Source organism: Hemitrygon akajei, chromosome 6 (genome assembly GCF_048418815.1).
Source record: "Hemitrygon akajei chromosome 6, sHemAka1.3, whole genome shotgun sequence".
Classification (NCBI taxonomy): domain Eukaryota; kingdom Metazoa; phylum Chordata; class Chondrichthyes; order Myliobatiformes; family Dasyatidae; genus Hemitrygon; species Hemitrygon akajei.
The window spans coordinates 180501008-180789365 of record NC_133129.1 but is presented as its reverse complement, the minus strand read 5'-3'; the positions used below and the strand labels follow the sequence as shown (position 1 = coordinate 180789365).

General features: G+C 44.4%; 1 protein-coding gene across 3 annotated transcripts; it reads right to left on the bottom strand.

Moving 5' to 3' along the window:
* Positions 1-74047: 74047 nt before the first annotated feature.
* mpped2a (metallophosphoesterase domain containing 2a) lies at positions 74048-275317 on the bottom strand. 3 transcript variants are annotated; one of them, XM_073049866.1, is made up of 7 exons: positions 274387-275317; positions 272361-272656; positions 210239-210420; positions 168725-168950; positions 90888-91003; positions 87064-87177; positions 74048-79479 (listed from the first exon to the last, which is right to left on the bottom strand). In XM_073049866.1, the coding sequence occupies exons 2-7, from the start codon at positions 272510-272512 to the stop codon at positions 79361-79363; spliced, it is 909 nt and encodes a 302-aa protein (XP_072905967.1). In that variant the 5' UTR covers positions 272513-272656; positions 274387-275317; the 3' UTR covers positions 74048-79360. The 3 variants fall into 3 exon arrangements, with proteins under 3 accessions (XP_072905967.1, XP_072905970.1, XP_072905969.1); XM_073049869.1 differs by lacking the exon at positions 274387-275317 and adding an exon at positions 273729-273746; XM_073049868.1 differs by lacking the exon at positions 274387-275317 and adding an exon at positions 273160-273259.
* Positions 275318-288358: the final 13041 nt, after the last annotated feature.

The window sequence follows — 288358 nt, the reverse complement described above, 5'->3', positions numbered from 1 at the left end:
CCCACAATAGGACTTTGGTATGGAGTCATAAAGTAAGCAACAGATAAACGGGCCATTCAGTCCCTCCTGACCACAGCATCTTCCCTGCTAGTCGCAGTTGCCCATGTTCAGTCCATTACTCTCCAAGCCTTTCCCCTCCATTTACCTATCCAACTGCCTCTTAAATGTTGCAATGTTGCAGTTCAGGAACAGTTATTACCCCTCAATGATCAGACTCCTGAAATGGAGTGGATAACTTCACTCACCTCAGCACTGAACTGATTCCACAGCCTATGTTCTCACATTCAAGGACTTGTGTTCTCAATATTATTTATTTATTTATTTATTATTTTGTTTTTTTCTTTTTTGTGTTTCCACAACTTATTATCTTTTGGACATTGGTTGTATGCCTGTCTTTGTTTATCTGCATTTTTTCATTGATACGATTGTGTTTCTTTGTATTTACTGTGAATGCCTGCAAGAAAATGTATCTTGGGGTCATATTGTGTTGCTTTGTGTTGGCCGTCTGTGGTTCATAGTATAATCAGATGTATTGTTGATCTGACAATGTTGCACTTTGGACATCACTAGTGTAGTTGCTAGCTCTATTACAGTGGAGGACGTCAGCGTTCACAGTTCAATTCCAATGTCCTCTATAAGAAATTTGTATGTCCTTCCCATGAGTGTGTGGGTTTCCTCTGGGTGCTCTGGTTTCCTCAAACATTCTTAAGATATACCGAGTAGTAGGATAATTGGACATGGTAAGTTGTCCTGTGATTAGACCAGTGTTAAAAAAAAATTCTGGGTAGCGTAGGTCTGTTCCGCCTTGTATCTCTAAATAAATACTGTAAATTATTGCCTTCCTGCTCTGCACTTTCTCTGTAGCTTTTGCATTTTATTTTGTATTCTTTTATTGTTCTACTTCAATGCACTGTGTAATGATTTGATCTGCATGAACAGTATACAAGACAAACCTTTCACTGTATCTCAGTACATGTGACAATAATAAACCAATTCCAATCTCACTCATTTTAAAATTATACTCTTTTGTTTTTGATACCCTTACCATGGGAAAAAGATTTTGACTGCCTACCCTACCAATGTCTCTCGTAATCTTTATACCCTACCAATGCCTCTCGTAATCAAATCTTAGCCTCTTCACTCCAAACAATCCCACCCTCTCCTGTCTCTCCTTTTCAGTCACTTTAGTAATTTGCTTCACCTAAATCTCAATGGTTCCTCACAGTTCCTCAGTCACTCGCTACTGAAAAGAAATTCCAGATTGTGTTCCTTCTTAACACAGAAAAACATCTGGAGGAACTCAGAACGTCAGGCAGCCTCTATAGAAAAGTATTAAGAGTTGTTTCAGGCTGAGAAACTTAATCAGGGCATGTCTCGGTCCGAAACGTCAGGATCTTTATTCCTCTCTATAGATGCTGCCTGAGCTGCTGAGTTCCTCCAGCATTTTGTCTGCATTATTCTGGATTTCCAGCATCTGCAGAACCTTTTGTGCTTGTGATTGTTCGATTATGTCTCTGCACTTTGACCTCACCTACAGTTTTCCCCAACTTTTTTAGTCCATAAGACTCTATGAGATAGGAGCAGAGCTAGTCCATTTGGCCCATCAAGTCTGCTTCGCCATTTCATCATGGCTGATCCATTTTTCCTCTCAGCCCAAAGCTCCTGCCTTCTCCCTGTATCTCTTCATGCCCTGACTAATCAAGAGCCTATCAATCTCTGCCTTAAATATACCCAATGACTTGGCCTCCACAGCCACCAGTGGTAACGAATTCCACAGATTCACCACTCTCTGGCTAAAGAAATTCCTCCTCATCACTGTTCTAAATGGACACTCCCTTTATTCTGAGGCCACGTCTTCTGGTCTTAGACTCTCCCATGATAGGAAACATTCTCTCCACATCCACTCAATTGAGGCCTTTGAACGTTTGATAGGTTTCAATGAGATCTCCACTCATTATTCTGAATTCCAGTAAGTACAGGCCCAGAGTTATCAAATGCTTCTGATATGATAAGCCATTCAGTCCTGGAATCATTTCTGTGAACGTCCTTTGAACTCTCTCCAATGTCAGCACACACTTTCTTAGATAAGGGGCCCAAAACTGCTCACAATACTTAAGTGAGACACAACTTCCACTGACACTCCTTTGTTTATCCTGCTTGTTATTTCCCAAAGAATTCCAATTCATCCATCTGAAATAACTTTTGGTATCCTCTTTAATATTATTGACTAGCTTACCCTCGTATTCAGTCTTTTTCTTCTTTATGAGCTTTTCCGTTGCCTTCTGTTCATTTTCAAAAGCTTCACAATCCTCTAACTTCCTACTAATTTTTTTTCTATTATATGCCCTCTCTTTGACGTTTATGTTGGCTTTGATTTTCCTTGTCAGCCACGGTTGCTTCATCCTGCCTTTAGAATACCTGTTCTTCTTTGGGATGTATTTACCCTGTGTCTTCCTAATTGCTTTCAGAAACTCCAGCCATTGCGGCTCTGCTGTCATCCCCGTTAGTGTCCCCTTCCAATCAACTTTGATCAGCTCCTCTCTTGTGGCGCTGTACTCCCCTGTAAATCTGATACGTCTCACTTTAGTTTTTCCCTCCACATAGCCATCCATTTTTCTTTCACTCATGTGCCTAGGAGTCTCTTAAATTTCCCTACTGTATCTGACTCTACCCTCAGGCAGATGGGACTTGTCAGCTGCAGTTGGCAGCTCATCTAGGAGAAGAAAAACTCTGATCTCAAACCTCCGCTGCCTTACGGCTACCCCGTTCATGGGGAAGACTTCAGGATTATACCCCAGGGAAAAATTTGGAGCTGAAGTCCCTAAGACAGTCCTACATTGACTTCAATACTGACTGGCAACTCCGGAGATGTGGCTGGTGTCTAACTCTATTAGTCTCTGCTATTCCTATGGATTCATCAGCTGCGTGGAGAGGGGAAGCCTGCTACATGGGCAACAGCTTGCTCTCATGTCCTGACCTGCATATTAACTTTGATGCAAACAGCTGGGATGGAATATCTGTGGCTGATACCGACCAATGGAAGGACTTTTCTGCCTCTATCCACTACTCTGTGTGTATAAATCCTACCTTTGACATCCTCCTCTCCTGTGCTTTCCTCCAATCACCTAAAATTATGCCCTCATGTATTAGCCTTTTCTGCCTGGGAGAAAGGCACTGTCCATCCACTGTATCAATGTCTCGGGCACGTTTCCAGAGGACTGGAAGGTCGTAAATGTAGTTCTGTTGTTTAAGAAAGGGGGGAGGCAGCAAAAAGAAAATTACAGACCTATTAGTCTGACATCGGTAGATGGAAAGTTATTGGAGTCGATCCTCAGGGATGAGATTATGAATTACCTTGAGGTGCATGACAAAATAGGCCCAAGCCAGCATGGTTTCATGAAGGGAAGATCCTGCCTCACCAACCTATTGGAATTTTTTGAGGTTATCTCAAAGAAGATTGACAAGGGAGAGGCTGTGGATGTTGTGTATTTGGATTTTCAAAAGGCCTTCGATAAGGTGCCACATAAGAGGCTGCTTAATAAGATGAGGGCCCATGGAATTACAGGAAGGATATTGGAATGGGTGGAGCCGTGGCTGATAGGCAGAAAGCAAAGAGTGGGAATACAGGGATCCTATTCTGGTTGGTTGCCAGTCACTAGTGGTGTTCCGCAGGGGTCGGTGTTGGGGCCGCTTCTTTTTACACTGTACATCGATGATTTAGATCATGGATTAAATGGTTTTGTGGCTAAGTTTGCGGATGACACCAAGATAGGTGGAGGAGCAGGAAGTGTTGAGGAAACAGAAAGATTGCAGAGAGACTTGGTCAGTATAGGAGAGTGGGCAAAGAAATGGCAGATGAGATACAATGTTGAAAAATGTACAGTTGTACATTTTGGAAGAAGAAACAATTGGGCAGATTATTATTTAGATGGGGAGAAAATTCAAAAATCGGAAGTGCAAAGGGACTTGGGGGTCCTAGTGCAGGATACCCTAAAGGTTAACCACCAGGTTGGATTGGCAGTAAGGATGCTATGTTGGCATTCTTTTCAAGAGGAATAGTATATAAGAGTAAGGAGGTGTTGATGAAACTCTATGGGGCACTGGTGAGACCTCATTTGGAATACTATGTGCAGTTTTGGGCCCCCTATCTTAGAAAGGATGTGCTGATGTTGGAGAGAGTTCAGAGAAGATTCACAAGGATGATTCTTGGAATGCAGGGACTAACATATGAGGAGCGTTTGTCGGCTCTTGGATTGTATTCATTAGAGTATAGAAGAATGAGAGGGGATCTCATAGAAACATTTCGAATGTTGAAAGGGTTGGACAGAGTAGATGTGGAAAGGCTGTTTCCCTTGGTGGGTGAGTCCAGGACAAAAGGTCACAGTCTTAGAATTAGAGGGTACCCATTTAAAACAGAGATGAGGAGAAATTATTTTAACCAGAGGGTTGTGGATTTATGGAATTCGTTGCCACTTACAGCTGTGGAGGCCTAATCATTGAAGGTTTTTAAGGAGGTGATTGACAGGTATCTGATTAGTCAGGGTATCAAGGGATATGGGAAAAAAGCTGGAAATTGGAGCTAGACGGGAGAAAAGTTTAGCTCATGGTGGAGTGGCGGAGCAGACTCGATGGGCCGAATGGCCTACTTCTGCTCCTTTGTCTTGTGATCTTGTGACTCTTATTACCCTATACACCTCTATCTTCCTCCTTTGTTTCAAAGAGAAAATCCCTAGCTCATTCAACCTTTCCTCATAAGATACACCTTCGAGTCAAAGTTCAAAAGTTCAAAGTAAAGTTTATTATCAGAGTACATATACGTCACCACATACCACCCTGAGATTCATTTTCCTGCAGGCATACTCAGCAAATGTATAGAATAGTAACTATAACAATATCAATGAAAGATCAAGTAGACAACAAACTGTGCAAATACAAATATAAATAATAATATAATGAGAACACGAAGTAACAAGATAAGAGTCCTTAAAGTGAGATCATTAGTTGTGGGAACATCTCAATGTGAGCGTAGTTCAATAGTTCCACTTAATATCAGAGGATGTAGACAAAATATAACCTGAAATTCTTGGTCTTCGCATGAAAACGCAAGGTATCCCAAAGGACGAGTGTCAGTAAAAACATGAGAACTCCAACCCCCCACCCCCCCACTCCAGCCGAGTTGTCAAGAGCCTGATAGTTGAGGAGTAGTAGCTGTTCTTGAATCTGGTGGTACGAATCCAAGTAGCATTCTGATAAGTTTCCTCTGCACTTTCTCTAAAGCTTCCACATTTTCCTGTAATGAGACAGGCTGAACTGAGCACAATATTCCGAGTGAGATCAAAGAGTCTTTTAATTCCAATGATCAGTTTTTGACCAATCATCCCAGCTTAGCATCAACACGGTTGAGTATCTGCTCAGTGTCTTACCTGTAGCACAGATAGTTAGAATTTACACTTGGAGCATTGATAAATATGGATCACTTTGTCACCACAGCCTGGTATAGAGGCTCCAGTGAACACGATCACAAGAGGCTGCAGAAGGGTGTAGACTCAGCCTGCTCCAATTCGGGCACTGCCTCAAGGATGTCTGCAAGAGGTGATGCCTCAAGAAGGGGAATCCATCATTAAAGGCCTTCAGCACCCAGGAAATGCCTTCTTGTTACTACCTTTAGAATATAGAACATAGAAATCTACAGCACATTATAAGCCCTTCAGCCCACAATGTTGTGCCGACCACGTAACCTGCTCTAGAAACTGCCTAGAATTTCCCTACTGCATAACCTTCTGCTTTTCTAAGCTTAGGGAGGAGATACAGGAGCCCTGAAGACACACACCTAATGTTTTAGGAACAGCGTTTTCCTCTCTGCCATTGGGTTTCTGAATGGTCCATGAACCCATGAACAACATCTCATCATTCCTCACTTTCACCATTTGTAACCTATAGTATTCTTTTTCTCCTGTACTGCACTGCAGTCACAAAACAACTATCTTCTTGACATACAGTTTGTCAGTGATAATAAATCTGATTCTGATTCTGAGTTTTGCCATAGTGAACCTGTCAGTACCTCCAGTTGAACTTTGTCTTTTTGTATGTTTTTCCCTGAGCCGTCAGTCTGTGGTTTTGTATTGCCATGTGCTCCTGTCACTGCTCCTGCTCTATTTCAACCCCTGTATCACTGAGTCCTCCGCCTCTCACTTGTTTCTCATTATTACCTGTTTTGCTGCCACTTCTGTCTCATTGTGCTCCACCTATCATCTGCCTCTCTGTTTATTGCTTTGTATATTTCAGTCCTGTGTTTTCACCTGCTTGTTGCCAGATTGTGCCAGTGAATTTCCCTGAGCCTTTCAAGCATTCGTATCTGTACTCTGTCCGTATGAATATCGACTCTGCCTGCTTCCCGATCTGGTTTTTGGATTTCTCTGGATATTTTGATCTCTGCTTGAACTTTGATGCCGACTTTGTTTGCACCTCTGGATTCGTTACTCAATTAATATCACTGTGTGCACAGTACTGGGTCTGCAATTGGATCCCTGCTCACACAGATGCTTCCAGTATTTGACAACTAGAAGACAGGTGTGCAAAGAAATCCATACCTGAAGAGACAGGCATGCATGGAGCTTTGCAACTGGATTGGCCTTCTGAATGGAGTTGTGCCTTTGGACTGTCTTAGCTGCCTTACCAGCCCATCAATCAAACCAGCTAGATATGGTTTGGACAGTTCTTTTACGTGTATCTTTCGTGGTACCTTCTTGATGGATACCACAATTAATTGAATCTAAATTTACTCCCTGAGTAACTGGACATTTACAGAACTTGAAAAGCAGGCGCAGTGGGATGTGAACTGGTAGGGAATGGGAAGACGGTGATTGTGGAACCTTGTGAGATATTCATATTCACTTAATTATCACATAAGACCATAAAACATAGAAGCAAAATTGGGCCATTCGGCTCATCGAGTCTGCTCTACCATTCCATCATGCCTGAGTTATCCCTCTCAATCCCATTCGCCTGCCTTTCCCCCACAATCTTTGACACCCTGACTAACCAAGAAACTATCAACCACTGCTTTAAATATACCTGATGATTTGGCCTCCACAGCCATTTGTGGCAATGAATTTGACAGAGTCATCATCCTCTAGATCATAGGTGTCAAACTCAAGGCCCGCGGGCCATATCCGGCCCGGCGTACAATTATATCCGGCCCGCGAGATCATTTTAGATAGATCTATTATTTTAATTATTAATGGCCCGGCGATATGAAGCCTATGATTGTAAGTTAATACCAATCATAAAAATAATGCTTGCTCAGCAGTCTTCTTCATAAGAAACGGAATTTGTGAAGTGAAACACTTTGTAGTTATAGCAGAGACTGAGACACATGAGAGCAGGCTGAAAAAACGGAGGCAACGAAAGCTGCGTTCGCACGCGCCCGACTGATCCGGCCCGCATGAAGCTGCATTTTGCCCAATTCGGCCCGTGACCTAAAATGAGTTTGACACCCCTGCTCTAGATAAAGAAATTCTTTCTCATAACTGTTGTCGATGGACGTCCCTCTATTCTGATCTTGTGCTCTCTGGTCCTAGACTCTCCAACTATTGGAAGCATCCTCCCCACATCCACTCTATCTAGTCCTTTTGATATTTAGTAGGCTTCAATGAGACCCTGCTCTTTCTTCTAAACTCCAGTGGGTACAGGTTTAGAGCCATCAAATGTTCCTCATATGTTAACCCTTTCATTCCTGTAATCATTCTCGTGAACTTTTTCCAGGCCCTCTCCAATGCCAGCATTTCTTTTCTTAGATGCAGGGCCCAAAACTGCTCAAAGTACTCCAAGAGTGGTCTGACCAATGGCTTATAGGGCCTTAGTATTATCTTCTACTCCACTCAACTGAATGCTAAAATTGCATTGGCATTCATTACCACAGATTCAACCTGCAGGTTAACTTTTAGGGAATTCTGCACAAGGACTCCCAAGTCCATTTGCACCTCTGATTTTTGAATTTTCTCCCCATTTGAAAATAGTCTATGCCTTTATTCCTTCTACCAAAGTGCATCCCCCACTTTCTGACACCATATTCCATCTGCTACTTCTTTGCCCATTCTCCCAATCTGACTAAGTTCTTCTACAAATTCCCTGCTTCCTCAACACTACTTTCTCCTCCCCCTATCATTGTATCATCTGGAAACTTGGTCACAAAGCCATTAATTCTGTCATCTAAATGTAAAAAGAATTGGTCCCAATACTGACCCCTGTGGAACACCACTAATCACCACCAGCCAACCAGAAAAGGCTCCCTTTATTCCCACTCTTTGCCTTCTGCCAATCAGCCAATGCTCTATCCATGTTAGTATCATTCCTGTAATACCAAGGACTTGCTAAGCAACCTTATGTGTGACACCTTGTCAAATGCCTTTTGAAAATCCAAGTACACAACATCCAGCTTTGTCTATCCTGCTTGTTAGTTCCTCACAGAACTTTAACAGATTTGTCAGGCAAGATTTTCACTTTAGGAAGCCATGCCTATTTTATCATGTGCTTCCAAGTACTCTGAGACCTCACTCTTAGCAATCGACTCCAGCATCTTCCTAACCAGTGAGTTCAAGCTAACTGGCCTATAATTTATTTTCTTCTGCTTCCCTTCTTGAACTTTTCCAGTCCTCAAGAACCATTGCAGATTCCTTGGTTTGCAGTCTTTTCCTTGGGCTCTCTTTCCCTGCCTGTCCTTTCTTCATTCTTCCTTCTCATGCTTCTTCTCCCTTCCTCTTCTTCATTCTCATAACACTTCAAGTTCAAGTTTATGGTCTTCCGACTGTTCACATGTATACAGCTAAACAAAACAACATTCCTTTGAGATCAAGATTAAAAATGCAATACATATACCACATAAAATAATATTAACACAATAACGTTAACAGAAAAAAGGTATTCTGTAAATGTGCAAGTTGACGTAAGATGTATATATTGTATGATGTAGTTAAATATACAACAGTATAACGGTACTGGCACTCTTGTAAATTTATTTCTTTAATTAGCTATACAGCACAGAGTAGATTATTTCAGTCCCTCAAGCATCACCCAAAAAACCTGATTACCACTAACTTAATCACAAGGCAATTTCCAATGAACAATTAACCTACCTGGTACGTCTTAGGATGATGAAAGGAATCAGATTCAGAATCAGGTTTATTATCACCAGCATGCAACGTGAAATTTGTTAATTTAGCAGCAGCAGTTCAATATAGAAGAAAAAAACCAAAATAAAACAATAATAATAAATAAATAAATAACTAAATCAATTACAGTATACATATATTGAATAAGTTAAAAATTGTGCAAAAAAACCCAGAAATAATACATATTAAAAAAGTGAGGTAGTGTCCAAGGGTTCAATGTCCAATTAGGAATCGGACGGCAGAGGGGAAGGAGCTGATCCTGAATCATTGAGTGTGTGCCTTCAGGCTTCTGTACCTCCTTCCTGATGGTAACAGTGATAAAAGGGCATGCCCTGGGTGCTGGAGGTCCTTAATAATGGACACTGCCTTTCTGAGACACCGCTCCCTAAAGATGTCCTGGGAACTTTGTAGGCTAGTACCCAAGATGGAGCTGACTAGATTTACAACCCTCTGTGGCTTCTTTCAGTCCTGTGCAGTAGCCCCCCCCCCCCCCTCCCCATACCAGACAGTGATGCAGCCTGTCAGAATTCTCTCCACGGTACATCTATAGAAGTTTCTGAGTATATTTGTTGACATGCCAAATCTCTTCAGTCTCCTAATGAAGTATAGTCTCTGTCTTGACTCCTTTATAACTGCATCGGTACATTGGGACCAGGTTAGATCCTCAGAGATCTTGACACCCAGGAACTTGAAACTGCTCACTCTCTCCACTTCTGATCCCTCTCCGAGGATTGGTATGTGTTCCTTTGTTTTACCCTTCCTGAAGTTCACAATCAGCTCTTTTGTCTTACTGACGTTGAGTGCCAGGTTGCTGCTGCGGCACCACTCCACCAGCTGGCATACCTCACTCCTGTACGCCCTCTCGTCACTATCTGAGATTCTACCAACAATGGCTGTATCATTAGCAAATTTATAGATGCCAGAGCTATGCATCTGGAGATAACCCACACATTCTATGGGGAGGATGAACAGAGATTACATACAGAATGGCAGTGGAATTGAACTCCAGACTCTGGAATTCACCAAGCTGTAATAGTGTTGTGCTAACCACTATGCTAGTAGTGTGTACTGGGTGGTAGCAGGGTGTTCAGAATTCTCAGCCTGGGGGAAGAAACTGTTACTCAGCCTAACAATCCTTGTTCAAAAACAACCAGAAGAAACAGGTTTTATTCCTCATTCTTAACTTCCAACTGGCAGGTTGAGTCAGTGGTGAGGAAGGCAAATGCAATGTTAGCATTCATTTCAAGTGGACTAGAATATAAAAGCAGAGATGTAATGTTGAAGCGTTATAAGGCATCAGTGGAGCTTCACTTGGATTATTGTCAGCAATTTTGGGGACCATCAAAGGAAGGAGGGGCCACTGGACCCAGACTTCTTACTCAGAGGGGGTTCACGAGGATGATTCCAGGAATGAAAGGGTTATCATATGAGGAGCTTTTGATGGTTCTGGGCCTTTACTGGCTAGAATTTAGAAGAATGGGGGGGGGGTGTGGATCTTGATGAAACCTATCGAATGTTGAAAGGCTAAGACAGAGTGGATGTGGAGAGGAGGTTTCCTATAGTGGGGGAACCTAGATTCAGAGGGCACATCCTCAGAAGAGAAGGGTGTCCATTTAGAATGCAGATGAGGAGAAATTTCATTAGCCAGAGGGTGGTGAATCTGTGGAATTTATTGCGACAGGCGGCTGTGGAGGCCGGGTCATTGGGTGCATCTAAAGTGGAGTTTGATAAGTTCTTGATTAGTAAGGTTATAGGGAGAAAGTAGGAGAATGAATTTGAGGGGGGTAATGAATCAGCCGTGATGAAATGGCAGAGCAGTCTTGATTGGCCAGATGGCCCCTATATTTTACAGTCTTTATGCTGTATGGATTGTAAAAGCGTCAGACTATTGAGTAGTGGAACTGTAGCGAAGGGCTTGGTGACCTACTTGTGCTCATGTTCTTAACGGTGGAGAAGGTGAAATTCCTCAGGAGCAGGGAACAGCACCTTTACAGATGGTGATTTATCACACTGACATCTGTGAAGACTCACACTAAGCTCCCAGAGGAACAGAGTCACCAGTTTTTCCAGACTGTCAACTAACGATCGGGCCATTTCAGATCTGGAAATAATACAAATTACATCCATACGGGTTGTAATCTATTTAGCAGGCTCGCTGTCCACTGCTGTTACTATGCCAGCTTTACAAGAACCCTTTTTAACAAATTAATTTCTCCAACTTATGTTGACCTCAGTGGTAAATTTATATACAGCTTGAACTTGGTGCTTAGTGGGTCAACGGTTTTCATGCCTTCTCATAATTAACCCTTTATATTAAATGTTTTTCTGCTTGGATTTTAAATAATGCTAACTATGATTCAATTGATTGTTTGTCTGTTGTACCGTTGATGACAGTTGGAACCTGTGCCTGTGATTTTTCTTAAATTGGGAAAGATGTTGCACAGGGGCAGTTCCACTGTCTTGACTTTGGAAGTCCAGGTCCAGTGGTACACATAGGCCTTCCTTGGCTTCACTGGAAAGCCATAGCCTCTTCTGGGCCACATCATGCTCTTTGCTCTTCATGAAGCATTGCAGAATGACCTTCCTGGCTGCTGGATCTCACTCTTGATCTTGTGTGGTGGGTCTGCCAGAGCTGACTAGGGCAGGATTTTTAGAAAGCTAGGACAGGACAGTCCCTATTTTACTAGGGTATGGGGCCTATCAGCTACCCAAATCTGGTTTAACCCACTTGTCGAAGCAGTGTACCCTAGATTGGACAGGACAAGTCTTTTCACCAGATGGGTTTCGTCTCCCTAGAGACCCCATATACCCAAATTATAACTGAATGAGTAATTAATTCACCTAAAGTTTTTCTCTCGGTGGATGCTGTCTAATTTGGTGATAAATAGAACATAAAACAGTACAGCACAGGCCCTTCATCCCACAGTGTAATGTTGACATTTTAACCTACTTTAATATCAACCAAATCCTTCTCTCCCACATAACCCTCTATTTTTCTATGATCCATGTATTTATCTAAAAGCCTCTTAAACATCCCTAATGTATCTGCCTCTACCACCACTCCTGGCAGGACGTTCCATGCACCCTCCACTCTCTGTGTAAAAAAAACCTACCTCTGACATCCCAAGAGGAAATCTGCAGATGCTGGAAATTCAAACAACACACACAAAATGCTGGTGGAACACAGCAGGCCAGGCAGCATCTATAGGGAGAAGTACAGTCGACGTTTCGGGCCGAGACCCTTCATCAGGAGTTAGTCCTGATGAAGGGTCTTGGCCCGAAACGTCGACAGTGCTTCTCCTTATAGATGCTGCCTGGCCTGCTGTGTTCCACCAGCATTTTGTGTCTGACATCCCACCTATACTTCCCTCCAGTCACCTTTAAAAGAAATTCCAGTGTTTTCTGCTTTTAACTAACTATTGATAATTAATTGTTGGTTAACAAATTATTTGCAAGAAGGGCAGCATTTATTCACTTTGTAATTTGAATATGGTCTACTTATTAGTTGGTAATGAAAATTCAAGAGTAATTCATTTATGGGATTTTGTAAAATATTTACAAAGATTTACTGGCATATGTTGTGAAATATGTTGTTTTTCCGCAGCAGTAGACAATAGACAATAGACAGTAGGTGCAGGAGTAGGCCATTTGGCCCTTCTAGCCAGCACCGCCATTCACTGTGATCATGGCTGATTGTACACAATCAGTACCCCGTTCCTGCCCTCTCCCCATATCCCTTGACCCCGCTATCTATAAGAGCTCTATCTAACTCTCTCTTGAATGCATCCAGAGACTTGGCCTCCACTGCCTTCTGGGGCAGAGCATTCCACATATCCACCACTCTCTGGGTGAAAAAGTTTTTCCGCATCTCTGTTCTAAAGGGCCTACCCCTTATTCTTAAACTGTGGCCTCTAGTTCTGGACTCACCCATCAGCGGGAACATGCTTCCTGCCTCTAGTGTGTCCAATCCCTTAATAATCTTATATGTTTCAATCAGATCCCCTCTCATCCTTCTAAATTCCAATGCAATACATGATAAAAAACTACAAATTACAATGATATATACTATATATATATATAACTAAATTAAATAAGTTGTGCACAAAAAGAGGAAGAAAAAGAAAAAAATTAGTGAGGTAGTGTACATGGGTTCATTGTCCAATCAGAAATCTGATGGTGATGGGGAAGAAGCTGTTCTAGAATTGTTGAGTGGGTGTCTTCAGACTCCTGTACCTCCTCCTTGTCCTGGGTGATGGGGGTTCTTAATGCCTTTACGGGCATCTCACTTTGAAGGTGTCCTCGAGGATGGAAAAGCTAGTGCCCATGATGGAGCTGGCTGAGTTTGCCACTTTCTGCAGCTTTTTCTGATCCTGTGCAGTGGCCTCTCCATACCAGACGGTGCAGCCAGTTTGAATGCTCTCCACAGTACATCTGCAGAAATTTGTGGAGTCTTTTGTGACATACAATTCTCCTCAAATTCCAAGTGAAGTATAGCCACTGTTGTGCCTTCTTTGTAGTTTCATCAATATGATGTGCCCAGGATAGATTTTCAGAGACGTTTCAAGTCCAGGAACTTGACGATTTCCACTGCTGATCTCCTCGATGAGAAGTAAAAGTGCAGCAACAGAACAAATTTCACATTATACATCAGTGATAATAAATCTGATTCTGAAGACTCACACCATCTTAGCTTAGACTTAACTATAATTTGCAGGTTGAGTCAGTTGTGAGGAAGGCAAATGCAATGTTAGTATTCATTTCAAGATGACTAGAATATAAACGCAAGGATGTAATGCTGAGGCACTTTGAAGATTGTAAACAGTTTTGGGCCTGTTATTTAAGAAAAGATGTGCTGGCATTGGAGAGAGTCCAGTGGAAGTTCACGAGAATGAATCTGGAAATGAAAGTGCTAACGTATGATTGCTCTAGGCTTGTACTTGCTGGAGTTTAGAAGAATATCCTGAGATCTCAATAGACAATAGACAGTAGGTGCAGGAGTAGGCCATTTGGCCCTTCTAGCCAGCACCGCCATTCACTGTGATCATGGCTGATCATACACAATCAGTACCCAGTTCCTGCCCTCTCCCCATATCCCTTGACCCCACTATCTATAAGAGCTCTATCTAACTCTCTCTTGAATGCATCCAGAGACTCAGCCTCCACTGCCTTCTGGGGCAGAGCATTCCACATATCCACCACTCTCTGGGTGAAAAAGTTCTTCCGCATCTCTGTTCTAAATGGCCTACCCCTTATTCTTAAACTGTGGCCTCTAGTTCTGGACTCACCCATCAGCGGGAACATGCTTCCTGCCTCCAGTGTGTCCAATCCCTTAATAATCTTACATGTTTCAATCAGATCCCCTCTCATCCTTCTAAATTCCAGTGTATACAAGCCCAGTCGCTCCAATCTTTCAACATATGACAGTCCCGCCATTCCGGGAATTAACCTTGTGAACCTACGCTGCACTCCCTCAATAGCAAGAATGTCCTTCCTCAAATTTGGAGACCAATACTACACACAATACTCCAGGTGGGGTCTCACCAGGGCCCTGTACAGCCGCAGAAGGACCTCTTTACTCCTATACTCAATTCCTTTTGTTATAAAGGCCATCATGCCATTAGCTTTCTTCACTGCCTACTGTACCTGCATGCTTGCTTTCATTGACTGATGTACAAGAACACCTAGGTTTCTTTGTACTTCCCCTTTTCCTAACTTGACTCCATTTAGATAGTAATCTGCCTTCCTGTTCTTGCTACCAAAGTAAATAACCTCACATTTATTCACATTAAACTGCAACTTCCATACATTTGCCCACTCACCCAACCTGTCCAAGTCACCCTGCATTCTCATAACATCCTCCTGACATTTCACACTGCCACCCAGCTTTGTGTCATTGGCAAACTTGCTAATGTTACTTTTAATCCCTTCATCTAAATCATTAATGTATATTGTAAACAGCTGCGGTCCCAGCACCAAACCTTGCGGTACCCCACTGGTCACAGCCTGCCATTCCAAAAGGGACCCGTTAATCGCTACTCTTTGTTTCCTGTCAGCCAGCCAATTTTCAATCCATGTCAGTACCCTGCCCCCAATACCTTGTGCCCTAATTTTGCCCACTAATCTCCTATGTGGGACTTTATCAAAAGCTTTCTGGAAGTCCAGGTACACTACATCCACTGGCTCTCCCTTGTCCATTTTCATAGTTACATCCTCAAAAAACTCCAGAAGATTAGTCAAGCATGATTTTCCCTTCATAAATCCATGCTGACTCGGACAGATCCTTCCACTGCTATCCAAATGTGTCGTAATTTCCTCTTTTATAATTGACTCCAGCATCTTTCCCACCACTGACGTCAGGCTAACTGGTCTATAATTCCCTGTTTTCTCTCTCCCTCCTTTCTTGAAAAGTGGGACAACATTAGCCACCCTCCAATCAGCAGGAACTGTTCCTGAATCTATAAAACATTGGAAAATGATTACCAATGCATCCACGATTTCGAGAGCCACCTCTTTAAGTACCCTGGGATGCAGACCATCAGGTCCCAGGGACTTATCAGCCTTCAGACTCAACAGTCTATCCAACACCGTTTCTTGCCTAATATAAATTTCCTTCAGTTCATCCTTTACCCTAGTTCCTTTGGCCACTATTACATCTGGGAGATTGTTTGTGTCTTCCCTAGTGAAGACAGATCCAAAGTACCTGTTCAGCTCATCTGCCATTTCCTTGTTCCCCATAATAAATTCACCCGTTTCTGTCTTCAATGGCCCAATTTTGGTTTTAACTATTTTTTTGCTATTCACATACCTAAAGAAGCTTTTACTATCCTCCTTTATATTCTTGGCTAGTTTACCTTCGTACCTCATTTTTTCTTGGTGTATTGCCTTTTTTGTTATCTTCTGTTGCTCTTTAAAAGCTTCCCAGTCCTCCGGTTTCCCACTCGTCTTTGCTATGTTATACTTCTCTTTTATTTTTATACTGCCCTTTACTTCCCTCGTCAGCCACGGCCGCCCCTTACTCCCCTTAGGATCTTTCTTCCTCTTTGGAATGAACTGATCCTGCACCTTCTGCATTATTCCCAGAAATACCTGCCATTGTTGTTCCACTGTCTTCCCTGCTAGGGTATTGTTCCATTGAACTTTGGCCAGCTCCTCCCTCATAGCTCCATAGGTCCCTTTGTTCAACTGTAATACTGACACATCCGATTTTCCCTTCTCCTTCTCAAATTGTAGGTTAAAACATATCATATTATGGTCACTACCTCCTAATGGTTCCTTTACCTCGAGGTCCCTGATCAAATCCGGTTCATTGCACAACACTAAATCTAGAATTGCCTTCTCCCTGGTAGGCTCCAGTATAAGCTGTTCTAAGAATCCATCTCGGAGGCACTCCACAAACTCCCTTTCTTGGGGTCCAGTACCATTCTGATTCTCCCAGTCTACCTGCATGTTGAAATCTCCCATAACAACTGTATCATTACCTTTGCGACATGCCAATTTTAACTCTTCATTCAACTTACACCCTACATCCAGACTGCTGTTTGGGGGCCTGTAGATAACTCCCATTAGGGTCTTTCTACCCTTAGAATTTCTCAGTTCTATCCATACTGACTCTACATCCCCTGATTTTATGTCCCCTCTCACAAGGGACTGAATATCATTCCTCACCAACAGAGCCACCCCACCCCCTCTGCCAGTCAGTCTGTCCTTTTGATAAGATGTATATCCTTGAATATTCATTTCCCAGGCCCTGTCTGCTTGAAGCCATGTCTCTGTTATTCCCTCAACATCGTACTAGCCAATTTCCAACTGAGCCTCAAGCTCATCTACTTTATTCCTTATACTTCGTGCATTCATATATAATACTTTTAATTCGTTACTCCCCTCTCCTTTCATATCAATTCCTATTTCACTTGGCCATACTGTATGATCTCTTCTTGAGCTTTCTACTCCATTGATTCTGTTGTCCTTTTTAACTTTTCTTATTTTCACTTTCTCTTCAACTCCATCCTTATATTTCCAGTTCATCCCCTCCCCCCCACTACTTAGTTTAAACACATCCATGTTGCAGTGGCAAACCTGTCTGCCAGAATGCTGGTCCCCCGTCTATTAAGGTGCAACCCGTCCCTTTTGTACAATTCATCCCTACCCCAAAACAGATCCCAGTGGTCCAAGAATGTAAATCCTTGCTTCCTGCACCAGTTCCTCAGCCACACATTCAGATCCATTATCTCCCTGTTCCTGCCCTCTCCAGCACGAGGAACTGGAAGCAAACCAGAGTTAACTACTGTGGAAGTCCTGCTTTTCAGCCTTCTTCCGAGTTCTCTGAAGTCCCACTGCAGAATGTCCTTCCTCTTCTTCCCGATGTCATTTGTGCCGACATGCACTACCACTTCCGGCTGTTCACCTTCACCCTTGAGGATTCCCTGCAATCAGTCTGTGATGTCCTGGATCCTTGCACCAGGGAGGCAACACACCATCCTTAAATCTCGCCTGTTGCCGCAGAAACCCCTTTCCGTACCTCTTACTATGGAGTCCCCTACTACCACGGCTCTTCCTGATATCTGACTCCTCGGCTCTGCTTCTGCACCAATTTTCGGCTCGCAGACCTGTCCGCCTCTCAGACTGGCAGTATCTTCTGTCCTGACAGCTTCCAAGAGGGTGAACCTGTTTACGAGAGGTACATCCCCTGGGGTCTCCTGTACTTCAAGCATCCTTTCCTTCCTCATCGTCACCCCCTTTCTCTCTTCCGGTATCCTCGGTGTAACGACCTCACAGTAGGTCCTGTCCAGAAAACTCTCATTTTTGTGGATAAACCTGAGGTCATCCAGTTCTTTCTTCAGTGCTGCAACATGCTCCTTCAGAAGCTGAATCTGGACACACTTTCCACAGCTGTAGCAGCCGGGGGCACCATCAGTGTCCCTGACCTCCCACATCATGCACGTAGCACACTGAATCAGCTTAGCGGTCATGTCTTCACCCTCTGCAACTGTGCCTGGTATAGTCTCCTCGCCGAAGACTCTCGAGCCAAAGACTGGCACTTTTCACACCAGGCACTTCCCTCGACCAGGCTGCTTCCCAATCTCATTGAAACCTATCAAAATATTGAAAGGCCTTGACAGAGTAGACATGGAGAGAATGTTTCCTAAATGGTGGAATCTAGGACTAGAGAGCACAGCCTCAGAATAGAGGGGCATCTCTTTAGAACGGAGAGGAGGAAATTCTTTAGTTAGAAAGTAGTGAATATGTGGAATTCATTGGCACAGATGGCTGTGGAGGTCAAGTCATTGAGTATACTTAAAGCAGAGGTTGATAGGTTCTTTATTAGTAATGGCATCAACGTTACAGGGAGAAGGGAGGAGAATGGTCTTGAGAGGGAAAATAAATCAGCCATGATAAAATGGCACAACTGACTTGATGGGCCGAATAGCCTATGTCTTAAGGTTGTATAGAAAGGATCACTGGATCTCAATCTGGCTCCACTGTAATTCATGCCAAAATACTGGAATTTGTTTGGAGCTCACTGGTCTGACACAGGAAGAGCATCACACAGGAAATGTTGGAGGAACTCAACAGGATGGACAACATCTACGGAGAGAAATAAAGAGTCAACATTTTGGGTTGATACTCGTCATCAGGACTGGAAAGAAGCCAGAAGGAGAAGTGGTGGTGGGGAAGAAGTAAGATAGAAAATGATAGGTGAAGCCAGGTGAGGAGGAAGGTAGGTTCAAAATTCACTGTTCGAAGTACTAAGTTCAAAGTAAATTTTATTATCAGAGTACATAAATGTCACCACATACATTTTCATTTTCCTGTGGGCATACTCAGCAAATCTATAGAGTTGTAACTATAACTGGATCAATGAAAGATCAACCAGAGTGCAGAAGACAACAAACTGTGCAAATAAATAACAAAAAATAACGAGAGCATGAAATAACAAGACAAAGTGAGATCATTGGCTGTGGGAACATAGCGCAGTTATCCCCTTTTGTTCAAGAGCCTGATGCTTGAGGGGTAGTAACTGTTCTTTAGTTTCTCTCTGTTTCCCTCTCCTAAAGTCTACAATCAGTTCCTTGGTCTTGCTGACATCGAGGGAAAGGTTATTGTTATGACACCACTCAGTCAAGTTTTCAGTCTCCCTCCTGTATGCTGATTCATCACCACCTTTGATACAGTCCATATCAGTGGTGTTATTAGCAAACTTAAGTATGGTGTTGGAGCTGTGCTTAGCCGCACAGTCATAGGTGTAAACATAGGCAGGCGGACAGCTGAATAATGAAGTTACTAACTGGAATTGAGTAAGCCCATCCACATGCATTCCTGGAGTCAACAGTCTTGCCAGGAAAACTCAAGTATGTTTATAATGGCAAAGGTTTAATCATTATAGCTTTCCTTTAATGAGGTTAAGTACATATATAATTATTCAATGCAGGCAGGAATTGTAATAAATTTTCCATTGTTCTTGAAAATACACCCTGGTTATGTTGATCAGGTATAAGTTGCGATGTGAGCTTACAGAAAGTCAGATTATTGTTCCCTGGAATTTAAAGTTAAGGTTTCAGGATATTAAGGGGAATTGAGAGTCTATGGAGAAAAATTATTTCCGGCGGTTAAGAGTCTGGGACCAGGGGCAGAGTCTGAAAATTAGAGCCAGACTTTTAGATTAGGAAAGTCTTCTGCACGCAGAGGGCTGGAGCAGTTTGGAATGCTTCCAAAGGCTGCAGTTGATGCCAGATCAATTGTTAATATTAGATCTGATAATACTGCAGAACAGAAGGTTTACATAGAAAGGGTTGCGCAGACCCAAAGCAGACTGAAATAAGGTAACAAGTTTAATTTATCTGACAATTTTAAAAAGGCAGAGATCTCGAACTTGCTTCATGGCAACACAAGAAAATACTTTGGAAGTCAGAAAGAGGCATGAAACTTGCTGATTACAATCGCTTGGTTATTAAAAGTTACAAGAACAAAGAAAACGAACAGGAGAGAGCTAAGAGAGTAAAAGAAAGACAAGGAAAAAGTAGTTGTGGTAATTCTCATATTCAGACTAGAGATAGCAAACATTCTAGTGACAACAATTAATCTAGAAAAGAAAGTCATAGAAAAGTACAGCACAGAAACAGGCCCTTCAGCCCATCTAGTCCATGCCAAACCATTTAAACTGCCTCAAGTTTTGTGATAGCTGCTACTGAAATCTAATAGGTTTCACCGTAGCGTCGCAGTTAGTGTAATATAATTACAACAAGGACAACCCAGGTTCAGTTCTGACACTGTCCTCCCAGTGATCGCATGGGTTTCCTCTGGGTGCTCCGGTTTCCCACCACATTGTAAAGGCGTAAGAGTTGGTAGGCTAATTGGTCACATGGGTGTAATTTGGCAGCTGGGGCTCAATGGGCCTGAAGCACCTGTTTCTATGCTGTGTCTCTAAATCAGGGTTTAACAACTTGGGGTTCACGGACTCCTTTGCCGAGTGGTATTGGTCCATGGCTTAAAAAGGTTGGGAATCTCTGCTCTAAGTAAATAGCAAAAATAATCAGAAATACAGAAGCCAGTGTCCTGTAATTACTGGAAAACTCATTGAATAATTATACGTATTTAGGTGATTGTATAAAAATATAAGTAGACATAGAAAAGTTGAACTACAAGAGAGCTAACAACTCTACTTCCCAATCAAAGAATGGTGAAGAAGGCTTCTGACATTGCTGGTCTTCATCAGTCAGAGCATTGTCTAAAAGATGGGGGCAATTGTGTTGTTGTACGGGGTGCTGGTGAGACCGCACTTGGAGTGTGGGGTTTAGTTTTGGGTGCCCTACTGTAGGAAAATGAGTGGTGGTTTGTAGATACGTCTATACCAACGGAGGCACAAAGAGTTCCTTCCCTCTGCTAGCCTGCAGGTCACCTTGGGCGGGATGTAGCACCTGCTTAACCGCAATCAGGGTCATGTGAAGTCATGGGAGCAGGTGGTGGTTGGTCGTATGAGCAGCTGATGCATATCACAAGTCCTGGTTATGCGACCACTGGTGCCAGGCAGACAATCTCTGAACAGCGTTGATAATGGCTGGGGTCCACAAGACCATAAGTCTAAAAGACATAGGAGCAGATTTAGTCCATTCAGCCCATCAAGTCTGCTCTGCTATTCCATCATGGCTGATCCTGGATCCCACTCAACCCCATACACTTGTTTTCTTGTCATATCCTTTGATACCTGACTAATAAGGAAATTATTAACTTCCACCTTAAATACACCCACGGACTTGGCCTCCACTGCAGTCTGTGGTAGAGCATTTCACAGATTCACTACTCTTTGGCTAAAATAATTCCTCCTTTCCTTTGTTCTAAAGAATTGCCCCTCAATTTTGAGGCTGTGCTCTCTAGTTCTGGATACCCCCACCATAGGAAGCACCCTCTCCACATCCACCCTATCTAGTCCTTTCAACATTTGGTAGGTTTCAATGAGAAGCCCCCCGCCCCAAGTCCTGCTGCAATCGCATTGGTCCCTCAGCACTACCTACCCCTCCACCTATCTTCGTATCGTCCACAAACTTTGCCACAAAGCCATCAATTCCATTATCTAAATCATTGACACTGCCCAGAAGAATGCAATGGCAAAGCAGTTCTGTAGGAAAATTTGCCAAGAAAGACCATGATCACCCATGGCACATACTGATGATCGGAACATAGGGAAAATTCTGGAAAGGCCTCCAGGAAGTCTTTCAAGGATGTTGCCAGAACCTGAGGAACTGAGTTATAGGGAGCAGTGGGACTTTATTACTTGGACAGTATGAGACTGAGAGATGCATAGATAGTGTCAATATGTAGTTTTTCCCCACTAAACTTGGTAACTGTGATCTTGACTTCCATGACACAGCATTCCAGGGATGCATGGAGTTACACAGAGTGTTATAGGAAGACATACATTTAAAGTGATAGTGGATATGTTCAAGGAGGCAGGTCTTTTAGACCGGATGTGGTGGATACCCAAAACGTGCTGCTTTGGGTGATGGCACCTCAGCCAGTTATTCAGCTCCATAGATGCTGCCTGACCTGCTGAGTTCCTCCAGCATTGTCTGTGTGTTGCTCTGGATTTCCAGCATCTGCAGAATCACTTGCGCTTAAAATTTATAGCTCATCTTATTTGCCATTGAACCATTCAAAGAGATTGGTGTTCTTTGCACGTTCACCAGTGCAGCCATCTCCAAATGATTTTTAAAAATTGTATGATTAACCATGGTTGAAACTCGTCAGTCAAAGGTATGAAGGGGATGTGGGGGAAAGGTGTATAGATGGAGCAGGGTCACAGAGCTTTCCGTGATCTTATTGAAATCGAAACCAGCTCGAGAGTCGAGAGACTAAACGGTCTCCTGCTGTCCAAATACTTCTACTGTGTCAGTTTAATGCTGTTTCCATTTTGTGCCCCTCTCCCTGAGGAAACCACATTTCATTGTGTTGGCTTGCGAGAGTTTCAATCCTGAAGTTGTAGTCTCGTGACGCTGTCAAGCGGACGGGATATCACTTCATCAGGGGTTCTTGTTAGAATCATGACCCGGCAACGACCTTGAGTCGGCCCTTTGTCATTACTGATAGGAGATGAAGAAACAGCTGCTGTCTATGTGGTTACTGCGCCGACGTGGACGTCAACATACCGGGCAAACAGAGCTAGCAAGAGGGATAAATTTCCCTTGTTCTTTTTTATTCATGAGAGTAATTGGCTGTGAGGATCATATACTCTGCAGAATTTAATGCTTCTCAAATCATTATATAAATATAGACCCCTCGAGATCACTGGCAAAGTGAAATATTGCAGGTTGCTATTTTTAATTTTAAGAATTTTTTTCAACGCAGATTAATTCCACGTTCACTGAAATACTTGCAGAGCAGAGAATGTGCGAGGCAAAAGAAATATTGTTGCTTATTAATGGCTAGTTTAAGAAAAGGAGTTGGATTTCTAGTTGGGAGCTGTCAGCAAATAGCTCTACCTTGATTCGGGATCACATTCTACTCAAATTTATTTGTCCAATTAATTATATAAAATATTCCATGAAACAGCACAAACAGGCACTGTGGAAGGGCATAATTGCTTTATCTTTCTATTAAAAAGGAATGCGTTTAACTTGGTTTTTCTTCTTAAGCTTGTCACCCCAAATGGGGCATAGGTCACATACAGCAGCTCACCAGGGTCCTCATTCCTGGGTCAAAGGTTGATCTGCCCAGTGGCTTCCGCTTTCACCACACACACATACGTCTTCTGAGCGAAGATCCTTCCTCTCCCGGGGATGAGGTCCTTAGAGCTTCTGTTGACGTTTCTGTAGCACTGTTTCTTTTACAGGATGGGGTTGCTAGCCCCATGTTCTTTCCTTCTTTCACAGCTGGTCTTGGGACCAACAATGGTGGAGTTGTTTAACTCCTTACAGATTTATTAATAGAGCTGAAAGTAGGCTTACAGCAAAGTTTTTTTTAATCTGTGGAAAGATCTGTGTGTGAGAAAACGGGAGCAACACACAAAATGCTGGAGGAACTCAGCAGGTCAGGCAGCATCTATGGAGGGAGGGGAATAAAGTCCTGCTGAAGGATTTTAGCTCAAAATGTCAGCTGTTTATTCCACTCCATAGCTGTGCTGTTCGAGTTTACAACTTTCTGAAGCTTTTTCTGATCCTGCCATTAGCCCCACCATACCAGACAGTGATGTAACTAGTTAGAATGCTCACCACAGTACATCTGTAGAAATTTGTGAATGTCTTTGGTGAAATACTAAATATCCTCAAATTCCTAATGAGAGGAACAGTAGTGTAGTGGTTAACAAAATGCTTCAGAGTACCAGCAATCCGGGTTCAATCCCCACTGCTACCTGTAAGGAGTTTGTTCATTCTCACCGTTACCTGTTGGTAGATTAATTAGTCATTGTAAATCGTCCTGTGATTAGTCTAGGAGTAAATCAGGTGATTGCTGGGTGGTGTGGCTCAAGTGCTGGTTGGACTAATTCCACTCTGTATCTCAATAAATAAACAAACAAACAAATAAATATATCCACTATCGTGCCTTCTTTGTAATTGCATCAATATGCTGAGCCCAGGATAGACCTTCAGAGACATTGACATCCAGAAACGAGAAGCTGCTCACCCTTTCCACTGCTGACTCCTTGATGCGGACTGCTGTGTATTCCCCCAACTTTCCAGTGCTCAACAAAGTAGTCTGCAAATCTAAATCAGTAGATTTGTGGACAACTTTAATGAGCACTTTCACTCTGTCTGCAACAGGCAGGATCTCCAACCATTTGAATTCTACCACATTCCCATTCTCATTCCGACATGTTGGTCCATGGCCACCCTCAGGCTCCAGGAGCACACTCGTACTCTGTTAGGTTCCGATAATTTCTCCACCTCCTCCCTCTCTCATTTTCCATTCCCCATTCTGGCTCCCCTCTACCTCTTCTCTTCTCCTCTCCTTCCCAACAGCTTCCTCCTCCTTCCCTTTCTCACATGATCCAACCTCCTCTCCTATCAGATTCCTTCATCTTCACTCTTTTATCTTTTCCACCTATCAGCTTCTTACTGCAAACATCCTCCCCCACCCACTCACCTTCCCCATCACCCTGCTAGCTTGTACTCCTTTCCCTCAACTACCTTCTTATTCCAGTTTCTGTCTCTTCCTTTCCAGTCCTAAAGAAGGGGCTTTGCCCAAAATGTCGCCTGTTTATTCATTTCCATAGATGGTGCCTGACCTGCTGAGTTCCTCCAGCACTTTGTGTGTGTTACGTCTGTGTTGCTGGATTTAGATCAGGCAATCAGGGAGGCTCAGTTTGGCTTCTTAGCTCTTCTCTTCACCTGCCTGTCACCTCCCCCAATGGCCCTTCTCCTTCCCTTCCTCCCATTGTCCTCTCTCCTCTCCTGTCAGATTCCATCTTCACCAGCCTTTTTCCTTTACCACTTATCACCCCTCAGCTTCTCACTTCATCTCCCCTGCCCCACCCACCTGACTTCACCTGTCACCTTCTAGCTTGCCCTCCTTCCCCTTCTTCCGCCTTCTTATTCTGTCTGTCTTTGTTTCCTCTTTTTTCCAGTCCTGAAGAAGTGCTTGGCCTGAAACATTGATGGTTAGTGCTCTCCATTAATGCTGCTTGACCTGCTGAGTTGTGTCAGCAGTTTGTGTGGAATGTGAGAGATTATGATATTTCTTCTGTATTTGACTTGGAGCGAGGCCTGTAGGGGGTAGTGTTGGCATGTCTCTGATGCCCTGGATGGTGGAAGTCATATTCCGTGAGATGGTATTAGAGTAGTTTTGGCAACGTTGTGTAGGGGTGAGTTGTCCATCACACTCCAGAATTACGCCTTCTACATGGTTCAAAGACTTTGGTGTGCACTCATTGCAGGATATTCATTGAAAAGTCACTATATTTATGTGGCTGGAACTGTTGTATGTATGGTCAATGTTGACTTGCAGGGATTAAAGTTTATTATCAAAATATAGGTACTTCACAACTCTGAGATTCATTTTCTTGTGGGCTTTCACAGTAAATACAAAGAAACAAAATAATAATAATGATAAATAAGTAATAAATATCGAGAACATGAGATGAAGAATCTTTGCAAGTGAATCCATAGGTGGTGGGAACAGTTCAGTGATGGGACAAGTGAAGTTGAGTGAAGTTATCCCCTCTGGTTCAAGAGCCTGAAGGTTGAGGGATAATAACTGTTCCTGAACCTGGTGGTGTCAATCCTGGGATTCCTGTATCTTCCTCCTGATGGCAACAATGAGAAGAGAGCATGTCCTGGGTGATGGGGGTCCCTGATGATGGATATGCATTTTGCTAATAAATTTACTTTGAATTTCGAAGTACAAGGAAAGGTACTGATGTTCAATGGATCGATCAGATTTGAAGAGGCTGGTAGATCTTCCCTTCATGAGTAGAAGAGAAACATTGGCCACTAAATATGAATTTTTCAGAAAGGAAATCTAATAACTGAAAATTCAGAGCAGCTTTTATTCCCTTTTGGTTCAAGAACCTGATGGTTGAGGGGTAAAAGTTGTTCCTGATGATTCTGAAGCCTGATGACTGAGGGGTAATAACTGCTCCTGATGGTAGAAGAGCCTGATGACTGAGGGGTAATAACTGCTCCTGCTGGTACAACAGCCTGATGACTGAGGGGTAATAACTGCTCCTGATGGTACAAGAGCCTGATGACTGAGGGGTAATAACTGCTCCTGATGGTAGAAGAGCCTGATGACTGAGGGGTAATAATTGTTCCTCTTGAGTCAATGAAAAAGTTCTCCCCACTGTAACACTGTCCCACATCAACAATGGCTGCACCACTTGCCCCTGCCTTATTTTTATCTAACCTTGCTAATGGCCTGATGGTTGAGGGGTAGTAACTCTTTGTGAACGTGGTGATGCTAAAGACACTGAATATGAAATACAACTAGTTATAGATTCACTGGATTACAAAGTAATACTGCGTGGAAGGAACTCATCTCGTCCTTGTCAACTAAGGTGCTCACCCGAATGAGTACTGTTTGTCCGTATATGCCCCATAACCCTCCAAAACATTTCTATCCATGTACTTGTCTGAATGTAATTTAAATGTTAATGTACCTTCCTCAACCACTTCCTCTGGCAGCTCATTCAAAGGTCAAAGTTCAAGGTAAATTTATTATCAAAGTATGTACATATTACCATATACTACCTTGAGATTCATCTTCTTGCCGGCACTTACAGGAAAAAAATGAAATAGAGTCTATGAAAGATTCAAGATGGTTTAATGTCATTTCCAGTCCACAAGTCTAAAGAAGAACAAACTAGTTGTTACTCCTGATCTAATGCAGCACAAAAATACATAATACGATAAAGAACATAATAAAATAAACAATAAATATAAATACATAACTTGTATGTACAGATTGACTGTATGTCCATAAGGGACGCTGGGCACAGGAGTGTCTGTACATAAGATGACGGACAGGAAATGATAAAGTGTCTGTACATTTTTTTTGGTTGGGGGTGTGGTGGGGTGGATTAATGGGTGGAGGTTTTGATCAACCTTACTGTTAGGGAGTAATTATTATGTACATTATACATAAACAAAGAGTGACAAACAACCATTGTGCAAAAGAAGACAAACTGCGCAAAATAAAAAGAGATACTGAGGGCACGACATGTAAAGTCGGCCATAGTGGGGTGTGTCAGGAATGGACAGGAGGAGGAGTATAGGAAACTGATACAGGACTTTGTGATATGGTGCAACTCAAACTACCTGCGTCTCAATATCACCAAGACCAAGGAGATGGTGGTGGACTTTAGGAGATCTAGGCCTCATATGGAGCCAGTGATCATTAATGGAGAATGTGTGGAGCAGGTTAAGACCTACAAGTATCTGGGAGTACAGTTAGACGAGAAGCTAGACTGGACTGCCAACACAGATGCCTTGTGCAGGAAGGCACAGAGTCGACTGTACTTCCTAAGAAGGTTGGCGTCATTCAATGTCTGTAGTGAGATGCTGAAGATGTTCTATAGGTCAGTTGTGGAGAGCGCCCTCTTCTTTGTGGTGGCGTGTTGGGGAGGAAGCATTAAGAAGAGGGACACCTCACGTCTTAATAAGCTGGTAAGGAAGGCGGGCTCTGTCGTGGGCAAAGTACTGGAGAGTTTAACATCGGTAGCTGAGCGAAGGGCGCTGAGTAGGCTACGGTCAATTATGGATAACTCTGAACATCCTCTATATAGCACCATCCAGAGACAGAGAAGCAGTTTCAGCAACAGGTTACTATCGATGCAATGCTCCTCAGACAGGATGAAGAGGTCAATACTCCCCAATGCCATTAGGCTTTACAATTCTACCGCCAGGACTTAAGAACTTTTTAAAAGCTATTATTAATGCTTTTTGAGATAGTGATTTAGATGCATATCATATTTGTTACTGAGTTAAGTATTGTATGTAATTAGTTTTGCTACAACAAGTGTATGGGACATTGGAAAAAAAGTTGAATTTCCCCATGGGGATGAATAAAGTATCTATCTATCTATCTATCTATCTATCTAAAGAGTCCTTGAAGGTGAGTCTGTAGATTGTGGAATCAGTTCAGAGTTGAGGAGAGTGAAGTTAACCACACTGGTTCTGGAGCTGATGGCTGAGGGGTAATAACTGTTTCTGAACCTGGTGGTGCGGGGACCTAAGACTCCTGTACCTTCTTTCCGATGGCAAAAGTGAGAAGAGAGCATGGCCTGAATGGTTGGGGTCCTTAACCCCAGATACTGTTCTCTTGTGGCAGCACTCCATGTAGAGTTGATATTCAATGATGGGGAGGGTTTCACCTCTGATAAATTGGGTTGTATCCACCACTTTCTGAAATCCTCCCTGTTCCTGGGCATTGGTGTTTCCATACCAGACCGTGATGCAGGATACTCCCACTGAGCATCTATGGACATACAGTACTGCGCAAAAGTCTTAGGAACATATATATAGCTTTTGCATAGTACTGTATTTGTCAACAGGGAGTGGAGAGAGTATTTGTGAATCTGGCGGGAGCAAAGATGTTGGGAATGGCGAGGGTGGAGTGCCGTGGGAGGGGTGTGGGACAGGTGGCAGTGAGGGAGTGCCAGAGGTGAGGTGGAGGTGGTGCGAGTGCAGACACACCCATTCCTGAGACACTAGACAAGGTCATCTGATTCTAGACAATTGGTTTATTGATCATTATAGAATGTCTCTCCAGTTCTTCCTGCTCCCTTCCCCTTTTCCCAACGATGATTCCCCTCTCCCTGCCCCTTCCCACTCTCAATCCACAATAGAGACCCATAGTGGAAACAGCTTTATTATCACTCACATACGCCTGAAATTTGTTTTTTTTTGTGGCAGCAGTACAGTGTAATACATAAAATTACTACATAAAATCACAATATAAGTGCCTAAGACTTTTGCACAGTACTGTACTACCTCCATATACTTTGCATGAAGAAGTTTTCCCTCGGGTGCTTTTTAAACCTTGTAGTCTCTTCTTAACCTCTCTGGGTTTTCTTGCTGGGAAGAACACTGTAAGTTCACTGTCATGATTTTATATACCTCTATAAGCTCACCCCTCTGTCCCCTACGCTACAATAAATAAAGTCTTACGTTACCCAACCTCCCCCAATAACTTAGTCCCTCAAATTCTGGCAACATTCTTTTCTACTGTCTTTCTAACTTAATCACATCTTTCCTGTAAAAGAGTGACCAAATCTGTACACAACACTCCAAGCGTGAGCTCACCAACATTTTGTGCAAGGCAGGTGTACCAAAGCAACACATACAAAATGCTGGAGCAACTCAGCAGGTCAACATTCAATGTTTCGGGCTAAGATCTTTCTTCAGGACTGGAAAGGAAGGGGGAAGATGCCAGAATAAAAAAGTGGGGGACAGTAAGAGGGATAACTGGAAGGTGATAGGTGAAGCCAAGTGGGTGGAAAAGGTAAAAGGCTGGAGAGGAAGGAATCTGATAGGAGAGGAGACTGGACCTTAGGAGAAGGGAAAGGCGGAGGCGACCCAGGGGAAAACGATAAGCAGGGTAGAAGAGGTAGGAGGCCAGAGTGGGGAATCGAAGAAGAGGGAAGGGGGACGGGAATTTTTTTTACTGGAAGGAGATATCTATATTCATGCCATCAGGTTGGAGGCTACTGAGATAGAATATAAAGTGTTGCTCTGTCACCCCGAAGATGGCCTGCCTCATTGTGGCATTAGTGGAGGCCATGGGCCAACATATTGGAATGGGAATGGGAATCAGAATTAAATGTCTGGACAAGGAGAAGTTCTGATTTTGGTGGATGAAGTGTAGGTACTCATGGAAGTTGTCCCAAAAGCCTTCTTCACCACCCTGTCGACCCGTGGCACCACTTTCAGTAAACTCAGTATACTCTCTCAGGTCCCACTGTTCCATAACAATTCTCAGGGTTCCACTATTCACTGCATTGGTATTGGAATTGGTTTATTATTGTAATATGTAAGATGATACCATGAAAATCTTGCCTTGCAGTTCTTACGGCAACACACACAAAGTGCTGGAGGAGCTAAAATGTGCTGAAGTCCAGCATTTGTAGTATCTCTTGTGTTTAGGATACTGCAACCCAAGGACTGCAGCTCAGTATGTGATGCTTGTACGTACCACTGGACCCAGACTTCTGAGGTCAAGAGAATTGAAATGCCACAGTGCAATGGCTTTTCTGCTTTACAAACCTTCCTGCACAGGTTTCCTGCCATCATTGGATAATTGCCAAAACATCATACATCAGGCAAAATAAGTTAAAACAATAACAGTGCAAAATAAAGTGTAACGGTTACAGAGAGAGTGCAGTGAAGTTGAATGATAAAATGCAAGGTCATAATGAGGTGGATTGTGAGGACAAGAACCTATCTTACTGAACTAGGGAACTTTTCAATGGTCTTCTAATAGACTATTAGACCATAAACTATAGGAACAGAATTAGGCCATTTGGCCCATCGAGATTCCTCCATCATTTCAGCATGGCTAATCCAATATTCCTCTCAGCCCCAATCTCCTGCTTTCTCCCCATATCCCTTCATGCCCTGAGTAATAGCAGAGTAAAAGCTGTCCTTGAGCCTGGTGGTATGGTCTTTCAAGCTTTTGTATCTTCTGCTCGATGGGAGAATGAAGAAGATAGTCCTACCCTGGACTGATCTCCGATAAAGGGTCTTGACCCAAAATGTTATTTGTGCATTTTCCACTATAGATGCCACCTGACCTACTGAATACCTCCAGCATTTTATTTCTTTACCACAGGAAAGATCCCTGGGCATCTACAGACAGAAGAATGAGGGGAGATTTGATAGAGGTATATAAAATTATGATGGGTATAGATAGAGTGAATGCAAGCAGGCTTTTTTCACTAGGAGAGAAAAAAAACAGAGGACATGGGTTAAGGGTAAAGGGGGAAAGGTTTAAAGGGAACATTGGGGGGGGGGGCTTCTACACACAGAGAGTGGTGGGAGTCTGGAATGAGCTGCTAGATGAAGTGGTGGCTCACTTTTAACATTTAAGAGAAACTTGGATAGAGGGGTATGGAGGAATATGGTCCAGGAGCAGGTCATTGGGTCTAGGCAGAAAAATGGTTTGGCACAGTCAAGAAGGGCTGAAGGGCCTGTTTCTGTGCTGTAATGTTCTATGGTTCTAAATAGAATATTTTTGGGATATAAAAAATTCTGTGCATTTCCACAGGAGGAGGAAAGTCTCTTCCTGAAAGAGTTTTGTTGGCAGAATTTCATAACGTTGTTCTGTAGGCTTTGTTCCATGTCACAGACTCCAGGCACACAACTGTAAGTCTGCAGAAAAGTCAAGTTTGCTCATTCTTAGAATTCCTTCACCTTTGTTACAGTTCCACCACCTTGATCTAACCAGCAGAAGCAAGCAGGAGTTCAGCCTTGTCTGTATCCAACAAAACTCATTTGATTTCATGACATCAAGGGTGTTATGATAGCATATCGGTTAGTGCCATGCTATTACAGCTGAGGGCATTGAGGTTCAGAGTTCAATTCCAACTCATCTGTAAGGAGTCTGTATGTCCTCCCTGTGGAATGCAAGGGTTTCCGTTGGGTGCTCCGGCTTCCTCCCACAGTCCAAAGACGTAAAATTGGTTGTTTTGCAACAGGAGTACAGTGCAAGGCATTAAAATTGCTACAAACTACAATGAATAATTAAATAGTGCAAAAGATGATAATAAGTTTGTGTTCAAGTGTTCGTGGACTGTTCAGATATCCCATGTCAGAGGGGAAGAAACTGTTCCTAAAATGTTGAGTATGGGTCTTCAGACTCCTGTACCTCCTCCCTGATGGTAGTAATGAAAAGAGGGCATGTCCTAGATGGTGAGGGTTCTTAATGATGGATGCTGCATTCTTGAGGGGCCGTCTCTTGATGAAGTCATTGATGGTGGAGAGGGTTGTTACTTCGGTATAGCTAACTGAGTTTGCAATTCTCTATGGCAGTGTCTCCCAAACTTTTCTAGCCCAACATCCCCCTAAAACACTTTCATACTTGCCAATGTGCCTTCTAGGCACAATATACTTCCCGTGTTAAAAATAGTGTTAAAAATATGTCTATCATATGTTAACATGAGAAAAATGATTCTGCTTTAATTTTTTGTTTGTTTTTAAACTTAGCTTACACAGTACCTGTGTGCTCTACAGCAGCTTTAATATCAATGTGATCCTTGAGCTTGATGGTTTTCAGCAAGAGTTGAAATATCTGGTTCAATTTGTGACAACAAAAGCCTCAAGTTCCTAAGCATAACAATGTCCAAGCAATATCTGTTTATCGCGAGTACACTGCACTGAAGCCTCTTTCAACAAGGCAGGAGGATGAAAATGCAATGTAGAGCAGTTTAGCTCTTCTACAAAGACCAGCAAACTTCATATGAGAGTGTAGGCACATACCACAAAAGCTGACTATATTACACCGGTGTTTTAGATTGAGTTTTGACGATGTATATGATCTGAATGTTTTGTATTAACCATACGTTTGTGCCCCTTTTTGAATAAAACGTTTGAAAATAGTAGCATCCGACTCAGCTGATCCCGCTATCTTTGCTGGTAAGTTACCTGGTTACGAGGTTACGTAACAAGTGGGGGCTCGTCCGGGATTTGAAACCAAAGGGGAGGGTCAGTGAATCGGGCTGTAAGTCCAAACTTAAATCTGGTTACGCAGGTAGCCAGACAGGAAACCAGCAAAGATGGATGTGGATGAATTTACGAGAAACCCGACGGTAGAGGCGCTAGGGTAGGCTACAAAATCAGACTTGGTAAATTTGGCGCAGGCGTTAGACTTCACAGCGGTGAAGCCAGCAATGAAAAAGCAGGAAGTGCGAAGGGTCATACAACAGTATTACGTGGGGAAGAAGGTGTTTGCAGCTGAGGATTTGGAAAATATCCCCGAAAAGAGATTAGCGAGTGGGACAGATCAGGCAGAGTTGGAGAAAGCAAGGTTGGACCATGATCTTAAAGTAAAGCAGCTAGAAGCAGCTGAAAACGCTGAGGAAAGAGCTGCAAAGGAAAAGGCTGAGGAAAGAGCTGCAAAGGAAAAGGCTGAGGAAAGGGAGCATGTGTTCAAACTAAAGGAATTAGAGATGAAACGGGGACATGAGCTCCAGCTAAAGCAGCTAGAAGCAGAAGCAGAAGAGAAAGAGAAACAAAGGAGCCATGAATTGGAGCTGGACAGGCGAAAACAAGAGCGAAGAGCTCAAGGGCAAGAGAGAGAGGAGGGGTTTGATGTTAGTCGGGCGTTGAGGTTGGTCCCCCCATTCGAGGAGACGGATGTTGATAGTTATTTCTTGCTTTTTGAGAAGGTGGCAGTGAATCAGAAGTGGCCCAGAGAGCAGTGGGTGGCGTTGTTACAAAGTGTGTTACGGGGGAAAGCACAGCGGGCATATGCCGCGTTGCCCCCAGAAGAGGAAGGGAATTATGATCAAGTAAAGGAGGCCATTCTCCGAGGTTACGAGTTAGTACCTGAGGCGTATAGACAAAGGTTCCGAAATTTAAGGAAAGGGTGGAATCAAACGTATACCGAGCTAGCCCACGAGAAGGGTGTGCTTTTGGATCGCTGGTGCACCGCGGAAAAGGTGGCCGAGAATTATGGGCATATCAGGGAGTTATTTTTGATTGAGGAATTTAAAGGTTGTGTTCCGGAGGAGATCCAAATGTATTTAAATGAGAGGACGAATCAGTCCATCTCAGAGATGGCTAGGTTCGCAGATGAATATGCCCTAACCCACAAGACAAAGTTTTCCTCGCCAAAAAGTTACCCGAGAGACCGTCGGAATGGTAGGGAAAGTCCGCCGGCTGAGGCGGAAATCCCGCCGGGAGCTAGCAGAAAAAGTGAGGATAACAGACAGGAAACCTGGAGACCCCCTGGTCTAACCTGCTTTAATTGTGGGAAGGTGGGTCATATCGCATCAAAATGTTTTGCTCCGAGAAAGGAGCCAGAGAGGGAGAGAGCAGCGATCCCTATCGGGCATGCAGTGGTAATCAGGAAATCGACAAGAGGGCCCCAGGTAGATGGAATACAGGAGGGGCGGGAGACATTTAGTTCCGAAGGAACCGTGTCTTTGAGGGAAGGGGACCCCCCCATCCCCGTACGAATTTGGAGAGACACGGGGGCGGAGCTATCATTAATTAGCCGTAACGTATTACCCTTCGGACCTCCGACGGGCGGGGTAGCCCTGAGAGGCCTAGGGAACTGGATCGAAGTAGTGCCTTTGCATAGGGTCCTTCTCGATTGCGAGTTGGTGTCGGGACCTGTGGAACTAGGAGTCCTGCCGGAGTTGCCGGGGGAAGGTGTTGTCCTCCTTTTGGGTAATGACCTCGCGGGTGGGAAGATGGGAACCGCCCTGATAGTTGAAGCCCCGCCCATGGAGTCCCCGAGCTATCCCGCATGCGCGGACACTTGCAGCTTGTCGAGAACGGTGGCGGGGACAGCGCGCAGTTTGAAATTGGCCCAGACGTCTTTACCGACCCTGTGCCACGAGGGTTTCGGGGGGGGGGGGGGGGAAAACAGGGAATAGTAACGTACAAGGGGGTTAGGGAGAGAAGGTAGGTCTTTCCTTAACGAAGAAAAAGGTCCTAGAGGTAGGAAATAAAGATGAGAAACGGATAAAGCTGTTAAAAGGTCCAGAGTTGGACATGGTTGATCTGTCTGGTTTGGCAGAATTGTTTGGAGAAGTTGAGAGTTCTAAAGGTGTTCCCGATGGTCCCGAGAGTGAAATGAGGGCAGTCTTAGAGAGGAAGGGTATCCTTGCTGTGGAGAAGTCAGCTGAAATGGCCAAGGAGGTTGTTTCAGCTCGCAGGGTTGCGCCTTCCCCAACGGGGGGCTGCCTAGAGAGTAACTGGAAGGATCGGGGGACGTTAGAATTTGAAAAAGGTACGGGTGTTGAAAGCCTAGAAGAGGCCAATGTCCCGTTTGAGTGTGTCCAAGATGGGGATGCACGTGGTGCTGAACCTAGTCATGGAGCTCAGGAAAAAGCTGAGGTATTTGACTCAGCTGGACGAGACGGTCGTCCTTTTGGAGCAGATAGACTTGGTTCGGAAAAAAAAGGGTTAACCTTGGGGAGTGTGAGTCCCCAGAAGGTTGTGCTGAGGGGAGTGTTCAGAGTTAATGTGGAGTTTATGAATGGGGAGATAACTTTTGTTGTGGGGGAGAACGGTAAATCTGTAGTTCCCAACTCGAAGGGAAAAAGGTTAAAGTCTAAAATGATGCCTACGCACCGATTACAGGTTGATTTGGAATGTAAAGGTGCCTCACACGCTATTGTTATCCAAGAAAGCGCTGCGAGGAAGCCGAAATTTAAATGCGGCCAGGGGGAAAGGTTCGCCCTGAAACACATCAGCCTGTATGGTCTTGGCAGAAGGGCTAACTACCTGGGTGGACGCGGAGTTAAGAGAATAACCCTTGTGGGAAGGAAAGGCGGGAGAGTACCTTGCCAAATTACTCGCAGTCCCCACGGGGGGACTCACCGGGAAAAGGCGATGGGTAATAGAAATGCCCTTTGTAAACCACAACGCCGGTTGTACGGGTTTGCGCCAAAGCCTGTGAATAATAAAGACCACCCCTTGGGAGACCTGCCGGTGAAATACCACGAGCGAAACGATTAGTATTTGTATAAACTTTGGTAGATGCACCTAAGCTAAGATCACACCTCCTTAGTTATGTTATATTCATCATCCTAAATTTTGATCATATCTTTTTGCAAGCTTTCTTCCTGTTTTTCCACCTTGCAAAGAAGTGGGTTAATTACCTAGTCCGGAATTTACAGATCATTCAAATCGTTAAATCAATTCTGAAAACCCTTCTTCAGTGACTGCAGGTGTAAGCAGTACTCTTGGAGATCACTGTCTATGAAAGAGTACCATACTTTCTGTGCAGGGAAACTGTAAGAACGTTCTTCTCCCAATGTTTCCCGTGTATATTTCCAAATTTCCAATAAAAGTGGACACTACACTTTTTGTCTGGATTAAATTGAGATTCTCATCGTGCAGTTTATTTAGAATGTTCATTTTGTCATACAGATTGGCTAGGTATGCCATGTCTCTGCACCTTGTTACCCCACCTCTTGTCAACTTTGAGCAACAATTCAACTACAGTGCCAGAAAGTTCAAAGAGATGTTGTAAGCAGCAGCCTTTTGACAGCCAAAGCACTTCAAAGCACTGTGAAGAAGCAAGCATTCAAATTCTTCATTGTTACCTTGGCATAACTGACGAAATATTCTGCTATTTAATGGATGAGCTTTAATTTTGTTGATAGTGGATATTATTAATGCTTGAAAAAAGTTGCTGGCTGAGGTTTTTGGCTGTGAGACGTTGATGATGAATTACACAATGTATTGCAAACAGACTGAATTTTTTTCATAAATGCAACTAAATTAGCACGGCGACCTGTCATATACAGTGCTCCGTCTGTTACACTAGAAATCATGTTCCTAAACAGAATATTTTTATCTTCAATATACATTTTGTGTTCATTGTAGATTGATTCCCCATTAAAAGAGAATCTCTTCATGAAGTTTTCCATTTTTTATAAACTGTACATATGTCGTTAGCAATGCCTGGTTGTCCTTGCACAGTTGACTCATCCAGTTTTATCCCAAATTCTGTTTTTTGTAGCTTTGTGCATAGTTGGTACTCAATGTCTTCACTCATTTCATCAACATGATGAGCTACAAAGTTATTACTCAGAGGAATTGATTTTAAAATACTATCCTGATGAAGGGTCTTGGCCCGAAATGTCGACTATACTCTTTTCCATAGTTGCTGCCTGGCCTACTGAGTTCCTCTAGCATTTTGTGTGTTTTTCTTGGATTTCCAGCATCTACAGATTTTCTCTTGTTTGCAATTAAAATATTGCTATTCATTTTGAGAACAGTGGTGAGCACTTCTGATACAGCTGATATTATTATTCTTACATCAATTGTATGAGATTTTCCATACTTTGCTCTCATTTTGGAAATATTGTAAGAAGCAATGAGACCACTATCAAGGTCTCTTTTAGTTTTCTTGGCAAATGTCTCAAGTGTGCAATGCTTTTCAAATGCTTCATTGACCTTCTGGAACTGCGTAATACCGTAAGTAGCTTTTTCAAGGTGTCTTTTACGGAAATGTTCCTGCAACTTTGATGGTTTCATGGCTTCATTAGACAGTACAGTATTACAAATAAGACACATGAGGTGTCACTGATCTGATGGAAACAAAATAAAACTATTTTCCTGGTATGTAACATTGTATTGATGCACTTCCTGTAGTTTCTGTTTCTCAGCAGGATTAAAATTCAAGGCGTCACTGCCTTCAGACTGCTAAAAGATTACATGGTATGTGCAATCCACCATTAACGGGGCTAAATTAAAATAGAAAGTTAACACAAACTGGGATACCTATCAGATGCTGATGATGGCAGTGCATTGACGTGGATGGAACAATGGTAGCGGAACACAAAGAAATGGAGAGGCGAAAATGAAGATGATCACAACAGCAAAAATTATGCTGACAAGAATTTAGATGGGAATCTGAATGTTAGTTGGGATAGAGTTGGTGTTCGGCAAGCTGCCTTTACACTATTCCAGTTAGCACAACTGACCAATCACATAAGGTCTCATATTCCCCAAAGATGGTTCTTGACCACACATGTGAAGCTGAGGTCACTTTGAACACCTCAAGAAGAATCCTCGGTGTTGGCAGGTTCACTGACTGGCTGCAATTCACCGCTGGCAGAGCTATGATTCTTACTGTGTTTCAGTGCCTCATCCTTTTTTTTGGAAGTGTCTGCTCTCAGTCAGGTCTCATGCTTCAAGTTAGTGCACTGCATACCGCGCCCCCCCCCCCAAGAATCTTGAACGCCCCCTGCTGACTTCTGAACACAGACCTTGTGGAACACCCCTAGTCACCAGCAGTCAGTCAGGAAAGGCTCCCTTTATTCCCACTCTTTGTCTCCTGCCAATCAGCCACTGTTTTTTTCCATGCTAGAATCTTTCCTGTAATACCATGGGCTCGTAGCTTGTTAAGCAGCTTCATGTATTGCATCTTCAAGTCAAGTCAAGTCGTCACTTTTATTGTCATTTCGACCACAACTGCTGGTACAGTACGTAGTAAAAATGAGACAACGTTTTTTCAGGACCATGGTGTTACATGACACAGTACAAAAGCTAGACTGAACTATGTAAAAAACAACACAGAAAAAAACTACAGACCTACCCAGGACTGCATAAAGTGCACAAAACAGTGCAGGCATTACCATAAATAATAAACAAAACAATAGGGCAGTAAGATGTCAGTCCAAGCTCTGGGTTTTGAGGAGTCTGATAGCTTGGGGAAAGAAACTGTTGCATAGTCTGGTTGTGAGAACCCGAATGCTTTGGTGCCTTTTCCCAGACGGTAGGAGGGAGAAGAGTTTGCATGAGGAGTGCGTGGGGTCCTTCATAATGCTGTTTGCTTTGCGGATGCAGCATGTAGTGTAAATGTCTATAATGGTGGGAAGAGCCATCTTGTCAAAAGCCTTCTGAAAATGCAAATACACGACATCAAACAATTCTCCTTTGTCTATCCTTCTTGTTATTTCTTCAAAGAATTCCAACAGTTTGTCAGGCAAGATTTTCAATTGAGGAAACCATGCTGACTACAGCCTATTTTATCATGTGCTGCTCTAAAAAGCCAACACGTACAACACGCTGGAGGAACTCAGCAGGTCGGGCAGCATCCGTGGAAATGAGCAGTCAACATTTCGGACCGAGACCCTTCATCAGGACTGAAGAGGGAGGGGGCAAGGGCCCTATAAAGAAGGTGGGGGGAGGGTGGGAAGGAGAAGGCTGGTATGTGTAGTAGAAGAAGGCAGAATCATGAGAAAGGCTCTAAAAAGCCATCTCATAGGCACTCTTGAAAGTCCCCCTCCTGTAATCCAGCACCAACCTGATTTTTCTAATCTACCAGCATATTGAAGTCCCCCATGAATTCTGCAACATTGTCCTTTTGCCGTGCATTTTCTATCTCCCTTTGTAACTTGTAGACCACATCCTTACTACTGTTTGGAGGTCTGTATACAACACCCATCAGGGTCTTTTTACACTTGCAGTTCCTCAGCTCTATCCACAATGATTCAACATCTTCCGACCCTATGTCAGCTCTTTCTAATGATTTGATTTCATTTTTTACCATCTGAGCAACGCCAAACCCTCTGCCTTCTTGCCTCTCCTTTCAGTCTCGTATTCACCCTTTCTGATTTTGTCTGTCTTTTACATTGCAACTCATCCTTTTGACTGCAGTTTTGCCCTGTCAACAGCTTCTCCACTCTACACATAGCTTCTGTTTGTAAACCAGCTACCTCATCTTCAGCACTATTATCCGCCTTTCCTACAATACTTCTTGCATTGAAAGGTCAGGACACTAATCGTACCATGTTCAACCTTTTGATTCCTAACTTTGCCCGAGATCTGACCAACATCTGCTTCCACAACCAATCCGCTAACTGTCTTGGTCTCCCCCCACCCACCCACCGCAACTCTAGTCTAAATCCCTCCATGCAGCATTAACAAACCTTTCCTCTAGGATATTAGTCGCCCTCCAATTCAAGGGTTTCAAAGGTACATTTAATGTCAGAGAAATGTACACAATATACATTCTGAAATGCTTTTTCTTCGCAATCATCCATGAAAACAGAGGAGTGCCCCCAAAGAATGAATGACAGTTAAATGTTAGAACCCCAAATACCCCCCAGCTCCCCTCTCTCCCGTGTGTAAGCAGCAGCAAGCAACAGACCCCCTCCCCCCACTGGCAAAAAGAAACATCGGCACCTGCCACCGAGCACTTAAGTGTGAGCAAAGCAACAGCAAAGACACTGATTTCCAGTACCCCAATGACTACTTGTTCACCCGTTATTTGACACACCACAGTCTCTCTCTCTCTCTCTCTCTCTCTCCCTTCCTAATAAGGGAGAAAGTGGTGTTTCCTTTTCACAGCAAGCGGGGAGACATAGCAAACAACTTGCTGATTTACGATGTTAAAAGTCCGTTGTGTCACTTCTTCCAAGATCTGTGCCCAAAAATCTCGGGTCTCTGGGCACACAGCCAGAGATCTTGGGTCTCTAACAACAACACTGATCTCCTGCAGAGGCACCAACCTCCAATCCCCACGTCTCCACAGCCATGAAATCTCTGTCCTCTGAAGGCGAGCGAAGTTCTTAGGCCGAGCCCTTGGTGTGCCGAACAACAGCCAGTTGTGAAACCCCGAGAGCGGGTCCCATTCCCGCAAATAACTGAAGTCAGCGTGTAACTCCAGGTCAGGGTCTTCAAAATAACCCTGAAAGTGAAAAATAGAGATATTAAAGATGGAAATAGAGCTGTTTCCGAAGATTCTGGTGCAAACTATCCCTTCTGTACAGGTCCCACCTTTCCTGGAAGAGAGCGCAATGATCCAAAAATCTTATGCCCTCCCTCCTCCTCCAACTCCTTAGCTACATATTAAATGGTATAATCTTCCTAGTTCTAGCTTCACTTTCGTGTATTGCCACGTGGCCAAGTGGTTAAGGCGTTTATCTAGTGATCTGAAGGTCGCTAGTTCGAGCCTTGGCTGAGGCTGCGTGTGTGTCCTTGAGCAAGACACTTAACCACACATTGCTTTGCGATGACACCAGTGCCAAGCTGTATGGGTCCTAGTGCCCTTCCCTTGGACAACATCGGTGGCGTGGAGAGGGGAGACTTGCAGCTTGGGCAACTGCCGGTCTTCCATAAAAACCTTGCCCAGACTTGCGCATTGGAAACTTTCCAAGGTGCAAATACATGGTCTATTGAGACTAATGGAGGCCTACACACAGCCTCACTAGCAGTCCTGAGATCACAACCCTGGAGGTCCTGCCCTTTAACTTAGCACTTAATTCCCTGAACTCCCTATGCAGAACCTCATCACTCACCCTACCCATGCCATTGGTATCTACATGCCCATGAATTCTGTTCAATCTCCCACTTAAGAATGCCGAGGTCTTGATCCAAGATATCCTGGACCTGGCACTCGGGAGGCAACATAACATCTGAGAATCTCATTCTCAAAACCTCCTAACAAACCCCCTACCACCACAGTGTGCCTCTTCTCCCTCTTTCTCTTCTGAGTTTCAGAGGTAGACTCAGCGCCAGAGACCTGGCCTCTGTTAGGCCACCTCCCTCCGACAGTATCCAGAGTGATAAACCTGTGGTTTATGGGGATGACCACAGAGCTATTCTGCACTGCTCCTTAACCCCTTTCCCCTTCCTGACTGTCACCTAGTTTCTTGTGCCCTGCACCATGGGTGTAACTACCTCTCTATATGTCCTATCACCCCTTCAGCCTCCCGAATGATCCGGAGTTCATCCGGACCCAGCTCCAACTCCTTAACGCAGCTTGTAGAAGATGCAGCCTAATGCACTTCTTGCAGTTGTAGCGGTCATGGACACTTCCCACATCTTGCAAGAAGAGCCTTTCACTATCCTGCCTGGCATCTTTACTGTTCTAGCTGAGCAGATATAAAGAAGTGAAGGAAAAAACTTGAGCTTTTCTTTCCTTTGATTTCGCTGAGTGAAGCCTCGAAGAGCTAAAGCCTGAAGATCAGCACTCTGACTACATCTACTCTGACGACAGCCACTGTGACACTCTGAGACGTAAAGGCGAGATATCGGCTTTTATTGACTGGAAGAAGGAACAAGCAGTGGTTGACCACCATACTACATCCTGGAGACAGAGAGGCCGGGCTCAGACCTCCATCACCTTTATACAGGGGTCTGTGGGAGGAGCCACAGGAGCAGTCACCAGGGGTCTGTGGGAGGAGCCACAGGAGCAGTCAGCAGGGGGCGTGTCCAGACAGGTATATGCAGTTCACCACATTCACCCCCCCCCTTTGTTTTAAAAAGAGTCCCCATCTGGCGAAGTTTCTTACAAGTATATTTACAGGTTAAGTCTATCAGGTGGTCGAATCTGTCGCTGCGATCTACGTAGCACCGGCTGTGATTGCACAGGTGCCAGTGGTGGTGATTGCACAGATGCTGGTGGTGGTGATTGCACAGGTGCCAGTGGTGGTGATTGCACAGATGCCGGTGGTGGTGATTGCACAGGTGCCGGTGGTGGTGATTGCACAGATGCCGGTGGTGGTGATTGCACAGGTGCCGGTGGTGGTGATTGCACAGGTGCCGGTGGTGATTGCACAGGTGCCGGAGGTGGTGATTGCACAGGTGCCGGTGGTGGTGATTGCACAGATGCCGGTGGTGGTGATTGCACAGGTGCCGGTGGTGGTGATTGCACAGGTGCCGGTGGTGATTGCACAGATGCCGGTGGTGGTGATTGCACAGATGCCGGTGGTGGTGATTGCACAGGTGCCGGTGGTGGTGATTGCACAGGTGCTGGTGGTGATTGCACAGATGCCGGTGGTGGTGATTGCACAGGTGCCGGTGGTGGTGATTGCACAGGTGCTGGTGGTGATTGCACAGATGCCGGTGGTGGTGATTGCACAGGTGCCGGTGGTGGTGATTGCACAGGTGCTGGTGGTGATTGCACAGATGCCGGTGGTGGTGATTGCACAGGTGCTGGTGGTGGTGATTGCACAGGTGCCGGTGGTACTTGCACCGGAGACGGAGGTTGTGCTGGTTCCGGCCTAACTGGAGGTGTCAGCCCACTAGGCATCAGTGATCCCTCACGCGTGTGCGAGGCGCCTGGTATAGACGCGTACGAGACACCCGGTATATGAGTGTTGTGAGGAGTCTGTGTAGGGCTTGGTGTGCGCAGTGTCACCTCGGGTACAGGGTTCATAGTTACCGGGGAGTGTTCGGGGTAGTGGTCTGCTGCTCCTGCGGGCGCCAGGGAGACCGTGTCCTCCCGCCCATCAGGTAAGACCACGTAAGCATACTGGGGGTTTGCATGTAGAAGGTGAACCCTCTCGACCAGCGGGGAGTATTTATTACTCCTCACATGTTTCCGGAGCAGCACTGGCCCTGGGGACGTCAGCCAAACTGGTAGGGTGGTCCCAGTGACAGACTTCCTGGGAAAAGAGAATAGGCGCTCGTGAGGGGTGGCATTGGTGGACGTACATAACAGGGAGCTGATAGAGTGGAGTGCCTCAGGGAGGACTTCCTGCCATCGAGAGACCGGCAACCCTTTTGACTTAAGGGCTAAAAGTGTGGCCTTCCACACTGTGGCATTCTCCCTCTTCACCTGTCCATTCCCCCGGGGATTATAGCTCGTGGTCCGACTAGTAGCAATGCCCCTAGCTAGCAGGTACCGGCACAGCTCGTCACTCATAAAGGAGGACCCTCTATCACTGTGGATATAGCAGGGATATCCGAACAGAGTGAAGAGCTGGCGCAGGGCTTTTATGACGGATGGGGCAGGGGATGGCAAAGGGGAACCGCGAGTATTCGTCGATAATATTGAGAAAATAGACATTGCGGTTGGTGGAGGGAAGGGGGCCCTTAAAGTCAACACTCAGTCGCTCAAAAGGGCGGGTGGCCTTGACAAGTTGCGCCGTTTCAGGACGGTAGAAGTGCGGTTTGCACTCAGCGCAGACTTGGCATTTTCCAGCAGCCGCTGGCGCACATACACTGACCTAATTCCTGTAACAAAGGCGTCTCGTACTAGCAGCTCCGCATGCTGTTCCGCCGTGAGCGTTTTGCAGTCACAAGTTCGGACGAGTGTCTGTAGGGCTCGGAGAAATTCGGTGCCCGATCCTCCAGGCCGCTGTCGTCGGGTAGCTAAACGATGTCTTCCGTAGACGGTGTTCACCGGCCACAGGTACTGTCTTTTGAGGGCGTCCAGTGCCCCTTCATAGGTCGACAGGTCCCTGATAAATGAATAAACTTTTGGGGTGACCCTCGAGAGGAGAATTCGATGCATAACAGCGGGTTCAGTTGCACGAACCTCCTCCTAGTATGAGTGGAAGCATGCAAGCCAGAGTTCAAAGGCTGCTTCAGGGTCTTGGGGGTCCAAATCCAACCGTTCCAGACGTAAAACACTTTCCATGTTTTAAAACTTCCAGTCAATAAAATTGATGCACCATCAATAACTCTCTCTGAGACGTAAAGGTGAGATATCGGCTTTTATTGACTGGAAGAAGGAACAAGCAGTGGTTGACCACCGTACTACATCCTGGAGACAGAGAGGCCGGGCTCAGACCTCAATCGCCTTTATACAGGGTCTGTGGGAGGAGCCACAGGAGCAGTCATCAGGGGCGTGTCCAGACAGGTATATGTAGTTCACCACAACTCTGACGACAGCCACTGTGACAATGGACACTGTGCTTGCCCCTGCCTTCCTTTAATTTGGTTTTACTGGTCAATCCCAAATACTGACTGGTCACTGATCAAAACTCTACTATGCTGCATGTCTGGATTAGTTCCTGAGGATTGGAGGGTGGCTAATGTAACCCCACTTTTTAAAAAAGGAGGGAGAGAAAAACCGGGGAATTATAGTCCGGCTAGTCTGACATCGGTGGTGGGGAAAATGCTAGAGTCGGTTATCAAAGATGTGATAACAGCACATTTGGAAAGAGGTGAAATCATCGGTCAAAGTCAGCATGGATTTGTGAAAGGAAAATCATGTCTGACGAATCTTATAGAATTTTTTGAAGATGTAACTAGTAGAGTGGATGGGGGAGAGCCAGTGGATGTGGTATATTTAGATTTTCAAAAGGCTTTTGACAAGGTCCCACACAGGAGATGAGTGTGCAACCTTAAAGCACACGGTATTGGGGGTATGGTATTGATGTGGATAGAGAATTGGTTGGCAGACAGGAAGCAAAGAGTGGGAGTAAACGGGACCTTTTCAGAATGGCAGGCAGTGACTAGTGAGGTACCGCAAGGCTCAGTGCTGGGACCCCAGTTGTTTACAATATATATTAATGATTTAGACGAGGGAATTAAATGCAGCATCTCCAAGTTTGCGGATGACACGAAGCTGGGCGGCGGTGTTAGCTGTGAGGAGGATGCTAAGAGGATGCAGGGTGACTTGGATAGGTTAGGTGAGTGGGCAAATTCATGGCAGATGCAATTTAATGTGGATAAATGGGAGGTTATCCACTTTGGTTGCAAGAACAGGAAAACAGATTATTATCTGAATGGTGGCCGATCAGGAAAAGGGGAGATGCAACGAGACCTGGGTGTCATTGTACACCAGTCATTGAAGGTGGGCATGCAGGTACAGCAGGCAGTGAAAAAGGCAAATGGTATGTTGGCATTCATAGCAAAAGGATTTGAGTACAGGAGCAGGGAGATTCTACTGCAGTTGTACAAGGCCTTGGTGAGACCGCACCTAGAATATTGTGTGCAGTTTTGGTCCCCTAATCTGAGGAAAGACATTTTTGCCATAGAGGGAGTACAAAGAAGGTTCACCAGATTGATTCCTGGGATGGCAGGACTTTCATATGAAGAAAGACTGGACCAACTAGGCTTATACTCACTGGAATTTAGAAGATTGAGGGGGGATCTTATTGAAACGTATAAAATTCTAAAGGGATTGGACAGGCTAGATGCAGGAAGATTGTTTCTGATGTTGGGGAAGTCCAGAACGAGGGGTCACAGTTTAAGGATAAAGGGGAAGCCTCTTAGGACCGAGATGAGGAAAAACTTCTTCACACAGAGAGTGGTGAATCTGTGGAATTCTCTGCCCCAGGAAACAGTTGAGGCCGGTTCATTGGCTATATTTCAGAGGAAGTTAGATATGGCCCTTGTGGCTAAAGGGATCGGGGGTATGGAGAGAAAGCAGGTACAGGGCTTTGAGGTGGATGATCAGCCATGATCATACTGAATGGTGGTGCAGGCTCGAAGGGCCGAATGGCCTACTCCTGCACCTATTTTCTATGTTTCTATGTGTCCCGTTGCTGCCTTTTATCCTCGGGCCATGGACCTGATTGAAGTCCCCTCTTCTCCAATCTTCGAAAGTCTGGATTGGCTGCTGGTCAGAGCTCTATTATGCTGCCGTGCCCCCTTAGGACAAGTAACTGTTTCCATTGGGAATCACTGCTCTACAGCCTCTTTTGATCTTGTGCATTGGAGGCTACCTACCAGGCAGTGATGCAACCACACAGAATGCTTTGATGGAGAGAGCCCAGGGAAGGTTCATGAGAATGATCCTGGGAATGAAAGAGTTAATGTCTGATGGCTCTCGGTCTCTGTTCACTGAAGTTTAGAAGAATGAGGAGGGATCTATTTGAAACCTATCGAATATTGAATGGCCTGGAGTGAGGTGACCTGGAGAAGATATTTTCTATAGTGGGGGAATCTCAGACCAGAGGGCACGGCCTCAGATTAGAGAGATGCCCATTTAGAAGAGAGAAGAAGAGGAATTTCTTTAGCCAGAGGCTGGTGAATCTGTGGAATTCATTGTCACAGACGTCTGTGGAGGCCAAGTCACCGGGTATATTTAAAGTGGAGGTTGATAGTTTCTTGATTTGTAGGGGTGTCAAAGGTTATGAAGATAAGGCAGGCGAGAGGGTTTGAAAGGGATGATAAATCAGCCATGATCAAATGGCGGAGAAGACTTGATATGCCAAATGGCCTAATTGTGCTCATATGTCTTAAGTTTATATGGTTTGTACCAAAAACGCTTGCAAATTTCTACCGATGGGCCACACTTGCAGGCTATCGGGATAGTGGTCTATTGATTTATGGGATCTTGCTGCACAGCTTTTTTTTTGGTTGCAACAGTGACTAAATTTTATTTCACCTGGGAACGTGCAAGATTGCTGCACCTACCCAGGTGACTTCCTTCACCTTTAAAAGAGGAAGGTCCAACGCAAGAGAAACAAATGACCCAGGGCCAGGGGACAGAATATCCGCATCGAGCTCTGTTCTCTTGGGAGGAAAGCGGAGGAACCAATCTATCTGCAGAAATTCAGATGGAGAAGATGGCACACGTTGCGAAAATGTTTCAGATCCTGAGTGCTCAGCACTGAATCCATTAGTGGACAGGCTGTTATCCTGTCAGCGATCCCAGCCTAATCAAAAATTAATCGTACCAATTTCTATCAATGTCAGACACGGAGCTCAGATGTAAATTTATAATCAGTGAGCAGTTAACACAGAATTACTGTGGGGCCTCTGTAACCTCTATTAATCTTATCTACTAATTATCTCCACGTTGAATGCTTCAGTTTAAGTCTTGCTAACAACGGCTGGGTGAAGTGTTACTGGGCTGTTGTTTGATTAACACCAAGACTTGGCTTTTCTATTGATGCAAGTTCAAATCTACCTGCACCCTCTCTGGAACTCCTAGCCTATACCTGAGTGACAGATTTGCCACGTATACACTCAGTGGCCACTTTATTAGGTACACCTGTACACCTGTTTGTTAATGCAAATACTTAATCATCCAATCTTGTGGCATCAACTCTATGCATAAGAGCATGCAGACATGGTCAAGAGGTTCATTTGTTGTTCAGACCAAACATCAGAATGGGGAAGAGATGTCATCTAAGTGAATTTGACCGTGGAATGATTGTTGGTGCCAGACATGGTAGTTTGTGTATCTCAGAAACTGCTGGTCTCCTGGGACTTACACATACACCAGTCTCTAGACATCCAGTGACTGGCAGTTCTGTGTGTGAAAACACATTGTTAATGAGAGAGGTCAGAGGAGAATGACTCATCTCCATCTATCTACCTTTTCACCATGACCCTTAATTTCCCTATTATACAACCATCTATCCAACCTAGACTTAAATATATTTACTGAAGTAGCCTCCACTGCTTCATTGGGCAGAGACTTCCACAGATTCGCCACCCTCTGGGAAAAGCAGTTCCTCCTCATCTCTGTCCTAAATCCAGTCTTCTGAATCTTGAGGCTATGTCCCCTAGTTCTTGTCTCATCTACCAGTGGAAACACCTTTTCTGCCTCTATCTTATCTATCTCTTCCATAACTTTATATGTTTCTATAAAATCTCCTCTCATTCTTCTGAATCTCAGTGAGTAGAGTCGCAGGAGACTCAACCTCTCCTCATTGTCTACACCCCTCATCTCTGGAATCAACCTGGTGAACCTCCTCTGCACTGCCTCCAAAGCCAGTAGAACCTTCCTCAATTAAGGAGACCAGATAATCTCACATGGTGGATTGGATAGTGGACTACTTGACAGATAGACCTCAGTATGTGCGGTTGGGAGACTGTAGGTCTGACACAGTGGTCAGCAGCACAGGAGCGCCACAGGGAACCGTACTCTCTCCGGTCCTGTTCACCCTGTACACATCTGACTTCCAATATAACTCGGAGTCCTGCCATGTGCAGAAGTTCGCTGATGACACGGCCATAGTGGGGTGTGTCAGGAATGGACAGGAGGAGGAGTATAGGAAACTGATACAGGACTTTGTGATATGGTGCAACTCAAACTACCTGCGTCTCAATGTCACCAAGACCAAGGAGATGGTGGTGGACTTTAGGAGATCTAGGCCTCATATGGAGCCAGTGATCATTAATGGAGAATGTGTGGAGCAGGTTAAGACCTACAAGTATCTGGGAGTACAGTTGGACGAGAAGCTAGACTGGACTGCCAACACAGATGCCTTGTGCAGGAAGGCACAGAGTCGACTGTACTTCCTTAGAAGGTTGGCGTCATTCAATGTCTGCAGTGAGATGCTGATGATGTTCTATAGGTCAGTTGTTGAGAGCGCCCTCTTCTTTGTGGTGGCGTGTTGGGGAGGAAGCATTAAGAAGAAGGACGCCTCACGTCTTAATAAGCTGATAAGGAAGGCGGGCTCTGTCGTGGGCAAAGTACTGGAGAGTTTAACATCGGTAGCTGAGCGAAGGGCGCTGAGTAGGCTACGGTCAATTATGGAAAACCCTGAACATCCTCTACATAGCACCATCCAGAGACAGAGAAGCAGTTTCAGCGACAGGTTACTGTCGATGCAATGCTCCTCAGACAGGATGAAGAGGTCAATACTCCCCAATGCCATTAGGCTTTACAATTCAACTGCCAGGACTTAAGAACTTTTTTTTTAAAGCTATTATTAATGCTTTTTGAGTTAGTGATTTAGATGCATATCATATTATTACTGAGTTAAGTATTGTATGTAATGAGTTTTTGCTACAACAAGTGTATGGGACATTGGAAAAAATGTTGAATTTCCCCATGGGGATGAATAAAGTATCTATCTATCTATCTATCTATCAGAACAGCACGCAGTACTCCAGGTGCGGCCTCACCAGTACCCTGTACAGTTGCAGCATAACCTCCCTGCTCTTAAATTCAACCCCTCTAGCAATGAAGGCCAACATCCCATTTGCCTTCTTGATAGCCTGCTGCACCTGCAAACCAACCTTTTGTGATTCATGCACAAGCACTCCCAAGACCCTCTGCACAGCAGCATGCTGCAATTTTTTAACATTTAAATAATAATTTGCTCTTTTATATTTCTTTCCAAAGTGGCAAACCTTGCATTTACCAACATTATACACCATCTGCCAGACCCTTACCCACTCACTTAACCTATCTATATCTCCCTGCAGACTCTCCGCATCTTCTGCACAATTTGCTTTCCCACTCAATTTAGTGTCATCAGCAAACTTAGATACACTATACTTGGTTCCCTCTTCCAGATCATTAATGTATGTCGTGAACAGTTAACGCTCACCACTGATTGCCAACCAGAGTAACACCCATGTATACCAACTCTCTGCTTTCTATTAGTTAATCAATCCTTTATTCATGCTAATACATCACCCCCAACTCTATGCACTCTTATCTGATTGATAAATCTTTAATGTGGCACCTTATCGAACGCCTTCAGGATATCCAAGTAAACAACGTCCATCTGTTCCCCTCTACCCACTGTGCTTATTATATCCTCAAAGTTGAATCTTGAAGTGGATGGGTTACAGCAGCAGATCATGGACATATATATAATGAGGACTATATTAGGTACAGGAGGTACCTAATACAGTGGCCACTCAGTGTAGATTTTTGGAGAAGCGTTTGAAGATCTAAAACTAACAAGGACCAAAAACTGGGAAGTGGTATTAACCTAATTATAAACACAAGAGATTCTGCAGATGCTGGAAATCCAGAATCATCATCATTATGTGCACTGCCTTATGATGTGGGAAATCATAGTCTTCCCTCTGCCTTTAATCTAAAAAGTCCTAATAAGCTCTTCAAAACTTTTTGCCTGTCCATCCTTTGACGTAACTCATGAATGGGATACGCTGTCAACTGCAACTTTTTCTTCCATCAATTTTTCCTGTCACTGCACTGTCACTCCTGTTCGAGTAATTCTGTTACTGCAAGATGTTTGAGTAACACACACACAAAGTGCCGGAGGAACTCAACAGGTTGGGTAGCATCTAGGGGAAAGGAATTTTAAAAACCGACATTTCAGGCCGAGATCCTTCATCAGGATTGTGGGTTAACCTGATTGATCTGGTTCTATCTGGTATGGAATCTGGTATGCTGTTCACACTCCCCAACCCTTCCCTCTCTGCAACTAGGTTTTCCTTAGTTTTGGTGGTTTAACTGCCAGGTACTCTAGAACCACACTTCCAGACCCATACTATGGGGGAATGTCAGAGTGAAGTGCTCTACACAGAGAGTAGTGAGTGTGTGGAATGCCTTGCCAGGGGTGGGGATAGAGGAAGATACATTAAAGACATTTGAGAAACTTTTAGATAGGATGAAAGAAAAATGGAGGGCTTGGTGTAGGTTAAGATGGCAACACATCATTGTGGGCCGAAGGGCCTGTATTGTGCTGTAATGTTCCAATGGTCGATGTTCTATCCTTCTATTGCAACCACTTGCTTGAATTTTAGTCCCCCAGCTGCTGAGATTGATTGGTTCATTATATGATGGACAACCAGACTGACAATGACAGTCTTGAAACCTGAGTGGGACAGTTTCTAAAGTCAAAAACCCATTGCACTGTGGCAGTTCCACTCTCTTGACCTCAAAAGGCCAGGGCCAGGTCCAGAGGTACAAGTAGTTATCGCAATTGGGGGTCTTCCTTGGTTACAGTGGATAACCATGACTTCTTCTGCACCTCGTCAGGCCCTTCACTCTCCACAGGGCATTGTGGTACAGCCTTCTTGGCCATTGGATCTCACTGTAGATCTCATCCGCCCAGTCCGCATAGTCCTATCTCACCGGGGTATGAGGCCCGCTGGCTACCCTCACCTGGTTAAGCCTGCCTGTTGAAGTGCTGTACCAGGATGTAGCTGGTATTGCATGGAAACAGCTTATTGGAGTCGCAGGTGAGAGCGAAGGGTCCGGTGGGAACCAATGGTGAGTGATCTGCTCCAGAATGGACATGAAAAGCCCCATCAGCATAGGTGCTAACCCACCCTGGACACCTCATACACCCCATCCAGCTGCTGTAGTGGGATTCAACGTCCCATCACCGGAACAATAGTCCAGCCATCTAGATTACCAGCTACCCCAATGCTACTGTCTATTAACTGTTCTTCAGTGTATTAGGTTGCAAGGTAATCTAGTAGCTAGTCCTTCTCATTCTCTAAAGTAGTTTGATTGATTTTGGAGCCTTGGTAATTAATGAATAACGTCCAGTGTGGTATCCATACTCAGTGACCACTTTACAGGAGTGGAACTCGGTGTGGTCTTCTGCTGCTGTAGCCCATCCACCTCAAGGTTTGATGTGTTGTGCATTTAGAGATGCTCTCCTGGACACCACTGTGGTAGACATGGTGATTTGAGTTACTGTCACTTTCCTATCTGCTTGAAGTAGTCTGGCCATTCTCCTCTAACCTCTCTCATTATCAAGGCGTTTTCAACCACAGAAATGCCATTCATTGGATGTTTTGTTGTTTCTCACACCATTCTCTGTAAACCCTGGAGAATGCTGTGCATGAAAATCCCAGGAGATCAACAGTTTCCGAGATGGTCAATCCAACAATCATTCCACAGTCAAAGTTACTTAGATCACACTTCTTCCCTATTCTGATGCTTGTTCTGAACAACAACTGAACCTCTTGACCATGTCTGCATGCCACATGATTGGCTAATTTGATATTTGCACTAATGAGCAGGGGTACTGGTGTACCTAATAGTGGCCACTACGTGTATAAAGAGAAGCCAATGTTATTAATTTGGGGTTAACACCTGTCAGGAATTTACATTAAAAACTCTTGATTGCCCCTTCAATCTCCACTTTATTACCTCATCAATGATCTGTCTATGGCTTATTGCTCTGAGGATTAACTCTACTATTATCATTCAACCATACACGTATACAGCTAAATGAAACCGTTCCTTTGGGGCCAAGGTGTTAAACACAATCCATATATCTCAAACAGCATCTAAAATAATATTAACACAATAATATTAACAGATAATAAAAATATTCTGTAGATGTACAATTTTATATATAGTGCATATACAACATACTGCTAAATATATAAGAGTATAATGCTATTGACATTGTTATAAACAGTTACTTTCCCCAAACAGTAAGCATGTAAATACTTCCACCCACTAAGCCACCCCTCCACACCCCCAACCACCACTACTTTATCATTTCCCGTCAGAAGCTGTCTTCTATATTTATATTTATTGTACTTTTATAGTGTTCTTTATCTTCCTGTGTTTTTTGGGGGCTGCATCAGATCCGGATGTTTAAATGAATTGAATTGACTTTATTACTTACATCCTTCACATGCATGAGGAGTAAAAATCTTTATGTTACGTCTCCATCTAAATGTGCAATGTGCAATTTATTGTAATTTGTAGTAAATAGTATGTACAACAGGATGGTCAATATAGCATAGAAATACAATTGTATCAGTGCAAATTAATCAGTGTTCAGTTGTCTAACACTTATTAACCAGTTTTAGAAACATGGAAACACAGAAAACCTACAGCACAATACAGGACCTTCAGCCCACGATGCCGTGCCAAACATGTACTTATTTTAGAAATTATCTAGGCTTACCCATAACCCTCTATTTTTCTAAGCTCCACGTATCTATCTAGGAGTCTCTTAAAAGATTCTACCGTATCCGCCTCCACCACCGTCACCGGCAGCCCATCCCATGCGCTCATCACTCTCTGCGTAAAAAACTTACCCCTGACATCTCCTCTGTACCTACTTCCAAGCACCTTAAAACTGTGTCCCCTCGTGATGGCCATTTCAGCCCTGGGAAAAAGCCTCTAACTATCCACATGATCAATGCCTCTCATCATTTTATACACCTCTATCAGGTCACCTCTCATCATCTGTCGCTCCAAGGAGAAAAGGCGGAGTTCACTCAACCTGTTCTCATAAGGCATGCTCCCCAATCCAGGCAATGTCCTTGTAAATCTCCTCTGCACCCTTTCTATGGTTTCCACATCCTTCCTGTAGTGAGGTGACCAGAACTGAGCACAGTACGCCAAGTGGGGTCTGACCAGGGTCCTATATAGCTGCAACATTACCTCTTGGCTCCTAAACTCAATCCCATGGTTGATGAAGGCCAATGCACTGTATGCCTTCATAATCACAGCGTCAACCTGCGCAGCTGCTTTCAGTGTCCTATGGACTCGGACCCCAGGATCCCTCTGATCCTCCACACTTTTACCATTAATACTATATTCTGTCATCATATTTGACCTACCAATATTATCTCAACCAGGCTGCATCACAGAACAGTACATCACCCTGCAGGCCATTTGACCCACGAGGTTGTTCTGATAAGGTTGGTCTAACCCTTCCTTCCCACATAGCTTTCCAACTTTTTTCTTACATCAATATGCCTATCTAATAGTCTCTTAAATGCCCCTAAGGTATCTGCCTCTATCACCACCCTGGCAGGGCGTTCCACATAACCACTACTCTCTGTGTAAAAAAAAACTTATTCCCCCATACTTTCCTCCAGCTCCATTAAATTATGCTGCCCGACCTGCTGAGTTCCTCCAGCATTTTGTATGTAATGCTTTGGATTTCCAGCATCTGCATATTTCTTGTGTTTGCGACCTTAAAATTATGCCCTCTTGCATTAACCATTTCCACCCAGGGAAAGATTCTCTGGCTGTCCACTCGATCTACCTCTCTTATCATCTTGTACACTTTTATAAAAGTTCAAAGTTCAAAAGATCGAAGTAAATTTACTATCAAAGTACATATATGTCCTGAGATTCATATACCCTCCTGAGATTCATTTTCTTGTGGGCATTCACATTAGATCAATGAATCAATGACGAACTACACACAAAGGCTGACAAACAACCAATGTGCAAAAGAAGACAATTTGAGTAGTTCAAAAAATACATCAATAATACTGAGAACATGAGTTGTAGAGTCCTTCAAAGTGAGTCCATAGGTGGTGGAGTCAGTCCCAGGTTGAGGTGAGTGAAGTTATCCATGCTGGTCCAGGAGCCCGGTGGCTGAAGGGTAATAACTATTCCTGAACCTGATGGTGTGGGACCTAAGGTTCCTGTACCTCCTTCCTGATGGCAGCAGTGAGAAGAGAGCGTGGGCTAGATGGTGAGGTCCTCGATGATGGGTGCTGCTTTTCTTGTGGCAGCCCTCCTTTAAATATGCTCAGCAGTGGGGAGGACTTTTCCAGTGATGGACTGTGATTAAGTCACCTTTCATCCTCCTTCTCTCCAAAGAGAAAAGCCTCAAAAGAGGTTCTGCTCTCAATGTCTCTGCAGTATGGGGCTTGAAACAGAATCAGAATCAGGTTTATTATCACCGGCATGTGACATCAAAGTTGTTAACTTAGCAGCTGCAGTACGATGCAATACATAATATAGAAAAAAAACACAAAATAAAATAATAATAATAATAAATAACTAACTGAATTAATTACAGTATACATATATTGAATAGATTAAAAATTGTGCAAAAAACAGAAATACTATTTATTAAAAAAGTGAAGTAGTGCTCAAGGGTTCAATGTCCATTTAGGAATTGGACAGCAGAGAAGAAGCTGTTCCAGAATCGCTGACTGTGTGCCTTCAGGCTTCTGTACCTCCTACCTGATGGTAACAGTGAGAAAAGGGCATGTCCTGGGTGCTGGAGGTCCTTAATAATGGACGCTGCCTTTCTGAGTCTCCATTCCTTGAAGATATCCTGGGTACTTTGTAGGCTAGTACCCAAGATGGAGGCAACTAAATTTACAATCTTCTGCCGTTTCTTTCAGTCCTGTGCAGTAGTCTCCCCCACCCCCCCCCCCCCACCCCCATATCAGACAGCGATGCAGCCTGTCAGAATGCTCTCCACAGTACATCTATTTTTTGAGTGTATTTGTTGACATACCAAATCTCTTCAAACTTCTAATGAAGTATAGCTGCTGTCTTGCCTTCTTTATAACTGCATCGATGTGTTGGGACCAGGTTAGATCCTCAGAGATCCTGACACCCAGGAACTTGAAACTGCTCCCTCTCTCCACTGTGAGGAACCCATAACCTTTGAAGTGCAGAGTTAAGGGTTTCACCCATTGAGTCACAGCTGTTCCCAGTGACAGCTCTGCTCACTGAGACTACAGATGTCACACATAAGGCCTGAAACTTATCTGGAAGGAACGCAAGAAGTCCATGTGAACTCTTGGCATGTAGGGGACTCCAGAGGAGTCTCAGCAAGATTTAGTCTCAGATTTCAGGAAACGTACAATTTTAGGAACCTTCCTGTGGCTGATTTATGATGTGACCCAGACCCCTTAAATTCCCTCCCACTTTGAAACATAATTAATCAGCCGTCTTAACTGTGCTTGCAGAAGAAAGTACGTGTTTGAATGCATGTCTGACAACTACCGTTAAATCTCCAAACTGCCTCTGCATTACATATTGAGGGGCAAGTTAATATTTTATTTATTTATTTAGAGATACAGCATGGAACAGGCCCTTCCGGCCCAATGAGTCACACCACCCAGCACCCCATCTATTTAACCCTAGCCTAATCACAGGACAATTTACAGTGACCAATTACCCTACTAACCGGTACACCTTTAGACTGTGGGAGGAAACTAGAGCATCCGGAAGAAACTCACATGGTTCTCAGAGAGAACGTAAAAACTCCTTACAGATGATGCTGGAATTGAACTCCCTGAGCTGTAATAATGTTGTGCTAATGGCCATGCTATCGAAAATTGTATCAGGATACCGGCTCTTCATTAGACAGATCAAGAGAATGAGTGAAAAATGGCAGACTGAATATAGTGAAGGGAAGTGTATGGTCATGCTCTTTGGTAGAAGGAATAAAGGTGTAGATTATTTTCTAAACAGAGAGAAAATTGAGAAATCAGTGTTGCAAGGGGACTTGGGGGGCCTTCGTTAACTAACAAGCCTCCAATAAACTACGAAGCCACAGAGAGCATCCTAATAAATTGCATCAATGCAGAGTATGGAAGCTGCTTTGCAATCGGAAATCAAAACTGTCCATCGCATCCTTGCATTACTGGCACCAGCCTACCTGCCTTCATATGTACAGAAAAGTGTTGGAAAAAGGCCAATAACATCATGAAGGATCCCAGTCACCTTGCTCATGGACTGTTCGTCCTACTCCCATCTTTGAGGAGGCTAAGTGGCTTCCACATCAGGATTATCAGATCAAAAACGGTTATTTCCCCAAGCACTTCCACTCATTAACCCACCCCTCCACACCCACAACCACCACTACTTTATTATTTCCTGTCAGAGTCACCTTGCGTACAGACAACCCTGAGCCTAGCGTCACTTGAAGGACATACAATCAATCTTCGTATATATACTATCTTAAGTATTTATATTTATTACCTTTTTTATTATGGTGTTCTTTATTTGTGTTTTTTATTTGTGCTGCATCAGATCCAGAGTAACAATTATTTTGTTCTCCTTTACACTTGTGTACAGGAATTAGGCCATTTGGCCCATCGAATCTGCTTCACCATTCCATCATGGCTGATTTATGATCCCTCTCAGTCCCATTCTTCTGCCTTTCCCCTGTTACATTTGATGTCCTTACTAGTCAAGAACCGATTAACCTCTATATTTAAATATACCCAATGATTCTCATGCAGTGTGGGAATAAAAAGGGCCTTTTCTGATTGGCTGCCGGTGACTAGTGGTGTGTTGCAGAAGTCGATGTTGGGATGACTCTTTTCACATTGTATGTGAGTGATTTGGATGATGGAATGGATTGTTTTGTGATCAAGTTTGCAGATGATACGACGACAGGTGGAGGGACAGGTAGTGTTGAGGAAGCAGGGTGACTGCAGAGGGACTAAGAAAGATTGAGGGAACAGGCAAAGAAGTGGCAGATGGAATAAAATGTAGGGAAGTGCATGGTCATATACTTCAGCAGAAGGAATAAAGGCATGGACTATTTTGTTAAAGGGAAGAAAATTCAAAAATCAGAGGTGGAAAGGGACTTGGGAATGCTTGTGCAAGATTTCCTAAAGGTTAACTTGCAGGTTGAGTTGGTGCTAAGGAAAACAAGTGCAATGTTAGCATTCATTTCATGAGGTTGAGAATACAAAAGAAAGGATGTGATGCTGAGGCTTTGTAAGGCTTTGGTCAGAATGCACTTGGAGTATTGTGAACAGTTTTGGTCCTCTCATATAAGAAAAGATGTGCTGGCATTGCAGAGAGTCCAGAGGAGATTCACAAGAATGATCCTAGGAATGAAAGGGTTAACATATGAGGAGCATTTGATGGCTCTAGGCCTATACTCACTGGAGATTAGAAGAAAGGAGGGGGGATCTGATTGAAACTTAGTGAATATTAAAAGGTCTGGAAAGAGTGGAGAAGATGTTTCCTATAGTGGGGGAGTCTAGGACCAGAGGACACAGATAGAGTGGATGTGGAGAAGATGTTTCCTATAGTGGGTGAGTCTATGACCAGAGGACACAGATAGAGTGGATGTGGAGAAGATGTTTCCTATAGTGGGTGAGTCTATGACCAGAGGACACAGAGGGATGTCCATTTAGAACAGTTGATTAATCAGGATGTCAAAGGTTACAAGGAGAAGGCAGGAGAATGGGGTTGAGAGGGAAAATAAACCAGACATGCTGGAATGGTGGAGCAGACTCCATGGGGCAAATGACCTAATTCTGCTCCTAGGTCTTATGGTTCTATGGTCTTATGGCCTCCACAACCCTCTGTGTCAATGCATTTAACACCCTTTGGTTAAAAAACCCTCATTTCTGTTCTAAATGGACATCTAAAGGGTGTGGCCTGTACTCACTGGAGTTTAGAAGAATAAGGGGGACATCTCATTGCATCATATTGAATATGGAAGGGCCTTAATATAGTGGATGTGGAGAGGATATTTCCTGTAGTGGGGGAGTCCAGGACTAGAGGACATTGCCTCAAAACTGAGGGGTGACCTTTTAGAACAGAGGTGAGGAGGAGTTATGTCTAGCCAGACAGTAGTGAATCTGTGCCACAGATTGTGGTGGAGGCAGGTGTATGGTATTGAGTGGGATGTGGGATCAGCCATGATGGAGTGGGTGAATGGTGAATGGGGTTGATGGGGTGAATGGTCTAATTCTGATCCTATGTTTTATGGGCCCCAAATTGAGAATCCCTGGAATACAGGAACACCCCCTTAGAACAGAGATGAGGAGTAATTTCTTTAGTGAATCTGTGGAATTCATTGCCATGGACAGCTGTGGAGGCCAGGTTATTGGGTATGTTTAAATTGAAGGTTGATAGGTTCTTGATTAGTGAGTGTGTCAAAGGTTTCAGGGTGAAGGCAGGAGAATGGGGTTGAGAGGGAAAATGAATCAGCTTGATTGAATAGCAGGACAGATATGATGGGCTGAATGGTCTAATTCTGCTCTTATGTCTTAAACCTTAAAGCCTTTAGCATTCTATCAACCTACTGTACTTTTATATATTTTCCCTAATTTGAGAATCAGAATCAGAATCAAGATTATTATCACTGACATATATCATGAAATTTGTTGTTTTGTAGCAGCAGTACAGTGCAATACACAAAATATACCATAAATTACCTCTGTATTTCCCCTTTAAGAATACTGCGAAATTAATAAACTGCCAAGCCATAAAGAAGGAACGTGTGTTTAATCACTAATGCGAGGGCTAAACCTTCAGAGTTTACAAGTCCCAAATAAGGGATTTGAAACCATCATCTTTATGATTCACTGAGAGAAGATTGTTTCCCACTGAACCAATGTGGATGCTGGATATCATTGTTCATGGCTGATATTGCCCTGGGACCATTCTGTAAACAAAGTTTCTCTGAGAAGTTTGTAACCCAGGCCTCGAATTAGCAAAGGCTCAGGATGTCTAAATCAATCAACAGCATACACTACACAGACTCCGCGTAAGAGGAGATGCTTGCTTAGTGAACTCACTTCAGGAGAAACATATTCCACTTCACTTTACAGCCGGCAAATTCAGCAATCTCCTTTCCCTTAGTCATAAATGGAGCCACCTCCACCTGCACGGTGGCGTAGTGATAAGAACAACACCAATGTCCCTCCCCCCCCCCTTTCTGCTTCCCGCAGGGATCGCTCCCTACATGACTTCCTTGTCCATTCGTTCCCCCCCATCCCTTCCCACCAATCTCCCTCCTGGCACTTATCCTTGTAAGCGGAGCAAGTTCTCCACCTGCCCTTACACTTTCTCCCCCACCGCCATTCAGGGCCCCAGACTCTGAGGCGACAGGTGAGGCAACACTTCACCTGTGAGTTGGCTGGTGTGATATATTGCGTTCGGTGTGGCCTTCTATATATTGGTGAGACCTGACGCAGACTGGGAGACCGTTTCGCTGAACACCTATGCTCTGTCCGCCAGAGCAAGCAGGATCTCCCAGTGGCCACACGTTTTAATTCCATGTCCCATTCCCATTACGATATGTCAATCCATGGCCTCCTCTTGGAGGAACAACACCTTATATTCCCTCTGGGTAGCCTTCAACCTGATGGCATGAACATTGATTTCTCTAACTTCTGTTAATGCCCCCTCCACTTCTTACCTCATCCCCTATTTATCTATTTATTTATCTATCTATCTATCTGTCTGTCTGTCTAGCTATTTATTTATTTTCTTATTTTCTCTTTTCTCTCTTTTTTCTCTCTCTCTCTCTCCGTCCCTCTCACTATCACTCCTTGCCTGCTCTCCACCTTCCTCTGGTGCTCCCCTCCCCCTTTCAATCTCCCTAAGCCTCCCGTCCCATGATCTCTCCAGCCGTGTATCCCTTTTGCCAATCAACTTCCCAGCTCTTAGCTTCATCCCTTCCCCCCCCATCTTCTCCTATCATTTCAGATCTCCCCCTCCTCCTCCCGCTTTCAAATCTCTTACTATCTCTTCTTTCAGTTAGTCCTGATGAAGGGTCTCGACCCGAAACGTTGACTGTACTTCTCCCTATAGATGCTGCCTGGCCTGCTGTGTTCCACCAGCATTTTGTGTGTGTTGCTTGAATTTCCAGCATCTGCAGATTTCCTCGTGTTTGCTGGAAGAAGTTTGTATGTTCTCCAAATCGCATGATCACGTGGCATTTCTCCAGGTGCTCCAGTTTCCTCCCATAGATGTACTGGTTAGTAAGTTGTTGGCCTGATATTTTGGCTGCCACCAGCACATTCGCAGACTGTGTTGGTCATTGATGCAAACAATGTATTTCACTGTATGTTTTGATGTAATTATGACAATTGAAGTTAATCTTTATCCTTATCTATTTGGGAAACAGGGTTCAAAATGAACATATAATGCACATTTTTATGTTATAGTTATGTTGTATAAAGAGATGAGGATACTAAAATCTGTGGAATGCTCTGCCTCAGAAGGCAGTGGAGGCCAGTTCTCTGGATGCTTTCAAGAAAGAGTTAGATAGAGCTCTTATAGATAGCAGAGTCAAGGGATATGGGGAGAAGGCAGGAACGGAATGCTGATTGTGGATGATCAGCCATGGTCACATTGAATGGCAGTGCTGGCTCGAAGGGCCAAATGGCCTACTCCTGGACCTACTGTTTATTGTCTATTGTCTAAAATTTCTGCTTAAGTGTTCACTTTACAATATATTGAAGAGTATGTTAATGCATGTATGAATGCAATGATAAATACAGAATAAAAGACGATAGCTCAGTAGCTACATTACTGGTTAGATTATTTTAATTAGTCAACATGTACTGTACATTGAAACTGTCGTGGTGTGCAGAGGCAATGATTGATCTCAGGTGTAGAGGAATGATGGGCTCCCATGTGGAGATGGAAACAAGTTTATAAATAGGAATTACAACAGAACATCTGTGGCTGCACCGAGCGACACCGCGAGACAATCATTCTCCGAACAAGGGCCCCATGATAAGTGCTATTCAGGAGTCTACTATAAATTATCACAGGATGCTGAAAACCCGTGCCAGTCAAAGTAAACCCGCCAAAGTTAAACAGAAAGCACAAGGGCTTAGTTATGACAATAATTAACAAATACAAGTACTCCAGAAACCTCGGACCCAATACTCTATGGCTCACTGCAGACGTCTGCAGGGCTCAGGACAGAAGCATATAGCGAAATGCATCATTTTCATCAAATCAAATCAGCGAGGGCAACCTGCCAGTGTCGCCACACTTCTTCCGCCAACACAGCACGCTCTCGACTCACCAACTCTAATCAGACATCTTTGGAATGTGGGAGGAAACCAGAGCACCTGGAGGAAACCCAAGTGGTCACAGGAAGAATGTACAAACACCCTACAGGCAGCAGCAGGAATCGAACCCCAGTTCTTGATCATTGGCTGGCACTTTTAAGCGAATGTGCTAACCACTAGTTAAGCGAGGCATCAATGGGAATTGAACCCTGACTGGTGATTGCTGTAAAATGATATTACTAATCACTAACCAAAGGCAGACAAAGTTCTGGACCATTGATCTGGAGATATGAAATTCGAATCTTGCCACAGCAACTGAGAATTTAAATTCAACTAATTAAATAAATCTGGGATTATATTAAAATTGTCTGATTTGTAGTAACTATGGAAATGCCAGATTGTTGTGAATAGACTCATCGGGTTCATTGATACCCTCCAAGGCAGGGAATCATTGCCCTTTGATGGTTCCAGCCTTTATTGAGTGTAAGAGTCAGAAAGACATGTAATGGCAATAGAAAGCTCTGCTTTAGCTGCATCTGGAGTATTGCATTCATAGTTTCCCATTACAGGGTGGATGTGGAGGCTTTGGAAAGGGTGCAGAACAGGTTGTCCAGGGCATAAGCTAAAAGGAGATGTTGGATAAACGTGGGCTGTTTTCTCTCTAGGCTGATAGAAATTCATTAGTTGATGAGAGGCATAGATAGAGAGTCAGAATCTTTATCCAACAGTAGTAACGACCTGAGCTAAAAAGCAATGCATTTGAGACAAGAGCGGGGAACATTTAAAGGTGATGTACAGGGCAGGCTTTTAACACAGGAAGAGGTGGGTGCGTGGAACAGTCTGCTGGAAGCAGATGCAACAGGGAGTTTAAGCTGATAGACACGTGAATTTGTGGCATGTGGTGTGTCCAGGCAGGGGTGAAGGGGCTTGTCGTGTCCATCTCGGGGCAGCTCACTCCCCTTACCTGTGGTTCCAAGTAGCTGCTGCATGTGACAGAGCTATTGCTACATGGCTTCAACAGGCAGGCTAAACCAGATACAAGTAGCAGCACATTGGAAGGGGGTTTATTGATCATTCATGTTGATGGTGGAAGAGCATTGTGTCCTCTAGACATCTACACCCAGTGGCCACTTTAGTAGATACACCTGTACACCTGCTCGTTAATGCAAATATCTAATCAGACGATCATGTGGCAGCAACTCAATGCATAAAAGCCTGCAGACATGGTCAAGAGGTTCAGTTATTGTTTCAGAGCAAACATCAGAATGGGGAAGAAATTTTGATCTAAGTGACTTTGACTGTGGAATGACTGCTGGTGCCAGATGGGGTGGTTTGAGTATCTCAGAATCTGCTGATCTGGGATTTTCATGCACAGCAATTTCTTACAGAGGGTGATGCGAAAAACAAAAGAATATCCTATGAGCGACAGTTCAGTTGGTGAAAATGCCTTGTTAATGAGAGAGGTCAAAGGAGAATGGGCCAGACTGGTTCCAGCTGACAGGAGGGTGACAGTAACTCAAATAACCACACATTACAGCTGCGGTGTGTGGAAGAGCATCTCTGCATGCACAACACACCAAATCTTGAAGTGAATGGACTACAGCAGCAGAAGACCATGAACATACACGGTGGCCACTTTATTATGAACAGGAAGTACCTATTAAAGTGGCCGCTGAGTGTAGTCCAGCTACACACAATCTCAGTGTAATCCCTACTGGAGTTTTGGATCGGCTCCAGGCAGCCAATGATGCAGGCCGATCTTTGATCAATCAGGCGCTATGTAAGACATGCGCGGACTGGAAATTCCACCCTTTCATCTGCCCCAGGAAGAAGCCATGGAACAAAAGCGAAATGTTAAGGGATTTGGACAGCAACATGGAAATTTAGAGTCTGGGGAGGGAGACGAGAACTAGGCGGTGTGGGAAATTCAGGAGGATCACTTGCTGTCTGCGCTGCCCTCTCTCATCAAAGCCACTTCACAAGAGGCATAGCAGGGATGCCTCGGCAGCTTTGATGGTGTGTCAGCACTGCTCAATCTCTCACATGTGCAGATGAGGTAAAGTTTCCGTGAGGGCAAAGAGAAAGAGATGGGGGAGGGTGTGGTGCGGTGTGCAGGGCGCAGACTAAACAACATCCAGTCTCCAAGCAGATCTCCCAGCAACAGCTGCGGTGCTTCGGTAACCTCACCCAGACAGTCATCCGAGCCTGACTGATGAACAGGCGAAGCTCTCGAGACGTTGATCCTCTAATGAAACTGATCCTGAATCCTGACTGCACATGTCCACCTAGTCGGGGACACATTAATGCAGCACTCTCTTCTGCTTCCATGTGTTTAACGCAGATCTCTTCTCACAGGTCTCCTCCTTTCTTGTCCAAACCACAGTTTTCATTCAAAAGCTGTCATAATAGTTCGTTACTCCTTGAATGTCCACCCTGGACATTCTCTCTTCTACCTCTTCCCATTGGGCAGAAGATACAAAAACCTGAAAGTACGTACCACTAACCCTCACCTTCTCCCCCTTCCTCCTTTTCTCTTTTTTCCATTTCCCTGTTCTGGTTCCTATCTCACCCGTTCGCTTCTCCTCACCCGCCTATCACTTCCCTCTGGTGCCCCTCCTCCCACTTTCCTCTCCTATCAGATTCCTTCTTCTGCACTTTGCCTTTTCCACCCATGACCTCCCAACTTCTTATTTTGTCCCCCCTCCTTCACTTACCCACTCGGCCCCTCACCTGGTTTCACCCATCACCTGCCAGCCTGTACTCCTTCCCCTCCTGCCATCTTCTTCATCTGGATTCCTTTCCAGTCCTGATGAAGGGTCTCAGCCTGAAATGACCATTGTTTATTTTCCTCAAACAAAATGCTGGAGGAACTCAGCAGGTTGGGCAGCATCTATGTAGAGATTTTTGGGACAAGACCCTTCATTAGGACTGGCCAGAAACATGGACTGTTTATTCCTCTCCATAGATGCTGCCTGACTTGCAGGTTTCCTCTAACGTTTTGAGTGTGTTACTCTTAAATTTGCAATAATTAGTGGAGGCATAATCTAAGATCACAACCAATGCCCTTGGCTGATATTTGTGTCTCTTAAAATGAGTGATTAAAATCCCGGTGGCAGTCTTTCACCCTCCCTCAGCCTTGCATAAGACCATAAGGTGCTTTAAATATACTGAATGACTTGGCTTCCACAGCTGTCTGTGGCAATTTACCCTCTGGGTAAAGAAATTCTTCCTCATTGCTGTTCTAAATGTACGTCCTCTATTCTGAGGCTGTGCCCTCTGCTCCTAGACTTTCCCACCACAGGAAACATCCTCTGCATGTCCACTCTATCTAGGCCTTTCAATAGGCACATTTCACTGGATGGGTGTCCTGTGGCTGAAAATAAAGAGCGGGGAATGTATCAAGCAACAAGCTAATGTTTGAAGGTGATGTTCTGTCAATAGAATTGCAATCGCTGGTTAGATAATCCCAGTGTAAACATTCAAGGACACAAGCTTTAACCTGCCTGATCTGTCCTGGAATTATTATTATTATTTTTTTGTGAATGTATGTTTTATCGCTATTATAATTATATGTGCTGTATGTGCCTGTTGTTACTGCGTTTTGTACCATGGCCCCAGAGGAACACTGTTTCAATTAGCTCTAACCATGTGTATGCTTGAATGACAATTGAACTTGAACTTGAACCAAACAAGGGCATCATCAGTCTGGCCTTTACATCAGTTACAAGGTTTGAATAGTTTACAGTGCTAACCTCTTGTTTAATATACTGCTTCTATTTCACACAAGTTAAAAGGCTGAGAGATAGACAAGCACCATAATTGTTTCTCAGCGAATTTATGATCTGTTCTCTTGTGTGACCTTTCGACATTAAGAAAAAATCTGCTTCTTGTGTATAAAGACATTTTTTTTCTGTTGAAGGTTCTCCATAGATCACTGAGAGATATATAGGATAGGGGTCCATGAGAAAGGCACAGCGGGAGGTCAATACCATTTGTACCTTCACTCAAGTTTATTGTGATTCACCCATACACATGTATGATAACCCAGGCTGTGATAATGTACGATAGACTCCATGCAACCACCCTGATCTCACCACATATGAAGCACCAGTGGCATTATGAGGCCCTCCGTTGGCTGGGGTCGACCATGGATATTGCATCCTAGCTGTCTACGTGATAGGCAAGCCAAGGCAGTACGATATGGAGAGCAGGCTGTTCAAGCAGCAGGCTGCCCCTCTCCACGCAGCTGATAAATCCAAAGGAATGGCAGAGACCAATACAGTTCGGCACCGGAGGTATCGTAGGAGTTGCCAGTCAGCGTTGAACTCAACATAGGGCTGCCTTAGGGACTCCAGCTCTGGATTTTTCCTCAGGCTTTACTCCTGAACTCTTCCCCAGGGGTGGGTAGAGCTGCAAGGCAGCAGGGGTTTGAGATCAGAGATTTCTTACCTCAAGATGAGCTGCCAAGCATGGCTGACGAGCCCCATCTGCCTGAAGCGACTGGTTTTAAGGTGCCAGTGACTCACCTTTGACCCTTCTCCTGTCAGTAGAAACGGTTCTCCTGGGTTTAGCAGCTAAGCCAGACATGAAGGCCAGGAGATGATCTGCATTATCAGAGGCTGAGATGCATGCTATTGGGAGCATTTAATAGGTGATGGGAGCTTATCCCCACTACCTCCCTGGCCATGCCAACCTTAAGGAATCGGTAATGTTACACTGTTTATTTTTTAATTGTCGTATATGCACCTCATTATTATTTGCTGATGTGCCTGGTTCAATCAACCTGCACCTGGACCATATCCCTCCATACATTTCCCCTCCATGTACCTATCCAAACTTCTCTTGAATAGTGAAATTGAACCCAAATCCACCACCTGTGTTCCACACTCTCACAAGGGCTTATTTCTGTGCTGTAGTCTCCATGACTCTCTGCAGGGGTTCACGACCTGGGGTCCACAGACCCCTCGGTTAATGGTGAGGGTCCATGGCATAAAGAAACTGGGACCCCCTGCTCTAGAGGATCGTGTGCGTGGGTGGGAAGGAGGAATGCTGTTTGTTTTGCTGAGAACAACACACACAAAATGCCGGTGGAACACAACAGGTCAGGCAGCATCTATAAGGAGAAGCACTGTCGCCGTTTCGGGCCGAGACCCTTCATTAGTCCTGACGAAGGGTCTCGGCCTGAAACGTCGACAGTGCTTCTCCCTATAGATGCTGCCTGACCTGCTGTGTTCCACCAGCATTTTGTGTGTGTTGTTTGAATTTCCAGCATCTGCAGATTTCCTCGTGTTTGTTTTGCTGAGGTTGCTTTGGTATGCTCTGTGTTGGGCTGAACATGGTGGGTGTGTTATGTTGGGGCTGGAATGTGTGGCAACATTTGCAGGCTGCCCCCAGCACATCCTTAATGCAAACGACGCATTTCACTGTATGTTTCGATGTGCACGTGATAAATAAATCTGAATCTGAAACTGCCATGATGTTGTACGAAAGTAACTAAACTAGTTATCAAATGTCTAAATAACTAGTCCCTTCTGTCTGTCTGCAAAATCCAAATTCCTCCATTCCCCGCAAATTCACATGCTTAAGAAACTCTTCAATGCCTTGATTGTATCTCTTTCTACTACCATCCAGGCACCTACGCCTCTCTGTGTAAAACTCCTGCCCCACAAGTCTCGTTTGAACTTACTCCTCACTTTAAATGTGTGCCATCTAGTATTATACACTTTGACCCAGGGAAAAATGAAGATACTGGCTGCCTATTTTTTCCTCTCACAATTGTATTAATTTCTATTAGGTCTCCCCTTAGCAGAGAAAATACTTAAGTTTGTCCAACCACTCTTTATGTGCCCTCTAATCCAGGCGGCATCCTGGTAAATCTCCTCTGCACCTGCTCCAAAGCCTCCACGTCCTTCCGATAATGAGGTGACCGGAACTGAATACAATGCCCTAGATGTGACCTAACTTGAGTTTTATAATGGTGCAGCATAACTTCCTGGCTAATACAGAGAGGCATGATTTTAAGGTAATTGGAGGAAGGTACAGGGGCAGGTCAGAGGTACACAGAGTGGCGGGTTTGTGTAACACTCTGCCAGGGTTGGTGGTTGAGGCAGATACATTAAGGGCACTTAACAGACCCTCAGATAGGCACATAGATGATAGAAAAATGGAAGGCTCTGTAGGAGGGAAGGGTTAGATTGATCTTAGAGCATGTTAAAAGGACGACACAACATCGCGGGCCGAAGGGACTGTATTTTGCTGTTACATTCTATGTTCTAGATTTTGAGTCTTGAACTCAGTGCCTTAACTAATAAAAGCAAACATGCCAAATGCTTACTTTAACACCCTACTGACCTGTGCAACCATTTGCTCTCCATGGGTTTCCCAGGTTTTCTGTCACATCCCAAAAAATATGCGGATCGATCAATAAATTAGTTGCTGTCCTGTTGGCGACGAGCAGAATCCGGGCGGGTGATGATGGGAATATGTGGAGACAGGCTTAGTCTATAAATGATGGGCTGAATAGCCTGTTCCCTTGCTGTATGACTCTAGAATCCCACCCCGTGAATGGATGACAAAAACAGAAATAGAACTGTGAGCACCGGAGATTTTGCAGATGCTGGAAATCCAGAGCAATACATATAAAATGTTGGAGGAACTCAGCAGGCTGGGCAGCATCTATGGATATGAATAAACAGTTGATGTTTCAGGGCAAAACCCTTCATCAGGTCTGGAAAGGAAGCTGCTAGAATAAAAAAGGTGGGGGAGGGCAAGGAGGGTTGCTAAAAGGTGACAGGTGAAGCCTAGTGGGTGAGAAAAGTAAAGGGCTGGAGAAGAAGGAATCTGATAGGAGAGGAGAGTGGACCATGGGAAAGGGAAGAAGGAGGGGACCCAGGGGGAGGTGATAGGCTGGTGAGGAGAAGAGATATAAGGCCAGACTGGGGAATGAAAGAAGACAGAAGGGGGAGAGAAAACTTTTTTTTAACCGGAAAGAGAAATGGATGTTCATGACATCAGGCTGGAGCCTACTTAGACGGAATATGATGTGTTGCTCCTCCACCCTGAGGGTGGCCTTTTTGTGGCACAAGAGGAGGCCGTGGACTGACATGTCGGAACAGGAATGGGAATAGGAATTAAAATGGTTGACCACCAGGAAATTCTACTTTTGGCAGATGGAGCAGAGGTGCTCAACAAAACGGTCCCTCAGTTTATGATCGGGCTCACCAATGTGGAGGAGGCCACATCAGGATCACCGGATTCCAAAAGACCTGCAGGTGAAGTGTTGCTACAGCTGGAAGACTGTTTGGGACCCTGAATGGAGGGTGAGGGAGGTGCTGAATTGGCAGGTGTAGCATTTCTCTGGCTTGCAGGAATATTGCCACGAGGGAGATTAGTGAAGGGGGATGAGTAGACAAGTGAATCATGGAAGGAGTGATCCCTGTGGAGAGCAGAGAATGGGGGAGGAGGTGGACGTAATGTGTGTTTTGTGGTAGGATCCAGTTGGAGATGGCAGAAGATGTGGAGAATGATATGTTGGATGCAGAGGCTCATGGGGTGGTAGTTCAGTACAAAAAGAATTCCATCTCCGTTGGGGTGGTGGGACGATGGGGTGGATACCCACAGATGTTCAGGAAATAGAGGAGATGCGGGTGAAGGCAGCATTAACAGTGCAGGAAGGGAAACCCTTTTCTTTGAAGAAGGAGGACCCCTCTGATGCCCAGGAAAGGAAAGCCTCATCCTGGGATCAGATGCGGAGGAGATGAAGGAACTGAGAAAAGGGAATGGCAATTTTACAGGAGGCAGGGTGGGAAGTGGTATAGTCAAGATAGCCTTGGGAATTGGTAGGTTTATAAAAGATGTTTGTAGACAGCCTGTCTCTAGAGATGTTACACCTTCCAAAGTGAATAACTTCACATGTTTCTGAGTTGAACTCCATTTGCCACATGAAGGCCAACACACCTTAACTACCTTAACACCTTGCAAGGCAATATCGTCAGTTCCTCTCCTCCCTCCATAGATGCTGCTTGACTCGTGAAGTTCCTCCGGTAGATTGCCTGTTGCTCCAGATTCCAGCATCTGCAGTCTCTTGTGTCTCCCTTCAGATTGTGTGTCTACCACCCCTCCAGTGCCACACCATCATCACTCTCCAAATAAGGAACAGGTTTTCCTTGCAACCACCCTTATAACTTCTGGCTCCAGAGTTTAAGTCAAAGTCAAATTAAATTTATTATCAAAGTACATATATGTCCCTCTTCTCATTGTTACCACCAGGAAGGAGGTGCAGAAGCCTGAAAGCACACACTCAGCAATTCAGGAATATCTTCTTCCCTTCTGTCATCAGATTTCTGAATGGACATTGAACCTATGAACACTACCTCACTACTTTTTAATTCTGTTTTTGCACTACTTATTTAATTTAGCTAATTGATATACATGTAAATGATATACATATTACTTACTGTAATTCAGTTTTTATCTATATTATCATGTATTGCATGGTACTGCTGCTGTAAAGTTAACAAATTTCATGCCACATCCCGGTGATATTAAACCTGATTCCGATGCCACCATGTATTATTCATTCAGTGATACAGTGTGGAGAAGGCCCTTCTGGCTCTTTGAGCCGTGCTGCCTCAGTAATCCCACAACCCCTCCTTTATCGTAACTTAATCACGGGACAACTTACAATGAACAATTAACCTACCTGGTATGTCATTAGACTGTCCGAGGAAACTGGAACACCCGAGAAAACCCACACATTCCATGGGGAGGACGTACAAAGGCTCCTTAAAGAATGGTGCCGGAATTGGACTCCGAATTCCAGAACACCCTGAGCTGTAACAGCATCGTGCAAACTGTTATGCCACCGTGGCATCCAAATACACTACCTTGAGATTCATTTTCTTGCAGGTACTTACAGGAAAATAAAAAAAAATACAATAGAATTTATGAAAACTATTACATAAGCAACCTATGAACAAAAAAGACAAATTGTGCAAAAGTAAGTTGATAGCACAGTAGTGTAGCAGATACACCACTAGCGACCTTGGGTTTAATTCCTGCCGCTGTCTGTAAGGAGTTTGTATGTTCTCCCTGTGACCATGTGGGTTTCCTCCCATGATACAAAGAATACTGGTTATATGGTTAATTGCCATTGGTGTAATTGGGCGGCCTGGGCTCATTGGGCCTGTTACCGCGCTGTATCTCCAAATCGCGAATAAATAAATAAATAAATAAATAGATAAATGGCACCCGTGCCTCCTGGAATACACGGCTGATGAAAGATGTTGACAGCCGACATGATCCGTGTTCGGCTTTTCAGGAATCCTTTTCCGGCATTCCTGACGTGATCTCCGATCTGGAGCAAATCCCTGTGACATCTCTGTGCTTTCGCACTTCTTTCCAGTTTCAGAGAACAGCTGTTTCCTCCGCAGAGAGGCTCGGATGACGGAAGGCAGGAAGGTGGACAGCAAGTGCAGCCAATCATCTGGAACCGATCCTAAATGGCCCAGGGCTTGCTGTCCACTGCACACCCCAACATTCCTACCTTCCTGGGGCCGTGAGCAGTGGTGGGGGTGGGGGCGTGGGTTCCGCTAGCCAGTGCTCTTGAAAGCTACGCCTGCAAATATATACCCTTTTATTTGCTCCAAACTTTATTTTAACCAGATAGTTGCCCGGTCTCACTGCTGAATGATGTCACTGAGTCAAGGAGATCAAGCTGCTTCCCATAAGACACAGAAGCAGCATAGGGCCATTCATCCAGGCTGGGAGATGACAGAGGATGGTAGACGGAAAGGGGAGGTTTGGAAGGAGAGGTGGGGGGAATGAGGGAGGGAATCGGATGGGCAAATGACAGAGAATTACTTGCAGCGTTATGGGGAAGGAGCTAGAGATTGTGACTGTTGGATGTGCACTATTAGGAGCTGGCCTCAATTGGCTCCATGGTCCACCTTCCTCTCTAATCAGATTCCACCATCTGCAACCATCTCTGTCACTATTCCCACCCTCCCCCTCCTCCATCAGCCTATCACTCCCCTCACCTCCCAGTCTCTATCACCATTCACCTCTTCGCTTCTCTGTCTGCCTATTCCCCCTCCCTCTTCATCTGGATCAGCCCATCGCCCCACTCCAACCACTACTGTTTGACTCTGGTTATTTACCTTCTAACTTTTAGTCAAATGAAGGGTCTCAACCTGAAATATTGACCGGCCATTTCCCTTACAGTTGCTGCCTGATATGCTGAGTTCCACACACCTACCACTCTGTGTAAAAAAAAACCTCTGACATTCCCCTCCAAACACCCTAAATTTATACCCTCTCATATTAGTCACAGCTACACTGGAAAAAGGTTCATGCTGGCAGTTCATTCTATCAACAATCACTGCCCACTTTATTAGGTACCTCTTTTACCTAATAAAGTGGCCTCTGAGTGTATGTTTGTGGTCTTCTGCTGAAAACAGGTTCGACGTGTTGTGCATTCAGAGATGCTGTTCGGCACACCACTGTTGTAGCGTGTGGTTATTTGAGTTACTGTCGTCTTCCTGTCAGCTTGAACCAGTCTGGGCATTTCCTCTGACTTCTCTCTTTAACAAGGCATTGTTACCCACAGACCTGCTGCTCATTGGATTTTTTTTTTGTCTTTTGTACCATTGTCTGTGAACTCTAATGACTGTTGTATGTGAAAATCCAGGGAGATCAGCAGTTTCTAAGATACTCAAATCACCCCATCTGGCACCAATAATCATTCCACAAATCAAAATCACTTAGATCACATTTCTTCCCAATTCTGATGTTTGGACTGAACAACAACTGAGCCTCTTGATCATGTCTGCATGCTTTTATGCACTGAGTCGCTGCCAAGTGATTGGCTGATTATATTTGCATTAATGACATGTACAAGCATACCTAATGAAGTGGCCACTGAGTGTTTGCCTCTTATCCTCTTTCATTCCAAAGAAATATGACCTAGCTTGCTCAACCTTTCCATATAGGACATGTTTTCTACTCCAGGCGGCATTCTAGGTAAATCTTCTTGCACCCTCTCGGAAGCTTCTGCATCCATTCGAAAATGAGGCAACCGTAAATGAGCACAATACTCCAAGCGTGGTCTAACCAGAGCTTTATAGAGCTGCAACATTACCTCGTGTCTCTGGAACTCAATCCCCCCAGCTAATGAAGGTCAGCACACCATACACCACCTTATCAACTTGCATGGCAACTTTGAGGGATCTGTGGACGTGGACCCCAAGATCCCTCTGTTCCTCCACATTGCCGAGAAACCTGCCATTAATCCTAAACTCCGCCCTCACGCTCGAACTTCCAAATAGTAGGAGCCCTTTGTGGACCGGTGGGCAAAACAGGGATTGGAAAACCTAGATAAAGTGGTGGATACAGCCCAGCTCATCACAGCAAAAGCCTTCTTCATAAGACACAGAGCAGAATTAGGCCATTCAGCCTATCGAATCTGCTTCGCCATTCCATCATGGCTGATCCTGGATCCCACTCAGCCCCATACACCTGCCTTCTCGCCATTTCGTTTGTTGCCCTCACCAATCATGAAACTATCAACATCCGCTTTAAATACACTCATGGACTTGGCCTCCATCACAGTCTGTGGCAAGCATTCCACAGATTTACTACTCTCTCGCTGAAAAAAATTCCTCCTTACCTCTGTTCTAAAGGGTCACCCCTCAATTTTGAGGCTGTGCCTTCTAGTTCTGGAAACATCCTCTCCACATCCACCTTTTCAACATTTCATAGGTTTCAATAAGATCATCAAGGACTCCCACCATCCAACTCATGCTCTCTTCTCGCTGCTGCTTTCAGGAAGGAGGTACAGGAGCCTCAGGATTCACACCACCAGCTTTTGGAACAGTTATTACCCCTCAAGGCTTCTGAACCAGTGGGGATAACTTCACTCATCTCAACACTGAACTGATTCTACAACCCATGGGCTCACTTTCAAGGGCTCTTCATCTCATTTTCTTTCTTCCTTTTTCTCTCTTTCCCTTTCTTTTACTTTCTCTTTGCTTTATAGAGTCGTGGAAAAATACAGCGCAGAAACAGGCCATTCGACCCATCTAGTCCATGACAAACCACATAAACTGCCTAGTCTTTAAACTGCCTTGCTTTTTGTTTCTTTTCATATCTGCACAATTTGTCTGTCTTCGTCTGTAGTCTTCATTGATTCTATTGTACCTCTTTGTTCTACTGTGAATGCCTGCAAGACAATATATCTCAGCATAGTCTTTGGTGACATATATATACTTTGATCATAACATTTACTTTGAGCTTTGCAGACAGTTTTGAAGAGAAGATCCAAATACCACTCATAACATGAGGACCTGTGTGTGAGGAAAAGCACAGACTAAACAGAAACTGACATTGATTCATGAACTGTGTTGAGAAAGACGACCAGAGATCTCTAGGTAAAAATCTTGTAGTTTTATTTAGATATAAAGGCTGCTAAATATATAATATCACAATAATTTTATGGAAACAAAAGAATTCTATCCGCTAATTTCCGTTCAACAGAGAGAAGAAAATAGGAGAGGGAAGAAAACAAAAAAACTGCAGCATTTAGAATGCTCGACTTTAAACAACGAACGGGGCAAGTAACTTTTTTATTGTGTGTGCGCGAACGAGCTTGCCTTTATACACAGTGCAAAAAAACAACAATTAAAAAGATCACCATCACATGAATAAGTAAGCGATAATGAAAGTGAAGGTGTACCTTTATTGCAGAGTTTAGCCAAGAGCCTAAGAGTTTCAAGGTCAAGGTGTTTATAGGGCCTCTGTCAGAGCAGGAGAGGCCCAGTTTCTCGGAGCAATAGCTGGAGAGTCATGCCAACTGGTCCATAATGGCCTCAATGCCTAACTAAATAATCCCACACCTGTGTTTTGCCCACCTCCCTCTAAACTGGAAGTTCCCAACCTTTTTCATTAAGCAAATGATCCATGGACCCGAAGTTTGGATCCCCTGCTCTAAACCTTTCCAATTCATGTACCTGCCCGAGTACCTTGTAGAAGTTGGCACATTACCTACATTGGAACATTATTGTGCCGAGCTCCTTCTCCAGGTCAAAGGTCCCAACTTGGGCTCCAAAAATCCATGGAATACTCCCATTATACCACTGGTCCCCAAAGCTGAGGTTCACTTGCATGCTTTATAGGACGATAGTTCACCCCCAGAAAAGACCACGTTCTGGTGTCCAACCTTTACCTTCACCTTCACATGGCTGACTGCTTGGCAACTGGAAACTTAAGTCATCATTCTAATCAGCACTGGCTTTTGTCCCAGAGGCACAGCATAGCCCAAGAAACTGTTTGGCTACTGCAGAACTGTTTTAGCCTGATGAAGTAGCAGGGTGCCCTTATCATGACATCATCCAATCGGTGTCAGGATGATGAAATGTTTGACCAGCAGCCCCCCTCAAGGTGGAAGCATGGTGAACAATTTCACTGTAAGCCAAAAATATTGGTATATGAAGAATTCATTAACTCTCCCCACTAATGCACATTCAAGCGAAATATGACTGCCAATACTTGCAGCACTGTCTCACACATGCATCCAGTTGACGAGGCTAATTCCCGGCCAGACAATCACCCAATCACCATTCACTTCATAAAATGGAAATTCAACACATTCTCCCAAACGACTGGATTTCCAGAAACATTGAGGCGATATGGAGAGCAACACAAAATGGAAGAATCTATCCCGCCGATGGAAAAGTTCCTCATAAGTCACTCAGGCATTTGCTAGCCTTCTTGGTTCTGGATTGGAATCATTAAATTCTAACTTCTCGATGGTTGGACTGTTAATCCACAGACACAGTTCAAATCTAACTATGATAACTGCAGAATTTAGGTTCATTTTATTTAAATAAATCCGGAGTAAAAAGTTAATTTAAAACTACTGGATTGTCAAAATTACCACCTAATGCCTTTCAGTAAAGGAAATATGATGAAATCTTGCCTGCTTGTGACTTCAGTCTCATCAGTGTAATTGGCTGTGAAATAGACCATGTACGGGAGGCAACTAGTGGTGGGGAAAATGGAGCCCATGCCAGTGCTGCCCGTATCCTGTGAATGAAGAGAGTCAAACTGGAGAATGAGAAGATTCAAAGATAGGCAGTTACTCTTTGGATAATCCTTTAACTGGATCTTAATTACAAAGCTGGAAATCAAAATAGACTAGTGAGTTTAAAAAATCAATTCCCCTCAATATTCTAGACGGTGGAGAATTTTCTGTGTGTCTGAGTGGGGTGGGTAGGAGCTTGTTTTGCTGCTGTTGTTGTTTGTCTCGTTCTGCTGAGCATTGTAGGTATTGTACGCTGTTACCGTAATGTGTGGTGACACCTGTGGGCTGCCCCAGCACAATGGTGGGTTATGTTGGTTGTTAAAGCAAATGATACTTTTCACTGCATGTTATGATGTACACGAGAATCTGAATCTGAACATTCCCCAGAACGTGGGCTCTCTCCAGTAAATTCCCCTCCAACGTTTGCTTCTAATGTTAAACACAAGAGATTTTGCAGATGCCGGAAACCTTGAGCGACACTCGCAAAATGAGAGTTGAACCTCGGAGGCCAGGAAGCCTCTACGGAAATGAACAAACCAGTTAACGTTTCAGGCTGAGACGTTTCAAGACTGGAAAGGAAGGGGGTGAAGCCAGAATAAGAAGGTGGGGGGTTGGGGGGGAAGTACGAGATGGCAGATAATAAGTGAGAACGGGTGAGGGGTTCACTATCCTGCCCTCACAACTGCCCATCACCTTCCCCTGCTCCCTAATTCCTACTCTTTCTCCCATGGTTTACTGTCCTCTCGTATCAGATTCCTTCTTCAGGCCTTTACCTCCTCCACCTATCCCCCCCCCCACCATTCTCCTTCCCTCTCACCTATCACCAGTTATCTCGCATAGCTATGGATGTAAACAACAAGTTTACTTCAACGTGAGTGTGCCTTGAAAGTAATTGTTATTGGACAAACGATGAGATTGAGGGCCATGGTCCGGATGTCAGTCCATGGGTCTAGGCAGAATAATAGTCCAGAACAGACTAAATGGGCTGAAGGGCCTGTTTCTGTGCTGTAGTGTTTTATGACTCTAAATACAAGGGATCACAGAATTACAGCAAAAGCTCTTCAACGCACTGCCCGTGGTGGACAGGAAACCTTTGGTGGATTATAGACTCAGAGCACTTCACCACAGAAACAGGCCTTTTGGACCAACTCGTCTTTGCCAAAATATTAATCTGCTTAGTCCCATCAACCAGTACCCAGACCATAGCTCCCCATCCATGTATCTATCCAAATTTCTCTTAAATGTTGCACTCAAACCCAAATCCACTATTTCCGCTGGCCACTCTCAGCACCCTCTGAGTGAAGGAGTTCCCCATCATGTTCCCCTCAAGCATTTCACCTTTCAGCCTTAGTCCATAACCTCTCACTCTAGTCACCCAACCTCAGTGGAAAAAGTCTGCTTTTATTTACCCTATCTATACCCCTCATAATGTTGTATACCTCTGTCAAATCTCCCTTTATTCTTCTACGCTCTAGGGAATTCAACCTTTCCCTATAACTCAGGTGCTGACATGGGGCACAGTGTGGAGTGGAGCAGCTGCTATGGCTGAATACAATGAATGCAGTTACATACAGTATTGAAGAAGAACAGTCCTCACTCTCAGTATATTCCATTTCCAAACTTCCGGGCACAGATGCAATCTCCAAAAGTGAGTGGGGTAATGTTTCTATTTAACAAATGAAGTTTTCGCATGCAATGCGCTCACCAGATTTTCTGAGGTAACTTTCATTTGGCAGACGCTTGTGAAGATGAGAGATGGGGTTCTATAAAATGTCAACGGGGAAAGTGCTTGACATTAGTTTGAGGCTGGGACATGTAAAGGGGTGCCCCCGTGGGTTTGGGACTGAAATCACAAAGGTATGGGGAGGGAGAAACAGCTTAAAGAGGAAGTGAATTAATTTTCTTAAAGGAGCAATGCACTGTGAGGCTGATCCCTCACCTTATGGAGACTGCACAGAATATCTTTCCCTGTGAAGTTACACAACTGATCTTTCTAAGGGTCGGCTTGGGATCCCAGTGCAAATTTCGCCTGTCAATCAACTTATTGTGTGATCCTCCCAGGAGACAGCATAACCTTTAGCCGAACATGGACGGAGTTGGGACGTGGTAAGTTCTGAAGGGCCTTTGGTCATATTTGATCTCCAGAGGTGTGACAAAATTGACGTTGCACATTGGCCTGAATAGTTTTGCTCTGATCCGTTACCCATCCTTTATCCGATCTCTGGTACAGGTGTGCTATTGGAGGAAGGCCCGCGCACTCGTGATCCTCCCTCTCTCGTTTCTGATGGTGAGCAAGAGCCTGTCGGTCCTCAAGTCGGGAGACTCGGAGAAACAATGTGGAAGATTGTAACATCAAAATAGCAAACAGCTGGTCTCACGCTCTTGTTGTTGTTACAGGAGCGATCTCTCTCCCTTGCTAGTGAGAGAGAGCCTGTCTGAGATACTACTGTGCTGGGATATAGTCTGTAGTTTTGATGGACTCTAAATCAAGTCTCTTCGAGGGCTTTGTTATAGCTTGAATGGTTGGGGGGGGGGGGGGGCGGTCGGTGCTTTTGCTGCTGTTCGTGCGTGGAAGGGGGGAGTGGAGCTTTTGGGTCCTGATGTTTCTGACATTCATTCTTTGGGGGTTTTTTCCTGTGTTGTGGACGTCTGTGAAGAGTAATATTTTCAGGTTGTATACTGAATACATTCTCTGATAGTAAATTGAACTATTGACCATGACCTTGGACTTTGTGGATCCCCACCCCACTTAGGCACAGAATACTGGTGGAAATTTCACCAAGGTTCGACTGAGGGATGAATCCATTATGAAGCCATGAAAACACATCCTGCATCCTCATGAGGCTGGTCAGACTTACTCATTTCAATTGGTTTCTCAGTTATTCAACTGTTAAGTGCTACTTGAGAATAATAAAAAAATTCTAACCAAAACAAAAATAAACTAAACTGGAGTGGTAAAGACAGTTAAAAACTGAAGGAACTAAGTTGTTTGCTAAACTCATACAATAAATGAACATATTTGCACTCATTAAAGCCTTTAGCTTATTGGCCTTTTCTTTTCTGACAGAATTGAAGTACAGGGGACTAGTTAAACAGAAGGACCGAGAGAAACTGCTGGCATGAATTGGGGGATGATTCTAACACAGGGACGCTTAGCGACAATTGGTCCGTCTAAAATTGCTTCCTCCACTTTTCTTAAGCCACTTGCTGAAAACTGGGCAAAAACTCCAGTTAAAAGGTTAGGAAAGTGGAGAGAGGAATTTCTGAAGAAATCCACATTTACAGTCACTCATCACCCCAGGGTCTCGTTGTCCAAAGTGGGTTCTTTAGAACCTTCATTCCCAACACTCAGACATTGGAATTCAATTGAAATCAGAAACTGACATTCAAATGACTGCAATTATCAAACAGTTTAGCCAGCAGATGCGAACAGAATATCATAGTTCAGCCCTTACAAATTCACATAGCCTTAAGAGAACCAATCTGTATTAACAGCACAATCTCTACGATTTGTACCAGCATTTTTACAAAAAAGAAACCAGGTTGTACAAGGAAAAACATTTAACAGAATTATTATTATTTCTTAAAGTCACACTTTCCATGAAAGAAAAAAAATGGCAGTTCATGGCTCTCCACTTTGTCGAGAAGGCCGGTGCTCAGGATCCTTGTGGGTTTGGAAGGTCGAAGATAATGGGTGGGTTTATTGGCTGGAAACTAACTGTACAAGTGGAGGCATTTATGTAAGTGGTGTATCCATCTGTCATAATCCCATAACCTGTGGGGACAAAGGGTACAGTTAGCTCCATGAAAGGACAGCACACTCTCCCATCACTGCCAATTCCTATCGAATGGGGCTGAGGGAGAAAATAAATCAGTCATGATGGAATGGCAGAGTAGACTCGATGGGCTGAATGGCCTAATTCTGCTTCAATGTTTTTTGGTCTTATAACTCACCGTGTTCCCAGTGCCCCTAAAGAAAATACATTGAGGGAGATTACTTACGAGCAGTTGAGCTGTGTGTTCAATTCTGCTTAGTTACGTCCTGGGCGGAATCGGACAGGTGGGGTACAAGCTGAACCGAGGTAGCGGGGTCCAGGCCCCAGAGTGTATCAGAGTGACTGAACCTGACATTTGGACAACGAATGAGTCACTGGGTGTGGTGAACTACATATACCTGTCTGGACTGCTCCCACAGACTCTGTACTTGGAAGGGAATGGTCTCGTCCACCGCACTGGGCCAGAATGAAAAGGTCAAGGTATCAGGGTCCGAGGCAAGGACAGCCCAATTCACTTCGATGCTTCGCTCTGCACTAAACTAAGGGTCTGGCGATGGACTCTTTGTGGACTTCAGTTCAGACGCTATTTGCTTGCATTTATTGCTTGAGTGATTTGGTTTTTTTTCCGCACACTGGGTGTTTGATGGTCTTATTTTTATGGGTTCTTGTTAGGAGATGAATCTCAAGGTTCTATACAGTATACATACTTTGAAAATAAACATACTTTAAACTTTGTTATAGGCTGGGCTTGGCAGTGGTTTATTACTGTCGACAGTACCGAGATCCAGTGAAAAGCTTTTGTTTGTGTGCCGTCTAGCAAGACCACTCCATCAAAAGTAGAAACAAAAGGGACTGCAGATGTTGGAATATGGAGCAAGACAAACTGAATTAAAATCTGAATCTGAATTAGGTTTAATATTACCAGCATATGTCCTGAAATTTGCTGTTATGTAGCAACAGCACAATGCAATACATAATAAAAACTGTAAATATAGTAAGCATATAAACATTTATTCGTTCATTTGTTATGCCGTGGGTGATCAAGGTGTTTCCATGACCATGACTGCTCTTGGCAAATCTTTCTACAGATGTGGTTTGCCGTTCCCTTCTTCTGGGCAGTGTCTTTACAAGACGGGTGACCGTCACCCAGCCATTATCAATACTCTTCAGAGATTGTCTGCCTGGCATCTGTGGTCACATAACCAGAACTTGTGATATGTTCCAGCTGCTCATACGACCATCCATCACTTGCTCCCATGGCTCACACAACCCTGATCGGGGGTGGGGGGTGCTACACCTTGCCCAAGGGCGGCCTGCAGGTTAGCGAAAGGAAGGAGCAGCATTCAGCTCCTTCATAGAGGCGTAGCTCCACTCCACAACCCAAGAGATTATTACACGTTATAATAAGTAAGCAGTGCAAAAGAGAATTAATGAGGCAGATTTCTGGAATCATGGACTGTTCAGAAATCTGATGGCACAGAAATTTCTCACGGCTGTCTGTAAGGAGTTTGTACGTACTCCCTGTGACCACGTGGGTTTCCTCACACATCTCGAAGACGTATGGGTCAGTAAGCTAATTGGTCACATGGGTGCAATTGAGTGGCGTGGGTACATTAGGGTGGAAGGGCCTGTTATTGTGCTGTATCTCCAAATTAAAATTTTTTTTAAATGTCTGGGAATGCGAGAAGCAGGCTGATTCTATTATTTGAATTTAATCTAGGGTAAATGCACTCAGTTTCTTCTCCAGGTTTGGGGAATCAAGAACCAGAGGGCATAGATGAGAGGGGAGAGATTTCATAGTCTTTAAAACTTTATCAAAAGTCTTGAATTTCAACCTACAACCGAATTTATTTACAGCAAGTTTTTGGATCACTCCACCAGCAGCAGGAGATATTCCTGTTTCCGCTCAACGGGTGATAGCTTTTACAACTTCATTGGCTCGGAGGGTCATTTTGCTTAAATGGAAGGATTCTAATCCACCTACTGCTCTTTATTGGCTTGCCTCCATCATGTCCTGTTTAAGTTTAGAGAAAATAAGAAACCAGACATCTGATACATCCTTTAAACTTGAGGAAACCTGGCGACCTTTTATTCAGTATTTTCATATGGTTTGATTTATTGCTCTTCCAGTTGCTCCCTCGAAACTTTGGATTTGATCAGAAGGGTTTTTTTTCTTGCTTTTACTCTCAGTATGGGCTGCCCGCTCCCTTTTTTCCCTCTTTTCCTTTTTTATTTGTTTAGTGGGTTTTTTTATGTATATAAAAATTATAAAAGTTTCTTTATCTTTTTTCTTCTTTTCATGGAATGATAAGAGGAGAATTGATTATCTTATTTCTTATTACATACTATTAGATTAATACTATGTATAATCTTGATAATGTTTATTTTACTTTTATATGAATTGTTATCACTATAGATATTTGAGATAATTGTCCTCTTGTTTATATACATGTACTTTTTAAAATTAATAATAAGATTGATAAAGAGAAGAAAGATTTCATAGAAACTTGAAGGGAAACATTTTAGATTTCTTTTAATTTTATTTTATTCAGATACAGTGTGGAATAGGCCTTTCCAGCCCTTTAAGCTGCACTGCCCAGCACCACCTGATTTAACTGCAGCCGAATCACAGGACAACTTACAATGACCAATTACCTTAGCAACCAGTATGTCCTTGGACTTTGCCAGAAAACCACAGCACCTGGAAGAAACCTATATGCAGTCACGGGAAGAATGGAAACAACCTCTTACTGGCAGTGGGTTCACACAAAGGGTGGTGTGCATGTGAAATGGAAATTGTTGAGACAGGTTTCAAGAACCACATTTAAAAGACAGTTGTACAGGTGCATGTACAGGACATGGGATTTGAACAACACACAAAATTGCTGGTGGAATGCAGCAGGCCAGGCAGCATTTATAGGTAGAAGTGCTGTCGACGTTTTGGGCCGAGACCTTTCGTCAGGACTAACTGAAAGGAAAGATAGTAAGAGATTTGAAAGTAGGAGGGAAGGGGAAAATGCGAAATGATAGGAGAAGACTGGAGGGGGTAGGGTGAAGCTGAGAGCCAGAAAGGTGATTGGCAAAAGGGATACAGAGCTGGAGAAGGGTAAGGATCGAGCACCAGAGGGAGATGGAGAACAGGCAGAGTGATGGGCAGAGAGAGAAAGAAAAAAAGGGAGGGGAAAAAAAACCTAAATATATCAGGGATGGGGTTAGAAGGGGAGGAGGAGCATTAATGGAAGTTAGAGAAGTCAATGTTCATGCCATCAGGTTGGAGGCTACCCAGCCGGTATATAAGATGTTGTTCCTCCAACCTGAGTGTGGCTTCATCTTGACAGTAGGGGAGGCCATGGATAGACATATCAGAATGGGAATGGGATGTGGAATTAAAATGTGTGGCCACAGGCAGATCCTGTTTTTAAATGGGATTTGATTCAATCAGCATTTTGGTCTGTATGGATCAAATGGGCTGGAGGGTCTGTTTCCATGCTGTATAACTAAATTCCCATGGTCCTGTTTCTCTCCAGGATTTTACTGAAGGGATGGGCAGGATGCAATGAAACTGTAGTACCTGGCTGAGGCTCTATGTACCTGGCCTGTGTTGTACAGAGCTTTTCTCACACAATCTGGTCCGAGTCCAACGCCAGTATGCAAGACAAGCTATTCACTGCCTCTTTGTACATGTGACATTAATAAACCAACTCCAATGCTGAGTTAGGGAAGAAATTCAACCGTTCCGAACTCCTCATTGACAGACTGTTTCTCACTCTGTCCAGGCCTGAGCTGCTATTGGACACTCAGTATTCCTCAGTACAAAGCTCTCCTGTTATTGGACAGACAGTATCCACACAGAGCTCTCCTGCAGCACAGAACTCTACTGCTATTGGGTGCTCAACATTCCTTTGTACGGTCCTCTCCTGTGGTTGGATCATCATCATTTCTCTGTAAAGAGCTGCTTGGATAATCAATTTTCCTCTGTACAGAGCTCCCCTGCTATTGGACAGTCAGTATTCCTCAGTCCAGAGTTCTCCTGCTATTGGACTGTCGACATTACTCTGGACAAGGCTATTCTGCCATTGGATAATCAACATTGCTCTGTACAGAACTGCCCTGGATTGGATAGTTAATATTCATCAGGCAGCCTCCAATCTGATGGCATGAATATTGATCTCTCTAACTTTGGTAATTTCTACCCTGTTCCCCTTCTTTCATTTTCCATTCCCCATTCTGGCTCCCTTCTTCCTCTTCTCTTCACCTACTCATCACCTCCCTCTGGGTCTCCTCCTCCTTCCCTTTCTCCCATGGTCTTATCCTATCAGATTCTTTCCTTTTGGTCCTTTACCTCTTCACCTATCATCTCCTGGCTTCTCACTTCACCCCCTCCCCAGTCCTGATGAAGGGTCTCAGTCCAAAATGTCGACTGCTTATTCCTGTCCATAGATGCTTCCTGACCTGTTGAGTTTCTCCAGCATTTTGTGTGAATTAACAATGTTCTAGTTTTTAAAGTGTATTTATATCCATTGCAAAGTATGCCTCATTTCATACCATCTCCCTCCCCTCTGCTTCATCTGTCTATCTGTGCCCCTCCTCACCTGGATCCACTTATCACCTGCCACCCATCCCCACTCACATTACCTTTTTATACTGGCTGTCTCCGCTCCTGCTTTCCAGTCCTACTGAAGTGTCTTTACCCGAAATGTTGACTGTCCATTTCCCTCCATTGATACTGCACAACCCACCCAGTTCCTTCATCTCTGTTGTGCATTGCTCGATACATACTATCTCTGAATTCCTATCTTGAATGGCCATGTTGCTTTTACATTGTTCCTAGTTCACCATCGCAAAGTGGTAAGCAGGTCGTGACTATGTGGCCAGGCAGAGTTCAAATGTATAAATGACATCACAGAGGCAAAATCTCAGATGGTGACGAAGAGTGAGATAGATTGGCTGGTTGAGTAGTGTCACAACAATCTTGTAGTCAACATTAGTATGACCAAGGAACTAATTGTGAGCAGTTTCAGATCCTGTGTGTCAACATTTCAGAAGATCTATCCTGGGCCCAACATATTGATGCAATATGTTTGAGGAGTTTGATGCAGAGTTTGAGGAGATCTAGTATGTCACCAAAGACTCCAGCAAATTTCTACAGGTGTACCACTGAGAGCATTCTAACTGGTTGCATCACTGGATTAGAAGTAGATGCAGAAAATTGAAATCTCAGTCAGTTCCATCATAGACACTCGCCTCCCCAGCATCGAGGCCATCTTCAAAAGGTGATGCCTCAAAAAGATAGCATCCATCATTAAGGACCCACATCATCCAGGACATGCCCTCTTCTCATTGCTAACATCGAGAGGTACAGGATCCTGAAGACACACACTCCATGTTTTAGGAACAGTTTCTTCCCTTCTGTCATTTGATTTCTGAATGGATAATGAAACCATGTACTCACTATTTTTGCTCTCTTTTTGTACCACTGATTTAATATTTAAAAATTATTTCTTATTGTAATTTACAGTTTTTATTATGTATTGCAATGTACTGCTGCCGATATATGCCGGTGATGTTTAACCTGATTCTGAGATAGTGATGGACCAGATAGATGGAATAAATTGTTTTACAATTTGACAAGATGTGGACACTGCTGACGAGGCTGACTTTAGCCGTCCACTGCTCATTGGTCCCTGCATCGATTGATGTGCTGGTCTTTGCAGAGGAATAGCGAGGGTTCAAACGTTACCATGGTAACTCGCAGGTTTGATGTCATGGAAGTGACAGGGAACGTTATTGGTTCATCTGGAAGACTCAGCTAGTTGGGGTGGGGGGGTGTGGTGGGCCAATTGATGCTCCAAATGAATGAGGAACAGGAGTGGATCACGTGCCCCTTGAGTCAGCCCCTTAGCTGATAGTGGTAGTAGTCCAATCACATGAGTCGAGTATGATGTTCTCCAAAGGGATTATTCCCTTAATGGAGAACACTTATGTGTGGATTTGTTTAACGTGAGGAGGCTGATGCATGGGCAGCCACCACGTGGTCCTTGACCGATCGGGGACAAGGTCCAGTGGTGTGGAGTGGAAGACAGCTGGGAACCCTTCACTGTTGCAGCCTTCCTCCGCCTTCACTGCTGTTGTGACGTGTCACCATCTTCCACCGGCTCCACCACTGAAATCTGGGTGGGAACACTTTTTGCTTGGAGCCTCCCCTTGGCCCCACCAGGAGCGAAGCATCGCTCTCTGGATCTCAGGATCTCACAAGTCTCTCTAACTGGGAGAGTCCAGTACCAGAGGGCATGGTTTGAGAATAAGGGGTAGGTCATTTAGGACAGAGTTAAGGAAAAACTTCTTCTCCCAGAGAGTTGTGGGGGAGCTAGATAGGTATCTTATGGATAGGGGAATCAAGGGATATGGGGACAAGGCAGGAACCGGGTATTGATAGTAGATGATCAGCCATGATCTCAGAATGGCGGTGTAGGCTCGAAGGGCCAAATGGTCTACTTCTGCACCTATTGTCTATTGCCTACCATTGACGATCTTTGGAAAAGCCCTTTGCTGATTCAGTTTTGTAGCTAACCTCTTCCAGTGTGGTCTCAGGAAACATCTAAAGCAGGGGTGTCAAACTGATTTTAGGTCACGGGCCGGATTGAGCAAAATGCAGCTTCATGCGGGCTGGATCAGTCGGACGCGTGCGAACGCAGCTTTCGTTGCCTCCGTTTTTTCAGCCTGCTCTCATGTGTCTCAGTCTCTGCTATAACTACAAAGTGTTTCACTTTACAAATTCCGTTTCTTATGAAGAAGACTGCCGAACAAGACTGCCGAATAAACACTAAAAACCCTGAAAACCTGGTACCTGAATAAACTCAGCATTAGCCATATCATACGCCATAGGCGCTTCGATTACTGGGGCCAGCTTTAATAGTAATTAGATATTATCTCGCGGGCCAAAGATAATTCCACCGCGGGCCACTGAACAGTGTTAACATACAAATTAATACAATGTGAACACGCAAATTAGGAACTGGGTGGCACTATAGCACAGCGGTTAGTGAAACACTTTACAGGGCCAGCGATCACGATGGGTTTCAATTCTCGCTGCTATCTGTAAGGGTTTTGTATATTCTCCCTGTGACAGTGTGGGTTGCCTTCCACTTTATAAAGATGTATAGTTTAGGGTTAGAATGTTGTGGGCATGCTATGTTGGCGCCAGGAGCATTACGGCACTTATGTGCTGATCTTCATAAGACGTAGCAGCAGAATTAGCCATTTGGCCCATTGAGTCTGCTCTGGCATTCCATTAAGGCTGATTTATTATCCCTCTCAACCCTATTCTCCTGCCTTCTCCCTGTAACCTCTGATGCCCTTACTAATCAAGGACCTATCAACTCACCATAAACATATCCAAAACCTTGGCATATTCTGTGCTTCTCGTTGACACAAACCGCACATTTCACTGTGTGTTTTGATGTTTCAATAGCTGTTTGACAAATAAAGCTAATCTTTAATCAAATCATTAAATCTTTGGTATTCAGACTCTGGTATCAAATATCCAAATAACTCAACAGCAGGAAGAGGATTAGAGCACCCACCCTCGTGGATTCCCCCGAAGACGTGTAGCTTCGGCCGCACTCGCCTCTGTACTGTGTTTAGGAGCTCGACACAGCCTACTCTCTGCAGTTCCTTGGGAACCCAGTCTCGGAAACCTAGAAACAGAAGCAAAACCATAGTAGCAGGGTCAGGCAAGAAGGTTCCCTTTCAAATAGAGCTGTTCATCAGGCAGTAGATGGTTAATGGATTGGCATGGGTAACTTCACGCACCACAACTTTGAAATGCTTCTATGGCCTAAAGACTCACTTTCAAGCACTTTAAAACTCACAGTTCCGGTATTTGTTATTTGCATATAGTTTTCCGTAGATTTATTTACTTTGGCGATACAGCATGGAGTCGACCCTTCTGATCCTTTGAGCCATGCTGCTCCAGCGACCCCACAATCCCAATTAACCCTAACCAACATGGTACGTCTTCGGGCCGTGGGAGGACCCTGGAAAACCCAGGCATTCCAAGGGGAGGACGTACAGACTTCTTACAGAAGACATTGGAATTGAACTCATAAAGTTCAGAGCAGTAACAGCTACGCTACCGTGGCATTTTGGAGTAAAGGAGGATGAGAAGTGACTTGTTGGAGGTGTACAAGATGATAAGAGGCTTAGACAGAGTGGGCAGCCAGAGGCTTTTTTTCCAGGTGGAAACAACTAATAGAAAAGGACTGAGAGATTGAGTTTCAGAACCATAAGGTAATATTGTAACTCTATAAAACTCTGTCTGTACCAGACTTGGAATAAAATGTTCAGTTCTGGTCAACTCATTATAGGAAGAATGTGGATGCTCCATAGAGGGTGCAGAGGAGATTTACCAGGATGCCACCTGGACTAGAGAGCATGTTTCTTGAGGATAGGTTGGGCATCCTAGGGCTTTTCTCTCTGGAGCAAAGGATGATGAGAGGCAACATGACAGAGATCAAAATTTTTGATAGATGAATAGAGACATTGATGGAGTTTATAGCCAACATCTCTGTCCCAGGGTACAAAAGGCTGAAACAAAAAGACATATTTTAATATAATCGGAGGAAAGTACCAGGGGTGGGGGGAGATGCCAGATGTAAAGGCTATTTTTACACAGAGAATGGTGGGTATGTGGGACACATTGGTAGCAGATATAGATACATCAGAGATATATAGGAAACTCTAAGATAGACACAAGGGTGATAGGAAAATGGAGTACGTAGGAGGGAAGGGTTAGATCGATTTTAGTAGTTACAATGTTGGCACAAAATTGTGGGTCAACAGGCTTGTACTCTGCTGTACTATTCTACACTCAGTGGTCATTTTATTAGGTGTGTCTTGTTCCTGATAAAGTGGTCTCTGAGTGCATGTCCATGGTCTTCTGCTGCTGTAGCCCGTTCTCTTCAAGTTTTGACATGTGCGTTCAGAGATGCTCTTCTGGACACCACTGTTGTAACACATGGTTATTTGAGTTACTCAGACAACTCCTCTTAATTACCCCTCAAACAGGACCCCACTAAGGAGCACCAGTCCATTGCCTCCCACACCATCACCAACCTTTTGACTCTGGGAATCTCCCATCTACCACTACCAACCTCATAGTTCCCACACCCTGCACCTCCCATTTCTATCTCCTACCCAAGATCCATAAACCTGCTTGTCCAGGTAGACCCATTGTTTCAGCTTGTTCCTGCCTCACTGAACCCATATCTGTATACCTTGACTGTGTTTTATCCCCCCCGGTTCAGTCCTACCTACATCCGTGACACTTCACATGATCTTTTCAATGATTTCAAGTTCCTTGGCCCCAGTTATCTTATTTTTTCTATGGATATCAGTCCATATACACCCCCATCCCCTAGCAGGAAGGCCTCAAATCTCTCTGTTTTTCTGGAAACCAGACCTAACCATTTCCCCTCCACCACCACTGTTCTCCACCTAGTAGAACTTGTCCTCACTCTCAATAATTTCTCCTTTGGCTCCTCTCACTTCCTTCAAACAAAAGGTGTAGCCATGGGCATTCAAACAGGTCCCAGCTATGCCTGCCTATTTGTTGGCTACATGGAACAGTCTATGTTCCAAGCCTACCCTGGTGACTGTCCTGCACTTTTCCTATGCTTCATCGATGACTGCATTGGTGCTGCTTCCTGCACCGGCGCTGAACTCGTCCACTTCATCCACTTTTCCTCCAACTTCCACTCTGCCCTCAGATTCACCTGCTTCATTTCCAACACCTCCCTTCTCTTTCTCTATCTCCAGAGACAGCGTATCCACCAATATCTATTACAAACCCATGGATTCTCATATCTACCTAGACTACACCTCATCCCACCCTGCTACTTGTAAGAACACCATCTGCTTTTCTCAGTTCCTCCCTCTCCACCACATCTGTTCTCAGGATGAGGCTTTTCATTCTAGAATGAAAGAGATGTCCTCCTTTTTCAAAGAAAGGGGTTTTCCTTCCTCTACCGTCAATGCTGCCCTCAACCACATCTCTTCCATTTCACACATGTCTGCTCTTACCCCATCCTCTCTCCACCCTACCAGGGATAGGGTACCTCTTGTTCTCACCTACCACCCCACCAGCCTCCACGTTCAACACTTAATTCTCAAAAACTTCCACCACCTCCAATGGCACCCCACCACCAAGCTCATCTTTCCCTCCCACTTTCTACTTCCTGCAGGGATCGCTCCCTACACGACTCCCTTGTCCATTCGTCCCTCCTCCTGGCACTTGCCCTTGCAAGTGGAACAAGTGCTACACCTGCCCCTACACCTCCTCCTTCACTACCATTCATGGCCTTAAACAGTCCTTCCAGGTGAGGCAACACTTCATGTATGAGTTTGTTGGGGTCATCTACTGTGTTTGATGCTCCTGGTGTGGCCTCCTCTCCATCGGTGAGACCCGACATAGATTGGGAGACCGCTTTGCTGAGCACCTGCGCTCCATCCACCAGAACAAGTAGAATCTCCCAGTGGTTATCTATTTTAATTCTACTTCCCATTCTGATATGTCCATCCATGATGAGGCCACACTTAGGTTGGAGGAACACCACCTTATATTCTGTTTGGATAGCCCCCAAACTGATGGCATGAACATCAATTTCTCAAACTTCTGCTAATGCCTCCCAACCGACTCCCACCCTTCTCTATTTCCCATCCCCTTTGCAATCTCTCACGTCATCTCCTTGTCCACCCGTCGCCTCCCTCTGGTGCTCCTTCCTCCTTTATCTTTCTTCCATGGCCTTCTGTTTCTTTCACCAGTCAACTTCCCAGCTCTTTACTTCATCCCTTCCCCTCTGGGTTTCACCTTGAGTGTGTCTCTCTCTCCCCTCCCCCCCATCTTTCAAATTCCTCAGCTTTTTTTGCTCCAGTCCTGCCGAAGGGTTTCGGCCCGAAATGTCGACTGTACTTTTTTCCATAGATGCTGCCTGGCCTGCTGAGTTCCTCCAGCATTTTGTGTGTGTTGCTCCAATTTCCAGCATCTGCACATCTTCCTTGTTTACTGTCACTTTCCTGTCAGCTTGAACCAGTTTGATGATTCTCCCCTGACCTCTTTCATTTAAAAGACTCTTAGATAGGCACTTGAATGACAGAAAGATGGAGGGCTACATGGGAGGAAAGGGTTCGATTGATCTCAGAGTAGGTTAAAAGGTCAGCACAACGTTGTGAGACAAAAGGCCTGTACTGTGCTGTAGTGTTTTTCTTCCCATGCCGATGGTACACATAGCAATTGTGGAAACACAATGCGCCTAAAATAGGAACTGAACTTCCAGACCTCTGGCTCGGAGACAGGAATGTTGCCTGATCAGCCGCAGGTGAAGTTAGTACCGCTGCCTTAATCGCTTACCCAGTGGTGGACCATGAGTCATGAGAACGTCGATACCCTCTGGAATTAGATTCCACTTGTCGAGGAGGGACTGACCTCGAGGCAGATTGAAGCCCCAGCCATTAAACCAGGGGGTCCTGAAAGAGAGAGAGAGAGAATCAAACGTATCATAAACACAAAAGATTCTGCAGATGTTGGAATTCCAGGGTAACACACACAGCAGGCAGCATCTACAGAGAGGAATAAAGTGATGACCTTTCAGGCCGAGACCTTCCATCAGGAATGGAAAGGAATGGGGAAGAAGGCAGAATAAGAATGTAGGAGTACAAACTAGAAGAGATAGGTGAAGCCAGGTTGGGGGGGGGGGGGGGGATGAAGTAAAAAGCTGGGAGGTGATAGGCAGAAAAGGTAAAGGGCTGAAGAAGGAGGATTCTGATAGGAGGGGAGAGTAAACCATGGGAGAAAAGGAAGGAGGAGGGGCACCAGATGGAGGCAGGTGAGTAGAAAATAAGAGTTAAGAGGTGAGCCTGAGTGGGCAATTGAAAAAGAGAAAAAGGGGAGGGGAGGGGAGGGGGAAAATATTACCAGAAGTCAGAAAATCAATGTTCATGCCCTCAGGTTGAAGGCTACCAAACATATTAAACATACATAAATCTTATCTGTAGTGCTTTATGCCCCAATCAGCCGCCTGCAGTGAGATTTAGAGATTAAAAGATTAGCTTTATTTTTCACATATACATGGAAACATGAAAACAGACAGTGACAATCCAAGGATGTGCTGGGGCCAGCCCTCGGGTGTCATCAACTTGGCGTGCCCACAGCTGAGGGTAACACGGTAGCGTAGAGGTTAGTGCATCGCTTTACAGTGTTGGCGATCGCCGATAGGGGTTCAATTCCCGCTACTGCCTGCAAGGAGATTGTACACCCCCTCCCCCAATAACCTTGTGTGTTTCCTCTGGGTGTTCTGGTTTCCAGCTGCATTCTAAAGACGTACGGGTTAGGGTTAATGAGTCGTGGCCATGTGACGTTGGTATGAACTCATGGCGATACTTCTGGGTTGCCCAGCACAATCCTCACTGACTTGATGCATCGCACTATATGTTTCGACGTTTACGTGCCAAAGAATTAACTAAAACCAATAAGGCAACTTACTAACCCTGTCTGTTACAGAGAAAGTGCAGTGCAGGCAAATGGCAAGATGGAAGGCTGTAACAAGGTAGACTGTGAGATAGCGTGCCCGTCTAATTGTGCAAGGGGACTGTTCTAGCACCTGACAACAGTGGGATAGATAGACACACACAGAGTCTGCTGGGGTGAAGATAGAAGAGAGAATCTCCAGGGTGGGTGGGATCTTTGCTTATGCTGGCTGTTTTACTGAGGAAGTGTTATAGACAGTCCAAGGAGAGGAGGAGAGGCTGGTTCCCATGACGTGCTCTACTGGAACCAGAACTGCTGCTTGTCAATCGGTGACTGATCACCTCTGTGCTTGTTGAACAAGTCACTGGAGGATTAAGTCATTTCTTTTCTGTTGCCTGAGTGTTTTGAACACCAACAGCAATTGATCATTGACTATGGATCTGCTTTTGTGGGAGCACCTGGGGTTTCGGTAACATGCCCAGACAACGTGAGGAAGAAATACCATGGGTGCCGTGGCAGCGTAGTGGTTAGCACAATGTTATTACAACTCGGGGCGTTGGGAGTTCACAGCTCAATTGTGGTACTGTCTATAAGGAGTCTGTACCTTCTCCCATGACTGCGTGGGTTTCCTCACACTGTCCAAAGCTGTACCGGTTAGTAGGTTAATTTTTCATTGTAAATTGTCCTGTAATTATTTATTTGTAGGGTTGTTCGCCGAGCCTGGAGGTTACGTTGAAAACATTTCATCGCCAGTCAAGGTGACATCATCAGCGTTCAATTGAGTGTTGTTCCTGCTGCGTGCTCACATTTCTATTGGTTTAACTTGTTCTGGTTGGCTGGCTGTCATGCTGGCCACTAGGAACCTTTAGGTTCCGGCCAACCGATTAGCTGAGTGATCTCCACTGGCACGTATCCCTGGTTATACTTATACTTTATTGTCACCAAATTGATACTGGAGCCTACAGTCATCACAGTGATATTTGTTTTGGCGCTTCGTGCTCCCTGAAGTACAAATCGAAGTAAATATAATAAAAATTTAAATTATAAATCATAATTAGAAAATAGAAAAGGGAAAAGTAAGGTAGTGCAAGTCAGGTCCAGATATTTGGAAGGTACGGTCCAGATCCGGGTCAGGATCTGTTCAACAGTCTATCACAGTTGGAAAGAAGCTGTTCCCAAATCTGGCCGTACGAATCTTCATGCTCCTGAACCTTCTCCCGGAGGGAAGTGGGACAAAAAGTGTGTTGGCTGGGTGGGTCTTGTCCTTGATTATCCTGGCAGCACTGCTCCGATAGCGTGCAGTGTAAAGTGAGTCCAAGGATGGAAGATTGGTTTGTGTGATGTGCTGGGCTATGTTCACGATCTTCTGCAGCTTCTTCCAGTCTTGGACAGGACAGGACAGTTATCAGTTGTTGTGAGCGTTGATCCCTCCAGTGTCCACGGCTCACCACTTGGCCCCAATCCCGCAGATGCATAGCTTCATAAATTGCATCCAATTCAATCTGCTTGTTAATCGTGTCTTCCAATGAGAACCAGGTTCTAAGAATTTTCTTTATTTCTCGTTTTGTGCTTTTGCCAGGATTGTTGTAGTTTCCTGTGATTAGGTTAGGGTTAAATCAGTGGGGTGCTGGGTATCACGGCTCATTGGGCTGGAAGGGCCTGTTCTCCGCTGTACTGCTAAATAAATAAAACACAGAAAGCTAATGCCTTCCGGTGAGTCCTCACTGTCTGACCGTAACTTCATACTTGGTCCAAATGCAAGGATCTATCAGTCAATTCTGTTTGTAGGGAAACACTGTACATTCATCCATCCTGAAGGTCTCTTTGCAACACAGTTTATTTGACCTTCTGTGGTCAATATTCAATTACAAGTCCTCAGAACACAATTAGCACACTTCAGTCAAAAGGCACGACTGGGTGATTTAATAAAAGGCTGTCTATCCAACACAAAGGAGTCATGTTCAAGGCTAATAGGAGAGTGAATCTCAGTGTCTTTTTTCTGCACCGATAGTCAAGGCAAATGGAATGAGGCGAGTTTGGCGTTCTACCCGTCCTACCCGTTCTACCCGTCCTTCACCATTGCGTGCCTTTAATGCACTTCTCAAAAACTGCTTGTGAATGTCTGAGAGGAATTCCCTCCACATTAATCTGTGTTAGTGTTGCTTTAACATAGACACATGCATTGAGATACAGTGAAAAGATTCGGGTTAGCGGTTAGCGCAATGGCTTTACAGTGCAAAATGATTGATCACCGATCAGGGCTCAATTCCAGCCGCTGTCCGTAAAGAGCTTGCACCTTCTCGGTGTGATCACGTCAGATTCCCCCGCACGCTCCGGTTTCCTCCTGCATTTCAAAGGAGCACGGTCTGGGTTAGTGAACTGTGGGCATGCTACGCCTGCAGCATGATTCTCAGATCGTGTTGGTCTTTGACGCAAAAACGACTCAAGTCACTGTAGGTTTTGATGTTTCGATGTAGACGTGACAAACAAAGCTAATGTGAAAGAAGATTTTATTTGTGTGCCACCACGACAGACCATTGAGATAGAATAAAGAAAACTGAGTGCAGAGTGTGGCGTGGCGTAGCAGTTACAGAGAAAGCATAGTCCAGGTAGACAGCGTGCAGGGGCCATGAGGTAGATTGGGAGATCAAGAGCTCACGGATTTATCAGGTTCAAACATCCTATCCGGATATTATGGCTTGGAACGGCAACTGCTCTGCCCCAGACTGTCAGGAACTGAGAGTTACGGACACACCTTAGCACATCAAAAACTAACCTCCTCTCCATGGACTCTGTCTACACTTCCCGCTGCCTCAGTAAAGCAGCCAACATAATCAAAGACCCCCACCCCCACCCCTGGATATTCTCTCTCCCCTCTTCCATTGGGCAGAAGATACAAAAGCCTAAAACTATGCACCACCAGGCTCAGGGACAGATTCTATTCCACTGTCATCAGACTCTTGAAAAGACCTATTGTACAATAAAATGGACACAACCCACCTTGCTATCTACTTTAATGTTTGGCTGCACTGCATGTTTTCAGTGGCTTTTACACTTTATTCTGCATTGTTATTGTTTTACCTTATTCTAGCTTAGTGCACTGTGTAAATGTGCATGGTAGCATAGTGGTTAGCACAACGTTTTACAGTACCAACGGCCCAGGTTCAGTTCCTGCCTTTGCCTGTATGTTCGCCCCGTGACCACATGGGTTTCCTCCAGGTGCTCCGGTTTCCTCCCACAGTTCGAAGACGTACCAGTTGGTAGGTTAATTTGTCATCAACTGTCCTGTGGTTAGGCTAGGGTTAAACTGGTGGGCTGCCGGGTGGCATGGTTCGAAGGGCTGGAAGGGCCTATTCGATTTGTTTGTGATGAGATACAGAGCAATATCAGACCTTCTGGCCCTTCCAGCCATGCCACACAGCACTCCTAGCCTAATCATAGGGCAATTTACAATGCCATCTCATTGGCTCTTCACACAACCCTGGAACATCTGGACAGCAAAGGTACATACATCAGGATGCTCCTTATTGATTACAGCTCAGCATTTAATACCATCATCCCCTCAAAACTAGTCAGAAAAGACCTGGGCCTCAATACTCCTTTGTGCAATTGGATCCTGGATTTCCTCGCCTCAGTCAGTTCAGATTGGCAAAAACATCTCCTGCACAATCTCCATCAGCACTCCCGGAGCACCACAAGGCTGTGTGCTTAGTCCCTGTCCTACTCACTTTACACCTATGACTGTGTGCCTAAATACAGCTCCATATAATCTACAATTTTGCTAATGACACTGCTGTTGTGGGCCATACCAAAGGTAGTGATGAATCAGGAGGGAGATTAAAAATTTTGCTGAATGGTGTTATCTGTGCATGGAAGGATATGTAGGCTTCTTTGTTTTCCTTACACTTTCTTCTTTGTTCCGTAAGATTCAGAATTACTTCTGTCATCCATTTCTTTTTCGCTTTTTTCTGATGTTTGGGCATCACCTCTTGTGCTGCTTGTGTAATGCTGTCTTTGATGTTTTCCCATTGCTGTTCTATAATAGTGATGTTTTGTAGAGCCTCAAATTTGTTCTTCACTGTTATTTGGAATTCATTTTTGTTGTCACTTTTTTTTCACGTCCCAAATTCAGCCTTGGCTCTACTCTTGGTCTTTTAAGCTTTCGGAGTCTCAGGTACATCACGCTGATTATTGGTACGTGATCACTGTAGCAGTCGGCACCTGGATATATTTTGCATGATTTCAGAGCATTTCTATACCTTCCCCTTATAAGCATGTAATCAATTTGGTTTCAGGTGTTATCCCCTGGGCTCTTCCATGCCCATAGTTTTCTCGGGTATTGCTTGAAGACGGTATTACCAATTATATAAACTTTTTCTGTGACCCATGCAGCTAGCCTCTCTCATTTCTCTCACCTATGCTGTAATGCCCATTATTGTCCTTGTCCCTGGTCTTGCCTACGTTTGCGTTGAAGTCACCTTGAATAATGGTATTTTCTGAGCTTTTACATTGTCTTAATGTTGTTTCTAGTTCGTCATAATATTGTTTGATGTTTTCTTCACTGCTGTCTGCTGTTGGGGCATAAACTTGTACGATGTTAATGTCAAAAGGTTTTGCATGTAGTTTCACAAGTAACATTTGATCTGATATTGTCCAATAGCCTTTTATTGACTTTGCATGTTCTTCATCTAACATAATTCCAACATTTTTTTCATGTATTTCTCCTCCTGAGTAAATAAGTGATGGTATATCCCTCTGAGTTTGTTTTACCAGCTCCTTTCCATCTCATCTCGCACATTCCCAAGATGTTGATTTTTAATCTTTCCATTTCCTGTTTGATGTTGTCTAGTTTACCAAGGCTGGTTAAGTGTTCTTACATTCCAGGTTGCTAGTCTGATCTTCTTTGCTTTTAATCTGCTGATAGTCGCTGGATAACCGTCGAGGTTCACCTGTGATGCACGAGATCGACTACCGGATGAGGCTCCTTCGGTGAAGGCTCCATTCACATCTTTGAGCTGAGAGACAGTTCAAAGATGTGAATAGAGAGACATGATTGCCTACGCCAAACAGCAAAGCACCTGAACTTGAGTGGTAATAACAATAATCTCTCACTTAATGTCAGTAAGACCGAGGAACTGATTGCAGACTTTAGGACAGGCAAAGCAAAGGTCCATGAGCCAGTACTCATTGGAGGATCAGAAGTGGAGATGTTCAGTAACTTTAAATTCCAGGGGTCATTACCTTAGAAGGCCTGTCCTGGACCCATCATATAAATATAATTGCAAAGAAAGCACTACAATGCCTCGACTTCCTCAGGAGTTTGTGGATACTCGGCATGGCATCAAAAACCTTGGCAAACTTCTATAGCTGTGTGGTGGAAAGTGTGCTGACTGGTTGCATTACAGTCTGATATGGGAACATCAATGCCTTTGAGTGGAAAATCCTGCAAAAGGTAGTGGATTCGGCCCAGTGCATCACTGGTAAAGCTCTCCCAACCATTGAAGGCATCTACATGAAACTGTAAAGAAGCAGTGTCTATCATCAAAGACCCTCACCACCAAGGCCATGCACTTTTCTTGCTGCTGCCATCAGGTAGAAGGTACAAGAGCCTCAGGACTCACACCAGATTTAAGAACAGAGCAAGATTTAAGAACAGTTACTACCCCTCAATCACCCGACTCCTGAACGAAAGAGGATAACTCCACTCATTCTATTTCTGGTGTTCCCACAACCAATGATCTCACTTTAAGGACTCTTTTATCTGTAATTTCATGCCCTTGTTATTTATTGCTATTTATTTATATTTGAATTTGCATAATCTGTTGTTCATTGATCATGTTACAGTTACTGTTCTATAGATTTGCAAAGTATGCCTGGAGGAAAAAAAATCTCAGGATTGTATGTAGCGACATGCACTGTGCTGCTTGACGGTTTGTGAACCCTGTAGAATTTTCTCTATTTCTGCATAAAAATAACCTCAAATGTGATCAGATCTTCAAATATCCTAAAACTAGATAGCGAACCCAAATAAATAAATAACACAAAAATACTATACTTGTTCATTTATTTTTTGAGACAGTATGATCCAATATTACATGTATTTGTTGGAAAAAGTATGTGAACTTCAGGGGAAATGCCTTCTGCAAAAGCTACTTGGAGTTACCTGTTCCAAACAATGAGATGAGGTTCGAGGTGTGGGTTGTAGAGATGCCCTGCCCTAAAAAAAGACACAAAGTCAGGTTACTGACAGAGCCTGCTCTTCTCAAGAAAGATCTCTTTATGTGTACCATGCCTCAATCAAAATAATTTACAGAGGACCTGAGAAGAATTGTAGAGATGCATAAAGCAGGAAAAGGCTACAAAAGCATTTCTAAAGACCTGCGTGTTCATCAGTCCATAGTCAGAGAAATTGGGAGGTGAAAAAGAACCCAAGGGTAACAGTAAAAGACATGCAGAAATCACTAGACCTTGCTAAAGACTCTGTTCATGTGTCCACTATAAGAAAAACACTGAACAACAATGGTGTTCATGGAAGGACACCAAAGAGGAAATCACTGCTCTCCAAAAAAAACATTGTTGCATATCTCAAGTTTGCAAAAGACCACCTGGATGTTCCACAGAGCTTCTAGGTCAGTGTTCTGTAGACAGATGAGACAAAAGTTGAACTCTTTTGGCAGAAATGCACATTGCTATGTTTGGAGAAAAAAAGACACTACACACCAACACCAAAACCTCATCCCAACCGTGAAACATGGTGGACAGGGTTTGCAATTGTTGAGGGAATAATTAATTCAAAATTGTATCACAACATTTTGCACGAGGATATCAGGGCTGCGGTCCATCACCTGAAGCTTAATAGAAGCTGGATAATGCAACAAGACAATGATCCAAAAAACAGAGTAAATGAACAAAATGGTTTAAAAAGAAGAAAATTCATGTTTTGGAATGGGTAAGTCAAAGTCCTGACCTTAATCCTAGCAAAACGCTGTGGAAGGACCTGAAGCAAGCAGTTCATGCATGGAAGCCCACCAACATCCCAGAGGGAAGCAATTCTGTAGGGAGGAATGACCTAAAATTCCTCCAAGCCGATGTGCAGGACTGATCAACAGTTAACCGGAAACGTTTGATTGAAGCTATTGCTTACAAGGGGGTCACTCCAGTTACTGAATGCAAAGGTTCACATATTTTTTCCATCAAATACATGTAATACTGGATAACTTTTCTCCATAAATAAATGAACAAGTATAATGTTTTCTGTGTTATTTATTTAATTGGGTTCTCTTTATCTAGATTTAGGACTTACGTGAAGATCTGATCACATTTTAGGTAATATTTATGCAGAAATAGAGAAAATTCTACAGGGTTCACAAACTTTCTGGGACTACTGTAAGTACTCTGATAATAAATTTTACTTTGAACTTTGACTAATTAACCTATCAACATGCTTGTCTTTGGACTGTGGGAGGGAACTGGAGCACCTGGAGGAAATCCACACAGTCACAGGCAGAACGTGCAAACTCCTCACAGGCAGCGGCAGGAATTGAACCCAGGTCACCTGTACTGTGAAGCATTGTGCTATCCACTACGCTAACGTGTCACTCATTCCCCGCTGTATCTCAATAACAATCAAATAAATAAAGATCTGATCTATATGAACATTGTGCAAGACAAGCTTTTCACTCAGTACATCTGACAATAATAAATTAATTCCAAAACCAAAAATGAAAGCAAAATCCTCCACAATGTTTCAGTCACCCTGGTATAATCTATTCATGATTACTTTAGCTCTTTGCATCTGTAATTACATCAGACAGAACTGACAAAGACCAATGGTGTTCCAATTAATGACTTAGATAATTGAATAGCATATTAATGATTGCAGCAGGTAATTGAATAATCATACAAATTAAATAATAACACACAGAAATTCATCACAGCATACACACACACACTGCTGCACTGAGCAAGCTTCATTTATATCAGTATTCTTGTTTGAACTAAGAATGGATCCAGCTAGAGTGTTAATCTGGAATTCTCATCCAGGGAAGTTTACAATTAACCCCAAAGGAGGGAACCAACTTATTGGCTTGAATGCGACAAGCTCACTTGGAAAATTGTCTGAGAGCCTCTTAACAATGTGAGGCAAGTCGTTAGATTAATGACTATAACATATTGGATCAGAACTAGGCCATTGAACCCATTGAGTCTACTCCACCATGGGCAATTCAGGTTTTCCTTTCTCCCAGTCCATCCCTCCTAATGGGTCATCGGTGGCCAGCAGCAGCTCACCAGAGACCTCTTTCCTGTGCCAAAAGTTGATCGGTCCCATGGCATCAGCATTCACCACACATCTTCATACATCTTCTAGGCGAAGATCCTTCCTCTCCCAGAGAGGACATTTTTTGGAGCTTCTGTTGGTGTTCCTGTAGCTTTGTGTATTTATGGGATAGGGTTGATAGCCCCATGTCCAACCATGCCCCCCCTTTTGCAGCCAGGCTTGGGGCCATTCATGGTGGAGTTCTGATTCAGATTAATTTGTTTATCACATGTACGTTAAAACACAGTGAAATGTGTTGTTTGCATTAACAACCAACTCAGCTTAAGCATGAGCTGGGGGCTGTCGGCAAGTGTTCAGCTGCCACATATCCATGGCATGTCAACAGGAGCTTGAGGAAATTTGGTGATGGCTGTAGACTCAGTCAGCTCCTGATCCACCACCTTCTGTGTCAAAAATATGCCACTCAAAATTCCCATTTAAATCTTTCCACTCTCACTTTAAATGTATGCCTTCTAGTTCAATACTACCCTACACCAGGGAAAAGATGGCAACCCTATCAATGTCCCTCGTGATTTTATAACCTTCCATAAGGCAACCCCTCAGCCTCTTACACTGCAGGGAAGACAGTCCCAGTCTATCCAGACTCTCCTCATAACTCAGCTCCTCCAGTCCCTGCAACATCCTGGTGATAAAACAGTAAAAGAGATGATATTGTACCGCTGGAAAATGGCGCAGGAGAGTTAGATATGGGGGAGCAAAGAAACTGTGGAGGAACACTAGAGTGGATGTGGAGAGGATGCTTCCTATCGACTCCGTTACAGTAGAGGAGTCTAGGATTACAGGGCACAGCCTTAGAATAGAGGAGTGTTCATTTAGAACTGAGACAAGGAGGAATTTTGAACTTTGAACTTTTATTTAGTCAGGGGGTGGTGAATCTGTGGAATTCATTGCCACAGAAAGCTGTAAAGGTCATGTCATTGGGTATATTGAATGTGGAAGTTGATAGGTTCTTGATTAGTCAGGGCATCAATGGTTACAGGAAGAAGGCATGGGCCAGATTAAAATGGCTTCACTGCCCTGTCCACCACAGTCCAACATACCTCATCACACTAAGCTTCTCAACCTTATCTCTCCCAGCTCCACGTGTACATCCAACAGCCCTATCCTCAAACCTAATCCTTGTGGCACACACTCCAACGAACCATAGGCGCACCCCGATTAACCCTGGCCACAGCCCCACGAATCTGCTGACTTGTGTAAGGAGGAAGATCCAATAAAGTCAAGTGTTGGACATGGTTAATGAAGGCATGGGCCAGATCAAAGTGGCAGGGTTGCGTGACACTGAATCCTGAGTGACAAGATCAAGAAGCACAAGAGGGATGATTTTCCCACTGCCCGAATAATCTCACCTGAAAAATTTGCTGATGATGCTACATTGATTGGCCTAATCACAAATAATAATGAGGCAGCCTACAGAGAAGAAGTCATCACCCTGACACAGTGGTGTCAAGAAAACAACCTCTCCCTCAATGTCGCAAAAACAAAGGAGCTGGTTGTGAACTACAGGAGGAATGGAGATGGGCTAACCCCTATTGACATCAATGGACCTGGGATTGAGAGGATGAACAGCTTTAAATTCCCGGACATATACATCACTGAGGATCTCACATGGTCTGTACATACTGGCAGGATGGTGAATAAGGCACAACAGCGCCTCTTTCACCTCAGACAGTTGAAGAAGTTTGGTATGGGCCCCCAGATCCTAAGAAATTTCTACAGGGGCACGATTGAGAGCATCCTGACTGGCTGCATCACTGACTGGTATGGGAACGGTGCTTCCCTCAATTGCAGGACTCTGCAGGGAGTGGTGCGGACAGCCAGGCGCATCTGTAGATGTGAACTTTCCACTATTCAGGACATTTACAAAGACATGTGTAAAAAGGGCCGAAGGATCATTGGGGACCCAAGTCATCCCAACCACAATCTATTCCAGCTGGTACCATCTGGGAAATGGTACCGCAGCATAAAAGCCAGGACCAACAGGCTCTGGGACAGCTTCTTCCACCGGGCCATCAGACTGATTAATTCATGCTGATACAATTGTATTTCTATGTCGTATTGACTGTCTGGTTGTACATACTATTTATTATAAATTACTATAAATTGCACTTTGAACATTTAGATGGAGACATAATGTAAATATTTTTACTCCTCCTGTATAGGAAGGATGTAAGTAATAAAGTTAATTCAATTCAATTCAAGGGAGGTTGAGAGGGACAATAAATCAGCTATGATAGAATGACAGAGCAGTCTCGATGGACTGAATGGCCTTATTCTGCTCCTACACCTTAGGGTCTTATAAACTCAAAAGATTCTGCAGCTGCTGGAAGTCAAGAGCAATACACACAAAATACAGGAGGAACTCAGCAGGTCAGGTAGCATCTATGGAGAGGAATAAAGAGTTGAAGTTTCGGGCTTCATCAGGAAGTCAAAGTACAAGTATGTTTACTTTATACAGCCTTGAGATTCATCTTCTTACAGGCAGCTACAAAACAAAGAAACCCGATAGAACCCATTAAAACAAAAGAAAACCATCAAACACACAATATGGAGAGAGAGAATAAGAAAGAAATACGCAAACAATAGAAGTAGGCAAACAGCACACTGTGATAGTTGCAGGCCGCAGCCACAGTTCAGAGCAAAGGTAAGTAAACGCCACCGAATAACGAGTTGAAGTTCAGTGTGGAAATGAGTAAACCTCGCGGAGCAGCGATTGGAAATTGGCCCGTGTCTCGCCTCTGGCCCCGACACCCTGTCATTTTCAATCTGGTCCAGTGCTCAAAACATCCAGACCTTGCTCTCAGACCCGGACCCTGCCGCTTTGATACGCTCTCAGGCTAGTGTTCCGGCACCTCAATTCGGCCGGTACCCAACTCTTCCAATTCGGCTCGGCGCTTAAGTCGATCAAACCTTGGGTAATTCTTCATTCCCGGCCCCAGGTCCAGGCCCTGCCACCTCGCATCAGTTCTGCTGAATCAAATTGCCTCCAAGTTCCCTCCAGGAATGGCCAAACATTGCTCATTCCCCGCTCTCCAGCTGGGACCTCACCGCCTTGATTCAGACCTTACACACCACGCCACAGCTGCCCTGCACCTTTGAGGCTTCAGTTCTCATTGCTAAAATGCCAGGTTGTACATGGGATTCAAAAGCTCAACTCCAACAGGGAAGTGATGGAAATTCTCAACAGGTCAGGCAGCATCTATGGTGAGGAATAAACAACTGGCATTTTGTGATTTTACTCTGCATTTTCTCTGGCTTATTCACATCCTTCCTAGAGTTGAGTGACCAGAACATCACACAATATTCTAGTGTGTTCAAACCAAAATCCTGAACATCTGTATCAGCTGTTCCTCACCTACAGAGAACACAGATTGCATATGAACAGCCCATAGACTGCACAGCACACAGAACCTGGCAGTAAGCAGTCCCTATCCTGGAGAGCACACAGAGTCTTCTGCAAAAAGCAATTCTTATCCCGACCAAATCCATCAAGTTCCCCTGGGAAAGATCTTCACCCTACCGAGCTCACAGAATTAATAATAATAATAATTATTATTATTAATAACGGCTTTATTTATATAGCACCTTTCATACATTGAGATGTAGGCTCAAAGTGCTTCACATAAATTCTAAAAATTAATCAATACAGTCATAAAAATACAAGACAAAATTAAAGTAAAGCCAAACATTATATAGAAAAAAATGCAATCGAATATATCAAATTATTTAAATATAATCAATATCAGCATTAAAAAATCCTATAAGTAGGTCAAATTTATAAAGTAACTTTTCAGAAGTGGTTTGAAATGTTCCACAGTACTAGCCTGGTCTATCTCAGTCAGTAGAATATTCCAGATTTTTAGTGCGTAAGAACGAAAGGCTGCAGCAGCAGTTCTTATCTGCTCAGCTCTAGGAACACGAAGCAATCCTGCATTCAGGGATCTAAGATTACGGCTATGGATATGAGGAGATTGACACTCCAAAATATATGGAGGAGCTAGACTATTCAGATAATTAAGACTTGCATATAATTAAGAGAATTTTAAAATTGATCCTAAAGCAGCCAATGTAATGAAACCGGTGAAGTGTGCTCAGGTTTTCTTTTTTAAGGTTAGGATTCTTGCTGCTGCATTTTGAACGAGCTGCAGCCGATTTATATCTTTCTCAGGCAGGCCTGAAAAGGGTGCATTACAGGAGTCTAATCAGCTAAAAATAGAAGCATGCATCAATTTTCCTGATACCCAGATGAATGCTTTGAACCTTCAGAACACACAGAATTCCACGCAGATCGTTCCTCCACTGCACAATTTTATTTTTATTTATTTTATTTATATAGAGATACAGCACGGTAACAGGCCCTTCCAGCCTAACGAGACTGTGCCGGCTAATTACAGCCATGTGACCAATTAACCTACTAACCCATCATGGGTAAAGCATTCCCCACCACTGAGCACATCTACATGAAACGCTGTTGCAGGAAAGCAGCATCCATCATCAGGGATGCCCCCCACCCCCACAACACCCAGGTCATGCTCTCTTCTCGCTGCTGCAGTCCGGGTGGAGGTTCAGGAGCCTCAGGAGCCACGCCAGCAGGTTCAGAAACAGTTATTACCCCTCAACCATCAGCCTCTTGAACCAGAGGGATAACTTCACTCACCCCCATCATTGAACTGTTCCCACAAACTATGGACTCATTTTCGAGGACTCTTCATCTCAAGTTCTCGATACTTACTGCTTGCTTGCTAATTAATTAATTACTTTCTATTTGTGTTTGCAATTTATTGTCTTTTGCGCACTGGTTCAACACCCAAGATGGTGTGGTCCTTCACTGATTCTGTTCTGGTTATTATTTTATAAAGTTATTGTGCTCACAAGAAAATGAACCTTACGGTTGTAGATGGTGACATATACATACTTTGATAATAAACCTACTTTGAACTTTAACCTTTACCTCTTTGGAATGTAGGAAGGAAATGGAGGAAACCCATGTGCTCACGGGGAGAACGCACAAACTCCTCACAGACTGAGGTGGGAATTGAACCTAGTTCACGGGCTCTAAGGTAGTACTACACTAACTATTAGAATAAGAATGCTGCCCGTAAAATAGTCCCAGCCAACTCAGCCTCTCCATATACACAAACTCTCCAGTCTCAGTAACATCCCTCTGGATCTTTTCTGCACATTCCCCAGATTAATTTACAGCATCCTAGAATATTTCTCTTTTGCACTACTTATTTCTTTATTGTAACTTATAGTAATCACTTATATCTTGCACTGTACTGCTGCCAGTTCCTTAAGGTTGCTATAGCTGGGAGTGGTAATGGGGATAAGCTCCCATTACCTATTAAATTTCCCACTCCCAATTGTGTGCACCTCAAATAGCCCATGACAATCCAGCTCCTGGCCTTCACGTGTGGCTTAGCTACTAACCCAGTGGAACTGTTTCTACTGACAGGAGAAGGGGCATGGGGCGGGGTGCGGGTGTTGCTGTCGTCTTAAAACCAGTCGCTTCGGGAAGATGGGGCTTGTCAGCCGTGGTTGGCAGCTCATCTAGGAGAATGAAAACTCTGATGTCAAACCTTTGCTGCCTTGCAGCGATACCCACTCATGGGGAAGGCTTCGGGAGTAAGCCCCAGGTTAAAATCTGGAGCTGGAGACCCTAAGGTAGTCCTATGTTGAGCGCAATGCTGACTGGCAGCTCCTGCCAAACCGCATTGGTCTCTCCCGTTCCTTTGGATCCATCAGCTGTGTGTGGAGGGGGAGCTTGCTACATGGGCAACAGCTTGCTCTCCATACTGTACTGCCCTGTCTTGCGTATCCAGACAGGTAGGACGCAACACCCATGGTCGACCCCATACAACGAGGCCACCAAGTACTGTTTCCACACAAAAAAAATTACCACATGTCAACGATAAACCTGATTCTGATCTGTATTATCATTTTGCAATTGAACTACAGTGGATTCTGGTTAATCGGGACACATTGAGACCAGTACATTTTGGGCCAATTAAGCGACTCTCCCATTTAGCTGTTTGATGGAAATAGTTAAAAAAAAATAAAAAAAGACAAATTAGAACACTGCTAAAACTACTGCAGTATTATAAAACTGTGTATTAGCTCCTAATCGGAGGAATTCAGCCAGTGTGCAGGGTCGTGTTCTTTTGATTGACTGTAAACGAACAAAATCAGTGCAGACTCTTAGTGCGGATAATGGACTGCCTTGATACAATGCTTTCGATCATTCAAATCCTCATTTTCATTCAGTATGATGGTTGATGCCTTCAAATTCCTCGTAATTCTTAACTTGTTGAAGTAGTGAAATAGTTTCATTTTCACTCCCAGCTGTTTCTGGCATCACTGTGCCTGAATGCTAGAAACAGCAGCGAGCAAAACAGTTCTGAATTGTGTTACTGTTTATTGTTTGCCAACTATCAGCGACAAAAATCAATGCTTTTTGAACACAAACTCAACTGATGTTATTTAAAAACTGTTTACTCTGAGCACAGTGTAGTGTCTAACAGCCACAGAGGTGCATGTGACTATTGCTGGTTAGAAAATGTTCAGGAATAGTCTCCTGTCTAAACTAAGTAATATGGTGTTCCAAATAAACAAAGGGAATCCCAGTTGTTTTTTCAATTTGATTTGTTCTTTAAGAGTTGTCACAAACAGGTGGTTGCCCCAATTAACCATAGAATTCCACAGATTCATCACCCTTTGGGTAAAGGAATTCCTCCTCATCTCTGTTCTAAAGGGACATCTTTTTATTCTGTGGCTGTTCTCTCTAATCACAGACTCCCCCACGAGAGGAAACATCCTCTTCCTGTCCACTCCATCTAGGCCTTTCAACATTCATTAGGTTTCAATGGGGTCTCCCCCGCCCCCACATTCTTCTAAACTTCAGTGAGAACAGGCCCAGGGCCATCAACTGCTCCTCATACTTCAATCCTTTAATACCTAGAACCATTCTCATTCAAAATAAATATATTATCAAAGTACTTATATGTCACCAAATACAACTCTGAGAGTCATTTTCTTGAGGTCATACCTCCTGAACCTCCTCTGGGGGACCTTCTCCAATGCCGGCACATCCTTTCCTAGATAAGGGACCCAAAACTGCTCACAGTGTGGTTCGACCAGTGCTTTATAAAGCCTCAGCATTACATCATTGTTTTTATATTCCAGTCCACTCTAAAATGAATTCTGTCACTGTATTTGCCTTCCTTAACACCAACTCAATCTGCAAGTTAATCTTTAGGGCTGCGTGTGGGCTACCAAGTACAGGCCCAGTACCATGAATGCTGCTTACAGGTTAACCAATACAAGGCCGTCCCAATGTTCCTTGTGATAAGTCAGTGATGTTGGCTATGTTTGGCGGATAGCTGTAACTAGCAGACTGGCCGGGATCCTAGTTATTACTCACATCCAGACACAGAGGTTAAGCAATGGGAAGCACTTAAACAACAGCATAACAGATTTTTCACAACGTCCCGAGGGACTCCACAGCTTATGAATTACTCATAAGAACAGTTGGTAAACATGAGAGGCAATTTTCACATCACACGTCTGCTGGAGTTTAAAACTAATGCAAGGCCAGTTAATAAGAATGAGAATAAAATGTAAATTGCAGATCTGAAGTAAAAATGTTGGTATCACCTAGCAGGTCAGGCACCATGTGTGGAAAGACACACAGAGAGGAGACTCTTCATCAAACACCGATGAAGGGCTTCGAGTTAAAGCATTCAACTCCTTTTTCTCTTCCAAAGAAGTTGCCTGAACTGTGAAGTGCTTATTGTATTCTTTGCTCTTGTATGCCGCTAACCTCCACTAGGATAATGTTAGAAAGCATACTGGCTTCTGTCCCAGAATACAATTGCCTCATTCCAGCCCTTCGAGCCATGCCATCCAGCAATTCCCCAGTTTAATTCTTGCCTAATCATGGGCCAATTTACCTACTGATACGTCTTTGGAGCACCCAAAGAAAACCCATTTGGTCACAGGGAGAACGTACGAACTCATTACAGGCAACGATGGGAATTGAACTCAGGTCACCTGTACTGAGAAGTGGCACTTGGCACAGTTACAGAGTCAGACAGCACTGAAACAGGCCTTTCAGCCCACCAGGACAATGTTGACCATTTTACCTGTCTACACTAATCTTAACTGCTTGTGTTAGAACCATAAGGTGAGATCACAAGTGAGTGCAGATAGTTGTAGACTCTGCCAGCTCCATTATGGACACAGCCCTCCCCATCACTGAGACATCTTCAAGAGGCAGTTCCTCAAGAAGGTGGCATCCATCACCTAGGATTCTTACCAACCGGGACGTGCCCTCTCCTCATACCTAGCATCGAGGATGAGGTACAGGAGCCTGAAGACCCACACTTAATGTTTTAGGAAAAGCTTCTTCCCCTCTGCCATCAGCTTTATGAATGGTCCATCAGCACTACTGTACCTCCTCCTTCCTCTTTTACACAGTCTATTTACAGTAATTTTTATTTCTTGTACTGTACTGCTATCATAAAACAATAGACTTCACAACGTGTCAGTGATTATAAACCCGATTCTGATTAAGTAAGGCTCTAAAGTTCGAAGTTTCAAGTTCAATGTAAACTTTATCATTGAAGTACACATAGGCCACCATATACAACCCTGAGATTCATTTTTCTGTCAGCATAATCAATAAATCTATAGAATACCAATTATAACAGGGTTAATGAAAGATCAGCCAGAGTGCAGAAGACAACAAACTGCAAATGCAAATATGAATAAATAGCAATAAATAACGAGAACATGAGATAACAAGCTAACAAACTCTTGAAGTGAGATCATTGGTTGTGGGAACATCTCTCTGGATGAGCAAGTGAGTGTAGTTATCCCCTTTTGTTCAAGAGACTGATGCTTGTGGGGTTGTAACTATTCTTTAACCCTGTGGTGTGAGTCCTGAGGCTCCTGTACCTTCAGTCCACTGCCAAGATGAGGCCACACTCAGATTGGAGGAACAATACCTTATATTCTGTCTGGGTAGCCTCCAACCTGTTGTCATGAACATCAATTTCTCTAACTTCTGGTAATTTCTCTTCCTCATCTCTCTTTTTCCATTGCCCATTCTGGTTCCCTTCTCACTCATTCTCTTCTCCTCATCTGCCTATCACCTCCCTCTGATGCCCTTCCTCCTTCCTTTCTCCAATGGTCCACTCTTCTCTCTTATCAGATTTCCTTCTTCTTCAGTCCTTTACCTTTTCCACCTATCACCTCCCAGCTTTTTCCTTCATCCTCCCTCGCTCAAACCCCCTCCCCTCACTAGGTCTCGATTATCCCCTGCCAACTTGTAGTCCTTCCTTCCCCCCACCTTCTTATTCTGGCATCTGCTGCCTTCCTTTATGCCTGCATTGCACTCTCTGTAATTGCTTTTCTCTTTGCCCTATCTTGAAATTTGGATGGTGGCGTGGAGACATGGCTCTACCAAAGGTGTAAGGCGCACCTTCCCTCCACTAGCCTGCAGGTCACCCTTGGGCAAGGTGTAGCACCTGCTTAGCCTCTCATTCAGGGTCACATGAATCCATGGGAGCAGGTCGTATCGGCAGCTGGTTATACAACCAATTATGCCAGGCAGACAATCTCTGAATAGTGTTGATAATGGCTGGGGTCACCCATCTTGTAAAGACACTGCCCAGAAGGTGGCAATGGCAAACAATCTTTTTAGAAAAATTTGCCAAGAACAATTATGGCCATGGATAGAGAAAAGAATAAGAACAACAGGGTGGAGGGGGTCTTCCCCACAGGCGAAGATCAGATTAAACTCAGATGGAAGACCATGGTCACCCATGTTATACAACACGGCATATATTGATGATGAAGATATCTTGAAATATGTTTTGAAATGACCTGTAAGGATGGCACACAAAACTAAGTGTTCTATTGTGTACAAGTACCAGTGACAACAATATACCAATTACTATACATAGATCACACTCACACTCACACACACACACACACACACACACACACACACACACACACACACACACACACAGTGGTGACTTTATTAGGTAAACTTGTACACATTAATGCAAATATCTAATCAACAAATATTGCGGCTGCAACTCAGTGCATAAAAGCATGGTCAAGAGGTTCAGTTGTTTGTTAGACCAAAAATCAGAATGGGGAAAATTATGTGATCTAAGTGACTTTGACCGTGGAATGATTATGGGCCAGACAGGGTGGTTTGACTATCTCAGAAATTGCTGATCTCTTGGGATTTTTGCGCACAGCAGTCTCTAGAGTTTGCAGAGAATTGTGTGAGAAACACAAAACATCCAGTGAGCAGCAGTTCTGTGGGTGAAAATGCCTTGTTAATGAGGGAGGTCAGAGGAGAATGGCCAGACTGGTTCAAGCTGACAGGAAGGTGATAATAACTCGAATAACCACGTGTTACAACGTTGGTGTGCAGAAGAGCATCTCTGACTGCACAACACGTTGGAAGTGAATTGGATGGGCTACAGCAGCAGCAGAAGACAAACATACACCGAGAGGTCACTTTAGGTACGGGAGGTAGCCAATAAAGTAGCCACTGAGTATACATTTTCTATTATTTGCTGCAGCTTCTCAAAACTAAGTTTAAATTCTGAGGCAGGCATGGATGGGATTTGAACCCTTCGCTCTCTGAATTACTATCCCAGTGTGTGAAACAACCTGTAAATTGAAGAGCTCTGCACAGCCAAATGAGGACGGCGCAGTTTGAAAACCAGCAAGATTCTCTGCAGTCTAATCTGAGTCCTATAAATGATTAAACATCATCTCACATTGCAAAAGGCAATCAAAGGGCTTCTTTCTGAGCAGTAGATTTGTTTATCATCTTCCAACATATAAAGTCTAAGGCCAGCTGCAGGAAATGCTTTGGGATTAAGAAAAATAAATTAGTATGCTGCTATTTCAGGTTCAAGATGGCTGATGTGTTTACTCAAATGATACTGTGATGGAAAATTAGCGCCCCTGTGTTTAACGAGCACTCCATTTAGATCAGGGATTCCCAAACTTTTTTATACCATGGACCAATACCATTAAGCAATGGGTCCGTGCACCCTAGGTTGGCTCTTGGCAGGGTCACCCATGCCAAACGGGTCAAAGGGTAGAGGCCGGACCACTCGTCCTCCAGGTTCAGGGTTCAGTTCAGGGCTAACATCCTTCGATGGTCAAATAAGACTGTAACAAAAACAGCAATGAAAAATCCTTCTATGTCTACGTGTGAATGTATTCAAGTGTCCACCCAAGACTTGCATGACTGGCAGTAGCGAAAACTGAGAGGAAGCTACAAGCACGATGAAGGAAACCCTGAACACCACCAAGACCAATATTGGCTAAGGGCAGACAGAGATGAAGAACCTTCATTGCTGCACTAAACATCAGTGCCATAATGGGCAGTTGGTATGCAAGTAAATATCAAACAGGCACAGAAATTTACAAGGATGTTGCTGGGACTTGAGTCATAAGAAAAGATTGAACAGGGTAAGACTTTATTCCCTGGAGCACAGGAGATTGAGGAGAGATTTGACAGAGGTATACAAAATTATGAGGGGGTATTGATAGGGCAAATGTAAGCAGGCTTTTTCCACAGATTAGGCAAGACTAGAACTACATGACATAGCTTAAGGGTGAACGGTAAAATATTTAATGGGAACTTGAGTTGGAACTACTTCACTTCAAGGATAGCGAAGTGTGGAACGGAGCTGGCAGTGGAAGTGACGGATGCAGCTTTGATTTCAACATTTAAGAGAAATTCGGACAGGTACATGGATGGGAGGGGTATGGAGGGCTCTCTGGGTGCAGGTTGATGGAAGAAGTCAGATTATTAGTTCAGCATGGACTAGTTGGACTGGACTGAAGGGCCTGTTTCTGTGGTGTTCTATGACTCTATTGTTGACAATTGCTCCTTGGACATTCAATGCTCTGAATCATGGTGTTATCCCAGTGGGAGAACCTCAAACAAGGAGGCATAGTTGCAAGGTCAGGGAGCTAATCAATTAAACTGAAGTCCGTAGGAACAATGCAGAAAATAGCAAATTGCTAAGATTCTCTACAGAAGATTGTTGAGGTTTGTTCATGGGGTATTTAAAGAGGACAATCTTGAATCAAGATAATTATGGACAAGGGCAGATCTGTCACAATACACTACCCTGAGATTCATTTTCTCGCAGGCATTTACAGGAAAATAAAGAAATACAATAGATCTTCCGAAAAACTAAATATTAACAAAGACTGACAAACAACCAATGTGCAAAAGAAGACAAACTGAGCAAATCAGAAAACAAGTCAAAAGTGCTGAGAACACACTTAAATGAAATTTGGATAGGTGCATGGATGGGAGGGGTATGGAGGGTTATGGTGTGGTTGCTGGTCGATGCGACTAGGCAGATTAAGGGTTTGGTACGAACTAGACAGCCTGAAGAGGCTGTTGGTATGCTGTAGTGCTCGAGCATCCTTCAAGGTGAGCCTGTAGGTTGTGGAATCAGTTCAGAGTTGAGGTAAGTGAAGTTATCCATGCTGGTTCAGGAGCCTGATGCCTGCGGGTATGTTGGTTGTGAACACAAACAACATATTTCACTGTATGTTTTGATGTACGCGTGATAAATAAACTTGACTCTTGAATCTTTACCATGACTGCTGTCTACCATATCAGTTTGCAATGAAGCCTCTGGAATACGCACATCCTTTGGACCATGTGCCAGAGCGGCGTGTGTCTGAGGTGTCAGCACTTGAGTGGAAATTGGTGCCTGGGTCTCACCTTGTCCCTGCCTCTCCATGCAAGGCCACTCTTCACCGTGGACCTGACCAAGTACCTCTCTGAGGACCAGACTCAGCACACTCGGGCCTGGGCCTGGGCCAGGGCCAGGGCCAGAAATGGATAGGTAGGCCACTGGGAATACCACGATGTTGCCCAGGGAAACAGGTCATCTGACCAGCAGACTGAAATCCACTGCACCACACACAAAACTCCGGATGAACTCAGCAGGTCAGACATCATCTAGGGAGAGGGAGGAATAAACAGTCAACTGTTCATTTCCCTCCACAGATGCTGTCTGACCTGCTGAGTTGCTTCAGCATTGTGAGTGTGAGTAGCATTTGATTAAGAAAGACTATACAAAGCAGTACTCTTATAACTCCGCACCATAGAGTTACTGTGATTTTAATGCTCCACCCATACATACTCAAGCTCACCAGAAATAAATAAAAACACCCAGAGATTCCAGCCTTTAGACACAATCATCAAGAATGTCTTTCATTTTTGTCCAGTGAAGGGTGCACTGTATAATACCTGTGGGTGCCCCTCTCCCCTCCCCCTTTTATTCTGCCTTCTTCCCTCTTATCTTCCAGTCCTGGTGAAGGGTCCTGGCTCAAAGCGTTGACTGTTTATTCCCCTCCATAGATGCTGCCTGACGTGCTGAATTCCTCCACCATTCTGTGTGTTCCTCAAGATTTCCAGCATCTGAGAATAGCTCTGCCTCTGCTAAGCAAGTCAACACCATCTCCCAAGATTTTATCGCCCTCTTTTCTGGTGTGACGCTTCCACTCAACTCTTTAACAAGTTTCAATTGGATAAAATAGATGGGCACCAGTTGATCCCAAAAGTAATTTACTGAAAATAAAGCACGTTCTGACAGTGCCAAGAAATGAGGAGGTTTACTGAGTGTAAGTAACATTAAATTAGGGCTAACACACACAAAATGCTGGAGGAACACAGGAGGTCAGGCAGCGTCTCTGCAGAGGAGTAACGCATCGATGTTTTGGGCCAAGGCCCTTCATCAGGACTGTAAAGGAAGGGGGAAGAAATAAGAATGTGGACGAAGGGGAAGGAGTACAAACTGGAAAGTGATAAGTGAGACCAGGTGAGGGGCTACACGGGTGGGTGGAAAAGGAAAAGGGCTGAAGAAGGGAGCATCCAGTTGCAGAGGAAAGTGGGCAATGGGAGAAAGGGAAGGAGGAGGGGCACCGGAGGGAGGCGATCGGCAGGTGAGGAGAAGGGGAGGGGTAAGAATGTAACCAGAGGGAGGGAGGGAAAAAGAGAATTAGAGGAAGTGGGAAGAAGTTACCAAAAGTTTACTGGTTTGGACTCAATACGGGTTATTTTATTTCTTTCAATCTTTTCATATCAGTTTCTGGACATTGCTTAAAGCTGTCCCTCATCCACGGCATAATGTTATTCTGCAAATACTAATCCCTCTCGTTAGAAGAGAGTGCTGGAATTGCTAATTGAATATTGACTGGGCATTGCCCTTGCTTTGCAATTACCAACCTTTCTCTCAGTCTGCATCCACTTGGAGAGCAACCTGGGATTGCAGAACAAACTGTGTACAGTGCCTTGAATATTGTTTCACGGCTAGCAAGGTTGTTAAGCGAGTTTATTGATTAGCAAGGGGGGATTTTTCTTTGAGTCTCTGCTTCTGCTTATACCCAAGAGCCTTGTAATTCATTGCACCCCCCCCCCCCTCCCACCACCGATCCTGACCTGAGCTCAGCAAAGAAGGCAACAACAGATCGATGTATCACCGCCCAGCTCCTCTCCTCGAGCAGAGCTGGCGACGCGTTCTTGAGGGACTAACACAGAGGCGAGGCAGCTCTTTGGCAAATAGTTTTTGTGCTTAACACTTGTAGAGCTGATGAAAAGCTCTGCAGCTGGATAAAACATTGGTCAGGCCACATGTCCGTACAGATTTGGTCAGTGCTGTGTTCCACTGGTAACTTTTTGAACGGGCCATTAATCCAGGTGAAATGATCACTGATTGTATTTTAAGATGATACTTTATTTTGTTTTCATTCTGAACTTTATCTAGTACTCTAGTACTCACTGGAGTTTAGAAGAAAGGGGAGATCTCATTGAAACCTATTGAATATTGAAAGACCTAGAAAGAGTGGATGCTCCCTATTGTCAGAGAGTGAGATTGAGTGGGCACAGCCTCAGAATGGAAGGACATCCCTTTGAACAGAGATGAGGAGGAATTTCTTTAGCCAGAGGATAGCGATTCTATGGAATTCATTGCTACAGATGCCTGTGGAGGCCAAGTCATTTAAAGTGGATGTTAATAGATTCTTGATGAGTAAGGGCTTCAAAGGTTATGGGAAGGAGACAGAGGAATGGGGTTGAGGAAGATAATAAAGCAACCATGATGGAATGGCGGAGTAGACTCGATGGGCTAGTGGCTTAGTTCTGGTCCTACAGCTTATGGTCTTATGAAAAGTTTTAATAAATGCTCATTGAGTACACAACTATGAGCATATCACTAATATTTAGGCCATAGTCAGCATGGTTTCCTCAAGGAAAAATCTTGCCTGACAAATCTTGGAAGAAATAATAAGCAGGTAAGCAGGCTAGACAAAGGAGAATCGGTTGATGTGTACTTGGATTTTCAGAAGGCCTTTGACAATGTGCCACACAAGACTGAACATAGAAGTCTACAGCAGATTACAGGCCCTTTGGCCCACAATGTTGTGCTGACTATGTAACCTACTCTAGAAACTGCCTAGAATTTCCCAGCCACAGAACCCTGTATTTAAGTTAAAAGCTCATGGGATTGCAGAAAAGATTTTAGTGTGGATAAAGCAGAGGCTGATTGGCAGGAAGCAAAGAGTGGGAACAAAGAGAGACTTTTCTGACTGGCTGCCGGTGACCAGTGGTGTTCCACAGGGGTCTGTGTTGGGACCAGTTCTTTTTCTGTTATGTGTCAATGATCCGGATGATGGAATTGATGGCTTTGTTGCAAACTTTGTAGACAATATGAAGGATGGTGGAGGGACAGGAAGTTTTGTAGAAGTAGAGAAGTTACAGAAGGTCTTGCCAGGTCAGGCGAATGGGTAACGAAATAGCAGGTGGAATCAGTGTCGGAAGGGTATGGTAGAAGAAATGAAAGGGTTGACCATTTTCTAAATGAGAGAAAATACAAAAAAAATGGAGGTGCAAAGGGACTCGGGAGTCCTTGTGCAGGATTCTCTAAAGGTTAATTTGCAGGTTGAGTCTGTGGTGAGGAAAGCAAGTGCGATGTTAACACTTATTTCAAGAGGACTAGAATATAAAAGCAAGGATGTAATGTTGAGACTTTAAAGAGCTCTGGTGAGGCTTTACTCGGAGAATTGTGCGCAGTTTTGGGTACCCGTATCTTAAAAAGGATATGCTAGAATTGGAGAGGATTAAAAGGTGGTTCAAGAAAATTATTCCAGGTTTGAATGGCTTGTCATATGAAGAGCATTTGATGACTCTGGGCCTATATTCACTAGAATTCAGAAGAATGAGGGGTGACCTCATTGAAAACTATTGAATGGTGAAAACCATTGATAGAGTGGATGTGAAGAAGGTGTTTCCTATGGTGGGAGAGTCTAAGACCAGAGGACACAGCCTATGAATAGAGGGGTGTCCTTTTAGAACAGAGATGAGGAGAAATTTCTTTAGCCAGAGATTGGTGAATCTGTGAAACTAATTGCCACAGGCAGCAGTGGAGGACAAGTCTTTAAGGCAGAAGTTGATAGATTCTTGACTGATCAGGACATGAAGGGACATGGGGAGATGAGGAGATTGGAGTTGAGAGGAATATTGGATCAGCCATGGTGAAATGGCAGAGCAGACTCAAATTTCCTAATTGTGCTGCTATGTCTTATGGTCTTATTTACTCTTAAATTAGAACAAAACAACAATGTAGTTGCTTTTTAGTGGAAAGTGCTCAAAGTCTTCATGGTGTTACTACACTCAAGTAGATCTTAAGGCTGTGCTATTTGGTTCAAGAACTGAATAGTTGAAGGGATGCAGCTGTTTGTAAAGCTGCTGTTGAAGAACCTCAGGCTCTGGAACTCCTGTCTGATGGAGAGCAATGCCTCAAAAAGGCAACATCCATCAAAGATCCCCACCATCCGGGCCATGACCACCTTCTCTCAGTACCTTTGTACAGGAAGTACAGAAACTTGAAGTCCTACACCAGCCGTTTCAAAAACAGCTACTTCCCTTCAACCATTTGGTTCTTGAACCAACCAGCAGAACCTTATCACTCTAAGGCTACTTTGCACTAAAAAGAATATTTTTTTGATCTTTCTTGGGAAAGATGCTGTGATGCTGCCAAAAATAAAATTTTCATTGCACTTGTATGGCTGACTTTGAGGGTGTTGAGGTTTTGGAAAGACCTGTTTATTCCCAGGATAGAAATATCAAATATAAAGGGGGCATAGATTTAAGTTTCAAGTTTAATTGTCATTCAACCATACATGGATTTAGCCAAACAAAACTGTGTTACTCCGGAGCAAACAGTGAACAGACAGTGAATGGAGAGATATGGATCACGTGAAGGCTGAAATGTAATTGAAATGGCATCATGATCTAGCAGAGAAATGGTAGGCCCGTGCTGCTGTACTTTGACAAGTTTTTCACTGTATCTCAGTGCATGTAACAATGAAAAATCAGTAGGAGTACTGATTTATACTAAATGTCCTTCTCCTCTTCATATTATCTATATTCACTTCAATTCAGGTGTCTCGAAAGGCCCTTAAGCACATGGTGCATATTATAACCAGCAGCCTGAAGGTCGATTGGAAATCCAGAAATCGAGGCCTGATGGCTGGAGCCCAGCATGTCTGCTGGGAGAGTCAATAGCCCACTGTCTGTGAGTCCACAAGTCTGCTGGGAGAGTCAATGGCCCACTGTCTGTGAGTCCACAAGTCTGCTGGGAGAGTCAATGGCCCACTGTCTGTGAATCCACAAGTCTGCTGGGAGAGTCAATGGCTCACTGTCTGTGAGTCCACAAGTCTGCTGGGAGAGTCAATGGCCCACTGTTTGTGAATCCACAAGTCTGCTGGGGGTTGGAGGCCAGAGGCCAAAGCCAGCCTGTCCTGCAGTTAGAGGACTGTGCAGGTGCATGGGGAGTGTGGGAGAGAGAGAGAGAGAAATGGGGCTTGTTTCATGGTTATAAACACTACTTGGAAACAGGCCCTCTGGGCCTATTCATGTGACCAAGATACTCACCTAAACTCATCCCACTTGCCCATGTTTGATCCATGTTCTTCTACACCAGGGCTTCCCAACATGGGGTCCATGGACCACTTGCTTAATGGTATTGGTCCTTGGCATAAGAATGTTGGGAACCCCTGCTGTAAACCTTTCTTATCCATGTACATCTACATTTATGAACACACACTCCACATTTCAGGAAACGTTCTCCCCCTCTGCCATCAAATTTCAGAGCAGACAATGAACAGACCCATGAACACTACCTCACTAGTTTCTGCTCTCTTGCACTACTAATTTAATCTTTTTATCAATGTATTTTAAATTGTAGTTTATAGTACTTTTTATGCCTTGCACTGTACTACTGCCGTGAAACAACAAATTTCACAACACGAGCAGGAGAAATTCTGCAAATGCTGGAAATCCAGATCAACACACACAAAATGCTGGGGGAGCCCAGGTTGATGTTTCGGACTGAGATCCTTCTTCAGGACCGGAAAGGAAGGGGGAAGATGCCAGAATAAAATGGTGAGGTGGGGGGGTGGGGGGGGCAGGCAGGGGATGGAGGCTAGCTGGAAGTTGATAGGTGAAGCCAGGTGAGTGGGAAAGATAAATGACTAGAGGGGAAGGAATCTGATTGGAGAGAAGAGTAGACCATGGGAGAAAGGGAAGTAGATGGGGACCTGGGGGCAGGGCTGATAGGCAGGTGAGAAGAGGTAAAAGCTGATGGTCAATTAGTATTTTCTGTTTTGCTGTGTTCTATGTTGATCTGCTGAGTGTTGTGGGTATGCTATGTTGTGTGTGGGTACACTTGTGGGCTGCCCCTAGTATGAACTTGGTGTGGTAGTTGTTAATGCAAATTATGTGATTCACTGTATGTTTCAATGTACGTGTAATAAATAAATCCAAGTCTCTATCTGGAAGAAAAAGAAGTGTGACAATAATAAAGGAATTCCAAAGTACAGACAGAAGAGATTTAACGTAATTCAGCATCATGCTTGGTATAGGCATAGTAGGCCGAAGGGCCTGTTCCTGTGCTATGCTGTGCTGTTCCCTGTTTTAGGCCCTGACTCAAAGCTGAGGTCAGTTCTTTACACAGAGTGGTGGGTTCGTGGAACACCCTGCCAGGGGTGGTGGTTGGCACAATGTTGTGGGCTGAAGGGCCTGTACTGTGCTGTACCATTCTACCCTCAGTCACCACTTTGGGTAACTCTGTTATCTAATAAAGTGGGCACAGAGTGCATCTTTATGACCTTCTGCTACTGTAGCCCTTCCACTTCAAGCACACCACTGTTACATATAACCATAACAGCACGGAAACAGGCCATCTCGGCCCTTCTAATCCATGCTGAACGTTTACTCTCACCTACTCCCACTCAGCCCATAACCCTCCATTCCTTTCCTGTCCATATACCTATCCAATTTTACTTTAAATGACAATATCGAACCTGCCTCTACCACTTCCACTGGAAGCTCGTTGCACAAGTGTGGTCATTTGAGTTACTATTGCCTTTCTGTCAGTTTGAACCAATCTGGCCATTCTCCTCTAACCTCTCTCATTAAAAGGTGTTTTCGCCCACAAACTGCTGCTCTCTGGATATTTTTTTGTTTTTCGCACCATTCTCTGTAAACTCTAGAGATTGTTGTGTGTGAAAATCCCAGGAGATCAGCAGTTTCTGAGATACTCAAACCACCCTGTCTGGCACCAACATAAAGTCACTTAGATCACATTTCTTCCCCATTCTGATGTTTGGTCTAAACAACAACTGAATCTCTTGAGCTCAATCTGGCATGATTTTATGCATTGAGTTTCAGCCACATGATTGGCTGATTTGCATTAACGTGTACGTTTTACTTATTAAAGTAGCCAGTTTTGTGTCTGTCTGATGTAGCGTTGCTGTGCTGATGGCGCAGTGGTAGAGGGCTGATGCTGACAGCTTGATGCCAGGCTTCCGCTGGAGGACACCCCACCCTGTTCTCGTCCTTGGGAGGAAGCCACTGAACAGCTCTCCCATGAAATGACGGATGGGGAGCGTGAAGTCTGGGCTCATCATCTGCTGCCTAACGACTTGAGCTGTCACATTCACCAAGGGGAACTCGGTCGCACCTCATCCTCATTTCCGTAAGGAGTATGATATCACCAAACCCTAGCTGGTGTGGAACCTATTAATCAGGCTTGATTACTCATTAATACTGCAGCTGGAAGAAGGAACGCCTGGAGATGGCACACTGACACAGTTAGTACAGCCAGTGCCCCACAGTTACAGGTTCAATCCTGAATTCCAGCCCGTCTATTCCTCACTGGGCTGAAGGATATACTAACTGTGCATTTCTCTCTGTCTTGACTAACGAAGTCAAAGAACAACAGGCCCTTCAGCCCATCTAGTCCATGCCAAACTATTATTCTGCTTAGTCCCACCAATCTGCTCCTGGAGCACAGTCTTCCACTCTCCTCCCATTCATATACTTTTTCAAACTTTACTCAAGTGTTGCAATCAAACCAACGTTCAACACTTCTGCTGGCAACACAGACAAAATGCTGGAGGAACTCAGCAGGCCAGGCAGCATCTAGGGAAAGAGTAAACAGTCGACTCTTCGGCAGGACTGGAGGAAAAAGCTGAGGAGTAGATTTAAAAGGTGAGGTGGAGAGAGGAACACCAGGTGATAGGTGAAACCCGGAGGGGAAGGGATGAAGTGACGAGCTGGGAAGTTGATTGATGAAAGAAACAGAAGGTCATGGAAGGAATTAACGGGGGGAGGAGCAGAGGGAGGTGATGGGTGGGCAAGGAGATGAGGTAAGAGGGGGAAAAGGGATGGGGAATGGTGAAGGAGAGGTGGAAGGGGGCCACTACCAGAAGATTGAGAAATCAATGCTCATGTCATCAGGTTGGAGGCTACCCAAATGGAATACAAGCTGTTGTTCCGCCAACCTAAGTGTGGCCTCATCACGACAGTGGAGGAGGCCAAGGGTGGACACATTGGAATAGAAATGGGAAGTGGAGTTAAAATGGGTGGCCACTGGCAGATACCCCCCATTCTCACCACCCTCTGAGTGAAGTAGTTCCCCCTCAGGTTCCCTTTAACCACTTCACCTTTCACCCCAGCCCAGGACTTCTAGTTCTAGTCTCACCCAACCTCAGTGGAAAAAAATCTGCTTGCATTGACCCTATCTATGCCTCTTATAATCCTCTACACCTTTATCAAATCTCCCCTCATTCTCCTACGTCATGTCATATGACCAAGATTGCTCTAGGCAAGTTTTTCTGCAGAAGGGGTTTACCATTACTTTCTTCTGGGCAGCGTCTTTACAAAACGGGTGACCCCAGCCTTTCTCAATACTTTTCAGAGATTGTCTGCCTGGCGTCGGTGGTCTCATAACCAGGACTTGTGATATGCACCAGCTGCTCATATGACCACCCACCACCTGCTCCCATGGCTTGACGCGACTCTTTTCGGGGGTGCTACACCTTGCCCAAGGGTGACCAGCAGGCTAGCGGAGGGAAGGAGCGCCTTACACATCTTTTGCTAGAGATGCATCTCCACTGCAACCACCGCATTCTCTTGTGCTCTAGGGAATGAAGTCCTATCCTTTTGAACATTTTTTTTTACAGCTCAGCCATTCAAGTCCCAGCAACATGGATGTAAATTTTCTCAGTACCCTTTCAATCTTATTAATGTATAAAAATAATGCATTTTTAATGATCAAGCTCCTTGCCCTTTCCTGTCCTTATGCTGTGCTTGATACCACAACTGCTCGAGAGTATGCAGACATTTGTAAACGCAGATCCATCCATCACGGAAACCTGACTCCCCTGAATCCTGAATTCCCGTTGCCTCAGGAAAGCAACCAACATAATTAAGGGCCCCTTCTACCCTCCTTTATGGTACTTCAGAATGATGGAGCACACCATCGTGTCTCCCAATATCTCCCCATGCTTCAAGTGTTCACTTTTACCTGATCACATCCATCTCAGTCACGTTGCGACCGAACAAGACGCGGGTGAGACTGCACTTGGAGTTCTGGTCGCCACGCTATAGGAAGGATGCCATTAAGGGAGGGAGGCTGCAGTACGGGTTGATACAGATGTTGCCAAGACTGGAGGGCTGGAGTTATAGGGAGAGATTGGATAGGCTGGAACTGTTCTTTCAGCATGGAGACTAAGGGGCGACCTTGTAGTGGGCTAAGCTGGATGATCGCAATACCTTTCCCTGGGGAAGAAAGTTCTTATTTTATTTTTCTTTTATGTCTTTATTTTTATTTATTTGGAGATAGGGCACAGAATAGGCCCTTCCAGCCCTTTGAACTGTGTCACCCAGCAATCCCCTGATTTAACCCTACCCTAATCACAGGACAATTTACAATGACCAACTAACCCACCGACCGGTACGCCTTTGGACTGTGGGAGGAAGCTGGAGCGCCTGGAGGAAGTCCACACAGTCACAGGGAGAACGTACAAACTCCTCACAGGCAGCGGCAGGAATTGAAGCTGGGTCACTGGTACCGTAAAGCGGTGTGCCAATCACCACACTATTGTGCCACATAAGACTAGATGTAATTGATTTAAGGTAAGAGGGGAATGATTTAAAGGGGGCCCAACAGAGTGAATAGTGTTAAAATATATTAATGTGATCATGTAAAGATGGAATAAACCACCTTTGGAAAGGAAAACAAAAAAGGACAATTGAAAGGAAGCTCCCACATGCTATGTGAGCAGAACATCTGGTTTAGCGATGTTGACCTCTAGACTAGCCGACGAGCGTATGAAAGAAGCTGCCAGAGGAAGTGATAGAGAGGCTACAATTACAACATTCAGCAGTCTGTTTTCTTTTACTACTTCACTGTACTAAAGTAGAGCAAAGGTCTGCAGAGCACATAACCAAAGCTTTTCACTGTATTTTTTTAAAGTGACATCAATAATCCAGACAATCAACGTACACTCAGTGGCCACTTCATTAGGTCCCTCCTGTACCCATAAAGTGGCCATTGAGAGCATCTTCTGCTGCTGTAGCCCATCCAGTTCAAGGTTCGACATGTTGCCCACCCCGCTGTTGTAAAGCTTGATTAGAGTTACTGTCACCTTCCTGTTCGCTTGCACCAGTTTGGCCAATCTCCTCCGACCTCTCCTGAATTTCCCACACTGCCTAGTTGTGGAAACAACCATCATTCCACGGTCAAAGTCACCTAGATCACATTTCTTCCCCATTCTGATGTTTGGTCTGAACAACTGAACCTCTTGACCATGTCTGCATGCTTTTTATGCATTGAGTTGCTGCCACGTGATTGGCTGATTAGATATCAGGTGCACAGGAACAGGCCAATGATGCCGTGATGAACTAATTTAAACTAGTAATTACACAGCTAACTAAATTCATCCCTTCAGGCTATAGCCCTCCATTCTCTGCAGTCATGAGCACCTCTTAGAAGTTTAAATACCTCCATTGTATCTGCTTCCACCACCATCCTAGGCCATGCATTCCAGGCACCCTGTGTAATAAATTTGTCCCCCACACTTCCTTTGAACTCTCCCCCCTCACCGTAGCTGCATGCTCTCTGCTATTAGACATTTTAATCCTGGGGGAAAGATACCGGTCGTCTGCTTTAGAAGACATTAGGACAGGTACGTGGATAGGAAAAGTTCGGAGGGATGTGGATGGGCCAATCCCAGGCAAAAGGGATGAGCTTAGACTGTCATCTTGATCAGCATGGGTGAGTTCAGATCACAAACAAGAGGAAGTCTGCAGATGCTGGAAACCAAAGCAACACACACAAAATGCTGGAGGAACTCAGCGGGCCAGGCAGCATCTATGGAAAAAAGTACAGTCAATGTTTTGGGGTGAGACCCTTCGCCCTGCCCACACTGTCTGGCCCGCTGAGATCCTCCACCATTTTGTGTGTGTTGCTTATAGAGTTCAACTTTATTCTCATTCAACCATACCCATGTATCTAGCTAAATGAGACATCATTCCTCTGGGGCACCGCCCACATAATTGCGATCCAGCATGTACAGAACAGTCACAAAATAGTATTAGCACAAATCCTTGAGTGACGTGGCCTGAAGTTTGACAGCTTGACCTGAAGTGTGAAGTGCACGTTTATGTAAGACAGTATAATGTTACTGACACTATTATAATAAAACAAGCAGTTGTATAAATATGCGAAACTGCAGCAATGAAAGCTGAAAAGTGATCAGAGCAGGAAGAAAGAATGTCTATGAGTTGGGGAGTGACTGTGGAACAGCGGGGCATTCAGACAGGTGCACGTGAGCTGGGCGGCAGCAGTGCTTAAGAAAGGTCTTGGCCTGAAACTTCGACTATTTATTTATTTCCATATATGCTGCCTGACTCGCTGAGGTCCACCAGCTTGTTGTGTGTGTAGAGGCGTGTAAAGACATCAAGGTCCAAGCATAAACACAAGAGAATCTGCAGATGCTGAAATCCAGAGGAACACACACAAAATGCTGGAGGAACCCAGCAGGTCAGGTAGCATCTATGGAAATGAATAAAGAGTCAATGTTTCCGACTGAGACCCTTCATTAAGATTCAGGGCCTGAAACGGTGGCTGTTTATTCATTTCCATGGATGCTTCCTTGCCTGCTGAGTTCCCCCAGCATCTTGTGTAGGTGAAAGGCCAAGGCCTGGTTCTGTGTTGTTCAACTCTTACACAGACTCACGTACGTGCAGAGCACTGGCTGGCGGGCAGGAGAGCTCTGCTGACATTTGATTCCGTCAGATAAAGTTTGGCAAACAGATGAAAGCCCCATTACCGCAGGAAATGAAAGGGCTGATGATTACATTCCCCTCCCTATTCATCCAGCTCGCTCACTGGTGCCCACATGTCCAGGAATATTAGGATTAAGTTACCACATAAAACCCAAATAACTACTTGCCTTTATAAACCTGATCCAGGTGAGCTGCCATATCCTATAATGAGAGGGTAGGGCTCTTGTCAAGAAACTGTTTGATGTGTCATTGCAAAACCCTTCAGCATTTCTCTGCCAGAGGATGTTGAAGATCGACAGATCAGAACTAACCAAACTGATGGCAACAGAGATTAGCTATAGTTCTCACAGGTATACCAGAATACACGGTGAAATGCGCTATTTCAATCAACAACCAACACGGTCTGAGGATATGCATGTGTTGGTATGTGTCTGGCACCAACACAGCACACCCAAACTCACTAACACTCTACTGTATATCCTGGACTGTGGGAGGAAACTGGAGCACCCTGAGGAAACCCAAGTGATCACAGGTAGAACGTGTGAACTCCTTAGACAGTGGCGGGAATTGAACCCCAATTAGTGATTGATCTCTGGAGCTGTAAAGCTATTGCACTGACCGTTATGCTACTGTGCCGCCTATAACCTCCATTCCCCTGCTACCCAGTTATAACATTGGAGGTGATCAGTCCCTCACCACCAAATGGCCTGCTAAAGAACCCTTCCAGTTCAAATGGAGATAAAAGTGAGGGAGACTTTATGGTCCAGGAAGTGCATTCAGCCCATTGAATCCATGCTAGCTCTCCTGAAGAGCTACCCAGTCAATTGCATTCATCCAACCTACCCTCTACTTCAAATCCAGTCTCCTTCAGAGTTGTTTAGTGCCTTCACCATTCCAGAGGCAGTGAGGTCCTGGTCATCATTACCACTCACTTTGTGAAACTTCCACCTCAGGTTCTCCCTCATCAAACACTTGCTTAAAATCTCCAGTCTGTGTTCCCTGATTCTTAAGATCATCATTTAAAAAGGAAGAGCTTTTCCTTGTGGAAACTTCTCAGTAACAGAATCAGGTTTAGTACCAATGGCATATGTAGAGACATCACAGTTTCATCCACTCAGTCAATCCAGTTAGAACAATCCCACCTTCTCCAAGCTTGGAGCTACAACACTCCTGAGATTCCACCACTCACCTACACACTAGGGATATTTTACAGTGGGTAATTATCCTACTGACCCACATGACTTTGGGCACTGGGGATGGTTTGCAATGGGGAACTGCCCCACAAGATTTTGTGATGTGGAGGAGATCAGAGCACCTGGAGGAAACCCACACAATCATAGGGAGAGCATGTAAACTCCACACAGACAGTGCTGGAGATCTGGACAGGATGACACAGCAGCATAATGGTTAGTTTAACATTTTACTGCCCCCACCAGGTGCTCTGGTTTCCTCCCACATTCCAAAGACATACAGATTAGGATTAGATTAGCAAATCGTGAGCATGCTGTATTGCTGTTAGAAACTTGACAACACGTGAGCTGCCCCCAGCACATCCTTGAACTGTGTTGGTCCAAAAAATAGTAAGTTTCACTGTATGTTTAATGTATATGTGACAAATAAAGCTAATCTTCTTGATCCTACTTGCATCTTGAGGCAACATCAGAAAATGAGGATTTACAGTCACGGTCTAGGAGAATCTCTGAAGCAAATCCCAAGCACAAAATTGGGGATCAAAAGGGAAAAGAACTAAAGATGCACTTAATGATCCTAGTGCACTTCTGAAGGAGTGTTGCACTCTTGGAGGTGAGGTTTTCCCGAAGGAAGATAAAATAATGCCTTTCAGTGTATGTTTTGATGCAGGTATGACAAATAAACGGATCTGAGCCTGAAAAGCTACTCATCTGATCCACTAGAGAGCAACAAAATTTTCCATGGTGACCTGGTCAATTGCCATCAGATCCTCAATGCCACTATAACAGATTATCTGGCGGTTACTAGGTTCCCATCTGTGGGATCTTGCTGTGCACATAATCAAAGTTCAGAGTAAATTTCACCATATACTACTCAGATTCATTTTCTTACAGGCATTCACAGTAGACCAAAGAAATACAATAGAATCAATGAAAAACTACACAAGTAACTGATGTGTAAGACAAACTGTGCAAATAAAAAATAGCAAATAATAATAAATAAATAAGTAAATAATACTGAGAACATGAGTTTCATGCGAAGTTTACTCTGCTATGTGCAGATCTGAGGCTGAGGCTCAAGGCCTTCTCCAACTACTCTGGGCTTCGTGTCTGACGGTGCACTTCCTTTCTAAATGCTATGTGCTTATTTTTTTGCTCGCATGATTTGTTGTTCTCTCTCTCTCCCCCTCTCCCTCTTCCCACATTGAGTGCTTGTCAGGTATTTTTTTAATAGGTCCTTTTGGGTTTCTTGTTTTGTGGCTGCCTGTAGGGAAACTGATCTCAAGGTTGTATAATGTATGCATACTTTAATAATAAATGCACTTTGAAGTCCTTGAAAGTGAATCCATAAGCTATGGAGTCAGTTCAGAGTTGAGCTGAGTGAAGTCCATCAGGTTCAGGATCCTGATGGTTGAAGGGTAATAACTGTGCCTGAACTTGGTGGTGTGGGACCTAAGGCTCCTGTACCTCCTTTCTGATGGCAGCAGTGAGAAGAGTGTGGGTGGTTGCCAGATAATAGCTACAATGCTCCAAGCCCAGCACAGCCTCGAAGGGTGTCACTGGCTGCAAAGCCCTCAGAAGTGAAATGAAAGGTGCTATAAAAATTCAAGTCATTTACTTTTTCATGAATTCAATCTTAACCCTAACCCTCACTAACACCAGACTGTGCTTTTCAAACTTAATTACATAATACACAAGAGATCAGAATTGTAACCAAGTGTGAAAATGGCAAATTAATTTGCTCTTAAAGACATCATTCTTTAAACTTCAAATGTGAAAATGGCAAATAATTTGCTCTTGAAAGAGCTTTCTTTAAACCTCACAAACAACCAGAGGTTGTAATAAATGTAGCAAGGGAGATCAGTCTAATTATCAGGAAGGACTGAGAAGGCAGTCGTCCTTTTTGGCGTAGAGGGGGACTGAATGAAGGTCGTTCAGAATGAGGGGTGCACAGTAGTGTCACGGTTAGTGTGTCGATATTACAGCTCAGACGTTGTCGTTTGGAGTTCAGTTCCGACGTTCTCCGTTAAGTAGTTCCTGCGTTCTTCCCACACGTGTGTGGGCTTCCTCCCACATTCCAAAGACGTGCTGGTTAGTAGGTTAACCGGTCATTGTAAATTTTATCATGACTAGGCTGGGGTTAAATAGGCGGGCTGCTGGACTGGAAGGGCCTGTTCTACGTTGCTTCTCTAAATAATAAGAAAACATTACGGAGACTTTGGCACGGCAGACAGCTTCCACCATTGTGGGATCATGAAGAAATGAGAGAGATTATAGATAGGGGAGATAGTGAGAATCTTCTTCACCTCCCCATGGCTGGGGCAACTCAAACAAGAGAGCATAAAGTGAGAGAGTTAACACATCAGATATCCTACCCTGGGCTGAGCACGTGGGAAGGGACATCAATGACTTTATTTTCCCAGGAGGTCATGGAGGCTTGGCTTGTCACCAAACACTCTCCAGATGTAGCGCTGAAAGCATCCTGTTTGCATCACGGTCTGGTACGGCAATACGAATGGGCAGGCAGGTAAGAATCTGCAGAGACTCAGCCCCCTACATCACCGGCACATCCCTCCCTACCATCAGAAATCTAAAGTCACAAACTCCAAGTTTCACCTGGCAAGGGTTTCCCAATCTTTTTGTGTCATGGGCCCCATAACATTAACGGAGGGGTCTACCGACCCCATGTTGGAACCCTCAATTTAGAGGAACTACCATCCTTGTGAGAAAGGTCACTCTATTCCCTCAAGCTCTTGAACCAGAGGGGATTAATTTCACTCAACTTCATTCACCCCAACACTGAACTATTCCCACAACCTATGGACTCACTTTCAAGATCTCTACAACTCATGTTCTTGATATTTATTTATTTTGTTTTTTCTCTCTTTTTGCATTTGAAGTTTGTTGTCTTTTGCACATTGGTTTTTGTCCTTTGTTGTGTGCAGTTTTTCATCAATTCTATTGTGTTTGTATTTACTGTGAATACTCACAAGAAAATAAATCTCAGGGTAGCAGAAATTGACATGTACAGTATTGTACAAGTCTTGCGCACATATATATAGCTAGGGTGGTTAAGACTTTTGCACAATACTGTAATAATTTTATGTATTGCACTGTACTGCTGCTGCTGTAAAAAAAACAAATTTCATGAAATATGAGTGATAATGACCCTTACTCTGATATGGGTCTCTATTGTGGACTGAGAGTGGGAAGGGTGCATGGAGAAGGGAATCATGGTTAGGAAAACGGGATGGGCAAGGGGAGGGAGTGGGAAGCACCAAAGAAACATTCTGTAATGATCAATAAACCAATTGTTTAGAATCAAATGACCTTGCCTGGTGTCTCAGGGCTGGGTGTGTCTGCACCTGTGCCACCCCCATCTCTGGCACTCCTTCTCTGCCACCTGCCCCTCAACCTCCCGGGGCACTCCACCCTCGCCATTCCCAACATCCTTTGCTCCAACCAGATTTACAAACTCACTTCTCCTCCATGTTGACAAACACAGTACTGTGCAAAAGTCTTAGGCACCCTGGATATATAAAAAACTTTTGCATGGTATGCCAGTGATAATTTACTTCATTTGTCATTCTATACATGATCCTTAGCTCCACAGAGGGACAGAGCTGCAATGAAGCTTGATAACATCCAGCCCCTCAGTGACATCTCCATAAGCTCCAGAGATACATGCTGCACACTGGCAACCAAATCAGAGCATTGAGTATAGGAGCTGGGATGTAATGTTAAATTTGTACAAGGCATTGGTGAGGCCAAATTTGGAGTATTGTGTACAGTTCTGGTCACCAAATTATAGGAAAGATGTCAACAAAATAGAGAGAGTACAGAGGAGATTTACTAGAATGTTACCTGTGTTTCAGCACCTAAGTTACAGAGAAAGGTTGAACAAGTTAGGTCTTTATTCTTTGGAGCGTAGAAGGTTGAGGGGGGACTTGATAGAGGTATTTAAAATTATGAGGGGGATAGATAGAGTTGATGTTGATAGGCTTTTTTCCATTGAGAGTAGGGGAGATTCAAACAAGAGGACATGAGTTGAGAGTTAGGGGCAAAAGTTTGGGGGTAACACAAGGTGGAATTTCTTTACTCAGAGAGTAGTTGCTGTGTGAAACGAGCTTCCAGTAGAAGTGGTAGAGGCAGGTTCGATACTGTCATTTAAAGTAAAATTGGATAGGTATATGGACAGGAAAGGAATGGAGGGTTATGGGCTGAGTGCAGGTCCGTGGATCTAGGTGAGAGTAAGCATTGGGCACAGACTCGAAGGGCCGAGATGGCCTGTTTCTGTGCTGTAATTGTTATATGGTTATATAACCCCTGGCTCTGTGTTGCTGTCATCACTGTTAGCTCTTACTTGCCTGTATCTTGGTTTGCATGTCAATAATCAACCAATTACCAATTATCAAGCACTTGGTTGCAGTTTGATGACTGACATGCTGTTGGAAGTGTCAGAATGCACAGCAACAGTCAACATAACAGAATGAAGTTTCAATACCTCAGAGCGGAATCGCCAAGTTCTTGCTTCAATAGAAAAAAATCTGACATGTCCTTTGACCCTTACCAACTTTTATCAATGCACTATAGTTCAAAGTTCAAAGGCTCAATGTAAAGTTATTATCAAAGTACAGAAACGTCACCATATACAATCCTGAGATTCATTCTCTTGTGGGCATTCACAGTAGATGCAAAGAAACAATAGAATCAATGAAAAACAAGTACAAATACAAAAAATAGAAATAAAAATAATAATAAATAAGTAAACAAAAAATATCAAGAACATGACATTGTAGGTCCCGGGAAGTCCCTAGGTTCCAGTGGCTAGGGTGAATGAAGTTGAGTGAGGTTATCCCCTCTGGTTCAAGAGCTTGATGCATGAGAGGTATTAACTGTTTCTGAACCAGGTCAGCATCCTGCCTGGTTTGGTATGGCAACTGCTCTACACACGACCACAAGAAACTCAGAAAGCTGTGGACACAGTTCAGCACATCACGGAAACCAGCCTCCCCTTTGCGTGCTTTTGTCTATACTGCTCATCGCCTTGGTAAGGCAGCCAACATAATCAAATATCCTACCCATCCCAGACTTCTCTCTTCATGCAGAAGATAGAGAAGCCTGAAAGTACGTTCCAGCCGGTTCAAGGACAGCATCTATCCTGCTGCTGGATGGTCCCCCAGTACAATTGTTTCAGCTCAATGCACTGCTGTAGTAAACTGATCTGTATTGAGAGTATGCAATACAAGCTTTTCACTGTATCTCAGTCCATGTGACTGGACGGCAGAGAGAATGACTGATAAGAGTGTCAGGAGAGCATGCGTGAAGCAAGAGAACTGATTAGCAGGCAGCTCAAGACAACCAGCAGTCCTCGTCCACCATTGAATGGTTCCCTCGTACACTCAATTGTCAGATAGATCTGACAATCTACCTCGTTTTGGGCTTGCACCTTATTGTCTGTCTGCACTGCACTTTCTCACGAACTGCTGCACTCTATTCTGGACTCGGTTATTGTTTTACCTTGTTCTACCTCAATGCACTGTGTAACGAATTGATCTGCATGAATAGTATGCACCACAAACTACTCACTCTATCTTGGTACATGTGGAAATAATAAAGGAATTTACCAGGATCACCGACCTTCTACATCCAATGAGGACTTGTTTTAAAGTCACATCCAAGTAACGGAACATTGGATAGACTGGGACTGTTTACCAGAAGTGAAGGAGGTTGAGATGTGACCACATTGAGGTTGATAGCATCATGAGGGGCATAGATAAGGCAGATGGTCACAATCCTTCTATTTGCCAAGTAATGGAGCCTCAATCCAGAGAGCATACGTTGAAGGGGAGTGGCGTGAGTAACTATGACTCTCAAGCTGGATGTTCTTTTGCAGATCTCTTAATTCTCAATTTTTATTGCTGATACAGTACTGTGCAAAAGTCTTGGGTACATGCAAGTTACATGCAAGATGCTTTCAAAAATGAAGAAATGAAAAGTTTCTAAATATCAAAAAATACTATAAAGAGCAGTAAAAAAAAATCAAATCAAATCAAAATGCATCAATTTTCTTAGGCACACCGTCAAAAGAAGAAGGTACACTTTCATGCAGCTTTGTAAGAAAATTGGCTGGTAGGTTGTTCCAAGCATCTTGTAGAACTTGCCACAGTTCTTCAAACATTCGCTGTCTCACTTGCTTCTGTCTCTCCTGGTAATCTCAGACAGCCTTGATGTTGAGATCAGGGCTCTGTAAAGGCCATACCATCTGAAACCACATAGAGAGTCTTGGGTGCCTATGAGTTTTGCGCCATACTGTATACTTATTATTATTTTTCCATTTTGTATTTGCACGGGTTGTTGCCTTTCGCACACTGAATGCTTGTCCGTCTGTTTCATTGATTCTGTTGTGTTTCTTTGTATGTACTATGAATGCCCACGAGAAAATGAATCTCAGGGAAGTATATGGTGACATATACCGTAGGAACTTTGACAAGAAATTTACTCTCAACTTACCAGGGACAGTAGGATATCACCACTGCAGTTTATCTGGGGCAGTTGCATGTAACTGTGGTTCAGCTTCCTCGGTCTTGTACCACCGTGAGTTGTGCTTCCCCACTGGATGCCACACGCCGCCCTGTGTGGGAACTAAGACAACTACCTTGACAATGAACCGAGGGCATGGGTGTACGTGGTGGCCCTCTTACAGCACTGCCTCAGCGGCAGGCTGGATCAGGAGCCTCGACTGTTTGCATTGCGATCTCTGTAAGTCTGCGGTGCTCTCGGTGGTTATTGATTGTGGTGTGCAGAGCTTTATTCTGGAGGGGGGATACGCTGATAAGGTGGTTATATAAATGTAAGATCACTACTGCACTGACAGGCAGGTCAGGGATATGCATCACTGTCAGTCTGAAGGATAGGGTTCACAGTAGAGCAGGCTTAGGCAGGCATCTGTTTCTCCGCAGGTTACTGCAGCCCGTAAATCTTCGCACTTCTTTGGCATTTAAGTTATCAGCAAACAGTTGCGAGATGTGCCTCCACCCGGCAAGAGGGTTTTGCAAGCAAATTCAGCAGGGTCACAAGACGAAATATGACCAGATGTGATCGATGCTCCCAGATGCTCTGCAGTACATAGAGGCACAGATAAAGTGGCCATCCACTGCTGAATAGAATAAGCGGCACAACTGAGTTACCGGGATGAGGAACTGTCATACCACAGTGACTCACCATCTTTCACCACCACCTCTCCGCAGGCTCCAGTACAGTCACCCAGTCCCTCTTAGTCCCCATATGAACTCTGACACTGCACTCCTCAGCCAATCCCCTTTGCCTGTGTTTGACCCAGATTCCTCGAAACCCTTCCTGTCCACGTACTGTCCAAATATCCAAAAAAAACCTTTGTAATACCGTTGCATCACTAGCTGTAGGGCTGGGGTTCAATTCCCGCTGCTGTCTGTAAGGAGTTCGTACGTTCTCCTCGTCACCATGTGGGTTTCCTCACGGTGCTCTGGTTTCTTCCCTTTTCCAAAAATATACGGGTTAAAAGAGTCATAGAAAAGTACAGCACAGAAACGGGCCCTTTGGCCCATTTAATCCATGCTGAACTATTTACGCTGCGCACCCCTATCAACCTGCACCGGGACCTCCATACCCCGACCATCCATCATTAGTAGAGTCCATAAATTCCACAGGGTTAGTAGGTTAATTGGTCAATTGGGTGTAATTAGGCGACACGGCCTTGTTGGGCTAGAAGGGCCCTGTTACTGTGCTTTGTCTCTAAATAAACAAAATTAAAGAGATGGCAGAACTGCTGGAGGGATTCAGTGGGCCAAGCAGCGTCTGATTGGTATCGAACATTAGCTGTCCCTTTCCTCCTCAGACGCTGCTCAGCCTGCTGAGTTCAAACAGGTCGTGATGAAGGGTCTCAGCCCAAACCACAGTCTTTGTTCCTTTCCCTAGATGCTGCCTGACCTGCTGAGTTCCTCCAGCATTTTGTGCGTTTCCAGCGTTTCCAGAATCTCTTGTGTTTAAGAGTTCCTCCAGCAGCTTGTTTGTAGGCTAATCCAACAGAAATAGCCACCATGTCGTCCATCATTAGTGTGGCCTTGCTGTGTGAAAATTGCCAGCCATTTCTCTGACTGTAACTCCACTCCTCCACTGGCTGTGAAACACAGAGGTGTCTCACAAGGTCTTTCAGTCAACCTGTCCAGGGTAGGGCAACCTGAACAGTCAGCTCCCTTCCCAGAGTGGGACTGAACCCAGAAAGCAAACTGAGGAGAGGTTTATCTAGCTTTAAGGGTGGTTCAGAAGCTGTATGGTGCACTTGCCTTCATAGTCAGGGGATTGAGTTCAAGAGCCATGAAGCAATGTTGTAGTTCTGTAAAACCCTGGTGAGACCACGCATGGACTATTGTGCTCAGTTCTGGTCGCCTCATTATAGGAGTGATGTGGAAGCTTTGGAAAGAGTGCCGAGGAGATTTGCCAGGATGTGGTCTGGATTAGAGAGCAGGTCTTTAGGATAGGCTGAGCAAGCTAAGGTTTTTTTCTTTGGAGCAAAGGAGGATGCACGGTAACATGGTAGATTAAAGGAGGCATAGTTAGAGTGGACAGTTGAAGACCTTTCCCCAGAGCAGAAATGTCTAACAGGAGGGGCATAATTTTAAGGTGATTGGGAGAAAGTATAAGGAGGAAATGTCAGAGGTAAGGTAAAGAGAGTAATGGGTGCCTGGAACACCCTGCTAGAGGTGGTGTGTTAGATACATTAGGGGGATTTAAGAAACACTTAGATTTCTTTATTGAGATACAGCATGGAATAGGCCCTTCTGGCCCTTTGAGCTGCGCTGCCCAATAACCCCTGATTTAATCCCAGCCTAATCGCGGGGCAATCTACAATGACCAATTAACCTTCCAGTCGGTATGTCTGGACTGTGGGTGGAAACCGGAGCACCCGGAAGAAACCCACGCGGTAATGGGGAGAACGTACAAACTCTTTATAGACAGCGGTGGATATTGAACCCGGGTCACTGGTACTGCAAAGCGTTGTGCTAACCATTATGCTACCGTGCTGCATGGTTGGGCATTGTAGGCACATGGATGAAAGAAAAACGGAGACCTGTGTGGGACGGAAGGGTTGGTTTGATCTTTGACTTGATTAAAAGGTTGGCACAACACTGTGGCCCAAAGGACCTGTATATGCTGCCACAATGTTCTATGTTCTTAAGTTTTGTCATGAGGCCCTGAACATTAGCCGATTGCACCTCAGATTTAATCATTTCTTCCACGTGGGTCGAATCTTCTGCAGACCTGCGGTGAGAGCTGGCAGCTAGAACAGATAAATGTAATGTGGGTCCATTTGCAATGTAAGTGAAAACAACGTCCCCGTGGAATTGGATAATGGAGTTGAGACAGACTTTATTTCCTGTCTAAGAGTGCCTGGCCGGTGGTCTGAGATCGGAAGAGCAGGCTCAGCTTTAACCTCCAGTACACTGTTATATTAGCATTGGGAGAGGACAGCTGTCTCCGACAGGTAATAGTATTGAAACATCAGCCTCTTCAAAAGTACTTGACGTGATTTTCTGTCGGTGAGCGGACATGATTTGCTTTGTACATCATAGGAGTTAAGATTATGAAAACAACTTGACTTCAGTGATATGAAGAGTTGTGAAATTCTGGAGTCCCCTGCAACAGAAGCAGGAAGGTCCAGGGATTGAAGAGGAATTTGTTTAGTTTTGGGAAGAGGTGGGTGAGTGGAATGTCACTGGACCAGTTTTGACAAAGGTGGTCAACTTGAAACATTAACATGGTTTCTGTCTCTGTGGACACTCCCTGGTCCTCAGAGCATTCCTCATTAGTTCAGAGTTCCAGCATCTATTGTGTTTGGAAATCTGATGGCAGAAGGGTTGAAGCTGTTCCTAAAATGTTAATTGCGTGTGTTCAGGCTCCTGTACCTCCTCCCTGGTAGTAGTAACGACAAGTTACTGACATCTACATAATTTATTATTATATTGTAATTTGTCCTCTACTGTGCCTATTGTCTTGTTTATTAATTATTGTACTGCCCTACACTGTTTTGTGCACTTTATGTAGTCCTGTGCAGGTCTGTAGTCTAGTGCAGTTTTTATGTTGTCTCACATAGTCTAGTGTAGTCTTGTGTAGTTACATGTAGCACCAGGGTCCTGGAGGAACGTTGTTTCATTTTTACTGTGTACTGTACCAGCAGCTTATGGTGGAAATGACAATAAACTTGACTTGAAGTGAGCATGTCCTGGGTTACACTGGGTCTGTAATGATGGGTGCCACTTTTTTGAGGCGTTACCATTTTAAGATGTCCTCAGTGGTGGGGAGGCTGGTGTCCATGGAGTTGGCTGAGTTTGAAACTCTCTACTGCGGGGGTTTCCAACCTGGGGTCCATGATATAAAAACGGTTGGGAATCCCTGTTCTACAGCTTTTTCTGATCCTGAGCAGTGGCCCCTCCATACCTGACGGTGATGCAACAGTTAGTACGCTCTCCATGGTACATTTGTAGAAATTTCCTAAGGGCTGGTGACATATCAAATCTTCCCAAAATCCTAATGAAATATAGCCATTGTTACACCTTCTTCATAATTGCCTTGATATGTTAAGTCCAGGATAGATCTTCAGATTATTAAACTAGGACCTGAGTTGCACAGTAAATGCCAGCCCCGGGCAGTATCGTAGAACAGAAAGACCTGCGGGTACAAGTCAAATAGTTTCCTAACACAGGTACCCAAAGTGGTGAAGGTTCCACAATGGGTAAACAAAACTGCCCAGTGCATCACCGGCACCAGTCTACCTGCCTTCCAGGATATACAGCAAGGTGCCGGAAAAGGGCCAGTAGCATCATGAATGATCTTTGGGAATGATCTTCTGAGAAGATCATCGGGGTCTCTCTTCCCGCCATCCCGGACATTTACACTATATGCTGCATCGGCAAAGGAAACAGCATTATGAAGGACCCCATGCACCCCTCATATAATCTCTTCTCCCTCCTGCCGTCTGGGAAAAGGCTCCAAAGCATTCGGGCTATCACGGCCAGATTATGTAACAGTTTCTTCCCCCAAGCTATCAGACTCCTCAATACCCAGAGCCTGGACTGACACCTTGTCCTATTGCCCTGTTTATTATTTATTGTAATGCCTGCACTGTTTTTGTGCACTTTATGCAGTCCTGTGTAGATCTGTAGTCTAGTGTAGCTTTCTCTGTGTTTTTTTTTACGTAGTTCAGTCTAGTTTTTGTACTGTGTCATGTAACACCATGGTCCTGAAAAACGTCTCATTTTTACTGTGTACTGTACCAGCAGTTATGGTCAAAATGATAATAAAAGTGACTTGACTTGACCTGACTTAGTCACCCTGTTCATGGACTGTTTGCCCCACTCCCATCAGGGAGGAGGCTACGTAGCATCCACGCCAGGACCACCAGACTCAAAAACAGTTACTTTCCCCCAGCAGTAAGGCTGATCAACACCTCCACCCACTAACCCACCCAACCACCACTATTTTATCATTTCCTTACAGAGTCACCCTCTGTGCAGACCCTCCTGCTCGAGCATCACTTTATGGACTTACCAGCTACACAGGTACGTAAGCTCTGTTGCATATTTATCCTTATAGTAGTTTTTTAAAAAGTTATTGTTCTCCATTTTACTATGTTTTTTTTGTGCTCCATTGGATCTGGAGTAACAATTATTTTGTTCCCCTTTACACTTGTGTACTGGGAATGACATTAAACAATCTTGAACCTTAAAGATTTATGGCACACTAGACTTCATAAAGTAGGGCACTGAGTACTAGCGTTGGGATGTTACAGGTCTATAAGACATTGGTGAGATCACGACTGGAACAGTGTCTGTAGTTCTGGTTGCTGTTGTAAAGCAAGGATGTTGTAGGAGATACTGAAGGGGCTGCACTGGTAGTAATGATGGCATGCAGATTCAGTGACCTGGGTTCTATCCTGACTGTAGCTCTTTGTGTGTCTATGAAGCCTGTACATTCTCCTAATGATGGTCTGGGTTTCCTGTGGAAACTCCAGTTTCTTCACACACCCTAATGGCATGCTGGTCGGTTAATTCATTACTGTTAACTGTACCAGGGCGGGTGGACAACTGGAGCGGCAATCAAATGCCGGAGGAACTCAGTGCATCAGGCAGCATCTGTGGAGGGAAATGGCCAGTCAATGTTTCAGGTTGAGACCCTTCATCTGGACTGAAGAATCTTGACCCAGAATCCTGACCGCACATCTCACTCCACAGTTTCTACCTGACCTGCAGAGTTCAATGTTCATTTATTATCAATGCATATACATCACACAACCTGGAGATTCATCTCTTTACAGGCTGACACAAAACAAAGAAATCCCAAAAGAACCCATTAGAACCAAGAATGTCAAATACTCAGTGCACAGGGGGGAAAAAAAACGTTGTGCAAACATGTAAAGTAAGCATTTAGCATTCCGAACTGAAGTTTTACGAAAGACACAAAGCTGGGCATCACTGCAGCTGGAGCCTCAGTTCAGTGCAGAGCCGAGTAAACATTGTGGGGCCACAGACATGAAGCTAGGCATTACTGCAGACGGAGCAGGTCACAGACTTTGTTCCCTCTGAGCTGTACGCATGTTCGCGCGCACACATCTTTTGCTACGAACCCACAAAGGAAGTTAAGCTGCTCAGAAAAGGTTGTCACCCTCTACCTTGATGGCATGTTAAGTATATTTCGCGATCGTTGATGCACCATCAATAACTCACTCTGAGACGTAAAGGCGAGATATCGGCTTTTATTGACTGGAAGAAGGGACAAGCAGTGAGTGACCACTATACTACATCCTGGAGACAGAGAGGCCGGGCTCAGACCTCCATCACCTTTATACAGGGGTCTGTGGGAGGAGCCACAGGAGCAGTCATCAGGGGGCGTGTCCAGACAGGTATATGTAGTTCACCACAATCGTGCACATCACATTTCCTTTCCTGGTTTCTGACGTAGATGGTGCTGACAATGTGGAGTTTGCGATGATTTGTCTGCAGATTTTAGAACTGGCTTGTTTAAACTGTTTTTGTTGAAGAAATTATTGATTCACTATGTCGAATTCCAAGGAAGCAGAAAGGATGTGAAGCAGAAAAAAACATTTAAAGCAGAGTGACTTAATGAAACAGTAGAAACTGTTACACTGAAAGCTCATGAGGTCAGATACGAGAAATATTTATGTACAATACAGAAACTGGTGTTACCTGCGTGTATTGTCACAATGCAAAAGCTGCTGGAGAACTTGCAAGTGGGAAAAAGTGGAGTGCTATTTGGAAACTTGACTTTTTAAAGCATCATTTAGCAAGCAAATCACATGGACGGTGTGCAAAAGCTCTGGCAAGAAAATCCTTCAGTACCCACTACAGGCCTGGTATGTGTATTTTGTGAGAGTGCAGATGAACAGGAGTGAAAACGATCAAACCCTGAGGAGATCCAAGTTCTTATTGACAAGTGTTTTGCTAGCTCTTAAAATGAATACTTCCGTTATATAAAATTCAGTGTGCACACACTGTCATCTCTGGGCAAGAAATTGCAAAGCTCAAGGTTTTTTTGCGCACCCTAGTGATTATAAATTCAAAGGAACATTGGCCACAGCCTCAGTTCAGCACAGAGTTGAGTATACATCTGTGGAGCAAAACCACCGGCCTGTCCCTTGCCTCCGGTCCCTACACCCTGTCCCTTTCAATCTGACCCGTGGCTTAATTTGACCAAACATTGGGTCATTCCTCGTTCTCCGACCACTCTGGTGCCTGGTCCCCGTTGCCATGATTTGGCTCGTACCCAACCTTTCTAATTCGGCCTGGCATTTACATCGATCAGACATCAGGACTTTTCTCGCTCCTGCCTCTGCTCACCTAGTCTCACGTCTGCACACCTCTCCACTATTAGCAGTGATTGTTATTAATAGCTTGTTAATAATAAGTGTTTAGTAGCTTTCTTTCTTTTTTTTTTATTTTGCCATCTATTAGTTCCTAAACATCACCAGTGCCACCTTAAACCAGAAGCATAATATTCCAAACACGAGAAAATCTGCAGATGCTGGAAATTCAAACAACACACACAAAATGCTGGTGGAACACAGCAGGCCAGGCAGCATCTATAGGGAGAAGCACTGTCGACGTTTCGGGCCGAGCCCCTTCGTCCTGAAACCCTTCGGCCCGAAACGTCGACAGCGCTTCTCCCTATAGATGCTGCCTGGCCTGCTGTGTTCCACCAGCATTTTGTGAGTGATATTCCAAAAGGCATACGGTTGGGGTTAGTGAGCTGTGGGCATACTATGTTGGCACTGGAAGCGTAGTGTCACTGGCAGACTGCTGAACGCAATCCTTGCTAATTTGATTTTATGGAAACAACAAATTGCACTGTATGTTTCAATGTACACGTTACAAATAAAGCTAATCTCCTTCTTTGTGTGTCGGTCCACATTCCAGGATCTAGTCTCCTGTGTCTCCACAGTCAATAATTAGCTTTTAATAAAGCAATGAATAATTTTATTGAACCTGGAAGATGAGTGATGCATTTGGGCTTGGATTGACCTGTGGAAGAGACATTCCACATGCACGTGGGTTACTAAGATTGAGAGATGAGATTCCTGCGTAAACCAGTGCAGACGCTCAGATTATTTAAAATTTATTCACTTGGATTAAACGAGGCTTTGCAAAATATTTGATTAATCTTGTAGAGAGTATTGGAGGATATGTTTGATAACTTTTGTCTACCTGTATTGATATTGGCTTGTGTGAGAGAATAGGTTATGAAGAAACAAGTAGCAGGCTGGAAAAACACTAAAAATGAGGGAGGAACTCGGCAGATCATGCTGCATGTATGGAGGGAAATGGAGGGAATTTCAGGAAGAATCTCAGCCTGAAACATTAACTATTTGCTTCTCTCCACAGATGCTGCCAGACCTGTTGACCTCCTCCAGACTAAAGTCCAGGAGTAGACAATAAGCACTGACACTGCCAGCAACACCTTAAAAGCACAGAAGAGTGATACTGAGCAGATAACCTAGAAATATTCAGAGTCAGACTCATTTATCACCCATACCGTACATCGAAAGAACACACTGCGCATCACTGCTAGCCAGGCAAGATGGAGGGCCTAAGATCACCACGGCAACAGCAGAGTGGCTGTAACAGGAACCGCATCAGAATCCACCTTTGCGGACGCCAGCAGGCTCAGCTTTTGACATACAAATTCCCCCGAACAATGGCTGGCAACCTGAAATAAAGACCCCCAAGCCTAACGCCCTCTTCTTAACACAGGGCCGGAATCTCAGTGCTCCCATCCTAAAGGGGCTCCCACATCGACTGATCAGATGGAGATGCTGTTTACTTAGCAAATTCAGATTCAGTTTCATTTATCACATGTACATTGAAACGTACAGTGAAATGCATTGTTTACATTAACAACCAACACACCCAATTGCTGGGGGCAGCCCACAAGTGCCGTAACACATTTCGGTGTAAACTATGCTGGGCAGAACACATCAAGCTACAAAATCAACAGTTAAACAAGCCCTTTTCCTCCTTCCCTTGAAACTTAAAGTTTAGAAGGGGAATCATTCTCCCGTGTCTCTTAGCAAGGGTGCAGATAGTAGGATCAATATTCTGGGGGAGGGGAAGAGGGTCAGGGGTCAAAATACTTAGCCTGTTTGCCACTTGATTTTCCTTTTGAGTGTCTGCCTTTGAGGAAGGAACTGATAAAAATAGGATTACAATGCTCGGTCAGCACAGCGAGACCCTCTGGAGCAAGGCAAGAATTTCTCAACGTGATTGATGCTTGAACAAATACACAACAGAAAGCCCACTTAGACAGGGTGACTAATGAAAAGGGATGCGTCTTTCATCTCGAGCACTTGCCCAGACGACAGAGCGACCTTCAATAAGCCTCTTGTAAGGATTCTGTGATTGTTGCCCATGTTCCAATATTCTGTCCTTTCTCAAACCTTTCATTCCTAACGAGCGTTAGTCTTTCATTGAACGCTTTCAAGACACATGGCGCCAAGTATAGATAACGGCTTATATTTGCTGGCTGATTTTGAGCAGAATGTTTTACCTGCTCCTTTAGGCAAAGAATGTCCTTTGTGGATGCACAGAAACAGGCCATTTAACCCATCCAGTCAATGCTAACAATCATGTCATCATCATCATCATTATTATGTGTCGTGTTGTATGATGTAAGCGATTATGGTCTTCCCATGACCATGATTGTTTTTGGGCAAATGTTTCTGCAGAAGTGGTTTGCCATTGTCTTCTTCTGGGCAGTGTCTTTACAAGCTATTATCTATACTCTTCAGAGATTGCTTGCCCGGCATCAGTGGTCACATAACCAGGACCTGTGATATGCACCAGCCACTCCACAACTATCCATCACCTACTCCCATAGCTTCATGTGATCCTGATCGGGGGGGGGGGTGTTAAGCAGGTGCTACACCTTGCCCAAGGCTGACCTGCAGGCTAGCGGAGGGAAGGAGTGCTTTACACCTCCTTTGTTAAAGATTGGGTACAGCGCGCTGCTCCACCAGTCGATAATATTGCAGGGAATTCAGTCTTGGCCTCACCTTCACACTCCTGCCATTGCTTGTAACCCGAGGCCCCAGCAGACACAAAACAATCTCTTCTTTGAATATGCGTTCAGTGGCCACTTTATTAGGTACAAAGCATACTAATAAAGTGACCACTGAGTGGATGCTCATGGTCTTCCCCTGCTGAAGCCCATCCACTTCAATGTTCAATATGTTGTGCGTTCAGGGATGCTCTTCTGCACACTGCTGTTGTAATGCGTGGTTATGTGAGTTACTGTCATCTTCCTGTCAGCTTGAAACTGTTAAGTATTCTCCACTGACCTCTCTCATTAAAAAGGCATTTATGCCCACTGAACTGCCCCTCACTGGATGTTGTTTTTTCGCTTCTCACACCATTCTCTATAAACTCTAGAGACTGCTGACCGTGAAAATCCCAGGAGATCAGCAGATTCTGAGGTACTCAAACCATCCCATCTGGCATCAGCAATCAAAGGCATTTGGATCCCATTTCTTCCCCATCCTGATGTTTGCTCTGAACAACAAGTGAACTTCTTGACCATGTCTACATGCTTTTATCTACTGATTAGATATTGGTATTAATGAGAGGTATACCTAATATAGTGGCACTGAGTATATTCAATATTTCATCCTCAGTGGCTCCTTGGAGTAGCACTGGCTAGATATTCCAATTCCTTCAAGAAGTGATGAGAAGCATTGATTGTGTGGATAGTCAGAGGCCGTTTCCCAGGGCTGAAATGGTTCCCACAAGAGGACACAGGTTTAAGGTGCTGGGGAGTAGGTACAGAGGAGATGTCAGGAGTAAGTTTTTTACTCAGAGTGGTGAGTGCGAGTGCGTGGAATGGGCTGCCGGCAACAGTGGTGGAGGTGGATACAATAGGGTCTTTCTAGAGACTTTGGATAGGTACATGGAGCTTAGAAAAATAGAGGGCTATGGAAGCCTAGTAACTTCTAAGGTAGGGACATGTTCGGCACAACTTTGTGGGCCGAAGGGCCTAAATTGTGCTGTAGGTTTTCTATGTTTCTAAGTGAATTCTCCATACCACTGCAAAATGTGAGCAACCCCTTATTAACCATATATAACCATATAACAATTACAGCACGGAAACAGGCCATCTTGACCCTTCTAGTCCGTGCCGAATGCTTACTCTCACCTAGTCCCACCTACCTGCACTCAGCCCATAACCCTCCATTCCTTTCCTGTCCATATACCTATCCAATTGTTTTAAAAAATGACAAAATCGAACCTGCCTCTACCACTTCTACTGGAAGCTCGTTCCACACTGCTACCACTCTCTGAGTAAAGAAGTTCCCCCTTGTGTTACCCCTAAACTTTTGCCCCTTAACTCTCAACTCATGTCCTCTTGTTTGAATCTCCCCTACTCTCAATGGAAAAAGCCTATCCATGTCAACTCTATCCCCCATAATTTTAAATACCTCTATCAAGTCCCCCCTCAACCTTCTACGCTCCGAAGAATAAAGACCTAACTTGTTCAACATTTCTCTGTAACTTAAGTGCTGAAACTGAGGTAACATTCTAGTAAATCTCCTCTGTACTTTCTCTAATTTGTTGACATCTTTCCTATAATTCGGTGACCAGAACTGTATACAATGCTCCAAATTTGGCCTCACCAATGCCTTGTACAATTTTAACATTACATTCCAGAAAATTCTGAAAGTTTTCTTATTCTGAAAATATGCTCCAATGTTCTGGATTCTCCTTCAAGGGGGAAACACAGGTCAACCTTTCTAGTTTTACATGTTTTGTTGATATCGCCTCTCATTCTTCTAGACTCCAAATGGTTATTAACTCAACCATTTCCGCTTCTAAAAAAACCCAGAGAACCGTCAGTGAATCATCTCCAATTATGTCCATCCTTCCTTACATGGAGATTCAAACTGTCCATAGAACATCCAGAGAGGTCTCACCAGCACGGTGGAGAGCAAGAAAAAGCAAGAACGGAAGCTTTAGAGGGCAGTGGAGAGCATTTTGGCTTGTTGCATCACAGCCTGGTATGGATTCTCCAATGTGCAGCATCCAAGAGACTGCAGAGGATTGTAGACACATCCAGCCCCATCACAGACACAACCTTCCCCACCACTGTGGAATTCTTCAAGAGGTTGCATCCACCAACAGGGTTGCTCACTATCTGGGACAATATTAAAAACTAGAACACTGGAAAAGCCTGAAAGTTCCTAGCAAATGAATGTGCTTGGCTATGCCCGTACCTCAGGTTTTACCAGATTAGGCTCAGAAAAGAAAACAAAACAAACAAAAAAAACCCATTAATAATTAAGCAAGGATTACCAAGAAAATGAGATGAAGAGTCCTTTAATGAGTCCACAGGATGTGGAAACATTTCAATGATGGGGCAAAAGAGGTTGAGTGAAGTTATCCCCTTTGGTTCAAGGGCCTGATGTTTCAGAGGTAATAACTGTTCTTGAACTTGGTGGTGTGAGTCCTGAGGCTCCTGTACCTTCTTCCAGATAGCAGCAGTGAGAAGAGAGCGGGTGGTGACCGTGATAATAAACCGGATTCTGATTCTGAAACCATTTACAACCTAATAAGAATGAAACTGAACTGATCTGCAGTTAACACAGAAATAAGCACTAAAAAGAAGACTCTCCAAAACAAATCTTAGCTAAAGTCACACCACGTCACTCTACAAAGTAAGGTAGGGACTGACTTCTGAAGCAGAACAGAACTAAAGCTGATGGCATTCCTGGAGGAATTTCATTGGAGATTTTTCAGCAGTCTTCAAACTTAACATCGTCCAGGTCAGGGTCACAGGCCAATTGGGAAACCCTCTGATGCCTGGACAGTATTAAACGTGAGGACACGCAATTATTGCCGACACATTATGGTTCCCATTTGGCTGGGAGGTCACACCGCAGACCAGAACATGATAAATCACAGAGTCAGCAGCAGGGAGCAACACACAAAGCACTGGAGGAACTCAGTGGGTTAGGCAGCATCCAAAGGAAGAAATGGGCTGTCAACAGTTCCACTTGAGACCCTTCTCTTCATCAGGACTGGAAGAAAGGTGAAAGAGCTCATATAAAGATGTCATAGTCACAGCCATACAGCACGGAAATACGCTCTTCGGCTGAACTAGATGTGCTCTTCTGTCTAGTCCCATCAACCTGCACCTGGACCTTAGCCCTCCTTTCTCAGCCATGTACCTATCCCAGCTTCTCTTGAATGTTACAATTAAACCATTTCTGCTGGCAGCTCATTCCACACTTGCATCACCTTCTGAATGAAGAAGTTCCTCCTTAGATTTCCCATAAATATTTCACCTTAAACCTTTGACCTCTAGTTTTAGTCTCATCCAACCTTAGTGGATAAAGTCTACTTGCATTTACCCTATCTATACTCCTCATAGATTTGTATACCTCTATCAAATCTCTAGCACTCTAGGGAATAAAATCCTCACCTATTCAACCTTTCCCTACAACTCAGTTCTTAAGTCCTGGCAACATCCTTGTAAATTTTCTTTGTACTCTTTCAAGCTTATTGATATCTTTCCTGTAGGTAGGTGACCAGACTTGTACAGAATACAGTACTCCATATTAAGGCCAATTTATACTTCCGTGTCGAATCTACACCGTAGGTACGGCATAGCTGTGTACCCTACACCGTAGCCTGATGCGCACCTCCCCAAAAATGTGACACAGCGACACAGACTGCAACAACTATGATTGGTCTGCTTGGTAGCATCGCATTTCCGGTTGCTTCTTCCTCTCAGCCATTTTTGAATTGAGAGAGAAGAGAGAAGAAGAACGCGAGTTGTCAAATCTACCTGCCGACATCCGAAAATGTTTGAAATGCATTTCCTCGTCCATGTTTCTCAGTGGCCGGGCAAGCACAGAAAATTCACCCTCCTTCTGCCTCAATCCGTTCAATGGTCGTACACACCATCTCCTCCGACGTCTTCTCTCTTTTCTGCGTTGCAGTAGTTTCCATAAAAGTAACACTTGTTCAACATTTATTAGCTCCAACTCCAACATGATGCTCAGTTTCAGTTGCCATTGTTTGAAGTACACAAAGAAACTCAACACAGTGGCATAGAAACCCCACTGCCAACTTGTGTTCTGGCGCTGAATTGCAGAGCGATGCAGACACACCAATGTACAAGTATAAATGCTCACAACAACGTAGGCTACGGCGTAGAGACTACCCATAAGTATAAGTCAGTCTTTAGGCCTCATCAATGTCCTATACAATTTCAACATAACATCCCAACTCCTGTACACTATACTCTGATTTATGAAGCACAATGGGCTAAAAGCTCTTTTCTCAATTCAGTTCAATTCAATTCAAGTTTGACTGTCATTCAACCATACATGAATACCCCTGAATACATCCAAACGAAACAGCGTTACTTCGAGGCCAAGGTGCGAAACACAGAACCAACAGACGCACAGCACAAAGCACATACAGATATCAGTAAGATACAGCCATGCAAAAAAAAATCGTCCAGACTTGAGCCTTGAATGCTGCAGAAATCTGGTCGACCACATTACAGCTTGTATTCTACCAAGAAAACACTGGGGAGCAACACCAACTCCAGCCTGAACCTCGTGCACCGGCTCCCACACCGCTCTCCTAGTGGCTCTGGACAGGCAACACCGCTGCCTGAGGCCTAGTCCTCACCCAAACAAGACAGCAAACACATAGAAGATATCAGTAAGTTACCTTGTATGTGCCTTCTTTTCCACTACGGGCAGATGGGGCTCGTCAGCTGTGGTTGGCAGCTCTTCTAAGAGATGGAAAACTCTGATCTCAAATCTCCACTGCCTTGCAGCTGTACCCACTCATGGGGAAGGCTTTGGGAGCAAACCTCAAGAGAAAAATCCAGAGCTAGAGTCCCTAAGACAGTCCTACATGGAGTTCAACAAAGACTGGCAACTCCTGTGATGCTGCTGGTACCAAACTGTATCAGTCTCTGCCATTCCTTCGGGTTAATCAGATGTGTGGAGAGGGGGATCTTGCTACATAGGCAACTGCTAGCTTTCCATATCGTTCTGCCCAGACTTGAGTATCTTGACAGATAGATGCAACATCTATGGTCGACCCTGACCGACAGAGGCCTCACATCACTACCGCACCCTTTAGGTAGTATGGTGCCCATTATATAGTATCCAAGTGTGATCTAACCTTTGTTTGGTACAGATGCTACATACCTTCCCAACTGCTTATTCAATGCCTCAGTCTATGAAGACAGACATACCAAATGTCTTCACTCTTTGACTCTTGACCTCAAATCCACTCACCATAACTTTGTACCTAATGGTCTACTTGCACTTTATCTGGAACTACAGCACTGTGTCACATTTTTCCCCCACATTCTCCCCGTGACCTCCGGGTTCTCTGGTCAGTTTCCACTTACATTCCAAAGATGCACTGGTCAGTAGGTTAATTGGTCACTATGGTGCAATTGGGTGGTGTGGGCCAGAAGGGCCTGCTTCTGTGCTGCATCTCCAAACATACATTTAAAATACTACCTCCAAGTATTTATGTCTGGATTGATCTGTCTGGATGGTATGCAAACAAGAGCTTTGCACTGTATCTTGGTTCATGTGACAATAAGCCAATTGCCAGCGACAGAATCCACCCCTTCATCTGCCCCCGCTGAAATTCTTCTCAGGGTTGATTTGTCACGTGTACATCAAAACACACAGTGAAATGTATTGTTCTGGGGCAAGCACCAACACAGTCCGAGGATGTACTGAGGGGCAGCCCGCAAGTGTTACCATCCTTCCAATGTCAACATAGCGTCATGCCCATAAGCTACTAATCCACACATCTTCGGAATGTGGGAGGAAACTGGAGCACCTGGAGGAAACCCACGTGGTCACAGGGAGAATGTACAAACTCGTGAACGTTGTACAGACAGTGGCAGGAATTGAACCCCCGATTGCCGGCATTGTAAAGCACTGAGCTAGCCGCCAAGTTATCTTGAACATGGAACAATGCAGCACAGTACAGACTCTTTGGCCCATGATGTTGTACAACCTTATAACCTGCTAAAAGAACATCTAACCCTCCCCTCCCACAAAGTCCTCCATATTTTTTTTTTTAATCATCCAAGTGCCTCTCTAAAACTCTACCATAGGAGGAGGACTGCCCATGGGGCTAGCAATCCCATCCCGTAAAAGCCCAGAGCTAGAGAAACGCCAACAGAAGCTCCAAAGATCTCTTTCCTGGGTGAAGAATGATCTGCTGTTGGCTGCCTATGCCCCAGAAGAGGTGATTGGCTTAAGCAAGTATGTGGGGTGCATGGGGTATCCAGGGGGAGGGTAGTGCCTCTGGTGAAGGGGCCGACTTCACAAGCTAGAATAAACATGTCCCTATCTCACCGGGATACGAGGCCGCCGGCTACCCTCGTCTGGTTGAGCCCACCTGTTGAAGCAGTGTACCAGGGTGTGGCTGCTGTCACAGGCCAACTGCTACTTGGAGCCACAGGTGAGAGCTGAGTGTCCAGTGGAGACCAAAGGTGAGCGAGCTGCCCCGGAATGGACAAGGTAAGAGTCAGATAGAGCTCTTAAAGATAGCGGAGTGAAAGAGTTAGATCAAGCTCTTAAAGATAGTGGAGTCAAGGGATATGGGAAGAAGGCAGGAACAGGGTACTGATTGTGGATGATCAGCCATGATCAGATCGAATGGCGGTGCTGGCTCGAAGGGCCGAATGGCCCACTCCTGCACCGATTGCCTATTAGCTCCTTCATAAGCTCCTCCAGCAGAGGTGCTGCCACCCCATACACCCCAAGCAATTTAGATAGATGCTGTTAAAGGAGAGGTATTAATTGAGTACAGCCAGGTACTGCAACACTCCGTGGAGAGCGAAGTGTACGACAAGCACGGAGACGTCATGCTCAACTACCGCAACCAAAGGGCCCCACTTTTAAAACTCTCCTGTACAGGTTTCCTGTCATTGTCGGACACAGACAACCACCACTAAGTAGGTATATGTCTATCTCAGGGCTGGGAGGGGAGAACAAGCTGTGGGGATTAGTGTAAATAGGGGTTTGATAGTCAATGTAGAATCAAAGGGCTGAATGGTCTTTTATTTTATTTTATTTAGAAATACAACCCGGAACAGGCCCTTCTGGACCAACAAACTGTGCCGCCCAGCAACCCATCTATTTAACCCTGGCGTAATCACAGGACAATTTACAATGATCAATTAACCGACTAAACAGTATGTCTTTGGACTGAGGTAGGAAACTGGAGCACTCGGAGGAAACCCATGTGGTCACGGAGAGAACGTACCAACATCTAACAGGCAGTGGTAGGAATTGAACTCTGAACTCCTGGACACCCCGGGCTGTAAGAGCGTCACGCTAATCACTACTCTACCGTGGTACCCACTGCTTCCATTCTACAATGGTCAGAGAGGGTATTGTGCAATCCCCACTTGGCAAATAAAAGTGCCCTTCCTCCCTTCCAGTTGACACAAGGCACATTGTGGATCAGATCAAATAAACAGAGCCAGGCAGAGGAAAGAACAAAATAGGCTGCTCGGTGACAAACTCTGAAAGCTCAAATACAGCGTTTCATAAAAGGCTAAATGCCTTGTGTAATCGGAGCTCCTTACACACATCAGGAAGCTGGCGACTGGCCAAGCAGCCATTTGCTGTGAGAGGCAAAGGAGTATTATATGCCTTCGACAGTGACAGCTTACTTCAGTCTTACACTTTCAACACACTGACATGTCTGGAAGTACTTTTTGCGATCTGAGGCGAATGGATGGTCACAGAGTTATGTTAGGAGGATTGCACTGAAGTGGAGATTTAAGAGGATGTTCTAAGGACAGCCCACAAGTGTCACCATGCATCACCTGACTGTCCTTGGAATGTGGGAAAAACCTGAGCACACGCTTAAGTTCGACCGTATGCATGTACAGTATATCGCCATGCGAAACAACATCCCGCCAGACAGAAGTGCACAACACAGCACATATAACTCACACACAACACAAAGTAACACTAACACAATTAAATTAACCAATAATATGGTGCATTAATGACACAAGTTAAAAAGTAAACTGAATGACGTTACTGGTGTTTTGTACATGATTAGACCTGGGTGGTGACAGGGCGTTCAGTAGTCTCATGGCCTGGGAGAAGAAGCCGATTCCCATCCTAAAAGTTCCTGTCCTAATGCTACGGTACCTCCTACCTGATGGTAGGGGGTCAAAGAGATTGTTGGACAGATTGGAGGGATCACTGACAATGCTAAGGGCCCTGCGTACACAGCGCTCCTGATAAATATCCCAGATGGGTGGAAGAGAGACCCCGATGATCCCCTCAGCAGTCCTTGCAACCCTTTGTGGGCTTAATTCCTTCCCTGAGGAAGCTCATGTGGCCATGGGGAGAATGTATTTGGAGTTATGAATTCAATTCCCGTTGCTGGCTGTAAGGAGTTTGTACGTTCTCCCTGTGAATGCATGGGTCTTCTCTGGGTGCTCTGGTTTCCTCCCACAGTCCACCAAAGACATTCCGGTTAGTAGGTTAATCGGTCTCTGTAAATTGTCCCATGATTAGGCCGGTGTTAAATAGGTGGGTTGACAGGTGGTGAAGCTCGATGGGCCAGAAGGGCCTGTTCCACGCTGTATCTGTGAATAAAATAAATAATAACTGCACAGAGGAAGAGATGGGTGACGGTGTGAATAGGGGAAAGGGGTATGGGTCCTGGTGACACAGAGCAGACTAGTTCCGATGTTGGGTAGAATTAACCCAGGAACTGCACTGGTCAAAATCAATCCAGCAAATAGGATGAAACCACGGGGCACCACTGGCCAAGGGGGAGGGGGTGTCCAGTTTAGGTCAGTGGGCTGGTTGAGTCACCGGGCCTCAGCTCCAATGACCTGGGTTTAGTCCTAGATTCTGGTTCTGTCTATGCGGGGTCTTCATGTTCTCCCACAGTTCTCCTGAAGGTTCCAGCTGCCTCCCACGTCCCAGGGACCTGCAGATTGACAAATTGAGCCTAGTGTGTAGACGAGGGAGAGAGAGTTGATGAGGGTGTAGGGAGAATAAAACTGGACTAATACGAAATTAATTCATAGATAAGGTAGACAACTGGTATCTTCCCCCGGTGTCAAAATATTTATTTATTTATTGATTCAGTGTGGAGTAGGCGCTTCGAGTCACGCCACCCCGTCAACCCCGATTAACCCTAACCTAATCACAGGGCAATTTACAATGAGCAATTAACCTACCCGGTACGTCTTTGGCTGAGAGGGTAAACTGGAATACTCGGAGAAAACCCATGTCTAATGCTAGAGGGCATGCCTCTAAGGTGAGAGGGGCTAAGTTCAAAGAAGATGTGGGGCCTGTCCTTTCAATAGTTACATTTAATATCTGAGAAATGTGTGTAATATACATCCTGAAATTCTTGTTCTTAGCAGACACACACACACACACACACAGAAGAGTGCCCCAAAGAATGAATGGCAGTACAAACGTTAGAACCCCAAAGCCTCCCTCTTCCCTCTCCCATGCATAAGCAGCAGCAAATGAATGACTCTCCCCCACCCTGCCCAAAAAAAAGCATCAGCACCCTCCACCCAGCAAAACAATCAATAGCAAGACAGACAGACAAGAAGGACAGGAAGAAAGAAAGGACAGAGTTGTAGGATGCCATGAAATGTGCAGCTATGTGTGTTAGTGGACATAGAGGCATTTAAGAGTTTCTTAGACAGGCACAAGAATGTGCAGAGAATGGCAAGGTAAGGGCATTGTGTAGGCAGAGGGATTAGTTTAGTTGGACATACGGCTATTAGCTTAATTAGTTAAAGTGGGCCTGTTCCTGTGCTGCACTGTTCTGTATTCTAGTGGGTTCCTAATTGCTGGCATGGATTGATGGGCTGAAGGGCCTGCTTCTCATGCTCTAGGCCTATAGGAGGATGAGGGGCAATCAGGACAGATGGGAAGTATAATTGACATGGGAAATCCTCTTTGTGGCTGACGGAGCAAAGGAGTGGAGCAGAGCACTTACCCTTGCAAGCAGAACAAGTGCTACACCTGCCCCTAACCTCCTCCCTCACTGCCAGTCAGTACCCTAAAGTCCTTTCAGGTGAGGCAATATTTCACCTGTGAGCCTGTTGGGGTCATATACTGTGTCTGGTGCTCCCGGTGTGGCCACCTGTATATTGGTGACACCCGACGTAGATTGGGAGATTGCTTGTCTGAGCACCTCTGCTCCGTCTGCCAAAAAAAGTGGAATTTCCTGGTGGCCACCCTTTTCAATTCTACTTCCCATCCCAACATGACAGGCCATGGGCTCCTCTGCTGCCACAATGAGGCCACACTCAGGTTGGAGGAGCAACACCTGATATCCCACCAGGGTAGCCTCCAACCTGATGGCATGAACATCGATTTCTCAAATGTCTCATAATTGCTGCCTTTCCTCTCCTTTTCCATTTCCCATTCTTGTTTCTCCTATCAGATTCCTTTATATCTTCCACCAATCAACTTCCCAGCTTTTTACCCCTTCCCCCCTCCCAGTTTCACCCATCACCTGCCACCTTGTACGTATTACTTCCTCCCCTCCCCTATCTCCTTATTCTGACATCTCTTCATTTCCAGTCCTGATGAAGGGTCTCGACCGGAAACGCTGACATGTTTATTCCCATCCATAGATGCAGCCTGACCTGCTGAGCTCCTCCAGCACATTAGGTGAATTCCTCCAGCATTTTGTTGTGTTATTCCGGATTTCCAACATCTGCAGAATCTCTTGAGCTTAATAACACCAGTGCCTTTCATTCCCGAGACCTCCACAATTCTCTTCCTTCTTTGAAGTTCTCCTGAGAACCTACAGTGCTTCCCAAATCTTTGGTCACCCGTCCTATTCACTCCTGATGTGGCTTACCACTGCTAACCACTCCTGTAGGTAGAAACCTTACGGCATTCGAGCAGGGAGTCATGTGATGTGATCATGCGACCTCTCCGTTTTATCCATCATTTTAATACTGGTTCAGGTTCAAGTTTAATTGTCATTCAACCATACACATGTATACAGCTAACTGAAATATAGGTCCTCCTGCCAGCACTGAGGTCTTCATCACTACAACAGCAAGCTGTTTACTGTCTACCTGCGCTGCACAGCATTTGTGCGTAACACAGCACATTGTCACATACAGCACACAGCACATAGTTATGATAAGTTAATGTTAGTGTTTGTGTTACAATGGCTGCATTGTGTGGTAAGGAAGACCTTGCAGAGGATAATAAAAACCGCTGAGAGGATCCCTCCCCCTTGATGCACCATCAATAACCCTCGGAGACGGGAGGCAAAAGATAGGCTTTTATTAGCTGCAAACGTGACCACGACATCTTGGAGACTGAGGGAGGAGCAGTGCCTCCAATCGCCTTTATCCAGGGGGTTTGTGGGAGGAACCACAGGAGCAGTCAGCAGAGGGGCGTGTCCAGGCAGGTATACATAGTTTACCACACCCCCTATATGTGACATTTCCAGTCAGCGTTGCAGATGAAGGATCTGAAGCATTGTTGAGGATCCCTACCACCCATCCCACAATCTCTTTGACCCACTACCATCAGGAGAGAGATACAGGAGCATCGGGACTAGGACTGCCAGACTGGGTAACAGATTCTTCCCTCAGGCTGTGAGACTAATGAATACCCTGCCACCACTGAAGTGTCGTCACTAGCACAGTGAGCTGCTTACCTGTGTTGCTCACTACTTGCATTTTAATTATACCATGTTAATTTATGTGTGGTAATACTTTAGTTACGTGCTGTTTTGTGAGTGCCCTGTGGTCCAGAGAAATGTCATTTCAGTTGGTTGTATATATGTACAGTTAGATGACAATAAACTTGAACTTGGTTTGAACAGCTCGAAGAGCACCTGCTTCTGTGCTAGCTCCGCGTTAGAAAAAAAATTTCCGCAATTAAAGCACGGAAATCCTGCTAGATCCTGAGCGGTATCGTCACGCCATAACGGAAGCAAAGTGATTCATAACGTCGATGCAAGTCCAGATAAATTTGCGTCTTGTAGAAGCTTAAATGCCTCATTCATCCCCGGCCTGAAAATGTATTCTGGCAGAGTTTGCCCTATCCGGTGACCTCAATATGTCAAGCCTTGGTGTATTCAATCTGACAGGTTATTGCTATTAGGTTTAGTAAGGGTTGTCAGCCCTCGCTGTTCCGTAATTCAACACCTGTACTGCATTATACCAAGATCAGGTCATAAAGAATTGGAACTTGGGCCATAATCAGCATGGCTCGTATTTATTTACAGTCAGAGGACCCTTTTTGTTTCATTGATTCCAATTAAAATCCTTTTGGATTCTGGTTAGGAAACTCAATCTCTTCTTTTTCTCCTTCATGGGAATTAGAGGGCACTAACGCTCATGAGTTGCCTCGGACTGAGCAGAGAATCACATTGTTGAGTCTGGAGTCACCTACAGACATCCACTTAATGGCCACTTTACCTCCTGTATATTTCTGTAAGCTTGTGATCTTCTGCTGCTGTAGCCCATCCGCTTCAAAGTTTGACATGCTGTGCGTTCAGAGATGCTCTTCTGCACACCACTGCTGTAACACGAGGTCTTCCTGAGTTACTGTCACCTTCCTGTCAGCTTGAACCAGTCTGGCCATTCTCCTCTGATCTCTCTCATTAACAAGGCGTTTTTTATCCACTCACTGGATATTTTTGTCTTTCGCACCATTCTCTGTAAACTCTAGAGACAGTTGTGTGTGAAAATCTCAGGAGATCAGCAGTTTCTGAGATACTCAAACCACCCTGTCTGCCACCAACAATCACTCCATGGTCAAACTCAGTTAGATCACATTTCTTCTCCACTCTGATGTTTGTTCTGAACAACAGCTGAACCTCTTGACCATGTTTGCATTTTTTCATGCATTGAGCTGCTGCCACAAGACTGGCTGATTAGATAATTATATTATTGAGGTGCACAGGTATACCTTAATAGAGTATGTTGGCCCTGTTTACATTCTTGTTCCCTCGATAAAGCACCCAATGTAATCAAAAGGGGAAGGCTTTCGGGGCTGGAGGGAGTTACAGAGATGGCGAGTGGTGTAGGGGCTGGATGGGGTTACAGAGATGAGGACGGCTGTAGGGACCAGAAGAGGTTAGAGGGATCACAGAGATGGGGGTGGGTGTAGAAGCCGGAGGGGGTTACAGAGATGGGGAGGGTGTAGGGGCTGGAGGGGGGCTACAGAGATGGGGAGGGTGTAGGGGCTGGAGGGGGGCTACAGAAATGGGGAGGGGTGCAAATGCTGGAGAAGGTTACAAAGTGTTACAGGTTACATGGGACAAAATGGAACTACAGTAATCTCATGTCCTGAGCTGACATGCCTGTAACACAATGGGAGAGGTAGGCTTTTGCTCAGTCCCAGGGACAAATACCTTATGGGAGTAAGCAATCTCACTGCAGCAGCCTAGCATACGCGACAACCAACTCTAACTAAATACCAGCTTTAACAGTGCACTCCTGAGGCTCCACTGTCTGGGTAAGATATTCAGCCAAGGCCCTGCCTGCCTTCTCAAGCGGATGTAAAAGATGCCGGGATAGTGGAGGAAAGGCTGTGGAGATTCACTTGGCATTTAGTCCTGGACCAAAGGAGAGGAATAAAGAGTCAACGTTACAGGTCGTGACCCTTTATCAGGACTTGGCTCAAAACCCTCCATTGATGTTGCCTGACCTGCTGAATTCCTCCGGCATTTTGTGTGTGTTGCTCTGGATTTCCAGGCATCTGCAAAATCTCTTGTGTTTTCTCCTAGATCAACATGAAGAACACATTATCAGGTGATTATCACTGTCGTGCCTGCGGGAGTTTGCAGTGTGAAAGCTAGCTACTGCTTTTCCAACATTCCGACAGCGGCTGCACTTCAGGAGAACCCGCATGACTGTGGGATATTCCAGCATTGTGAAAGGCACGGCCTCTTCTGTCTTTACTCTTGGACGGCATCTATTCTCCTCTATCCATTAATAACCCAAGCCACTGTTTTAGATCCCCCTCTACTTCGATGGGAAGGCAAATTCAATGGCAGCGTAACGGCGAGTGTGACCCTATCACAGTGCCGGTGACCCAGCTTCAATTCCTGTTGCCGTCCGTAATGAGTCTGTACATTCTCCCAGTGGGTTTCTTCGACACATTCCAAAACAAAAACGCACGGGTTATGCTCAGTAAGATGTGAACTTGTTACAGAAACATAGAAAACCTACAGCACTGTACAGGCCCTTCAGCCCACAAAGCTGTCCTTACCTTAGAAATTACCTAGGGTTATCCATAACCCTCTATTTTTCTGAACTCCATGTACCTGTCCAGGAGTCTCTTAGAATACCCTATCATTTCCGCCTCCTCCACCATCACTGGCAGCCCATTCCATCCACTCACCACACTCTGCATAAAAAACTTACCCCTGACATCTCCTTTGTTTCTACTTCAAAAAAGCTTAAAACTGTGCCACCTCATGCTAGCCATTTCAGCCCTGGGAAAAAGCCTCTGACTATCCACACCATCAATAACTCTCATCAACTTGTACACCTCTATCAGGTCACCCCTCATCCTCCATCGCTCCAAGGAAAGAAGGCCGAGTTCACTGAACCTGTCCTCATAAGGCATGCTCCCCAACCCAGGCAACATCCTTTTAAATCCCTTCTGCACCCTTTCTATGGTTTCCACATCCTTCCCATAGTGAGGCAACCAGAACTGTGTACAGTACTCCAAGTGGGGTCTGACCAGGGTTCTATATAGCTGCAACATTACCTCTCGGCTCCTAAACTCAATCCCATGATTAATGAAGGCCAATACACCGTATGCCTTCTTACCCACAGAGTTACCTGTAGCAGCTTTGAGTGTCCTATGGACTCGGACCCCAAGATCCCTCTGATCCTCCACACTGCCAAGAGTCTTACCATTAATACTATATTCTGCCATCATATTTGACCTACCAAAATGAACCACCTCACACTTATCTGGGTTGAACTCCATCTGCCACTTCTCAGCCCAGTTTTGCATCCTATCAATGTTCCGCTGTAACCTCTGACAGCCCTCCACACTATCCACAACACCCCCAACCTTTGTGTCATGTTGGCATCAGAAGCACGGTGACACTTTGGGCTGCCTCAAGCACATCCTTGGACTGTGTTTGTCATTGAGGCAAAACGACATATTTCACTGCATATTCCGATGCTTCAGTGTACACGTGACGAATAAGGCTAATCTTTAAAAAAAATCTTTGTTTGGGTGGCCAGGGCTCACTGGGACAGAAGAGCCTGTGGGGGAGAGAGAGCGACAGGACACAGCTTCAGAATAGAGGGATGTCATTTTAGAATGGAGATGAGGAGGAATTTCTTTAGCTAGAGCGTGGTGAATCTGTGGAATTTATTGCCATAGGTGGCTGTGGAGGCCAAGTCACTGGGCATATTGAAGGCAAAGGTTGATAGATTCTTGATTTGTCAGGGCATGAAGAGGTACAAAGAGCTGGCAGGAGCTTGGGACTGAGGGAAAATAGATCAGCCATAATGAAATGGTGGAGCAGACTTGATGAGCCAAATGGCTTAATTCTGCTCCTATAACTTATGGTCGTATAGTAACTGCTGTATCTCCAAATAATTTTTTTTTAAAAATAACAAAGTTTAGTAGAAATATCAGGTGGTCGTGGGTTCACTTTCAACAAGTGCAGGAAACTTGCATATTACATTATGGAGCATCATGAAGAACACTGTTCACAGACTGTTTGTCCTACTCCCATCAGGGAGCGGGTTACTAGCTGCCAAGTTAGGACTCTGACTCAAAAACAGTTACCTTCTCCAAGAAGTAAGGCTGATCAACACCTCCACCCACTAACCCAACCCTCCATACCCCCAAACACCACTACTTAATCATTTTCTGTCAAAGTCACCTTAGGTACAGACATTCCTGTGCCTAGCGCCACCTTAAAGTTCGAAGTAAATTTATTATCAAAGTACATGTACGTTACCATATACAACCCTGAGATTCATTTCCTTGCAGGCAAATTCAATAAATGTATAGAATAATAACCTTAACAGAATCAATGAAGGACTGCATCAACTTGGGTGTTCAGCCAGTGTGCAAAAGACAACAAACTATGCAAATACAAAAAGATAAAAAATAAATAAGCAATAACTATAGAGAACATGAGAGGAAAAGTGAGTCCATTGGTTGTGGGAACACTGGGGCAAGTGATTTTGGTTTATGTGCTGGGTGTGATATATGTATGTATTGTGGGCTCACTGTGGTCCAGAGGAACACTGTTTTGTTTGCTTGTATATATGTACAGTCAGATAAGAATGAACTTGAACATTTACATTCATCAATTAAAGTACGGGAGGGGGTGTGGACTCACATGGAGTGGACCTTTTGCAGTTTTCAACAATAGTTCTACAAACCTCATTCTGACCAAGACACATCACCAGTGGTATCTCAGTGAGTGGGCTGGAACACCGACAAAACATGAAGCTTACAGTGCTTTCAACATCAACAACCTGCATTCCCATACCTCCTGAGGAGCTTCATAGGTACACAAAGCAGTCTGATATAATCAGAAGGTACAGTTCTGATGAAGGGTCTCAACCCGGAACATCGACTCTTTGTTCCTTTCCAGAAACGCTGCCTGGCCTGCTGAGCTCCTGCAGCAATTTGTGTGTGTTGCCCTGGATTTCTAGCATCTGCAGAATCAGTTTTCACTAGTCGCTTTAAAGAAAGATGGTAAGAAGGTAGCGAGGCTGAATGTTCAGAGTTGGACTTAAAAGGTAAGTGTAGAAGTTGTCTCAGAAACCTGAGCTGGAGGAGCACAGAGGTTTCAGCAACCACTCACCTCACCTGGATTCCACTCCAGATCCACCAGTTCCCAGTGGAAAACCATTACCACTGGACAACACACACTGGACGAACTCAGCATGTCAGGCAGCATCTATGGAGGGGAATAAACAGTCACAATTTTGGGCCAAGATCCTTCATGAGGTTTCTTGACCTCACAATCTATCTCATTATGGTCTTACACTTCATTTACCTGCACTGCACTTTCTCTGAAGCTGCCACACTTTATTCTACATTGACGTTTTTCTATGTTCATCCTCAATACATTGTGTAATCTGATTTGTATGAACAGTATGCAAGACAAGCTTTTCACTGTATCTCGGTACATGTGACAATTACATCTGACAACACATTTTTTGAAAGTGTTGCTTATTCAGAAATTTGTTTATGATAGACCACTTGAAGCTGAATGCAAACATGATTTCAGACTATTTGCATCACACAGTAATTCGGAGAAACAAGAAATGAACTTTTATTGAATATAATGTGTTTAATTGCATAATGGTACTGATGCCTTGTAATAGTTCAACTAAGCTAAAAATGGTTTCTTGATGATTTTGATTTGTACTCAGTGTCTTAGGCTTCTCACCCAAATGTCCAACAATAATTAGCCAGTATTGATGGATTCCTGTTACCCTGACACCATTTCCACGTGACTGCAATGTCCTCTGAAACTTTTCACCATGCTAGTCACTGACAGTGCCAAGATTTGCAGGGACGAAGTCTAAATGAGAATGCAGAAAATGAATCTTCAGCACTTCAGGGGTTTGTATGCTTGTAGCATCTTGTCAACCAGCTGTACGTAGATTGGTGCTCTGTAGTTGCCAAGAAAATTCTCAACATCCTTGAATGTCTTCCATGTGATTTTCTCCAGTCCCACTAGAGGTTCTTCCAATTGCCTGTTATTAACGACCTGTTTGATTTGTGGACCAACAAAAATGCCTTCCTTAATCTTGGTATCAGTTATTCTGACTTGGATTACTAATTGAAATAACAAATATAGGTAATTTTTTTAAAAAAAGTGCGTGATAGAGAAGTTTCATGGTGATTTTCATGACCGGCAGCCCAAAATCTATAAGATATGCCCCCCCAAAAAATCAGAAAACAAAATCTTTGTTGTTTAGTGTAATTAACCAATGCCAATAGCAATTTATAGTAAACTTCCTTCTCCTGTGTATCATCCATATACCAACATTTCCTTCATATCATAGGTCTAGCTAAAAGCCTGTTAGGATCAGAATCAGGTTTATTATCACTAACATATTGTATGTCAGGAAATTTATTGTTTTACAGCAGTACAGTGTAAGACATAAAAATGTCTTACACAAGAGGAATATATGAAAAATTTAAAAAATGTGCAAAGAGAGCAAAATAGTGAGGTAGTGTTCATGGAACATTATGAAATCAATTGGCAGATGGGAAGAAGCTGTTCCTAAATCACGGAGTGAGCAAATTCAGGATCCTGTACCTCCTCTCCAATAGTAGTAATGAGAAGTGGTCGCGTCCTAGGTGGTGAGGGTCCTTTATGATGGATATCACCTTCTTGAAGCACCACTTTTTGAAGACAGATATTCTCCCACTTAAACATACACTCTGTGGCAACTTTATTAAATACACCTGCTCGTTAATGCAAATATCTAAACAGCCAATTATGCGGCAGCAACTCAATGCATAAAAGCATGCAGACGTGGTCAAGAGGTTCAGGCCAAACAGCAGAATGGGGAAGAGATGGGATCTAAGTGGATTTAACTGTGGAATGATTGTTGGTGCCAGACAGGGTGGCTTGAGCACCTCAGAAACTGCTGATCTCCTGGGATTTTCACACAGTCTCTAGAATTACAGAGAATGATGTTAAAAGAAAACACCCAGTGAGCGGCAGTTCTGTTGGTGAAAACACCTGGTTAATGAGAAAGGTCAGAGGAGAATGGCCAGACTGGTTCAAAATGACAAGAAGGCAACAGTAACTGAAATAACTACGCATTACAACAGTGGTGTGCAGAAGAGTATCTCCGAACACAAAATACTTTGAACTTGAAGTGAATGGGCTACTGACCATGAACACATACTCAGGCCATTAATTAAGTTCAGGATGAACCTAAAGTGACTACCGAGTGTATGTGTTCTGGTGTTGTTATCTTGGTGCAAGAAAAATGTGACACAGATACAGATCATCTCGGCTACATTAAAAATACCGGTTATAGCTCAGACTGAGGACAATAGCACTGCTTCACTTCTACTGGGGAGCTATCTTGAGGTGAATATTTTGGCTGGGGATCACTCACCCAGTGTTTCTTCCCCAGCTGTACGGGGACCTGAAGGGCTGTTCGGTTTCCAGCTTCTGCTCTCCTGCCGCCTCTTGCCTCCTTCCTGACGACTACCCATGTTTAAAGCCAGTGGCCTGGGGCACTGTTTCCTGGTGCCTTTGTTCGTGCAGATGTCCTTGCCTGGAGCAGGTTCTAGGGTGGCTGAGGTCCACTTGGAAACCACCATCTGCACCCAAAGCAATTTTTTTGCTATCATAAACAACTTTGTGTTTTATTTTGCCTCCTGATCCGCTTTACACATCCAGACTCAATGCAATTGGCCACGGTGCCACCAAAGTTTACAGAACCTTTTGATATAACCTACAAGCAGCAGGGGATCCAAGCACCAACCTTTTATTCTTTTACAAGCTCATGTTCCTGTACAACTACAGAACGTTGCTGTATCTTTTCCAATAAACTTAGTCATCTGGAGTCCTGGTTTCTAAGGAACTTCATTTTCTTGATTATAAATTTCACTGTGTCTCTTTCCTTCCCTCACTCTGGAGCAGTTTAATGTGTTGCTAGCATGATCAGATTCAGATTTATTTGCAACATACAGTGAAATGGGTCATTTGTGTCAACAGCCAACACAATTTAAGAATGCACTGGGGAGAGACAACAAGCGTTGCCACACATTCTGGCGCCAATCAGTGTGGCCAGGAGACCCATGCTCACATTGCAGTCCTCTCTGAGTTAGCAAAAGCGACAGAGTAAATTGTTTTATAAAGGGCAGTACAGGAATGATTTAGGTATTAGCAAACCAAATAGATAAATTAGATATTTTGGTCAAGATAGTGCCTGCGTACAACTCTCCTTTGGTCGACATGTTCTGGATAGATCGAGAAACCATTTTATTCACTTCTTTAGTGTCTTTTACATTTGTTACTTGAATGCGATTCTGGAACCGTAGGAGCCCATGTTTTGTTATTTGGAGATTGTTTTGGCGTTCCGGCACTCTGCCGTCTCTGGCGATTTCAAGAGGCAGCATGCACGAACCTTGTAACAGGCAGGCTGTAGGTTGATGCTTGGCTCCATTTCGCCAATTAAAGCTCCCATTGCTTGCAGATTGAAGCATCGAAGCGCGAGTAGAGAGCGAGCGCCAGCCGCTTGTCTTTGTACCGGAGAGGGGAGAGCTGCTGCTGGGGGTGCAGGCCCGGACAGCGTTGTCCAGGTCTTTTCTGCATTTTGGACTATAGACTCTACTTTTCAGTCTTATAGTTTTTATATTCTGTGCATTTTCACCCCATCTTTGATTTTTTTGTGGGGGGAGGGGGATTTGGGGATTGATGTGCCTGATCTGTTTTGTTCGTTTTTTTTTTGGTGCAGGTGGAGGAGCTGAAAGGTTGACGTGCCTGCTCCGTTTTTGTTAATTTTTTGTGCAGCGAGGGGGATCTGGGGGTTGAGGATCATGCTGCCTTGCTCTTCTTTTCTTTCTTGGTTTCATGGCTACCCGGAGAATAGAAATCGTTGAGAAAAGCCGAGAGAAAGTGGTGAATACAGCCCAGACCATCACAGGTAAAGCCCTCCCCACTATTCAACACATTTATATGGAACACTGTCACAAGAAAGCACAATCCATCATCGCGGGCTCCTACCATGCAGACCATGCTCTCTTCTCACTACTACCGGGAAGAAGGCTCAGGAACCTTTGGTCCCACACCACCAGGTTCAGGAACAGTTATTACTGTTCAATCATCAGGCTCCTGAACCAGCGTGGATAACTTCACTCACCTCAACTCTGAACTGGTTCCACAACTTTCAAGGACTCTGCAACTCATGTTCTCAGTATTATTTATATACGTTTTGACCTACACAATTTGTCTCCTTTTGCACATTGTTTGTCAATCTTTGTATATGTATAGAATTTTTCATAAATTCTGTTTTTATTTCTTTATTTTCATGTAAATGCTTGCAATGAAACTCATAGAATATGATGACATATACAGTAGGTACTTTGATAATAAATTTGCCTTGACAATTTTCAGCCATTCTCATGAGAAAGGACACACTCTACACATCATGGAACAATTCTGTATACCTCCAACAAATCTCCCTTCATTCTTCTACGCTCCAGGGAATAAAATCCTAACCTATTCAATCTTGCCCTATAATCCGTCCTTAATTCCCAGAATATCCTTGTAAATTTTCTCTGCACTCTTTCAAGCTTATTGACATCTTTCCTGTAGGAAAGTGAAAAGAACTGTACACAATTCTCCAAACTTGGCCTCACCAGTGTCATATACACCTTCAACGTAACGTCCCAAGTGATTTATGAAGGCCAGTCACAGCCTCTGACCCGAGCCTTGTGGCAAGGTGTAACAGCCTTGGGCAGCCAGGAGTTGAGGAGCAATGAACATTAATTTCTCTAACTTCCAGTAACTTACCACCCTCCATCTTTTGGCTCCCCTCTTTCTTCTTCTCCTCATCTGCCTACCACTTCCCCCAGGTGCTCCTCCTTCCCCTTCTCCCATGGTCCACTCTCTTCTCCAATCAGATTCCCCCTTCTTCAGTCCTTTAACTTTTCCGTCTATCACCTTCCAGCTTCTCACTTCATTCCCCCCTTCCCCCACCCACCTACCTTCCCCCTCACCTGGCTTCACCTATCACTTTCTAGCCGGTACTCCTTCCTCTCCCACCTGGCATCTCCCCTCATCCTTTACAGTCCTGATTAAGGGTCTTGGTCTGAAACGTCGACTGTTTATTCCATTCCATAGCTGCTGCCTGACCTGCTGAGTCCCTCCAGCACTCTGTATGAGAATACCCAGCTTCTGATCTGCTCTGTGACATGTTACATTGTTTGTTCTGTAATGGGGCAATAGAAAAGCCTACACAATAAATACCGAGACGAGCAAAGGGAGTGACACAGGTCCCCCATTGCAAACTCTCAAGCTACCAACTCCTCCCTGTTCCTGGCAGCGACTGCAGCAGAAATGGATGATTTACCCTTGGATGCATTTGACCCTGAGCTGTGATAACTCCCACTTACCACTGCCATCACCAGCTCAGTCTCTATCCATTGCTGGAACAATAGTTAAATCTACTGCTGCTGAATAACTCATTCATGTTTCTGATAACCTTCAGTTCAACTATCCTAACAATATCCCATCAGCTTGTGCATTTCTATCTCCATAGGACAGAATGATAGTGTAGCACTTAAGGTAACAGTAACACAGTGATCAGGGGTTCAATTACTGCCACTGTCTATAAGGAATTCCTACGTTCTCCCTGTGACTCCTTGGGTTTCCTCCAGTTTCCTCCCACATTCCAAACACATGGGTTAGTAGGTTAATTGGTCACATGGTCGGGCAGGCGGGGCTCGACAGCCATGGATGGCAACCCGCCTAGGAGAAGAAGAACTCTGATTTTAAACCTCCGCTGCCTTGCGGCCATACCCACCCATGGGAGAGGCTTCGGGAGTAAACCCCGAGGAAGAAATCAGGAGCCGGGGTCCCTAAGGCAGTTTGATGTTGTTTACAACTTCACTCTGGCAACCTCTGCGACGACACTGGTGCCAAGCTGTATCGGCACTTGCCCTTCCCCTGGACGGCATCAGTGACGTGGAGAGGAGGAGCCCGCTGCATGGGCAACAGCCGGTCCTTCAAATCTTCCCGCCCAGGCTTGCACCCTGGAGAGGACACAGTCCACCAGAGGGGCAAAGCCATGATCCCCTGGGATCGATGGCTGCCTGCTAGTCACATGGGTGTAATTGGGCTGCACAGGCACGCTGGGCCAGAAGGACCAATTACTGTGCTTTATCTCTAAATAAATAAAACGGTGAATATCAAACTAACCACAGATAAATAAGAGCCCGAATTATTGACCCCATTTCTTTTTTTAAAAAATTGCATTATTTCTAATAAAAATTGTATATCATTTAGGTTTAGACCATAGAACAGTACATCTCAGGGACAGGCCCTTCGCCCACAAACTAATCTGTGCTGCCTAAGCAATGTCCGTATCCTTCCATTTTCCTCACTTCCCCCTTCTCTCCCAAACCCGATGAAGTCTCTTGGCCCAAAACGTTGACTGTTTATTAATTTCCATAGATGCTGACTGACCAGCTGAGTTCCTCCAGCATTTCAGAAGTCCATAATAGACACAAAGATACTTTATTGATCCCAAAGTAAATCACGGTGTCACAGTAGCATTACAAATGCACAGATAAATAAATATTAGAAAAGGAAGTAGTAATAAGTTATCTTAAACAGTCTGACAGGAGGGGGATCATCACTTCCCCGGCTATAGGTTGATTCATTATAGAGCTTAATGGCCAAGGGTAAGAATGACCTCATTTTGCACTCTTTGGAGCAGCGCATTTGTCTTAGTCTATTAGTGAAAGTGCTCCTCTGTTCAGTCAAGGTGGCACGCAGAGGACGAGAAACATTGTCCAGAATTGCCAAGATTTTCCGTAGGGTCCTTTGTTCTACCACAGCTTCCTGTGTGTCCAGTTTGACTCCTACAACAGTCAGCCTTTCTAATCAGTTTATTGAGCCTTTTGGCATCACCCACGTTGATGTCATTGTTCCAGCACACCAATGCATAGAAGATTGTTCTGGTGACAACAGACTGGTAGAACATGTGAAAGAGAGGCCTGCATACTCCAAAGGACCTCAGTCTCCTCAGTGAGTAGAGGTGACTCTGGCTCTTCTAGTACACAGGCTCTGTATTGGTGGTCCATTCCAGTCTATCATCCATGTTCACCCCCAGGTACTTGTAGGTCCTCACCACATCCATGTCCTCACCATCAGTAGTAACAGGGAGCAATGCAAGCTTAGTTTTCCTAAGGTCCATCACCATCTCCTTTGTCTTACTGATGTTGAGCTGCAGATGATTCTGCTTGCACCATTTGACAAAGTCCTCCACCAGGGCCCTGTATTCATCCTCCTTTCCTCCTTTTATACACCCAACTACTGCTGAATCATCAGAGAATTTCTGCAGATGGCATGACTCAGTGTTGTATCTAAAGTCTGAGGTATACAGGGTAAACAGGAAGGGAGACAATACAGTCCCCGGTGCTGCCTATAGCCACGTCTGACACACAGCTCTGAAGCCACACAAACTACAGTCTGCCCGTCAGGTAGTCCATTAGCCAGAATACAATGAAAGTGCCAACCTGCATAGAACGGAACGATCCCTCATAAATGTGATATGAATCAAGTTTGTGGATACAGAGAGTGAGACAGGAAATGCACTGACTACAAATAAGTATATCAATCATTTATTTACAAACAGTAAATATTGACCAATCATTCACATTCAAGTTACAGACACTACAAAGCTGACTATTTATACGTACATTCAACAAATATATTTAGTTTAAAGTGCGTGCAGAACATACCTTCCCAATGTCATCTGCCTCCTTGCCTTAAACAAAGGAAGATTTTATGTATGCTTTAAATACACAAGCTATTTTATATACCCAGGATATTTGGAAATGGACACCAGGCAGCTAACCAATAAGAAAAGCAGCTGCAGTTTTGATGCACCATCGATAACTCTCGGAGACGTAAGGTGACAGATAGGCTTTTATTAGCTGGAAGAGAGCACTATCAGCAGCAAGAGACCATCACACAACATCCTGGAGACTGAGGGAGGAGCAGTGCCTCCAATCGCCTTTATACAGGCGTCTGTGGGAGGAGCCACAGGAGCAGTCAGTGGGAGGGGCGTGTCCAGACAGGTATATGTAGTTCACCACAAGTTTCTAAACTAATCAATCACAATAGAAGTGACTTTTGACAATCCAAACAAGGCACACCCCCACAGGACACATCACTCCACGAAAGTTGCGAACGTGACAATTCTACCCTCAGACTAGTAGTGTTTCCGCCTCTACCACCACCCAAGGAAGCACATTCCAGGCACCTAGCACTCAGTGTAAAAAAAATCTCCTTTGAAATTACCCCCTCACCTTAAATACATACCCTCTGGTATTACACATTTCAATGATACTCCCTGTCTACTCTATCTCTGCCTCTCATAATCTTATAAGCCTCTATCACGTCTCCCCTCAGCCTTCACCACTCCAGAGAAAACAGCCCATTTTTTCCAACCTCTTGCTATAGCATATGCCCTCTAATCTGGGCAACACCCTGGTAATCCTCTTCTGGTCCCTCCCCAAATGTTTGTTTTTCTGGTGAGTGCTGCTTCTATGGATGATGTGCTCCTGCCAGTTTTACATTGCACCTGTGTATATGACAATAAGACCATAAAACAACAAGACTTTGGAGCAGAATTAGGCCACTCTGCCCATTGAGTCTGCTCCGCTATTTGCTTTTTCCTTTCAACTCCATTATCCTGCACTTTCCCTGTATCCTTTCACACCCTTAATGATCAAAAAAGTATCAACCTCCACTTTAAATACATTCAATAACTTGGCCACCACAGCCACCTGTGACAATAAACTCCACAGATTCACCACCGTCTGGCTAAAGAAATGTTTCCTCATCTCTTTTCTAAAGGGGCATCCTTCCATACCGCGGCTGTGACGCTCTTGCTATAGGAAACATCCTCTCCTCCAGGCCTTTCAATATTCAATCGGTTTCAATGAGATCCCTCCTCATTCTTCTGAACTCCATTGAGGACTGGCCCAGAGCCATCAAATGCTTCTTATGTGTTAACCCTTTCATTCCATGTGTTGTGAAATCTGTTATTTTGTGACAGCAGTACCAAAACGCAACTTTACACAGATACTGCCCAACCTTGCAGGATTCACTGTTTCCGCTACTTTCTGTACGGTTATTGACAAGATGCAGGGCAGCTAAAATTCCACACTTACCACGGTGTGCCGTAGATCTGAAACCCTTTTACGGTCACTTCCGAGTCTTGCACGTAAATACAATTGGTCAGAAGCGACTGGACATTGTCAAAGTCCTCAGGCTTCAACTTCGAGACAGACGGGAAGCGGTAATAATCCTGCTTCACTAGCTCGGCAACGAAGTCTTTATCAAACGTCAGTTCATGGTTTCCAGCGATGACTATTTTATATTCATAGGGAAGGGTTCCTGCAATTGCAAATGAGACACTTAATTACAATCTTCTCCCTTGTTAAACACGCTCGAGGTTCACGCATAGGGCGAGAGAAAGAATGTTTTAAAAATGAAAAGAGCTGCCAGAGCAATTGTCGCAATAACAACAAAAGGTTGTACCAGGCACTAATAATCTTCCTTAATTATTCAATAAACACCGTTGTGCCCCTGTCCCCTGGATTTATATAGGGCTGAATAAAACAGCATATTAAGTAGGCAGATACATTCTGCAAGATCAGGCAGTTACAAAGCATTCTGATGAAACTGAGTGCTGTTTCAAAAATTTGTTACTTTGATTATGGATGACAGCTGATGATGTCAATGCAAATGGAGATGAATGTTATAAACCTTGGTGATGTCATTGCAAGAGCCAATTGTGTCAAAGGCACCAATGACATTACCACAAAATAGTCTATTGTCAAATATACCAGGGCGCAATGAAATTCCTTGTTTGTCTGAAGTTCACAAAGGAAACTACACACGGCAGTAATAATCATACAATAAAGACATTGGGGCAGAATTAGGCCATTTGGCCCATCAAATCTTCTCTGCCACGGTTGATTTATTTTCCCTCTCAAACCCCATTCTCTTGCCTTCTCCCCATAACCTTTAACACCCATACTACCTATTTGCCTCCATATTAAATATACCCAATGCTTGGCCTCTAGAGCTGTATGATTCACAACCCTCTGGCTAAAGATATTCCTCCTCTTCCCCGTTCTAACAGGGCGTCCTTATACTCTGAGGCTGCGCCTTCTGGTCCTAGACTCTCCCACTACTGGAAGCATACACTCCATGTCCGCTCTATCTAGGCCTTTCAATACTCGAAGAAGGAACACCAGCAGCTATGTTTCATTAGGAGATTTGATATCTCTCCGTCTGGTATGGAGGGGCCACTGCACAGGATCAGGAAAATCTGCCGAGTTGTAAACTCAGCCAGCTCCATCATGGGCACTAGCCTCCCCAGCAACGAGGACACCTTCAAAAGGCGATGCCTCGAGAAGGCAGCATCCATCACGAAGAACCCCCATCACCCAGGACATGCCCTCCTCTCATTGCTACCATCAGGGAGTACGGACAGGAGCCAGAAGACACTTCAGGAGCAGCTTCTTCCCCTCCGCATCAGATTTCAGAATGGTCCATAAACCCATGAACACTTCTTCACTATTATGCTCTCTTTTTGCTTTACATTATTTTTTATGTTTCTTATTGCAAGTACAAATGTAATAGTTTTTTTTGTGTATTGCACTGTACTGCTGCCACAAAACAATGAATTTCACGACATATGTCAGTGATAATAAACCTGATACTGATTCTGAACCGCACATTTTTTCTAAACTGCAGCAAGTACAGGTTCAGAGCCCTCAGACAATCCTCATACTTTAACCCCTCCTTTCCCGGGTCACCTCTGGACCCGTTCCAATGTCACCACCTCCTTTCTTAGGTATGGAGCACAAAACTCCTCACAATACTCCAAATGCCGCCTGACCAATTGTATCCTTCAGTCCTGGGAGAAAGTCTCTGGCTGTCCACTCAATCTACTGCTCTCTTCATCTTGTACACCTTTATCAAGTCATCTCTTGTCTTCCTTCCTTCCAAATAGAGAAGCCTCCTGTATCTACTCCCTGATGGTAGCAATGCGAAAAGGGCATGGCCTGGGTGATGGGGGTCCTTAATGATGAATGGCACATTTTCCAGGCATCACCTTGGTGCCCATGATGGAGCTGTCTGAGTTTACAACACTTTACAGCTGCCCCTGCATAACGCTCCTCGGTACATCTGTCCATGCACCCAACAATCTCTGCGCAAAAAAATCCTTCCTCTGACATCCTCTCTATACTTTTCCTCAAACACCTCAAAGTTCTGCCTCTGTGTTTTAGCCATTTCTGCCTCTGGCTGTCCACTCAATCTAAGCCTTTTATTACGGTACACATTTATCAAATCACTTCTCATCCTCCTTCGCTCCAAAGAAGAGGGTTCAGTTCCTCAGCGGGGAGATGGTATGTGGAGAAGACTCGATGATCTGAATGGCTTAATTCTGCTCCTATGTCTTTTGGTCTTATGGACTTGGGCTACTGAGTAAAAACCCACACAAAATGCTGCAGGTCAGGCAGCATTCCTCTATGGAGAGCACTAAAGATCTGGCCAAAACCCTTCATCAGGACTGGAAGGGAAGGGGGAAGAAGCCAGACTGAAACGCTGCAGGGAGGGGAAGGAGATCTAGCCAGGTGTGTGGGGGAGGGAGAGGCTGAAGGAGTTAGATGAGTGAGAGATGGTCAGGGAAGTGAAGGGAAGAGCTCAGATAGTAGAGAGCATCCCTGTGGCCATCCCCCTCAGTAATCATTATCTCATTTCGGATGCCGTTGAGGGGGTTGACCTGACAGAGGACGACCACGCGATTGGGTCTCTGGCACTGAGCCTGGTTCCATGGTGCAGAAGGGAGAGAAGAAGCTGCCTCGCAGGTGCCAGGGTATGGGATGTCTCGGATCAGGTGCAGAGTATTCTGAAGGGAGAGGGTGAACAGCCAGAAGCCTTGGTACACGTTGGTACCAATGACATAGGTAGGAAAATGGAGGAGGCCCTGAAGAGAGAATTCAGGGAGTTACGGAGTACCTGGAGGCACATGACAAGACAGGCCAAAGCCAGCATGGTTTCCTGAAAGGAAAATCCTGCCTGACAAACCTACTGCAATTCTTTGAGGAAATTATAAGTAGGGTAGACAAAGGAGATGTAGTAGACGTGGTGTACTTGGATTTTTCAGAAGGCCTTTGACAAGGTGCTGCACATGAGGCTATTTAGCAAAATAAGAGCCCATGGAATTATAGGGAAGTTACTAGTGTGGGTGGAGCTTTGGCTGGTCGGCAGAAAACAGAGAGTGGGAATAAAGGGATCCTATTCTGGCTGGCTGCCGGTTACCAGTGGAGTTCCACAGGGGTCAGTGTTGTAACCACTGCTTTTTTTATTTACGATATATATCAATGATTTGGACTACGGTATTAATGGATTTGTGGCTAAATTTGCATTAGGGAAAATTTGCATTCATGCATTTGTGGCTAAATTTGCAAAGATAGGTGGAGGAGCGGGTAGTGTTGAGGAAACAGGGAGCCTGCAGAGACTTAGATAGTTTAGGGGAATGGGTAAAGAAGTGGCAAATGAAATACAATGTTGGAAAATGTAAGGTCATGCACTTTGGTAGAAGAAATAAATGGGCAGACTATTATTTAGATGGGGAAGAGAATTCAAAATGCAGAGATGCAAAGGGACTTAGGAATCTTTGTGAAAGATACCCTAAAAGTTAACTTCCAGGTTGAGTCGGTTGTGAAGAAGGCGAATACAATGTTGGCATTCATTTCTAGAGGTATAGAATATAAGAGCAGGGATGTGATGTTGAGGCTTTATAAGGCACTTGTGAGACCACACTTGGAGTATTGTGTGCAGTTTTGGGCTCCTTATTTTAGAAAGGATATACTGACATTGGAGTGGGTTCAGAGAAGATTCACAAGAATAATTCCAGGAATGAAAGGGTTTCCATATGAGGAACGTCTGGCAGCTCTTGGGCTGTATTCCCTGGAGTTCAGGAGATTGAGGGGTGACGTCATAGAAACATTCCGAATGTTAAAGGCCTGAATAGATTAGATATGGCAAAGTTATTTCCCATGGTAGGGGATTCTAGAACAAGAGGGCACGGCTTCTGGATTGAAGGATGTTCATTTAGAACAGAGATGTGGAGAAAATACATTAGTCAGAGGGTGTTAAATTCATGAAATTTTTTGCCAAAAGCAGCTGTGGAGGCTAAGTCATTGGGTGCATTTAAGGCAGAGACAGATTGGTTCTTGATTATCCAGGGTATGGGGTGAAGGCAGGGGAATGGGGATGACTGGAAGAATTGGATCAGCCCATGATTGAATGGTGGAGCAGACTCGATGGGCTGAATGGCCTACTTCTGCTCCTATATCTCATGGTCTTATGAAGTAAGAGCTGGGAGGTGATAGGTTGAAAAGGTGAAGGGATGGAGAAGAAGGAATCTGTTGAGATTAGTTTCCCTTCGATTTCAAGTTTAATATTTCCAACAATAACTTTGTAGGAATTATCTCCTTAACAATCTGAGTGCTAGTGTGGATCCCAAAGCCAACTCCACACGAAACATGCAATAGGAACTCAGCACATGAGGCATCATCTGTGGAAGGGAATAAACAGAATGGGGTTCTGTTGGAGTCTGTGATCTACAGTTCAAACTATGGTTCTTCGCAACAGGTGGGTTTTCAGACCAGCTGTGCTGCCTAGCGTTTGGCTGTCTTCAGGAATGGCTTGGAAGCAGCCCCCTGGCTGACCTGGATGCTTGTTGCTTTCACCAACTTAAGCATCATGGGAGACTGGAACATCGAGACAGCAGGCAGTGTGTTGCTAATCACCGGCTCCTGTCAGAAGGCAGCACTGTACTCCAGCAATCCCTCTCTCTTTTGTTGGAGAGTGAGAGCCTGTCGATCTTTGAGACGGGGGCGTGGGGGCTTGGAGAAGTGAGGTGGAAGATTGTAACATCAGAAGGGCGGGTTGCCAGTCTCTGCTCTTGACATTGCAGGAGCGACCCCTTTCTCCCTTGCTGGAGAGAGCGAGCCTGTCTGAGATACTGAAGGGCTGATGGACTCTAGGTCAATGTCTCTTTGCTGTTGCTTGCCTGGTAGGGGTGGTCAGTGCTTCTACTGGTACAACTGGGGGGTGAAGGGGGCACTTCGATGTTCTATCATTTCATTCTATTGGGTCCCTTGTTCCATGGATGTCTGTGAAGAGCAAGATTTTCAGGGTGTATACATTCTCCGATATTAAAGGGACCGGATCAAAGGAACAGACAGAAAAAGTTGACTGTTGATTGTTCATTGTCCTGATCAAGGGTCTCAACCTGAAATGTTTACTGTCTATTTCTCGCCTGATCTGCTGAGTTCCTCCAGCATTTTGTGTGTGATGCTCGGGGTTTCCAGCATCTGCAGAATCTCTTGTGCTCTCTTTCAATTTCTCCTTGTCAACCATCAGAGATGAGGAGACAAGAGTACAAAATTAAATTACAAATGCTTCTCTCCCTGATCTGGTCCATGTACAGAAAACAAGATCAATTAACCCCAAGCTATTTGTTGGTTTAATGAAACAACCCAACTCCGAAAGCGATTTAAATCTGTTGACAGCAAAAGGAATTACCCCAACAACACAATGCAGCTTAACGCGAGACACAAATCCATTTTTAACTCCCACGTAATCGTTGCAATGAAACCACTGACCCTATATTAATCTTGTTTTAGCTTGGTTTCCAGGAGACCAACACCCATGCGACAGCTCCTGGTATAAAAGTTACAAAATTTATTTCCTATGAATTAGACGGGTGATTAGATTAATTCCTAAAAAAATGCAACTGAGAGCTTTGCAACAACAGAGCACATGTTCCCTGGGTTATTAGCCAAGATCTCTGAATTATTAGTTACTAATACAACCACAACTCTGCCACAGTCAAGTGAAAATTAATCTCTGGGATGGAGAATAGGTCTCTCTCAACCCAGATCATAGAGTACTACAGGACAGAAACTGGCCCTTTGACCCATTTAGTCCATGCCGATCTTCTGTCTAGTCCCATCTGGACCCACCCTGCAAACTATAAGACCATAAGACATAGGAGCAGAATTATGCCATTCAGTTCTTTGAGTTTTTTCTGCTATTCTATCATGGCTGACTTATCATCCCTCTCAACCCCATTATCCTGTCTTTACCCTGTAATCTTGTATACCTTATGGATCAAGAAACTATCAATTTCCACTTTAAATATACCCAATGACTTGGCCTCCACAGCTGTCCATGGCAATGAATTCCACAGATTCTCCACTCTGTTCTAAAGCAACATCATTGCATTCTGAGGCTGTGACCTCTGGCCATAGACTCCCTATCTATGCACCTATCCAACCTCCTTTTAACTGTTCCATTTGAGCCCTTTTGCTGGCAGCTTGCTCCACATTCACACCACCCACCAAGTGAAGTAGCTCCCCCTCACGTTCCCCTTAAACATCTTGCACCTCCAGTTTAAGAAAGCGCTGGTGAAGCTCGGCAACTTCTGGTTGGTGGCCAATGAAACAAGGACAGCAACTAAATACTTCGTTAACCACACTTTTTCTGGGAAACAGTCAACGCAAGTAATAGTCTGTAACTTCCCTTTGGACTTGGAGGCAATCCGATGTGGCACAACCACAGCAAGGCGAGGCGCGGGGCCCATTGCCAAAAGCGTGAAAGATTGGACACAGACTAAAATCGAAGCCGTGGGTCTAGGCCCCAGAGTGTACTGATGCGAACACAATGTTCGGACGGAGATTTTGGGCTGAATCGAGGTGGCGTATCCAAGTGCAGAACATGTTACTTGGACGGAGAGTTAAGCACTAGGCTAGATTGAAAGGTCAGGGTGTTGAGGCCCGAGGTGAGGTACGGGTCAGTTCAGATCGCTACCCCATGACGTTTAGTTGGCTCTGCTGTGAACTACGGGTTTCCGACTCTCTTGTGGACTTTGGCTCAGAAACATTATTTACCTGCGGTTACATGATTCTTTTTCTCCATTACACATTGGCTGTTTAACGGTCTTTTTCGTAGGTTATTTTATTAATTAATTTTCTTATAGACATGATGTGTTTTTTTTAATACTCTGCACGTTGGTTGTTAAACAGTATTTTCTTCATATATATGGGGTTTGTTTTTGGGTTTCTCTGTTTTGTGACTGCCTGTAAGGAGATGAATCTCAAGACTGTATAATGTATACATACTTTGAAAATAAGTGTACCTTGAACTTTGAAATATTTCACCTTTCACACTTCACCCTTTATCTCTGCTTTTAGTCCCGCCCAACCTGAGGGGGGGAAAAGCCATCCAACAAAATCACTGCATTACAAGATTGCTGTGTGGCTTGGAGGAGGGGGAGAAAGAGATTCGCCTGGATGATGAATGGATTAGGGAGGATTCGATATAAAGCAATCTTAAATATGAGTAAGTCTGCAGATGCTGGAAATCCAGAGCAACACACACAAAATGCTCTAGGAACTCAGGTCAGGCAGCATCTCTGGAAATGAACAAACAGTCGACATTTCTGGCCAAGACTCTTCAGGACTGAGAAGGAAGGGGGAAGACACCAGAATAAAAAGGTGGGGTGAGGGGATGGGGGATCACTGGAAGGTGATAGGTGAAGCCAGGTGGGTGGGAAAGGTAAAGGGCTGGAGCAGAAGGAATCTGACAGAAGAGGAGAGTGGACCATAGGAGAAAGGGAAGGAGGAGGGGACCCAGGGGAAGTGATAGGCAGGTGAGTAGAGGAAAAAAGCCAGTGTGGGGAATAGGAGGAGGAGGTAAAAATCTTTTTACTGGATTTGATGTTCATGCCATCGGGTTGGTGACTACCCAGATGAGATGGCATATCAGGGGTTGCTCCTCCACCCTGAGGGTGGCCTCATCTTGGGACAAGAGGAGGCCAAAGGTAGACATGTTGGAATGGGAATAGGAATTGGAATTAAAATATTTGGCCACCGGAGCGGATGTTTTCGTTGAATCAGTCGCTCGAGTTACGACGGGTCTCACCAACGTAGAGGAGGCCACTTCGGGAGCACCAGACACGAAAGACGACCCCACCAGATCCACAGGTGAAGCATTGCCCCACCTGGAAAGACTGCTTGGGGCCCTGCATGGAGGTGGGGGAGGAGGTGTAACACTTGGGCCACTTACATTGTTTTCTCTGGAGTGTCGTAAGCAGGGGGAAGGAGGGTGACCTGACAGAAGTTTATAAAATTACAAGTCCTTTTCCCAGGGGTGGTAATATCAAGCACTAAAAGGCATAGGTTTAAGGTGAGGGTGAGTGAAAGTTCAAAGGAGACTGTTTTTAAGCTTATTATTTGTCACATGTACATTGAAACAGTGAAATATATCTAGTGCGTCAAATCAAATCAGTGCAGGTTATGCTGGGCACACTTCCAGTGTCAACATAGCATGCCACCAACACACTAACCTGCACATCTTTGTAATGTGGGAGGGAAGTGGAGCACCTGGAGGAAACCCACTTGGTAACGAGGGAAACGTACAAACTCCTTCCAGTGGCGGGAGTTGAACCCTGATTGGCGGTCACGGGTGCTGTAACAGCGTTTGCAAGGCAGTGCGTGCCCAATGTCACTCCTACAACTGGCACAGTTGACCATGAGACTTTGCTGTTTGTACGGTGAGTCTGTCGGTATTGGATAAGGCTCTGTAGATTGGACATAGGGAGAGTGGGATTCTGGTGGTGCCGCCACAGCCTCTCATTCAGCTCCAGTAAAACCAAAGGGCTGATTGTTGACTACAAGAAGAAATCAGATGTCCACGAGCCAAACCTTATTAGGGGATCGGTGGTGGAGACGGTCAGTAACTGTAGATTCTTTGGTGTTTTCATTTCAAAGAATCTGTCCTGCTTCCAGCATGCAAGTGCCATTACCAAGAATGGCATGGCAGCACATCTACTTTTTTTTCGAACTATGCACACAGATTCAGAATGCAATGTAAAACGTTGACAAACTTCTACTGATGCACAGCAGAGAGTATCCCTGGTTGCATTATGGACTTGTATGGAAACACCAACGCCCAGGAATGGAAAGGGCTCCAGAAAGTGGTGGATACGACCCAGTCCATCACAGGAATAGCCCTCCCCAGCATTGAGCAATAGACAATAGACAGTAGGTGCAGGAGTAGGCCATTCGGCCCTTCTAGCCAGCACCGCCATTCACCGTGATCATGGCTGATCATACACAATCAGTACCCCGTTCCTGCCCTCTCCCCATATCCCTTGACACCGCTATCTATAAGAGCTCTATCTAACTCTCTCTTGAATGCATCCAGAGACTTGGCCTCCACTGCCTTCTGGGGCAGAGCATTCCACATATCCACCACTCTCTGGGTGAAAAAGTTCTTCCGCATCTCTGTTCTAAACTGTGGCCTCTAGTTCTGGACTCACCCATCAGCGGGAACATGCTTCCTGCCTCCAGTGTGTCCAATCACTTAATAATCTTATATGTTTCAATCAGATCACCTCTCATCCTTCTAAATTCCAGTGTATACAAGCCTAGTCGCTCCAATCTTTCAACATATGACAGTCCCGCCATTCCGGGAATTAACCTTGTGAACCTACGCTGCACTCCCTCAATAGCAAGAATGTCCTTCCTCAAATTTGGAGACCAAAACTGCACACAATACTCCAGGTGGGGTCTCACCAGGGCCCTGTACAGCTGCAGAAGGACCTCTTTACTCCTATACTCAATTCCTCTTGTTATAAAGGCCAGCATGCCATTAGCTTTCTTCACTGCCTGCTGTACCTGCATGCTTGCTTTCATTGACTGATGTACAAGAACACCTAGATCTCATTGTACTTCCCCGTTTCCTAACTTGACTCCATTTAGATAGTAATCTGCCTTCCTGTTCTTGCCACCAAAGTGGATAACCTCACATTTATCCACATTAAACTGCATCTGCCATACATTTGCCCACTTACCCAACCTGTCCAAGTCACCCTGCATTCTCATAACATCCTCTTGACATTTCACACTGCCACCCAGCTTTGAGTCATCAGCAAATTTGCTAATGTTACTTTTAATCCAATCATCTAAATCATTAATGTATATTGTAAACAGCTGCGGTCCCAGCACCGAACCTTGCGGTACCCCACTGGTCACAGCCTGCCATTCCGAAAGGGACCTGTTAATCACTACTCTTTGTTTCCTGTCAGCCAGCCAATTTTCAATCCATGTTAGTACTCTGCCCCCAATACCATGTGCCCTAATTTTGCCCACTAATCTCCTATGTGGGACTTTATCAAAAGCTTTCTGAAAGTCCAGGTACACTACATCCACTGGCTCTCCCTTGTCCATTTTCATAGTTACATCCTCAAAAAACTCCAGAAGATTAGTCAAGCATGATTTTCCCTTCATAAATCCATGCTGACTCGGACTGATCCTTCTACTGCTATCCAAATGTGTCTTAATTTCCTCTTTTATAATTGACTCCAGCATCTTTCCCACCACTGACGTCAGGCTAACCGGTCTATAATTCCCTGTTTTCTCTCTCCCTCCTTTCTTGAAAAGTGGGACAACATTAGCCACCCTCCAATCAGCAGGAACTGTTCCTGAATCTATAGAACACTGGAAAATGATTACCAATGCGTCCACGATTTCTAGAGCCACCTCTTTAAGTACCCTGGGATGCAGACCATCAGGTCCTGGGGACTTATCAGCCTTCAGACTCAACAGTCTATCCAACACCGTTTCTTGCCTGATATAAATTTCCTTCAGTTCATCCTTTACCCTAGTTCCTTTGGCCACTATTACATCTGGGAGATTGTTTGTGTCTTCCCTAGTGAAGACAGATCCAAAGTACCTGTTCAGCTCATCTGCCATTTCCTTGTTCCCCATAATAAATTCACCCGTTTCTGTCTTCAATGGCCCAATTTTGGTCTTAACTATTTTTTTGCTATTCATATACCTAAAGAAGCTTTTACTATCCTCCTTTATATTCTTGGCTAGTTTACCTTCGTACCTCATTTTTCTTGGCGTATTACCTTTTTTGTTATCTTCTGTTGCTCTTTAAAAGCTTCCCAGTCCTCCGGTTTCCTGCTCATCTTTGCTATGTTATACTTCTCTTTTATTTTTTTTTGTAGCACAGCTACAAAGTGTGCTGTCATTGGAAAGCAGCATCCGTCATCAAGGACTCCCATCATCCAGACCATTCTCTTCTTGAAATTACCATCGGGCAGGAGGTACAAGAGTCTTAGGTCCCACACCACCAGGTTCAGGAACAGATATTACCCTTCACCAGTCAGACTCCTGAACTGGAGTGGATAACTTCACTCACCTCAACAACCTACAGACTCACTTTCAAGGTCTCTACAAATCTTGCTCACAGTATTTTTTATAATTTGTTTTGTATTTGCACAGTTTGTCATTTTTTGTACATTGCTTATTTGTCAGTCTTTGTGTGTAATGTTTCATTAATTCTATTGTACTTTGTTCTGTGAATGCCTGCAAGAAAATGAATGTAAGGGTTGTATATGGTGACATATCAAAGATCAAAGTTCAAAGTAAATGTATGCATCTTCAAAGTAAGTTTATTATCAAAGTACACATGTCACCATATATAACCCAAGATACATTTTCTCACAGGCATACACACCAAATCCAAGAACCATAATAAAATCAATGAAAGATTGCACTCAACAAGGCAGGCAATCCATGAGCAAAAGACAACCAACTGTGCAAATACAAAAAGAAAGCCAAGAAAGGGAAATAATAAAAAAATAAATAAATAATACAGAGTCCTTGGTAGTGAGTCCATAGGTTATGGGAACTGTTCAGTGTTGGGGTGAGTGAAGTTGATCCCTCTGATCCGAGAGCCTGATGGTTGAGGGATAATAACTGTTCCTGAAGGTTCCTGTACCCTCTTCCTGATGGCAGCAGCAAGAAGAGAGCACGGCCTGGATGGGGGTCCCTGATGATGGTGATGCACCATCAATAACTCTCGGAGACGGGAAGTGAATGATGGGCTTTTATTAGTAACAAAAAGGGAGCACGACATCTCGGAGACTGAGGGGGGAGCAGTGCCCCAATCGCCTTTATACAGGGGTCTGTGGGAGGAGCCACAGGAGCAGTCAGCAGAGGGGCGTGTCCAGGCAGGTATACATAGTCTACCACATTCACCCCACCCCCCTTTGTTTTAAAAGAGAGTCCCCACGGGGCGAAGTTTCTGACAAGTATATTTACAGGTCAAGTTTATCAGGCGGTCGAGTCTGTCGCTGCGATCTACGTAGCACCGGCGGTGATTGCACAGGTGCCAGTGGTGATTGCACCGGTGACGGTGGTTGTGCTGGCTCCGGCCTGACTTGAGGTGCCAGCCCGTTAGGCGTCAGTAATCCCTCATGCGTGTGTGTGGCACCTGGTATGAGAGTGTCGTGAGGAGTCTGTGTAGGGCTTGGTGTGCGCGGTGTCTCGTGGGTATATACATCGGTGGGTACAGGGTTCATAGTCACTATGGAGTGCTCGGGGTAGGGGTCTGGTGCTCCTGCGGGTGTCAGGTCATGGACGGAGACCGTGTCCTCCCGCCCATCAGGTAAGACCACGTAGGCATACTGGGGGTTCGCATGAAGTAAGTGAACCCTCTCAACCAGCGTGGAGTTTGTATTGCTCTTCGCTTGTTTCCGGAGCAGCACTGGCCCTGGGGACGTCAGCCAAGCTGGTAGGGTGGTCCCAGTGGCAGACTTCCTGGGAAAAGAAAAGAGTCGCTCATGAGGGGTGGCATTGGTGGATGTACATAACAGGGAGCGGATGGAGTGGAGTGCCTCAGGGAGGACCTCCTGCCAGCGAGAGACCGGCAATCCCTTTGACCTAAGGGCTAAGAGTGTGGCCTTCCACACAGTGGCATTCTCCCTCTCCACCTGTCCATTCCCCCGGGGATTATAGCTCGTGGTCCTACTAGTAGCAATACCCCTAGCCAGCAGGTACTGGCGCAGCTCGTCACTCATAAACGAGGACCCTCTATCACTGTGGATGTAGCAGGGATATCCTAACAGAGTGAAGAGCTGGTGCAGGGCTTTTATGACGTACGTGGCAGTGGTATCGGGGCAGGGGATGGCAAAGGGGAACCGCAAGTACTCGTCGATTATGTTGAGAAAGTAGACATTGTGGTCGATGGAGGGAAGGGGGCCCTTAAAGTCGACACTCAGTCGCTCAAAGGGGCAGGTGGCCTTGATAAGTTGCGCCTTTTCAGGACGGTAGAAGTGTGGTTTGCACTCAGCGCAGACTTGGCAGTCCCTGGTCATCGTCCTGATTTCCTCAAGGGAGTAAGGCAGGTTCCGGGCTTTCACGAAATGGAAAAGCCGGGTGACCCCCAGGTGGCAAGGATCTGCATGGAGCATAGCCGGTCAAGCTGCGCGCTGGCACATGCTCCCCGGGATAGGGCATCAGGGGGCTCATTGAGCCTTCCAGGCCAGTACAGGATATCATAGTTGTAGTTGGAGAGTTCTATTCTCCACCGCAAAATTTTATCACTTTTGATTTTGCCCCGCTGTTGGTTGCTGAACATGAACGCAACTGAGCGCTGGTCGGTCAGCAAGGTGAACCTTTTGCCGGCGAGATAGTGCCTCCAGTGCCTAATAGCTTCCACTATGGCCTGGGCTTCTTTCTCCACCGCGGAGTGCCGAATTTCAGACCCTTGAAGGGTACGAGAGAAGAATGCTACCGGCCTTCCTGCCTGATTGAGGGTAGCAGCCAGCACGAAGTCAGGGGCGTCACTCTCTACTTGGAAGGGAATGGTCTCATCCACCACATGCATCGTTGCTTTGGCAATGTCCCCTTTAATGCAGCTGAAGGCTGCGCAGGCCTCGGCTGAGAGGGGAAAAGTGGTAGACTTGACCAGGGGGCGGGCCTTGTCTGCGTAGTGAGGGACCCATTGGGCGTAATAGGAAAAGAAGCCCAGGAACCGTTTGAGGGCTCTGAGGGAGTTCCAACAGGGGGCGCATACGGTCGGGTCAGGGCCAATGACCCCGTTCTCCATGACATACCCAAGGATAGCAAGTCGGGTGGTTCCAAACACACACTTGTCCCTGTTATAGGTAAGGTTAAGAGCTCTGGCCACTTAGAAAAATCGTTGGAGGTTGGTGTCGTGATCCTGCCAGTCGTGACCGCAGATGGTGATGTTATCCAGATATGGGAACGTGGCCTTCAGTTGGCAATGGTCCACCATCCGGTCCATTTTCCTCTGGAAGACAGAGACACCATTCGTGATACCGAAGGGGATGCGCAGGAAGTGATAGAGCCTGCCGCCCACCTCGAAGGCGGTGTAGAGGCGGTCCTCCGGGCGGATGGGGAGCTGATGGTAAGCGGATTTTAGGTCTATGGTCGAGTACACCTTGTACTGAGCTATCTGATTGACCATATCCGCAATGTGGGGTAGGGGGTACGCGTCAAGCTGCGTGAACCTATTGATGGTCTGGCTATAGTCCACGACCATCCTATTTTTCTGTCCGGTCCGAACAACGACCACCTGGGCCCTCCAAGGACTTGTGCTTGGCTCAATGATCCCCTCCCTGAGCAGCCGCTGCTCCTCCGACTTAATCGAGCTTTGGTCGAGGGTCACGGAGGCCAGAGTTGAATCGCCGTCTTGGTGCCCGGTAAGCACCCGTGGGTCGGAGGCGGGGCGAGGTGGCGCCGATAAAGATGGCGACCCCTATCCTTGCACGCGGCACTGCTCGACCCCGCTTGTGGTTTGGACTTACAGGCCTTGGCAAAGTGACCCTTCTTGCTGTAGCTGGAGCAGGTAGCTTCTGGGCGGCGTTTTCTGGGGAGCTGTTCGAGTCCGCAGAAGTAACACTGCGCAGACTTGCGACTGGCAGCAGCCATGGTCGACTCGCCATCAGGTTGCGGGGTCTTCACGGACTCGCGACTGGTAGCAGCCGAGGTCGATTCACCGGCGGGTTGCGGGGTCTTCACGGACTCGTGACTGGCAGCAGCCGAGGTCGATTCGCCGGCGGGTTGCGGGGTCTGCAGCGTCTGTGAGGCCGGCGGGAGATCGCGCACCTGGACAGTGTCAGCGTTGTGCAAAGCGGCCTCCAACGTGTCGGCCAGCTCGATCGCCGACTGTAAGGTAAGATCGGTGTGTTCCAGCAGCCGCAGGCGCACGTACACTGACCTGATCCCCGTGACGAAGGCGTCTCTTACTAGCAGCTCCGCATGCTGTTCTGTCGTCAGTCCCCTGCAGTCGCAGGCCCGCACGAGTGTCTGTAGGGCCCGGACAAACTCAGCGCTCGACTCTCCGGCCCGCTGCTGCCGTGTCGCTAAGCGATGTCTTGCGTAGACGGTGTTCATCGGCCGCTGGTATTGTCTTTTGAGGGCATCCATCGCACCCCGGTAATCCATTTGGTCTCTGATCATGGAGTAGACCCTTGGACTGACTCTGGAGAGGAGAACCCTACGCATCGTGGCAAGGTCGGTCACATAAATCTCCTCCAGGTACAATTCGAAACATGCTAGCCAGAGTTTGAAAGCGTCGCCGGCTTCCTGGGATTGAAGGTCGAGATCCAATCTGTCGGGTTGTAAAATGCTCTCCATGTTTTAAAATTGCTGCTAATAAAATTGATGCACCATCAATAACTCTCGGAGACAGGAAGTGAACGATAGGCTTTTATTAGCAACAAAAAGGGAGCACGACATCTCAAAGACTGAGGGAGGAGCAGTGCCCCAATTGCCTTTATACAGGGGTCTGTGGGAGGAGCCACAGGAGCAGTCCAGACAGGTATACATAGTTTACCATAGCACCATGGATACGTACTTCGATACTAAATTGACTTTGAAATTTGAAGTCCAAGGAGAGGTACTGACATAAAATGGATTTATCAGAATGAAGAGCAAAAGCTTCTGAAAGGGCTGGTGGATCTTTCTTTCATAAGCAGAAGAGCAATGCTGGCCACTAAATGTTTACTTTTGTAAGAGGGAAATCGAATTACTGAAAATTCAGAACAACTTTCCTTACTGCAGTCTTCCAAATAAAGCCCAGACTCTCACACAAGCCAAGCTATCAAGAAACAGTTTAATTACTTGCAAGGTTGCAAAGGGCAACTCTTCTACTGAAATAATGTAAGCCACAGACTGAAGCAGTATTAAGCTTGAATCCCTGCCAGTAACAACATTTCAACTGATACTATCATCCCTTACAGACAAGAACTCTCAGACTTCAGAGAAAAACTTACACGAGTCCACGTCTGAGTCAGGACAACAGGACCCCCAGCCTCCGCTGAGACTGTGCGGCGCTCAGATCCCAGGATAGAGAGTGGAAAGTTCCTCCTCACTTCATTAATCCCTGACATAGTAAGCCCCGGTTCCTGAATTTACATAGAACAGTACAGCATTTGGCCCAGTGTCATGCAAACTAACCACATGCCTAAATAAACTAAGCCTTTCTGATGCACGAGTTTATTGTTGTCTGACTGTACATATATACAACCAAACGAAACAATGTTCCTCCAGACCACGGTGCACCCACACAAGACATCATGCACAGCACATGAAACAGAATATTACCACAAATAAGTTAATATATATATAATTCAAAATGCATGTGAAGTGCACAGCACAGGTAAACAGTACAGTAAAAAGCTTATTGTCCCATTGAGAAAAAACCTCGGTGGTGGCAGGGTATTAATAAGTCTCACAGCCTGTGGAAAGAGGCAATCTGGAAATCCTTGTTCTGATGCTTCTGTACCCCCTTCCTGACGGTAGTGCGTCTTAGTCCTCCATTCTCTGTGCATTCATGTGCAAATCTAAGAGTCCCTAAAACTCATCCGTTATGTTTGTCCTCATTACCAGCACATCCCCAGACTCTCACCAATCTCTGCAAATAAAACTTGTCCCACACATCTGCTTTGAAATTACCTCTTTTAAAACACACACACACACACACACACTCACACTCACACTCTCACACACACACACACACACACACACACACACACACACACACACACACACACACACACACACACACACACACACACACACACACACACACACACACACACACACACACACACACACACACACACAACCAGTCCAACTGGTTCAATCTGATATCATAGACATCAGCAAAGCAAAGAAACTCCATAGAATGTGTGATAGAAACATCAAAGCCCCAAAAGTCCTCCCACCATGCAAGCAATAGCAAAAGCCCCTCAAAGAAACCTCGCTCTTTAACCCAGTGTGTTGGTATCTCACACATGCTCTCTCTGTCGCTCTCTCTCCATTGAGGTAGAGAGAGCCCATTCCTGCAACAAGAGCGGGACTTGCTGTTCTGATAATAAATGAACAAACTGATGCATGAAGAAATGAATGAATGCTGAGAACATGAGTTGTAGAATCCTTGCAAGTGAGTCTAGTCTGTAGGCTGCAGAATCAGTTCAGTGTTGTGAGTGAAGTTATTCACTCTGATTCAGGAGCCTGATGGTTGAAGGGGAACAGCTGGTGGTGTGGGACCCAAGCCTCCTGTTAACAATTCTTTCCCTCACACTATAGTGGTTAGGATTAAAATGGGGGATTGCTGGGCAGTGCGGCTTGAATGTCTGAAACAGCCTACCCACCACTATATGTCAATAAGTAAATCACCGGCGTATATCGTGAAATATGTTGTTTTGCAGCAGCAGTACACTGCAATATATAAAAATTAAAAATATATAAATTGCAATAATTATACATAAAAATAAATTAAATATGTAGTGCAAATCAGAGGGGGGAGGTATTGAGGAAGTGTTCATGGGCTCATTGTACTCCGGTAGCCTGCAGGGGACCCTTGGGTAAGGTGTAGTTCCCCCCACCCCCACCCCCGATCAGGAGTCATGTGAAGCCATGGGAGCAGCTAGTGCACATCAGCACTGATGCCAGGCAAGCAATCTCTGAAGAGTATTGATAATGGCTGGGGTCACCCGTCTTGTAAAGACACTGCCCCAGAAGAAGGCAATGGCAAAACCACTTCTGTAGAAAAATCTGCCAAGAACAGTCATGGTCAAAAGACCATGATGGCCCCACATCACCTGACATAGCACATGATGATATTGTGTACTGGCATTGGTTACCAGTTTTGGGTATTGGCACTTGTATGGGATTGATGTTGCTACTGGTATTGGTATTGGAAGAGGTTTATTACTATCACAGGTAGCAAGATAGAGTGAAAAGCCTGTCTTGAATACTGTTCATACAGATCAAATCATTACACAGTGCATGGAGTTAGAACAAAGCAAAACAATGCAGAATCAAGTGCAAAGCCTGCTGATAAAATGCAGTGCAGGTAAATGATAAAGTGCAAGAATTGCGAGGCCAAGAGTCTATCTTATCGTATGAATGCTCCGTTCAGGTATCTGATAACAGCGGGATAGAGGCTGTGCTTAAGTCTAGTGGTACGTGCTTTCAGGTTCCTTGATCTTCTGCCCGATGGGAGAGGGGAGAAGAGAGAATGCCTGGGCTGGGTGGGGTCTTTGATTCTACTGGCTGCTTTACCGAGGCAGAGAGAATGTAGCCAGAGTCCATGGAGGGGAAGCTGGTTTCAAAGTTCAAAGCAAGTTTATTATCAAAGTCCATACATGCCACCATATACTACCCTGGGATTCATTTTCTCGTGGGCATTCACAATAAATACAAAGAAACAGTAGAATCAATGAAAGACCCTCAAGAAACGAGATGGACAACCAATGTGAAAAAGATAAATTGTAAAAGGCAAAAAGTTAAAAAAAAATTATGGCCCTTTATTAGAGATAGGACAATCCATAATAACAGTACAGATATAATAATGCAGGATAAACAAGAACAGCCTATTTAGTAGATATAGCCAAATCAAACACGACTTACATAAATTAATAAGTGAAAACACCAGAAATATGCTGAATTAAAAGAAGAAATTGAAAGACTGTGGACCGTGAACAATGAACATTGTCCCAATAGTAATATCTACAACTGTTTTATCCCAAAGTCACTACATTAAACAATTAGGCCTACACAGCAACATCTACGTAAATCCCCAGAAAGCTACAATACGGAACACCACTAAAGTAGTGCAAAAGTTCCTAGCAATTGAGAAATGAGCGTGCTTGGCTATGCCTCACCTCAGGTTTTACCAGCTTGAGCTAAGAAAAAATGAAATAATAATAATAATAAATAAATAAGCAATATACATTGATTACTTCAGATAAAAAGTGATGATGTGTTCACAACTCCACAATTTTTTGCAGCCTCGGGCAGAGCTATTGCCATATTAATGCATCGAGTTATGATGCCTTTTTTGGTGCAGGGATTCCCAATCTTTTTTATGCCATGGCCCAATACCATTAAGTACCATCTCTGTTCCTATTTTAATTTTTTAAATTTTATTTTGAGATACAGTGTGAAACAGCCCCTTCCAGTCCTTTGAGCTGCGTTGCCCAGCAACTCCCAATTTAACACTGGCCTAAACATGGGACAATTTACAACAGCCAATTAACCTACCAACCAGTATGTCTTTGGACTATGGGAGGAAACCCATGTGGTCACGGGGAGAATGTATAAACTCTTTACGGACAGTAGTGAGAACTGAACCCGGGTCGCTGGCACTGTGAAGTGTTGTGCTAACCACTACTTTACTCTACCATGACTATTCATTAATAAACTCCTCAACCTCTAGAGGGGAGGGTAATGCAGTTTAGAAATAAATCTGTGGTGAGACAAACAGAAAATGATGCAAGCAGTCAACAACACCTGCACAGACAGATAGTGAGGTGAATTTCCAGGGTAGGGACTTGGGCAGGAAGTTCTATCTTACATGAAGTACAACATTTTACAGTCAGAAATAAGAATTCTTTTTTGTCTGTTCTCCTCTCCCGGCGGCTAAAGTTATACGTCTTTCTCTCCATGTTCCTCAGTGCTTTCTACCAGCTCCACGTCTCTCAGTGTCTTATACTGAATTATTTAAACACGCAGATAAGTGAATCAGCAGCCAGAGAAAATGGAAGTTTGGCAGCTTGAACCGAGATACTTTCTGAATTATTGGTCAGGGGAATTCTGAAGCATATTGGCTGGCTTGCTAATGCAATATAAAGTGAGATGGAATTGTATTGCTACACAGGTATTTCACATTAACTTGATGCACTTTTCTGCAATCCCACGGTTGTTCAATGAGTGACAAAACATAGAATTATTTATAACCCTTATCAATTTTTTAATATGTTCTGTGGGAAGGTTTGAGCAGATGAATCGGTACAGGAGTAATGTAGACGCAATGTTGTTAGAGCTGCCAGGTCTGGGATTGTACTTTGGGACAATATCCGGATATGGACTTAAAAACCAGAGTGCGCTTCAGCCCTGGGAAAGGGTGAGAATGCATTTCCATAGCGCCCTTGGTCCACAGATTGCCCCCTCCATATCCTCCGCCCCCCGCCCCAGATTTCCTCGCACTCCAAATCTCTACCGCCATCGTCGCAACGCCACTTGAAGTGGGGTCTGCACTGTGACTTAGGAAACTTGTCTGTGACCAAGGCCCATGAAGATCCCTCAGAAGACAGAAACAAGAGCTCAGTGGTGATTAGCTAGCTGACTGGGGAGATAGATACCAGGCTTGGGGAAGAGCAAGACTGCATTCCCACAGTGTCCTTGGCAGAGAGCCGCCTCCATTTTCCCCACCCCCACCCAAATCTCTCGACTCTCAACAGAACATCAGAGTCAGGTTTAATATAACTGGTGTGTTGATGCACCATCAATAACTCTGAGACGCGGGTTAAGGTAGGCTTTTATTGGCTGGAAGAAAGCACAAGCAGCAAGTGACCACCACACAACATCCTGGAGACTGAGGAAGGGTCTGTGACTCCAATCGCCTTTATACCGGGGTCTGTGGGAGGAGCCACGGTCAGTGGGAGGAGCCACAGGAGCAGTCAGTGGGGGGAGAGTGTCCAGACAGGTATATGTAGTTCACCACACGTGTGTTGTGAAATTTGTTGTTTTGCGGCAGCAGTACTTTGTAATACAGAATAAAAACTATAAATTACAATAATATAATATAATAATAACTGTGCAAAACTCTAAGGTACGTATATATAGTTGGGTGCCCAAGACTACCAATAATGTAGTAATTTTATGTATTGCACTGTACTGCTGCCTCAAAAATGAAACAAATTTTATGACGTGTGAGTGATGATAAACTTGATTCTGAAATGGGTCTCTACAGTGGACTGAGAGTGGGAAGGGGGCAGGGTGAGGGGAATCATGGTTGGGAAAAGGGGAATGGAGAGGGGAGGGAGTGGGAAACACCAGAGAGACATTCTGCAATGATCAATAAACCAATTATTTGGAATCAAATGACCTTGGCTGTTGTCTCAGGGCTGGGTGTGCCTGCACCCATGCCACCCCTTCTGTTTCTGGCACTCCTGCTCCACCACACCCCTCCCTCGACACTCCACCTTTTGCCATTCCCAACTTCCTTTGGTCACACCAGATTTATAAATTTGCTCGCCACTCCACTTTGACAAATACAGCATTGTGCATATATATGTGCACTTAAGAATTTTGCACAACACTAGGATCAGAATTAGCCTACTCAGCCCATCAATTCTACTCCACCATTCCATCATGGCTTGTTTATTATCCTTCTCAACCCTATTCTCCTGCCTTATCCCCATAACCTTTCATGCCCTGACTAATTAAGAAACCATCAACCTCCACTTTAAATATACCCAATGACTTGGCCTCCAAAGCCATCTATGACAATGAATTCCACAGATTCACTACCCTCTGGCTAAAGAAATTCCTCATCTTCATTCTAAAGGGACATTTGAGGAACAGATAGGGAGACAAGGTGTAATAATAACAGGGTTACTATCACCTTTACCACAGCATTGGAGAGGGATAGGAACAGACAAGTTAGGAAAATGTTTAATTGGAGTAAGGGGAAATATGAAGCCATCAGGCAGGAACTTGGAAGCATAAATTGGAAACAGATGTTCTCAGGGAAATGTACGGCAGAAATGTGGGAGATGTACAGGGGATATTTGTGTGGCATTCTGCATAGGTACATTCCAATGAGACAGGGAAAGGATGGTAGGATACAGGAACCGTGATGTACAAAGGCTGTTGTAAATCAAGTCAAGAAGAAAAGCTTATGAAAGGTTAAAAAAAACTAGGCAATGATAGAGATCTAGAAGATTATAAGGCTAGCAGTAAAGAGCTTAAGAATGCAATTAGGAAAGCCAGAAGGGGCCACGAGAAGGCCTTGGCGAGCAGAATTAAGGAAAACACCAAGGCATTCTACAAGTATGTGAAGAACAAGAGGATAAGACGTGAAAGAATAGGACCAATCAAGTGTGACAGTGGAAATGTATGTATGGAACTGGAGGAGATAGCAGAGGTATTAAATTAATACTTTGCTTCAGTATTCACTACAGAAAAGGATCTTGGTGATTGTAGGGATGACTTACAGCGGACTGAAAAGCTTGAGCATATAGACATTAAGAAATAGGATGTGCTGGAGCTTTTGGAAGGCATCAAGTTGGATAAGTCACCGGGACCGAACGAGATGTACCCCGGGCTACTGTGGGAGGCAAGGGAGGAGATTGCTGAGCCTCTGGTGATGAATTTTGCATCATAAATGGGGATGGGAGAGGTTCCAGAGGATTGGAGGGTTGCAGATGTTGTTCCCTTATTCAAGAAAGGAAGTAGAGATAGCCCAGGAAATTAGAAACATAGAAACCCTGTAGCACAATACAGGCGCTTCGGATCTCAAAGCTGTGCCGAACATGTCCTTACCTGAGAAATTACCTAGGGTTACCCAGAGCCCCCTGTTTTTCTGAGCTCCATATACCTGTCCAGGAGTCTCTTAAAAGACCCTATTGTTTCAGCCTCAACTATCATAGCCAGCAGCCCATTTTACACACTCACCACTCTCTGCGTATATAAAAAACACTTACCCCTGACGTCTCCTCTGTACCTATTTCCAAACACTTTAAAACTGTGCCCTCTCGTGATAGCCATTTCAGCCCTGTGAAAAAGCCTATGACTATTCACACGATCAATGCCTCTCATCATCTTATACACCTCCATCAGATCACCTTTCATCCTCCAACACTCCAAGGAGAAAAGGCTAAGATTATTCAACCTGTTCTCATAAGGCATGCTCCCCAATCCAGGCAACACCATTGTAAATCTCCTCTGCACCCTTTTTTCAATAGTTTCCACATCCTTCCTGTAGTGAGGTGACCAGAACTGAGTACTCCAAGTGGGGTCTGACCAGGGTCTTATATAGCTGTAACATTACCTCTCGGCTCTTAAACTCAATCCCACGGTTGATGAAGGCCAATGCACCGTATGCCTTCTTGACTATAGAGTCAACCTGCGTAGCAGCTTTGTGTGTCCTACGGACTGAGAACTAGCTGCCGGCGACGGTGTTGGAGGCGGATACGATAGAGGGCTATGGGAAAACCCTAGGTAATTTCTAAGGTAGAGACATGTTTGGCACAACTTTGTGGGCCAAAGGGCCTGTATTGTGCTGTAGGTTTTCTATGTTTTTTTTCTATTCTTGTATTCTGCAGCTGTGCCCTCTGGTCCTACACCCTCCCACTATTGGAAACACCATCACTACGTTCACTCAATTGAGGCCTTTCAATATTCAGTTGGGTTCACTGAGATCCCCCTCGTTCTTCTAAACTCCAGTGAGCACAGGCCCAGAGCTATCAAATGCTCCTCATATGCTAACCCTTTCATTCCCAGGATCGTACATTGTCAAATTTGTTGATTTATGACAGCAGGACAGTGGAAGAAAAAGATTACTGTAATTACAGAAATAAATAAATATTGTACAAGAGGAATGGCAATGTGCTGTTCACAGGCTGTTCAAAAATCTGACTGGGGAGGGGAAAAAAGCTGTTCTTAAAGTGAGGATCTTTAAGCTCCTAAAAGCGTGACTGTTTATTCCTCCTCATAGATGCTGCCTGACCTGTTGAGTTCCTCCACCATTTTGTGTGTGTGCGCAAACACGAGGAAATCTGCAGATGCTGGAAATTCAAACAACACACACAAAATGCTGGTGGAACACAGCAGGCCAGGCAGCATCTATAGGGAGAAGCACTGTTGACGTTTCGGGCCGAGACCCTTCATCAGGACTAACTGAAAGAAGAGATAGTAAGAGATTTGAAAGTAGGAGGGGGAGGGGGAAATGCGAAATGATAGGAGAAGACCGGAGGGGGTGGGGTAAAGCTAAGAGCTGGAAAGGTGATTGGCGAAAGTGATACAGAGCTGGAGAAGGGAAGGGATCATGGGACGGGAGGCCTTGGGAGAAAGAAAGGGGGAGGGGAGCACCAGAGGGAGATGGAGAGCAGGCAGAGTGATGGGCAGAGAGAGAGAAAAAAACAAACAACTAAATATGTCAGGTATGGGGTAAGAAGGGGAGGAGGGGCATTAACGGAAGTTAGAGGAGTCAATGTTCATGCCATCAGGTTGGAGGCTACCCAGCCGGTTACAAGGTGTTGTTCCTCCAACCTGAGTGTGGCTTCATCTTCTTTCAGTAGAGGAGGCCATGGATAGTGTATCCCCCTCCTACTTTCAAATCTCTTACTATCTTTCCTTTCAGTTAGTCCTGACGAAGGGTCTCGGCCCGAAACGTTGATAGTGCTTCTCCCTATTGATGCTGCCTGGCCTGCTGTGTTCCACCAGCATTTTGTGTGTTTTGTGTGTGTGTGACTCTGGATTTCCAGCATCTACAGAATCTCATGTTTAGATCAGGTTTATTATCACTGACGAATTTTGTGTAATTTGTTGTATAGTGCAGTACATAAGAAATTACAAATTACAATAAGAAATCTATAAAAAATAAACAAGCAGTGCGTGGTGCAAAGCAAGAGAAGAATAGTAAGATCGTGTTCATGAGCCATTCAGAAATCTGATGACGGAGGACTGGGGAGAGCAAAGGAAAAGAATTCGAATCAGGTTTATTATCACTGACGTAAATCTTGAAATTGTCCTGTAGCAGCAGTACAGTGCAAGACAAAAATTACACAAGCATTCAATAGTGCAAAAGAGGAATAGTGAGGCCGTGTTCACTGTCCAGTCAGAAATCTGATGGCAGAGGGGAAGAAGTTGTTCCAACATCATTGAGTGTGTGTCTTCGCGGGTAAAGTTAAATATTTACTTAAGTTTTTACGAACACAAGTAATAGGAAAGATAGGTCACTCAAACATACATTTCCTTTTTGTGTGAGAAAACTAATGGTTCATCATAGCGTCCATTTTCCATCCAATCACTGTAACTCTTGGAAATCAAATATCTAATCATTGCAATCTGGCATATGATCCTAAATCTTTTAGCCTTCAAAAAATAAACCAAGTTTATTCCATTGTAGAAAGCAAATCAAAATACCACAGCATCGAAACTGGCCCCTTGGCCCATCTAGCCCATCTAGCCCATGCTGAGCTACTATTCTGCCTGGTCCCATCATCACACATCTGGAACATAGCTCTCCATACGCTTCCCATCCAGGTACTGATCCAAATTTCTACTAAGGTTGAACCTGCATCCACCACATCCACTGGCAGCCCGTTCCACACTCTCACCACCCTCTGAGTGAAGAAGTTCCCCTCTCCATGTTCCCCTTAACCTATGACCTCTAATTCTAGTCTCAGCAGAAAAAGCCTGTTTGCATTTCCCTTAGCTCTCTCCCTCAAAATTTTGTATGCTATCTATATCCCTCAATTTTATACATCTCTATCAAATCTCCCCTCAGGATTCTACATTGTAAGGAATAAAATCCTGAACTATTCAACCTTTCCCTATCATTCAGGTTCTCAAGTCCTAGCAACATCCTTGTAAACTTCCCTGTTCCTCTTTCCATTTTATTACAATCTTTCTCATCGGCAGCTGACTAGACCTGGGCACAATACTCCAAATTAGGCCTCTACAATGTATTACGCAACATCAGCATTGCATTGATTAATGAAAACTATGCCAAAAGCTCTTTTCACAACTCAAGGAGTTATGGAGCTGTATTCCCAGATCCCTCTGTTCTACTGTGACCTACCGTTCACTGTACAAGTCCTGCCCTGGTTTGTCCATCTAAAGTGCAACACCTGCAATAAATCCCAGGAGGTCCAGATCCTGCTGCAAGCTTTGATAGCCTTCCCTACTGTCCACTACATGCCCATTCTTTGAATCAGAAAATCTGCTGATCCGGTTAACCACGCTATCAGCTGGATTGTTGATATAGATGACAAACCACAGTGAACCAAGCACTGATCACTAGTCACAGGTCTCCAGCCAGAGAGGCAACTATCACACACAGAAACAAAATTTTAAATCATTCAATATTGTTCAGTATCTATCTACAGAGAGGCAACTACCTACAGTTGCTGGAACCTGAAACAAAAACAGAAATGGTGGAAGAACTGTGCTATTAAACAGCATCTGTGGACAGAGAATCCAGACAATGCTTTGTGCCAGAGATGCTCCCCCAGATCTGGGTAGGTTCTGAGAAATAGGCCCTTCCAGCCCTTCGAGCCACACTGCCCAGTATTTAACGCTTGCCTAATCATGGGACAATTTACAATGACCAATTAACCTACCAACTAGTACGTGCTTGGACTGTGGGAGGAAACCCATGTGGTCACAAGAGGAACATATGAATTGAATTGACTTTATTTCTTACATTCTTCATATACATGAGTAAAAATCTTTACGTTACATCTCCATCTAAATGTGCAATGTGCAATCATAGTAATTTAGAATAAATAGAACAGTCAATGTAATATAGAGTTCAGTCTGATGGCCTGGTGGAAGAAGCTGTCCCGGAGCCTGTTGGCCCTGGCTTTTATGCTTCGGTACTACTTCCCAGATGGTAGCAGGTGGAATAGATTGTTGCTCAGATGGCTTGGGTCCCAATGAGCCTACGGGCCCTTTTTACACACCTGTCTTTGTAAATGTCCTGAATCATGGGAAGTTCACAACTACAGATGCGCTGGGCTGTCCGCACCACTCTCTGCAGAGTCCTGCGATTGAGGGAAGTACAGTTCCCGTACCAGGCAGTGATGCAGCCAGTCAGGATGCTCTCATTTGTGCCCCAGTAGAAAGTTCTTAGGATTTGGGGGCCCATACCAAACTTCCTCAACTGTCCACCATACAGCTGGTGTGTACAGATCACGTGAGGTCCTCGATGATATGGATGCCAAGGAACTTGAAGCTGTTTACCCTCTCGACCCCAGATCCATTGATGTCAATAGGGGTTAGCCCATCTCCATTCCTCCCGTAATCCACAACCAGTTCCTTTGTTTATGCGCCATTGAGAGAGAGGTTGTTTTCTTGACACCACTGTGTCAGAGAGATGACATCTTCCCTGTAGGCCACCTCATTATTGTTTGAGATAAGGCCAATCAATGTAGTGTTGCCGGCAAACTTTAGCAGATTGGAGCTGTGGGTGGTGATACAGTCATGGGTATACAGTGAGTAAAGGAGGGAACTCAGTATGCACCCCTGAGGGGCTCTTGTATTGAGAGTCAGAGGGTTGGAGGTGAGCGAGCCCACTTTTGGCGATCTGACAGGAAGTCCAGGATCCAGCTGCACAAGACAGCGTCAAGGCGGAGGTCTCTGAGCATCCTGTTGAGCCTGGATGGAACTACGGTGTTGAATGATGAACTGTAGTCCAAGAACAGCATTCTCACATAAGCATCCTTCTTCTCCAGATGTGCAAGAGTGGTATGTAGAGCTGTGGTTGTTGCGTCATCGGTTGTGTCAGTAAGCGAATTGTAGGGGTTCCGGTGTGGATGTAAGCTGCAGATGTAATCCTAGACCAGCCTCTCAAAGCATTTGCTTATTATTGAGGTGAGTGCAACATGACACCAGTTGTTCAGGCATGTTACCTTGGTCTTTTCTGGTACAGGGACAACGATGGATAATTTGAAGCAGGAGGGTACTCTACACTGGGAGAGGGAGAAATTAAAAATATCAGTAAGTGCATCTGCCATTTGTGCTGCACACATCCTGAGTACTCGCCCTGAGATGCCGTCCGGTCCCGCAGCTTTGCGACTGTCCACTCGTTGGAAACATCTGCGTACCTCAGCCTCGGAGATGACCAGGTTGCAGGTTGTAGCGGTGACTTTCCTCGGAGGCTCAGAGTTAATGACATCGAACCAAGATTGAGCTCATCTGGGAGAGAGGCTACGAGGTTAGCAGCACCATTATGCTTGGCTTTGAAGTCTGTGATGGTATGTAGCCCTCGCCACAAGTCACGTGTGCTATTCGTTGTGAATCTTGACTCAATCTTCTTTCTATATTGTTGTTTCACAGCCTTGATAGCTTTGCGCAGATCATAGCTGCTTTTCTGGAGCTCTAGTTGATCTCCAGCGATGTAAGCTCGATGTCGTGTGGTAAGTGCTGCTCGCACGGAACTACTGATCCAGAGTTTCTGGTTCAGGAAGACCCTGACCGACTTATGGGGATGACATCGTTGATGCACGTCCATACAAACTCCTTACAAACAGTACCTCAAACACTGGTACTGTAAAATGCTGTGCGTACTGTGTACTATTCAGTAGTCCACCATCTTTGGCCCATGTTAGTATGAACAAACTATTACACCTGACATGCCAGAAGAGCACTTGACATAGGAACAGAATTCAGCCATTTGGTCCATTGGGTCTGCTCCACCATTCGATCATGGCTGATTTATTATTTTTCTCAATCCCATTCTCCTGCCTTCACCCCATAACCTTACTGATCGAGAACCTATCAACCTCCACTTTAAATAGACCCAATGACTTGGTAATAGACCTACAGCTGACTGTGGTAATTAATCCCATAGATTCACCACCCTCGAGCTATTGGCAAAATGAATTTGTTAATAATTATTTTTTTAAATTAAAAAAGGTAACGGAATGTTGGCCATTATCTCAAAAGAGGACTGTCACACCAAAGGTCACAAGTTATTTTTAAGTTAGATAAATTACTGATTAGTTGCTAGTACCTTACATGGGTTCAAGGCACCACACACCACTGGCATCACAGACAACACTATAAAGACTCACCCAACAATATTGAACAATTTTTAAAATCTGTTTTGTGTGTAACTATATTTCATTGCTACCTTATATGTGCTATACATGGGCTTTGTGCTGTGTATAACTGTTGGTACCGTGTTTTGAACCTTGACCCTGGAGTAATGCTGTTTCATTTGGCTGTATTCATGGGTATTCATATATGGTTGAATGACAATTGAATTTGAACTTGACTGTGGCAAAAGCAGTTAACATAAGGTCAGGTTATACAGGATTCATTTCCTTGAAGTTGATGATTAATGAGTGATCTGTTAACTGTGCTAACAAATTAATAAGACTAAGCACAAGCCATTCTGTCTAAAATTAAATTCACACTGTTCAGGAGTGATATCAGAAAGGGCTTTCTCACATAAAGTCTCTGCCCTGCTAAAACTGGGGAGGGGGAGTGTGGGATCCCAAAAGTAATTTTGAATCTTCTTAAGCTATATCTTCTTTAGCCAGAGCTTTAATACCAAAGCAGGTAGATGGACTTGCTAACACGAGAAAATCTGCAGACACTGGAAATCAAAGCAACAAATAAAAAATGCTGCAGGACCTCAGAAGGCCGGGCAGTATCTATGGAAAAGAGTAAACAGTCAACGTTTTGGGCTGAGACCCTTCTTCAGGAATGAGGGAAAAAGATGAGAAGTCAAGAGTAAGAAGACGGGGAAGGTGAGGAAGTAGTACAAGGTGGTAGGTGACAGGAGAAACTGGGAGAGGAGGAGCGGTGAAGTACAGAGCTGGGAAGACAGTTGATGAAAGAGATAAAAAGCTGGAGAAGGGGGAAATCTCATATAAGAGAGCAAAAAGCCCTGGAAGAAAGGGAAGGGGGAGGAGCAGAGGGAGGCGATGGGCAGGGAAGTAGACAAGGTAGAGAGGGAAATGGGAATGGGGAATGGTGAAGGGGAGGGGGTGCAATTACTGGAAGTTCGCGAAATCGATGTTCATGCCATTATGCTGGAGGCTATCCGGATAGAATACAAATTACTACTCCTCCAACCTGAGTATGGCGTCATCGTGGCAGTAAAGGCAACCACGGCCTGGCATGTCGGAATGGGAACAGAAAGTAGAATTGGAGTGGCCACCGGGAGATCCTGCTTTTTCAGGTGGAGCCCACCCAGTGGGTGTTCAGTGAAGCAGTCACCCAATCTACAATGGGTCTCACCAATATACAGGATGCCACACCGGGAGCACCGGATACAGTAGATGACCCTAACTGACTCATAGGTGAAGTGTCGCCTCACCTGTAAGGACTATTTGGAGCCCTGAATGGTAATGAGGGAGGTGACGTAGGACAGGTTTGACACTTGTTCAACTCGCAAAGGTAAGTACCAGGATGGAGATCAGTGGGGAGGGATGAGTGGACAAGGGAGTCGCCTAGGGACCGATCCCTGCAGAAAGCGGAAGGTGGGTGGGGAGGGAAAGATGTGCTTGGTGGTAGGATCCCACTGGAGATGGCAGAAGTTACGGGGAATCATGTGCTGGACACGGAGGCTGGTGGGGTGGTAGGTGAGGACAAGCGGAACCCTATACCTCATGGGGTGGCGAGAGGAAGGGTTGAGAGCAGACCTGCATGAAATAGAAGAGATGCGGTTGAGGACAACGTTGACGGTGCAGAACGCCCCTTTCTTTGAAGGAGGACATCTCATTAGTTCTGGAATGAAAAGCCTCATCCTGTGAGTGGATGCGGTGGAGATGTTGGAATTGAGAGAAGGGGATGGCATTTTCACAAGTGACAAGGTGGGAAGAGGTATAGTCCAGGTAGCTGTGAGAATCAGTGGGTTTATAAAAGATATCAGGAGATAAATTGTCTCCAGAGATAGAAACAGGGAGATTGAGAAAGTGGAAGGGTGGTGTTAGAAATGGACCAGGTAAATTTGAGGGCAGGTTGGAAGCCGGAAACAAAGTTGATGGAGTCAACTAGTTCAGCATGGGTGTAGGAAACAGTCATCGATGTAGCATAGGAAAAGTTGGGGATTGATACCGGTGTAGCCTTGGAACATAAACTGTTCCATGTAGCCGACAAACAGTCAGGGACAGCTGGGAACCATGCGAGTGCCCATGCCTACACCTTTTGTTTGAAAGAAGTGGGAGGAGCCAAAGGAGAAATTATCGAGGGTGAGGACCAGTTCTGGCAGATGGAGGAGAGCGGTGGTGGAGGGGAACTGGTTGGGTCTGGTGTCCAGAAAGAAATGGGGAGCTTTGAGGCCTTCCTGATAGAGGATGAGTCTGTACAAGGACTGGACCTCCACAGTGAAAATAAGACAATCAGGGCCAGGGAACTTGAAGTCATTGAAAAGGTCAAGAGTGTGAGAATTGTCACGGATATAGGTAGGAAGGGAATGCACTGGGGAGATTAAACAGAGTTGAGGTATGCAGATACAAGTTCAGTGGGGCAAGAACAAGCAGAAACAACGGGTCTATCTGGACAGTCAGGTTTATGGACCTTTGGTAGCAGGTAGAAACAGGTGGTGCAAGGTAAGGGAACCATGAGGTTGGTGGCAGTGGATGGGAGACTCCCAGAGCTAATAATGCCAGTGATGGTGTGGGAGACAATGGCATGGTGCTCCTTAGTGGGGTTCTATTCAAGAGACAAGTAAGAGGAGGTGTCTGAGTTGTTGTTGCCGAGCCTCAAGCAAGGTAGAGACTACGACAGCACCTCCCTTATCTGCAGGTTTGTTGGAGAGGTTAGGATTAGCACAGAGAGTGTGGAGAGCAGTGCGTTTGCACGAAGTGAGGTTAGAATTGCTAAGCAGGTAGATAGCTTGGCATCACTGGCACCAGCCTACCCGCCATCAAGAAGATATACAAAGAAAGGTGTCAGAAAAAGGCCAGCAATATCATGAAGGATCCCATCCACCCTGCTCGTGGACTTTTTGTCCCACTCCCATTAGGGAAGAGGCTATATAGCATCTACACCAAGAGCAGACGCGAAAACAGTTACTTGCCCCAAGCTGTAAAGCTGATCAACACCTCCATCCACTAACCCACCCCTCCACACCCCCAAACACTACTGCTTCATCATTTCCTGTCAGTCACCTTACGTACAGACACTCCTGTGCCTAGTGTCACTTTATAGACATAATACCAAATCTCTGCCGGTAAGCCATCTTATGTATTTATTGTGTAGTTTATTACTATTGGGTTTCTTATTGTGTTTTTGTGCTGCACCAGGGTTGGAGTAAATCTATTTTGTCCTCCTTTACACACGTGCATTGGAAATTACATTAAACAATCTTGATTCATTTCAGCCACAATTGAACTGAAAGACAAAGTAGCTCAGAATCAACTTTTCTTGATTACTGCTTCAAATAATTTTATTTCTTGTTACTGCAGAAGGGTCAAAAATCAGCAGACACACCCACAACCCCACCCACCACTATTATCTTCTCCTGTCAGAGTCACCTTGCATACAGACACTCCTGCGCCTAACATCACTTGATGCTCATACAATGTACGAGACATCTTTTATATTTATATCGTGTTTTTATTATTGTGTTCTTTCTCTTGTATTTTTTGTGTTCTGCATCAGATCGGGAGTAACAGTTGTTCAGTTCTCCTTTACACGTGCATGCTGGAAATGATATTAAACAATCTTGATTTTTGTTCTTCCTGTACATGAAGGGGTTAAAAATACCCAGTCAAACAAAGTGCATGCAAAGTAAATTTATTATCAAAGTACACGTTACCATATACTACACTGAGATTTATTTTCTTGCAAGCATTCACAGTCGATACAAGGAAACACAATTGAATCAATTTAAAAAAAACACACACAACAAAGATGGACAAACAAATGTGCAAAAGATGACAAACTGTGCAAATACAAAATAAAATAAATAATAATAAATATTGAGAAGATGAGTTGGAGAGTCCTTGAGTGATTATAGATTAATGAGTCAGTTCAGTGTTGGGATGAGTGAAGTTATTCCCTCTGGTTCAAGAATCTGATGGTTCGGGGTAATAACTGTTACAGAGAAACACCATTAAAAAAGCCTCAATATGTTCCCTTAATAAAGAAGTTACAGACTTAACTTCTTTTTGTGAGGTGTAGGACTTGCCTGAAACCATGCACCAATGGCATAATCCTTTATAATTTAATAAACAGAGCCATTGCTGGGTTCCTGACACTCTGGAGTATCCCTTGTGAGTAACACAGATCAATTTATGAGGCACTTTTTCACTAATCAAAAAGAGATGGAAGGCTAAAATCCGTTTACTATATATCGAGCAGCAAGCGGGCAAAATAGAATTATTACAAATAAATTACATTTTCTGCTCTCAAGGTAGATTGTTCAGACTGAATCTGAGTGGAATCGAACATTACTTTTAAATGTGCCAATACGTGATTCCATTTTCTAAGCTCAGCAGAGTTTAATCAAATAATGTTTTAATTGCAGCTTCTAAAACCTGTCACAGAGTGAGTATACAAAACCAAGATATGCAGTGAGAAACTGGCTTTGTACAAACTTACAAAGGAGTGTTGAGTACCCTGTCTGGTTCATCACGGCCTGGTATGGAAACAACAATGCCCACCATTAGAGAAGCTGACAAAGAGTGGTGGATTCAGCCCAGTTAATCACAGGTAAAGCCCTCCCTACTATTGAGCACTATTACAAGGAGCAAAGCCACAAGAAAAAACAACAACATCAAGGAAACCCATCATCCAGGTCTCTCTCTCTTCTCATTGCTACCATCGGGAAGGGGGAGAAGCTTCACATCCCACAGCTCCAGGATCAGGAACAGTTAATAACTTTCAACCATCAGACTTCTGAACCAGCATGGATAACTTCACTCAACTCAACTCTGAACTGATTCCACAACCCACGGACTTGCGTTCAAGGACTTTACAACTCAAGTTCTTAATATTATTTTTTATTATTATATTGCAGTTGGTCTTCTTTTGTACATTGGTTTTTTGACCATCTTTGTTTCTGTGTAGTTTTTCATTGTTTCTATTGTATCTCCTTATATTTACTGTGAATGGCTTCAAGAAAATGAATCTCGGGGTTTTACATGGTGATATATACGTACTTTGATAATAGATTTATTCAAACTTTGACATCTCTAAGTTTGTTGGCGTGCAAGTGCAATTGTGAAGGAAGCATGGCAGTGCCTCTACCTCCTCAGGAATCTGCAGAGATTCAGCATGACATCTAAAATTTCACCCATCAGGCTCTTGACTAAAAGAGGATAACTACACTCACTTGCCCATCATAGAAATGTTCCCACAACCAATGATCTCACTTTAAGGACTCTTTATCTCATGTTCTCATTATTTATATTTGCATTTGCACAGTTTGTTGTCTTCTGCACTCTGGTTGATCTTTCATTGATCCTGTATTAGTTATTATTCTATAGATTTGCTGAGTATGCCTGCAAGCAAATGAATCTCAGGGATGTAAATGGTGACATATATGTACTCTGATAATAAACTTTGCTTTAAACTTTAATATCCTTTCCTTTCTGGACTGCATCTACACTTCTCACTGGCTCAGTAAATTAGCCAATAGAATCAAAGTCTCTACACACGCTGGCCATTCTCTCTTCTCCTCCCTCCAATCGGCCAGAAGGTACAAAAGCCTGAAGGCACTTTCTACCAGGGTCAACGACAGCTTCTGTCTCACTGTTATAAGACTATTGAATGGACTTCATACGATAAGATGGACTCTTGATCTCACAGTCTACCACGTCAGGAACTCACACCTTATTATCTGCCTGCACTGCACTTTCTCTGTGACCGTGACACTACTGTTCATTCTTTTTTTGATTCTATATACATGGCTACTATACCTTGTTCTGCCTCAGTGATGGGACAAAATGATCTGTATGGATGGCACGCAATGTTCTTCGCTGGTATGTGTGACAATAATATACCGATTACAGCTGTCAAGAGTTCCTTCCTTCAATCTCTCTACCTCTATCAGCTTTTTAAAGAAATTTCCTGCCACGTATTACTTTGATCAAATTTTTAATCAACTGTCCAAAACCTCTCTCTCTATGGGTCTTGTGTCAAATATTGTTTGATAAACTCCTGTGGAGTGCCTTGGTGAAATTCTACAATATTAAAGGTTGTATATAAATGGCTACTGCATGACAGTTGATTGGCGAATTCACCTTGATTAAGCTGTGTGTTTCTGAATGGTTTATACCATCTGCCTGGATCTCTTCCCCCAACACGTACTCCCCTTAAACAATGACTGCTCTTCTCCACGCCTTGTAGCACATTGGGTGGAAACCTTGCCGTTCCTTAGCATTTGTCTGTTCTTTACGAGACTAAGTGCTAGCTCGATGCTCAACCCTCAACCCAGCCCGAATGGAAAGCATGCAAGAAGCCAGCCGGATTCGAACCCCGACCATTTGCCTCAAAGTCTCATCCAGATGCCACTACACCACCAGCTGGCTATCCTTAAGCAATGGTGCCACATGATTAGCATTCCAATCTCTGCTACCCTCACACCACAGGCTGCGATCTGAAAATCAGACTCTACAAGGCTTAAAAATCCTGGCTCCTTTCTAACACTAATAGTGAAAAGCTTGACCAACTCCCGCCAGGTACAGTTGACCACAGGCTGCTGTGGAAGCCAAAGCACTGGATTTTGTGAGCAGTTTTGGACCCAATGTCTAAGAAAGAATGTCCTGGCATTGGAAAGAAGATTTACAAGAATTATCCCAGGAATGACAGTTAGCAAAATGAGGAGCATTTAATGACTCTGGGACTTTCCTCAGTGGAGTTTAGAAGAACAAAGCAGATCTCATTGAAACCGACTAAATATTGAAAGATCTAGATAGAGTGAATGTGGAGAGGATGTTTCCTACAGTGGCAGAGTCTAGGAGCAGGGGGCACAGCCTCAGATTACAAGGATATCCCTTTGGAACAGAGTGAGGAGGGATTTCTTTAGGTGGTGCCTCTGTGGAATTCACTGCCAGAGACAGCTGTGGAGGCCAAGTTAATGGACATACTTAAAGTGGAGTTTGATAGGTTTTTGATGAGCAAGGGAGGCGAAGGTTACAGGGAGAAAGCAGAAGAATGGGGTTGAGAAGGAAAAGAAATCACCCATGATTGAATGGTGGAACAACTCTATAAGCCAAATAGACTAATTCTGCTCCTTTGTCTCGTAGTCATTCTGTGAGATGCTGTTACTAGAAGATTTATACTCAGTCCTCTGAGAACAAGCTGCACCCATGGACTACACACACAGCCCTTCCAAGGTGCAGATTTGGAGAGTTACCAGAATTTCTGAGGCTTGGCTCTAGCAGCTTGGTCAGCGTGAACTTCTCCCGCTGAAAGTTTCCTCACACCCTAACAATCAAGGGGAAGACAAGGTTGCCAGCTCTTCCAGGGTGCACCTCTCGGTGGATGGTCACATGGCCTCGCCTTTAAGTACAGTTGATTCCGGTTGATTGGGACCAGTGCATTTTGACCAATTAAGTGACTGCCAAATTTGCCCAAGTTTCATGGAAATAGTTAAAGGTATGAAAAAGACAAACTACCATTTAGCTGAGTAACTATATGCATATAAATGTGAAATACAGAACAAATTAGAACACTGTCAATACGACTGCAGTATTACAAAGCTGTGCATACGTTCCTAATAGTAATCAGCAGAGGAATTCACTTAGTGAACACTGCTGTGTTCTTTTGATTGACTGTAAATGAACCACATCAACGCAGGCACCTAGTGCAGATAATGGACTGCCTTCATAGTCTTCTTGCATGAAACACTGTTGAAATCCAACCACAAATAAGCACTTAATTTGGTCCAGTAGGGTAAGTTTATTTTTTGGGCAGTGTCAAATCTTTTTTGCAACATCTTGGCAAGGGTCTGAAATTTTTGAAATTCAGAGTAAATCAGAATGATCATAAATCACTGCTTTTTGAGGCGGCATCCCAAATGGATAACATAACACAAGCAAACACAACTGACGCTATTTAAAAACTATTTACTCTAAGCACGCAGTAGTGTCTAACGGTCACACTAGTGCACGCGACTGACACTGGCTAGAAAATGCTCAGCCAGAGTCTCCTGCCCTAACTGAGTTGCACAGTGTCCCAAATAAACAAGGGGAATCCTGGCTATTTTCTCAAGTAGTTTTTGATCTTTAAGAGTTGTCCCAAGTAATCACCTGCCTTGATTAACTGGTGACCCAATTAACTAGAATCCACAGTATTTGAATTTTGATCTCGTCAGCTAGGACAGAAAAAACTCCCATTAGAAGGTAGGGAACAAGGGTATACGAGACGGACTCCTAGCTGAGAGGGATGTCCAATGAGAGAGAGAAATTAAATCAGTTCTCCAAATCTCACAAGAATCAAAAGTCATCTCCTTAGAACAGCAAACAGCACACAAACAGGCCTTTTAGCTTACAATGTTGTGCTGAACTAATTATAGAGTAATCGAACACTACAACACAGATATAGGCCTTTTGGACCATCTAGTCCATGCCAAACTATTATTCTGCCTAGTCGCATCAACCTGAACCTGGACTATAGCCCTCCATACCCTCCCATCCATGTACCTCTCTTAAAAGTTGTAATCAAACCTGCATCCACCATTTCCACTGCCAGCTCGTTCCACACTCTCACCACCTTCTGAGTGAAGAAATTCCCCTTGAACATTTCACCTTTCACCTATAACCTCTCATTCTAGTCTCACCCAACCTCAGTGAAAAAGCCTGCTTGCTAACTAAACAGTGAAATAGCTTAATTTCTTCTATTTTAATGTATCTTTTTCCCTTTTCAAGGAGGCTGGGGCCCTGCTGAAGTCCATGATCTGCCGCTGCCCTCAAACTGCAGCTCTTCATGGCACTGGGTTCTCACCCTTGGAACTCGCCAAGCTGCCAGATGTTTTGTTATCTCCAGATGTGGCCAGGAAGATGTGAACCTTTACGGTGTGGCCCTGTGAATGACCCAATTCCTCACCGGTGTCAACGACTGAAGCATTGTGGGGGATTGAAACGTCAAGACAGCAGTGTACACTGCTGTCAAAAGAAGACCCTTGGGTTGGAGGAACTCAAATAAGCGATGCTGCAGATTGTAATATCAAAATAGCGAGCTGCTGGTCTCCCTCTCAACAGATAAAGGAGTGGTCTTCACTCTCTCCCTCGGTGAGAAAGTATGTCTGGGATGTCGAAGTTCTGGGATGGACAGTAATTTTTGATGGACTAGATCATGGTCTTTTTGGAGGCTTTGCTATTGCTTGCATGCTGGGTGGTGGGGGGTTGATGTTTCTGCTGGAGCAAGTTGGGCGGAGGGGAGGATTGATGTTTTTGCTGCTGCTTACATATGGAAGGGAGGGGTAGCATTGGGCTCCTAACATTTTCTGTCATTCTTTGGGGTTTTTTCTTCTGTTTCGTGGATGTCTGCAAAGAGTAAGGATTTCAGGTTGTATACTATATACAATCTCTGATATCAAATTGAACCATTGAACTGGTAATTTCATGCCTAATTAAACTAACTCCTCTGGTCCATATCCATTCACTGTATATTCATGTGCCTATCGAAGAGCCTCAAACAACTCGATTGTATTTACCCTCATTGTTCCATGGCTGATTTATTTCCCCTCCAAATCCCGTCCTCCTCGACTGTTCCATACACTCAGCACACTCTGTTAAAATAGGAACCTCTGACATCCTCTACCCTATACTTTCCTCCAAACAGATTAAGATAATGCTGTTTCCACCCAGGTAAGAAGTCTCTGCCTACTTACTCTATTGTAACAGCTCAGGACCACGAGAAACTGGAGAGAGTTATGGATGTAGCTGTGGACTCGGTCTTTATTTTACACTGCCTCTGAAAAGCAGCCATTAAGGACCACCCATCATTCTTTCTTCCCTTCCATCCCATTGGGCGGAAGATACAAAAGTTTGAGAATATATACCACCAGGCTCAAGGCCAGCTCCTATTCCGCTGTTATCACACTCTAGAATGGACCACTTGTACGATGAAAATACAAAACGTCAGCTGATCATTTCCCTCCACAGATGCTGTCTGAGCTGCTGGGTTCCTCCAGTCGTTTGCTTTGCGATAAATAGCAATATCCGTGTTCAATGCAGACGTGTTCTTACTTTATAAAAGATCTGGTGCTTAAAAAGTACAAATTGGCTGGACTGGTCTTTCACCACCAGCATAGATAACACGGCTGAAATAACCTCATGTTATAGAGCATTAAACAGTACAGCACAGGAACAGGCTCTTCAGTCCACAATGAACCAATTAAATTAATAATCAAATGGCCAACTAATCTCTTCTGCCTTCATAACATCCATGTCCTTCCATTTTCCTCCCATTCATGTACCAGTCTAAACGTCTCTTAAAAGTCTCTAATATATCTGTTCCTACCACCACCCTAGGCAGCCACCACTCTGTGTGAAAAATTTGCCCCTCGCATTTTATCCTCTCTCGTTCTTAAATACATGCCCTCTGGTATTAGTCATTTCAATCCTGGGATAAAGATACTGTCTGTCTACTCATCTGTGCCACTGAATCTTATAAACCTCTATCAGATCTCTCCTCAGCCTCCACCACTCCTGAGAAGACAACACAAGTTTGTCCAACCTCTCCTTAACGAACATGCCCTCTATTCCAGGCAGCATCCTGGTAAATGGGTTCTGCACTCAGTCTGAAGCCTCAGCATCCTTCCTATTACAGGCTTACCAGAACTGTTGCAATATGCCAGATGCAGCTGAACCAGAGCTTTATAAAGCTGCAACATAACTTCCTGACTTTTGCACTTAATGCCGCAACTAATAAAGGCAAGCATACCATATGCTTTCTTAACCACCTTATCAACCCATGTATGCTGGAAATTTTCCACAATGCATTGTTTTTAAACAGAATAGCAAAAAAGTGAAACTACTCAGCACGTCAGACAGCATCTGAGGAGACAGGAAGAGTTTGCATTTTGGATTAATGATCTTTTCTTCCCTCTCTACCCTTACGATACTTTAGACTCCACTCCTCTCTTCCTATCTCAACCTCCTCCAGACATACCCTCAGCATCCCCTCTCAGCCAACAGCTCCATCACTGGTGTTACTCAGTTACTCGTGGATTGCCTAGCAGATCATCAGAACTTCAGCCTGAAACCTTAACACATGAGATTCTGCAGGTGTTGAAATCTGAAACACACACAAGATACCGGAGGAACTCAGCAGGTCAGACAGCATCTATAGAGGAGACTATACAGCCAACATTACAGGCTGAAAATGTTGATCAGGACCTGCAAGGAAGGGGGCAGAAGTCAGAGGGTTTCTAGTCTCACCCATTTCCAGTCAGCTTGTCCTCCTCTCCATCTCTCTATCACTTTCTTCTGGCTTCTTTCCCCTTCCTTTCCAGTCCAGATGAAGGGTTTCATCCTGAAACACTGACTGTTTATTTCCCTCCACAGATGCTGCCTGGCCTGCAGAGTTCCTTCAGCATTTTGAGCGTGTCAACCTTCAGATGTTTCTTTTCTCACAGACATTACCCGACATGCCGAGTATTTCCCACTCTCTAGCTTTCCATCACACCTGCAGCTTTTCGGATTTCAACCGCAGAGGTAGGAAGGTCCTTGTTCTTCTCACGGCTGGCAACTTTAACCCTGGTTACAAGCGCTTTACCCAGTTCACCAACGGCCGAGCAAGTCGAAGAAAACTTTTCGCATTGAAGGAGGCAACTACTTCATATCAAACGAGAGGACAATCAGCAAGGGAGCCCGTTAGGTCCCACACCACCAGGATCAGGAACAATTACTATCCTTCAATCACCAGGCTCTTGAAGCGGGGTGGATAACTTCACTCACCCCAACTCTGACATGATTCTACAAGCCTTCAAAGATTCCACAACTGATGTTCTCAATATTATTTATTATTATTTTTTTTCGTATTTGCACAATTTCTCTTCTTTTCTTAGTCCATCTTATGTGTAGCTTTTCATTGATTCAGTTGTGCTTTTTGTTCCTACTGTGAATGCCCTCAAGAATATGGATCTCAGGTGACTTATACGTACTTTAATGATAAATATACTTTGTACTTTCACCATCCCAATCTGACAACATCCAACTTGAACAATGTAACAATGAAAACATTTCATCCTCCTTTCATTGTCAGTTGCTTAGGACAGAGAGAGTGCATAATGATTTTTTTTCAGAAGCACACTGATCCACTTGAGCTTTGCAGAAAAACCCTTACCCCCTCTTCCATTTTGTCTGTTCTCCAGTACCTCTCCCATCACTCCCTACAATCAGACCCTAAATTTATCAAAGTGTCACCTATGCTATGTGCGGACACTCACAGGAAACATAACAGAACAGATGAATAAAATGCACACAAGATGTGCCAAAGACAATGACAAAATACAAAAAAAAAATAAGGAAAAGAAATCGAGAAGATGAGACTCATAAGTTATGGGAACAGATCAGTGAAGGGGTGAGTAAAGTTAAGTTAATTTATCCCCTCTTGAGGTTTGGTGGTGGTCACAATCATTTTAAAAGAAGGAATTTGTGGGTTCAAATGGGATTAGTTGAAGGCACTAAGAAGAGAAAAGGTGGAAAGTACTGTTAATTAGAATCCACTGCCTCCATTGTAGCAATCTGCAGTTACTGACGCTTTGATTTAATTATCAAAATTGTGAATGGCATTTATACAACAGAGGTTAATTAGGGTCACAGAGAGCAATAAAGAGAAGTCTCTTACCTAACCAATCGTTGAACTTCTTAACCTCCGTGGGGAGTCCCAGCTCTGTGAAATCGCCGGTGTGGAGCAGAATATCCCCATACGGCATCTGAATGCCGTCTGTTCGCGAGTGAGTGTCTGAGACACAGACGAACCGTGTGTGGCCTGCTGGTTTCGGAGTGTCATACGGAACGGGGTCAACCCTGAGAGCATGCACAATAAGATAAAGAGAGAAAATGGTGGAGTTAACAAGGCATTAATTTATCTGCCGCGTTCCTCATTACTGACCAGTCCAAACACACGCGCACTCCAGTTAGCATTAATTAACCTTTAAATTGCAAACAGCATTCCACTGATATCTTGCACACACACAGGTCAGACCGGAAGCAAGGAATTGGAACCTAGGCAGCGTGAGAAACCATGTCCAGTTTTAAAAATAAATTAAAATGTAATTACAAATGATTTACAGTACCTCATTAAAAATTATGCTCTAATTAAAGTCGCTTCAGAAACTGGGCCCAATGCTGTTCTACAATTAATTTAATATTTCTCAGACAAGGAGAAATCAATTCCTTTTCATCCCTCTCACTAAGGAGAGACTTCTCGGCGGAAAATAGAATTTCTGGGTCTGCATTTTCCATCAGGCATACCACTTAGGAGTTGAAATAAGCTACTTGGCCCATCGACCCTATTCTGCAATTCCATCATGGCCGATTTATTTTCCCTCTTAACTTCATTCTGCTGCCTTGGCTCTTTAACTATCAATGTCCTGACTAATCAAGAACCTATAAACCTCTGCTTTAAATGCACTCAATGACTCTATGGTCGTGAATTCCACAGATTCGCCACCCTCTGGCTAAGGAAATTCCTCCTCACCTCTGTTCTAAAGAGACATCCTTGTATTCTGTGGTGTTGGCGCGTAGCCAAGTGGTTAAGGTGTTTGTCTAGTGATCTGAAGGTCGCTAGTTCGAGCCTTGGCTGAGGCTGCGTGTGTCCTTGAGCAAGGCACTTAAGCACACACTGCGACAACACCGGTACCAAGCTGTATGGGTCCTAATGCCCTTCCCTTGGACAACATCGGTGGTGTGGAGAGGGGAGACTTGCAGCTTGGGCAACTGCCGGTCTCACATAAAAAATACCCTTGCCCAGGCTTGCGCCCTGGAAACTTCCCAAGGCCCAAATCCATGGTCTATCGAGACTAACGGAGGCCTACATGTATTCTGTTGCAATGCCCTCGAGTCCTAGACTCTCCCATGATTGGAAACATCTTCTCCACTTCCACACTAAGAAGGCATTTCAGTATTTGATGGGTTTCGGTGAGATCCCCCCTCATTCTTCTAAACTCACCAACTACAGGCTTAGAGCCATCAAATGCTCCATTCCTTTTTAAAAATATTATATTCTAGTCAGCAACTAAATACCACAGAAGTAAAAGGACAAAAAATAAGATTGCAACTCAAAACACTTAGAAATACTGGAAACACGAGGAAATCTGCAGATGCTTGAAATTCAAGCAACACACACAAAATGCTGGTGGAACGCAGCAGGCCAGGCAGCATCTATAGGAAGAAGCACAGTCGACGTCTCAGCTCGAAACGTCGACTGTATTTCTTCCTATAGATGCTGCCTGGCCTGCTGTTTTCCACCAGCATTTTGTAGAAATATTGGAACACCTTACATTCCTAAATAAAAACAGGAATCTGAGTGCCAGAACAGACAATGGAGTGGTTGTGGAGAAAGATGTTGTTAAGCTTACATACAGAGCTCGGAATCAAGAGGCTGACGTGGTGGGACTAACGTCCTGAGCTGTGTACATTTCAATGCAAGGAGTACTGGAGGATAGGGGGATGAGCTCAGGGCATGGATCAACACCTGGAATGATGACATTGCAGCCATTAGTGAGATTTGTTTGCAGGAGGAGAAGGACCAGCAGCTCAATGTTCTGGGGGTCCTTTGTTTTAGGCCGGATAGAGTGGGAGGGATTGAAGGAGGATGGGTATCGTTCCTAGTCAGAATCAAAATCAGGCTCTTAATATCACCGGCATATGTCATGAAATTTGTTAACTCCTTTCTTAAACAAATAAGCAACATTTGCCTCCCTCCAATCATGTGGTACTACTCATATGGCCCGTGAGGATGCAAATATCAGCACTAAGTGTGTAGCAGTCTCTTCCTTCGCTTCTCATAGTAAGGTGGGATTTATCCCATCCGGCCCTGAGGACTTATCTGTCCTAACGTTTCCAACCATTGCAGCACATCTTCTTACTTAACTTTGACAGGTTCCAGCAGATCAGCCTGTTGTTGCTGTCTTCACAAAGGTCAAGTTCCCTCTCACTGAAGCAAAGAGTTCAACAACAACCTCCCTTACTGTACCTCCTCCAACTCCAGGCAGATGTCTCCTCTTCTATTCCCTGATTGGCCCCACCCTCACTCCAGTCATCCTCCTGTTCTTCACATACCTATAGAATGCCTCAGGGTTTTCCTTAATCCTTCTTGACAGGGGTTCAGTTTATTGTTATGTATACCACCAAATGAAACAACATTCCTCCGGACTAAGGTGCATAACACAACACAGATAACTCAACACAACATAGAAAGCAGTACAGTGGATTGTGATAATTGGGGAATCAGTTAATTGGGGCAACTGTTCATTTGGGACAATCTTAAAGAACAAATACTAAATTTAGAAAATTGCCAGGATTCCCTTCACTTGTTTGGGACCCTATGCCACTAATTTGGTGCAGGACATTTGGTTGGGAAGTGGCCTGGTCGAGGGAAGCACCTGGTGTGAAAAGTGCCAGTCTTTGGCTCGAGAGTCTTCGGCGAGGAGGCTGAGGGAGGAGACTATGCCAGGCACAATTGGAGAGGGTGAAGACATGACCACTATGGTGATTCAGTGTGCTACATACATGATGTGGGAGGTCATGGACACTGATGGTGCCCCCAGCTGCTACAGCTGTGGAAAGTGTGTCCAGATTCAGCTTCTGAAGGAGCATGTTGCAGCACTGAAGAAAGAACTGGATGACCTCAGGTTTATCCACGAAAACGAGAGTTTTCTGGACAGGACCTACAGTGAGGTCGTTACACCAAGGATACCGGAAGAGAGAAAGGGGGCGATGATGAGGAAGGAAAGGATGCTTGAAGTACAGGAGACCCCAGGGGATGTACCTCTCGTAAACAGGTTCACCTTCTTGGAAGCTGTCAGGACAGAAGATACTGCCAGTCTGAGAGGCGGACAGGTCTGCGAGCTGAAAATTGGTGCAGAAGCAGAGCCGAGGAGTCAGACATCAGGAAGAGCCGTGGTAGTAGGGGACTCCATAGTAAGAGGTACGGAAAGGGGTTTCTGCGGCAACAGGTGAGATTTAAAGATTGTGTGTTGCCTCCCTGGTGCTAGGATCCAGGACATCACAGACCGATTGCAGGGAATCCTCAAGGGTGAAGGTGAACAGCTGGAAGTGGTAGTGCATGTCGGCACAAATGACATCGGGAAGAAGAGGAAGGACATTCTGCAGCGGGACTTCAGAGAATTCGGAAGAAGGCTGAAAAGCAGGACTTCCAGGGTGGTTATCTCTGGTTTGCTTCCAGTTCCTTGTGTTGGAGAGGGCAGGAACAGGGAGATCATGGATCTGAATGTGTGGCTGAGGAACTGGTGCAGGAAGCAAGGATTTACATTCTTGGACCACTGGGATCTGTTTTGGGGTAGGGATGAATTGTACAAAAGGGACCGGTTGCACCTTAATAGGTGGGGGACCAGCATTCTGGCAGACAGGTTTGCCACTGCAACACGGATGTGTTTAAACTAAGTAGGGGGGGAGGGGATGAACTGGAAATATAAGGATGGAGTTAAAGGGAAAGTGAAAATATGAAAAGTTAAAAAGGACAACAGAATCAATGGAGTAGAAAGCTCAAGAAGAGATCATACAGTATGGCCAAGTAAAATGAGAATTGATATGAAAGGAGAGGGGAGTAACGAATTAAAAGTATTATATATGAATGCACGAAGTATAAGGAATAAAGTAGATGAGCTTGAGGCTCAGTTGGAAATTGGCAAGTACGATGTTGAGGGAATAACAGAGACATGGCTTCAAGCGGACAGGGCCTGGGAAATGAATATTCAAGGATATACATCTTATCGAAAGGACAGACTGACTGGCAGAGGGGGTGGGGTGGCTTTGTTGGTGAGGAATGATATTCAGTCCCTTGCGAGGGGGGACATAGAATCAGGGGATGTAGAGTCAGTATGGTTAGAACTGTGAAATTCTAAGGGTAGAAAGACCCTAATGGGAGTTATCTACAGGCCCCCAAACAGCAGTCTGGATGTAGGGTGTAAGTTGAATGAAGAGTTAAAATTGGCATGTCGCAAAGGTAATGATACAGTTGTTATGGGAGATTTCAACATGCAGGTAGACTGGGAGAATCAGAATGGTACTGGACCCCAAGAAAGGGAGTCTGTGGAGTGCCTCCGAGATGGATTCTTAGAACAGCTTGTACTGGAGCCTACCAGGGAGAAGGCAATTCTAGATTTAGTGTTGTGCAATGAACCGGATTTGATCAGGGACCTCAAGGTAAAGGAACCATTAGGAGGTAGTGACCATAATATGATATGTTTTAACCTACAATTTGAGAAGGAGAAGGGAAAATCGGATGTGTCAGTATTACAGTTGAACAAAGGGAACTATGGAGCTATGAGGGAGGAGCTGGCCAAAGTTCAATGGAACAATACCTTAGCAGGGAAGACAGTGGAACAACAATGGCAAGTATTTCTGGGAATAATGCAGAAGGTGCAGGATCGGTTCATTCCAAAGAGGAAGAAAGATCCTAACGGGAGTAAGGGGCGGCTGTGGCTGATGAGGGAAGTAAAGGGCAGTATAAAAATAAAAGACAAGTATAACATAGCAAAGATGAGCGGGAAACCGGAGGACTGGGAAGCTTTTAAAGAGCAACAGAAGATAACAAAAAAGGCAATACGCCAAGAAAAAATGGGGTACGAAGGTAAACTAGCCAAGAATATAAAGGAGGATAGTAAAAGCCTCTTTAGGTATGTGAATAGCAAAAAAATAGTTAAGACCAAAACTGGGCTATTGAAGACAGAAACAGGTGAATTTATTATGGGGAATAAGGAAATGGCAGACGAGTTGAACAGGTACTTTGGATCTGTCTTCACTAGGGAAGACACAAACAATCTCCCAGATGTAATAGTGGCTAAAGGAACTGGGGTAAAGGATGAACTGAAGGAAATTTATATTAGGGAAGAAATGGTGTTGAATAGACTGTTGAGTTTGAAGGCTGATAAGTCCCTGGGACCCGATGGTCTGCATCCCAGGGTACTTAAAGATGTGGCTCTAGAAATCGTGGATGCATTGGTAATCATTTTCCAATGTTCTATAGATTCCGGAACAGTTCCTGCTGATTGGAGGGTGGCTAATGTTGTCCCACTTTTCAAGAAAGGAGGGAGAGAGAAAACAGGGAATTACAGACCAGTTAGCCTGACGTCAGTGGTGGGAAAGATGCTGGAGTCAATTATAAAAGAGGAAATTGCGACACATTTGGATAGCAGTAGAAGGATCAGTCCGAGTCAGCATGGATTTATGAAGGGAAAATCAAGCTTGACTAATCTTCTGGAGTTTTTTGAGGATGTAACTATGAAAATGGACAAGGGAGAGCCAGCGGATGTAGTGTACCTGGACTTCCAGAAAGCTTTTGATAAAGTTCCACATAGGAGATTAGTGGTCAAAATTAGGGCACATGGTATTGGGGGCAGAGTACTGACATGGATTGAAAGTTGGCTGGCTGACAGGAAACAAAGAGTAGTGATTAACGGGTCCCTTTCAGAATGGCAGGCTGTGACCAGTGGGGTACCGCAAGGTTCGGTGCTGGGACTGCAGCTGTTTACAATATACATTAATGATTTAGATGAAGGGATTAAAAGTAACATTAGCAAATTTGCCGATGACACAAAGCTGGGTGGCAGTGTGAAATGTCAGGAGGATGTTATGAGAATGCAGGGTGACTTGGACAGGTTGGGTGAGTGGGCAAATGTATGGAAGTTGCAGTTTAATGTGGATAAATGTGAGGTTATCCACTTTGGTGGCAAGAACAGGAAGGCAGATTACTATCTAAATGGAGTCAAGTTAGGAAAGGGGAAGTACAACGAGATCTAGGTGTTCTTGTACATTCGTCAATGAAAGCAAGCATGCAGGTACAGCAGGCAGTGAAGAAAGCTAATGGCATGATGGCCTTTATAACAAGAGGAATTGAGAATAGGAGTAAAGAGGTCCTTCTGCAGCTGTACAGGGCCCTGGTGAGACCCCACCTGGAGTATTGTGTGCAGTTTTGGTCTCCAAATTTGACGAAGGACATTCTTGCTATTGAGGGAGTGCAGCGTAGGTTCACAAGGTTAATTCCCGGAATGGCGGGACTGTCATATGTTGAAAGATTGAAGTGACTGGGCTTGTATACACTGGAATTTAGAAGGATGAGAGGGGATCTGATTGAAACATATAAGATTATTAAGGGATTGGACATGCTGGAGGCAGGAAGCATGTTCCCGCTGATGGGTGAGTCCAGAACTAGAGGCCACAGTTTAAGAATAAGGGGTAGGCCATTTAGAACAGAGATGCGGAAGAACTTTTTCACCCAGAGAGTGGTGGATATGTGGAATGCTCTGCCCCAGAAGGCAGTGGAGGCCAAGTCTCTGGATGCATTCAAGAGAGAGTTAGATAGAGCTCTTATAGATAGCGGTGTCAAGGGATATGGGGAGAGGGCAGGAACGGGGTACTGATTGTGTATGATCAGCCATGATCACAGTGAATGGCGGTGCTAGCTAGAGGGGTCGAATGGCCTACTCCTGCACCTACTGTCTATTGTCTATTGACATTGTTGCTGAGCTGGTGCTGTCAGCACTTGTATGACTGTTAGACACTACTGTGCTGAGAGTGATCAGCTTTTAAATTGCGCCAGATGTGTGTGTCTGTGTTCAAAAAGCACTGAATTTTACCACAGATAATTTATGAGAAATAAGCAGTAAGGCAATCTGGAACTATTTCGCTCACTGTAGTTTCAAGCATTGAGGCTTGGAGATGCCAGAAACAGCAGGAGTTAAATCAAACAATTTCACTACTTCAAGAAGTTAGGAATTACAAAGGTATTGACAATCAACTTGAATGTTAGAATGAAAATTAAGATTTGGAGGATGCAATAGTCTACAATTATTTAAAGGCGGTCCATTATGTGCACTAGGTGTCTGCTCGGTTATAGACAATCAAAAGAACACAGGGATGAATACGTTCATCAATAACTATTAGGAACTAATACACAGTTTTATAGTACTGTGGCGGTATTGGTAGTCTTCTAATTTGTACCGTGTTTCAATTTAAATACATAAATTGCTACTCAGTTAAATGGTAGTTTATCTTTTCTTTCCTTTTAACTATTTAAAAGGGGGAAAAAAAATGACCCAGGTTTATTTCCTGCCACTGCCTGGAAAGAATTTGTACGTTCTCCTTGTGATTGTGCGGCTTTCCTCCGGGTGCTCTGGTTCCCTCAGTCCAAAGACGGACCAGTGGTAGGGTAATTGGCCATTGTAAATTTTAGGGTTAAATTGCGGATTGCTTGAAGGGGTGGAAGAGCCTACTCCATGTTGTATCTCAATCAACCAATAAATAAATAAATAAATTTCCATGAAACTTTGGCTAATTGGGGCAGCTGCTTAATTGGGCCAAAATGTACTGATCCCTAAGTGTCCCACAAATAAATTAACAATAATAAGGTGCATTTATGACACAGGTTAAAAAGTAAACAGCATAACACTACTGGCCCTTCATACATGGTGAGATCTGGTTGTTGGTAGGGTGTTCAGTAGTCTTACAGCCTAGAAGGAACTGTTTCCCATCATAACGGTCCTTGTCCTAGTGGGGCAGTACCTCCTGCCTCATGGTAGGGGTCAAAAAGTTTGAAGGAAGGGAGGTATTAGTGACAACGACTAGCTCTCGTCCCAGCTCTCCTAAGTAGTTGGAGAATTTTCCAAACAGACCCTTGACATGAATAGAAAAGATGGAGAGGGTTATGGACCATACTCAGGCAAATGGGACTCACTTAGACTCACATCATGGTCAGTAGACGAGTTGGGCTAAAGGGCCTGTTTTGCTTAACTCTGTCTGAAGTAGATGCAGAAACTTGTGAGACTAGTCAGCTCCATCATGGGTAGTAGCCTCCATAGTATCCAAGGCATCTTCAAGGAGCAGTGCCTTTGGAAGGTGGTGTCCATCATTAAGGACCCCATCACCCAGGACATGCCCTGTTCTCACTGTTACCATCGGGGGGGGGGGAGGTACAGAAACCAGAAGACACACAGCCAGTGATTCAGGAACAGCTTCTTCCCCTCTGCCATCCAATTGCTTTTGAAGACCCTGACCTGGAGTTACACGCTGACTTCAGTTCTTTGCGGAAATGGGACCTGCTCTCAGGGCTTCACAACCAGCCGCTTTTCGATATGCCAAGGACGCGACCTGGAAGACCAGTACACCTTCAGGGTGCTGGATTTTCATGGTTCTGGAGGCGGGTGAATTCAAGGTCGGTGCTGCCACCTGATGTGTCATGGGAGTTTGGGAAAGATCAAAAGCAGTGAGCTGGCTGCTGGCTGTGTGCCCAGAGATCCAAGTTCTCTGGGCACAGAGCTCGGAAAAAGTGATGCAGCCAAATTTTAACACCATAAATTGGGGAGTTGTTTTGTTATAACTCCCTGCTTGCTGTGAAACGGGGACACCTCTTTTTCCCTTATTAAGGGGAGAGAGAGAGAGAGCCTGTGGTATGTGGAATTACCAGGTGAATGAGTAGTCTTTGGGGTACTGCAAGTCTGTGTCTATATTGATGCTTTGCTGCACACTTGAGTGCTCCATGGAGGGTGCTGATGCTTTTTGCTGGTGGGGAGGGAGAGGGGTCGTTGCTTTGCTGCTGCTTACACGTGGGAGGGGGGAGCTGGCGGGGGGCTTCGGGGTTCTAACATTTAACTGTCATTCATTCTTCGGGGCACCCTCTGTTTTCGTGGATGTTTGCAAAGAAAAAGAATTTCAGGATGTATATTGTATACATATCTGACATTAAATGTACCTTTGAAACCTATTTTTTATATGTGTGTGTATATATATATACATACACACACACACACACACACACACACACACACACACACACACACACACACACACACACACACACATATATATAGTGCAAAAAAAGTTCAAAAAAAGGAAAAAAAATAGTGAGGTAGTGTTTATGCATTCTTTGACCATTCAGAAACCTGATGGCGGTGGAGAAAGAAGCTGTTCTTTAATCATTGAATGTGTGTTCTGTATGTTCAGGATCCTGTATCCTGTATCAGGGAGATACAGGGAGGCTCCTGTATCTCCTCCCTGATGGTAGCAATGAGAAGAGGGCACATCACGGCTGACGGGAATCCTTAATGATGGGCACTGCATTTTTGAGCATCACCTTTTGAAGATGTCCTTGATGTTGGGCAGGCTTGTGTCCATGATATAGCTGGTTAAGTCTACAAACTTTCTGTAGCTTTTTCCAATCCTGTACAGTGGCCCCTCCGTACCAGGTGGTGATGAAACCGGTTAGAATGCTCTCCACAGTACATCTGTGGAAATCTGTGAGTCTTTGATGACATACCAAGTCTCCTTGTGTGTGCGTGTGTGGGTGGGTGGGTAGGAGGCAGGAAAGAGGACTATTTTGTTGTAGTTGCTGCTCGTGTTGTTCTGTTGAACATTGTGAACATGCTGTGTTGGCTCCAGAATGCATGACAACGCTTACAGGCTGCCCCCAGCACATCCCTAGGTTAATCACAAAAAAGAGAAAATCTGCAGATGCTGGAAATCCAAGCAACACACACACAATGCTGGAGGAACTCAGCAGGTCAGGCAGTCTCAATGGAAAAGAGTACAGTCGACGCTTTGGGCCGAGGCCCTTCAGCAGGACTGGAGAAAAATAGATGAGGAGTAAGGCTAAAAGGTGAGGGGAGAGGAGGAAGAAACACAAGGTGATGGGTGAAACCGGGAAGGGGAAGGGTGAGGTAAAGAGCTGGGAAGTTGATTGGTGAGACAGATACAGGGCTGGAAAAGGGGTAATCTGATAGGAGAGGACAGTAAAGGGGGGAAGAGCACCAGGGGGAGCTGAAGGGCAGGAAAGGAGATAAGGTGAGAGAGGGAAAAGGGAATGGAGAATGGTAAAGGGGGAAGGCCACGGCTAGAATTTTGAGAAGACAATGTTCATGCCATCAAGTTGGAGGCTACCCAGACGGAATATAAGGTGTTGCTCCTCCGACCTGAGTGTGGCCTCATCATGAAAGTAGAGGAGGCCATGGATTGACATGTCTGAATGGGAATGGGACGTGGAATTAAAATAGGTGGCCTCTGGGAGGTCCTGTTTTTTTCTGGTGGATGGAGCCACCTCTAATGGGATCCCAGCACCAAGCACATCTCCCCCCCTCCAACATTCTGCTTTCTGCAGGGATTGCTCCCTACGCGACTCCTTTATCCATTTGTCCCTCCCCACTGATCTCCCTCCTGGCACTTATCCTTGAAGGTGGAGCAAATGCTTCACCTGCCCCTACACATCCTCCCTCAGTACATTTGAGGGCCTCAAACAGTCCTTCCAGGTGAGGCGACAGTTCACCTGTGAGTCTGTTGGGATCATCTACTGCATCTGTTGCTCCTGGTGTGACCTCCTGTATATTGGTGAGACCTGACTTAGAATGGAAGACCGCTTTGCTGAGTACCTACGCTCCGTCCTCCCTCTGGTGCTCCTTCCCCTTTTCTTTCTTCCACGGCCCTCTGTCCTCTCCTATTAGATTCCCCATTCTCCAGGCCTGTATCTCTTTTACCCATCTACTTTACTCTTTATTCTTTACTTCACTCCTCCTGATTTTCACCTATCACCTTGTGTTTCTCCCTCCCCTCCCTCCACCTTCTAACTCTGACTCCTCATCTTTTTTCTCCAGTCCTGCTGAAGGGTCTTGGCCTGAAACCAAGTACTGTACTCTTTTCCACAGATGCTGTATCGACTGTACTCCTTTCCACAGGTGCTGTATTGACTGTACTCTTTTCCACAGGTGCTGTATCGACTGTACTCCTTTCCACAGGTGCTGTATCGACTGTACTCTTTTCCACAGATGCTGTATCGACTGTACTCCTTTCCACAGGTGCTGTATCGACTGTACTCTTTTCCACAGGTGCTGTATCGACTGTACTCCTTTCCACAGGTGCTGTATCGACTGTACTCTTTTCCACAGATGCTGTATCGACTGTACTCCTTTCCACGGATGCTGTATCGACTGTACTCTTTTCCACGGATGCTGTATCGACTGTACTCCTTTCCACAGGTACTGTATCGACTGTACTCTTTTCCACAGATGCTGTATCGACTGTACTCCTTTCCACAGGTGCTGTATCGACTGTACTCTTTTCCACAGGTGCTGTATCGACTGTACTCCTTTCCACAGATGCTGTATCAACTGTACTCTTTTCCACGGATGCTGTATCGACTGTACTCTTTTCCACGGATGCTGTATCGACTGTACTCCTTTCCACAGGTACTGTATCGACTGTACTCTTTTCCACAGATGCTGTATCGACTGTACTCCTTTCCACAGGTGCTGTATCGACTGTACTCTTTTCCACAGGTGCTGTATCGACTGTACTCCTTTCCACAGGTGCTGTATTGACTGTACTCTTTTCCACAGATGCTGTATCGACTGTACTCCTTTCCACGGATGCTGTATCGACTGTACTCTTTTCCACGGATGCTGTATCGACTGTACTCCTTTCCACAGATACTGTATCGACTGTACTCTTTTCCACAGATGCTGTATCGACTGTACTCCTTTCCACAGGTGCTGTATCGACTGTACTCTTTTCCACAGGTGCTGTATCGACTGTACTCCTTTCCACAGATGCTGTATCAACTGTACTCTTTTCCACAGTTGCTGTATCAACTGTACTCCTTTCCACAGGTGTTGTATCGACTGTACTCCTTTCCATAGATGCTGTATCAACTGTACTCCTTTCCACAGGTGCTGTATCAACTGTACTCTTTTCCATAAATGCTGCCTGGCCAGCTGAGTTCTTCTAACATTTTGTGTGTGTTACATCCTTAGGTTGTCTTGGTGTTAATACAAACAACGTTTTTCCCTGTGTTTCAATGTACATGTGATAAAACACAATAAATGTGAATCTAAAACTGAACATAATGGAATTCCTTGAAGCAGGTTCAGTGATGGGATGATCAAAGGAATTCCAGACTGCTACTCTGTGAGATGCTTTTTTTAACGGTTTGAAATTTAATCTGTCGCTTCAGTGAAAAAGATAAAAGGAAAATCAAGCTCGATTTTTAAATTCAAATTATATGGCTCAACATACTCCATGCATTAACAAAGGAATTTACTTAAATGTGCTAGTGGACTGGCAGCAGGCCATTCAGGCCTTCAACTCTATCCCATCGTTCAATTAGAACATAGAACGAACGGTACAGCAGTTAGTGCCATCCGGCCATGTTGCTGCACTGACATTTTAACCGATTCCAAGATCAATCTAACATCTCCTCGTGTTCCAATGTTTAATGTTCAATGCGCTGAACCAGCTGTGACTGGCTTCCTGGCTGTGGTCTCACTTTCGTGAACTTCTGTTCTGAATGTTTTTTGCTTACTTTTATTGTTAGTATAATTTGTTTTTTCCTGCACACTGGGTGTTTAACTTTTTTGCTTTTAATGGGTTCTATAGGGTTTCTTTGTTTTGTGGCTGCCTATAAGGAGAAGAATCTCAAGATTGTATATAATATATAATATAATAAGATAATAAATATACTTTGAACTGACTCCAAGATTAATCTAATTCTCCTCCTGTTCCAATGTTCCCAACCAACCCTGTTAAATCATCCACTAAACAACAGGTTGAAACGATGGGCAAAGTTTACAGTCAGTCCTTTTGTCTAGGACGAAAGGGCACAGCCTTAGAATCAAAGGATGTCCCTTCAGAACAGAGTCGAGGAATTAACCGGGGCACAAAACCAGAGGCATTAACTCGGTACAAGTCTAAAGGAGACATAGTCATGAATGCTATTTCATTATTACATGTAACACACACAAGATGTTGGAGGAATTCAGCAAGACAGGAAGCATCTATGGAGAGAAATAGAGAGTCAACATTTCGGGCCGAGACTTTCAACAAGATTTGTGTTCATGTGACCTTTTCATTATCCTTCTCTCTACTCATTTATAGTAATTTTTATGTCTTGTACTGCAAAGTAACAAATTTCATGACATATGCCAGAGATAATAAATTCGATTCTGAGAGGCAGACTGGGATAATACTGGCAAATGGGGTTAATGTAGATAGATACCACAGTTGATAAGGGTGCCAGGAACTGAAAAGGCCTGAGTCTACACAGTCTGCTTCTACAACTCCATGAAACTATGAGGCAACAGGAATGTTCATGCAGATTTGCTTCAATTTGTTAAGTGGTCCCTGATATTGGTTTCAGTATTGTATTAGTTTACCGGAACTTAGAATGGTCCAGCAGAAGATAGGCCTTTTGGCCCACAAGGTTAACATAGAACAGTCCAACACAGAACAGGCCCTTCAGCCCACAATGTTGTGCCGACCTTTTAACCTACTCTAAGATCTATTTAACCCTTCCCTCCAACATTACCTACTTACTTGCTGCCCATTAAGTCACTGGCGTTTAGGGCAGCAATAAATACCCTCCATCTCTGTCTGTCCTTGGCCACTCAGTTGTAGAAGGATTCTTCATGCTGTTTACATCACAATTTTGATTTACCAGTCAGGGTTGCTAGCCCTGAGCTGAAGCCCCAAATCTGGAGGACTAGTGGATCACTCTACCCTTTGACCTACATGGCATAGGTGACCCTACTAAGAACTAAAGCATAATGTCCTGACTCAGCCAACATCTCTCTCCACATCGAGGCACGTAAGTCTCCAAACCATGACAAGATTGTAATCCTCTTAGAGCTCCCTCCTACATAACCCTCTATTTTTTTTCCTTCATGTGCCTATCTAAGAGAATTTGTTAAATAACCCTACCACCACCTGCCAGCACATTCTGGACACTTACTACTCTCTGGGTAAAAAAGCTTCCCATTATAGCTTCCTCCAATCACCTTAACATTATGTCCCCTCATATTAGTCATTTCCCTCCTGGGAAAAAGTCTCTGGCTGTTCAATCAATCTATGCCTCTTATCATCTTGTCCCCTTTCAAATTCCTTTGCTGCAAAGAGAAAAGTCCTAGTTTGTTCAACTTATCCTCATAAAAGATGCTCTCTAATCCAGGAAACATCCTGGTAAATCTCTTCCACACCCTCCCTAAAGCTACAACATTCATCTAAAAATGAGACAACTAGAACTGAACACAATTTTCTAAGTGTGAAACATAAAAACATGGAAACATAGAAATCTACAGCATATTACAGGCCCTTGGACCCACAAGGTTGCGCCAACCATGAAGCTGTCAGAATTTCCCTACCACATAGCCTTCTATTTTTCTAAGCTCCATGTACCTATCTAAGAGTCTCTTAAAAGACCTTATTGTCTCCACCTCTACCACTTTTTCTGGCAGTGTATTCCACGCACCCACCATTGTCAGTGTGAAAAACTTACCTCTAACATCCCCCTTGCTTCTACTTCCAAGCACTTTAAAACTATGCCCCCTCATGTTAGCCATTTCAGCACTGGGAACAACCCTCTGGCTATCCATATGATCAATGCCTCTTATCATCTAATACATCTCTATCAGGTCACCTCTTATCCTCTGTTTCTCCAAGGAAAAAAGGCCAAGTTCACTCAACCTATTCTCAAAAGGCATGCTCTCTAATCCAGGCAACATCCTTGTAAATCTCCTCTGCACTCTCTCTATAGTATCCACATCCTTCCTGTAGTGAGGTGACCAGAAATGAACACAGTACTCTAAGTGTGGTCTAACCAAAGTTCAAAGTAAAATTTATTATCAGAGTGCATCATGTCACTACGTACAATCCCGAGATTCTTTTTCTGTCAGCATACTTAGCAAATCTATAGAACAGTAAATGTAAACAGGATCAACAGACAACTAACTGTGCAAATACAGATATAAATAAATAGCAATAAATAATGAAAGCATGAAATAACAAGATAAAAGAGTCCTTAAAATGAGACCATCATTTGTGGGAACACCGGAAGTAGAATAAGTTATCTCCTTTTGTTCAAGAGCCTGATGGTTGAGGAGTAGTAACTGTTCTTGAACCTGGTAGTGCGAGTCCTGAGGCTCTTGGATCTTCTACCTGATGGCAGCAGTAAGATAAGAGCATGAGCTGGGTGGTAGGTCTTTGATGATGGATTCTGCCTTTCTACAGCAATGCTTCACGTAGATGTGCTCAATAGTTGGGAGGGCTTTACCCGTAATGTGCTGGGCCAAATCTATTTCTTTTGTAGGATTTTCTGTTCAAAGGCATTGGTACTCCCATACTAGGCCATAATGCAGCTAGTCAAGACTCAAGATTCAAAAACTTTATTGTCGTTCTAACCGTACATCAGCTCTGCAGGGCAGAATGAGACAGCGTTTCCCAGGAGCAGTGCACACTTCCCATCATATATCTATAAAAGTTTGACAAGGTTCTTGATGACATGCTGAATCTCTGCAGACTCGAGAAAGTAGAGGCGCTGTCATGCTTTTTATGCAATTATATTTATTTGATGGGTTCAGGACAGGTCCTTTGAGATAGTAACACCCAGGAATTTAAAGTTACTGACTCTCTGCACCTCTTGTCCTCCGATGATTACTGGCTCATGGAACTTCGGTTTCTCTCTCTTGACTTCTACAATCAGTTCCTCAGTCTTATAGATATTGAGTGAGAGGTTGTTATTATTACACAACTCAGCCAAGTTTTCAATCTCCTCCTGTATGCTGATTCATCACCCCCTTTGATACAGCCCACAACAACAAATGTATCAGCAAATGTATATGGTGTTGGAGCTGTACCTAGCCACACAGTCACAGGTATAAAGCGAGTAGAGTAGTGGGCTAAGTACACATCGATGTGGTGATCTGGTGCTGATGGAGATTGTGGAGGAGATGCTTTTGCCAATCCAAACTGACTTGGATCTACAATTCAGGAAATCCAGGATCCAATTGCACAAGGGAGTATTGAGGCCCAGGTTGTGGACTAGTTTTGAGGAGATGATGGTATTAAATGCCATGCTGTAGTCGATAATGAGCATCCTGATGTATGCATCTATGCTGTCCAGATGTTCCAGAGTTGTGTGAAGGGCCAATGAGATGGTATCTGGTGTAGACTTATTGTTTTGGTAGGCAAACAGGTCAAGTTGCCACTCTGATAGGAGCTGATATGCATCAACACCAGCTTCTCAAACCACTTCACCACTGTGCACGTATGTGCTACTGGGCAATAGTCATTGAGACCGGTTACCACGCTCTTCTTGGGTACTGGTATGGTTGAAACCTGCTTGAAGTAGGCAGGTACCACACACTGCTGGAGCAAGAGGTTGAAAATATCCATGAATACACCAGCCAGATGGTCAGCACAGGTCTATAGAACTCGGGCAGGTACTCTGTCCAGACCAGACACTTTCCTTGGATTCACTCTCTTGAAGGTAGCCCGCACATCATCTTCAAAAATTGAAACCAAATGATCAAGAGACATGGGCTGCGTGATGGTCCTTCCCTATTCTGCTGGTCAAAGAAGGCATTGAGATCACCTGGAAGCAAAGCTCTGCTGTCTCCTATGTCACAAGATTTAACTTTGTAGGTGGCTATGATATTCAAACCCTGCACAGCTGTCGAGCATCCCTTATTGATTCCAGTCTAGTCTGGAATCTCCACTTCACCCGAGAAATGGCTTTCCACAGATCATACCTGCACCACTTGTCACATTCTTGATCTCCAATCTGATCTGGATCTCAGCAAATTCCAGATTTCATTGTCCGTCCAGGGCTTCTGATTGGGGAAGACCCTGAACAATTCTGTGGGACACACTCATCCACAGCTCTTTTACTAACCAGGGTTCTATAGATCTGCCACTTCCCTTGTGGCAGATGAACTTAATCCTTTGACCAATGAAGGCAAACAGACCAAATGCCTTCTTAACCACTCTATCAACTTCCACTGCAACTTTGAGGGATCTGTGGGCATGGACCCCAAATCCCTCTGTTCCTCCACATTAGTAAGAAACTACCATTAACCCTGTATTCTGCCCTCGAGTTTGACTTCATGGACCAAAGTACAGTGTAGATCTTTTGTTTGCATGACATCCAATCAGATCATGCCACAGACAAATACAACACCACCCTGTATGGAGATAGCAGTACACAGGATGGGAAAAAAAGCTGAAGGGAGTTGTAAACTCAGCCAGCTCCATCAATTGCACTCGCCTCGCCAACACCACCAGCGCATCTTCAGAAGGCAATCCATCTTTAAGGACCCTCACTAACCAGGACATGCCCTCTTTTCATTACTACCATCTGAGAAGGGGTACAGGAGTCTGAGGGCACACAGTCAATGTTTGAGGAACAGCGCAGTCAGATTTCTGAGTGGACCACGAACCCATGAACACTACACCATTTTTTGCTCTCTTTTTGAAATACTTTAAAAATATTTCTTATTGTAACATAATATACTTTCTTATTACTGCACTGTATTGCTGCAGCAAAACAACAAATTCTATGATTTACACTCTGTGGCCACTTTAGTATGGACCTCTACTTAATAAAATGGCTATAAGCATATGTTCGTGGTCTTCTGCCACTGTAGCCGATTAAGGTTTGACAGGTTAGGCATTCAAAGTTACACTTCTGCTGTAAAACATTTTTACTCAAGTTCCTGTTGCCTTCTTGTCAGCTTGAACCGATACCACTCCATTGGCTCTTCACTCAACCCTGAAACATCTGGCCAGCAAACATGCATACATCAGGATGCTCCTCATCGACTGTAGCTCGGCATACAATACCATCATCCCCCTCAAAACTAATCAATCAACTTCAAGACCTTGGCCTCAATACCTCCTTATACAACTGGATCCTCGATTTCCTCACTTGCACTAATTTTAGATTAGCCACAACATCTCCTCCACAATCAACAGAGGTGCACCACAAGGCTGTGAGCTTAGCCCCCTGCTCTACTCGCTTTATTCTATAACTGAAAGTTTAAGCACAACTCCAATGCCATATTTAAGTTTGCTGATGAAACAACTGTCATTGGCCAAATCAAAGGTGGTGATGAATTAACATGTAAGAGGGAGATTGAAAATCTAACTAAGTGGTGCCCCAACAACAACCTCTCCCTCAATAAGAGGAAGACCAAGGAGCTGATTCTTGACATCAGGAGGACAAAACCAGAGGTCCATTAGCCAGTCCTCGTTGGAGGATCACAGGTGGAGAGGGTCAGCAGCTTTCAATTCCTCAGGATTATCATTTCAGAGGATCTGTCCTGGGTCCAGCATGTGTGTAGGTGCCATTATGAAGCATCTCTACATCCTTAGAAGTTTGTGGAGATTTGGCACGTCATCTAAAACTTTAACAAAGTGCTATAGATGTGTGGTGGAGAGTATATTGACTGGCTGCGTCACAGCCAGTATGGGAGCACTAATGCCTTTGAACGGAAAAGCCTGCAAAAAGTAGTGGATATGTTCCTTTCCATCATGGGTAAAGTCCTCCCGGCCACTGAGCAGATCTACATGGACTGCTGTCACAGGTAAACAGCATCCGTCATCAAGGATGGAGGGCAATGGATTAGCGGGAGTCTGAATAGAAGAGCTTTAGCTCAACGGGGCTTCGGCGATAATGGGTCGAGGTGAGGTAAGTTACTTGTGAGGAATAGGAAGCATGTCTGTGAGGCCAGTGTTCTGTACTGGGCGTCAGATATGGGAAGTCCGGGAGATTCCCAGCCTCCCAGACAGCCACATCTGCGCTAGGTGCGTCGAACTGCAGCTCCTTAGGGACCGCGATAGGGACCTGGAGATGCAGCTCGATGACCTTCGTCTGGTCAGGGAAAGTGAGGGGGTGATAGAGAGGGGCTATAGGCAAGTAGTCACACCGAGGCCTCACGAGACAGGAGAGGGAAGAGCAAGAGTCAGATACTAGAGAGTACCCCTGTGGATGTCGCCCTTAACAATAGGTACTCCTGTTTGAGTACTGTTGTGGGGGGGGGGGGGGGGGAACGACCTAAGTGGGGGAAGCAACAGTGACCGTGACTCTGGCACAGTGTCTGCCCCTGTGGCTCAGAAGGGTAGAGAAAGGAAGAGGATGGCAGCAGTGATAGGAGACTTCATAGTTAGGGACTCAGACAGGGGATTCAGTGGACGCAGGAAAAAAATGCAGATGGTAGTTTACCTCCCAGGTGCCAGGGTCCAGGATGTTTCTGATCATGTCCATGATATCCTGAAGCGGGAAGGAGAACAACCAGAGGTTGTGGTACATATTGGTACCAACGACATTGGTAGGAAAAGGGAGGAAGTCCTGAAAACAGACTACAGGGAGTTAGGAAGGAAGTTGAGAAGCAGGACGTCAAAAGTAGTAATCTCAGGATTACTGCCTGTGCTACGCGACAGTGAGTATAGGAATAGAGTGAGGTGGAGGATAAATGCGTGGCTGAGGGATTGTCGCGGGGGCAGGGATTCAGATTTCTGGTTCATTAGGACCTCTTTTGGAGCAGGCGTGACCTGTACTAAAAGGACAGGTTGCACTTGAATCCGAGGGGGACCAATATCTTGGTGGGGAGGTTTGCTAAGGCTTTTGGGGAGAGTTTAAACTAGAATTGCTGGGGTTTGGGAACCGAACTGAAGAGGAGAAGGAAGGGGTAGTTGGCTCACAAGTAGAGAAAATTTGTAGACAGCGTGAGAGAGAGGATAGGCAGATGATAGAGAAGGGATGCGCTCAGACTGGAGGTTTGAGATGTGTCTATTTTAATGCAAGGAGTGTTGTGAACAAAGTGGATGAGCTTAGAGCTTGGATCAGTACTTGGAGATATGATGTTGTGGCCATTACAGAGACTTGGATGGCTTAGGGGCAGGAATGGCTACTTAGAGTGCCAGGCTTTAGATGTTTCAGAAAGGACACGGAGGGCAGCAAAAGAGGTGGGGGTGTGGCACTGCTGACCAGAGATAGTGTCATGGCTGCAGGAAAGGAGGAAGTCATGGAGGGATTGTCTACTGAGTCTCTGTAGAAGTTAGGAACAGGAAGGGGTCAATAACTCTACTGGGTGTCTTTTATACACCACCCAATAGTAACAGGGACATCGAGGAGCAGATAGGGAAACAAATTCTGGAAAGGTGTAATAATACCAGGGTTGTCGTGGTGGGAGATTTTAATTGCCCAAATATTGATTGGCATCTCCCTAGAGCGAGGGGTTTAGATGGGGTGGAGTTTATAGGTAAGCCTACAAGAGGTGAGGTTGTACTTGATCTGGTATTGGGAAATGAACCTGATCAGGTGTCAGATCTCTCAGTGGGAGAGCATTTTGGAGATAGAGATCACAATTCTATCTCTTTTACCATAGCATTGGAGAGGGAGAGGAAAAGACAAGTTAGGAAAGTGCTTAATTGGGGTAAGCGGAAATATGAAGCTATCAGGCAGGAACTTGGAAGCATAAATTGGAAACAGATGTTCTCAGGGAAATATAGGGCAGAAAAGTGGCAAATATTCAGGGGATATTTGCGTAGTGTTCTGCATAGGTACGTTCCAATGAGGCAGGGAAAGGATGGTAGGGTACAGGAACCATGGTGTACAAAGGCTGTTGTAAATCTAGTCAAGAAGAAAAAGGCTTATGAAAGGTTCAAAAAACTAGGTAGTGATAGAGATCTAGAAGATTATAAGGTTAGCAGGAAAATGCTTAAGAATGAAATTAGGAGAGCCAGAAGGGGTCATGAGAGGGCCTTGGCGAGCAGGATTAAGGAAAACCCAAAGGCATTCTACAAGTATGTGAAGGGCAAGAGGTTAAGATGTGAGAGAATAGGACCAATCAAGAGTGACAGTGGAAAAGTGTGTATGGAACCAGCAGTATTCACTACGGAAAAGGATCTTGGCGATTGCAGGGATGACTTACAGCAGACTGAAAAACTTGAGCATGTATACATTAAGAAAGAGGATGTGTTGGAGCTTTTGGAAAGCATTGTTGGATAAGTCACCAGGACTGGAAGAGATGTACCCCAGGCTACTGTGGGAGGCAAGGGAGGAGATTGCTGAGCCTCTGGCAATGATCTTTGCATCATAAATGGGGATGGGAGAGGTTGTGGAGGATTGGAGGGTTGCAGATGTTGTTCCCTTATTCAAGAAAGGGAGTAGAGATAGCCTAGGAAATTATTGACCAGTGAGTCTTACTTCAGTGGTTGGTAAGTTGATGGAAAAGATCCTGAGAGGCAGGATTTATGAACATTTGGAGAGGCATAATATGATTAGAAATAGTCAGCATGGCTTTGTCAAAGGCAGGTCATGCCTTACGAGCCTGATTGAATTTCTTGAGGATGTGACTAAACACATTGATGTAGTGTATATGGATTTCAGCAAGGCATTTGATAAGGGACTCCATGCGAGGCTTATTGAGAAAGTAGGGAGGCATGGGATCGAAAGGGACATTGTTTTGTGCATCCAGAATTGGCTTGCCCACAGAAAGCAAAAAGTGGTTGTAGACAGGTCATATACTGCATGGAGGTCGGTGACCAGTGGTGTGCCTCAGGGATCTGTTCTGGGACCCCCTTCTGTTCGTGATTTTTATAAATGACCTGGATGAGGAAGTGGAAGGATGGGTTAGTAGATTTGCTGATGACACAAAGGTTGGGGGTGTTGTGGATAGCGTGGAGGGGTGTCAGAGGTTACAGTGGGACACTGATAGGATGCAAAATGCAAAATCGGGCTGAGAAGTGGCAGATGGAGTTCAACCCAGATAAGTGTGAAGTGGTTCATCTTGGTAGGCCAAATATGATGGCAGAATATAGCATTAATGGTAAGACTCTTGGAAGCGTCAAGGATCCGTGTCCATAGGTCACTCAAAGCTGCTGTGCTGGTTGACTCTGTGGTTAAGAAGGCATATGGTGCATTGGCCTTCATCAGTCATGGAATTGAGTTTAAGAGCCGAGAGGTGATGCTATATAGGACCCTGGTCAGACCCCACTTGGAATACTGTGCTCAGTTCTGGTCACCTCACTACAGGAAGGATATGGAAGCCATAGAAATGGTGCAGCGGAGAATTACAAGGATGTTGCCTGGATTGGTGAGCATGCCTCATGAGAATAGGTTGAGTGAACTCAGCCTTTTCTCCTTGGAGTGATGGAGGATGAGAGGTGACCTGATAGAGGTTTAGAAGATGATGAGAGGCACTGATCGTGTGGATTGTCAGAGGCTTTTTCCCAGGGCTGAAATGGCTAAAACGAGAGGGCACAGTTTTAAGGTGTTTGGAAGTAGGTACAGAGGAGACTTCAGGGGTAAGTTTTTTTACGCAGAGAGTGGTGAGAGCATGGAATGGGCTGCCAGCAACAGTGGTGGAGGGAGATATGATAGGATCTTTTAAGAGACTGCCTGATAGGTACATGGAGCTTAGAAAAATAGAGGGCTATGGGTAATCCTAGGTAATTTCTAAAGTAAATACATGTTCGGTACAGCATTGTGGGCCGAAGGGCCTGGATTGTGCTGTAGATTTTCTATGTTTCTAAGGTACCCCACCATCCAGATCATGCTCTTTTCTCGCTGCTGCCATCAGGCTAAAGGTACATGAGCCTCAGGACTTACCCCACCAGGTTTAGGAACAGTTATTACCCCTCAAATACCAGGCTCTTGTACCAGAAGGGACAACTTAACTCAACTTCACTTGCCCCATCACTGAACTATTCCCACAACCTACAGACTCACTTTCAAGGACTCTTCATCTCATGTTCTCGATATGCATTGCTTAGTTATTATTATTGTTATGATTTTTAAAATGTTCTTCTTTTCTCTTTTCACAGTTTATTGTCTTTTACACATTGGCTGTTGACAGCCCTGTTAGGTGCGGTCTTTCATTGATTCTGTTGTGTTTCTCATATTTACTGTGTATGCCCGCAAGAAAATGAATCACAGGGTTTTATATCATGACATATATGTTCTTTGATAATAAATTTACTTTGAGCTTTGAACCAGTCTTGCCATTCTCCTCTGACCTCTCTCATTAACAAGATGTTTTCGCCCACAGAACTTCCACTCACTGGATTTTTTTTTGTTTTACACACTATTCCCTGTAAACTCTAGAGACTGTTGTGCGTGAAAATCCCAAGAGAGATCAGCAGTTTCTGAAATACTCACACCACCCCATCTGACACCAAGAATAATCATTCCACAAAGTCACCTAGATGACATTTCTTCCCCATTCTGATCTTTGCCCTGAATAACAACTAAACCTCTTGATCATGTGTGCATGCTCTATGCATTGAGTTGCTTCCACAGGACAGGCTGATCAGATGTTAGCATTAACGAGCAGAAGTACCGGTGTACCTAATAAAATGGCCACTGAGTGCATGTCAGCGTTAATCAACATGACTCTGACTTGAGACAGTAGGGAATAAAGCAGAATGCAGAATAAAGTGATACAGTTTCAGAGAAAAGGCACTGAAAGTAGACAAAGTAGAAGGGCCACAGCGAGGTAGTTTGCGAGGCCAAGAGTTTATCTTTTGGTGCATGAAAGGTCTGTTCAAGAGTCTGATGACAGCAGATAGAAGCTATCCTTGAGCCTGCAGGCAAGTGAACTTTCACTAAGATGTTACGGATGTTGGGACTGAATAGCAAATGTGTATAAAGAACATAAGGAATAGGAGCCGAAGGAGGCCACCTGGGTCATCGAACTTACTCCACCATTCAATAAGATCATGGCTGATCTTATTTCTACCTGCCAGTTCCTCATAAAAATATTATCATCATTATGTGCCATGTCATTATGATGTGGACGATCATGATCTTTCCATGACCATGATTGTTTTTGGCAAACTTTTTTATGGAAGTGGTTTGCCATTGCCTTCTTCAGGGCAGTGTCTTTATAAGATAGGTGACCCCAGCCATTATCAATACTCTTCACAGGTTGTCTGCCTGACGTCAATGATCACATAATCTGGACTTGTGATATGCATCAACCATCCACCACCTGCTCCCATGGCTTCACAAACCCTGAAGCCGGAACGAAGGCATGCTTTACACCTCCTTTGGTAGAGACATTTCTCCACCCTGTCACTACAATTATTATCATGTGTTCCAATGAAAAACCTGTCTTTCATACTGTCTATAAAGAGAGACCAAAGGAGAACCAATTCCATAGCCTCTCAGTGAGCTAGAACTGTACGACGGGCATATTACCCTCTGCATGTAGTGACTGGATGAAATGCCTGTGTGTATGGGATGTAGCTGAGTTTCTGGACAGGGTAACATAGCAGGCTATTTCACAATTTAGCATGTGATTCTTTCAACTACATTTGGTAGTATCCTGCAGGCCGGTAGCAGATCAATCTTCCAAAAAACGCAGCAAAATGATTTCATGATTTAATCATTTAATGAGGACATTAAAAATATCACTAACAGGAATCTAACACTTCATCAGTCAGAAACTGGTCCTGTTCAGCTGCCACTAGCAGTAAGGGCTATAATTATTGCGTTCCATGTAGCCACGCTGACCAAATTCAATATCGTGCAAAATCTGTTGTGCATTTACGAGAAATCAAACTCAATTCTCCCAGGACAGAGAAACAAGTTTTAATTCTTTATGCCTTTAAAAATAACCCCTGGATTTTATGTAACGAATGCAGAACTCAAGCAGAGTCTCACAGAGCCTCTCCTCAGCCCAACACAGTGACAGAACAATAATTCTCAGGAATACAGTGGTGTTATTTTCAGATGCCTTCTCTACAATGGGAGGTGGAGTGTTGGATGTCTGGTGAGACATCACATGACTGGCATGGAGCCAAACTGTATCTGGACACCTTAAGGAGTACAATCCACTGCTGTGTGTATGGGGCAGCCACTCCGCAGGGCGTGACAGAAGTCAGCAAAGAAGCAACCTGACAATAATTAACACCCTTGAGTTCCTCTGTGACCCACCTCGCTCTGTTCCGAAGCTTCATGAATTTTTACTCTGATTGAGCAGGTTCTGGAAAGATGTTCTGGTCTTGAGAGTGCAGAAAGAGACCAGGACTTTAAGGATCCAATCTAAGAATGACTGTACAGTCGAACACAAGGTACTTTGGCCTGGTACCTTGCAGAACTAATTAAACTGGTAATTAAGTGCCTAACTAAACTAATCCCCTCGGCTGACATTATGTCTGTATCCTGCCATTCTCCGTGCTTTCAATCACTGTTCTCTCTAAGCTGCACGAATACATGGCTCCACAGTAACTGAAATACTCCCGTGCACACAGCCTTTGTTTCCATGCAGTTGGAATTTTCTTTTATATAATGTTAACATTATTTTGAAATCTATGTGAATATAATTGTGAAATACCCTGTAATCAATTATGTATTAATGAATATAATCCATAAATTCTATAAATAATAAACATACCACAACCTTCACTTTGAAATATTCTAGAGTTTCAATATATTTACATTGTCAGTGTTTCAAGTTAAAACAAAGAATGGAAGTTAGTGGCTCATAATAATAAACTGGCAGCGCTGAATGTCGACGCCGTCTCATCGAAACATTTTACTTTTTCCATTGTGCCTTGTCAGTTGTTTTATCATCTTTACTTGTGTTCTGAGTTGTGGTTTGCATGTATATTCTAAAAAGAAACATTTAAAATGCTGTGCAGTTTTCAGGCTACATAAAAATTTCTTGCTCAGAGTAATGGACAGTCCACACAACTCCAAAAAAATTAGCGAGAGTGTTACTTAACAGACTCTTAGATGGGCACATAGATGGTAGAAAAAAATGAAGGGTAATGTAGGAGGGAAGGGTTAGATTGATCTTAGAGTCGATTAAAGAGTCAGCATAACATTGTGGGCTGAAAGGACTGTACTGTGCTGTTCTTTTCTATGTTGTAACACCAACATCTTATACAACTTCAACATCCCCTCTCCTGTACTCAATATTTTGATTTACGAGGGTCGATGTGCCAAATGCTTTAATGAATTTACATTGTCAGTGTTTCAAGTCACAACACTGTTACAAATTGTAACAATAAACACAGAATGGAAGGTGGTAACTCATTGTTAATAAGCCGCTGCCCTGCTGAACGCCAACACAGTCATACACAGATTACAAGAAAAAAACATTTAAAGTGCTGCACAGTTTTCAGGCAGTGTAACAATTTCCTGCTCGGAGCAACTGTTGGTTCATGCAGCTGTAAAGAAAAAAAATCAGTGGGAACATTGCACTGCCTAAAAAACCCTTAAACATCTCCATTGTATTTGCCTCCAATACCATACCCGGCAGTGCATCCCAGGGAACAACACTCTCCTTATAAAAATACTTCCCTGCACATTTCCTTTGAACTTAACCCCCTCATCTTAAATACATTTGATATTTCCACCCCGGGGAAAAGATGCAGGCTATCTAAGAAGAAATGGTCTGAAAGAAATTATTGCCTCTAGTTAGGGGTTAAAGATCAGCAAGGGCCTCTCGGTAGGCAGGATAGGTTCAAGTTCTATCTGGTCTCCTCCTGTTCCAATGTTTCCAACCAGGCCCGTTCAATCATCCATTAAACAACAGGTCAAAGACAAGTTCACACTCAATTCCTATATGCAGCAGGGCTCCAGAATACAGTGGGCACAGCCTCAGAATAGAGGGATGTCTCTTTAGAACAGAGTTGAGAGGAATTTCTTTTCTAGCCAGAGGATGGTGAATTTATGGAATTCGTTGCCACAGACAGCTGTGGAGGCCACATCGTTGGGTATATTTAAAGCGGATGTTGATAGGTTCTTGATTAGTAAGGGCAACAAAAGTTATGGGGTGAAGGGAGGAGAGGGAAAATAAATCAGCCATAACTGAATGGTGGAACAGACTCGATGAGCAGAAAGGTCTAAATTCTGCTCCTATGGTTTATGGTCTAATCCTGCTCTAGGCCCACAGAAAAATAATCACAAATCAGTCACGATGGCGAAGCAGACTTGATTGTCCGAGTGGCCTAGTTCTGCTCCTATATCTTATGGATCACTGTTAACAATTCTTGACATCACTGTGGATACAGTTCCAGCTCCAGACAGCAGCAGAAACCTGGTCAGCTTCACAGCTGGAGGAGACATGAAACTGAGAAACCCTTGACCACACGGATTGGCACAGAAGATCCGTTGGCATGAGTGTCATAGAAGGAAAGAGCAAGACTGGCAGTGAAACATCCAACCCGTCTTGAACCACTGTCACAAAACCAGAGACGTTAACTCAGTACAAGATCAAAGGATTCATGGATTAAATACGTTTGTACAAAGAAGTGCAATTAAAGTATAAAAGAATTAATTCGGTATCCTGATGAAGGGTCTCAGCCTGCAACATCGACTGTTCGTTTCCATAGATGCTGCCTAGATTTCTGAGTACTTCCAGCATTTTGTGTGTGTGTTGCAATTTAAATATTGAATTGTTCAGACAGGCCAATTGAATATCCCAGACTGTCTGTGACAATGTTACAGTGGTGCAGAGCAGACCTGTCGGATATCAGAATCAGGTTTATTATTACTGACATATGTCAGAAAATTTGTTGTTTTGCAGCAACAGTACAGTGCAATACATAAAAAATTACAAGAGTAAGAAAAAATATATATAAATATAGTGCAAAAAGAGAGCAAAATAACAAGTTGGTGTTCATGGGTTCATGGGCTGTTCAGAAATCTGATGGCAGGGAAAAAGTTATTTATGTGTAATTTACAGTAGTTTTATGTATTTTCACTGTTCTGCTGCCACAAAAACAACTTTTTTTCATGCCATCTAATAAACAGTCGATTGTATATCCATTTCCATAGATGCTGCCTAACTCGCTGAGTTCCTCCAGCATTTTGTATGTGATAACTCTCGATTTTCAGCATCTGCAGAATCTTGTGTCTGTGAACACACTGCGTCTTTTGTAAAATGATAATAAATCTGACTCTAATAAATTATGGGGAGAAGGGAGGAGAGAGAAAATAAATAAATATAATTTTAAAATTATACAAGAAAATGCACAACCTGAATTTAAACAAAAACAAAAGAAAAAGGTAAAAAAAAATTGTCATGGGCTGTCAAGCCTGTTCTAGTTCGGTACGGTTTGGAGTTTTATAGAGCAATCTGCTACCTCTATGCTATTCTTCTGCTCTTTTCCTCTAGCCCGATTCCCTTTGTATCCCGAAATCCATCAATCGACTGTACGTCAATAAATATATAACGACTGGACCACCGAAGGCCCAAGGACGACAGAATTTCCAAGGTTCACTGCTCCCTCACGACAGAAATTCCTCCTCATCTCAATGCTGAACAACTTACCTTTCTTGCTCAGGCTACATCCTGTGGCCTTACACTCCTCAGCCAGGTGGAAGCACCTTCCCTGTTTCCAGGCTGCCAAACCCTTAATCAACTTTGTCCATTTTGATGAGAGTTTGTAAGTTTCAATGAAATGCAATACAAAGATAAACTCAGACTTTTGGCCGATCTGCACCGTCATTTCTATTTCCCTTTCAACAATTTTTTGCCTTCTTCGCATCACCTTTGACACCCTTGCTAATCAAAGACCTATCAAGTTCCATTTTAAATACACTCAATGACTTGGCCTCTACAGCTGCCTTTGGGAATGAGTTCTACAGATTTATCACCCACTAGCTATAGAAATTCCTCTTCTTCTCTGTTCTGAATGGACATCTTTGTATTTTGAGGCTGTGCCCTCTGGTCCTAGACTCTCTCACTATTGGAAAGATCCTCTATCCAGGCCTTTCAATTTGGATAAGTTTCAATGAGATATCCCCCCCATTCTTCTTAACTACAGCAAATTCAGGCCCAGAGCCATCAAACGCTCCTCATACGTTAACCCTTTCATTCCACATGTTGGGGAAATATGGGGGTTTTTTTGTGTCCACACCAATGCATTGCTCCAGGACATCTAGGAAAATCTGAGATGAATATTTTGTTCAGTTCTGGTCATCTCATCATAGGAAGGATATGAAAGCTTTAGAGAGAGTACAGAGGCGATTTACCAGGATGCTGTCTGGATTAGAGAGCATGGCTTATGAGGAAAGGGTGAATGAGCTCGGACTTTTCTCTTTGGACCGAAGGAGGATGAGAGACGTGGTAGAGGTCTGCAAGATGCTAAGAGGCATAGATAGAATGAACAGCCAGAAATATTAATGCTGTTTCTTCTACCACAGATGCTGCCCAATCTGCATAGTATTTCAAGCATTTTCTGTTTTCTCTGTTCAAAAGACACAGTGGGTTCACAAACACAAGAGATTCTGCAGATGCTGGAAATCCAGAGCAACACACAAAATGCTGGAAGAGCTCAGCAGGTCAGGCAGCATCTATGGAGAGAAATAAACAGTTGACATTTTAAATGTCAACTATTTATTGTCCTGCATAGATGCTGCCCGATTTGCTGAGTTCCTGCAGTATTTGGTGTGTGTTGCTGTGTATTCAGAGCTGGTGGTTTATTTATAAGGGATCACGGTCAAACTCCTTATGTGCTGAGACTCTAGCCTTGTAAACCAAGTGTTTGTGATTGTGACAATTTCTACAAAACAAGAACACCACATAATCAAGATTGCAGTATGAAAACAGACGCGGTTACAGACAGAACAACATGTTCAAGCTTAAAAATTCGCCACAAAAATTTATTTTTTTAAAGAAAATTGCAACAACACAGAAAACTGCAGAAACCTTTACTCTGGAAACATGCTCAAAGTTATTATCAAAGTATGTATATATCACCACGTACTACCCGAAGATTCATCTTCTCGCAAGCATTCGCAGTAGATACAATGGAAAAATGAAAAACTACACACAAAGATTGACAAACAACCAATGTGCAAAGAAGACAAACTGCAAATACAAAAATAAACAGATAATAATAAATAATATTGAGAACATGAGTTGTAGCAACCTCGAAAGTGAGTTAAATTATCCACACCAGCTCAGGAGCCTGATGGCTGTAAATCTAGTCAGCTCCATCTTGGGCACTAGCCTACAAAGTACCCAGGACATCTTTAGGGAGTGGTGTCTCAGAAAGGCAGCGTCCATTATTAAGGACCTCCAGCACCCAGGGCATGCCCTTTTCTCACTGTTACCATCAGTTTGGTGATACAGAAGCCTGAAGGCACACACTCAGTGATTCAGGAACAGCTTCTTCCCCTCTACCATCTGATTCCTAGGTGGGCATTGAAGCTTTGGACACTAACTCACTTTCTAAAAAAAATACAGTATTTCTGTTTTTGCACATTTATTTAATCTATTCAATATACATAATTGATTTACTTGCTTATTTATTATTGTTCTATTTTATTTATTATTTTCTCTCTCTCTGCTGGATTATGTATTGCATTGAACTGCTCCTGCTAAGTTAACAGATTTCACGTCACACGCTGGTGATAATAAACCTGATTCTGATAGTTGTAGGGTAATAAGCAGAATGGCAGAGAGGGAGAAATAACTGTTCTTGAATCTGATGGCGTGGAACGTAAAGCTTCTGTGGCTCCTTTCCGATGTTGGCAGCAGCAGTGAGAAGAGAGCATGGCCTGGATGGTGGGGGTCCTTGATTACGGACACTTGCATGGTGAGATAATACAGCATGTCACTTTCAGGTACTTAGGACTGACTAATTTTTGTATGTTTATTTATGTTAGAGGTTCCTAAGGTTGCTATAGCTGTGGGTGGTACTGGGGATATGCTCCCACTACCTATAAAGTGCTCCAAATGGCATGTGTCTCTAACAGCCTCTGACAAGCAAGACCAACTCTCGGCCTTCACGTGTGGCTTAGCTAGTAGGTCTGGTGGAGCTCTTTCGAGTGACAAGAGAAGGGGCAAAGGCGGACCACTGGCGCCTCAAAACCAGTTGCTTCAGGCAGATGGGGCTCGTCAGTCTTGGACGGCAACTCAACTAGGAGAAGGAAAACTCTGATTTTAACCTCCGTTGCCTTGCGGCCATACCCACCCATGGGAAAGGCTTCGGGAGTAAACCCCGAGGAAGAAATCAGGAGCCGGGGTCCCTAAGGCAGTTTGATGTTGTTTACAACTTCACTCTGGCAACCTCTGCGACAACACTGTATCGGCGCTTGTCCTTCCCTTGGACAACATCAGTGACGTGGAGAGGGGGAACCCACCGCATGGGCAACAGCCGGTTCTTCAAATCTTCCTGCCCAGGCTTGCGCCCTGGAGAGGACAAAGTCCACCAGTGGTGCAAACCCATGATCCCCTGGGATCGACGGCTGCCTACTACAATTTATGTAAGATGAAACATGCATAGGATTATTAATTAAATAACATGTTGTCCCATTGTTTCTTTAAAATGTCAAATAAATCTAATTATTGTATATTAAATACTGCACAGTGGCTGTCTTCTCAGGGGGCTCGTAATGATTAGAAACGTTTTGGAGGGTGTAACCATGTACAAACAAGGGGTAGAATGATAACGTAGAGTAACGCTATTACTGTGACAGATATAAGATTAGGGTTCGATTCCAGGAGTTTGCATGCTCTCTCCAGACCATGTGGGTTTCCGCTGGGTGCTCTGGTTTCCTCCCATGTTCCAAAGACATACATGTTGGGGTTTGTGAGTTGTGAGCATGCTATGTTAGCGACACTTGTGGGCTGACTAGCGCGATCCTTGCTGATGTTATCAGATGTAAATGAAGCATTTCGCTGTACGTTTCAATGTATATGTGACAAATATCTCTTTAATCTTTAGAGATGATTTATTATCATTACATCTGCTGGGGTCTGGTAAAAAAAACAACTTTGTTCTGCTTGCCAGCCATACAGATCATTTCATCACACAAGTGCATTGAGGCAGTACAAGAAAAAAAAACAAAAACAGAATGCAGGAAAGTGTTACAGTTACAGAGAAAGCGCAATGCAGGCACACAATAGAGTGCAAGGCCATCAGTACAAGTTTTCATCTTATCGCATTCAACACTTACAACAGCAGGACAGAAGCTATCCTTGAGCCTGGTGGTACGTGCTTTCAGCCTTTTCTATCTTTTGGGAGGGAGGAAGAAGAGAGAATGACTGGGTGGGTTTTTGATTATGTTGGGTGTTTTCCCATGGCAGCAAGAGGTCTTGAGGGGAGGCTGGTTTCTGTGAGGTGCAGAGCTGCGTCCACAACTCTCTGCAATATCTTGTGGTCAGCAGTTGCTGTACCAAGCTCGTTGGGATGCTTTCTACGGTGCATCAATATAAACTAGTGAGAGCCAACAGGGAGATGACAGATTTATCTAATTAGAGATACAGCAGCATATCAGGCCCTTCCAGTCCACGAGCCGTGCCGCCTAATTACACACGTGACCAGTTAGCCTTCTAACCCTGCGTCTTTAGAATGTGGGAGGAAACCGGAGCACCAGGAAGAAATCCTAGTGGTCACTAGGAGAACGATAAAACTTCTTACAGGCAGTGGTGGGAATTGAACCCATGCTGCTGGCGCTGTAATAGTGTTACTCTAACTGCTATGCTGCTGTCCTGCCTCTGGGCTAATTTACTTAGCCTCCCGAGGAAGCCTTCTGGCATTGAATAACTGGTGTACAAGTCATTCAGCTCAAGATGGAGGTTCTTTGATTAACCGCTCCTCCTGCATCTTGTCTTTCATTTCAAAATAGATTTATTATCAAAATAGGTATGCAGTATACAACTCCGAAATTCACCTTGCCACAGGCAGCTACAAAATAAAGAAAACCATGGAACCCATTCAAAGAAAACATCAACCCATGTGCAAAAACAATCGCGCAACTGGCAAAAAAAGGGCTAAAAACACAGAATATAAAACACAAAATTGAAAGAATCCAGGCATATTCACCTCAGTTCAATCTAGTACTATGTTGTTTGTTATCTGCAGGCCTCCCCAATCTGCAACTTTCTCCCTGAAGTGATTCAACCAATTCCATTTTATTGATTACAAAGGAATCTCTCACACACACACTCTACAAACACAAGAAGTTCTGCAGATGCTGGAAATCTTGAGCGACACACATGCAAAATCCTGGATGAATAAACAGTTGACGTTTTGGGCCTGAACCCTTCATTAGTACTGGATGGAAAGGAAGGGAGAAGACACCAGAATAAGAAGGTGAGGGGATGGGAAGGAGTACAAACTGGCTGGTGAAAGGTGAGACCGGGTGAAGGGGATACAGGCGGGTGGGGGAAGTGAGAAACCAGTAAAAGAAAGATGGAAGAGGTAAAGGGTTAAAGGAGCAGGGACACCGGAGGGAGGTGAGGAGAAGAGAAAGGTTGAGGGGAGAACCAGAATGGGGAATGGAAAAAGAGAAGGGGAAGGGGGAGAAATTGGCAGCCCTTTACCTCTCCACCTTCCCCTCCATAGATTTCACCTGATTTCTGGCGTCTTTGCCCTTTCTCTCCAGTCCTGGTGAAAGCTCATCATAAAATGAACTGCTCATTTCCATAGATGATGTCTGACTTGCTCAGTTCTTCCAGCATTTTAGGTGTGTTGTTCTGGATTTCAACATCTGCAGAATCTCTTGTGTTTATGTGCTGCATGATTTGCTGCGTTCCTCCAGCATTTTGTGTGTGTTGAAATGAATGAAGAACTTTGTTATCTACACTGAACAAAGTCAATGTTTTATTAAACAAAAATTAAGTGGAATAAACACAGGAGATTCTGCAGATGCTGGAAATCCAGAGCGACACACACAAAATGCTGGAGGAACTCAGCAGGTCAGGCAGCATCTATAGAAGAAAATAAACAGTCAATATTTCAGGCCCAGACCAATCATCAGGACCTGATGAAATGTCTCAGCCTGAAACATTGACTGTTTATTACTTTCCATAGATACAGGCTGATCTGCTGGGTTCCTCCAGCACTGTGGTGATCAGATTTACTGCTTGCAGAAGTAATTTTTAAGATGACGTGAAGTTTTTGTTTTAATAGCCCTACAGCACTTTCCAAAAAGGAGCTTTTGGGAAAAGCAGTTTGCAGAGTGGGTAGTGCCCACAATGATTTTCCGGCCCACTTCTTTGTCCCAGTGACGGTAGACTGCAGCCAATGACTGTTTCTGCTGACCTGACAGTTCACTGTAGCTTTTGTACATCGTGTGAGGACATTGCATCAAACCAGACCGTAATGGCTGATGTGAGGATGTTCTTTGTGATGGCAGTGTTGAATTCCTGAGGAAGATGGAATTTAGTAGCGTAGAAGTGCCCGCAGTACTATTGGTGCCCACAGTGAGAACTGCTTTAGCATAATAAAGTATTCATGCACTGAAACAGTGGTGACACATATGCTGGCTGCGTCGGACAAGGGGCTCACTCTCAATTTAAAATCAAAACGACGACAGCTGCTGCAATAATACACCGTGCCCCAAAGGCGTGCGTTAATTACAGTGACAAATGAATTGAAACACCTGGGTACTGCCCATAGGTACCGAGTGAAGGAGGCAGACCGCCAATGTGAAAAATGCACCGGACAAGAGCTCCATGCTTCAGGCGTGGAGATGCCAGTCGTACCAGCCCTACTGAGAGGGAGAGTTCGCTTTCAAGGGTCAACTTTATTCACCACTTACATGTATTAGGAACTTGCTGCAGTGTGTTGGCCCGACATGCAACAACATTCAACAATAAGAATAAAGAATTATCAGAAAAATTATCTTAGATTCCTTCTTCTCCAGTCCTTTACCTTTTCCACCTACCACTTCCCTGTTACTTACTTCATCCCCCGCACCTGGCTTCACCTTCCCCTCCCCCCCACCTTCTTATTCTGGATTCTTCCCCTTCCCGTTCCAGTCCTGATGAAGGGTCCCGGCCTGAAACACTGACTACTTACTCACTTCCATGGATGCTGCCTGACCTGCTGAGTTCCACTAGCATTTTGTGTGTGCTGCTTAGGAGGTTAAAGTTTCCCGACGGATTCCTCTCAAATATTTCAACTTTCACTCTTAACCTATGACCTCTAGTTGTACTCTCACTCACCCTGAGGGGGAAAAGTCTGCACGCACGTGTTCCCCCTATCAATTTCCCTCATACTTTTGAATACCTCCAAGATCTCTCCTCATAGGTTGGCTAGGGTATTAGTTCGGGTCAGAACAGAAGATTAGATCTTTAGACAATAAGGGCCTGTAAATGCCTGCAAGAAAATGAATCTCAAGGTAGTATATGGTAACACAACATATACGTACTTAGATAACAAAGTTAATTTGAATTTTGAACTTGTGAAGCCAGGAATCAAAGATTAAAGATCAACTTTATTCACCATATACACCACATATATTAGGAATTTGTTGTGGTGTGTTGGTCAGTGTGTGATTTTCAACTATTTATATTCTAGTCTACTCAAAATTCTAGGCCTTCGTTACCAACAACTCAGCCTGCAAGCTGACCTTTAGTAAATCCTCCCTTTGCACCTTGTTGGGCCAGAAGGGCCTGCTACTGTACCATATCTCTCCATAAAATAAAAAAAATAAATAAACATACCTCTCTTAATTTGATAAACGTCTATTGGGTCTCCCCTTGACCTCTGCCTCTCTAACGAAAGTAATCCAAGTTTATCCAGCCTCTCCTTATACTTCACGCTCTCTAATCGAAGCTGCACTCTGGTGAACCTCTTCGGCAACCACTCCAAAGCCCCTGCACCCTTCCTGTAATGCGTTGACCTGAACTACACCAAAAGGAGCCTAACCAAAGCTTCGTACAGCTGCAACATGCCCTCCCGACTTTACTGCTCACCGTGCAGTGCACTTCACATGCATTTTGAATTAGATTGTATTAATTTATTTGTGGTAATACTTTGTTTTATGTGCTGCGTCTAATACATGTGTTGTGGGTGCACTATGCTTTAGAGGAACGTTGTTTTGTTTAATTATATACGGAATATGTATAGTCAGATGACAATAAACTTGAACTTAGGTGAACTGTTAACTCTCTGTCTCCTCACACAGTTGCTGCCTGACTATTTCCAACATTCTGTGTTTTATTTCAGACTTTCTGCATCAGGAGGCTCTTTTTTAAATTTTCACTTTTACTTGCCTCCACAGTTTTATTCAAACTGAGGCTCTCTCGCATTAAAAGTATCAACGATCACCGTGTCAATATAAAGGACGGAGAGCTGCCTCATCAAACATTACTTGGCCAGTACAGGCTGGACTCAGTTCTTGGCCCAAGTGTGCGCTGCCTGAACAACGCGCCAGGCAATTTAGTCCCAGATGGGGGCAGGTGCTCGGGGTTTGGAAAGTGCTTCCTGATACAGTGTTTACAGATTCAATAACAGCCCTTGAAAGGGAATTCAAGAAATAGCTGAAGGGGTGAAAATTGTGAGGAAGTGATGAACGGACAGAACTGGACAGGAAGTCCCAGGTGAGCCACACTGACCAGGAAGTTATTGAGTGTGTAAACTCACAGCGAACACCGCCATGGATGGTCCCAAGCCCAGCTGCAAGAGGAGGAGGGCTGGACACAAGGTTGCCAACTTCATCCTGTAAAAACCCAAAGCAACATGAATGCTAATGGAAGCTCGAAAGAAGCCCTCACGAGGAGAGGAAAGATCTTTGCCTCGAAGACGTATGAAGTCATGTGGTGAAAGCGGAAACCAAAGGGGAGATGTGGCTGCTCAGGACAGAGAACTCTGACGAGTTGCTCTCATTGGCCCATGCTCTAGTACATGTTTCAAAGGTACGTTTACTGTCAGAGAAACTGTGGTGAACTACATATATCCGTCTGGACACGCCCCCCCCCCCCCCCCGCTGACTGCTCCTGTGGCTCCTCCCACTGACCGTGGCTCCTCCCACAGACCCCGGTATAAAGGCGATTGGAGCCACAGACCCTTCCTCAGTCTCCAGGATGTTGTGTGATGGTCGCTTGCTGCTTGTGCTTTCTTCCAGCCAATAAAAGCCTACCTTAACCCACGTCTCAGAGTTATTGTTGGTGCATCAGAAACGTATACAATATACATCCTGAAATGCTTTTTCTTCATGACCATCCATGAAAACAGAGGAGTGCCCCCAAAGAATGACAGTTGTATGTTAGAGCCCCTCCTTCCCGTGCGTAACAGCAAGGCAACAATTCCCCCTCCCCCCACCAGCAAAAAAAAGCATTGGCACCCACGACCGAACACTCAAGCATGCAGCCAAGACACAGACTTGCAGTACCCCAAAGTCTACTCACTCACCCGGCATTCCACACACCACAGGCTCTCTCTCCCTAATAAGGGAGAGGGAAGTGTCTCCGTTTCACAGCGAGAAGGGAGACATAACAAAGAACTCACTGGTTTACGACGTTGAAAGTTTGTTGCATCACTTTTTACAAGCTCTGTGCCCAAAGGTCTCGGGTCTCTGGGCTCACAGCCTGAGATCTTCTGACTCCCATGACACACTGATGTCCTGCCGAAACACCGACCTTCAACCTGCCTGTCTCCAGCGCCTCGAGATCCCGGATCTCCAAAGGCGAGCTAAGCTCTTGGACCGTACCCTTGGCATGCCGAACAATGGTCAGTCATGATGGGCTTTTAAAAGAAGAAGAAACTCAAACCTATTTTTTTAAACTTTGAATTTTTTTTATAGATTTACAAGGATGTTGCTAGGACTTGAGAGCCTGATTTACAGGGAGGTGTTGACCAGGCTGGGTCTTTATTCCTTGGAGCATCACAAAACCTGGCAGAAGTATCTGTTAATATTATTGTGTTAATAATATTTTATGTGCTGTATGTGATATATGCACTGTGTTTTACACCTTCGTCCCGGAGGAATGTTGTTCATCTTAGCAGTATACACATGTACAGTTGATTGCCAATAAACTTGAACTTTTATTTATTTATTGAGATACAGAGTGGAACAGGCCCTTCCAGCCCTTCAAGCTGCGTTGCCCAGCAACCCCCCCCCCCCCCCCTATTCAACCCTAGCCTAATTACAGGACAATTTACAATGACCAACTAACTTATCAACTGGTACATCTTTGGACTGTGGGAGGAAATTGCAGCACCCAGAGGAAACCCACATGGTTACGGGAGAATGCAAAATCTCCTCAGAGGCAGCAGCGGGACGATAAAGGACAACATCTTCATGCAGAGGGTGGGGAGTATATGGAACGAGCTGCCAGAGAAAGTGGTTCCGGCCGCTACATTAGTATATCCTAAGAAGCAATTGGATAGGTACATGGAGAGGTGGGGTTTGATGGGATATGCGCCAGACAGAGGAAATGTCTGGGTGGGGAACTAGTTGGAAGACACAGACTTGCAGTACCCCAAAGTCTACTCACTCACCCGGCATTCCACACACCACAGGCTCTCTCTCCCTAATAAGGGAGAAAGAAGTGTCTCCGTTTCACAGCGAGAAGGGAGACATAACAAAGAACTCACTGGTTTACGACGTTGAAAGTTTGTTGCATCACTTTTTACAAAGTCTGTGCCCAAAGGTTTCGGGTCTCTGGGCATACTGTCTGAGATCTAGTTGGGTGAGGAACTAGTTGGGTGGGGACCATGGTCAGGATGTATTAGTTGGGCTGAAGGGCCTCTGTTGGTGCTGTGATCTCTATGACTCTAACTTCACCCATGACAACATTGCAATACTTCATTGACTTCAACACTGACATCGGCAAAAATAATTTGCAATTATATATCACCTTTACAGGCTGTGTCAAAGAGATACTTGGCCAAAAAACGTTATTTGTTTTAAGAAAATTACTTAAAAGGGGTGATGAGTTGTAGGGAAAGAGAATTTTAAAATCTTGAACACAGAAACTGCTGGAGGAACTCAGCAAGTCAGGCGGCATCTACGGAGAGGAATAAGCAGTCGACGTTTCAGGCCGAGACCCTTTATCGGGACTAGAAAGGAAGCTGAAAGAAGCCGGAATAGGAAGGTGGGGGAGGGAGAAGCGTACAAGTTGGCAGATGATCGGTGAGACCAGGTGAGGGGGAAGGTAGGTGGATGGGGAAGGGGAGGATGAAGTGAGAAGCTGGGAGGTGACAGGTAGAAAAGGTAAAGGGCTGAAGAAGGAGTCTAACAGAGAGTAGACCATGGGAGAAAGGGAAAGAGGTAGGCTACCAGAAGGAGGTGATGGGCAGGTAAGGAGAAGGGTAGGGGTAAGCGTGGAGTCCTAATGGGGAAATGGAAGAGAGGAGAGGGAGGGGTAGGAATTACCAGATGTTAGAGAAATCCATGCATCAGGTTGGAGGCTACCCAGATGGACTATGAGGTGTTGCCCCTTCAACCTGAGAGTGGCCTCATTACAGCAGAAGAGGAGGTCAGGGACCAACCTATCAGAATGGGAAGAATTAAAATGGGTGATCACTGGGAAACTCGCCTGTTGTGACTGATGGAGCAGAGGTGCTCAACAGGATCGCAAAGCCGAAGCTGAAAGCACAGAGAACAATAGGCAAGAAACTCTGAGGGAACAGAGAGAGTCTTGTCAACGTAAAGACGGACAAAAAGACCTCATGTACAGGACAAGGTTTTAGATAATGACTAGCAGTGTATCGAAGGAAGAATATTCTCAGCCGGTGGGGTGGCTGGAATCTGGAGAAGGGACACTCTTTCAAAGATCTACATAAGCACTTAAATTGCCAAGCTAAGGGCCAAGGGGCACCACGGTAGCACAGCAGTTAACAAGGCCCTATACAGCTCAGGGCATTCCAGAGTACGGAGTTCGATTCTGGCACCACCTGTACGTTCTGCCTGTGATTGCTTGGGTTTCCTCTGGGTGCTCTGGTTTCCTCCCACAATCCAAAGACGTATGGGTTAGTCAATTAATTGGTCATTGTAAATCGTTCTGTAATTAGGTTAAATAGATGGGTTGCTGGGTAATGCAGCTCATTGGGCCCGAAGGGTCTGTTCAACAGTGTATCTCTAAAAAAGTAATGTACTGATAAGTGTGAATTCCTACAGAGATGTACAAGACCTTGGTATGAACCTGATGGGCTGAAGGGCCTATTTGTCTGTTGTACAACTCTGAGGAGCAGCATTGAAAGGCTGGAATTATGGAGATTAGTAGATAGGTGTTGGAAGGAAATCCAGTGGCAGAGGGAGGTTCAGAGGCTCAGGATTTGGAGCTCGTTAGTTAGAACTCTCGCCAGTTTCTACAGATGTACCATAGAGAGCATTATGACTGGTTGCATCACTGTCTGGAGGCTCCGATGCACAGGGTCAGTACAAAGCCCAAACACGCACACTCAACACTTCAGCAAGAGCTTCATCCCCTCCGCCATCAGAGTTTTGAAAGCATCATAAACCCAAGAGCACTATCTCATAATTTTGTTCTTTCTTTTTTCACTTTAATGTAATTTATCGTGGTTTATAGTAATTTTTATGTATTGCACTGTACTGCTGCTGCAAAACAACAAATTTCAAGATGAATGTCAAAGATAGTAAACTCGATCTGCTGACGGAATGATGAATGCATGAAATTTGAGAGGAGCTGAGGTGAAGGAACTCAGTTGCTGAGATGCAGAACCAGAATCTTGGAAGTCATGAAATGTGTTTATTTGTAGCAACAGTATGGTTCACAAAGTACAGATCACAATAGTGAAAAAATAAATTGTGCAAAAGAAGAGCAAGATCATGCTCATGAGTTTACGGGCCATCGCCACTGCACAGAATTGGAAAAAGCTGCAGAGGGCTGTAAACGCAGAGAGATGCCCTCTTCTCATTGCTACCATCAAGGAGGTGGTAAAGGAGTCTGAAATCGCACACTCCACGACTTAGGAACATATGTATATTCCACAGATGCTGGGAATCCAGAGCAACACACACACAAAATGCTGGAGGAACTCATCAGGTCAGAAAGCATCTATGGAAATGAATAAATAGTCGATGTTTTGGGCCGGGACCCTTCTTCAGGACCGGAAAGGAAGGATAAAGATGCCAGAATAAAAAGGAGGGGAAAAGGGAAGGAGGATAGCTGGAAGGTGAGGAAGGTGATAAGTGAAGCCAGGTGAGTGGGAAAGGTCAAGGACTGGAGAAGAAAGAATCTGATAGGAGAGGAAAGTGGACCATGGGAGAAAGGGAAGGAAGAGGGAACTCAGGGAGGTGATAGGCAGATGAGATAACAGGCCAAAATGGGGAATAGAAGAGGGGTGGGGGAAGGAATTTTTTTTTAATTGGAAAGAGAAATCGATGTTCATGCCATCAGGTTGGAGGCTACCCAAATGGAATATAAGGTCATGCTCTTCCACCCTGAGAATGGCCTCATCTTGGCACAAGTATGTATACATAATATACATGTTTATCCACTAAAGGTGTACAATTTCACATATTGTTCTGTTCTGCTGCACAAACCTGATGGCAGAGGGAAAGAATCCGTTCATAAAGCACTGTGTGTGTGTCTTCAGGCTCCTGTACCTCCTCCCTGATGGTAGCAATGAGAAAAGAGCAGGTCCCGGATGGCTGAGTAGCACGTGTATCAGTATCAGAATCAGAATTAGGTTTATTATTACTGACATATGTTGTGAAATTCACTGTTCTGTGGCAGCAGTCCAGGGCAATACATAATAGAATATATTACATTATGAATATATATTAAAAGTGCAAAAAGAGAGCAAAACAGTGTGGTAGTGTTCATGGACCATTTGGAAATCTGACGGTGGAGGGGATGGAGCTGTTACTGAAACACTGAGTGTAGGTCTTCAGGTTCCCGTACCTCCTCACTGATGGTTCAGCAGGGTTCGTCTGACTGGAACTGCTGCAAAGTCTAGTTAAAGGCAATCTTGCCGTCCACATTTCTCCCTAATCAACTACTGTTTAGTCTGGGTTACACCTGCAGCTCGTTAAAAAGGTGCACGGTAATTGTGAGGGAAAATAGATGGCTGCGCTGTGGAATGCGAAGGATTGACATCTCAAACGAGCCATTGTTAATTCTCCAACTACTGCGTCTGCAGAGTTGCTGGCAGTTCTGCACAGCCACACAAAACAGTGCAGCAATCATTTCTACTCTGGAGCCCAAGTCTATAAGACCACAAGACATTAGGAGCAGAATTAGGCCATTCAGGCCATCGAGTCTATTCCACAACCCATGTCCCCTCCCTACTTGTACATAGTTCTTTTCTTTTGCTTGGTTTTTTTCCCATTCTTTTCTATAAGTGTATACCTCAGATAAATACTTTGTGGAGATTTCTGATATATATGATTATATGATATATATGTACAATGTGTGGAATACATCTCATGGAAATGTTTGTTTGATGATGAACTTCAATAAAAAAATAAATTACAAAAAAAAAAGGAAAAGTAAAGACTGGTCTCCTGGTTGAGGGGTGGGGATTCTAACCATTATACTAATGAGGAATCAATATCTTCTGAGATAGCTCCTCAGAATGAAGGGTGATTTCTTTCCAAAAATACAGATTCTGCAGATGCTGGAAATCCAGAGTAACACACCCAAAGTGCTGGAGGAACTCTGCAGGTCAGGCAGCTTCTAGGGAAAGATGTTTTGGGCCTCAACTGTTTATTCCCTTCATAGGTGCTGCCTGACCTGCTGAGTTCCTCCAGCATTTTGCATGTAATTTCTTCTTTCCGGCTCTGTGGTAAAAGATGGGGCCAAAGTCAGACCTGTACACTTTGCTGTAGATGGACAGGATGCACTTGGAAAGACGATTTGTAAAAGATTTCTGGAAAATTTACAAGGATGTTGCCAGGTCTTGAGGATCTAAGTTATAGGGAAAGGTTGAATTAGATTAGGACTTTATTCTCTGGAGGGTAGGATAATGAGAGGAGATTTGACAGAGGTATACAAAATTATAAGGGGTATATAGATAGGGTAAATGAAAGGCTTTTTCCAGTGAGGTTGGGTGAGACTAGAACTAGAGATCATGGGTAAAGGGTGAAAGGTGAAATATTTAAGGAGAACTTGAGGAGGAGCTTCATCATTCAGAGTCTGGGACGAGCTACCAGTGGATTCAGGTTTGATTGCCACATTTAAGAGAAGGTAGAATAAGTACATGGAGGGTTATGGTTCGGGTGTGGCTCAATGGGACTAGACAGAAAAGCAGCTCACATGAACTAGATGAGGCAGAGAGCCTGCTTCTGTGCTGAGTGTTCTATGACTCTAAGACAGGTAGCCAGGTGGTTTGCAAGTTGGTGAAACTTTAAATATATTAGGTGTTTCCACGCATGTGAGCTAATCAGTATTTCTCAACAGTGTGAGCAGTGATGGGACAGGGATTTCCAGATTTTATTTATTATTTTTATTTAGAGATTCCTCACAGAACAGACCCTTCCAGCCCAACGAGCCGCACCACCTATCAACCGAGCCATTTAATCCTAGCTTAATCACAGGACACTGACAATGACCAATTAACCTACTGCTTTTGGACTGCTGGAGGAAAGTGGAGCATCCGGAGGATGCCCACGTGCTCAAACTTCTTACACATGACATCGGATTTGAACTTCAAAGTCCGATGCCCTGAGCTTAATAGCATCACGCTAACCACTGTGGTGTCCCAGAAGGATCAGAAGAGGATCCCCCATTTTTAAACCCAAAGGGATTATAAGAGGATCCTTGAATCTGAACAAAGTAAAATGTACAAAGTGTAAAACGTAACATGTTACAACACACACAAAATGCTGGAGGAACTCAACAGGTCAGGCAGCATCAATGGAGAGTTGATGTTTCAGGCAGAGACCCTTCATCAGGACTGGGAAAGAAGAGGGCAGAAGTTGGAATAAGAAGGTGGGGGCGGTGAAGGAGTACAAGCTGGAGGGTGATTGGTGAGATTAGGCGTGGGGGAGTCAGTGGGGGGAGGAGTGAAGAAAGATTCTGGGAGGTGATAGGAGGAAGAGGTAAAGGGCTGTGGAAGAAGTGTGAAAGGACGTGGGCAGTGTGTTGAGTGGAAATATGTATGCTGTTAGCTGCATGGACCACCAGGTCAGAGACCATGGAGACAGTCTATTTGACCCAATTCATCTTAACACCCAAAGTGCCTGCCATAGCCAGTCCCATTTGCTTGTGTTTGTCCCATATACCTCTCAACCTTTCCTATCCACATACATACCTGTTCAAGTGCTTTTATCTTTGGTAACAGTCATACCAATCCACAGGTACTAATCCAAAGAATGAGGTTATGGGAAGAAGTGAGAGAAGTTTCAAATAGTTTTGCAAGCAACAATTAAGACTCAATATTGTTTAATGCAATTTCCAATTCACAAGTGTAAAGGAGAATAAAATAATTGTTACTCCGGATCTGATGCAGCACAGAAAAATGCAATAAATATAAATACGAATGATAGCTTATATACACAGATTGAGTGTGTGTCCATAAAATGACACTAGGCACAGCAGTGTCTGTACATAAGGTGACTCTGACAGGAAATGATAAAGTAGTGGTGGTTGGGGGTGTCGAGGGAAGGGTAGGTGAGCAGAGATGTTGATCAATCATACTGCTTGGGGAAAGTAACTATTTTTGAGTCTGGTGGGTCCTAACTTGGCTGCTATGTGGGACAAATAGTCCATGAGCAGGGTGGGTGGGATCCTTCATGACGTTACTGGCCTATTTTCTGGAACCTTTCTGAATAGATGTCCTTTCTGGTAGGCAGGCCAGTACCAGTGATGTGTTGGGTAGTTTTGACTCTCTGTGGAGAGCTTTCCAGTTGGTCACAGTGCAGTTTCTATACCACGCATAGTGGCTTCTTCAGGTTCTCTCTCCAGTGCTTCTGTGGAAGGACACAGTATAGATGTACATAGACCAGCTCTGTCCAGCCCCCTTGGAAAGTAGAAGCACGGGTGAGCTTTCCTGATACACTCTGGTAAAGCATGGACTGCCCTTTAAAAGTATTGTGCTCATTGTACACAAATATGGAGCTTTCCAGTAACTGTTACGCCTTGCGTGTTTGTATGTTCTCCCTGTGACCATGTGGGTTTCCGCCAATTGCTACAGCTTCCTCCCACATTTCAAAAGATGTACGATTCGTGAGCTGCGGGCATGTTATGTTGGCGGCAGAAGCCTGGCGACACTCATGGGCTGCGCAGCACAATCCTCACCGATCTGATGCAAACTTAGCTTTCCATTAAATGTTTTGATGCACACGTGACAAAGTTAATTTTAAAAATTATCTTTTTATAACATCTCTTATATTATAATAAATGACTTCTGAAGTCCCTGGCCAGCTGTATTACACCTGTGACATTGGGATGTCCCAAGAGGTGCTGTTAAAATATGGGAGCATCAAACCAAGCTCCTGGAGGAACTCAATGGTTCAGGCAGCATCTGTGGAGGGGAATGCACAGCTGACATTTCATGCCAAGACCCTTCATCTGGATGATAAAACATCAACTGCCCATATCCTTGCAGAGATAGCGCCAGATCAGCAGACTGTTTGTTGCTCCAGATTTAGGATTCTGCAGTCTCTTGTGTCTTTGCAGAAAGGCAAGTTGGTTATATTCTAAAACTGCAACTATGCAATATCAGGCAAAGATGAATTGCTGATTAACTTTGGGTGTGGAGTGGGATAGAGACCACACCGGAGTCTCTCAAAAGGGCATTATTAAATAAAGTTTTTCTGCTAACACAGTAGTTTCATGGTTCTTCAAGCTAGCTATGTTGGTGCAGCGTCTTCTCACAATATATGAAAACTACTGCAAACTGTCAGGTCAGCAGAAACAGTCATTGGCTGCAGTCTACCATCACTGCAGGACTACGATGTGCCCGGGACAAAGAAATGGGCAGTAATGATGCTGAGATACATCCTAGGATGTGCTGGGACACATCATCAGTGATGTAACCTTGGGACATCACGTGTTTCGGGATTTTCAACATCAGACACTCACGCTCAGGCGACCCAGCCAGGGTTGATCAGGCCCTGGCTTGTGCCCCAGCATCACTGGTCCATGGGTCACACCTCTTGACCCATAGCCATCTGGAGGATGTTGGCTCCTTTCTTTGCAACCCCCATAACGGCAAGCAGAGAGTTGGTTCTGCACAGCGAGCAGCCAACAAAACCTCTACACCCCTCCTCTATAGGCTCACGGCATGGCCTCCACCTCACTCTGGCACTGCTCTACCAGCTCCTCGTTTATGGCTTTCTTACACTCAAACACCTCCTCAATCTGGTTTTCCCAAGGAACTTTCAGATCTACCATTACTAGCTGCTACTTCAATATTTTTGACAGAATGACCATATTAGCCCTTGATGATGATGCGATGAAGACAGGGAACTTTAATTGCTTGCCAAGATCAACTTTCAGTTGCCAAAATCATTGTGGACGTTACCCACCCTGCAAACTGCCTTTCCCAAAAGCTTCCTTCTTGAAAGTGCAATGGAGCTATTAAAACTAAAATGTCACTTTATCTTAAAAGTTCCTTTCCCAGGCTGTTCATATGACCAGCCATTCTAGTTTGCCCTCCCCTCCCCTCTTTATCAATTACCACATCACGTCACTGCACTGTGAACACTTTAAACTACTTTTTATAATGTTACTTACATTGCAAATTCAAACTGATATTTATGTATTTATGCACATTTCATTACGTATCCATACTTTAACCTCTAACTTAATTTTTGTACAATTCTTCTTTCTTTATAATTGTTGAATGTTGTTTTTCTTTGTTGCTCACCACACCCCGACCAATACACCACAACAAATTCCTAACCCACGTAAACACATTCAGTGACTACTTTATTTTCAACCTCCTGCACCTAATAAACTGGCCATTGAGTGTATGTTTGTGGTCTTCTGCTGCTGTATCCCGTCCACTTCAAGGTTCGATGTTCTGTGCATTCAGAAAGGCTCTTCTGCACACCACAGTTATAACGTGTGGTTATTTGAGTTACAGTCAGCTTGAACCAGTCTGGCCATTCTCCTCTGACCTCTCTCATTCACAAAGCCCGCAGAAGTGCCACTCACTTGATGATTTTTGTTTATCACACCATTCTCTGTAAACTCTAGAGACTGTTGTGCATGAAAAGCCCAGGGGATCAGCAGTTTCTGAGATACTCAAACCACCCCATTTGCAATCAACAATCAGACACTTAGAGCACATTTCTTCCCCGTTCTGATGTTTGGTCTGACCAGCAACTGAACCTCTTGACCATGCTTTTATGCACTGAATTGCTGCCACATGATTGGCTAATTAGATATTTGCATAAATGAGCAGGTGTACAGGTGTACCTAATAAAGAGGCTACAGAGTGTAGATAGCGGATATGTTTTCTTGCTGTTGATCCTTGATGTTCCTGTGGACTGACAAAAGGAAACCAATGCAATCCAGAGAGTGCAGGCCCACAGCCACCAAGTGCTCCTCATATGTTAACCCTTCATTCCCAGAACCATCCTCGTGAACCCCCTCTGGACTCTCTTCAACGACATCACATCCTTTCCGAGATATCAAGTTCAAAACTGCAGACAATGCTCCAAGTGCGGCCTAACTAGCGTCATATAAAGGCTCAGCATTATCCCCTTGCTTTTATACTCTATTCCCCTTGAAATAAATGCTAACATTGCATTTGCCTTCTTTACCACAGACTTAACCTGTAAATTAACATTCTGGGAGTCTTGCACAAGGACTCCTAAGCCCCTCTGCACCTCTGATGTTTGAACCTTCACCCCATTTAGATAATAGTCCACACTATTGCTCCTTTTACCAAAATGCATTATCATACACTTCCCAACACGGTATTCCATCTGTAACTTTTTGCCCATTATTCCAATTTTTCCGAGTCCTGCTGCAATCACTGCTTCCTCAGCACTACCTACCCCTCCACTCATCCGCAAACTTTGCCACAAAACCAACAATTCCATTATCCAAATCACTGACAAACAAAGTGAAAAGTAGCGGTCCCAATACTGATCCCTGAGGAATACCACTAATCACTGGCATCCAACCAGAAAAGTATTTCCACTCGCTGCGCCATTCCGCTATCCATGCCAGTATCTTCCCTGAAACGCCATGGGGTTATATCCTGTTAAGCGGCCTCATGCGTGACACCTTATCAAATGCCTTCTGAAAATCCAAGTAAATGACATCCACTACCTCTCCTTTATCCACCCTGCTTGTTGCTTCTTCGAAGAACACTCACAGATTTGTCAGGTAAGATTTCCCTTTACAGAAACCATGCTGACTTTGACTTATTTTATTATTAGTATCCAAGTACATCGAAACCTCATCCTTAATAATGAACTCCAACACTTTCCCAACCACAGAGGTTAGGCTAACTTGCTTATAATTTCCTTTCTTTTGCCTTCCTCCCTTAAAGAGTGGAGTGACATTTGCAATCTTACTGTCCTCCGGGACCATGCCAGAATCAAGTTATTCTTGAAACCATGACCAATGCATCCGTTATCTCTTCAGCAACCTCTTTCAAGATTCTGGGATGTAGTCCGTCTGGTCCAGGTGACCTATCCACTTCAAGACATTTCAGTTTGCCTAGTACTTTTTCCTTTGTAACAGCAATGGCACTCACTCCTGCTCCCTGACACTCACTGACTTTTGGCACACAACTAATGTCTTCCACAGTGAAGACTGATGCAAAGTATCCATTAAGTTCATCTGCCATTTCTTTGTCCCCATTACTACCTCACCAGCTTCATTTTCCAGTGGTCCAACATCAACTCTCGGCTCCCTTTTGTTCTTTATATAACTGAAAAAACTCTTTGTATCCTGCTTTATAATATTGGCTAGTTTGCCCTCATATTTCATCTTTTCCCTTCTTATAGCTTTTTTATTTGCTTTTTGTTAGATATTAAAAGCTTCCCAATCATCCAACTTCCCACTCATTTTTGATACCTTTTATGCCCTTTCCTTGGCTTTTATGCAGTCCTTAACTTCCCTTGTCAGCCATGGTTGCCTACCCCTGCCATTTGAGAACTTCTTCTGTGGCACATATCTATCCTGTGCCTTGATAACTATTACCAGAAACTTCAGCCACTTCTGTTCTGCTGTCATCCCTGCCAGTATCCTCCTCCAATCCACCCAGGCAAGCATCTCTCTCATGGCTCTGTAAATCCCTTTATTCCATTGTGATACTGATACATGTAACTTATGCTTCTTCCTGTCAAACTGCAGTATGAATTCAGTCACATTATGATCACTACCTCCTAAGGGTTCCTTTACATTAAGCTCCCTAATAAGACCTGGGTTATTACACACACCCAATCTAAGATAGCCTTTCCCCAAATATGCTCAAGCATAATCTGCTCTAAAAAGCCATCTCATAGGCATTCAACAAATTCCCTCCCTTGCGATCCGACACCAACCTGATTTTTCCAATCCCCTTGAATACTGAAGTCCCCCATTACAATTGTGTCATTTCCCTTATTTCATGCCTTTTCCAGCTCCCTTTGCAATCTCAACCCTACACCCCAGTTACTATTTAGAGGCCTATATATGATTTCCATGATGTTCTTTTTTCCCTTGCAGTTTAACGCCACCCACAAAGATTCAACATGCTCTGACCCTATGTCGTCTCTTTCTAAAGATTGACTTACAGCAGAGCTACACCACCGCCTATGCCTTCCTGCTGTCCTTTCAACACAAAGTATGTACATCCTAACTGTGGCCTTCTTTCAACCAGAACTCAGTGATGCCCACAATGTCAATCTGTAATCGTGCCACAAACTCGTTCAGCTTATTCTGTATGCTACGCGCATTTAAACACAACACCTTCAGTCCTGCCTTCTTCGCTTTTTTGAATTTTGCCTCTGTGGTACAATTTAACTCTTTGCTCTGTCTGCGTTTATACCCAGACAGTGGCTTGTACTTCCTTACATTCATATAACTCTCATCATCTACTTGTAAACCTGCTGGCTCACCCTCAGCTCTATCAGCCTGGTTCCCATCCCCCTGCCATTTTAGTTTAAACCACTCCCAACAGCCCGAGACTAGGGAGTCCTTGTGCAGGATTCCGTAAAGGTTAACTTGCAGGATGAGTCAGTGGTAGGGAAGCCAAATGCAATGTTAGCATTCATGTTGAGAGGACAGGAATGCAAGAGCAAGGATGTAATGCTGAGGCTTTATAAGGCATCGGTCAGACCACATGGAGTATTGTCAGCAGTTTAGGGCCCCTCATCTAACAAAAAATAAGCTGGCATTTGGAGAGGGCCCAGAGGCGTTTCATGAGAATAATTCCAGGAATGAAAGGGTTAACGTAATGAATGAAGAGCATTTGATGGCTCTGGACTCACTGAATTTAGAGGAAAGGGGGGAATCTAACTGAAACCTATCAAATATTGAAAGGGCTGGATAGAGTGGATATAGGGAGAATGTCCCCAATGGTTGGTGAGTCTAGGACCAGAGAGTAAAGCCTCAGAGAAAAGGGACACCCATTTAGAAATGAGGAGAAATTATTTTAGCCAGAGTTTAGTGAATCTGCTGAATTCATTGTATGGACAGCTGTGGAGGCCCAGTCATTGTGTGTCTTTAAAGCAGAGGTTGATAGGTTCTTGATTAGTCAGGGCGTCAAACCTATTGGGGCGAAGGCAGGAGCATGGGGCTGAGAGGGATAGTACATCAGCTATGCTCTAATGGTGGAATCAAATGGCCTAGTTCTGCTCCTATGTCTGATGGATCTCTCCGGATTCTGCACTTTTTCCAATACCCTGGAAATCCCCGAGGAGCTTTTAGAGAAGGATTCAGTTTTGATTTATGGGCTGGGTTTGCAGCTGCTTAGAGTGCAATAAAAAATAAAAGATAAAAATTAGCTTTATTTGTCACATCTACACTGAACCTTAGAGTGAAATGCGTCGTTTGTGGCAACGAACAACACAATCCAAGGATTGTGATGGAGGCAGCCTGAGAGTGTTGCCAAGCTTCCGGTGCCAACATAGCACGCCCACAACTTACTAACCCAAACTGTACATCGTTGGAATGTGGGAGGAAATGAGAGCATCTGGAGGAAACCCATGCAGTCTCAAGCTTCTTACAGACAGAGGCAGGAATTGAACCACCAGACAGTGGAGCTATTAAGTGTTATGCTGCCGTACTGCCCACTCGAGGTACAAAATGGCTTCTCCATAATGAGAGTAAATGCTCAACAGACACGAAGGGGGAGAAGTCTCACTATGCCCTCTTGATGTAAACATGGCAAGTCATCCATCTGTCTTATGCTCATTTTGATGATGAAAGGCATATTATACAGGACACGTGCACATGAACCAAACTCTGTGTCCTGAAGTGTTATAGTATCCATGAAGGATCTCAGCCCGAAATGTCAATAATTCCTTCTCCACCACCCCTAAACTCAGATGCTGCTCGACCCACTGAGTTTTTCCAGCAGATTGTTAATCGCAACCCTGCTGTCTGCGTGTCTCTGTCTGTCCCAGACAAGTATCAGTAGGGAAGATAGTCTGTTTGGACAATGCTGCTCAAATTTGACAGCAATTTCGCAGCACCTGTAGAACCTCATGTTCAGAATCAGATTTATTATCACAGAAAATTTTCGGGAAATCTGTTGCTTTGCTGCAGAAGTATGGTGCAATACAAAATAAAAGTTACTTTAAGAAATCTATAAAAGTCAATAAGTAGTGGAAAAAGAGAGAAAATTAGTGGTCACGGGCCACTCAGTAATCTGATGACGCAGCATGGGCGAAAAGAACCAGAATCAGGTTTATAATCTCTGAGGTACATCGTGAAATACGTTCTGTGGTTGCAGTACAGTGCAGGTCATAGAAGTTACCACAAGTTACACAAATAAGTAGTGTGAAAGAGGAATAATGAGGTTGTGTTCATTGCCCATTCAACAATCTGACAGCAGAGGGCAAGAAACTGTTCCTAAAACACAGAGTTAGTGTCTTCAAGCTGCAAACCTCCTCCCTAAAGGTAGTAATGAAAAGAGAGCATGTGCTGGACAGTGGAGGTCTTTAATAATAAGGAGCATTTTATAGGAGGGCACATGGAAACGGAGCATCAGGGAAAAAGAAGAATGGAGAGATGGTGAGGGGACATTGGCAAAGAGTAGGTTGGTGTGGGGGCTGGCAGGTGGGGGAGGGGGAAGCATCACTGAGACATCTACTGAGAGGAAGAAGGTTCTCTGAACCAGTTGTCGGTCAAACTACCCCCTCACCTGACATTTCAGCGTTGGTCCATGGGTTAATGGTGAAATTTTAAGTATTGAAGGGGAACATTGGGGGGGGGGGGGCGGGAGAGGGATAAACATCTTCACTCAGATAGTGGTGAAGAGTGTGGAACGTGCTACCAGTGGAAGTGGTGGTTAACATTCAAGAGAAATTTGGATAGGTACATAGATGAGAGGGGTATGGAGGACTATGGTCTGGGAACAGGTGAACATGACTAGGCAGCGTAATAGTTCGGCTGGACGGACTGAAGGGCGTGTTCCTGTGATGTAGTGTTCTGTAAATTGATAACGCAATATCAAATTGCACTGCACATGACCGTTAGCAAGACATCTAGTTTTTTCTTCAGTTATCCCCTGAAATACCCCCCTAGGTTTGAACGATCCTACTGAGTTCTTTGAACATCTCTTAAAGAATTCCTTTGTTTTTTTTTGAAGAAAAGGGAATATTCTAGAATAAAATTATTCAATCATCACAAGTGTTTCTTGAAGGGGAAAGCAGTTGAATCCAGAATTTCCCTCCCTATACCCAATCTCACTGGAACACACTCAAAGTTCAATGTAAATTTATTTGTCAAAGCACATCTATTTCACCATATGCTACCCTGAGATTCATTTTCTTGAAGACATTCACAGTAGATATGAAGAAACACAATAGAATCAGTGAAAAACTACAAAGACTGACAATCAACTGACGTACCAAAGACAACAAGTTGTACAAATACAAAAAACATAATAAAAGCTCAAAGTTCCAAGTAAATTTATTATCAAAGTACAGTTATGTCACCATATACAACCCTGAGATTCATTTTCTTGTGGGAATACTCAATAAATCTAATATAGAATAATAACAATAACAGAATCAATGAAAGACTGCACTCAACCAATGTTCAAAAGACAACAAATTGTGCACATGCAAAGAGAAAGAAATAATATTAATAAATAAATAAACAATAAATACTGAGAAATTGAGATGAAGAGTCCTTGAAAGTGAGTCCATAGGTTGTGGGAACATTTCAATGATGGGGTGAGTGACGTTGAGTGTAGTTGTCCCCTTTGGTTCAAGAGCCTGATGGCTGAGGGATAATAACTGCTCTTGAACTTGGCAGTGAGAGTCCTGGGGCTCCTGTACCTTCTTCCTGATGGCAGGAGTGAGAGGACAGCATGTGGTGGGGGTCCCTGATGATGGATGCTGCTTTCCTGCAACAATGTTTCAAGTAGATCTGCTTAATGGTGGGGAGGGCTTTACCTGTGATGGACTGGGCCTTATCCGTTACTTTTTGTAGGTGCTTCTATTCAAGGGCATTGGTGTTGAGTGAATTACACTGAGAATGTCAGGCAGAGTCTTTGAAAATAAGTCCATAGGTTGTGGAGTCATTTGTTGAGGTGTTTGAAGTTATCCACACTCAGTCACGAGCCTGGTGGTTATAGGGTATTAACTATTCCTGAACCTAGTTGTGTGTAACCTAAAGGGCCCCTGCACCTCCTTCCTGACGGCAGCGGGTGACAAGAGAGCATGGCCTGGATGGTGGGAGTCCTTGAGGACACATGCTGCTTTTCTGCGACTGCTTTTTGTGTTGATATACTCAGTGGTAGGGAGGGCTTTACCCGTGATGGACTGGAGCCTTTCAGTCTTTCTGTAGCCTTTTCCATTCTGGGGCATTGGAGTTTCCAGACCAGGCCAAGATACCCTCCACTGTGCATCTATAGAAGTTTGTCAGGGTTTCAGGTGACATGCTCAGCCTATGTGAACCTCTGAGAAAGTAGAGGCGCAGTCATGCCTCACACCCCCCCCCCCCCCCCCGGTAGTGCACAGGTTAACACTGACTTTCAGCTACTTCACTGCCATTGTTAAAACCCTTCAGAATGGAGCACAATGAAGCTGACGCAGAGTCAGTGAACAGTGAGCAGCAAGAGGAAATTAAATCCCTGAGCGGAACACCACATTTATTTCTTAAAAATCACTTCTATAGTTGGTCCAATTTTGCCATTGTCTAACAAGATGTATTGTTAAAGAAGGGTCGCTTTAAAGAGCAGGTGGATTATTTTTTAATTTTTCATTTTATTTAGAGATACGAAACATAACAGGCCCTTCCGGCCCAACAAGTCGCACTGCCCAGCAAATCACCGATTGAACCCTAGCCTAATCAAAATCAGAATCTGGTTTAACATCACTGGCATATGCTAGAAATCTTTTGTCTTTGCGGCAGCAGTACTATGAAATACATAAGAGAAAAAATGTGAGTTACAGTAAATAAATAATTATATTAAATAGTTAATTTAAATTAGTGGTGCAAAAATTAAAATTTAAAAACTAATAAGGTACTACTTATGGGTTCAATATCCATTCAGAAATTAGATGGCAGGGGTGCAGAAGCTGTTCCTGAATCATTAAGTGTGTGCTTTCAGGCTCCTGGACCTCCTCCCTGATGGTAGCAATGAGATCTGGGTGATGGGGGTCCTTAATGGTGGATGCCACCATTCTGAGGCAGTGCTCTTTGAAGATGTCCTGGGTACCGCTGAGGCTGCTGCCCATGATGGAGCTACATTGACAGGTCTCTGCAGCTTATTTCAATCCTGCTCAGTAGCCCCCCCCCCCCCCCCGCCCCCACCCATGACACCAGATGGTGACGCAGCCAGTTAGAATGTCCTCAATGGTACGTATGTAGAAACTTGTAAATTGACACAGGACAACTTACAATGACCAATTAACCCTCTAACTGGTTCACCTTTGGACTGTGGGAGGAAACCAGGGCACCCAGAGGAAACGCACTCACAGGAAAGACATATAAACTTCTTAGACAGGATGCTGGAATTGAACTCTGAACTCGTGCTAACCGCTACACTGCTGTGGAATCCGTGGCTACTGCGGCTTCCATAAATGTTAAATTTTTGCATCAACTCCATGCTCTAATGTTGACACCATTCAGAATCATAGAATGCTACAGTACAGAAACAGGCCCATCCTGTCCATGGCAGACTGTCAATCTGCCTAATCCCATCAACCTGTGCCTGCAGCATAGTCCTCCATTCCCCTCCCATCATGTACTCATCCAAACTTCTCTCAATCCACCACTTCCACAGGACATTTCTCAGAAATGACTCTCAGTCAGGTCACGAAGCTAAGCATTCAAACCAAGTCTGCAGCCAAGCTGTGAAACCATTCCTTAGGGACGGTAGAAGAACCAGCTCGATTCCCCACTTCCAAAAGTCACAGATTAAAAAGAATTTTCGATTGTTCAGTTCTATTTCTTCATTCACAATTCCTGAGCTGCCAATCTTCTCACTACATGGGACCCCCACGTCGAGAGGGATCTCCGAAAGCACCCCTGGTCTCACTGCTATACTTGTGACTCAGAAAAATAGATGCCAATGCCTCTTCCACTAATGAATGCTTCACATCTGAGCCTATCCCCATATGGCACACACTAGGATCAAGATTCAAGATTGTTTATTGTCATTCTTCAGTCATCATCATTATGTGTCGTTGGTATGATGTGGACAATCGTGGTCTTATCCGTGAACATGATTGCTCTAGGCAAATTTTTCTACAGAAGTGGTTTGCCATTGTCTTCTTCCGGGCAGTGTCTTTACAAAACAGGTGGCCCCAGCCATTATCAATACTTTTCAGAGATTGTCTGCCTAGTGTCAATGGTCCCATAACCAGGACTTGTGATGTGCACCAACTGCTCACTCAACCATTCACCATCTGCTCCTAGGGCTTCACATGACCCTGATCAGGAAGGGCTAAGCAAGTACTACACTTTGTCCAAGGGTGACCTGCAGGCTAGTGGAGGGAAGGAGCACCTTACACCTCCTTTAGTAGAGACGCATCTCCACCCTGCCATTATCATTCTTCAGTACAGGATTGCAACATGATTTATTTATTTATTTTTATTTAATGATAAACCACAGAACAGGCCCTTCTGGCCCAACAAACCACACAGACCAGCAACCTTCACATTTAACCCTAGCCTAATCACAGGACAATTTACAATGACCAATTGAACTACTAACCAGTACAGCTTTGGACTGTGGGAGGAAAGCAGAACACTTGGGGGAAACCTGTGCATTCACTGGGAGGATGTACAAACTCCTCACAGATGACATCACTGGTAAACTCTGACGCCCCGAGCTGCGATAGCGTCACACTAACCACTCAGCTACCCTTGCTTGTTACTCCGGATCCAATACAGCATTAAAAAAAACATAAAGGACACAATAAGAAAATAAACACAATAAATATCAATATTTTAAAAAATCCTACAAATCATAATGTAGAAATCTCTGTTTTGAGTATAGCTCCTATACATACATAAGAATAGTTTACACAGTATACCTAGAGCGATTGTATGCACAAAATGATAAATGACAGTGAATGGGGGGGGGGGGGGTGGGAGGCTGTGGAGAAGAGTGCTGGTGGGCAATGTTCCCTCTAATTTTTAGTAGTCAGTGTGCGCAAAAATCTTAAGTTGTGCAAATTTTTTTCCTGTTACAAAAGTATGTGCGCACTGAATACACACATGGCACAGTTTATGTAGGTTTACAAAATATTTGACATAAAACTACACAGAATAACAACAAAATAACATACATATTTAAGTCACTCAGTTATTTTTTTCTCTCTCCTGTCTTTGGCATTTACCCATTCTTTGTAAACTCTAGCTAGACTAATAGAACTTCCATCCAATTGATAGCTTTTTGATTCTCGTTAACATATCCATAACAAACAACAATACAAACAGATAACTCCAGTTTCCGAATCATACAGAAATATTTTTCATCGCTAAACATTCATTACTTCATGAGCTCTTGACGTAGTAGTTTCTACTATTTTGTTAAGCCATTCAACTGTAAACAAATTTGCAGTTCTTTTGCGCTTCACGCCCTTCGCTTCTTTTGAATTCGACATAGTGAATCAATATTATTTTTCAATAAAAACTTAGTCAGCTATCTACAGGATTTGAAACAGATCTTTGCAAACTTTACAATATGAACACTGTCCACCAAAGATGGCTGCCGCCGCGATGCAGCTCTACAAATCGGAACAGGAGAGGTGAGGTGACGTAAATTAGTGGCGTGCATTGTGGTATTTGAAAAACTGACTAACTAGTTAATAGAAACATTTAGCTAAAAGATTATAAAAGATTACTTTCAATAAGTATAATTAATTACTACATTATTTTAGGTAACTAATCTTTTGTGCACACATTAATTTCCTTTGTGTGCTGGTTGAAAAACGTGTGCACGCACACACTTGCACAGCTTAGAGGGGTGGAGTGGGTTAATGGATAGAGATTTTGATCGGCCCGACGATTTAGGGGAAGTAACTGTTTTTGAGTCGAGTGGTGCTAGTATGGCTGCTGCATTGCCTCTTCCCTGATGGGAGTGGGTGGGATCCTGCTTGACGCCACTGGCCCTTTTCCAGCACCCTTCTATATACACGTCCTTGATGCCAGCTAGGCTGGCGATGCGTTGGCAGTTTTAACTACCTGTTGTAGTGCCCTCATGGAAGAAGTGAGGAGTCCTCAATCCACACAAGCACTGGGTGTACAGCGCTCTCCACACACCAGAAACTCACACAGGGAACCAAATTTGCTTTCAAACCCACGCTAGAGCAGAGCTGCTTAGTACAACAGCAACACCGGTCATTACAATGGATAACAAGATGCTTGGAGCGAGTTACCGGCTTGACATTTGATTGAGGTTAAGAAGACTGCATAAACTGAGAGCAAAGTTCAAGCTGTTTTATAACTGCTGTCTGAACTTTTAAAAGACTGCACTATGACCCTGAAATCACTCCAGACTGTGAGTATTATTGTTAAAAAATAATGCCCCGAAGAGCAGTGTGCGTTTTTTTTTAATTCAGCAAGTCTGGTTTGCAAATTGCCCCCTGCAACAGGCCATCGGTTTTTATTCACATCAGTGATTCAAGGAACACGTTTAAAAAACAGTGTATTACTGCCTCACACTGCTGAGAAGAGACTGTGAATGAGTCTAACTCCACTGGGATTTATCTGTACACAATATATGTAATATACAGGCATTCTAGAGCTGCCCATTCTGAATTCTCAAGTTAAATCCTTCTGGGAAATGAACCTTTGCTGCCACGTTTTGCAACGAGGGTTGCAAATAGCAGAATACTACTTCTTCCATAAGACACAGGAGCAGAATTAGGCCATTCAGCCCATCAAGTCTGCTTCACCATTCTATCATGGCTGATTTATTATTCCTCTCTATCGTATTCTCCTGCCTTTTTCCCATAACCTTTGATGCCCTGACTAATCAAGAACCTATCATCCTCTGCTTTAAATATATCCAATGGCTTGCCCTCCACAGCCATCTGTAGCAACTAATTCCAGATTTACCACCGTCACTCTATTCTGAGGCTATGCCCTCTGGTCCGAAACATCCCCTCCACATCCACTTCCAACCACATTTCTCTCCCCACCCATACCCTCCTAATAATTCCAAAACCACTTTTACATATTAAGCTCAAAAGATTCTGCAATGTTCCTCCAGACCATGGTGCACCCACGAAACATATATCAAACGCGGCACAGAAGACAAATATTATCATAACTAAGTTAATAAAATATAATTCAAAATGCATATAGTTCACAGCACAGGTAAACAGTACAGCAAACAGTAAAGAAGTCGCTGACTTAGTGATGAGATCTCGGTGGTGGCGGGGTATTCATTAGTCTCACAGCCTGGGGGAAGAAGCTGTTACCCAGTCTGGCAGTCCCAGTCCTGATGCTCCTGTATCTCCTTCCTGATGGTGGTGGGTCAAAGACATTTTGGGCTGGGTGGTATGGATACTCAACAATGCTTTGGACTCTTCACGTACAACGATAAATGTCACAAATAATGGTGGGGAGACTCCGGTGATTCTTTCAGTAGTGTTTATTATCCTTTGTATATTGTGAACTTAATGACTGTTCTCCGTAGTGTGGTTCTCCACACACAAAAAAACACCCATTATGCATCCTGTATTTCACATAAAGCTATTCTCCCTGTGTATCCTGCACTTAAATATTGCACCAACTGTGAATGCTATATTTGTGCACAGTTCCTACTGCAGTTCCTGTGTTTGACAATTGACCTTCATTGTAATATACATACAGAGGCCACTTTATCTGATACCTCCTGAACTTAACAAAGCGGCCATGGAGTGCATGTTCATGGTCTTCTACTGCTGTAGCCCATCTACTTCGAAGTTTGATGTGTTATTCATTCAGAGATGTTCTTCTGCACACCACTGTTGTGACACGTGGTTATTTGAGTTGCTGTCACCTTCCTGTCAGCTTGGCCGTTCCCCTCGGACTTCTCTCATTAACAAGGCGTTTATAGAAACGCTGCCCTCTGGATGTTTATTTTTCACACCATTCTCTAAACTCTGGAGACTATTGAGAGTGAAATCCCAGATCAGCAGTTTCTGAGATACTCACTCTGGAACCAACAATCAAAGTCACTTAGATCACGTTTCTTCCCTATTCTCACGTTTGGTCTGAGCAGCAATGGAACTTCTTGACCATGTCTGCATGTGCTTTTATACATTGAGTTGCTGCTGCATGATTGGCTGATTAGATATACGTATTAACAGCAGGCGTACTTAATAAAGTGGCCACTGAATGTATGTTTTAACTTAAGCAACATATGCAGTCTTCATTTCAAAAAAAAACACCCTCAAAATTGTTGATAAATTCATATTCGTTTCAGCATTTTTTAAGTACAGTATTATTTTTAGACCATAACACATAGGAGCAGAGTTATGCCATTCCGCCCATCGAAGCTGCTATGCCATTCGATCATGGCTGCTTTAATATCCCTCACAACCCCATTCCCCTACCTTCTCCCTGAAACCCTTGACACCCACACTAATCAAGAACCTATCAACCTCTGCTTTCAATTCACCCAATGACTTGGCCTCCACAGCCGACAGAATTCCACAGATTCATTAACTTCTGACTAAAGAAATTCCTCTTCACCTCTGTTCGAAAGGGACATCCTTGTAGTCTGAGGCTGGGTCCTCTGGTCTGAGATTCCCCTACTCTAGGAAACATCCTTTCCACATTCACTCTATCTGGGCCTTTCAATATTAGACAGGTCTCAATGAGAGTCCCCCCTCATTCATTTAAATTCAATTGAGTACAGGCCCAGAGCCATCAAACACTCCTGATACATTAACCCTTTAATTCCTGGGACCACAATTATTATTCTCCTCTTGACCCTCTCCAATGCCCATACATCTTTTCTTTGAAAAGGGGCCTGAATCTGCTCACAATACTCCGTGTGGTCTTTTTTTATTTAGAGTTACAGCATGGAACTGAACCTTCCAGCCCTTCAATCCGTACTGCTCAGCAGCCCCTAATTTAACCCGAGCCTCATCACAGGGTAACTTTTACAATGACCAATTAACCTACTAACTGCTGCCTTTGAACTGTGTAAGGAAACCAGAGCACCCAGAGAAAACGCACACATTCCACAGGGAGGACGGACAAACCCCTTATAGAGGACATCGGGATTTAACTCTTAGCTCCAATGCCCCAAGCCATAATAGCACCATGCTAATCACCACCTTACCATAGCATTCAATGCCTTATAAAGCCTCAGCGTTACATCCTTGATTTTATATTCTAATCCTATCAAAATGAATGCTAACATTGCATTTGCCTTCCTCACCACTGACTCAAACTGAAAGTTAATCTTTAGGGAATTTTGCAGAAGGACTCCTGAGTCCCTTTGCACCTCTGATTTTATAATTTTCTCCGTTGAGAAAACAGTCTACATCTTTATTCCTTCTTCCAAAGTACACAGACAAGCACTTCCCTACACCATATTCCATCTGCCACTCCTTTGCCCATTATTCGATAGATTTGCAGAATGGATTTTGAAGTTATTTTGATACACTTCAAAAGAAAAGGAAAATGGAAGGTTGGCAGAGTCTGCCTCGCATGATGTCGGTTTCTCAACAATAAAGTGCAGGGGAAAATCAGAGTAACAGCAGGTATCAGTTAACATGAAATGGAGTTTGCTTATCCCAGCTACACTGTCTGGGATCTTAAAGACTTTCCGTAACAGCAGCAGTCTAATGAACATAAATAAATCAGATAAGGTCTTTGCCTGAAAACTTTCTGACCAAACTTCAACAGACAATACCCAGGGACACTGGAATGAGCTCGGATAAAGGCATTGTCTGAAATTCTCCAACAGTTTGTAAAACAATCTCTTATATATGGTTGGACAGCCAAAAAGCAAATGTCACCTTATTAAATATAATAAAGTATTTACAAAATACCATAATGGAAACAACCTTCTGTTTAATTTTTTCCCTCGTCAGCTAAAATTTAGAGACAATTTAAGATGTGCTCAAGATCCTTGGGGTCAGTATTCCCTATCCCCTGAGCTTCTTGACATCTAATTGACAAATAGTTTGTGAACCTTCTGTAACAATTTACTTGTTCATTCTGAGCCACATTTATAGATTGTTATGAATCACAAGAAATGCCTGATGCTGAGCCCTTGGCAGATGTATTCGTGCTAAATCACTTCAAACAGAAGCAGTAATTGCAGCAATCCAGTGCTTCATCAGGGTTCAGGAGTTCCTGTTTCTTGCATGTGTGTACATTTCTGTTTCTGTGAAGATGCATCTGCCCATCTGTGTGTGCGTGTGAGAGAGTGCATGTGCCTGTGAGTGTGTGTGAGCATGGGTGTGAGCGTGCGTGTGCATGTGTCTTTGTGCATTTCTGATCCTGTATATACATCTGTCTATTCCTGTGCACAAGTGTGTCTGCCTGACCCTGTGTGTACGTGTTGTGTGTGTGCGTGTGCGCATGCACGTGTATATATTTAAGTACCTTTATATATACATCTGTCTGTCCCTCTTCGTATGTCCGTGTGTATATGCATCTGTGTGTGTTTGAGTGTGAGGGAGCGAGGGAGGGAGAATGGGGCGGTCTGTATTTTTGTTTCGTGTACTGTTTTCAGTGCATATCCTGAGTTTAGAGAAATGCAGAGTGGCAGCCAGCCGGACTGGTACTCACATATGCACGTGGGGCGGTTGGAAGCGACTCTGGTTAATGTTGTAATGCGTGAAGGCTTGAGTCGGGTTCGAGCTGTACTCGTCCACTGTGATGGTAATTTTCCCTTGCGAAGGAATTCCATGGGCCATCCTCTCTCGTTCGACAAAATCCATTTACACTCTTCCTTCGGCAAACGCTAAGCAGCGCATTGTGGGCCGTTTGGTACCTGTGGACTTCCAGCCTTCCAATCTGGACACCACCAGCTACGTTAAATCAAAAATTGGGGCACCCCAGGAAAAAAAAACGGCAGCAGCGTCCTAGAAAGAGAGGGGAGGTAAATAGACAATTTGAGAAAAATTGGTTGAAATATAGAACAGTTCTAGTACACGCAAGTTCAAAAGAGAATCATTCTTCCCAACAACCCAATACTGTATGGAATAATTCTCTCCATCCCAAAGAGAAATTCTTCCACAAATTGTGAAGGGAAATTTTTTTTAAAATTCTCACGGTTAACTCTATGAATGCTTTTAGATCCAAAACTCTTACCGGAGTTGTTCCAACACCGGACACAATTGACAGCAGTATAAATGTTATTGTATACCTGACGGCCGCGCCGCAGTAAAGGCTCAAGTTCACGAACTTGGGACTATAGACGATATTACATACGGTGAACATTTGCTGATTCCACACCTCTAACCACAAACAGCAACCCCCCCCCCCCCACCCTGATGCTTAGCTCAATAAATAAACCATGTCACTACTAGTATACATTCAGAACATCCATCACAGGCAGGCTATCTGTGTGTCAGACCTCACTTACAATGAACTCCGAAAAGGTGATGTGCTGGCAAACCTGTTCCTTCTCCCGAACACGAAGCCCCTGTTGTCGACCTCTGCTCTCTCCCTCCCTCCCTCCCTCCACATCCACGCGGTAGCAATGGGCAAGAGAAACCTGGTTCCCTCTTCACGTCCGCAAAACAAACCCCTCTCCACAACGTCATTCATTTCTCCGGCTAATCCCACCGCCGTCACTCATTCATATGTCCCCCCCCCCTCGAATTTTTCTTTATTTAAATATCTAATTCAAAAGCAGAAAGATGCACTAGCACCCAATCTCCCTTTGACGGCATTAATAACACCAGCAGAGGTTATTTTTTTCTCTCTTCCCATTTGTAGATTTTATTAATAATTTGCAAAATAATGACATACACGGTCTCTGCAATTTACCACTCAATTTTTGCTCATATTTAAGAAAAATAGAATTCCCTTCTTTAAATCTCTCTCCTGTCTAGGCCGCGAGTGTTTACAAATAAGCACGCATCGAAAAAGCATCACAATTGTTGCAAAAATAGTTATATTTCAGAGATATATATAATCTAAAATACGCACATAAAGATCAATAGTTCAAAATTAGTCATTTTTGTTCTCGGATTATCAGCATCAACTCTGTTGCAATTTTGATGAATTAAATATAAAGAGGGAGGGAGGGAAAGAGAGGGATGGGGTTGGTGGATAAAGAGGGGAAGAAGGGTACCGAACAGGTCAGTAGTTTGCATTAGATTCTGATCTCGCCTTTTGTGCGGCGGGTTACTGGAAAGAGAGGGAGAGCGAGAGAGAGCGAGAGAAATCAAGAGGACGGCCTTCGTCGCAATTGCTTAAAAGATCGCGACCGTGAAGACTTTTGTGTGGTGTGTGTGTGTAAAAAAAAACACACTCACAACCAGGAATTAACTCCCCTCGAAACACACAGGGACAGAATATAAAGAGAATCGCTACATGTCAGTATCAGAAACGTTGCAATTTCTCCGAAAACGATACATTTGGCAACAAGGCGTTCGAAAATAGGTTAATTTCAAGCCATTCTGGTTGTCTCCCGCCTTGTAGTGACAGAGCACCTCTAACCCCGCGCCGCCGACCCCGGCTTTTGTGGCTGCCTTTATTCCCCTTCCTTTCCTCCTTCCCTCTCTCCCTCCTTTCTTTTCACCCTCCCTCCCTCCCTCCTCTTTTTAAGGCACAAGGTTTCTGGGCTTTTCCCTTAAAATATTACCTCTGCGTGTTTTTTTTTGTTGTGTGTGTAGTTGAGTCGGGAATCCGGGGTTGTCCTTTTTCGGGGTCTTCACTGGAGCCGATTCATCCGGAGGGGAAGGAGGGAGGGTGAGAATGAAAATCAGGGAAGGAGGGAAGGGAGAAGGGGTGAGGTGGGAGGGTGGAGAGAGAGATTGCCTGAGGATGGCTGGCGGGCAAAAGGTGGGCACGGGGAGGGAGGTGGCGGGGGTCACCGGCTGACTGATTCTTTCTTCCCTCCCCGGGGCACGAACCTCCGACCCGCCGGCACCCGGGAGCCGATCACAGCGCAGCCTCGCTTTCGACCTTCGCTCGGGTCAGCGCTCCCGCAGGAGGAGCGAGCGAGGGAGGGGAGCGGATCAACCCAAAAAACAGGGGGGCAGAGCAGGAGCCGAGGGGTGGGGGGTTGGAGAGAGGGGTAGGGGGAATGAGGGAGGTGGGTGAGAGGCTGGGGTCAGCGACAGGCACAAGGGGGAGAGGAAGGGAGGGTAATGACACACAATGCTCGCAGCACAGACTCCCTGCCTGACATATAGACAGATTTACATAAAATCACATTTCAACCAATAACTTCTCTCTAACACACAACTTTAGAAGTCTTTTTTAAAATAAAAAAAACTTTTAATGTGTGCCTTTTCATAAAAGCGTTGTGTGTAGATCTTGGTTTAATTTTAAAAAGGCGTTTTTTCCACCGTACCAAATAAACAGGGACGAGGGAGCAATTGGAATTGTGCCAAGCGAGAGAGAGAGAGAGAGAGAAAGAGAATACCATTGAGAGTGGCGGGAAAACAGAGAAGGATTGAAGTCGGTCAGCGGTAATTCCTGACTCGGGAACTCCTCACTGATGTATGCTTGTTCATTGACTGCGGGCAGCTCGAGTCCGTGTGTCCTGCGAGTGTGTGTGTGTGTGTGTGTGAGAGAGAGAGAGAGACAGCGTGCAGAGTGGTCAACCGTTAACTCCTGAAGAGCCGGATCACTGAACTGAAACTTCACCGGTAAGAGACTGAAGGGGACAGGGTAGTGTGCAGGGGCAATGGAAACGAGAGGGGGAGAAATTATATGCCAACTAGAGGGAATGGGAAGCAAGGAATTTCTTTAGCCAGGGGGCAGTGAATCTGTGCAATTAATTTTTAAGCGGAGGTTGATAAGTTCTTGATTAGTAAGGGCCTCAAAGGTTACAGGGAGAAAGCAGGAAAATGAGGTTGAGAGGGATGAAAAAAATCAGCCGTGATGAATAGTGGGGCCAAATGGCTTAATTCTGCTCCTATATCATTAGGGACCCCCATCACCCAGGACGTTGCTACCATCAAAGAGTAGGCACAGGAGTCTGAAGACACACGCTTACGTTTTAGTAACAACTTCTTCCCCTCTGCCGTCAGATTTCTGAATGGACAAGGTTCAGTACTTAACTACTTTTTTCTTTTTTTCGCACCACTTATTTCATTTAACTTTTAAATGTATATTTCATTTGTAATTTATAGCTTTTTTATTATTATGCATTGCAATGTACTGCTGCCGCAAAATAACAGATATCACGACATGTTGGTGACATTAGATTCTGATTATGTCTTACGATCTTAATGGGGAGTGTGCAAAGGGAAAGTGTGGGAGGGGAGAAGGGGAGGGTGCGAGGATAATGGGAGGTGTAGTGGGAAGGGATTGAGGAATGGAAATGAGAAAAAAATGATTATCAAAGAGTGCAAAGATATGAAATTACTATAAATTTCAAAATAAATAAATACTGTATCAATTTTATCACTGACATGCAGTACAATGCAAGACACAAAAATTACTATAACTTTATAAAGATAGCAAATAGTGCAAAGATAATTAACAAGGTAGTGTTCATGGACCATTCAGGAATCTGACGGTGGAGGGGAAGAAGCCAGTTCCAAATTGTTGAGTGTGTTAAACAGCTTAAGCTCCTGTATTTCCTCCTGTGTGGGAGAAATGAGAAGAGAGCCGGTGCTGGGTGGTGAGGGTCTTTTAGTTATGGGTCTGTCTTCTTGAGGTTCACAATGGTGGCGAAGCTTGTGCCCGTGATGGAGCTGGTTGAGCCTATACCCTGTGTACCAGGCTGTGATCCTACCAGTCGGAACGCTCTCCTCTGTACAACTAAATGTTTGATGTTCTACCCCAGGAAGTGAAATCACATTTTATCTACACCAATAGATGGACTCACTATCTATTGTGGACACACTATGGACTCACTATAGGTGTCTAGTCTTGAGATACGTATCATCAAATCTAGCTATCAGCCAGGAGGAGAGATTTTAGGGAGCTAGGTAGAAGGCTTAAAAGCAGAACCTCCAGGGTAGTAATCTCTGGATTGCTGCCTGTGCCACGTGCCAGTGAGGGTACGAATAGGATGACTTGGCAGATGGAGTTACGGAACGGTGCAGGGGGCACAATTTCCGATTTCTGGATCATTTGGATCTCTCTAGGGACGGTACAATCTGTACAAAAGGGACAGGTTGCACCTGAATCCAAGAGGAACCAATATCCTTGCGGGCAGGTTTGCTGGAGTTGTTGGGGAGGGCTTAAACTATTTTGGCAGGGGGATGGGAACCGGAGTGATAGGACTGGGGATGGGGCAGTTGATATGTGACTAGATACAGAGAAGAGGAAGTATTCTAAAGGCAGAATGATGCAACCGTGGCTGACAAGAGAATTCAAAGCCAACATAAAAGTAAAAGAGGGCTTATAGTAGAGCAAAAACGAGTAGGAAGTTAGAGATTGGGAAGCTTTCAAGTACCAAGAGAAGGCAACTAAAAAGCCATAAGGGGCAAGAGATGAAGGTAATCTAGCCGATAATAGCGAAGAGGATACCAAGAGTTTTTTCAGATATATAAAGAGTAAAAGAGAGACGAGAGTAGATATAGGACTGCTGGAAAATGACACTGGAGAGGTAATAATGGGGATAACAAAATGGTGGATGAACTGAGTAAGCATTTTACATCAGTCTTCACTTGTGGAAGACACTAGCAGTATGCAGGAAGTTCAAGAGTGTCAGGGGCAGAAGTGAGTGCAATGGATCTTACTAGGGAGAAGCTGCCTCGGAAGCTGAAATTTCTGAAGATAGGTAAGTCACTTGGACCAGACGGACTATACCACAGGATTTTGAAAGAGGTGGCTAAAGGGAATGAAAAGGCATTAGTAATGAACGTTCAAGAATCACTAGATTCTGGCATAGTTCCTGAGGACAGGAAAACTGAAAATCACACTCCACTCTTCAAGAATGGAGGGAGGCAGAAAGTAGAAAACTATAGGTCAGTTAGTCTGACCTCAGTGCTTGAGAAGATGTTGGAGTCGATTGTTAAGGGTGAGGTCTCAGGGTACCTGCAGGCACAGGATAAAAAAGGCCAAGGTCAGCACGCTTTCCTGAAGGGAATATCTGGCCTGATAAATCTGTTGGAAGCCTTTGACAAAATAACAAGCAGGATTGACAAAGGAGAGTTTGTGGATGTTATATACTTGGATTTCCAGAAGGCCTTTGATAAGGTGCTGCACATGAGGCTCCTTAACAAAATAAGAGCCCATGTATTACAGGAAAGATACTAACATGGATAGAGCATTGGCTAATTGGCAAAGAGTGGTAATAAAGGGAGCCTTTTTGATTGGCTGCTGGTGACTAGTGGTGTTCTGCAGGGGTTTGTGTTGGGAGTGCTGCTTTTTACATTATGTATCAGTGATTTGGATGTCGGAATTGATGGCGTTGTGGACAGGTTTGGGGGCAATATGAAAATAGATGGAGGGGCAGGTAGTGATGAAGAAGCAGAGAGGCTGCAGAGGGGCTTAGACAGATTTGGAGAATGGGCAAAAAAGTGGTAGATGGAATACAGAGTTGCTCCGATTGCCAGCATCTGCAGATTTTCTCTGGTCTGAGATGGAATACAATGTCGGGAAGTGTATGGGCATGCACTTTGGTAGCAGGAATAAAAACATAGAGTATTTTTGAAACAGGGAGAAAATCAAAATATTATATCCAATTGGAGGGGACTAGAATGTAAAAGCGAGGGTGTAATGCTGAGGATTTATAAGTCACTGGTGAGGCCTCACTTGGAGTATTGTGAGTAGTTTTGGGCCCCTTATCTAAGAAAGGATCTGCTGACATTAGAGAGGGTTCAGAGGATATTCATGAGGATGATTCCATGAATGAAAGTTAATATATGAGGACTGTTTGATTGCTCTAGGCCTATCCTGGCTGGAGTTTAGAAGAATGAGGGGGGGAATCTCATTGAAACCTATGGAATGTTGAAAGGCCTAGATACAGTGGACGGGAGAAGATGTTTCGTATAGTTGGGGAGTCTATGACCAGAGGACACAACCTCAGAGTAGAAGGATGACATTTAGAATGGAATTTCTTTAGACAGAGGGTGGTGAATTTGTGGAATTCGTTGCCACAGGGGCCTGTGGAGGCATGGTTATTGGGCATATTCAAGGCAGAGGTTGATCGGTTCTTAATTAGTGAAGGTATGAAAGATTACAGAGAGAAGGCAGGAGAATAAGATTTAGAAGGAAAATGAATCAGCCATGATGGAATGTCGGAGCAGTCTCAATGGGCTGAATGGCCTAATCCTATGTTTTATGGTCTTGTCATGTTATGTTTAAATACTAGTTTCAATTCTCCCAACACTCATCTAAGGTCAAGTTCAAGTTCAGTTTATTCAACTGTCTACATGTATACCGCCAAATGAAACAATGTTCCTTTGGATCAAGGTGCACAACACAGAACATATAACTCACACACAGCACATAAAACAATATTGGCGCAAAATAAATTAACAATTGATAAGCTACGTTTACAACACAAGTTAAAAAGTAAACAGGATAATGCTACTGAAGCTTCATGAGTAAACACGAGGAAATCTGCAGATGCTGGAAATTCAAACAACACACACAAAATGCTGGTGGAACACAGCAGGCCAGGCAGCATCTATAGGGAGAAGCACTGTCGACGTTTCGGGCCAAGACCCTTCGTCAGGACTAACTGAGAGGAGAGATACTAAGAGATTTGAAAGTAGGAGGGGGAGGAGGAAATGCGAAATGATGGGAGAAGACCGGAGGGGGTGGGATGAAGCTAAGAGCTGGAAAGGTGATTGGCAAAAGGGATACAGAGCTGGAGAAGGGAAAGGATCATGGGACGGGAGGCCTCGGGAGAAAGAAAGGGGTGGGGGTGGGGGGAAGCACCAGAGGGAGATGGAGAACAGGCAGAATGATGGGCAGAAAGAGAGAAAAAAAGGAAGGGGGAAAGAAACTAAATATATCAAGGATGGGGTAAGGAGGAGAGGAGGGAGAAGCTTCATGAGTGATGTTCTGAGTGGTGGCAGGGAGTTCAGTAGTCTCATGGCCTGAAGGGAGAAGCTGATTCCCATCCTAACAGTTCTTGTCCTAATAAAAGTACCTCCTGCCCAATGGTAGGGAGTCAAAGTGATGGATGGGAGGACTGACAATGCTAAGAGTCCTGCATACACAGCGCTCCTGATAAATATCCCTGATGGGTGGAAGAGAGGCTCCAGTGATCCAGTACTCACAACCCTCTGTAGGGCCTTGCAGTCAGATGGCTTGCAATTCCTGTACCAGACAGTGATGCAGCTGGTCAGGGCACACTCGATGCTGGTCAGGGCACACTCGATGCTGGTCAGGCCACACTCGATGCTGGTCAGGCCACACTCGATGCTGGTCAGGCCACACTCGATGCTGGTCAGTCCACACTCGATGCTGGTCAGGGCACACTCGATGCTGGTCAGGGCACACTCGATGCTGGTCAGGGCACACTCGATGTTGGTCAGGCCACACTCGATGCTGGTCAGGGCACACTCGATGCTGGTCAGGCCACACTTGATGCTGGTCAGGCCACACTCGATGTTGGTCAGGCCACACTCGATGCTGGTCAGGGCACACTCGATGCTGGTCAGGCCACACTCGATGCTGGTCAGGCCACACTCGATGCTGGTCAGGGCACACTCGATGCTGGTCAGGGCACACTCGATGCTGGTCAGGGCACACTCAATGCTGGTCAGTCCACACTCGGTGCTGGTCAGTCCACACTCGATGCTGGTCAGGCCACACTCGATGCTGGTCAGTCCACACTCGGTGCTGGTCAGTCCACACTCGATGCTGGTCAGGCCACACTCGATGCTGGTCAGGGCACACTCGATGCTGGTCAGGGCACACTCGATGCTGGTCAGTCCACACTCGGTGCTGGTCAGGCCACACTCGATGCTGGTCAGGGCACACTCGATGCTGGTCAGGGCACACTCGATGCTGGTCAGGCCACACTCGATGCTGGTCAGGGCACACTCGATGCTGGTCAGGGCACACTCGATGCTGGTCAGTCCACACTCGGTGCTGGTCAGGCCACACTCGATGCTGGTCAGTCCACACTCGATGCTGGTCAGGCCACACTCGATGCTGGTCAGGCCACACTCGATGCTGGTCAGGGCACACTCGATGCTGGTCAGTCCACACTCGATGCTGGTCAGTCCACACTCGATGCTGGTCAGGCCACACTCGATGCTGGTCAGGGCACATTCGATGCTGGTCAGGGCACACTCGATGCTGGTCAGGCCACACTCGATGTTGGTCAGGCCACACTCGATGCTGGTCAGGGCACACTCGATGCTGGTCAGGCCACACTCGATGCTGGTCAGGCCACACTCGATGCTGGTCAGTCCACACTCGATGCTGGTCAGGGCACACTCGATGCTGGTCAGGGCACACTCGATGCTGGTCAGGCCACACTCGATGCTGGTCAGGGCACACTCGATGCTGGTCAGGCCACACTCGATGTTGGTCAGGGCACACTCGATGTTGGTCAGGCCACACTCGATGCTGGTCCTGTTGAAAGGCTGAGGATTTCAGTCCTCAAGGCTGTTGCTCCATGGCCTCCTCTACTGCCTCAGTGAGATTGGAGGAGCAGCAACTCGTATTCCGTCTGAGGAGCCTCCATCCTGATGTCATAAATATCAATTTCTCCATCTTTTGTTAACTTCTGCCCCCTGTCCCCCTTCTCTCCTTTTCCATTCATCATTCTGGCTCCACTCTTACCACTTCTCTTCTCCTTTCCCTGCCTATCGCCTCCTCCTGGGTCCCCTCCTCATTCCCTTTCTCCCATGGTCCACTCTCCTCTCCTATCAGCTTCCTTCTTGTGCCCTTTACCTTTCTCGCCTATCACCTCCCGGCTTTTCATTTTAATCCACCTCACCCACCCATCTACCTCATCTCTCCCCTGGTCTCAGCTATCACCTGCCAGTTGTGCCCCTTCCTGCCCCCCATCTTCCTATTCTGGCTTCATCCCCCTTCCTTTCCAGTCCTGATGAAGGGTCTCAACCTGAAACGTGGACTGTTTATTCATTTCCTTAGATGCTGTCTGGCCTGCTGAATCCCTCCAGCATTTTGTGTGTAATACACCAAAAGGAATCCTTCAGTTAGTTATCTGGTGGATGGGGAGAGTAGCTGGCAGAACACTGCTCTTACTTCGCATTGATCTGAGTCTAAATGGTCTAGTTGTCACAGGGTTCAGTGAATGCATTGAGAAGTGCCACTGCACAGCTAATCCTTTCACATTACCACCTATTATTAGTGTCGAGGACTCCTTGGTTGTTGGTGTATTGGAAAAAAAGAATCCACTGAGCCACCCACTACAACAACAACTGGCTGCGTCACCGTCTGCAGTGGAGGGGCCGCTGTACAGGATCAGAAAAATCTGCGGAGGGTTGCAAACTCATCATGGGCACTGGCCTCACCAGCACCAATCACATCTTCAGAAAGGACCTCCATCGCTCAGGACGTGTCCTCGTCTCGTTTCGACCATGAGAGAGGAGGTACAGGATACAGGGAATTCTGCAGATGCTGGAAATCCAGTGCAGCACACTCAAAATGCTGGAGGATCTCAGCAGGTCAGGCAGCATCTATGGAAATGAATAAACAGTCGACGTTTCGGGCCGAGACTCTTCTTCAGGACAAGAAAGGAAGGGGGAAGAAACCAGAATAAAATAGAGCGGGGGGCGGGGGGAGAGGAAGGAGGACAAGCTGGAAGGTGATAGGTGAAGCCGGGTGGGTGGGTAAGGTAAAGGGCTGGAGATGAACGAACCTGATAGGAGGGGAGAGTGAATCGTGGGAGAAAGGGAAGGAGGAGGGGACCCAGAGGGAGGTGATAGGTAGGTGAAAGGAGGTAAGATGCCAGAGTGGGAAATAGAAGAAGAGGGGAGGGGGAGAGAAAAATTTTTGTACCAGGAGGAGAAATCAATATTCATGCCGTCAGGTTTCTCCCATGGTCCACTCTCCTCTCTTATCAGATTCCTTCAAATCCAGCCCTTTACCTTACCAACCCATGTGGCTTCACCTTGTAGCTTATCCTCCTTCCCCTCCCCCCACCTTTTTACCTCAGCATCTTCCTCCTTCCTTTCCTGTCCTGAAGAAGGGTCTTGACCTGAAATGATGACTACTGTTCCATTTCCATAGATGCTGCCTGACTTGCTGAGTTCCTCCAGCTTTTTGTATATGTTGGTCAGGAGTTACCGGAGATTGAAGACCCACACTCAACATTTTAGGAATATATTCTTCTCTTCTGCCATCAGATTTCTGAACAAATAATTAACTACCCCATTAACACTACCTCTCTTTGCTCTCTTTTGGCCCTACTTAATGAATTTATATTTTATATATATTTCTTATTGTAACTTATAGTATTTTCTATGTACTGCGGCTGCAAAGCAAGTTTCATGATTCAGATTCCACGTTCAATCATTCCGCTTTATTCCCTGTTAGTAATGCTCCCTGACAATGTTTCTGATCGTGTATCGTGAATTTTTTTTTGTTTTGTGACAGCAGTACAGTGTAATACGTATAACTTATGATAAGAAATTTTTTAACAGTAGTGCAAAAAGCGAGCAAGATGGTGAGGTAGTGTTCATGGGTTCATTGTGCGTTCATTGGATACAATAGGGTCTTTTAAGAGCCTCTTAGGTAGGTACATGTTAAAGTTGAAGTCTGTCCCGGGCCTTATGCCGGTTTCCGTGGCGTGAAGTGTCTGAGAGTACGAGACTCCCCCCCATATAGGACGCCAGTCTATCGCGAGGTTAACCCCCAGCATTTTGCCGGTACCCATTTTCACCTGGGTGGTCTGGAGCAGTGTATAGGTAAGTGCCTTGCTCAAGGATACAGCACGCCACCCCGGCTGGGGCTCAAACTCACGACCTTCAGATCGCTAGTCCAATGCCTTAACCACTTGGCCATGCACCACAGATAGGTACGTGGAGCTTACAAAATTAGAGGGCTATGCGGTAGGGAAATTCTAGGCAGTTTCTAGAGTAGGTTACATGGTCGGTACAACATTGTGACCGAAGGGCCTATAATGTGCTGTAGATTTCTATATTCTATGTTCTCGATCTGATATGGAGAGGAAGAAGCTGTTCCTGAAAAGATGAGTGTGATTTCTGGCTCTTGTACCTCCTCCCTGATGTTAGCAATGAGAAGAGGGCATATCCTGGGTAGTGAAACTCCTTCTTGAGGCATCGGCCTTTGAAGATGTGCTATTGATGGAGGGGGCTGAGTTTGCAACCCTCTGTAGCTATTTCCATACTTATACGTTACACCCTCTATATCAGCCAGTGATGCAACCGGCCAGAATGTTCTCCATCTTTTGAATATTGCTGGAGTCTTTGGTGACATACCAATTCTCAAACTCCTAATGACGTATATCTGCTGGAATTGAAACCGGGTTGCTAGCTCTGCAAAGGCATTGCAGTAATGGCGACACTACCATCTGCCCGTGATTTGAAAACAAGCATGAGTTTCAAATTGGAGCGAGATTCGAACAGACTGGCCAACAATGTCAATGTTATTGACATTGTTTTATTATTATCATATTACTGAGATAAAGTAAAAAGACTTGTTTTGAATGCCATCCAGACACAGCATGCCATACATGAGTACATCGAGATAGCAGAAAGAAACAAGAATGCAGAATATAGTGTGGCAGTTACAGAGAAAGTACAGTGCAGGTAGACAGATAAAGTGCAGGGACCACAATGAAGTATACTGGGAGCTATAGAGTTCATCTTGTAATGTATGAGAGGTCCATTTCAGAGTTTGATAGCAGTGGGATAGAAACTGTCTTTGAGTCTCTGAAGCCTTGGAATCTTCTGCCCAATGGTAGAGGGGAGAAAAGAGAATGACTAGGGTGGGATGAGGTCCTTGATTATGTTGCTTTCCCGTATGTAGAAGAATAACGAGTGACCAAAACTGAACGTAGGCTGCAGAGTACGGATGGGTTCCTTCCTTCCAGAGAAAGTTGAAAATGGAATCCACCTTGCTGAGTTTTGGAATGGTTGAGATATTTAAACTGTGGCTTCACACAGAGATGTGAGTATGACGTTCTCCAATTATCGCAATGCATTCATCAACTCTAATCTTTGAGATGTGCCAAGTTATGTTATTGGTTATACATTGCCAAAGGCAGTACCAGTAGTAAGCCTGGCAGATGTAACGTTCTACTTTGAGGAAGAGTTATGGCATGTCAACCATCAGGCTCTTGAAGCAAAGGGGATAACTCAATTTCACTCACCCCATCACAGTCTACAGTTATATAACCAGGACTTGTGATTAGCCCCAGCTGCTCATATGACTGTCCGCCACCATCTCCCATGGTGAGGTGTGGGGAGGATCGAAGCAGGTGCTACACCTTCCCCAAAGGTGACCTGCAGGCTAGAGGAGGGAAGGAGCACCTTACACCTCCTCTGCTAGAGACATATTGCCACACACTTATATATAGCTGTTTGCATGCAACAGCAGCGACACCCTGAAAAACTGCTTTGAGAGACAGGCTAAACCACATGAGAGTAGCTGGTAGGTCTCATACCCCGGTGAGATATGGACAGAGACAAGAATGAGGATTATAAAGAGAGCGAGAAGAGGTCTGAGATCAATTGGCAGACTGTATCTCAGGCTTTGGGGAAGTGCCTGATGAGGTCAGGGTAGAAGGCTTTGCCAAATACTTTTCTGAGATAGATAACATTTTTAAAAGTTACAAGGAAGAGCAGAAGTTGGAAAGTTACAGATTTGTCTGGAGGCATTTTGTAAAGCTATGCCTTTGCTAAGCCATCACTAACCCTGGAGTTTTTCCGAAGCACCCGGGGGAAGGGAGAGTGGGTGCCACAGAACTGGGGAGGAAGTGAGAGTGCAAGGATCCCAGTGGCAGTTCACCAGAATGCCTGAACTTGGATATGATTCTGCAGTGATAAGATCAGGGATGTCACCTGTGGTGAACTACATTTACCTGTCTGGACACCCCCCCCCCCCCCCCCCCCCCCGACTGCTCCTGTGGCTCCTCCCACAGACCCCGGTATAAAGGTGATTGGAGGCACTGCTCCCTCCCTCAGTCTCCAGGATGTTGTGTGGTGGGCTCTGGCTGCTGACTGTGCTTTCTTCCAGCTAATAAAAGCCTATCTCGACTCACGTCTCCGAGAGTTATTGATGGTGCATCAGCACCACACAGGAGAGAGCGGCAGAACATCTGTGACTACTCTTTGTCTACAGGGTTCAAAATGGCCTTATGACTCCTTACCTCTCTCTGCTCCAAGTGGTGGCCCCCTGCTTTCCCTGAAGTTTCAGAGGCCTCTGACTCATGTTTTCCAGGAAAGAAAACACTCCCTATGGCAACAATCCTCTGCATGAAGAACTGATCTCCTCACAGACAGTTTTCAGATACTGACTCCTACTCACCATATTCCTAATGAAGACAATGATCTTTTCCTATTTCCTCAATCAAAAAACATTTTATCTTTCAGTTAAGATGCTTTAAAAAATCAAAGAAATTAGCAGTATGGACAATGAAGGATTGCTCTTGTAAGAAATTTCATTTCAGAAATTGGGCAAGGAACTTAGGAAAAATATCCTGAAGGCCTACGAGCGTTTGATGAATGTGCCCCAAAGGACACAGATGTGGAATCAATTCGAGTGCTTAAAGGGGAGATGGATGTGTACAATAGGAAATAATGAACATAAGGACTGCGGGAATGGATTTGGCAGTTATGTTCAGGGGAAGAGCAGATATACTGGGTAACATAGGATAGATTGGTGGATCAGAGCTGGGGATCTGGAAATAGCCAAGTGAAATTCAGATGTCTGTTTTGCTTGGTGCGTGTAAATGTTTGCAAATATTTAGAATCAAAGACACTTACAGTACAAAGCGTATTGTGTCTGCAGGTGAGCATGGATGTAGCGGTCACACCAGCTCAAACCAGCAGTGAAATCTCTTGTCCTGTTCATCTTTTCTGTGACCAAAAATTACTGCTGAGCATTAAGAAATCTGAAATCTTTGAAGTACGGTATATTTTATTAACTTCTTTATATTTTGGTTTATGTGCTATGTGTGATATATGTTTTGTGGGTGCACCATGGTCCAGATGAAATTTGTTTTGTTTCATTGTATATATGTACAGTCAAATTACAATAAACTTGAAGTTGAAAGAGTATAATAAGGGGAAGGATAAAGAAAGAAAGAAAGAAAGAAAGAACGAAAGACAGAGAGAGAGACAGACAGACAGAAAGAGGGAGGAGAGAGAGAAAGGGGAGAAAAAAGAGGGAATGAAAGAAAAAAGAGAGGGAATGAGAGAGACAAAAAAGGGAGAAAGTGAGAAAGAAGAGAGAAAAAGAGAAAGATAAGGAGAAAGAAAAAGCAATCAGTCAGTTCTCAAAAGCTCCTGGTCATACAGACATGCTATCATCCTTCTAATGTACAGAGGCAAACACAGCCGTAAATTTTCATACAGCAATCTCCCTCAAACAGCAATGCCAAATAAATATTCCATCTACATTAGTGACGTTTGTTAGGGATTAATGTTAGGAAGAACTGTTCTGTGGCTATGTGGAAAGGAAGATGGCTTACAAAACTTTACTTGGTGGGCTCCCTTTACTTGTTGTCATTAAGGACAGCAACAAAAGAATTCTTCCAAAGGAATTCGCAAACACAAACACAAAGCCTGTGTTGTTGGCTATGTTTGGCACTTTCTGTTTGTATTTCAATTCTCCAGTAACACCAGGATTTTGTATAATATCCTAATGGTTCTAATGTTTACTGTATTATTAAGATTTATTCTAAACGTGCTCTCCCATTTACTGAAATATTATAATTTATTTTTAGAGATATAGCATGGAACAGGCCCTTTGGACCCAATGAGCCATGTTACCCAGAACACTATGTAACCCTTGCCTAATCACAGGAAAATTTACAATGACCAACTAAGTTAGTAACCTGAATGTTTTGGTAAAGTAGGCAGAAACCGAAGCACCCGGAGGAAAGCCAAGCGTATCAAGGGGAGGACGTACAAATTCCTTACAGCCAGAGTTGGAATTGAACTCTGACACCCCGAGCTGTGATAGGGTCATGCTAACCACTAGGCTACCATGGTGCCCTCAAACTGGATATATTTACATTATAATAAGCATGTTTGCAGTTTTTGTTTTAGCCCCTTTAGACAAATTTATTTGCAAGATTCCTCATTAGAAATTGAGGTGGTGCGAGCATCCCTGGGTTCAGACTGTAACATTGATATCTGGCAATAGCCAAGTCCAGGTACCTCACTTCAGTAAAACCAAAGAACTGGGGACTTCATGAAGGGGAAATCAGAAGAACACACAGCAGTTCTCACTGAGGGGTCAGCAGTGGAAAGTGTGAGAAGCATCAGGTTCCTGGGCTTCAACATCTCAGAGGATCTATCCTGGGTCCAACACGTTAATCAATTGCGAAGAAGGCACAGCCATACTGCATCAGAAATTTGAGGAGATTTGGTACATCAACAAAGACTCTAGCAGATTTCTATGGATGTACTGTACAGAGCATTCTGACTGGTTGCATCACCGCCTAGTGTGCAGGCTCCAACGCACAGGATTGCAGAGGGTTCTAGACTCAGCTACCTCCATCACTAGTTCAATGCTCTCAGAACATACCG

Excerpts from the sequence above, each read along its gene's own strand:
- mpped2a (XM_073049866.1), bottom strand. The coding sequence starts at position 272,512 with ATGGATTTTGTCGAACGAGAGAGGATGGCCCATGGAATTCCTTCGCAA. Across the intron at positions 168,951-210,238 it reads GAAGTTCAACGATTGGTTAG|GAACCCTTCCCTATGAATAT; the intron begins GTAAGAGACTTC and ends TTGCAATTGCAG. Across the intron at positions 79,480-87,063 it reads CTTCGGGGGAATCCACGAGG|GTTATGGGATTATGACAGAT; the intron begins GTGGGTGCTCTA and ends TTGTCCCCACAG.